The 243,793-nt window shown below is 38.2% G+C and overlaps 4 protein-coding genes and 1 long non-coding RNA gene across 15 annotated transcripts; 2 read left to right on the top strand and 3 right to left on the bottom strand.

Moving 5' to 3' along the window:
• Window positions 1-949: 949 nt before the first annotated feature.
• On the bottom strand, window positions 950-82,976 carry NEK11 (NIMA related kinase 11). 3 transcript variants are annotated; one of them, XM_059474955.1, is made up of 16 exons: window positions 82,904-82,976; window positions 79,490-79,745; window positions 65,836-66,001; window positions 60,664-60,782; window positions 55,901-55,965; window positions 55,307-55,433; window positions 48,993-49,142; window positions 48,831-48,909; window positions 48,244-48,329; window positions 44,347-44,466; window positions 42,635-42,728; window positions 41,640-41,775; window positions 26,558-26,682; window positions 21,313-21,373; window positions 14,976-15,072; window positions 950-2,264 (listed from the first exon to the last, which is right to left on the bottom strand). In XM_059474955.1, the coding sequence occupies exons 2-16, from the start codon at window positions 79,657-79,659 to the stop codon at window positions 2,060-2,062; spliced, it is 1,800 nt and encodes a 599-aa protein (XP_059330938.1). In that variant the 5' UTR covers window positions 79,660-79,745; window positions 82,904-82,976; the 3' UTR covers window positions 950-2,059. The 3 variants fall into 3 exon arrangements, with proteins under 3 accessions (XP_059330938.1, XP_059330947.1, XP_059330955.1); XM_059474964.1 differs by lacking the exons at window positions 79,490-79,745; window positions 82,904-82,976 and adding an exon at window positions 73,907-73,929; XM_059474972.1 differs by lacking the exons at window positions 65,836-66,001; window positions 79,490-79,745; window positions 82,904-82,976 and adding an exon at window positions 64,340-64,405.
• A 332-nt stretch (window positions 82,977-83,308) lies between these two features.
• ASTE1 (asteroid homolog 1) lies at window positions 83,309-88,307 on the top strand. The gene is made up of 4 exons (XM_059468495.1): window positions 83,309-84,628; window positions 86,183-86,393; window positions 87,354-87,549; window positions 87,804-88,307. The coding sequence occupies exons 1-4, from the start codon at window positions 83,309-83,311 to the stop codon at window positions 88,096-88,098; spliced, it is 2,022 nt and encodes a 673-aa protein (XP_059324478.1). The 3' UTR covers window positions 88,099-88,307.
• A 3,830-nt stretch (window positions 88,308-92,137) lies between these two features.
• On the bottom strand, window positions 92,138-154,478 carry ATP2C1 (ATPase secretory pathway Ca2+ transporting 1). 6 transcript variants are annotated; one of them, XM_059468466.1, is made up of 28 exons: window positions 137,005-137,071; window positions 136,319-136,469; window positions 122,588-122,698; window positions 121,561-121,677; window positions 119,919-120,008; window positions 117,148-117,183; window positions 116,201-116,262; window positions 115,737-115,845; window positions 113,827-113,982; window positions 113,203-113,271; window positions 112,426-112,501; window positions 111,859-111,925; window positions 110,683-110,807; window positions 109,356-109,453; window positions 107,850-107,945; window positions 107,650-107,739; window positions 106,831-106,935; window positions 105,002-105,158; window positions 103,485-103,655; window positions 102,399-102,496; window positions 100,769-100,819; window positions 99,820-99,986; window positions 98,164-98,232; window positions 96,370-96,486; window positions 95,472-95,619; window positions 94,760-94,855; window positions 93,821-93,962; window positions 92,138-92,967 (listed from the first exon to the last, which is right to left on the bottom strand). In XM_059468466.1, the coding sequence occupies exons 2-28, from the start codon at window positions 136,322-136,324 to the stop codon at window positions 92,831-92,833; spliced, it is 2,766 nt and encodes a 921-aa protein (XP_059324449.1). In that variant the 5' UTR covers window positions 136,325-136,469; window positions 137,005-137,071; the 3' UTR covers window positions 92,138-92,830. The 6 variants fall into 6 exon arrangements, with proteins under 6 accessions (XP_059324449.1, XP_059324440.1, XP_059324466.1 ...); XM_059468457.1 differs by lacking the exon at window positions 137,005-137,071 and adding an exon at window positions 136,782-136,835; XM_059468483.1 differs by lacking the exon at window positions 137,005-137,071 and adding an exon at window positions 136,782-136,823 and having other exon boundaries at window positions 136,241-136,469.
• Window positions 154,479-172,329: 17,851 nt separating this feature from the next.
• Window positions 172,330-183,149, bottom strand: LOC132075191 (uncharacterized). Of its 4 annotated transcripts, none has more exons than XR_009418731.1 (4): window positions 183,075-183,149; window positions 179,042-179,214; window positions 174,418-174,458; window positions 172,330-173,314 (listed from the first exon to the last, which is right to left on the bottom strand). It is a non-coding gene; the product is annotated as an uncharacterized LOC132075191 (long non-coding RNA). The 4 variants fall into 4 exon arrangements; XR_009418732.1 differs by lacking the exon at window positions 183,075-183,149 and adding an exon at window positions 182,990-183,069; XR_009418733.1 differs by lacking the exon at window positions 183,075-183,149 and adding an exon at window positions 182,018-182,651.
• Window positions 183,150-183,396: 247 nt separating this feature from the next.
• PIK3R4 (phosphoinositide-3-kinase regulatory subunit 4) lies at window positions 183,397-205,777 on the top strand. The gene is made up of 19 exons (XM_059483107.1): window positions 183,397-184,227; window positions 185,465-185,598; window positions 185,773-186,355; window positions 187,658-187,792; window positions 189,686-189,907; window positions 191,272-191,445; window positions 192,583-192,728; window positions 193,829-194,032; window positions 194,830-195,031; window positions 196,566-196,765; window positions 197,714-197,924; window positions 198,292-198,457; window positions 198,905-199,069; window positions 200,140-200,351; window positions 200,637-200,768; window positions 201,964-202,064; window positions 203,075-203,163; window positions 203,621-203,729; window positions 205,548-205,777. The coding sequence occupies exons 1-19, from the start codon at window positions 183,498-183,500 to the stop codon at window positions 205,716-205,718; spliced, it is 4,086 nt and encodes a 1,361-aa protein (XP_059339090.1). The 5' UTR covers window positions 183,397-183,497; the 3' UTR covers window positions 205,719-205,777.
• Window positions 205,778-243,793: the final 38,016 nt, after the last annotated feature.

The raw sequence follows: 243,793 nt of genomic DNA, 5'->3' as shown, positions 1-243,793 counted from the left end.
GAAGGAAGGGGAGTGTAAGAAGTAACAGGAAAGAGACTGAAACATGACACACAATTATGTTTTCCTACCTCAGTGAACATCACAGTGGGCTTTAGTCTCTGACATGTAACACTGTGTATTCTAAATAAAAGTTGAAGTTAGAAAAAGCTGAAACATACCAGAATCTCTTATTACTTGGAGCTGGAAGTACAGTGCCACATCATCTGTAGCTGGATGTGCCTTTTGCTTCCTCAGCTTATGCTGTTGCTAAAATAGATTTAGATGACTCTACTTGCCTTTTGCATTGTTCTTAACACAAGTCATAAAGATGGATCACTAGCACTGCTTAATTGACCATCAATACTGGTATACTTCACTGTAAATAACTCAGGTCAAATAGAAATGTTTTTTTGATATTCTTATTATGAATATCTTCTAATTTATTTAGTACGGTCCCAAAGCTCTTTAAGACTTGAGACTGTACTAAATAAAAGACCTTATGGTGAAAAAGCAGGAAGCATAAGGCTTATCATAATGGCTCAATGCCTAAAATTCATTTGGTCTACAATTCATTTTAGATTCCTTTACCAATCGTAAGACTTTGTTAACCTTTAGTCTTTTACACAGATGGAGGAAGGAGCTCAAAATGCAGAATAAGGAAGGAAGAGGTAGAAGGAAAACATCAATTATATAATCAGAGCCTGATAGACAGTTGAAATCAGCAGGAGTGGGATGCATATGAAGAAGGGAGCATAAACACTAAGAAAGAATATTAACAGTAACAATGTGCAAGGCAGAAAAAAAAATCAGTTTACTGTTCCATTTTTGAAGAATGAATTTAATCCAAAACTCTTTAGACAAGTACAGTGCATGACAGACATACTTCTGCCATTATAAATATACACATCTATCTCTGTGCTTGAGAGCATGCATATATGTATATAAATATGCACATACATAAGTATGTCCACAGTTCCTTTGAAGCTCAGATTAAATGCAGACTTTTTGAACAATCAATAATAACAAGACAATTAGGGGCTGAGTGGCCATACATATACATATATGTTTAAGAGTAAATCTGCCAAATTACAAAAATTATAGGCATAAGTATAACAAGGATGAGTTAGCACAAAAATCAACAGCAGCTGGAGTCTAATCCTGCATCATTCCATCAATGGCAGCTTTGCCAGTGATGCTCTGATTGCAGGACTGGCATCCAGCCACAGCCCAGAACACCCTTCCTTTGCTTTAAGTGGCAGAAGAAGGGGACACAGGTAACTGTGAATCCTCTCTCCACTGTCACAAACATTTGTTCTTCTTCCTGCCCCTTAAATTAGTGCCATATTTACCCACATCTCACTGCATTCTGGACTCTCAAATGGAGCTTACCCACATGCTTAGGTACTACATTACCCTCAGCCGTGTCCTCCAAATACCTCCTGGTGGGAATCTTTAAAATCAGAGGGGTTTGGAAAAGCTGCAAAAGGCAGGCCTCAAAGACAGCAGAACTGCAATTACAGCTAAGCAGTAGCCATAATATTGGTCAGCAGCAAAATTATATTAGAAGTAGAAAAGTAAGGACAAATAGAACAATGGCCTGTGTATTAATGCTTGTCTAGAATAACTGCCTAAGCTACAGAAAAGTATATCTAGCCAGATGTTATAAAGTTCTAAGCTTAATAATAGAGCTCTGTGCATTGTGTTTAAAGGTTTACAAGCAAGTATTGTATTCTTAATAAGCAAGCATTGTTTTAACTGAAGGTACGTGTGCTTATAGTGGTTGGAGAGAACTACTGTCAATATGTTTTTGCTTTGTGTGATTGGTTAAAAAACTTATAAAGTAAGTTGTAACATTAAGTTCTTTGTCTGCTGCCTGAGATGTGAGCTGCAGGCATCTTCCCATAGTCATAACCATGTAATGAGACTGATGCTGGAAAACAAAACAGCTTGAGATGCGTTCCTTAGCAGTCCCATCCTGTTGGTGATTTGTCCCCCAGCTGGCAATATTCCTGTACCTGCCTGCTGGCCTGAAGGAGGCCCCTTCCCCCTGGTGCCATTCCCAGCTGTTGCAGACACACTGTTACAGCTGCAGATGTGGCTCTAAAGCTTGGAGCTGCTCCTCGAAGTACAGCAGCTGATCCACTTCGAAGCAATCACTTGCTCTGGAAACCAGTTTCTCCAGACAGCTCCTGAGCTCCTCCTCGCTGGCATTCTGCTGTCTCGCTTGCTTGAGGCAGCTGTACACTGCCTCAAATGCCTCCACTCCCAGCTTCCCAATGGCAGATCTGGGGAGAAATATTATACAAAAGGTCAAGTAAAAGGTAATTCATCTTATACAGCAACACAAACATTAACTAGTGAAGATTCCTTCTAAATGTTGTAGGTTTGATTAAGCACCTTGTTTGCCTGACAGGAAAAGGAACTAAAGTTTCCTGGTGAATTTCTCCATGGTTAGTTGCTATACAGAGCCCAAGAATAAAAGCCTGGCCATAGGAAAGTCATGGGAAGCATGGCCATCTTCATTGTTACAATCCAAAAATCCTCTTCCTGCTGACTCTGACAGACTCTTTTATCTACAACAAGTCTGGTAAATGCACATGTATTACTGCCTCCGGATTTCATCAAAATCCAAAGGAGCAACCCAGTCAGCTGAACACCAACGGCATTTTATGTGAGCACACTTTGTTATTCATTGCTTTATTTTAGCTTCTATCAAATACAAGAAAACCATTGTACAAGCTCAGTATGATCTAACTTGACACTTTTTGCTTTTCTACAGTGTTCTCCTTTTATCAGAACACAAATCTGTAACTCAGCGACAAAACACACACAGCATCTTAATAGTGATTTATAAAAAAGAACCATTTGAAAACTGCAAGACAATGAACAGCATTTCTTCCTCCTAAAGGAAAAACATCTTTCAGTTCATGTGTCACAGGTAACATAGAATTTTTCACTCAGTGATGGCTTCGTATTTTGATGAAAATACCAGGGTAATTTTCCTTCAGCATTTCAGAGACTATCTGCCTGCTCTTCATGCTTCTGACAAAGGATTTGGTTTTTTTCACTATACCTTTACATGTAAGAGCTGTTGAGAGGTTTTTGTCTTTTAGACAAAAAGGAGGTACTTGGAAGGCAACCATTTGATATGCAGGAGGCTCCCCAGCCAGTGCCTGAGGCAGCAGGAGCTGGGACAGCTTGTGGCTGTACCAAGGATGATCCATACAGGGACAGAGAAGGGGATCACAGATGTCTCCTGGTGCCAGCATTAAGGCTTAGGACTTCAGTAAATGTGCACGTAGGGAGCAGGAACACTTCCCATAGTATTTAAATAGTTAAACCTACCTCCCAACAACAACTTCACAAACTGCAGTTGTAGATTTTCCTGGTTTTGTACTGATTATTTTGTTACATGTTTAACACCAGGGCAAGGTCAACTCTTCTCACACAATAGCATAATCAGCCTAATTGCATAGTTGCTTTTTATCAGTGGTCACCCTGTTATTGCTGAGGAACAACATCATCATAATAAAACGTCAGCCAGTAAGAGTTCCATATAATGTGAGTTCCTCAATTCTTAGGAAAACATTGCAAAGAATTCTACTTTATTGCTTCTCAAACTTCTTCCATCTCACTTGCTCTTTGCTTTTCTAGCACATTGATAATGCCCAGGTGTGATCCCCCTTTGGCTTCAGGTCACCCCTCTGCTGGCTCCAGACACAGAGGTAGATCAGGAACCTGGGGCAGAGAAAGCCAAGACCCAGGATCAGAATGCACAGGGCAAAGCTGGAATCTCTACAGGTCTCGACCTGATTCAGTTCTGCTTGCTAGAACTAGAAATTAATGTTGTTCAGGAGAAAATAAAAACTGTTGGAAATAATTAATTCTCAGACACTGGAAACCTAGGGATTGGATTACCACTGAAAGGTAAATGGAGATTTGTTTGACAAACAATGTACATTTCTTCACAAAACATTATCAAAAACATCACTATTTCTCCCCAACAGTTAAAAATCAATACATGAAAAGCCACCCTGATATTACTGCTACTTCCTCAGTGCCTTTAATGACTCCTCTCTCCCTCTCAATAATGTTCAATTTTTGAGTAGTTCTGTCTATTTAAAGATGAAAAATTAAGCAAATATATACCTTGGGAGTATTGCATCTGCTAATAAATGTGACCTGCAGACTTGAGTCTTCTCTGTTCATCTTGGCAGAGCATGCAAATCAGCCAATGTGTGCAATAGCTGATACAATAGAATTAAGGGGAAAATGTTCACAGGCTGAAAATTACAGGGTAGGTAACAAAAATTATAACCTGCTTTTACAAAAGAAGACATCAGGCTCTGTTTGGACTTGAGAGCTGCATTTATTTGGCTCTACTACCACATCATGCATCACAGAGGCAGAAGCGTGAGATCTCAGAGAGTAAATGTCAGAGAGGTGTCACCGAGTGAATCTATGATCCTGATGGAGGGAGAGGGGAAAGCACTTCCTGGAAAGGGGGTTTGTCCATCATGGCCCTGACCCTGTGCTAGGGGATATTTGTCCATCCACATAAAATCCTAGAGAGGCACAGTTGCAGATTGCTATTTCACATGAAATATGGGATACCTGCACTAATGTTTTAAAAAGAATTAAAGCCTTTCCACCAAATGTGCTGTGAGAACAAGTGCAGAACTCCCATTTACAGCCACATTTGGCCATCCCTGTTTTCTGATTTACTGGCATTTACTCTCCTCATGCTATCCTATAGCTCAGTCACCTACAAACTCACTATGAGTCATCATCTCTTTTTCAGCCAAGGCGACACAAGCAAAGGGGATACCTGACATCTGGGATTTCATTACTGTGAAAAATTATGGGCCAGGCCTCCTTCCCACACTGGCCTAAATTGTTTTTCAGTGTGCTAAAATATAAGGAATTACATCGGGCTCCACCAGTCAAGGGTCTGGCTTCGGATAATACTCAGTAATGTGCTTAAATATCTTCTCTCGGATGTCTTAGATGGAGGGATTCATTGAGCTCAACTTGCCTCACTCCTGGCTGCACAGAGTGGTCCCAATGCTCTAGGCAGAGGAGACACAGGGCTTAGACACATCCTGTGACCACCAAGCCACTGGCTGCACAGCAGATATTGCCAGTCTGGGGACATTGCCATCCACGTAAGCTGTGGCCTGAAAAAAAATGATTCTTGTTGCCAGCTCTTGTGCAGCAAAGAACACATGCCTAAGAAAATCACCTGCAAGAAGACCCAAAGGCCATATTGATATTTGATTTGTGGATAATGATGGAGTGTGGACATAAAATAGAGACTTGGTTTTATCAAGGATAAGGCACTTCTGAGTATGTGAGATGTAGTAAAGAATATCAGAAAAATCACAGGCACTGCTGGAGTTAGAGGGGAGCTAAATAGGAGCCTTGAGAACTGCAATTTTTAGACACAGGGTGTTTAAAACCATTCCAAGTCATTTAGTGGATCTGAATTTATCAGGCTATCTGGTGATTTGCAGTTGATTTTCTATGCATCAGTGCAAAATTACTAAAATTTGACAATATAATAATGTTGTGTTTTCAGCTGGCTGAGGAAGTTGTAAATCTTCCCCTAGGTGAACAAAGAATTCTCTGTTATTTCACTGGTCTTCATTTTTACTATTCTGGTGCTAGCTACATATTAACATCTCCTTTCTGGCTTGGAGATCAATTACAATAGACCTACCTTTATGCCACACTGACAAAAGCCACAAAACAAGATTGATGCTGAAGCTGTGCTCCTCCTCGGGCATTAGCAGCCAGGTTAATATCTCTCAACAACTTGTCATGACCTGCCTTGAAGGATAACTATGACACAAATCAACAGCTAAGAGGTTTTTCAGCTTCTCACTTCCCAGTGTCATTTAGCATGATGGCAGCAATCATTTAAAGCCATCCTGGTCTCAGTGGTGCCTGCAGGGAGCTGCGTGTGTTCTGTGCAAGGAGAGGCTCTGCACAAGCCACTACTGAACACACCAGAGTAGTAACACCATGAAAGTCCCTCCAGATCAGGCATCAGCACCTCTGCCATAACAGGCAACAAACACACTGCTCCTAAGACAAACACAGAAAATTCAGTTATTTCAAAATACCAGTTACTCATGCCTACATCAAAGCAAACCTCAATAAAGGAACTTTCTGGACATGGAATACCCATTCCACTGAGCATTTATTTATCCTTTTGAATGCAGCCAGGCCACCTGCATCCACCACCAAAGAGCACATTGTAAAGTAGAGAACAAATGTGTGTTGATTTTGGCTCATGGGGCATAAAGGCAAGTGCAGGGATCTTTGAAAGAATAATTTCAGTAGATGCTTCTAAATTCTGTTCTTCCTAACTCAAGGAGCTAACCCCATGGGGTCCAGCAGTATTACTTAGGATTCTCATGAACACATCCAAAAATTATTTGTCCCTGAATTAATGCTATTTCCAAGCATCAATTTATTAACCCCATATTTCTCTTTAAAACAGTACAACCATGCCACTTAGCAGCTAACCACCAGTGATATGAATCTCAGCAAAAAAGATAGTGACATTTATCTCCTGAGATGACTGCAGAAGATTCAGGAAATTACATACCCTTAGTCTCCTACAAAATATTGTTTTCTAACTGTACCAGAAAATCTTAAGATACCTGCTACAGAATCTCATTGTTCAGTAAACAAACAGGTTTATCTCAGTTAGAACACAGAGCATCTCTGTCCTCTCGGGTTATCTTTCTGTCATTTGGTTTGCTGGCATTACTGACTATGAATGATTAAAACTTTGACACTTGAAAGAAATGGCTCTGGGTTCAAACCTTCATTTTCAGCATTACTTCTCTGTTGCTTTTTAAAGACCCCTTGAGATCTGCTAGAAGGGCATAATAAGCTCCATGATCCAGGTTTTAGGAACTTATTTATAAAGGTAGGGCAACTCTTTCCTAGTTCTGACAGCTGTTCAATCTTGGGAATGGGAAAAAAAATAGCTAAGTCTAAGAAACGGTCTTATAAAAAATAAAAAAGGCAATGGAAATTATTATTATTATATAAAATCTTGTAAGAAAAAAAATACATATTACTAATATTAGCCCCCACCTTCACCTTCAAGCCTCAATGGACTTCGACTATTCTCATATTACTGCTGAATGAAAATTTCTTCACTTGAAAACACAGTGATAATTTTCCTAATTCATCCTTAATTACTTTGTAATTCCTGAATTAAATCACCTTAATTTGATTGCAAACAAAACTCTCTGATGCCCTACTTCAAAGACCTGCAAAACCTAAAGCATATTTAAGACATGTTTTCCCATGAGTTGAGAAGGATCTTATTATTAAAACATGTAGACATACAGGTGAAGAAATATCAAGCATAATATTCTCCATGCACCTCATATTCAGAGATAAATGAATTTATATAATAGGAATTGAAGCTGACATCTGCTCTTGGAAGAAGCGTTAATTAGAATTTAGAGCTGCTAGTTGAATTCTAGCTACTATGAATTTAGAAAATGCTTTATCACAAGAGAAAACGTGTTTCTATTCATTTTTCCCACAGAAGGGAAAAAATTACAACAAAACAGTAATTTAAATCAAACCTGAACACTGCAATTGTAAAGTCTTCCTCTATTAAGAAATTTACTGCCAATATTAAAAACAAGAGCAGAAATATATTTGCTTCTATGGAGCTTTTCTTCATGAGGTAGGGTGATTACACTGCTTCACTGTGGCCGTGAAGAATTATCTGAAACACACTTCCCTGAGCTTTATGCACAGTCTGAGATTTCCTAGTCTTTCTATAATTATTTTAAACAACATTCTGATTTTTAACAGTGCCATGTCATTCAAAGAATCTTTGAAAAGTCATCAGTTTAATTCCTTCAGCATCACTGATCAAGATCAAGAAGGAATTCCTGGCACACTTAACACATACCTGATGCTATTTGCTTTGTTTATCAATGCATTTGTTTTAGACAAGTGTCTCTGAAGAGCAGCACAATACTCAACTATTTCTTGAATGAGGGCATGTGAGGATACAGTAGTTATCTCTGAAAACTAAATAATTATATGTAGATCTTATAAGAATTTAAGAATATAACTGCATTCTCCTTTGTTCAGCTGTGTGGTAATAGAGAGTTAATGCTGATTTCCTTTTACATGGCTTAATACTTAATACTGTGTCAGGGGGTCTCTCCTGATATAGGATTTCATACCAAAATGAAAGTTTTAAAACCAACCATTTACCTCTTAGAGAAAGGAAAAGGTACTTATGCATTTTCATGAAACAATCAGAATTCTAACTATTACTATATATATTTTTTCTCAATCTAAGCATTGTCTTTAGCCATATTCTATGAAGTGTTACTACATAAAACAATGCATTTCTGAGTTAGCAATAAGTCAGTCTCATTAAAAGGTTTGTCAATGCTTCAGAGGTGCTTCAATGGAGAGATTAATGAAATCAGTTGGTATGGAGATAGATGATTCTTTATAGAAATATCACAAACATCACAGCAGTTTACTCACAGAATTTCCAGCTGGGCTTGAGCACTGTATAGCCACAGAGGGAGGTGAAGCAGCATTCAAGCTCTGAGCTATTCTAAACACCCGTACAAGGTTACAGTAAAAGTAAAAATACTCTTAAACAATCCAATCAAAAAGACATTTTAAAAGCTAAAAAAACTCTAACCGCTGTGGAATGTGAAGTGTCCAATTATGGCAAATATTTAAGTGTATATATACATTAAAAATAGACACTAACATATACACAAAAAGACTCCCAAACTCATTTGCAAACAGTTTTTCGAACATCAACCATTTGGGCTTAGTTCACATCTATATCTTTCCAATGGGAGATTAAAAGTCCACAACTTCTTTCAGGTCTCTTCACATCTGTAGCTCTTTAAAAAGTTCCTAGCATAAAACAGGACTAAGGCAAATTCACATTTTGGCAGAGCCATAAAATTCCCTAATTACACCATTATAGAGAGAAAGAAAGAAAAGCAATTACCAGCTATGGACAGTAGATTTATGATTTTCAGAAAGGCCTAGAAAGATTTACATATTCAGTTTCTTCTGGGTCTGCATTAAAATAAAGTTTGACATCTTTAAATGCCAAAACAGCTTCACAGAGCTGTTTAGGCATTTAAAGATGGAGATAGAAGTCCAGTACCTAATTTTTTCCCTACAAAGCAAACATTTAGTATCTTTCAAAAGAGAGCTCTGGCCATTCCTGCATCAAACCTCTTGGAAAATTCCCTGCCTACATTTCTCTCAAGCAAACTTCCCACGGTTGTAATGCTACTTCTAGTAAATGCTGTCAAAATTATTCGAGTGGTTCCATATTGAAAACAGACTATATAATTAATGCTGTGTGCAAGCATTTCTGCATTTGCAAACTATTGACAAAATCAAGGTGCTGGAAATCTGAACAGCTCAATCTATGCATTATGTATGCTCAGCACGAGAAACTAGGCAAGCTACGCTTTGTGTGCAAAACAAAAAGAAGTATAATGCTCTGAATGTTTTGAATGTTTGGGGCCACTTGACATTTTCAAATGAATAAGCCTATACTTAAAATTTTAGTTGTTTTGCTACTGAAATGCAATTTTCAAAGTGAATAGAGACTCTCTCTAGTGCTGAAGCAATCATAGCGTTAATGTCCACTTTAAAAAAAAAGTCCTTAAAAATTCAGAATAACAGAATGACTCATGGATCTATGACATACAGTTCAACAGAGAAGCTGAAAAAAAAATATGTTTTCTTTACATATCTAAGCAAATTCATAAAATATTACACATTGTTATGAGGTAAAAGTTATGTTTATGAGGTAAAAGTAATGTGAGGTGATAGTGATTCAATTAATGTGAAAAACGGGCAAAAGATGAGAGTCCCAAAAAATGCATCAAACTTTAATTGTGCCCCAATACTCACTCACTCTAACTACCAAGTTTGTTCTCACTATTCATTTCAAAGTGCACCCTAACAAATGGAAAGCTGCTGAGAACTGCTGGAACCATGGTGTTGGCAGGTGGCAGGCTCTTCCCATCCCATGCAGGATGGAGAGGAGCAGCGTAGGAGACAAAGTGCCAACAGGAGAAGCAGCCCATTTTTGTCATGGAAAGGGGAGGACAGAGGGAAGAAGCTGAAGGAAGACCATGGAAAATGCCTGAGGAATTAGACCATCAGCTCTAACTTCAGCCTTGAGGCGTTCCTGCTGTTTCTCCTACATTTCTGGGCAGCAGACACCGTCTCACTCACCTTCATTTCTTCTTTGGCAGGAGAAGCACAGGATTTGCCCATTCCCACTTTCTCTTTCAGTCATTGCCTTGGGACAGCAATGACTCCTGAGCCAGGAGCACCCACTCACTTCTCTCTGACAGAAGCCAAGAACCAATATCCCAGCTCGGCCACACACAGGCAGGGTTCAATCTTTCAGTGTTCCTGCTGAGTTCACTATACTCTCACTTGCTTGTAAAGCAAACTGCAAACCCAAAATACTTTCTTCAAATTTGGGTCTGGAAAGTATTGAAAAGTATAAATGGTGCAATTATCTTAAAATAGATTTTCAGTAAAAGGAAGAGAAACTCATGGACTAAGAGGTTTAAATTTTTTCCATAATGAACCCAGTAGATTTATTTGAGCCTAGCCTTTAAAAATGAGGTGTGAGAAACTGTGACAAGGAAAATGGATATGTAAATAAAATTTTGGCTTAGCCCATGAGATGCAGAAAACTATAGTCATGCTGTAAGATGCCTTAGGATCACCAGACAGAAATTACCACCTGAAAATGGAGTTGGACAGAACACTGGTGTGTGTAAGAGGAAATTCAATGCTCAAAAACATTTCATGATCAATATCTTCAAGAGTGCTCTATTCACCTGCAAGAAAGTGGTAGCTCAGACAGTGTCAATAAATTTCCTCACCAAATATGTCTTTTGTCTGTGAGAAGACATTCCTCAAGCTTGTTTACATCATGATACCATCGACATGACAGTCAGTGACAATCAAAAGGTCACTGATAAGTTCTTAAATCAAAATCTTAAAAAACAATTAGCTTTTCTGTATTTGTTGCTTTTGTCTTCACTAAAGCTGCCCTCAATAACATAAATAACAAAACCAGTTTCAGTTGGCTCAGAAAGGTCCACTCTGTATAAATTGAAATACTACATCAAGTAAACACTTTCTTTACTGTATTTTTTTTAATTGCACCAATAAATGTGCAAAAAGCCTTCTGTACTTCTAGCATTTTAGGGCTACTTATCTCAAAGAACATCCAGTGCCTACTGAATGACCTCAAAATGACCTTTATTTCTGAATTTTTAAGATAAACAATGCATTTGATGGCAGCATCACAAGCACAAGAAGCATATATACATACTGCTCATGAGTCTAAACCAACAGTGTTATGAACATTCACAGGAGCAGAATAAAAATATCACCCAGTGCTTTTTCTTCATGACTTCTGAAAGACTGCTTTACTTACACTCAGCAGGGGATGATGAAGTCTTTTTCCTGATTGTGGTATGCTGCTGTGCATAACACTTTGGGGACTGACTAAGAGGTGCACACTGCTTGGCTGAAGGATTTTAATTTACTTAAAATTTAGGCCAAAAAAGCCTTTTCCTTCTACTGCCATACATTTTATTGAATTCTAAAGTGCATATTAAAGTTCATGGCTATTAAAATGACTCATTGTAGATATTCATGGATATCTCCACAAAGGAGCACAAAACAATCTGAACCAAGTTTTTTGTATGGACCTCGGGGGGCAAAAAAATTAATAGGTGCTACTGCAACTTAATCTGACAGGGGAAAAATGCTTTGACTTGAGGAATTGCTTCTGAAGAACAGTGTGGTTCTCTTCTGAGGTGCACAGTTGGAAAGTCTCTACGGGGGAACATCAGTGGAACAGTCTGAGAAGTTTGTCTTTAAGGACCTCTCCATGAAGATAACTTGGCTCTGGATAGCATGTGGCAGTAACGCTTCCCAGACTCGGCATGCACCAAGTTACCTTATGCCTCCAAAGATGAGAACCGTCACGAGATTTTGATGGTGGCCAGGACAGAAGATACCAGGAAATCACTCCTCCCATTTCCTGCATTCAACATGATTCCTCAGTTTCAAAACCCAATACAAGGAATAAGAGTCTCACAGTCCAATTTCTATATTTGGTTGAATTGTCACTGCTGGGACACCAGGCTGGGAAGGAGCACAACAATAACCTTGAGCTAGTTCAAAAAATGAAGATTTCTTATCAGCACTGCAGATCCCAATATCCAAATGCGTAGCACTGAAGTGGAAATTTTTGTGGAGACAATTAATTCTGCCTTGAAAGGTAAAGTTAAACCTCTGCAGTTATAAACTTCATAATGAATTCTGATACTAAATATAACAAAGTAGAAATTGTTGTCACTGGAGTTGGTGATTTTATCATGACTTTTACTGAGAGGACAGCAATTCACATTGATGCTGGATGCTATCAACTGGGACAGACAGTGCAGTGGTAATTGGAAAGAAAAAGTCAGGGGAAATATTTAGGGGTTGTAGTGATAAAAAAGCCATTTCATTTCACTTAAAATAAGAGGAGACCAAGCACTCCTACCTACCACCTTCAAGAATATCAGTGGCTTCCTTCTATATTCCCATAAAGATTTTTAGCACACCTTTGCTCTCACATGAGTATCTTTGCCAAGTCCACCATAAGAATACAGTGGAAATCTCCTAAATTGATGCTCTGATACACAGCAAGTCAAAGAAGGCATTTAGTGAGTCATGCTGCAGTAACTCAAGCAATAAGCACATAACATCTTGTCAAGTGACTGCCTTGCTACAGCAGTTTGCTAGCCAGCATTATTCATGTGTCAATTGAAAATGGCTAAAAGGTGCTTTCACTGTTAAACGCTGTGTTATTTTAGATTAATTAACCATTTTATCAGAGCTACCGACACTTTCTGCCAGTAACATCATCTGTAATGCATGGGCACAAAGTTTCTTTATGAGCAGCTCATGACATAGGAGTCTCTCTCATCAGAACCTATTGTTCCTAACATCTGGAAATGGTACAAATCCCAGTCCTTCATAGTCCTCTTTCTAGAGTGACTTGACACCCAAACAGATTTCATTGCACCTCCACATTATTGCCCCTGCTCTGCTCTCCTCTTTCCTTTTAGGAACTCCAGCTACTCAGTTTGTCTCAGTAAGACAAGTCCCCCACATTGTTTCCTTCATCAGAAGCTGGTATCTGGAAGACCTCTCCCCCAAAAGTCTGCACCTATCCAAATAAAACTGAATAGCACAAGTCTAAATTATATTAGCCTCGCTTATGAGGCACTGTTACATGAATGACATTCAAAAACCACATCATATGAAGTTTGCTGAAGGATGAGCAGAGAAGCTGTGGCTTTATGTACTGATTCATAGCCAGATGTGCTTCCTTCTCACCACTGAAAACCCCACTGTGCCCTGTGTGTAGACTGGCCATGGGTCAGAGTTTGCAGGGATCTCCTTGACTATGCACATGCTGGGTACTGTGCTCATTGACTTGTTCCTTAACACTTAACAAGCAGTTAAGTCCTTTCTGACCTTTACATATTCAGAGAATGAAAAAGTCATGCTGTGTTTTGGAGAAAGGACAATAATGTGAGTCACAACAAACCATGAAAACCATGAAACATCACTAGAAAAAAAGAATTTGAAATAAGTGATCTAAACATACTTCAGCCCTAAAACCAATGACCACAAGGTCCAAATATTTTAATTTCTATCCAGAAACCATGAGAACACCAGGTGAAATCTCTAAGTTCAGTAGGCATTTTGACAAAAAATCTCACCTTGTAAGTAGCTGGGACAACATTATGCAGTAATTTCCAAGTAGTTTCCATGAAAAAAGAATGGAAAGCAGTACAAATGGAAGGCTGTGAGATCTTGGACTGATTGCACAGTAAGTGCTAAGCCATGAAGTGAAACCTCAGGAGCTGCTGAATCTTGAAATACTATAAAACTAAACTATCAGGAGTAAATGTGATTGGTATTTTCCTGTAGTACATGGTGATTTGTTTTAAACAGTGATTGCTATCAATTCTGCTGGAATTGTACTCATTTTCTTCAGAGAGCTCACTTAAATAACTCTTAGCATCTACTGTTCGAACTTATATGTATTCCAATAACATCCACCACATTATTGCCACTGTCCACCTACACAGGAGAAAAAATTGCCCTTTTTTAAAGAGTTTATATTCTGAGAGCAGTTGAATCTTGCAACATTGCAAGGAATATTTGATCTCAGAAACAATACACATCACTATGATTATCAGACCAGCACCTAAAAGAGGATGCAATCAATCTTGGAAGGCCAGAAATTACTGAGTCAAGATAAAGTCTCAAGATACATTAACCAGTACATTCTAGAAAGGAAGTGCAGATCTTCATTTTATTAAGACACTGAAACCTTTATAAATAAAGCTGGGATTTCAGCAATGCTGAAAATGAGTAGACAATGAGTTTCAAAGGGAACTGTCCATGTACTGCCTGCTGTCTCATTTGAAAATACCAGCCAACAGCAGCAATTTTGTTTGGTTTAGAACATCATATCACCATGGGGAACAAACCCACTTACTTTTCATTCCAGGCAAAAATGAATTGCAGGTGAGGGAGCAAACATGGTGGTAATGTGTACATTTGCAGGTGATTTGTGGGCATGGGCTGTGCTAATAAAGAAAGTGAAATTCAGAATGACACTGACAGCAGGGAAGGCAACTGGATCCTGGAAGGATGTCAGTGATTGTGCAGCTTACAAGAAAACAATCAGAAGTGAGGGTCAGTTTTCATCCTCTCTGGAGGCAAGCAGGCAAGTCTTTGAACATCTTACCATCCATTTATTTTTGTTGTTGGGATTTTTGGGTTTTATTTGCTGTGCTTTGCAGTTTTCCAAATCCATATTCCTTGCCTGCACATTGGTAACACATAAATTTGCTACTTACTCCCTCATGTGTTTCAGCTTGGTCTCAGCCATTGTGCTGTTGAGAGCTCTGAATCCCTGGGGCTCCCCTGGAGACACTCTGGTGACAGTCCTCGAGCCTACAAATCAATGCACAGACACACAACCTTATTCACCTTCATCCCCCGAGCTCTATTGCAGAATCAAGGGCGGTCAGAAGGAGGAAGACTATTCCTGTTTCTCACAAGGCAGTGCCACATTAATTAAAGATGAATTAGATTATTAAATGTACATTAAGGGCAACTCCTTTCTGAGGGACAAGGCACCAGAACTGTAATAACAAGGAATACACAAGGAATTACAACAGAAAGGACAATCACTTCAGGAAGTTCTGGGATGAATAAATATCCAAAAAAATTATATTAGTTTAGACAATATGCATTTTCTTCCACTGTTTTTTTACTTATCTTTAAGAGCAAGAACATTCTTCCTAACAGGCAGGTCTCTCCTTGAGTTTGATCATTGCTGTAAACTGGAAATATTTCTCTTAAGACATCAGTTTCTCCTTCAGATAAAGGTACTCCTTTTATGTATTAAAATATATATATATATATATATATATATATATATATATATATATATATAAACATTCCTGTATTTGTAAATATATATGTATGTGTAAGAGATATATACATGCATAAACACACATGCCCACTCTTTCTGTTTGCAGGCCTTGTGAGCTGTTGCAATATTTCAGGACCTAGGGCTCACGTACCACTGAGGCACTTGTGCACAGGAACACAGAAGTGCTGAATCACAGAGGACTGACAGGGTTATCAGCTCAAATATGCTGCAATTTCATGTAGTCATCCCATCATACAAGTCTGTGGTTTTCCTAAGAAATTTATGTACTTTTTGCCCTGACTGCTCCCATTGAAAGACAATTTCAAAGGCTCACTGGGAGCTAGTGGCTAAAATCTCTTATTTCCAGATAAAATTTCTTTGTCAAGCAGTTCATGCTCATTTTCCTCCTGTGCCAGTCCTTTCCCTTGGCTTATGCAGTTATTTCCTTCCCTTTTGCATACTCCTTTCATGTCACTGTCATATTTTCTGAAAAATCCCTTTGCCATGATTTCTTCTCCTGGGAAGCTGAGAAGCCTCAGAGAAAAATGGAAACCATAATTATCTGGTGGCTTCTCCTGTGTTTTGCTGCTTTGGAATGTGGTTTGGAGATTGTTTATCCAACATGTGACTTGTTTTGACTTAATGACTAATCACCATCTGGCCGCGTCGGGACTCTGGAGGAGGTCACGAGTTTTTAATTAGCATCTTGATAAGCCTTCTGTAAGTATCCTTTCTCTATTCTTTAGTATAGTTTTAGTATAGCGTTCTTTAATGTAACATAATACATAAAATAATAAATTAGCCTTCTAGGAACATGGAGTCAGATTCATCGAGTCCTCCTTCATCCTGGAGACCCAGCAAATACCACACCTTTCATTTCTTCATAATTGGAAAAAAAGATCCAATTTCAGCTTTCAATTTGTTAAGCTGAACAAAGCAGCTATGTTAGCCCCTTCTCGCAAATTGTTTGGAACTAGGATTTCACTTCCCAAAAAAAGGAGATGTATCAGGGTGTAAATGTGTGGGCTGTGCCACACAGGACCCAAGTTCTGACCAGGCATGGGAGGGCTTTGCATAGGGTAGGAGCAAGCCAAAGGTCAAACACGTTAACACAATGTCTTGTCCAACTGAGCACACACTCCTCTCCTACCAGGGGTTTTTAGCTTGGACTCAGCTGGGGTTTGGCTTAGTTTGGATTGCATTAACAAGGATCACATGCAGCCAGAGGCAGCTTGCAGCTCCCTTCCCTCCATGAGCTGATATAGACACCCCCAGAGAACACCAAATGCTTCCCTGGAATGTGCAATCATGGCTCTCCCAACAGTTAAGCTCCTATGCCTGACGTGATTCTAGACCCTGATCACATCCATCTGAATGCTGAGATTACAGCTTTCCATTGTGAATGTCCTACTGAATCACTCACAGTGACTGGATTCAGAAGCTTGGAAGCACAGAAGAAATGGATTCCTGATTCTGCTAGCAGGATGGACAAACAATTGCACATTTAAAAACATACTCCTAGCTTATCTTACACCCAATAGCTAAGAGTTATCTGGTGCCTAAGTATTACAACTCAGGTATAGTTAATGTAGTTTAAAAGATGAAAAATGACAACCCCAGTTCTTACTCGCAACCAATTATTTCACCCATTATTGCAAAAAGCATTTCCTGATCATTTACTGTAAGAGTGCACATGCATATCCATATGTTTTACATGGAGTCTGTAAGCATTCAGCTCCTTCAGCAGCACTGGAAAATTGAGTTATCCTCAGGACAGCTCTTAGGAAATCCCAGGTGCTGCACAAAGCAGTGCTTGTGACTTAGTGGGCTCCTCTCACAGTTGGCACAGTATTAAGGTCCAGATGTTGGGCTTTGGTGCTTTGAAACCAATTAAAAATTGATGCCCTGAGCACCAGTGTCCTAAGGAAAATATAAACCTTGCAGTCTCTTAAAAAGGAGTACATTTAACCACAGGCACCAGATAAATTCTGGCATTATTATTATCACAGGATAGATCACCGTAGTAAAAGCTCAGCATATTCTTTCTGTGTAGTGAATTCAGTATATTTATTACTACAATATTTCCTTCTCCTCTGACATTTCATCATTAAAAACATCCTTCTTGTTTGTTTTGGGTTTTGTTTGTGTTTTTTCTCCCCTGGAATTTCTGGCTAAATAATTCAAATTTTGTCTACTTTACACATTGGCAGTTGGCCAAGAAAAACTTAGTCTCTATATCTTGCAAACTCTATATCTTTCTCTCCATTTAATATGATTTTTTAGCTACTGCAAGGCAGCACAGACTGAATATTTTAAGATGCTGCGAAGGTGTGGTTAGTAATTAAAAAATGAGTTCTCAGTGAAGGCTGCTAACAGCTTGATACATTGGTGCTACAGCACACCTCAATAAATGTTGCTGGGGTGATTCATAGCCGTACCACTTCTACATCAAAGGTATTTTCTTAGAAGCAGTTACTTGATTAATAATGTATTTTGCACCCAGCTTCAGGCAGTTTGTGTACCCACATATCAACACACAACAAGGAACTAGGCTTCTTCAAAAAGTTACCAGATAATTATTTGCATTTTTTATCCAATGTATCATTCTTGATCCATTAAACAAAATCAAATGAAACAACAAGAGCACTGTCTTTTCAAAACCAGGTATTGTGGCTTTCTAAATGTATTTCAATGTCTCCCAATGTCTAACCCAGTATTGCAGAAACAACATAGGGCAAAGGGCAAAAGATCTTTGTCCTCTCAGGTGATAGAGCACCAGTTGGAGGTTTGCACTGAGGATCTGCAGAGAAAGGAATTTACTCACAGGTGCATTATCTGCTAGGAGTTTTCATCAATTATGGTCCAAAGGCATTCCTACAAACATTCCTGCTAATGACCAAAGAATAGGTGATACACATCTTCTGCATCTCTTCATAAGCTACGGTGAGTTGTGAAGCTGTTATCTCCACTGAACCATAAACTTCTGTTTGTATTTCAGATTTCTTTTCCTTACCTTTCACTACTACATATGAGATCCTACAATGCCTTTTTGTACAGATAGAAAAGTTTAGAAACATATGTGTTTTCCAGATTCATAAACAATACAAAGTGACCCAACTGCCCCTAACCTTCTCTCCCTTTATGCCAGGCAAATTTAGTAAATTTTAAAATCTTCTGCAGTTTTTTCTGTGATCCTCACAATTTTTCAATTTATCAGCACAGCCTATGTTATTTCAAACACTCTCCACATGGACTTTTATAGACAACAAAAAAGCAATTGTGTACCACAAAAGCTCTTGTAGTTGGAGTGATTCTGGGACCTCTTGAGGAGAAAACTCAGCTACCTCCCAAGTCCTTTTATAAACACTGAGGTTTATACTAAACAAATTCCACATGTTGAAAACAATTTATATTTACTGCATCCTTTTTATCACAGCCTTTGCTGACAAAAAAAAAGGTTAGCACTTTTCTTCTTGGTTATTCTCTAACAACCGCTTGGAATGACTCATAATCTTTAACAATGAAAGATGCTACAAGAAATTCTGTCCTGGCCAGATTCCTGCTTCCATTGCCCTATTATTGCCATGAAATCCACACTGTTTTCAGGAGTAGCCATTGCAATTCTGTTGCAGCTCTGTAGCCCAGCAATATGGTATTGCCACTGCTTGCCCCAGGCCACACACCTGGAACTGAGTCTGCAAGGCTTCAGGTTTGTCTGATCTTGGCTTGTCCTGACAGAAATTTTGATTGAAGTGCTTAAGCTATAGCAGCAGTTCTTTGAATTACTATGTAGTGGGCTGTTTTGTTTTATTTCCAGTTATTCTTGTAACATACAACCTGCATTTTTAGATGGATTAGTAGTATTCTGTGTAGAATGACATATTTATAACTAACTTAATTCAATTAATGCAGAGAAGTACAGGCCTGGTACAACAGCAGATGACTTGAAAAGTGGGAACAGAAGAGGAGATGCAAAGGATTACAGGCATGGGATGTCAAGAAGGGAGGCTCTGGCCAGCACTGGCAATGCCATGGGTAAAACTAATGTGCTATTGATTAGTTAAAGAAATGCAGACATGGAAGGGGACACAACTAGCTTTAGGGTGAAAAAGACAGCAAGTATCTAACCCATGTAAATTGCACTATATATAGAAAATTTTGATGTAATGGGAATTTGGAGCCCAGTGAAAAATATGCAAGGTATAACTGAACATTAGCACACATAAAAATGATCCCCACTGCAGGTTTATATCTTGATTTTGGAAAAACTTAAAATAATGAAAGTTTAAACTTTCTAAGTGATACTGGGCATGCAAAGATAAAAGGGAACCTGGAGATTTGTCTCTTATTATCATTACACATATTTCTTTGGAGAAAATCATACCTAATTGCTGCCTAGTTTGAAATTAGCCTCTAAGTTACATCACAGACTGGTTGAAAATTTTTTTAGTGATAAAAGTACAATTTATTATTTAATCTTACAATTTTAAAAAAGTCATCTTTTTGTCCCTAATTCTAAAGGGAAAAGATTAAGATAAGGGAGTTTCTAATACTGTTTTTAAAATATCACTGTTTGTCTTAATATTCTTGTTTGTTCTCACAACCTTCAAGGCAATTCCTCTCTTTATTAAATGAAGGGATATTGAAGCACAGAGCAAAATTTTTTTCTTATTTCAACTTCTGCAAACCCATTGCAGACAGTGATGCTGCAAATGCATAAATGAGTGCAGAATTTGGAGACAGGGGGTTCTCTGTAAGTGTGAAGAGAAACTGGATGTAAATGTTCCTTTCTTCAGTGCTGAGGGTGTCCTGGCATGGGACCCTGAAGGTGACCAGTGGCTACAAGACTATGATGGCAACAACTTTGATTACTCCTTTTCATCCTTCTTCTTTGGCTCTCTCTTCCCGTCTGTCCAGGCTCACAAGCAGGGGTGAACCAGAGCTCAGCCCTGGAAGAACCTCTGGAAGCATGACTTCCTAGGAGTCTCCTGAGTTATGGTTTTAGACAATCCCAAATCAGGTTTATCCCAACTGAATGAGTGCAAACAAAGCAGCTAAATGAGGCTGCAGCTCCCATGGGAGCCTTTGGGAGCTCAGCTGGCCTTTTGTGCAGCTCACACTCAGACTGCTGCTGGCACAGTCCCACCCGGTGGCTCTAAGGACAGCAACTGTGACAGCCACAGTAAATAGCCCTCTTTCTCATAAGTTTTCTTTTTAGCTTTTAAGTAGACCACAATGACCCAGGTTTTCCAGCCGTAAATCTATAGACAATATTTTGCCAGAGATTTTAGGATTAAATTATAGACTTAAATTCTCACTGTTTTCTTTGTATCTGGAATGAGATACTGTTACATAAATTATTATCCAGATTTTGATCATAATTTTAAAAACATTAAATATTTTAATTCATTTTCTCTTATTGTAACCAGGATTAATAACTATAAAATAGCTTACACATCTTCAAATATTTTCCTCTGGAGAGAAAATGACAGTAGCCAAGTTTTTAGAAGTTTTTTTTATAACATTCTATACTTCTAACTATCATGCTTTATGGTTTTATTATTTTCAACAGAAGCACTTAACTATTTATGTCTTTTCTTTTGGTATAATTACAGTTCTTTGCAGTAGATTAAGGAAGTAATTTTCAACGGGATCACATTTTTTGAGTTATTTTGTTGCAAAATGGAAATAGTTGGACAGTGATGGATACAGACTGCTAATAACTGCTGCTATGTAAAGAAGATACATCATCTTACCCAATGAGCTGCTATTCAGGACACTCTCCAAATACTCAACCATTGCCTCCATATCACTGTCCTGTGAATAAAAGAAACAGGAACAGCATTTGTGTGACCACAAACCTAAACACAAACACTATGTCCCAGAGGTACCATCCAACAAACATAGAAGATATCACACCAGTAAGTGTCAAGACTAAACTATAAAGAAGTTACATTGCCCAGGACATTTTCTATACCTTCTCCTGAAACATCAGACTTTGGAATGATGCAATAACCAAACAACAATTTAAGTCAGATTCCTTGCAGACCACAAGTGTTTAGAACAACTGTGCATGGAATTTAAAGAAGATATATTTACTGTGGAGGGTGGTGTGCAGTCTCTGAAAATATACCAGCATTTTATCATCAGTTCGTTCTGGAATATCTAAAACAATATTACATTGAAAAAGGCAAGTTTATACTTTTTAACTATGCCAAAATTTTTATGCTTATGATAGCTGCCCACAGCAAATTAATACTTATATTTCATGTAATTGCATCCACTTACATGTCTAGTAACAACAACTAATTATAAAATTTTAATTAAGAAGAGATTTTAACATTTTTTATATTTCAAGTGTTCTGCTACCAAACAGATGGCTGACAGTTTTGCCATGATATGCATATGAAATACTGTTTGTGTACACAGATGAAATTTAAAGTTCTGGCCATTAAGCAATGATTGTTGTCCAGGAAGAACATCACAATTTTATGAAAGTCCAAGAAATACTTGGACTCTGAGTGTGTAGAAGCTGCTGCCATATCACATTTAAAAATACAGCATTTCTTGATATTTAAAACTGACAGTCAAAATCTCAACCTTGCTAAAAAATATGTCAAAAATACGTATTTTTAAAAAATATGTCAAAAAGATGTATTTTTTAAAAATAGTCAGCACTCTATGCCTTTAAGATTTAAAACAATGGAATAAAAACAAACACTATCGACCTCCACTTCTGTGAGGGACAACCTGTTTTATATTCTTCTGTGATTTTACTAAAATGCCCATTCTAAATTTCTCAACTTAGGAACTGCCAGTACACCTAAGTAAGACAGCATAAATTGTTGGCAATGACTTCCAGCTGGTTAGGGACCTTCTGGTGCAAGTGGGAGCTGTTATGGATGAGCATAAACTAACTATTCTTCACCGCAAATTGTTTCATGGGCTTATATTTGAAACAGGCTCTGCTACTTTATCTGAGGTTTGCAAGGCAGGAATCAGGTTCTTGGTTGGCCATTACAAAAGGTAACCCACAAGCTCAGAGGTTCAAAGGAGTCTCTTTTCCCTTTTGGAGCAGCCTGTGGGGTCATGATTAGATCAAGTCAGCACAAGGGTTTCCAGTTCTGCAGCCAGGTAATGCCAGGGAATGCATTCATTATGTTAACATACACAGTACATACTGAATATTGAATTAAGACAGCATTACAGATATAATTTCTCTGTACTTCTAAAAAGAAAAAAGAACCATTAGGACTTCATTAAAAAGATTTCATTAAATCTTTTTCATTCAAAATGAAAAAGTTGTATTGATTTTCTGCTAATATTACTTTATAATTATGTTTATTTTCATTATCACTAACAGTTAACCACAAATCTTTAGACAGATAGGCAAAACATAGTAAACAACCATATAAAACACTATTGCTTTGATAAAACATTTTAAAATCATTTTTTTATGGGATAAAGCCTGTAATTCCCAAACCTTTGACTTCTCTCAACAGGACATCATATTTACTCCAATTATAACAACAAAGCTGGTTTCTTCTCTTTATGCTGTAAGGCAAAAGACATATTTTCACCTCTTCATCACTCCTATCTTTTCCCCACTTGGGTTTAGCATTGGAGGAGGATTTAGTTTTAGCTGTTTCATTAAATCTATTTCTTTAATCTTTCTCTCTCTCTCTTTTTCTTTTTTTCTTTTTTTTTTTTTTTTCAGAGAAAGCAAAGCCCTACAGAAGCGACAAGGGCCAGTGTGGGTGAATGCTTGCACATTCCAGATTCAGAACAGTAACCCCATTTCTAACAGCCACAAGTCTGCCAAAACATATGTTAGGAATCCAGTGGAGCATCTTAAGGGTCACAGCACACAGACCACTCAGAGCTGCTGGAGCTATGATAATTTATGTCAGCTGATTGTCTGGCTTGACAATCTCAGAAGCAGCTTGGAATTTGAAAACAGGAACCTACTGCATCACAGTAGTAGACTTTGTCATAGTGAAGAGGGTGAATTTGTTATTATGTTCATGAGAAAAACCACTAAGAGCATGGTGATGAACTGCAGCAAAGAGCATCCACCAGCATCCCAGCTAAATCAAAGCCAATGGAAGCTTCATTACACACTAACTTTTCAAGATGAAACCTCTGTTAAGCATCACAAATTAAAATGCTTTTAAAAACAGTTTGTCATTATCTTTTATGATTTTCCCCTAATTAGAAACTGGTTCTCCCATTAAAAAACATGTGGAAAAGAACCACTGGCTTGAAGAGGTGGAGGTCTGGAAAGGTAATTGGCAAATTGCTGCTTGAAATCTGTCAATGTGCATTTCTGCTCCAAAAGAAAGGAACAAAGAACACTAAACTCCAGTGCTGGAAAACGTGTCTGAAATCAGATTGGCTGTACCAACATGAGAAAAAAAAGCTGTCTCAGCTCCCACCCTAAACCTTTAAAATTAAAGTGTTTCAGTGCCTAACTCTACCTTCCTAAGCAGTCTTACATCCCACATGAGGCTGCTGCTTCTCAGTCTGTCTTGACATCTGTGAGAGCCTAATATAGCTTGAATAAATAGCTCATATCCCTTTCTATATCTTGCACCTTAATATGTTGTTCATAAAGATGACTTTTCTGACCCCATGCTACTGCATGAACATTGGAAATTTTTTTAATCCTTGTTTGAAATAATGGGGTCACCAGAGAGCACCACCAGGTGCAGCATTTCTGCTCTCTCTGCACAGAAGTAACTAGTAAAGCAATCTTGGGATTGGAAATTTAAGAGATTTGCAGAAATTACCTTAGTAGCCTTTACTGTGTTGCTGTGGAATGACTTTTTAGCACACATCTCCAAAAGCTTGGTTTAAGGTATCTTTGAAGAAAGGGTTTAAGAGTATGAATACCATCAGAGAAATAGAAGTAGGAGTTTTGGTATTAAGTAAATAACTGCAGAAGCAAACCTCTGCTATTCTGGTAGGATTTGAAGCTTATTATTAATACTGAGCATGATCCCACCTACCTCTGAGTGGAATTCATCTCACATAACCATTGATATCCAAAGAAAGATGTGGTGTGCATGTTAATAACTGTAAATCCCTTTATAATCACCAAAGAGAGACATCTCTGAGTATTGCATCCAACCTGAATTAGATGTTTACTCCCTAATAATGCTTGCTTACTTCCCCTCATGCCTTTCTGTTTGTTGAGTTCGGACAAAGGTGCTCAGATTTACACAGGTATGTTCAGTCTGCTTTCACTTCAGATTTACTGCAGAATTTTTCACTTGAGAAAACAAAAATTGCCTATTTTCACTTCCCAAAAAACAGAAAAGGTAATTGTGTCAATAGCCATAAACATACTTATTCAATATCTTAAGGTGACAGAGACAATGGGGTGTCAGTGGGATGGCTCTTCCAGCCCACCATGCTGGTTCTTATTATGGGATTTTCAGTCAGTCCAACATGAGGGACTATTACAGCTCACATCTGAATGCCAACACCTAATTTATTCTGCATTACTGAGAAATCTATTTTTGTCTTCTGCCCTTCATTAATTCTAAGCAGCAGTCTGCCTGTTCAAAACCACTACTGATTGACACTTAATGATACCATCAATGAAAGTCGAATGAAAATTTCAAAAGGCATTCTAAACAAGAAAAATTGTCTCAGAGTCTGATGAAAATGAGCAGTAATTTTGTTTTCAAGAGTACCTTGTGGTAGACTTTCTGGGCAATGGTTTCTTTGTATGTCTATGTGTTGTGGGTAAGCATAAATGCAGCAAACTTTAAAAAAGTATTGTCTAAGATAATTCGCTGTTTTGCAATTGAATAACAATTTCTTTACTATTGCACAATCTGCTCCTGAATTTTAAGGCATCCTGTGTGTTTAATCTGAAAGTTAGGGGGACATGTCTAGATTGAATGGATCTGTTTCTGAGTAAACTTCAAGTTTTACTTGTGGGACAATTTCAGGATCCCCTACTACTGTGGTAGAAGTAGAGTTCTGATTTCTCACACTTTATTTTTGCCTTAAAAACTACATCTCAAAGAAGCTATTAGTTCATTTTTTCAAAAACCACAAGTTATTTATAATTTAGTGAAGAGTATTAGTCTTCTTGGCTGGTTCCCTGGAATGCAGAAGACATCACACCCTGTTCTGCAAACTTTGCACATGATCACAGAATAAAGTTCCTGTTCCTAGGCAGAACCAGATAGTACCATTCAGAGGCACTGCAGGCCATGCTTGAAACTGGAGGCCCATGGGATAAATTGATAGTTCCTGAATGCCTTAGGAAGATCCATTTTCAGAACTGCCTCAGGCACTTAAATTTATTGATTTCACGGAAACTTGATCACTGGAGACAAGATTCCTCTCAGCTCATTCTGATCAGATCTAAATTAGGTGCCTTTTGCAATAATCTTCAACCTTCACACTGCAATCCCTGACTGTCTTGTGGCAGCCTTAACTGATAAAGCTGCTTTAAGCCTTTCAGCAATAAGTTTTCTCTTCACTGACACTTTCAGTGAGGTGGAAAAGTCTACAGATTTGCTGAACAAGTCTTGCAGCTGTTTAGGCTCATCATTCATCACACTGTCCTAGAAAATATGTCTAATACAGGCAGGAAGTAGAGGTGACTATCTTTGCTTGGGAATTAGAGCTGGAACTTAGATCTTATGCTTCAAGTATACTTTCAGCTTAAATTTAAATTAAATCACAGCTGGCATTTGAGAGGATCCCACTCTGAGTGTTTTAGAGTCACAAGAATGGTTTCTGGCAATGATCTACCTTAAGGCATTCATGGGATTATTACCTTTAATCTTGAAGGAATGCAAAAATCTTTCTCATCAATATCTTACAATACACATATAATTAATTCATGGTACTGATATATACACACACTCCTAAAAAATAAAAAATCAGCAATGCCAGTAGGACAAATTCTGGGAAGGAACTCAGTTTTCTCATGGAAAATGAGCATCAAGTGTAAACAGGGTTCTCAAAGGTCACATTTACCTGGTGATTTGTCTTAGAGACTGTCCATGACAATTCTGCATCTTCCTCCTCTTCACTGTCTTCTGAACAGGATTCAAACTCATCTTTATAATATTCTTCTGCAATTTCTGGGTCTTCAGGGATCTCTAAAGGCAATAATAAGTTTATAGCATATATAGAGAAAAAAGAATGATCTGAAAAAGATATAACTGGACTTTATAGCACCAGTGTTATGTCAACAGCAATGCATTCTGTAATTGAAAGCAAAGGATAGGTTCTCAGAGTAAAATGTTGTCTTTAGTGACATGGTAAGCAGGGATAAAGCTGTCTCTGGCAAAGTGCAAATTGTCATCATGTGTGAATTAATGAACCTAAGGGATCTATATTGATATTGCACTGAAATCTCTAAAATATATAATAAATCAGGCTGGAAGGGATCTTATGGCATCATTAATTCAAAGCAGGGCCACTATTGAATTGAATCCAGCTTTTGTGAGCTGAAATTATTACTCAGTTTTGTTTTCTCTAACACACATAACTTGGGGTGAATACAACTGCTAAGCTAAAATAGAAAATAATATATATCAGGTACATGTTTGAAATATATGAGAAATTAAATGTATATATTTTCCCAAACTTTCTTGAAGAAAAACTACAATAAAACAAAAGAAACTAGTATAAAATCAAGCAATGCCTACTTGGATGTCATGCCCTCTCAATTTATTACCATCACAAGTTTTAGTACTAGCAGTGAGTGCAATATTAATGCAGCCAATGAGCCCATGAAGTACAATAATTGGTATTAAAACTCAACACATTCATCACAGCTTGAAAGACACTCCAGCCACCCTGCACTGGGTGAAATCCTTTGGCATCCCAGACTCTGTACAAAAGAATTAGTGAAACAGCTTGAAGTCTGATTGCATCTCCTTCAGGGGGATATTACTACAAAAAATGTTAGTTAAAGACAAAAAATATTTAATATTCAGCTGCCATAAATAATCAGTCATTGTCATAATTTTAGCTAATGCTAATTTCAACCACTCTCCTCAATTAAGACTGCCCCTTTAGAGAAATAAGAACTATCTTCTATTTTACTACATTTAAATAAAGTTCAAACAATATGCCATAAAAATTATTAATCGATTTTTAAATTGTTTTACATGGATAAAAACCCAAAAGGATTCAAACAGGGAAACGCAATTAAAATCCATATAAAAGACATTTGAGTTTGGGCAGGAGCAATAATTCTAATCCTTAAGGTGAAAGAAAGAGAACTCAGAAAAAATAGTGTAGCTATCTGCAGCATTAGATGGTTAAGCTCTCCTGTGGAGATATAAGATCTACTATCTATTGTCTCCAAAGTAATTTCAAAAATACTTCCTTTCTATATAAACCTGATTTAGCTCCAAAATGGTGACCCATTTTTACTCAGGTTTCTGTTTTAAGATATTAATGGAAGCTGCATAAAAGCCCCATGCTCCACTGTCACAATTTCGAATCCTAATCCTTCCTATTTCTATTTTTCACCTTTCTTAGTTTGAAAAAAAAACCAACTAATCAATACCTGACTTTCCAGAAGAACATCCCCAATCCAAAAATATTTTCTCACAAAGAAAGCATTTATTTAATTGCCTGAGTTCTACAAAGTGTCATTTGACAGAAAGTCCAGCACTTTATTAAAAAGAGAATCTTAAATATCATCCTTTCTACATGGAAAGAACACCCCAAAATTAAGATACATCTCCTTTTCCACATGAGGTGATCAATTTTTCTTACTTGCAGAGAGGCCGTCATCCCAGTGATTAGGATAATTTTATTAGGTTCATCTGCATTCTGTCTACGTGCATTCACATACATATAAAACAGCCCATTTATTATGTTGTAATACAAACATCAGACTATGCTGGTGTTTTCTGAGTCATCTCCTCCCACATTCTGCATTTGTTTGTTGCTGTACTAAAAAATGCAAGCCTCCCCTTTCCAACCAAACAAGGTATCAAAATCAGTCTTTTTACTCATCACTGTAACTTTAAAATGTCTGCTCTGGCTGCTGTAAACTCTATTCTTTGTGAGCAGCCCATGGCCATAGAAAACTGGTGATGCCCCTGAACTATGCAGAGAGGCTGGCAGTGGCTTCATTCCACTTCCATGACAGCCTTTGCATCCTTGTTGGAATTATTCACCTCATCATTTGTGAAATTGGTTTGACAGCTGTTCATAGGCAGCCAGTTAATCTGAGCTTAGTAATACAATTTGAAACGCTAGCTCAGATGCTGGAGATGTCCCAGGGTGTACAAGTTTACTGGCCCCAATTCAGAAACCAATTCCAAGTGGCTTTTCTGAAAGAAAATAGCATGTCCAGTGCAGGGGAATTTGGCATTTACCTAATCGAAGTTCTTAAAACTTTTTGGTTTTATGACTGGCATCTTGAAAGAAGGAGCCTTCAAAGCATTTACACATTTATTTAAACTGTTCCCATATAACAAATCTTTGAATCTTAGCAAAGTAGAGCCAGCTCCCAGTCCTCCATGTATTACAGATGCACAAGACATCTCCGGTTCTCTGCAGAATTAGCTGAGTACAGAACAGCTTATCGAGCTGAGACCCAGGATCAGACCAATTTCAGGAACAGATCAGACGGATTTGGCACAGCAGACACCATAAATCAGCCTGGCAATCTGTACCTGTGCTGGCCTAGTGAGTTGCTATTTTCAGCTCAGGACAGGCACTGTCAGGGGAGTTCAGGCCCCACAGGCTTCCATTTCCATGTCTGCAGTCCATCCTCTGGAATATTTGCTATCTGAGTCTTCCCGTAATTCCACGTGATTTCACATACACCTCCAATTTCCACAAACCAGGCGACAAAAGGCTGGTTACTGCTCCCATTCCTAAACATTACTAGTGAAGTTGCACACTTAGTAATGTAATGCAGGAGAAAATTTTTTGGTTTGTGCTTTCAGAGAAGTATTTTTAATGAAAAGGTTGCTCTTTGGGCTAGGCTGTTTGACCACTGCAAAGCCTAGCATGGACGCTGGTGACAGGACCATGACCCTGCCCCTTTGTTCTGATAAATAAAATGGAAATTCAGCTTATTTGTGCCTGGGAGGTACTTGGGTAAATAAGTGGTGCTAGCGAGGGCAATGCCAAGACTATTGTGCTGAAAGAGGAAACAAAACTGCTGCTGCAGAACCCAGGGGATCCCACCTCTGTTTTGACAGCTGGACTGGCATCCAGCTGATCATCTCTGATACAGCATCCTTACATTCTCCATAGGGAGCACAGGGAAGGGTCTGTGGAGCTGCTTCTGCCCCCTCACACCCCCACATCTCTCAGCTGGTCTCTGAAAGCACCTTGTGCTTTATCCAGCTGTGAGTATTGCACCAAGGCCAGTCACAACAGCTTTTATTTGCTTACAAAGCACTGAATTCAAAACAAACTCAGCTGTGGCTTTGGTATTGCTAAATGGTTGAGGCATAGCATTGAGACACTTGATACTTGCTGTTAGATATTCAAAAGAAAACAAACTTTGAATAAAACCATTCCTCTACAGATCTCTTTCTATACAGTAACATGATGCTAATAGTGGAATGAAGGGTAAAAACCCATTATCTAAAAAAAAACATAAAAGCCTGGCTACTTCCCAAGAAGACAAGCTAAACAGAAAACAGAGGAATGTGATACTTGTAATATTTTGCTTAAATCCACCAGAGCTTGTTTCAGGTAGCATGGTAACTCAGCAACAACAATTTTCTCCAAAGAGATGAAAATACTTTGATAAATATCTTTAATTTTCTTCTGCCTGAAACTCATACTTGTCATTGTTGCATTGATGTAGTATTCCCACATTCCAGAGCATGCAGAAGACAATAAGGGAGACGACTTTTATAAAAAGGAAAAAAAAAAACAGTAAAAGGAAAAAAGAAAATAGAATGGTGCAACATATGTAAATTTTCACCGTTTGTATTAACAGTAACAGAGTCACACTTGACTCTTAATGACTGTTTTACTTTTTGATCCAAAGGCTTCATTGCATCTCTGGAAAAAGACAGATTTGCACAGTTGCCATATTCCTACCTTAAGGAAAAAGTTGCTACATTTTCATTTTGTTACACTCCTCAGTTTGCACAGTATCACACAGAGGAAAGCCAGGAGCAAATCACTCAACTGCTGTGACACACACTGCCATGAGACACAATGGACTCCTAAGATGGTGACATGAACCAGGACACCAGAAATTGATGTTACCACACCTCTGCTACCACAGATGGACACAGAGAACTCAGAAAATTGAGACACAGGGCCAGGACAAAGGTCCTGGCAGGACCCCTTCAGTACCACAAAGGTGCCCTTGATCCTTTCCTTTCTGTGGAAATGCATCAGCAAACTCCAGTTTGATGCCATACGAGCAGGTGTTACCTACTGGAGCAGATGCCACAGTGGCACCAAGCTGGGTGCAAGAAGGGGCTGTGGGAGCCGGGTCCCTTCAGCCCTGAGAAGGGAAGGCAAAGGGGAAACCTTGCTGCTCAGAGGTTAAAAGGAAGATCTGATGAGAGGATAAAAGGAAGACGGAGCCTGTCTCTTCACAGAGCTGAATGGCGATTGGAACATCCTAAATTCCAATTTGACATCATGAAAAAAAAAAAGAAAAGGAGTGTGATCAAATACTGGAACAGGGCTTAAAGAAGCTTCAAGAGGTCAATCACTGGAGGTGTTCAAAACTTGATCAGACACACCTAAATAGCCTGATCTGAAAAGAATGACTTTGAGTGGGGGGTTTGACTGGGCTGCCAGGGGTTCCTTCCAACCTAATTTATTTTATAATGCTGTGGTTGTTTGATTCCCCACAAACAGTTCAGAATCTCCCCAGATCTATTTGTCTGTGCACACATATTTAACATACACACTAAACAAGCTAAGCAGAAACTTAGGAGCTGGCAAGAGGAGCTGGTGCTCAGGACTAGGCAGCTCTCTTACAGAGAGCTGTGCATCACTTATCACAGAGGGAGAAAACAGAAAGGGATTTCTGCCTTCAAGGAAGAAAACATAAGGAGCTGAAGCATGGTCAGTAGGAGAAATGCTTGAAAGACAGAGACATGTTTCCCTGAGCTACATCATCCTGAGTGAGAAATTCTACCACAAAGGAGATGAAGGGCTCTGTGACGCTCTGCAGCTCAGGACAATATCCATATGATTAGAAAAAATAAAATAACTTCTTAATTTTAATCTAAGCTCAGTCAGATTGGTTTGGGAGTTTGAGGTGGGGTTTTTTTCCCCTGTGCAAGACAAAACCCTTCAACTTCAAAAGTTTCAAAGAAAATCACCATCCTTTGGTCAGGTATACATGATAAATGCATTTTCAAGCTCTGAAGATTCATTGTTCAGAAAGACAGTGGAATCTTTTTGTCCATCTCTTCTAAACTAGGCAGAAACAGACTCTCAGAACATACATTTAAGAAATTAACTAGGAGATGTACAGGATTTTTGTGCCCATGAAAGTTCTGTACGATCCTTCTGGAGAAGCACTAAAGGACTATGAAGTTATTAAATGAATTATCTTCTGACATGGCCATGAGCAGCTTTACATTAAGTAAAATGAGTTCTCCTAAATGAGAACTAGAAATATAACCAAATTTAAACAGTAATATTTTATAATTTTCCTCTTTGCATTTTAAAAAAAGTTAAAAATCTTCAATTATTTTATGGGTGTCACTGAATGAAGAACTACCTATTATGAAATGGCTGGAAAAAGAGATACAGAGGGGATAAATCAGAGTGGCCTCATGGAAATCATCTACTACTTGATGTTAGAAAGAAAGTAGCAAGTTTCAAATGTTTATCCAAGGAAAAATTACCTTTTTTTAACCAAAATTAAATTTCTAAGAGAAATATTTTATTTGAAGGACACAGTTTTTTCCCCTAAACATGCCACTACCTGGTATTTTTTCAGTAAGTAAAGAGAGCATGAGAGGAAAAAAGATGACCTTAAAAGGAGTGGTTAACAAAAAATGAACAGCAAGAAGGAAGAATTTAATCACTTTTCCCCCTAGTTTTCTGAATAATTTGTTTTTTCTTCTGATTTCCTAGTTGTCACATACACAGAAATGGGAGCTCTGGTAGGCAGTGACAATGAAGACAAAGCCATGCTGCCTTTCAGACATGGTATAAAGACCAGCAAAGCTAAAAATCTCACAAATATTCAGAAATCTTTTTAGCAATGATGGGTGAATAAAGAGAAAGAGCAACATAGTGATTTAGTCAATAGCAAGGAGCATTAAGTGAGGTTTGGAAGCCATTTCATTTATGCCTAAGAGTCCTTATCAGTTTAAAAGTTGCCCTACTACTTGCACTGCTTCCAGCAGGAACAGACCAAGAGATGTAAATTGAAGGAAAAGTGACCCAATGACATCAACTTAAAAACTATCTTACTCCCTGAGTTATTTTAAACTTTTTTTATCAGTCAAAGCATACTTTACAATAAAAACTCAGATTTCCTCCTGAATCTGGCAGATGCTGACCTCCTGACACTTTCCCTTTCAGTCTGACAAGAGTGTTGGGAAAGAAAAAGTCCACATGTTAACACAAAATCTGCCCCTTAAGAGACTCACTTCCTTCTCCCTGAGATTTGGTTCAAGAAGGCCATAATTAAGATTTAAATTGAGGCCATTTTCACAACCAGAAGTTACAGAAAGAGAAGAAAACAAATGGAAACAACCTTGGTGTAAGCACTTGTGCACACAAGAATCTGGATGTAGTAAAGATGCAAAATGTATTTTACTTAGATATAAGCAATAATATAAGTTATATGTTGAACAAGTAAGAAAAACAAGCAAATGATTGCAACCAAGCAAAAAGGTGTTAAGCCCTTATACACCTAGATGAAATTCACTTGTGAAAGCACATATTTAAAAGATCACAGGGGCACACTTTGCTCTGTGAAGCAGAAAATACAGCAGGAGAATTCCACCAAGATCTTCACTGCTGTCACCTTCTCATTCCCTCCACCCAGTTGTCTGACAGTCACATGCAGTGAAAGCTAAACTGGCAGAATAGACAAACTAAATCAGCACTTACAGTTTCTTTCACAGCAAATTCTTCCTCACTTGGAATTGCCTCCAGCTTCTTGCATCACCATATAATTTGTCTCAGCTCCCCAGAAATGCCCTCTAGCTGGTTAAATAAGCTATAAAACTCTAACTGGGGCTGGACTGGGAGTCCTTATAAAATATTTTTCAACACCATCCTATTCACTGATGCTTTGTTTGCAGCAAAAGCCTGGTGCATCTTTATTTACATCAGTTTAGCCTCATGCCTAATGTGCAGTGCAAAGCTATGTTGCTGTGCATGTAGGACAACTTGGAATAGAAACTAGCATCTTTCTAAGGAAGACTTAAAAGACTGAAATTATCTGGAAGTATCTGCTATAGAATCCAGTATGCAGTATTATTTTAGTGCATTTCCTTCTAATTGCTTCCTAAATTCACAGAGGGTTTCATAAATGTTTTTTAACATAATACTTTGGAAGGAGTTAAGGGAATTCCTGTGCCATTTTTAAAAAGAACAGGACAGAATAATTTTAACTGTAGTCATTGACCAAGGTGAATTTTGAAATAGACTCTCTTTATCAATGCCAAAATAAACCAGTCTAAAAAATAGATTAGGAAAAAAGCAGGAGCTGTACAGTAACATAATTTGCTCTCCCCACACTGAAAGTGTTTGGGTTTTTTTACATAACTGCTGTGTAAAGACTTCACTCTTGCAAGTTCCCCTCTGCGAATCTGCAAGTGCAAGTCTTCTTGTAGGAAGTAAGCTATGAATTTTTGTGAAGCTATGAAAATATTTTAGTAGCTAGGCATGTTGAAAAGTAGATAGATTTGGAAAAGATTTCCTGAGGAGCTCTGGGCTACAGTTCAACTCCTCCTCTCTAAAGGTAATACTTCAAGGGAAGAACCTCTTAAATAAAAGCAATAATGTTTTAGTCAATGATAAAAAAGAAAAAAAAAAAGCAGTGATTAAATTTTCACTTTCTGGGTAAAACTGGCAAACTTCATTAAACCTTGATTTTGCTATAATAAAGCAGATTTAGTATTGCTTTAATTGAATCTGGGACAAGTTGGGCTCAGTGTGAAACCGAGCAATGAAAACAAGAGACAGATGAGGAGGTCAGAGGAGCACACTACACCCTCAGATCCTGCAAGAGTCTCAGAGTTTGTCACCCCATGTTCCAAGGACAAGTGTAGGACTGGGAACTGCAAATGCCAGAACTAAACCAGCGAGTTTCTCCCCACAAGCATCCCACACTATCATTGCTGCAAGTCAGGGAATAAGCCTTAGGATCCTGGAAGTAGGGTAATCACAAGGAAGAGAAGACCAATGGTTAACCACAGCAGAACTCACAGCAATTCTGTCCTCTTAATTGAGACAAGATTTCCTGGTTAAAAACGATAATGTAAAAATGATAATGTAACAAGAATAATGCAGAAAGGTGCTCAATGTCATTTATTCTAAGCACTATTCTGCTTTGTTTTTACTTGCTAGACTGAAAAACAAGACAAGACTTGATTTTCCTTAAAGCCTTTGAGCAATGTGATCACTTGTATGGTCATCTTAAAGAGTGTTACTCAGTTACCCATGAGTATGAACAAGGACAATTTTACAGGCACCAAAAGAAAGGTGTGCGTACAAAGATGCTGGAAGATCTTCTCACAAATATTACAGGTTTTTAACCTTCCAAGATTTACAAAACTACCTTGAAAATCCTTCAACACAGTTTGTAGAAAAATCAGGCTAGGGAAAAAGAAGAGTATTTTGTAATGCGTGAACAATTCCTATTTGAGGGCCAGCTGAACTTTGCCCACTTGAAAGTCAAAGCAATATATCCATAACTTAAAACTAGCTATGGAGACACAGGAATAATGCACACAATTACAGTAACTTACTTAGCTATTTTGAAACTGTAACGAAATCAGGGGTTTGCCAGGTGTAATGTATTACAAAATATTAAGCTAATGAATTCAACAAATTATAATCTTTGCAGTATACAGAAATAAAAAAACAATATAATAGAGATCAGAGAGATCATATAATATATCCCTTTATTCATATGGCTTTAATTTGTTACTTTGTTTTTCTGCACAAAGAATTTAAATACCACAAGTATTTAACTGAAGCTATTCTCCTCTTTTAACTTGACCCCTTCCCACACAAAAACATGTTTATTAACTGCAGTAGCAGTTTATGAAGAGTTGGGAGTCTTACAAAAATGGATGTGAACACAACGGAAGCCCCAGCTGGCAATCCAAAAATGCAGGATATAATATTTTATTAGTGCCCCTTATGTCCAGTGTTGTTCTGCTTTGGCTTTCTTTCATTCCAGGCAATGAAGCAGTACAATAAAGACAAGCCCTTAAAAATACAGATACATATATAATTTCTTGAATACCTTTTAAAAAAAATAAATCCTCTCCACCTTTGTTTACCATGTCTCATCAGCTGTGAGATTGATATGACTATAAAGTGGCAATTTTAGCCACAAATGCCAGTCCATAGTTTTAAGTTTTCATGGTTGTTAGAGTGTGGCTTGTGGAATTTAACTCTCCTTATGGTTCCTGTAAAAGGTCTGGGCCTTTGGTAGCTTTGTATCCAGTTTATCTTTCAACTGTAAACGCTGATCCAAACCAGGAGGATCAAGAATGATCATAAGGACATGGCAGATTTGTTGCATCTGGAATTGCATTGAATTATCCTGAAGCACTTTTAGATACAGCTTATGATTTTGTAGCCAATTTTAAGGCAAGTTCTACTGTAGAAATTGAATCAGAAACCCTGAACCTTTAGCTATTATTGTTGTATAACAGGATTATGCCTTGCTCTTCATGCTATTTTCAGCTGCAAAGACTCAGCTCCTCAACTTAAAGGATTTTCTATCTAGTAAACTAAGAAATTTCTGATATTCCACACTACTTTCCCACATAGGTGGGTGCAATACATGGTCTGATACAGATTTCTCTGGATTCTTTACAGTAAGACCCCATAAGTAGTGTTAATTTATTCAATATCTGTACAAAGAATTGAGAGGAACCATGCTGTAAAATCTGGCTTTGTTAGAAGACATTGCAACCAAGGTGAAACCACCTACACTCAAATAATTAATGTGATGCAGTGAGAGATCTGCCATTACCTAGCCCAGTGTGTAGTAGCACACACAAAAGAAGCTGAAGTGGTCTGTCAGTGGAAAATCTAGGGCAATGATGACTTTCTGCATCCTGAAGTGTCAATATCCAGTTCTCTGGAAAAGGGGGTATCTGCTTCTCTGGTTATTCTTTTTGAATCAGAAAAGTGGATGACAATCTCAATCAGATACATTAGAAGATGAATTATAATGCTATATTAGGAAACAATGTATTATTTTTGTGATGCTTCCAGTAGCTTTCTAGAAGGAGGCCACATCATTAAACATTAAACATGTGATGAACCTGCCCAGCTGGAGCTGCCCTGTTCTAACTGGCAGAGGAAGACACTGACCATATTCATCCATAGCAGCCAGGCTGGGTTGTAGGTCATGGATGGTCCTATTATCTTGTTGGTAATATTTTGCTTATGTTTTATAAAATGAATTATTTTATTCCAGCTGCAGTCATTATCATTAATGGAAATGAGCAGTTTAATATGCAGAGTTCTTTTTCACAGCTTTGTTGGGTTTTTTTTTCTATTAGATGAACTGACCTCTGGTTGCCAGCACTACAATATAATTTGCCTCACCAGTACTTTCACAAACCCACTATTGAAACATAAGTACATGCACTGAAAATGCAATAATCTCCAGAAAAATACACATTGACCTATCTGTCCTAGTTCAAATGGAGATAGCTTCTATAAAAAATTGGTTAAGAGACAGGGGGGCGTGTGGGTGGGTGTGTGATGTTAAGCAATTTATTGCTAGGTGGCTTTTCTTTTCGATGATAACAAGAGAAGATGAATAATTTACTTTGTAGGTAACCCTCAGTAAGAACAGGAAACATAGGTACAAGTTTATCCTGACGCATTTTTCATTGTTCATTCCTGCATCATTGCCATGACCTGCAAAATATGCTTTCCAATATTCAGAAATAATTAATCAATAAAATGAACTGCAGAAATGAAGCAGAAAACAAAACATCCAAATCAAAATATAAAGGGAATTCAGTTATTAATCATTAGCTATTCCTAATGCTATTCATTAGCTATTCCATTTTACACTGCTCATTGGAAACAAATGAAGTGTACAGATGCATAAATGCATATATATTCAACACACAAATATTTGAATTCAACACTGACAGTGGCTCAGTGTTTCTGTGTACTATCTCTATACAAATCTTATTTCAGCTCCTTTGTCTCTTGCATGTACTTGGAGAAACTGAAGATGGAAGAGACACAAAGATATCTATAGTAACCCAAAACTGTTCCTAGTAGTACAATATATTCTTAACTGCACTGTCTGCCATAAAATTAAATTATTTGTATGATGAAAATTTCATAAAATCCTGGACACATAAGACAGAGATATCAACATTTTTCAACTAATATTAAACACAACTATAAAACATTTATCTTTCCATAAATATCTCATTAGCAAAAAATAATTTAAGTTTTGTTTTCAAATTAACCAATTTAAAAACCAATGCAGATTAAAACTATTAGATAAAAGACTTGCAAATGAGCAAAAATGCTTTTCGTTTTCTTCTATTTACAAAGGTTTAGTCTCCTAAAGAACATGTTAGTGGTCTAACTAGCTGAAACAATACAGTAAAAACATTTACTGTTCCAATGATACCATCAACATGCTTCAGTTATTTACTTAATATGGCTAACAGTAATCACAGAAGTAATTTTACTCTAGGTCCTTCTTAGCCACTCCATTGTCTGTCTTTTATAAGGAGAATATTTGCTTACTTTTGATAGTATGATTAAAAATGCAGAACTGTTCAGAAACTTATTATAGCACCTTCAGAGAAATAGAAGTCTAAAGGGCATTTTTAAATCTTCACTATTGCAAGTAATGTTACCCTGACCACCTCTCTGAAAATCTGGAGAAAAGTAATAGCCAAACCAAAAGAATCCTTTGTTCTAGTATGCATGCCAGCTGGAGAGACCAAGTCCCAGAACCAGGATAACATAAGAACAAACACTAGATGACCCTGAGAAGTGGAATAACGGAAAATGAGGAAACTCAAAGAACAGAGTTCCAAATTCAAAACTTAGAGCATTAAAAACCAAAAAAATCTATTATATATTCTGAGGTAAGAGCTAGGAAGCATCTTAAGGAAAGAATAAGGATGGAAGGTCCAGCTATGCTAAAAGTGACCAGTGTTAAAACATATGAACCGTATAGAAGTTTATAGAGGTTTATGCACAGGAGGAGAGAAGTAGTTAAGCTGCAAGGCAATAAGGCAACGCATCTTAAAAATTCTAAAGAAACAGCATTTACATGACCTGCAACATTTCTCTTTTGGAATAACAATCTGATAATTTCTTTTAAGATTCTCAAGAACTTGTACCAGTTGTAAACAGTATTGAGGAAGCTTTTCTGTAGTTCACTGAGTTCATCTCCACATCAAAACCACAGGGTCCACTCACATCTTTCATATTCCAGAAAATAAATATGCTTGAAGACTAACAAATTGGTCAGCTGTAGGTGATTTCAAAGAACTCTTTCAAATATCTCTCAAATGCACAAGGCTAAGAGTTAGAATAAAAAATGTTCAGAATATCATTGCTGATTACATAAAACAAACATGGAGAGAAACTTAAACTTCCCAGGGAAGTCTATAGCAGTTAAATGCTTTTGCCATTGCTAAATTTTGTCCTCTGTGAAGTCCAAAACCCCAAACTGCCATATTGGGTTTTGTTTATCTAACCACACTGCCTTGTTCGTCCTGACTTTCAGTTAAGTGTAATCACCACTACTAAATCTGACTCAAGATGCCACAGTATTCAAAACTACTCACTAAAGCTAAACCTTGAGCTTTGTATTTGACACCTTCCACAATGACATACAACTGTGATTCAATAATGGCTTAGATAATTTTCACTGAAAGAGGAGTGCAAGGTGTTTTATTCTCTATTTCTTCCCTTAATCCTTTAATAGTTTGATCTTTCAATACTCCAAATCCTGCTCTTCTCTTTAGCTCATGTTGCAAATTTTAGAAGGACTGCAGGTTAGCCACAGATACTCTGAACTTTCCTCCACACCTGCTGAGTCTGGGCTACTATCCCTAGCTGTTGTCATTAGCTTTTCTTGAGATGATATTTTAGGTCTGCCCTGGTAATTCAAAACTTGCTCCTGCCTTTTCTCTCCTTTCCAAATATTCTGAGTGATTAGTTGTAACTAGGGAGCTTGTTAGTCTGGTTCTCACGGGCTAACTTCTTCTGCTAACATAATAAGGGTCAGCAAGATTAATTAACACGTAAGACAACTTGCTAAAACCATTTTATAGCCTTCCTATAAGTTTTTTTTTTCCTTTTATTCTTGTATAGCCATTGATCAAGAACTAAATTCTGTTGGAAAATCAATAGCTGGAACAGTTTCTACATTTTCAAGTGCAAAGGTGCAATTAATAACTTAATAATTAGACATGTAGGATATGCATGGTTGCACTGAAATGCTTAAAGAAAAGAAGAGCATGAATACTGAATAGAATAAGAACAAGCTTTGACATCAGCTTCAGGAATAACAAGGTATTCAGAAAGCAAAGAAAAGAAACCATGTAATTTCTCTTGCTCATCCACAACTCTTTTTTGTCATGAACCCACCACTCCTCCATCAGAGACTCTGGCACAAGCAATTAAACATGCATTCAGCTTTCTTTGTACAATGGGCTGACCCAGCTTTTGCATCACAGATACAAATGCATCTCACTCCTGTCATTATAGTTTAAAAGCTTAATGACCTCTAAAGGCAGAAAAATCAGTTTCTTTCCTTCCAAGCATGTTGTTCTGTTTCTATTGAGGAGTCTTTGTGTGTTTCTCCCAGCCCAGCTCTCACCCACGTTTACTGCTTTCTCTCAGTCCTCCCTTTGCACGTTTCCCCACCCTCCCCCCAGGATGTATTTCTAGAAGCTGGGTTCTCTCCTACACAGGTCATCTCCCCTCATGCTGTGAAGCAGCAAGCCAACCACACAGACACAAATGAGGGTACATTGAAAGAAAAAAACAGCCATTTGCTATTAAAAAACCCCAAAACACCTCCACCACAAGCAAACTGATTCTGATGCCATTAATTTAATGACCTATACTTTCACAGATGCACATAAACCAACACTAGAAGGCAGCGCTATTAGAGAAAAGTAGTCTTCCTACTTTAAAGTATATTGATGCATATTTGCAAGATTTTAATCTGATTAAAAATCTTTCACCATAATAGTGCTCACACAGTAATTTTTAAATATATGAGTAAGACACTACTCCAGAACATTTTAGACAAAACCATATAAATGTCATCCTAAAAATATTCTCCTCATTGACCACAAGATTTCCACAATCTGACACTTTTCAAAAAGCTTGACTATTTTTTGTCTGTAACAGAAAAACACATGTTATATAGTACTTCATATTCTTTAGACAATAGCTAAGTATTTGTGGACAATATAGATAAGTACAGTTTAAAGAGTTTCCATCTGCTCCTCTCATTGTTAAAGATAAAGAAAAGGACATCAAAGTGTACCAAAGGTGCAAACACTTTGAATTATTGTACTCCTTTTTTCACTAGAAAGATGAGTTTTAGGAAATGCTTTTCTAATGCAAATAATTTCATATGTGGAAGGTTTAAGCTATTTCCTCCTAATTCAGCATCTCCTATGGAGGGAGTACATTCATCTCTATTTCTGCTCACAGGTTACTCAATCTGTGCTTTGGGAGCACAGACCTCCTGCCATGCAACCTTGCTATACATCTGCTGTACATACATTCACCCAGATTAACGTCCTTCTCTCTTTGCCATTTTTTGACAACTTTACAAATCTGACCACTTTTTATCTGCAGTTTCCCCACTGCATATGAACTACAAGGGAAAAATCTTTCTTGACAGGAATTTTCATTATAACATCAGATTTTGAATTCTTACCATGGTCTGTAAGTTCAGACATGCCAAGTTCACTTGTCCCATTCCCTCTTGGTTCATCCTGTCCTGTGGACACATGGTTGCCCATAGTGGCTGGCTGAGAATGAATGAGGTGTTTTGAAGTCTGCTCAGCAGATTCCTAAGTCAAATTATGAAAGAGCATGGAGAAACAGGAATAGAGCTTTCAGCAATATAACAACACAATGGTTGCCCTGATCTACACAATTCCTGGAACATGCATTAGGCAAATACTAAAATAAAATCCTAACATTTTTGTAAATTATTAGTAGTGACTCATCCATAAGAAAAAGCAGGTTTAATATATATTTTTTTCTAGACACAATAGAAGACAGAAACCAGAGGATACACAAAAGAAAATATAGAATACCAAGCACACAAAAAATATTTCTCTGATGTATTCACCAACTATTTCAAAACTGACCCTTTTCTTTCTACAATAGGATGTGGTGCTAGAATTGAACTGGCTCATCTTCTGTTGCAGATTGCTTAAAAGCAAAGGACAACTGATTCTGGGAGTCATTCCAAGGCTTCATTCTTACTAGAAAGTCAGTTGAAGTGTTAATATGCTTAGCCAAATGAAAAGAACTCTCAGCCACACCAAATATAAAATGTTTAAAGGATTACAACTAAACATCTTGAAAAGAAATGTATTTTGAACTGCAATGTCATACAGTCAGTAAAAACATTTCAGAGAGCAGATTTAGACTTAAGGGAAAATTAGGAAAAGGTAACTGAAAAAAATAAAACTGTGTAATGAATAGAGAGCTGGTTGAATCATATCTGAATAATTGAATGTACTTTGCCTCATCACAGATCAACTGGTTCAGCTAAGCAGTTCAGATTTTGATGCACTTCCCAGTTATTAGTCTCAGAACAGGCCTGTGTCTCTAGTGCTAAAGAAAGCATGTGGGAAACAGAAAAGTGCTATACACTGGGTGCACAAAAACAAGACCTCCAAAGCAGCAGCCCATACTTACATGTAGGACATTGACATTCAGCTGCTGAAAATTACGGGACCTGAATTCTTGCATTCGTTTGATATTTTCTTGATATTTTTCTTCTGCAAGCTGCCTGTAAATACAGAACACTTGTATTTAGAATGTGATATCAGGGCATGCACAAAGGGATCTTCTAAAAGCAGACATGGGAAAACAAATTCTGTACTGAGATTTTCATGCTGCCAAATATTCATGGCATCTACTCAGGTTTTATAATGAACACAAAAGGAGATTTCAGACCTTATTTCCAAACCCTATTATATTTTACCTTCACAGCTTGCATAACATAATTAAGAAAGAGTAAATTACTAGTCCCAGTCTTTTCTAGTTCTTCCAAAGGTCTGAAATACTTTTGGCTTTATTCCACCAGGTAGTGCAGGAACCTTTCAGCTGTAGACAGGCATGCAATATTTGTGTGCTATGAACTCTTCCTCTAAGGCCCAGTTGGTAACTGTGAGTGTCTGTGTGGAACCACTTAGGACAGGTGCTACATTAAGCAGTCTTTCCAACTTCCACTAATACATTCCCTCCCCACCCATCTCTGGATTTGCACTGCTGGAAGCAGATCTCCAGCTTGAGAAGATATCATTTTTGCATTGTTTCCAATCTCTATTGCTATTAAATTTTCAGCCAGAGTCAACTGATAATGATCTAGAGCTCAATGTTGATCCATTTTAAAGATTCATGACTGAGAACAGGGTCTGAATATTAATGTTGCCTTCATATTACAAAACAAATATATTTCATTTTGGTTTTGGGGGAAAGAAAAAATATGAAAATCTCATCAGAAAACATCAAAATGCAAGAAAGCAATGAAATTGAAAACCAAACTAGAACAATCTTGCAATTAGTATTATTTTCTGATTTCCATTAATTCTTAAAAAGTGAAAGAGACAGACTTCCTATTTACAAATTTCATATTAGTACAAGAATTGGCTTTCCGTATTATTGAAAGCACCATGCAGAAGAGGTGTTAAATTTAATACTTTTTATACAGTGGTTTCAGTTCAAGGAGAGGGTTTTTTAAAATGAGAATCAATTTATGTGTGCCAGTCAGACACAAGTGTTCTTCAGGCATACTTTTCAAAAGGACATGAAGGTCTTAGTTCTTTGCTTCAAATGTGTCATCAAAGCAGTATATTCTGGTTTTTGTTTAAAAACCCCAAACAAAGTCTTCCAGTTGTTTCTCATATTTCATCAGAAACTGTACCTAGTCTCTTCCAAAACATTTTATTATGCCTCACTTAATGAAAAAAACCATCAATCATAAACACTTTACAACATGTCCATTATCCCCATTTGATCTTTTGACAAGACTATCTATCCCCTGAGCTATTAACTGCTACTGGAAAACCTCTGAGGCCAAAACAATTGACAAAAGCTGGATTGCAGCTAAATGTCTGACTCCTCAGACTGTGCAATTCATAACATCAACAGTCATTTAAAAAATGCCTCTTACTGTAACACATTTGAAAATCTCTCACATATTTATTTAACCAGAACCATGGTACTCGAAGCACCAGTTTTGGGCTAATGTTCTAAGTTTCTTCCTACATCAGTGTGATTTTTTTGTCACCCAAAATCCTCACTGCCTTTGAAGATTCATACAATTTTTATTTCTACCTTGACAATTCTAACTCTCCCATTAGACTGATGGGTGGGCAAAATTGCATGGTTAGGGCACAACTTACTTCAACTTCTTTGCCCTCTCGTCTGCAGCATTTAATTTTCTCAGCCGCATTCGTTCCCGCGGTGTCATTTTCTGAACTTCAGAAAGTTCCTGCAGAGTTTGCAAATGAACTTTCTTCTGCCTGAAATTGAATGCAAGCAAACCCATCTTCATATAAAAATGTAAATAGTCAGTATTTTGACGGGATATTGAAACACAGTGACATTTCAAATGGAATAATTAGAAAGTCTCTGGAACTATAGCAGACTAAATAGACTTTGGTTTGGAAAGCAAATGCCTCTTTAAATTGAAATATTTAAACTTGGATTTGTGAAGAGGGTGATTCATTTCAGGTGAGGATGGAAAAAGGCAGATTCATCTCCTTAAAAGAATAAATATTGAAGCACAGTGAAATATTTACCCTGTCAGGCTTCATTATTGGGCATATTCCAAGTACAAAGGCAGTCATTAAATGAGAGCCATAATATGGCTTGTACATTTTACATTGATTGTTACAAGCTGTCTGGAATAAATGAGAATATTTATGTGTCCTTAATGACAGATATAATTATAATGCTCTCCTCTTGAATTCCTGGTCCAAATCAATAATAAGAGTTCACAGGTAAAATGGTCTCCATAGACCATCTCTGAAAGCTGAGCATGAATTATTGACTTACGTATTTCAGCTGTATTTATCAACCAAGGAGAGCAATATTATTCCTTTATCAGAAAAAGGATACTAATCTCAGATTTTTATCTCACATCCTCCAGTAATTAAAACAAAAATTACACCCTAGTTTGAAATGCCTTGGCAGTCTCCCTTCACTTACACAATATATATCTATTATACCATGTATTTATAATACCAAGTATTCATTTAAAATTACTGTTTATGCTCTTATGAGATAAATTCACTTCTGATAATCTAAGAGGCCAGGTTTGTAACCATACAAATTGTAACACTCCTTCTGGACTATCATTTTGAAATCAGGATTTTAATAAATGAGCAGAGAAGATTCATTATGTTGTTCGAATAGTGCAAAGATATGAATATTAGTGTGAAATATGAAAGATTAAGGACAAAGACAAGAAGACTTCAATTATTCATAAGAAAGGAACTAACTCTTCAAGTATGAATAATGTAGACATATTTCTTGTCTCCTGTAAAAACCTCTAATTTAAATTAAAATAACCTCATGGGGAAAAAAGCAATTTTTCATGCAAGTTGAAACTGAACCTGTACAGCCTTATACTTACTTAAATATTTAAAATGTATTACTTGAGTGAGAATAGATTAAAATAAGCCATCAGAGGCCTTTACTAGAAGAAACTAGACTCAACCTTTTTGCTTTGCACAGCAAAAAGCATTCTTGGTGAGAAAAAAGTAAACATAAAGTGGCAATGGTTGAGGAGAACACCACAGCAAGCAAGTATTTATACACTCACTGGGACTAGAGTATTGCTGCAAGACAGCAGATGTGGGGAATTCACTATGTTTAATACTTTTCTCCTACCCTTTTCTGCTCTCTGTCATTTTTCATGTATTTTTAGTTCATTTTGCTTACCTGTTTATATCTGGGATTGCAGGAATTATTTGGCATTTTACTTACCAGTGACAGTACTGGCAGCTAATGCTCTCATAAGTACAATGAGAGTCATTATAAGATTATGACTTCTTGCATATTCCAAACACTTGGGCAAAAATAATCACACTGCAGTACAAGTGAGGATAAGTTACAGTAAGGCTTCTCCTGGGACTTTTTCTCTAATTGATGCTTTGAATTTTAAAACCTCAAGATAAATTGACATTCATTGTTTCATGATTTATAGAAACTCTGGACCTCTGCACAGAAGCAGACTTTCTATTTTCTTCTAGCAATAGTATAAGAGCATGATGTCTGTAGTTAGAACTACTTGCTCTTCCTCTTAGAAACTACAAACTTGCTTCTGAAAGAGTATACTTACAGATTCTGGGATTTGTATAAATGTCCTTTCCACATGCTAGCTCTGTCAGAAAATGATGTCCATTTGAAAGGCGATGAGACTCAATACATTCTAGCTAATGACAATGGATCAGGTATAGAATGCAGTACATATTTACAAGGTTTTATCAGTCTCCTCTAGAAGCATGAGGATATTTGAAGTCTGGATAGACATTCTGCAAATAACAATACTGCTTCCCCAAAGCAGATAAAATGGTTTTGGTGCATATAGAGAATCTGAAATAGTGTTCACAAGATAAAGGCAAGAATTAAAAGTTTCTTGAAGATTTTAATAATCTATTTTTCAACAAGCATTAAATACTGACTATATCTCATAATTAATAAGGATATAATTATATTAATATGAATACAATATATTAACATGGATATAATTCATACATTCATGGCATAATATCTGGGAAACATTTCAGTGCCCCAAAACTATTTACAGTATATCTCTAAGGAGCATCTCTGTGGTTAACTATATGTAATTTGAAAAGGAAGGAATCCTCTCACAGTTAATTGAATTTACTTGGATATATATATTTATTATTTTATTTTACATCAAGGCTTGCAAAGTTCAATGAACTATTTATACCAAAGGTACCTATTTGTACCAAAATGGAAAACTTTGTCCTCACAAAAAACCAGAGACTCATCTGTCAACAAGAGACATTAGGGATAGAAGTGACAAGTAGAAACTCCAAACACAATTTGTAGAGATGAGAGCCAACACAGTGACAGCAGTTAAACTGTGTGAAATTATGTATAAAAGGTTTTGCTATGCTGATTTCAACTGTCTGTACTCTGCTCTCTTCCTACCACTGACAGCAAACTACCCTTTGCTTGGAAAAGCTGAAGATGGTCACCTCTCCTGAAGGGAGGCTTGTAAGCTGCAGAATTGGCAGCATCTGCAAAGTGATCACAGCTGCAAAACTGTGGGTCCTGTACAAGAGCAGAGGTCACAAAAACGGAGGTGAAAATCCTATTGCCTCAAAGGCACTGCCAGTTCTGGATTGTTTTAATCTTTATTAAAACAATTCTTATTTTGCTGTTACCTAATAATTCAAAACAAATATCAGAGAGCTGTTAAAATCTTGAAAATTATTTAAAAGGAAACAAGAAACATGGATGTTCATTGCTTCCTCACAGGATCACAAACTTCAGGTTTTGCTCTTGCTAGCTCCCAACAGAACAAAACCTGTACAGAAAGTTCAGGAATGGGGAGCAAAGGGGAGGAGGGCGAGTTGCCATGAAACTGCAGAGCTAATTTACACAGGCAAAATGAAAATGTCCATGTTAGAATTTGCTTTAAACATTGCAGCATTGTAATTTAATGCAATTATTTAATTCAATATATATTCAATGACTAAGAGAGAGATTATGTGTGAAGACACTGCTGCTGTAACAGCCAAGAAACATCACCACTCTCGATTTCTCACTAAAGTTACAAGACAAAAATAACAGTATCCTATAGAGGCATTAGCTTAATATTAGTTTAAGTGTGCATGCTTTCAGTCTGGTGTCATTTAGGAAACACAGCTTTCACATGCAATTTTTAGTAGGTACAGAAACAGCAGCACTATAAATGATGATGACCTAACTAAAATGACAGCTTAAACTTCCAAAATTTCAGAACAAATGTTATTTACATACCAGCTGGTACTAAGTTAACATCAACATATGCACAGGCACGTGCAATTTACACAGTCACATAATAAAAATATTTCATCTGCAAATCTTTTTTTACTCCCTAAACTTTAATTATGCATCTCCTTAATGGGAGTGGTTGCTCTTGTATTTCTAGGGAATAGATTTGTCCAAGCATAAAGCACTATGAGATTGACATAAGTGATGACAGACACAAGTTAATGACATTATTTGGCAACACTGTAAATTCATATAGTACTGCCCATAAAACTGTTTAAAATACTTACACGGCACCAAAAATAGGAGCAGATTCTTTGTGACAGTTAAGTGCCTTGTCTTTCACAGTCATGTTTGTGAACTTGTACTGTATTTTCTGCGGGGAAATAAAACAGACGGGGTATCAAGATTTGATGTTAAAGTTATTCAGAATCCTCAGCTATTACCCAATACCATCCTAATATAAAAACTGACCAAGCAGTTTCCTTCCCCACCTTCTCAGAAAGCCAAATAATACAGGCACTGAAGCCTGGGCAAAAAGAGCAAAAGGCATTGCTTTTCATTAAAACTATGAGTAACCAGAACAGTTCAGAGATATGTACCCAGGCCCAAGTGATATACATTTTTTTAATGCATAAATGTCTGGTTTTCTTATTGCTCATAACATTTAAGAGGGGATACATTCAGCATATCAAGTGATAAGGGCTTCTTTCCTCAGTCATATTTGTACTATAGCTCTGAAAGTCCCCTGGATTAATGCTCCCACGAAGAGCTATCAAATTCTTTTTTTCTCACCATGTTTTCCCTGCCTCCATTTTGCTTCTGCAAAATACATACTCAAATGGCAAGTGTACAGCTACTGCTTTTTCTTACATACCTGTAGTTGTTCATCAATATAAGGGGATTTTAGGATCTCTGCTGCTGCTGGTCTCAATGAAGGATCCTTACTTAACATGCTGAAACATTAAAAACCAAATATAATAATTGATTATAATTGTCCAAACTTACTGAAAACCTGCTAAACAAGAAAATAACATACCTGCATAGCACAGCATTCAGTTTGCTTGGATATCTGTCAGGAAGAGAAGGTGTTTCACCTTCCACAATTTTTAACACAACAGACAAAAAATTCTGTCCAGTGAATGCATGGTTCATACAGCACATCTCATACAAAATGCATCCCAGAGACCTTGAAGAACAAAGAAGTGGGAATAGTATGTATTATTCACCAGTCCTAATGGCCATCATAAAAGGTCACCAAGCTGAACATTTTAAAATAAACACTCTCATAATAATTTTATACAATGACTATTCATAACAGTTTGCACTTCAGCTGAGTTCTGTCTGATGAACATTTTTTTGAAATAGGGGAGTTGAGTTTTGCAGGCCTTGGAGGATGCTCAGGTCTTTCTCCAGTCGGGATGCTGACTTGATCAATGATTGACTTGACCAACTTGATCACTTCACTGACTTGGCCTTGATTGACTTGATCAAGGTCATAGAAAATTCTGGAGAGACCAGATAAAGGCCAAGGCTCATCGAAGCAACCAGTTTAAATATCTGGTATTTGATTGTGGTGTTTATAATTTAATCTCTGATTTCAGAAGAAGTAAGACAATAAAATATAATTATAAGAAATATGTATGGGTGAATGGCTGTCAGGAAAGCAGTATAAAAATCTTTGAAAGGAAATAATGAATAAAGTTTCAATTACTCATTTTGGTTAAAGAAGAGGAGTTGTTTTGGTCCATCTGGCAATAAAAGAACAAGAGCAAACAATTTTAAAGCTGAAAGCCAGGCTCTTCATCCAGTGCAAATTGAGGGGGCTCTACTCACTGGTACTTCTCAAGCAAGTATGTGAAAACCATTAGCAGAGCATTTTTGCAAAGAACCAGCTAAAGAACAACTACTGAGGTAAATAAATGCTTGCCTAGGTTTTTTAAAGATTTAACTGTCAAAGGCTGTCAAACAGCCTTCAAACTTACAAAATCAGTAAACAGTAAGACACAGATGATAATCTGTATTTGTGATGTATGTTCAGACTCTGAAACAAGATAATTACTACATGAGAAAATACTTAAAGCAAAAAGAACAACAACCAAAAAAAAACCCAAAACCCTATGCACACAGCATCTGAAAGCATCAAATAAAAATGGAAATCAGCCAGAGAGAAGAAAAAAAGAAGGAAAATCCCAACCTGACAGACTGTACTATAACTTCTTTTTGCAGAATCAATATGTTTTGGAAGCTGCTTGATTCTGGCAGTTAGAAATTGTTTAATGAGCCATTAGGAACACAGGATTTGACACATCAGGGAAGCTGATTTATTCATCTAGTTTAGTACTCTGACTACACCTGAGGTGGAGAAAGATTAAAAGAATGTCCAGGGCATTCTGCTGCAGCCAGGGCTGTGAACAGGCTATCCAGGGAAAATCCCATCTGTTCCATGAAAGAAAAAAACTGGGGAAAAAAGTAAAGAAAAATGAAGGAAAAAGAATAAAGTTTCTTTCTGCAGAACCAAAATCCTTGAAATTAAATAAATATCTCCTAAGCTGAGAAATGCTGCCCTGGGTTCCTGAACAAGGCTATTTCTTCCCAAGAGAGCTGCTGAGCTGCAAACACCCAAAGAAATAATAGGCAAGCTTTTGGCTCAAAACTGCATTTCTCAGTTGTGTTTCTACATTTCTGCTCTAAGCACCTTGTGAGGAGCAGGAGGAAATTGCTTCCCAGTTCCCATAAGCAATCCACACATGATCCAAACATATCATTTAATTACTTTTATAATCTTAGCCTGCATAAGCGCCAATGTTATAAAATTCTAAAATGGTCATTAAACCAGCCAGCCAGCCAGCATATTTGCTTTGACAACTCCCTATATTCACAAATGGGTTTGACAAGGTTCCCGAAGAGCACATAATTTCAGCAAAATTGTGGCATGACAAGTTCATGTTGAAGCTACTTATGCTCAATTACATCACAAAATGGAGCATCTGGACAGGCTTCAATGTGTTCTCCCCAATCTCAACTGACAGACCTCCAACTCCTCCCTCTTAGGAGAAACCACCCTGAGGGTTTTTTGAGGTTTAAGTTTCATACATAAATATTGTCATCCTTTTAACATCTGATCTTTGGTAAAAACATTACAATTCTTCAAAGGTTATAAGATCCAAGTTAGCTTTAAATTCAACTTTAAAAGTCAGATAATATAAATGAATATATCTCTAAGGCTTATATATCTATTTGTCTGATCATATCAGAATGTTTTAAGAATTCATTGGCTTCAGAGTCTGTGAGAAATACGTCTGTGAATTTAATTTCCTCAATACTCACTCATCAGCCCTTAAATGAGAACTCCTTGTGCTGTCTTCTTGAGCCCCATCCCCTCAGCCTTCACATTGCTCCATTTTTTGTATGTTAACATTAAAGAAAAAGACAAAATGGGAGAATAGCATAGACAAGCAAGCACAATAAAATGAAAGCCTCAAGATCTGTGTAGGTAGCCCAATTTAACCAAACACAACAGACAAATCATCTGTCAAACTCTGACAGTACTTGATGGAAGATGGAGTACAATGGATTTACATGTGACTGTGACATCACTTTGCCTCTGCCACAGCACTGGAGGCACGGCAGTGTTGGCCAAGCCCCAACAGCACCAGTGTCACCACAGGGTGGGTGAGGGCAGGAAGGGACACCGGGACAGCGGCAGAGCAGCGCCTCGGGGTGACGCTGGGCTGGGCTACCAGTGAATGGTCTGAAAATTATTTGCAATTAATTTCTTTTATTTGTGTATCTATATAAGTATTAGATGGCTTGTAAACCTCTAAGTCAGTGACACACACAAACACAGCAGTGACTGAGCCCTGGCCCAGCCTGGCCTCTGGGGCTCTCTCTGTCTCGGCTCAGCTGCCGGCACCGCTCTGACTCTGCTCCGCCTGCCGGAGCTACGGTGGGAAGCACCAGTGGAAGCAGTGGTGGTGAACTGCCCAACTGAGATCTGCTCCCTGAAGAAACTTCTTGTCTGCAAAGGAGGAAACTCCAGACTGTGTCATCTGCAAAGATTTTATCTCATGGCCCAGCCAGTCCAGGCTCAGGGATGCTGAGGAAAACATGGGAGCCAACTTCAATTTGCCTCCTGTGAATTTAGATTTGACATAAAGCGTGGAATAACAAAGAACTACAGCCCTGACATTTCAACTGAACAAAAACATAAATGCTGCCACTTCTCTGAGACCAACTGCAGAAAAACTGTAAAACATGAAGCTTTTTCCCATCTAATGACCTTGGGCTATAAAGGACAGTACTTCTTGCACCAGCTGCTGCACTGTGAATATTCAAGCCAGTTTTGAAAAGCCAGTTGCATAACATTTCAGTGAACCTGAAAAGTACAGTGTCTCTTTAGAGCACATCAGTAATGCAGCAGAATTTAAGGTCCTTCCAATGAACTGAACAGTGAGAGGATCACAATAACAAGGTGAGATAGCACTAATTGTCTTTTCCAGAAGATATTTTACATTATCTTATGTTTAACAAGGGAACATTTGTAAGTCTGAATTTTTGTGTGCAAATTTTTGAATCCTGCTGGAGATCAGGAACAGAAGTCTGAAGAGAGAATGTCAATTCATCTACATATAAAAGACTTGGGCAAGTCTTTGAAAGTGTTCAGAGGTCAACAAACTGTGCTGTTTAACATCTCTGTCAGCAACATGGACAGAGGGACTGAGTGTATCTTCAGCAAGTTTGCTGACAGCTGTGTGGTATGGTCAGCATGCTGGAAGGAAGGGCTGTCATCCAGAGGGAGCTTGGCACACTTGAGAGGCGAGCTTGTGCCAGCCTCATGGAGTACAAGGCAAATTGCAAGTTCCTGCACTTAGGTCACAAATACAGACTGGGCAGAATGGAAAAGCAAGCCTGAGGAGAAGGATTTGGAGGATGTTGCTTGATAAAGAGCTCAACATGACTTGGCAATGTGTGCTGAGAGCCCAGAAAGCCAACCCCATCCTGGGCTGCATCAGAAGAGTGTGATCTGCAGGCTGAGGAAGGAGATTCTTCCCTCTACTCCACTATTCTGAGGCCTCACATGGAGTACTGCATCCAGCTCTGGGCCCTCAAGATGAGAAGGATGCAGACCTGTTGAGGCAAGTCCAGAGGAGGTACACAGAGATGATCTGGGGGCTGGAACACCCCTGCCAAGGATTGAGGCTGAGAGAGTTGAGGCTGTTCAGTTGGGTAAGAGAAGGCTCCAGGGAGACTTCAGAGCACCTTGCAGCACATGAAGTGATAGAGAGCCAGAGAGAGACTTTTTACAAATTTGTGTAATGACAGGACAAGGGGTAACAACTTCAAACTGAGAGAGAGTTCAAGGCCAGGCTGGATGGGGCTTTGAGCAACCTCATCTAGTGGAATGTGTCCCTGTCCATGGCAGGGGAGTTGGAATGAAATGATCTTTAAGGGCCCTTCCAACCCAAAGCATTCTATGAGTCTTTGATTCTTCATGAGCATCAGAACCTCCTGCACAGTGGCCCAAGGACTTAATCCCACCTGGAGCCTTCAGGGTGGGGTCTCCTGTGAGCTCAGTGCCCTCTTGTCTTTTGGCCCCTGTTAAATGGGGATAGGGGAGAAAAAGTCAAATAGAATCATTATTCAAAGATTAAAATATGAGAGTATCAATCAAACACAAGTTCTGATCAGAGGAGTTTCCTGGCTCAGCAAAAAAAGGGGTTTGTGGGCTGGGGAAGTACTGAGGGCACACCTCCTCCTCCTTCTTGGCTCTCACTGGCCCCACAGAGAGAGCCAAGAAGCTCCTGTTGAAGGCAGTTTCATCCTTCAGTGAGTGCTCTTGGTAATGCTTTGGAAAGATCACAGAAGGCAGAAAGTATAGCAGAAAGCTGGTAGCTACTGAGTTTGGGATGGGAGGCTTTTTTCTGTGTTTTTGTAAATTTTGAAAGTGTGATCAACACAGGACTTATAAAAGTATAGGACCAAACTCTGATTATGCTTACTCTGTACAACTTGGATGACCTATATGGATTGACACTACTAACCACAATAGAACTTCAACATGTATTTTACTTTCTATTTGCACTGCAATAAAATAAATTATTCCTTACAGCAGAAGAGCACAAAAGGCAGGCTTCCCTGTCTATTCACTTGAAATCTTCTCCCAATATATTTTTATTGACCACATGTATTACCTGATATTTGCTACAAATGAACAAGAGAGAATCTGACATCAAATCCATAGCAGTCAGCTACAAAGGCCATGAGATGAGATTCCTGACATATCCGTTGAGTGGACTGAATATGTCAACTGTGAAAAATGGTTGCTACCACTTGAAAATATAGATGACTGTTCTCTGCTTTTAGAATTATATCCTGCAGCCACAAGGATATTTTGAAAAGGCAGAACTGAGATACAGCTTGAGTAAATTATCAAGCAATCAATCAAACTATATTTCAGGGGCCAAATGTTTTATGAAGGAACTTTCCTGGTTTGAAATATTTATCAAAAAAATTAATCTTCTGATACACATACCTACACAAAAAAACCCCAAACAACGAAACAGCTCATAAAAGAAACAAAACCCCTTAAATAAATTACTATAATAAAATTTGAAAACTCAATACTTTTAACTGTAATCTTAAAGCATGAGATGCTTTAGGACACACATATAAACAAGCGAAATATTTTTGCCATTCCAAAAAAATCCTTCTTCGTCTTAGAAGAATTGGAAGAGTACCTGCACACCTAGAAGTTCCCAAAAGTCTTTCAACAGACCTCCGCTCCTAAACTTGATCCTTTAATCATCACCTCAGAAGTCCTGATCTCAAGAATTTGTGCCATCTAAACGCGGAACTAACACTATTCTTTCTACATTTGAGCCTCCTCTAAAACAGAGTGCCTCTTTGTTTTTCTTCTAACACGACAGTAACTCTCATTTTAGCTCCACTTTCTAATACTTTCTTGCTTTTAACATGAGCTAATGTTCTTAAATTTAGTTCCTAAGAAGGTCCTTCTGCTATCCTCTCAGCCAGAGTCACTCTTTGCTCATCCATCTAAAGTTTCACAGAAAGTTGCTTCTTTCAATTCATCTATCTCAATTCAAGAAAAAGAGATTTCCCCCTCCCTAGGAAAACCTGAACGTTGTCTACAACTATCCTGTATCACATCAGAGACTGGACCTGAATCTTATTCTCCTTTAAAGTCTCAGATAACCCTGAATAAAAGCCAGCTGAATGCTTCTTAACACAAAAGGCAAGGCTTCAGATTGCAACATTTGATCCCAATGTCCTGAAATAGTTTTAGTGGAGATAAATGCCTAATCCAACCAAAATAGCATTATGACTACTCACCAAATGTCAGATTTGGTATCATATCCCTGGTGCTTCAGTACTTCTGGACTCATGTAGTATGGTGTCCCAGTAAAAGTAGTTGCAAGATCACATGAACCCATCAAAAGACAAGAAACTCCAAAGTCTCCTAAAAATATCAGTAGAAACAATTATCTATTAATATAAATATATGCGTATACATATTTTTTTTGTTTATTGTCAGACATGATAAAGTGACTATACATCTAGAAAACTCTGCTAGTTTTTAAAAACAATGGGAAAAACTATTTTCTGCAATTCTTCAAAATAAAAACACTACAGAAGCATAATATCACAAACAATAAGGGTTTGAAGAGGCTTCACAAGGTCATCTGATTCAAACTCCTGGCTCAAAGTTAAATGAGGCTGCTCAGGTCCAGGTCCAGCCAAGCTTGAAGCATTCTCAAGGCTAGAGATTTCACTGCCTCTCCTGTGTCTGACTGTCAAATAAATGTTTGACTACAAATCAAAATAGTATTTCAGACATGATTTTCTTTAAATCTCCTTATTGACAAAATGTCTGCTGCACTGTTCTATCACATGAAAATATATCTTTAAAAAGTATGGAAATCTCACCAATTTTAAGAAGATCATCTTTCAAAAATATATTCTTGGCTTTCAAATCCCTGTGAAGTATCCGTCTGTAATAGAAAAGGAAATTCAACCTCACCCAACTGGAAACATTCAGAGCCATGTATTAAGTATTTCAGTATTTCATGTATTAAGTATTTCATGAAGTTAAATACTTCAGCCCTTTTTAGAAAGGCCAGCCTGCTAGAGTCTAACCCTGCCAGTGATAATCCATGGACAATGGCATTAAGGAGCTTCACAGAGGTGCATTCACAGGCACCCCCATGCAGGGTGAGAGCCTAAGCAGGATCATAAAAATACACCTGGGGATCCCAGCTGAAGCATACAGACACAGACATAGCATGAGCTGCAGAGGAAGGGAGAAAGGCAAGTCTTCCTACCTGACCTATCTTAAGAGCATTACCTCTGATTTTCTGCCAGGAGAATGAGATGCCTCACAAGAGAATAATGGATGAGAGAAACAGCAATAAGAGCTTCTCAAAGTTAAGGGAAGACTCCTACAGAGCAAACCTATTACTTCAAAGGCAAATATGTATATAGCCTAACTTAGCAGTTAAATTTTTTTACAGTAACACTGCGGAAGATGAAAAAACTTTACAAACACAAGATGAAAAGGAAAAGGAGCAGAACAATTAGCTTTTACAGACTTCTTTTTTCATCAGAGTTGGAAAAAAAAAAACATTTTAAGCTACACACCATGTAAGGATATACAGAATCTTCTTAATTTTTATAAATCTACATGTATGACAGTAATTCTGCAGCCCCTTAGGAAAACAAAGTATCTCTGTGGTATACAAAACATATTCTAAATTAATTCTTGTTAATAAAGCTTCCAAAAGCATTGCTGCCTATAACCTCACCTAAACTAGAATTCATCCACTTTTGAAATTATTACTAACACACAGAATTAGTCATCAGCTCTGCTCAGGAGGAGGTTAGAATAGCACTTGGTACATACTGGCTACAGAAACTGCATTTGCTAATGCAAATACAGTAGTCATTCAGCCATTTGGATCATGTAAAGAAAGAAATTGATGCTCTAAGATTTTTGAGGGCAGAAAAACCAAATATGGTACTCAATTTCAAATTTTTGAGCAATCCTCAAGTATTATCTCAAATTTGAATTATAAAAGTCTTGGGCATTGACATAATGAAATTATTTCCAAAATTGTTTCTATATTAAGATTAGAAAATATGCATTCTAGAGCACAATTTGAATACCCAATTTTGTCCATAACTCATATGAAAATTTTTTTTGCAAGAGGAGAAAAAAATATGCAATTTAATATACTCAGTTCCCAAATAGAAAAAAAAAACATGAAAAATAATACTAGGCCTCATTGTTCTATGTACAGAGACTGGGCATGAAAACCAAAAATTTCTATTTTATGGGTGAAGGAAAAGAGTTGTTCATGTTTCCTATAGTAAACTTTTTTCACTTCTTTTTCTTTCAATTTTTTTGTCCTGCAAGCAATACCTTTCATTAGAAAAAGGTTTGCACATTGGGAAAAATGAAATTTTTATACAATATTCCTCCACCCATATTTATAAAATATTGTTTATAAATAATTTGTTCTCTATTTGACAACTTCTGTGAACAATACACATAGACTCATACAATACATCACTAAGGAAATCAAACTAAGGTGATATTTATTAATCTTTCATAAGTATATATATATATGTGTCTGTATATACACATACACACACACTTTTACAGAAATCTTGCTGTGTTAATTGAGATTCATAAGGGCTTTCCTTACCATTCATCACACAAAGCCTTTAAAAGAATTTGCTTTCACTGAGTTAAATTATTCCTGCACATTGTTGCTGAGAATTGGTGGATTTCAACCTTCTTTTAATAGTATTTCTTTGTAGAAATATAACCATAGCCTTTTTGAAACTGAAACTTTCCTGAATATACATTATTTAATAACAGGTATATTGAAGTAAAAGAATGATCCAGAAAGCCTTCAGTAGCATATTATTTGAAAAGGAGATGAAAAAACATGTTTGAGTCACATTAGCTTGAATTATAATGTAATGCTACTCTAATCTTGCAACATATTGATGAAAATGTTATGTATTTCATTTGCATTACCAAAAATTACAAGATGCTTCCATATATTAATATGACAAAGAAATATTTGGGATTATTTTTTTTCAGCTTTCCATGATGATATCTCTCACTTCAATGTAACTTATTCTGCTATGATATGTCTGAGGATAAACAAGGTACCAGCTGAAATCTTACCTCAAAAGAATTCTTTAATACTAGAAAGAAATTAATATCAAGCCTCCACTGTAAATCCAGTTAAAGAGAGCAATGTTTTTATTGTAGGAAAAGACAGACCTATAAAGGCAACATGAATTAACTGGGCTCCAGCAAAACTTTACTTGATGGACAGTGAAGTGGTTATTGAGTAGTTATTTTGGGTAGAAATTAACACTTGACGAGAGTTCTGAATCTGGGCTGTAAATATACCCATCCCTATGTTCTGTAGAGTTCCTGCTTGCTGGCTCAAAGTCACAAAAGAACAGGGCAAGCCCTGAGCAGTGAATGAAGCTTTGCCTGCAACAAAATGAGCTGCAAGTGAAGCTGAGGGAAGCTGAAGTACATCACTGCTGTGAAATCATGCACAATTAATTTCTCTTCCTCTGTCTGAAGAGGTCTGCAGAAGAGTAAGAGGCTCTGTGTAAGTCTGAACCCTGTATTATCTACTGTTTGCATAAAGAGTAACCGTATAAAAATCTATGTTCATAAATTTTTCATAAAGGTTACCAAAATGATGGGTAACACAATGGTCAGCCTTATTCAAATTGAGGTTAAATCAATCAATGGCCTCACTGCCTGATTGCTGTGGGACTCATTTTGTGCACTGACATGCAATGGGCTATGTGTACAGACACTACAGGATAGTTTCATGCTAAAGGTCTCTATCGAGATAAGACCACTGAACTCTGTAATTTCTCTTTAACTTCTCCCTTTCTTTGTATCAAAGACAGATAAGGATTAAATCTGTTTATTTCTAGATAACTTTGTTTTCAAGTTTCAAATTTTAAAAAAAAAATTACATTAAGTTCCTAGCATAAGAGCTTTCAAAAAGTGTGGAACTAAAGTTGTGAAAGAAGGATAAGTGAATAGTCTATGTTTAAAACCATAAATAATAATTTTTGCTGCTCTGGTAAAAAAAAAACTTACATCCACAAAATCTGAGCTTTCTTAGGAATGGCATGGGGAAGGACCAACCCACAGGCTGTAAACACTTTAAGCCTCTAATTCTAAGGAAAAGCTTTTTTTGCATTAGAACATAATTCACACATATATTAGAGCTTTTTTTCCATGTCAGTAGAGAAGAAATCATGCATGACTCTTCTACACAGAAACAGAGGGCTGTTATTATGTTTTAGTATTTCAAGTTTCTGTAGGTAGTTTTAAATTATTTTAAACCTAAGCTTTTCCATTTAAGCTACTGTTTGACTCTATACTAATAAGGAAAATGTTATATACATACAGCCAAATAACACAAAATAAATATATATAAATGAAAACTGTCAAGTTTTAATTATTCTGCGCAATGCATCTTCTAAACACATCTGTTAAAGCAAGGATTTTGCCAAAAGCGGACCAAAATTTTAATGAAATTTGATAAACTGAAGTTCAAAGGAGAGAAAAAAAACTAAATCACAGTGCTAGTTCAGTTAAACTATCAGGATTTTTATGTCCATTTCCCTCTGTCCCTTTGGCCTGAGGTGAATGCTGAAGAGCACAGCATCCCAAGAGAGTTCTTTTTGTGTCCTCCCATCACTGGCATGGCAGCATTTCATGTACAAGGCCTAGGTAAATTGGCATTTAGGAACAAAAATGCTCCTGCATATTGGACAGCAATTCACTCTGCCCTTTTCCCTCTACAGTCTGACACAGGCAAAAAACTCATTGGGCATCCATCAGTTTAGGTCAAACACCTCCCACACACTTAACTTCAGCTCAACTCAGGAACAGTTGCTCTTGACAACAGGTGACCTCTCTACCTACTGCTTGGTTGCACCTAAAATTCAGGCAAGAAAATTTTTCCCAATCTTTGCAAAAGATGATGCAGAAAGGGACCAGACAGGCATTGTACATGTACCACACAGGCAATAAGGGAAATCTTTCCACCACTGCAGTCAGCCAGCCTAAATCACACTGCAGGCAAGAGCTAAACTCATGGAGATGACCAGGTGGATATTCATCTATACACACCACCCCTGCTCCAACCATGTGTGATCTCCTCATATCTGTAATTTCTGAAGTTCATCTTTGATGTTCTGTTAAAAGTGACATCTCAAAGAATGCATGTATGTAACTCCACTGATTTTACTGGGAGTCCATCAAGCTTCTATCTATTGGATGCTCCACATTAAATATGTGCAGGACGGGCTTCTTGACTTCCCTTTAAAAAGATGACTTTTTTTCAACCTTTAACCCATTTTCTTCTAAGAATATTGAACCATTTCTACTGTGCTTCATTTTCCATTTGGCTCTGAAAAGAAGTGTGTCTAAATGCTGGAAGACATTTACTATTGTCCTGCTAAAAGAGGTAATGCACAACGATCCTGCAGGGTAGATAATTAATGACACTTGAGGTATCTGACATAAATTAACAATGTTTGGTGAACAGAACTTTCATTTCTGTTTGAGTACCTCCAGCTAGTAAGTCCATTCACTCCTCTCCCAAGCCAAATGCTCTCATATCAAATGACTGTACCTTTCATGCATGTAGTTGACTCCGAGTAACAGCTGTATAAACCAGTCTATTACTTGACTTTGAGCGAACACCTTCCCAGAATCTCTGTACTCTTGAATTTTAAAGTCGAGGTCTCCACCCTGAAAAATATCACAATATATTTGTACAATTAAGGTAAGTTTTCAAAATGCTATATCCATCATAGTACAGGACTCCACTTCCTTAGGCCTTCATGCTTCCTCTCATGTAGGTCTCTAAAATCAACATATGCACGTGAATCCTGAAATCTCCCAGCTCCAAAAGCATACACAAGTGAGGATCAAAATGCTATCAACCAGTCTGGCTTTGTAATTTTCTCATAATGTTACACAAGATCACCACAGTTTCCAACTGTTCTTCCTTCATGTCACCCAACTTGAGCAGGTGACCCCAAACCTTTACAGGCAACACAAAGGAAAACACACCTGTTTAGTGTAATTATCTCTGTCATCTGGTTTTCTACCTTTGGAAGGGATGGATCATGTTGTAGGAGCACTGTTTCTCTGCAAAGATTTATGGTGAGGGCCTACATTGACTGGCTATGACATAGACACTTGGGTAGGAAAAATTAATCTGCCCCAACTGGTCTGAATAAGTTAAATTTGAGAAAAGTATTTCCACTCCAGTCAAACATTACACACTCAAGTGACACTCATTTATTATGTTATAATAATCATGTCAGCATCAACTAACCATGTTGTTCTCTTAAGAATTAAAATACAGTCTCTTTAATTATGATACTTTGCCCTCTTTCAAACTTTTGCCAGAAAAAAGCAGATTTAAAGCCTCAAGAATACATAGCGTGTGTTATTGTGATACTTCATTAAAACAACAATTGATCTTGAAGTAGCACTGGGAATGGAACAATAGGACACAACAGGGAGTGCCAATAAACCAGAAAATATATCCAGAAAAGGACTACTTGAAAACTGTAATCCAGATACTTGGAAATACCAGCTGCACAACAATACAATGAAAGAGGATTTTGAGACTTCCAGGAAACCCATTCTTTTTGCTCAAAAAAATACAAGTGGTTGTCAGCTGATTGTTTATCCAGTTTATAAAATAAATTAATTTCATCTACAAGAATGCACACACATTAATGGTAAGCAATGTATTGAGGTAGCTAACCCGAGAGCAAAGGGACTGTGACTCTGATTACATTCTAGTGACTAATTACCTTACATCAGGACAGCTTATTAGCCATAAATCATTATTTTTACATTATATATTCTACATAAAATCAGAAGCTTTCTGTGCCACATACAAGAAACTATTTTGCCTGTACAACTGTACCAGCACCATCATTTTCCATCATCATCCCTGTATTCCTCTGCACTGTTGACTCTCACCATTTTATGATGTCTTCAGCATTTCTTGTTTTTCTGTTCCCAACACCACAGTGCTTCACAGTGCTGCTACAAAATAAGCAGATTCTGTCCTTACAGATCTATATATTCGTGCGCTTCTGACATGAGTTTACAGTAATTTCTGTGGATTTCAGGTTCTAAGTTACAACATTCCAAAGTGAGTGTGTTAAAACAAAGCAAATCTGTTTTGTCATCTATCAAAAATGTGTTCCCTGACAATGTCCTGCAATTTTTTTAATTGAAATGTCTGAATCATCTCATACACTAGGGAAGGGAATATGGGTTCAGCTCTCCATCTGCCACCCTACTGCAGCCCAGAGAGAAACTCCTCTGGGAACTTGGGACTCTCAGCAGCTGCTTCCCCTTTGCAACTCCAAATGTTCAGCAGCTTCCCCCTGGTTGCTTGCAGCAGAGAAGAGGAAGGAAAGAAAAATTCTTGCTGGGCACTCCATTGCATGGCAGCCAGATGGGCTGTGGCTGAGGCTGCTCATGCACCTCAAAAACAATGAGTCATTGTTATAAAATAAACTGTTCCAGGCAGGAGCCCCAAAACATCCAGAGCCCAGGAGCGAGGGAGTGCTCAAACATGTGTCAGCTGGCTGCTGGCCTCAGGGGACTGTGTACTACTCAGGTGAGGACAGATGAAGTGCAGCAGGCTCCAATCATCTTTTCTCCCTGTCCCAACGTGTCCCCTCTAACAATAATACGTTGCCATGAAAAACACAAAGAAAAATAAGTGCAGCACATACAGAGTTATGGCAGTGAATACTCTGAAGCTGAGGGACAATTCCTGCAAAAGGTCCAAGGAGAGCAACAGCAGTTGAATAATGCACTACCATGTGCCCTCACATAACTGCATAGCTTTTTACCTTCAAGCAGAGAAGAGTGGCCTCAATGTCCTACAATTCATTTACCCTTGATTTTTTGTCTAAAAGAGGCAAAACAAAAACACATCATAAGATTTGCTGAAGTATTGTTGCTGTGAAACTCTGAAAAAATTTGTTAACCCAATTTTGCATTTTGGAAGGTCTGTCTAACAAAGTTCATAAGGAATTCAACAATTTAACAAATTAAGTACATATGGAGTTTCCAAGCTGCAGTTTCTATTTAAATATCAGAGTATCAAACACAACAGTAAATTACCTAAAACAGCTTAGCATCTAGAGCTGATAACGTGAACAGGCATTGACTGCTTTAGTTATTCCTTTTGCTCAGATTTCCTTAGCATATGTGTACTCACATCACAGCTGAGACCACAGTCAAGAGACATAAATAATTGTCTGGGGGAAAAGTACAAGGAGTTCTGCCTTATAATATATTAAAATGATGCAATTTTAAAAAGCACTTTTACTTTAAAAGTACAGTGCTTTGTGAAAACTGTATATTATTGAAGTCAAATTTGTTCTACAAAATTAAATCCAAGGTTCATTAAGGCATTTTGTTTTAAATCAGTCTTAGCTGATAATGTTTATATTACCCATAAGATTCTGATTTGGGGAAAGTGTCTAAGAAGATCAACAAGTAAGATCAAAACAGAACAAATATACTTTTCTATAATTTTCATTGAATTGAGTTATAATAAAAGACGTCAAGCTGAGCCATGGAGACCAACATCACTGGTTTTCTTTCACAGGACAAGGTACAGCACGGGGCAGCTGCACAGGAGGCTCCCTCCATGCTACTCACGCCAGAATGAACAAAGCACCGTGGCTAATGAATAAGTCACAGTCCTTTGGAGAAAACAGAGTAGAGCTCAGGGGGGTAGTTCTGTTTCCATGTCAACTTAATGTGTGCTCTTTGTTTTGAGCCTGCCCAAGAGTAGCAATTACTGCCAATCTGGTAATTATTCTATGCATGAGAAACTGAACATATTAGACTTCCAAGCAAGGATCAGGTAGCACTACATTTTTCTCATTCTCAATTTATGGATGGTTTAAACAGGCATCTTTTAGGTCAAAACACCCAAATCCCACCACGTACAAAGGCAGGTAATAGATAAGTAAATACAAAAGTATACCTTCTGGAAATACTCCAAATAAAATAGAAAAGAAACTTTCTAGCACTGTGTGCAACTTTGCTGTGTACTGAGCATTCGATGACATATATTGTAATGGCATAAATGCAATGATACCACAGAACCTGTCCTTTGGGGAAAGTTAGAAGCACATCCTATTGGGCCAGGTGTCATCCTGACCTCACCTAGCAGACTCAAAACTGAAAAGACTCAGTGCGTAGCCAACGAATCCATTTTGTCTTCCTTTACCTGCCTTGCTGCAATACATTCTCACCTGTTTGAGGATGTGACTCCCAGATCCTCAGGTATCCCTCTACCAAAACATTTTCATGCTAGGTAGTTTATACTGCCGGCATAAAAACCCCCAAAGCTCCAAGGAGTGATGCTTGTGATTACCGTGCTATCATGCTCTTTCTTATTCACCTACAACTTTATGCCAAATGGGAAAAAAAAAAAAGAGTAAAAAGTAAAAAGCAGGGATAGAGAAAAGACACTGTTGTGCTGCTGAAATAGGTTCTTTTATTCATTCCTACATGTTTAACTGATCTGGTATTGGGTCACTTTGTACTGCTAGTAGAGAGAAAACCATGAGTGGATAGGATTGGCTGAAGAGTTAGAATAATCCTTCAGTCCTGAGCTCTGGATTTCCTCAAAGAGCTGACAATATTCTCAAACCCCAGCTGTCAGACATTCAAGGAATGGCACAAAAAGCTTCTGCAGGTGTTAAAATAGTATGTGAACAAATACTCAGATTGTATCACAGAACTGAACATTTCAGATTTAATTTTTAAATATCCCAGCAATAAATATGCATTTGACTATCATTAAAGAAAGCTTCCAAGGAAGAAATAAATGACAGGAATGGTACTTGTTTAATTATTCCCATGAAAGCTAGATTCTTGAAGAAGTGTGTTAGTTAAGTCAAATCTGATTTGTGTGCAGGTAACCTAGCAGTCTAAGTTCATTATCTTCCAAAGCTTTTTCAGCATGTCTAGCAAAGTACAACTGAAGAGATTGCTTCACAGTTTCATAAAAAAGATCACTTTATGTATGACAGATTTTTTCCTTAATTTATATTTGATACCAAGTGGGAGCTTGTTTTATATAAACTACTAAAAAACTGGCTTAAATATGCTTAAATTCTTATTTGAAAGCTTTAAGACAGATCCCAGCAAAATGTTCTTAAACCAAATGCTGCAGTCAAAAAAATTAATGGTAACTATACTGTAGAAAATCCTGCTTTAATATTTGTTGTATCCACTACACTCCGGTCTTTGACTCCCACTGTTTTTCACTTAATAAAACCAACGTTGTTGCCAAACTCATCATCCATGTGATCAAGCTTAAGCTTCTTGTAATCACCTCCAAACTACAAGTGAATTTTCCCTTCTTCATTTGTACCAGATTTTATTTCATGCCCCCACGCCCACAATTTCCTTCCCTCTCATCGATCACACACAAGTGGTACACCCCTTCTGAGTTCTCCACAGATCTGGCAGTGTGTCTGCATTTAAGCCTTTCTTGTAGCCCTTGTAAGACCAAAAGAACATGCATTTAAAATTAGCTATTTCTTCTTCTGTGCTTTATTTGTCTATGAGTCTCACATGAGCAGGTAACAATCCTTATCTGAAAGGAACACACCTAACAAGTAGCAGATGATGTCATAAGCAACAAATAAAGACTAAAATTCAAACTAAAACATTTTATAAAATGGCATCTTAGAAGACCCTATTTTAATACACACATGCTTTCAAATTTCTTCAGTCTCACCTCACAATACTCAGTGATAATGCAGAAACTATCTCGCTCCACAAAGCTTGCATAAAATTTGACAATGGCTGGATGGTCTAATTTGGAGAGTAGTTGTGCTTCCAGATTTGCTTCAACTGTTTCATTAGGCTTTAGGTTTCCAACAGAGATTTCCTTTAGGACCTTTCTAGATGAGAAAAAACAAAAAGGAAATCTTTATATTAATAAAACAAAAAATATATAAAAATATGTAACATCCAAAATCCCATCAAAATTTCCTTAAATTTAAACTAGTAACATTGACCAACTATTGGCAACAAGAAATGATGAGGCAAATATGGGTAAAGAATGAGAATGCATTAAAAATCAAACAAATATGCTAGTCACCATATAGATTAAGCAACATATTAAAAATACTATTTTGAAATATTTCTCCCACTAATTACCTGCTGCACTATTTTCTTAAGAACATGTTTTCAGTGCTATGGATTACTGCATAATAACAAACATAAACAAAAAATCAAATCTAAGTGATTTCAAACCCACTCAGAGCATATGGCCAAGATTCATATATGAAATAAGGAGTAGCAAAAAAATGCATTTGCAGCTTCTGCCCAAGTTTCTCCATGGAGGTATGAGAAAAATCACAGAGTAATATTTCTGTGGCTGTTTTTCCAGTGATAAACTCGGGCTTGTCCATTTTTTTTCTAAAGATCAGTCTGTCCCTCACCTGAGCACATAAGTGAAAAATACAAATCTAGATTTGGGGCTGGAATCTAATTATACTGTTTGAATGATTTCTAATCCTTTAGCATTAACGTTTGTTTAGGAAGACCCTAAATCCCAGGGAAAATATTGGGAAAATGTAGGGATTTTTAATTTTCTCCAGTCTTAACACATGAATGTGCCATAGGAGAATTTGTAGTTCTATACAGAAGCTAGAATAGGGCTGTTTACTGTTAACTTGACTTGGAAAAATATTAGGAAAAATATAGTGCAGGGCACATTTTGCCAAGATTTTCCTGATAAAAAGTTAAAAAAAGACAATACAACACATTCCATTTCCATTTACTTTACCAGTTAATGAAGAATAGAGGATGGGTCTTTTCTGAAGGAGATATTGAAGACTATTAGAGAATACAATGTTTCTTTACTGAAGCAAAATGGTGAATTTCCTCAAACTTTTGAATACATGAAAGGCAAGTTTCAGACTCAGGAACAGCAGCTTCCACAGTGCTTTTAGTAATTTCCCCATTCAATAGAGCATAGTTGTAAATTTACAGTAATTAAACATGACAGCAATAAAACTACAATAATTCATCTTATCTAAGGGGAAAAAAAGAAAAGCTGTGTTTCTTCACAAGAAAATTTTTTCCTAAGTCTGAACAATCAGTTTCTGACTAGCAATGTTTGAATTTTCATATAAACTTGCCTAATCCCCATCAGGAATTGTGATGAAAAAACATGCCCTTTGATCTGTTTCCATCTTGCCATCTTCTCTGCAGACAAGCTCCACGGAACACAGACAGGCAATACCTACTGCAATCTCCTCATCTTCAGCTGATGTGGGCCTTTACCCCTTCCTTCATAAAAATCATGTCACAGAACTGACAAACAGGATGAGTCCTTGTTAAAGACCACTTAATACAAGTTTCTTGCATACCCAAGACAGCAATAAAAGCCTGATGTGTTGATGTGTACGGAAAGCTTGTCATCTTAGTCACTCAGTGATCTTAAAGCTGTCATCAGCTGTCACACAAGATGACAGGTGTTTTTCTTATTTAAATTAATTCCCAGAAGAAGAAATCAAGAAAACATACTTCCTGTAAATAAGGTACTGGTTCTCTGCAACACAATTCTAATTCATACCCACAGCTGGAAGGCATGTGCTTCTAGAAAGAAAACTTTTGGATGCAATCGAGATTAGGCATATCTGAATGGCTCTGGTATATGTGTGTACTGTATCTATATGTAGAGAAGGTTTGATTTTACTGCATTAAACATGAAGAAACTAACTAGACTTCACACTTTCTGCAAAGATTTTTATAATATTTCAGTAAATACACTTAAAAATTTAAGATATATGCTTAAAAAACTCTGTGTTCATTAGGTGTTGACAAAGAAGCTATGTCAGACTCAGAAGCCTCACAGAGAAAATGGAGAAGTCTCCAGATCTGAAGTGGCTCTTTTCTATTATCTCTAAAAGTAAAACAAGGAAAATAGAAGTCTGCTACCAGAAGCTCATCTATATAAACTAACTATACTTTTTAATACACATAACACCTAAAGAGTGACTACATTCACCCTACCCCATTTCAGTATTTACACAAGTAAATTCTACCTGAACAAGCAGCTAAAATGGGCGCAATCTGTTCTTTATATGGCTCCTAAGATGACTCAAATTTGGCACCCCGGTGATGTCAAATAGGCTGATAGATCCATAAATAAAAGCTTAGTAATCATGAGGAAACAACAAACCTTTCTTAGCTAAACCATCCTGACTGCATCTCCTCTCTACCAATAAAATCCATCTCTACGTTCTGAAGGAGACAAAACATTTCTGTTTCTATGATCCAACCTGCATTTTATAATTGACTAATAATAAAGAGTGAGCCATCATTGCTCATAATTCAGACATGGTGTTTCTAGATTAACTGCTGAAAATGTGCCTGCATTGTGTTACTTCACTATTTTTTCTAAATTGTTTGAAGTATTTTGAACAAACCTTTTGAAAAGTGTTACAGAAAGATTTATTTTGGATTTTGGGAATAATACACTCTCATGTTCAGACTTTATTAAGACTCCATCTGGAGCATACAGAGCCATCTGAAAGTCAAGTTTTTTCAAAATATCTGCCTTTATATCTTCTGCCACTTCAGGTCAAGTATTAAGCAGGATTTTAAAGGTGTAAAGATGTTTGCATGAACTAAGAAATCTCAGATTCACCACATGAGCAAAGAAAATGGAGATCTAGGTGGCATACATAGAAAACCAGGTAAAGCCACAAAAATGTGGATATCCTGCAAATACAATACTTAACTACCCCTTCTGATGGAATGCTAAATGAGATATGCTAATTTAATTGTAATATTATTATAGATTTGACTTAGTGTAGAATACAACACATAAGCAGATCACAGAATTGTTTAGGTTGGAAATGACCTTTAAGATCATTGAGTCCAACCACAAACCTCACACTGTCAAGTCCACCACTAGACCATGTATCTAAAGACAAGATAAAATGTCAATGAACACACAATTAGAAAACTTTATTACAGAAGGGTTAGCAGATATCTTAAATGCGGAACAACATCCTTAGGATTTTAACTGTGTGGAAAAAGCCTTATAATTCAATCAATAATGGAAACACACTTTAAACTTTATCTCAAACTGACCACAACTGAAAGAGCCTTGTTGTGAAAGCATCCATATCTGAAGAGGAAACATATCCAACTGTCACCATGTACATCCAGCCTGGAGGAAGCTGGGTCTGGTACAGGTAACAACATCCATCCCTTCAGGGTGGGAAAATAACAGGAGAGATGAGCCCACTCCCACATCCCAAAACACAGAAATCAATGTCCCAGCCTCTGCAGCGCCCATGCCTCAAAAGGCCCACACTCCTTCCCTGGGAACACCTTCTGATTTTCATCAGCAAAACCTTGCTGGCTTGCATTGTTACACTTTGAAAAGCAGCCAAACACTGGATCTGAAAGTGCAATAATGGGGAGCAAGTGAGGAAAAAAAAAATCAAATCTAAATCTAATCTGTCTAAAGAGAGCGAGACTTAGAGCAAAAGGAAAAACAAACATGAAGGCGGAACCCTCCAGGATTCAGGCACGCAGCAGGAATCCCTTTTTGAGCTTTACTAGTGACTGACAATACACCACAGCAGTGTTTATCTCAGTCTATTTCCACTGATGTTTTACAACCAATCTCGTATTTGTTTATATCAATGACATACTTTATTATTATATAATTTGGTTTATTGGATCAGATGCATGTCTTAAAAGGCAGTGTTTCTCAAAATGTACTTTGTTTATTGAGTAAACTGCAATATGAATTATTGCCTAGGTAAATTTTCTTGTTGAGAAGGAAGCAAAAGAAATATAACTCTTCTAATGTCAAGAATAAACAGGTCTGATAAAATAACAGAAAAACTGTGATCTAGGAATATATGATCAAAAGTTGAAGCTTTTAACTAAACAGCTTCATTTTACAAAGGCAGTTTTCCAGTTAACTGCAGTTAATTATAATTTTATTTAGGTTTTGAGTTGCCACTATGGAGAATTGTAACATAACCCATAACTGTGTTTTCTATTTCTATCTATGCTGACCACTGTAGGACTGCCACTTCACCCTGGTAACTCCTCAGTACAAGGACCACGTGCAATTCGATAAAAAATGCATCACCTCTTACTGGGTCTGTAACTGGATCTGAAATTGGTCACAAACAATGAAATTAAAGGAGTGCCTGCCCAATTAATGATGCCTTCTATTCTACTTATCAAATGGCAAAGAGAGAAGGTACAGCTCTGCAAATGGGAACCAAAATGAAGAAGAGGAGACAACCCTCATGCAGAAAGCTTGCATTAAGCTTCCACACTATTAAAACTGTAAGGGAAATATGGTAACAAAGGCACCACATGCCTATAGACAGAGCAAAGTCACATACTATTACTGCTGCTTCTTTTCTGCAGTTGACCTCTTAGCAACAAAAATTCAAATAGTCATTCTTTACATTTTATCCATCATATTTGGACACCAGTGTCTGCATGGTCAGATAATTTAGAGACATGCATCTATCTGTTAGAGAAAAAGGAAGCTGGTGAAACCATGAAATACAGTTAGTCAGCATACACTAATCAGTACTACCTAGAAGAATTCTTAGCTCTAGCTAAGGAAAGAAACACAGTAAATGAAGAGCATTTGATTTCTCTGGGAAAATCAAGAGGATTACCACACTTCCAGTGAAAAGCAACCAAGCCCTGTTTGGTATTCCTCCTTACATATACACGCTTACTCGTTATCCAAAGCCTTTCAGACCCAAATATTACTACAGAACTTCTAAAATTGAATTGAAACATGGGCTTCCCATGTCCACTGTGGATTTATTAGTCAAGCCTTAACTCCTTTTCAATACCAAGTATCGCTGCATAGCTTCTTCAATCAAATGCTGCACTTTTGTCATCCCCCTGGACATTACTGACTTCCTGGTTATGCCAGAAGAGCCAGCAGCAACTTGTTTTCTCTGTTACCCAAAATATCCTATTCACTGTTCATGAACATTCACAGACACTGAGAACTAATCCCCGAGTTAACCACTATGGATTCAATCACTATATGAGCACTGTAATATCTGCAGATGGATTAAATATAATTTCATTTTCTGAATAAGCACTTTAACTAATTTAACCTTGCTTTAATATCTTTGAATGGCAATGAGATTTCTTAAATTTGCAAGTGAAATGGATGATTCACTCTCCATTTCCATCAGCAAGTCACAATTACAGCATTTACAAATATTTTTCAAGATGCCAAATTTTCAAATGCTCTAACATACGCACTAACACTGAACAGGCCAACTCATGATGAAAACAGTTTATGCTTATTTGAAAATTAACAATTCCTAATTAGTATCCCAAAAAATGTTGAATATATTTTCTAGAAAGAGAACACTGTTGAAATAAGTTAGCCTCAAGGAATAAAGTTTATATCATTTTCTTCTGCACTACGAAAATTTATTTATACAAAGGGGCATAACTTAAATTATTTTTGGTCAACCATATGTGCCAATTTTGGAAAAAAACCCCAGTAATTAAAAGGCAAAGCAGAGCAACTGTATTATCTTCCATAGAACCAAACAAGTGATTAAATTGAATTATTTATTTAGATTAAAAAATGCATTTATTGTGAATAATTCTTTGGGATACTTTGGGTAGCCATCTACATTGATTTAAAAAGGCAGAATAAAAGTAGGCATTGATTAATAAAGGATGAATTTTTCTCTAAAGCCAATTTTTGAAATTAGAACTTTTTCTTAGAGAGAAATGGAAAAATAAAATGCAAATACATTTATAGCCCATTCATATGTTTCAGCTCTAAATCAAATACTAATAGACTGTGATTAAACACAAGAAATTTATGTCTTAACAGAAAAATTACTAAAAATGATGATGAGATACTGACTAATACCTGTTAATGCACTTCTATTTAGTCATACTTTAGGGTTACATGTTGCATTACCCCCCTCTACTGTTCACCCAACCGTTTTCCTGCAGCTCAGTCTTGCTTAAGAATGCAAGTAAACATCATGCTGTCCCTAACCTAAATGGGATTTTTCAGAAATACAGCAAGGACTAAATAATTGGTTTATTTGCTGTATCTTGAAAAACTTAAATTGCACAACAAATCTTCTAAACCAGTATTGTGATTTCATTACACAGACAATATACTTTACAATTAACTGCTCTCTGCTAATTAACATTTGCTTTCAAACAAGAGGAGACACCATCACAGAACTCAAGGCTGAATGCAGAATTTTGTCTTCAAGCTTTTTAATATGATTAAACATCTCATAATTGCCATGTTATAACTCTTCACCTGGGCAGAACATCTGCCAAAAAAGAATTTTCCTTCTGTAAGAACTAATTTGAATTTTTAAATTAGTTTCAATCAGAAATTTTGAAGAAAGATCCTCATATCATGATCTATATTCATCAGTTCACAGAAAACAGACTATTTTGAACAAGAGGCATTCTGAAGGGAAACCAGATATACTAAAAATGCTGTAAGAATGCATTCCACATAATTTCAACTAAAACACTTGTTAATGCAAAATTTAACTGGTTCCCTTTTGAATTTAAATATATTTGTAAGCAGAATTATGTTCCTTTCACTGTTGCAAGGATATTTATGTCAACAGTATTGACCTTCCAGAGGAACTCATTCCCAAAAGTAATTTAAACAGTAATTGCTGCAACTTTAATGAGAAAATTCACTCTCCCTACTTGACTCTTTCCATCAGGCATCTCCTTCAATGTTTATTTTTGATATGCATTCAAGTATCTATAGTACAAAAAAAAAAAAGGAGAGGACTGTCTAAAAATATAAAAGCATGGTTTATAGATTTACAAAAGCACATTACTAAACAGTCTACAATCAAAGGCAAAGGGAATCAAGCAACGCTGAGGAAACTATTGCATATAGCATCCATTGTTAGATAAAAATCTTTCAATACTTTTAAGCCCTTCTGAGTATGGTACTCTGGTCTTAACAGCCAGTGAAACACATGCAATTCAAAACTTAAGCAACTACCCAGAAACATTAAAAAGTTTTAGAACACTTGAAGGGCACACTGTGGATGTAAGCAAAACAATGAACTAAGAATTACAGTTACTAGTAAGTCACATAAGCACAGCAACAAAACAGAAAAAAAATAGGGAAAAGTACAGTGACTGTCCAGCAAATCCAGAATTTGTTCCACTCACTGCAGCAGTTTTATCATTACAATGTACTGAATGCAACAAAAAACTGGAGACTCATTCTGCATGGAAGAATTTCAAACCACCCTGATGCAGGCTTGAGAGGAAACACCTTGCCAACAAGGGTAGCCTGTAAGACAATACAGTAAATGGACATATTCAAATATTTCAAACACCTACAGTATCTTTGAGGCAGGTGGCCACAGCTCAACCTAAATAATACAACTGTACCTCTCCCCATTTTCTTACTAAAACTAGCTTACAAATGCATGAAAATTAGTTTCAGCAAAATGAATGAGACAGAAGCAATCTCAAGGCATTTGCTTAATTACAAAATCATTAAATTCTTTCTCTGCCGTGCACCTCAAAGAAAGGTAATTCACCAATAATGCCTTAAGCACAGGTCTCCACCCAGTGTTGAAAATGTTGCTTGTAGACAACTCTCAAAACAATGAACTCATCCACCAGCTCTGCTCACTGCCTGCACATCAGACCAGAAGGTGGTGAGTGCTGCAGCACCGAGCTCCTGGGAGCTTGGCTCTGTGGGGGACAAGATCCATTGTAGACCCAAGCAGTATTTCCCTCAAGGCACGCTGCCTCCCACTTACATGTGCTAAAGACCTAGTTAGAATCCTCCCCAGTCAAATGGGCAAGTCCCACCAAAAAAGAAAAAGTAGGGTACTTACTGTTGCAGTAAGGTAGAAAAATCATAAAGACTTCATAAAGTCCTGGAATTAGTAGCCGGCCTTGTCAAAGCTAGCATTTTGAAAGTTCCCATGTGAAAGCAATCCTGTTGTGAGCAGTTCATTAACATAACAAGCTATTCCTGGGTAAAAAACAACTTGCACCTGCATAAACTGATTTTGCACCATTACATAGAAAAATGAAAACTATCTTTCACAAAAAACTTCCCTGCACATATACACCGAGTGTTTGAGTGACCAATCAATACAGAAAAACAAATTGTTACTAACAAATAAAATAATTGGCAAGAAAACTACTAACCAATTAGAGCCCCACACAGGGTCTCTAAAAGTCTATAAAAAGGAGTTATGTGAATAAAGAATGGTCTTTTTCCACCATGAAGAAAATGGAGTCCTGTGTGATTTATTCCCATACTTAGTCTAAGAAAGGTGTACTAAAAGGAAAGCAGTACAAAAAAACCCCTTAAAAATAAACACCACCAAAGCTCATAAAGGTGACTGAGCTGATGTAAAGGTTGTATCAGACAGCACTGAGGAGGATTGCACAGACACCTGTGTTACACAAGCCAAACAAAGGGTCTCAACATGTTCCAGTATGGATCTTTTGCTTCCAAAGAAGCCACAGAATGCTGGGGTTTATGGTTTTGGTTATGAGGGAACTAGAAAATTTAACACAGTAATTGCCTGTGTAAAGGACTGCAGCATGGCTGTGACTTAAACTGCCAAATCCATCACCAGCATGGGCAGGGTGAAATCTCACATCTTGTGCTTCAAAGCCAAGCTACCCTGCAGCACCCACAGAACCTTATCCAGCACAGGAGTGTCCTAAACTTTCTTCCATTGAGCTGGAGGAGCCCTACTGTGCCATGCTGAGCTGCAGGAAAAGCTGGGCACTGACAGGGATGCAGGAGGTAGGGACTAAAGCATCTTCCCACATGGATTCCAGTGAGAGCTGCTTTGGGTGAGTCCAAGGTTATCAGACTTGTCTTTGAATCAGGATTGTATTGGGCTGCACTAGATCTGAAATCATTGTGGCCACAGCTGGGACTGCCTGCTAAACTTGAAGGAAAACATTCACAGTTTCACTCCCTCCATTGCAGGTGTACTCTGAACTAAAGCATGAGGGCATCAGCTGCCCTTCCAGAGCTTCAGCAAGGAAATTACTTGGACACTTAGCTCCAGGCTTTGACTGCTGTAACACTGCTCACAGAATATGAAAGTCATGCTTGGCCACTCAAGTGGAAAGCTCACGAAGGCTCACTTCTCAAACTGCTCTAGCTAAATCCACAAGGTCAATGCTTTTATGGTCTCTTATTTGGGCCAAGCATGACTGTACCCCGTCAGCAGGCATGGCACAGCAGCTGAGCCTTACATGAAAAAGCACAGGTATACGTGACAGAACCAAGCACTTTTCACTAAGAAAAGCTTATTTAAAAATAAACCACAATCACGAAGGTCCAACAGCAAATGTACCTTTGATCAGTTTTCAAGAGGATCGTGAATATTCTTTCACAAATCCAAAATGCTCTATAAATTCCAGTTTTATTTTCTGGGGTTTTTTATTAAACAAAAGAGAAGAATAAAGGAAAGCAGTGTAATTAGATGAATATGCACACAACAAATGGCAGGGAGTAATTTGTTTCTGTTTTAATCAATTCAGCATCAAATGACCATTCCATTGGAATACCTTCAGAGAAGCAAACAGGCAGTAAACACAGGGATTTGACAACACAGCAATCTGCTGACTGTCACTTGGATATTCATAAGGAACAAATCGCTCCCACCTTTAGATTTTATATCATTTGTTATAAGAAGTCATAAATAATTGAAAGTCACATGATAAATTATTCAGCTAAGCCCACAGTTTCCAAGGAATCCTAGCATGAGTCTGGATTAAAGCTATAATGCAAATCAGATGCAGAATTTGAGCTGACACCCCACAGTTTCCACACAGTGGAGCAGTCCAGGGAGTTTGGCTCTTGTCAGCATGTCCCTTCCACCACAGGGACACATAAATACCTTGTGAATATTTATGAACTAGCAGTCCCTATTGCCTGCTGTGTGCTTCAGCTGCTTGCCCATACTTGGTTATGAATCAGTGACACTTAACCCAGAGCTTCCCTCGGCACAATTGATCAGGACGTTCATTTTCTTTAAGTGAAGGTGCTGTCCTTCAAGGCTAGTGCTGAACTTATCTCTGCTGTAAACCATTTTGTCTTTTACCTGTTTTCATTAACAGAGAAAATATTTAGGGGGACTAGCATAGAAGTGACTGCAGGAATATTACTTAGATGCAAAAATGCTGCTACAATCCTGCTGCTTTCTTTATAACCTAACCAAGTTATATGCTTTGGTTAGGTCTAGAGCCATACTGTCCAGGAACAAATAAATATCAAATAATTCACAAAGTAAGACATCCTGTCTAAACTGGAACTAAGAAGCTTGCTTTGTACAGATGTGTCTCCTGTGCTTAACTGACTTTAGGGTCTAAGATATGAATTCTGATCTAGTTGCTTCCAAAAGAAGGGGAGAAATTGATAATCTCTCTCCTGTATAGATTGTTTAGTACATGAGAGACTTTGTTCATAGTGAAGAACCTCCCAGGTTCTGACCTCTCTATGAGGGCATTCTTTTTGTTCTCTACTCTGCTGCTTTCACATAAATTGCAGGGACTCGTATCTGAGATATTTAACCCCCTGTTATACTCAATGAGAATCTTACAACAGGAACAAAAGTTCTTCCACCAGAAAATAAAATTTACCATTCAAAAAAACAACAAACAAAAAACTAAACAAAAAACCAACCAACCAACCAAAAAAAAAAACCAGATAGGAACTTAAAGCTACAGGCAAGGAATGTGTCATAGAATGCAACACTTAAGAGGGACTTGTAGTAAGGGATCTACATATGGCATTATACTTGTGGTACTTCATAACTTAATGTTTATAGATTAGACAAGTCAACCATATCATACTGATCTAGTGTGGTCTGAGGAAGGCAATAATCCTGATCCCATCCATACAAAGAACTGGAGAGCAGCATGAGGATGGCATGTACTTCTTAGAAAGGCAGGCACTGCTGGCCTGAGCAGCCTTGAAAATCTTATGTGAAATAAATCTGTTCGTTTGAGGTATGCCCCAAACAATCAACTCTCTCTTCTTCCCAGCTGAAGCAACTCTGTGCATAACACTTCACTCACCACAGATATGATCCTTGAGAGGTGACAAAATAGAAGGCACAACCTAAAACTGTTCCTAGAATCATGCAGAAGCTTTGCTGAGCATACTTGAAATCAGACAATAATCACTGTTAGTCTCTGCATTAACTCATTCTGTAGACAGTGACTAATGGAAAATCAAGATAGATATCCCTGAACAGCTCCCGTAGCAATATGTCACTTTTATTCAGAGTTAGTATTCCTATGATTTATTCCTCTATTTTTTCAGAGTGCTTTAGACTACTGTAGTTTTCAGGAAATTATCTGTGGCTGAATTTACACAGTACATAACACTCAATCTCAGCACATTCTAGATCATCTCTGAAACAATAAAAATAGAATTCTAATTCTGCAGAAATCACAGTTCTGTTGTTTGTGGGTTTATTTCTATCAAAGTGCCTTCAGAGCTGTATTAAGATCATTCTTTTTAACCACGTAGATTTTCATTCAAAAATATCTATAACATAAGCAACAACCAGTACGGTTCCATATGAGATTATCTGAAAGCAGTATTGAAATGTGACTCCAGCATATTTTAACACCTTAAAAAAACAGCATTTCTAAATCCTACACTCTATATCATTATAAATATAATGATAAATAACCTGTGCTTTCATGCTCAGCTGGGACAGTATTTTTGTCATCCACTAGCATATAAGTGGCAGAAATTTGGGGGGATTCCCTCGTCGATTCAAGCTTGAGGCAAGGAAGGAATGAACTGTGATAGGCGAGCACCCCCTCGTGATGGAAGGCTTAAACACAGCATTGTGCATCTCAGAGCACTTGGGCTGGTTAAATGCTGGTGCATTTCTATTGTACTGTGGTCACAAAAAGAGACTGATAAAAAATTAAAACTAAAACCAAAACCATTTCATTTGATATTCAGTCTCTGTCCTGAAGATAGCAGAGCACAGACTCAGGCTCATCCCTAACAAAACGCAGGCATGAAATGCTGCAGGCAGTGAATGTTTGTTCAAGGCAGTCACTCAAAATTCTTAAGAAAAAAATGAAAATAACCACTTAAAAGCTTATGGCATGTTCCTTGTTTTGAGGTTTGGCAGGTTGTGCTATAGCAGCAAATGTGTGAGACCCACATTTCATTATACTGTTAATATTGCAAGAATGAGTTTAGTAACAGTTGAATTCTGAAGTGTCCTAGAAGCTCAGGTAGTTCCTGTCATCCCATCTTTTAACATAAAAATAAAATGAAAAATACTGGTTTATTGGTTTTAATGAAATATTTCATTGAAGAACATTTTTTTTGAGAAAAGTGTAGCTAAGTCTGTGAGAGAGTCAAAACTGTTTAAGCCATGTGAAATAAAGCTAAAAGCTTAGAGGACACTAACTGTAATCCAAGGACCTGAGAAGCTGCAAACTGATGTAGAAGGAAAACAATTGACAGAATTATGTCTTGGTTACACTCTTACTGAAGCAATATTGCCAATAATGGGTAGCCATAAGTAGCAAAAGTGAGGCACAAATGAATCAGAAAAAGCCTTTTAATCATATAAGTACTCAGTAATGTGTCCATCAATAAGGACCAGTAAATCCCTCCTTTTTAAAGGAATTATATATTTCTGGCTGAGGACCAACTTGATTAGATGTTTCTGACTTTAGACAAAGAGCCTTACAAATATTTTTGAATAAAACAAAAATATTTATAGTTAAATTTCACTTGGCGTAAGTATTAAGGTAGACAAAAAGTTCTACACAACAGGAAGTCCAGCCACAAAAACCAACATCAAACCCAGACACAGGAGTGTCAACACTCTGAAAATGTTCTTTTCTCATTGTGTCTTCAGGATCCCAAAGGGTTTATCAATAAAACTGATGAGACTTCTCCAAATTCAGGCAAGCTAAAAAAATTATCAAGATTTGCTGGCAATTAAAAAGAAAAATTCAAACCTTCTACCAGTTAGGTATACAGCAAATAGAAAGGTGTTTACTGGAATTTCTGTACCTCTTCCTTCTCAGGTTGTATTCAGACAACTCAGTTATAAAATTAGGTCATTGATACTGTACAGGGTTTTTTTTGAGACCCCTCCAACAATCTGAGTCTTTACAGTAACACAGAATCAATTCCTGAAAGCATCCAATTAAGCATTATCAAAAAAATCTGCCTCTATCTTACATCCTCACTAAAGTTAGACACTTAAGGTTGCAACATAACACCAAACTGAGAGATGAGACACAAATACAAACAAAATATCTACAAAGCAAGAAATATGTTCCAAACATTTTTATTTAAAGCATGTGAAGGGTTTACTTACAATTCTTCTCCTTGTTTTGCTTTTTTGTCATTAACCAAATACACACTTCCAAAGCTTCCATTGCCAAGTTTTCTCTGAATAGTGTATCTTCTTGCAATCACATCATCTGAGCAAGCAGAATTGAATCTGGCAACAGTGATATGCTTAGCAGTTTCTTGAAATTTCAGCATTTCTCTGTGTAACAAAAACTACACAAATTTCTCAAGGATGTAGCTTTCAAATCCTTTTATTCTTCCATGGATGTTCACAGAAATCACTTGAAACAGAAAAATATTGATTTGTCAATGTATATTTCTTATTAAACTTCTCCTTTAATTCTGTGGCAGTGTGTACAGTACCCAGCTTGCAGCAAATACAAATTAAGTGGAATCATTAGGTGCTAAACTGCAGGCAGCAGACTTGATAAACAAACTCCAGATAAAGTAGATGACATAGTCAGTCTTCCTCTAAACGAACCTTAAATTAATTCACTGAACTGATAGCACAGTTCCCCTAGATATGGCACTCTTCCTCACCACCTGTCTTTATACCACCACAGTACCTGACACCAAAAATATCTGCATTTCAGGATGCTAATTTCAAGATTTTTGTACATATTGAAGCATAACCTCCACTCCTAATTTGATTCTCTCTCATCTCTGTTTTCTCTGCTCTTAAATTTACCCCTCAGATTTCACCATCTGTTCCTGCGCTGACCTCACAATTCACCATGACTCACTACTAGTATCTTCTGCAAATCAGTTTTACAGAAAATCTGCAAGACTTCCAATCAAACCCAACTCTGCCTAAAGTTCATTCCTCCTTCACTGTGCCCTTTCATAACTCCCCTTTCCAACCTTTCAAACAAGTCAGCTTTGGTTGGGAATTCTTGTCTAACTGATTCTGCAAACATAAGGACTGCAAAGGCCAAGCTCTGGCATTTCTGTGGTTTTCAACTGCTCAACACGAGCTCCGAGTAACATTGTTTATTCAGCCTTCCTCATTCCAAATGAAAAAGGGGAGGTGTTTCACTGCACATAACAAAACAATATTGTTTTCATTGCTTTACATAATGCTACATGCATCATTTTGCTGGAAGATCCTTTGGAACAAGCAAAGGTCTTGCAAGATCAGTGTCGCTATTGTTACCATCCACCAGCACTGCAGAGCAGCAAGCCCACACTGGCTTTGCTCACCACATCATTTCAAGGCCAAGGCAAGCACATAAACAGGATTTTCCTTGTCTTGGTGGTAGTTTTGGAAGAGCAAAGACAAACTGCCTAATTTTAAAAGCTGTACAACTTTAGGTTACAAGTCACTGGCTTCTCTGCCAAATGAATGAAGAGCCTAAATTAAGCTAACAGATTTGCATCTTGCAACAACAAAGTGTGTGTGTGTGTGTGTGTGTGTGTGTGTATGTACAGGCACAAGAACCTATTTACCTATTTTCACACCCATCTGCTGAGCTGCTGTCACACTGTACCAAAAAGCCTGACATTGCACTGTCACCATGTTATGAAACACAGATAAATTTTAATTACCACAGGACATCTTAATAATACAAATCCTGCATGTTTTTAAACTACAGCACTCCTAATACTGTTTCTTTGTTCTCTTTCAGCAACACTGACAAGAAATTTGAAATTCCAATGCTAAGGAAAGAATGTCAGCTAGAAAATTATTTCTCTGTAACTCCAAATCTGTCTGAAGGAGCTCAAATGGATCATGTTGAGGTGTAGAGGATGGGAGGGCAGAAAGATGAACTCCATAAAATATTATGCTGCCAATTCTAGAAAGCTTATGCAATTTTCATTTACTGTTATATTCTCATAATTACTGTGTTATGCATGCCTTCATAAATTCCTTTGGAAACAAGTGCACTTAGAAAAACTGCTGGGCTATCTATACTTTTTTTTTCTTTCTGAAGTCACTTAACACAGCTCGCCTTCAAATTTTCCTTACTTGGGCCTAGGAATGTATGACAATCCTTTACACCACAAAACCATGCTTAAGATCAGGTAGTTCTTGAAGTTTAAACTGAATTTAACTTCTGTGCTTTATTTCTAATAATGCCTCCCACCTTTCACTCTCTATGCTTCAAGTTCCTTCCCTATATAACAATAGTAATAATTATCATGTAACTTTGTGAAATGCTTTAGTGTCTACTGCTGAAGAGTGTTATGAGGCAGGGGCCAGTGACTGCCATTGTGGCATCACAGGTGCATTTTAACGGCACAGAAGAGGTGGATTGATGAGCACTGCATTGGGAAGAAATGCCTTTTAGGAGCCAACAGACCTTAAAGATTCACTCAGCCATAAGACTGATGGATTCTTCAAGAAGTACATGAATCACAGCCTCTCCTAACTCACTCAAACCTTTAGCCCAAACTTCCTTGTGTTCCTTTCCCACCAGCGCCCACCTCCCACTGAGCAGGTGTTTCTCAAGAAGCAACATCAATTGCTTCATTAAAGTTCAATAACCCAAAGCAATCAAGTCTCCAGCTCTCTTTTCCTAAAACAAATCTCAGTATGCCCTATCCAGTATCTTTGGTAAGGAGTTTCCTTTGTCCCATGCACCATTCCCAAGTCCCATCCCAGAGCCAGGCAGCCTGCTGATGCCAACCAAACCAATGCAATTACATTGTCTGGTTCACTATTTTTTAATATTTTCTTCCCTGCCTAGAGTTAAATCTTTGTTTTTGTGTTTCAAACTAAAGGAAAATTGCTGGTTAGGGTTTCATAGCTCCACCTACACATGCTGAGTGCAAACCATCTCAGCTTCTTCCCTGACCTTTCTTAGTTTCTGTAAGATTAACCTTCAGGTTTCTTTAGCAACAGCTAAAATACTCTGACATTTTCTGCTTCCAAGATAATCCCTTCTTTGCCAATCAAGGCCATTTTTCAATTTTATCAGGTTTTCTTTTTATTCCTTACAAACCATTGTTTTACATTAACATTTGCCACCCTTCATCCCCTGCAGCACAAATTCTTAAGTCTTTAGCTCTAAATATCTTCAGTATTTACCACCTTGATTTTTTTTTCCTGGTGATGACTTCCCTGGCCTGCTCCTTTAAATGTTTTGAAAATAAAAAATTAAAAAAAAAAAAAAAAAAAAAAAGACAAAAGAGAGATTTTCCTTGTTTTTTTCCTTAATGGAAAAAAAAGTATAAAATTAACTTTTTAACACTGGCTCCATTCTTCTTTTTAGCAACATCTTTATGAACCCAAGGCTATAGCGACATCACCTCACTTAGCTCAGTTTTTTACTCTTCCTAGAGAAATGATAACTAAATTTTACTATTAGTGCTGGTAGCAGAGGAGTTTGAGGATGACGGTAAAAGGGGGACAAATGCACTCGACTGTCAAATTTAGCATCTCTCTGGCGCACATTCGGGAAGCCGAGATTCCCTAGCACAACTTCAGGGATGTTATTACCTTGTTTCAAGACTGTATAAGACTCAAAACACCGGGTAGTACCCACATAGCGAGGAGCGAGGGCGGCGTCCCCGTTCCTCACCCCTCCGGGACAGGCGGCACTCCCTGTGCCGCAGGTCCGCGCCGCTTCCCGCCGCTCCAGCGCCCGTCCCGCCGGCGGGGCTGCGGTGCCTGGGGGTGCCCCGTGTGCCCTGGGGCTGGCCTGGGGCCGGCAGGGCGGGAGCGGCCGCCGCTCCCGGGACCCTCAGCGCTCCCAGCCCGTCCCGCGCCGTTGGCGGCCCCGTCGCCAGGAGACGGCGCCCGAGCGGGAGGAGCGGGAGGGGAGGGAGGAGCGGGAGGAAGCGGATGCAGGATGGGAGGGCCATCCCCCCTGCGCGGGTCACTGCCGGCACCGCTTCCGGCGCCATGGGCGTCCAGGGGCTCACGGGCTTCGTGGAGGAGCGCGGCGTGTTCTTCACCGAGCTGCGGGTGCGGGACACCAAGCTGGTCATCGACGGCAGCAGCCTCTACCACTGCCTCTGCTTCGCCCCCGACGCCGACTTCCGACGCGGCGGCGACTACGGCGCCTTCGCCGCGGCCGTGCGCGACTTCTTCGGCGTGCTGCGAGCCTGTGGCGTGGCGCCCTTCGTGGTGCTGGACGGCGGGCGCGGCGCCGAGGACAGGAAGCTGCCCACGCTGCGGAGCCGCGCCGCCGAGCAGCTGCGGGCGGCCCACGGGCTGTCCCGGGGCGCGGGCGGCTGCCTGGCGCCGCTGCTGACCCGCGAGGCCTTCGTGCAGGCGCTGGGCCGGCTCGGCGTGCCCTTCGTGCAGTGCTTCGCCGAGGCCGACCGGGAGATCGCCGGGCTGGCCAACCGCTGGGGCTGCCCCGTGCTCTCCCTCGACAGCGACTTCTTCGTGTTCGACCTGGCGGGCGGCTACTGCCCGCTGTCCCACTTCCAGTGGCGGAGCGTGCGCGTCCCCGCCGCCGCCGCGCCGCACGGGTGCTTCGTGCCCGCGCGCCGCTTCTCCGCCGAGCGATTCTGCGGGCACTTCGGCAGCCTGAGCAAGGCGCTGCTCCCGCTCTTCGCCGTCATGCACGGCAACGACTTCGTGGGCCTGGAGGCGCTAGAGGCCTTCTTCAGCAAGGTGCGCCTGCCGAGGGGCTGCGCGGCGGGCAGGGGCGGGAGGCACCTCCGCCTCCAGGGGCTGCTGAAATGGCTGGCGCAGTTTGCGGAGCCCGCCGAGGCCGTGGACAACGTGCTGAAATACCTCAAGAAGCACCAGAGGGAAGAAATACGGGAGCTTCTGTGCTCGTCGATGGAGGACTATGCTCCGTCCGACGTGAATCTCGAGGACTTCTTTCAGAATGGGAGCTATGAGTGCGAGGCTGCCAGGAAAGCAGACGTGCCGCAGTGGGTACTTGATGCTTTTGCGAAAGGTAAGCTGGCCCCGTTCGTCATCAATGCCCTGATCCTTAGAAGTACCTTCCTCCGCGTTCAGGTGGAGAACATGCAGAGACCCAGTGCTCATGGCACGGCTTTGCCTATCCGACAAGTTATCTATGGACTGCTTCTGAGAGTATCTCACGGTACTGAAGATGCCTCTCCAAGTAAGCAGACCAACGAGCTGCCCGTTGTATGTGAATTTGACAGATGCCAAAAGACACTTAAAAAAACATTTGTTCAAGCAGCAAGCCTACCCCCAGATTTTTGTGATGATCGTTTTCCTTTGGACAAGTTAATGGAGGTAAATGGTTGTCACAACAGATCATAGTTAACAGTGTGTCACGAGTGACACAAAAACAGTAACTACTGTAACACAGAAGTATCTGTGATATGAAGCTACATCAGGTTGTCTTCACTTCCTTTCCTTCCTGCCCCCTCCAAGTGTACTAAGACAAATTATGAGAAGTTGTAGTCTGTGTGTATATGCAATACTCCCTGCATTTTTCATTGGAAGCCCTTATTTCATCCTATGTATTGTTAAACTAATACTTGCTTTTTTGGGAAAGGATTTCAGTTTCGTGTAGTTTAGGAAAGTCTGATTTTAGCACTACAAAACCTAATTAGTATTTGATCAAGTTGTGTAATGTTTCAGAGCAGTGTTCTGAAACAAAATCTGACTCATGCCTTTTTACTAGAAGCCATTATTCCAACTGTGAATGCTGCAGCTGCCCAGCAGCTTTACCTGCCCCGAGTATGCTCCTGCTAACATGGCTCTCATGCTTCCAGACAGAGCAGAACAGCACCTGAGAAACACCTGTAAACCACAGGAAAGTTGTACTAGGTTAGTTCCAGTCACCATTGTAGCACTTCAGTGTAAATTCTAATGATTAACACTGTAACTCTTGCCATAATGGGAAGTAATCTCCCATTCTCGAGGTTGCATAACTGAGGTTTTGTATGCAGAAATTTCTGCAACGTCCAGAAGTACAATCCATGTGTTTTAATTCTGCATTTTTAAGGCACATGTGCTCTATCCATTCTGGCAGTCAGATTGACTGTTGACATATTGAATGTTGAATGTTTTTATCACTTGCTGGTGGCTCCTTTATAAAGGAACCAAGTCTGTCACTGTTACACCCATTAAATGCTACAGATAGCTATGGGTCCATAGTACAGGTTACTTTACACAGGTTATTGGCACACACCTTTTAAACAATACACAACACTTAAGAGTTTCAAAAAATCAAGTTTCATGTTGAGAGACATTAATGACACCTTACTTCAACATTGGTGTTCGTGCTGTTGGTTTAATGAATTGGAGCTTTGCTACTACAACAATTTTCCTTACTGAATATATAGGAAATCTCGATTGAACAAAAGGTTAGAAGAAGAAATATTCAGCATTTAAAGCGCTCCAGGCAAAACTGACTTCAGTTGCTCTTCTGTTGTGGGAGTGTCTGTCTAAGAGTAGGCAAAACAATCCTAATCAAGGTTTACAAAGCACTCGGATTGCAGCTGAGCAGCCTGCTGCAATTCTGCATGCATGGAGGTATGGACAAAGCTTACAACATCACTTTCTGGAAGTTAAATGGCTCAGCAAAAAGGGAACATGTGCTAGGAATGAATTACTTACCAGTTACTTTTATCTTTCTCCCTGATGTTTAACTGTGTCATTTTAAAAGTCTTAAGTAGTATTTAAAAAAATATTTCCTGTTCAGATTATCTATGAAACTGAAATAATTTTTTATCAAAAAACCTATAGCGGTAACTAATTTAACCAAGAACTTATTGGTCTTTTACAAATTGCTCACAACAGATCAAGTCTCTTACCTCCACTTTTTAAATTTATTTTCAGGTGCCTGTTTCATGCCGTCAGATGCTTTTGCTGGAGACTCTGGGAGTGAAAATGAGTTCCCTAGAACCTTTCCCAAGTCATTTACAACTCCCTGTTGCTGTAACATGTTACTGGATACGTTATTCAGAACCAAAAGTTAAGCTGAACCAATTAAAGACTCTGCTTCTAATGATAGTTTCTGGAGAACTGCAGAGGATAACTGATGATCCAGGTATGTCTCCAAAGAATACAATTTTAGGTGTTCATCTAGTACAGAAATCCAGACCAAAGCTCATTTTTCCGCACTTATAGGGAGTTGTCCAAATTTAGAAAAATTAGCCTTTGCACTATATCCTGAGGTGTCACAATATATGCATTGATATGCGCAAAGAAAAAGTGCTAACCATCAATTTAACATTTTATATAGGTAAAACAGTACTTTAACACATTGTAAAAAATTAATTTGCCTTCATAAGTACTTTCTTTAGGATCAAAATATTAATTCAGATATAAAAGTTATAAAAAATAAGCTTAACATGCTCAGGCATCAATGTCTATGAATTGCAAATTTGAAAGTATTATATAATCACAGAAATTGCTTCAGTAATGCTTATACCTGTTAGGGTTATGGACATTTCCTGCAGGAGTCCTTCTTTTGATGATAAAGATGATGCATGCCAGGGTTATACAGTTTCTTTAAGTTCTGGTTTATAGAAACCAGACTGACAAGGTTTCCAGGTGGGTTGTAGTGAGGTGGAAAGCTTGTTTGGATTTGATCACACAGAATCAATTAGGTTGGAAAAGACCTGAGATCACAGAGTCCAACCCATGACTGAGCAAAAACCACCCTGTCAACCAGACCATGGCACTGAATGCTATGTCCAGTCTTTCCTTAAACACCTCCAAGTACAGTGACTCCACCACCTCCTGGGGCAGCCCATTCCAGTGTCTAATCACCCTTTCTGGGAAGAAATTCCTCCTAATGTCCAACCTAAACCTCCCCTAATGCAACTTAAGGCCATTTCTCCTTGCCCTATCAATTGCTACCTGGGAGAAGAGACCACCCCACCTGGCTACACTCTCCTTTCAGGTAGAACCAGGGAGAAGACATTACTCTATATATTGCAGATACCTTTTGTACTGTTCACAGCAGAACATTTATTTCCAAGTTATTTTTTTATTTATAACCTAGATCCCACAGATCTACCTGCTGAAGATGACAGTGTTGCATATAACGAATTTCTAAAATGGAAGGAAGAGAAAGTGCAAAATAACGACTTTGATTTAGATGCTGCACACAGTTTTTGCCAGTGGCAGTGCTGCCTTCAGATGGGATTGTATCTCAACCAGCTACTTGGTACTCCTCTCTCTGAGCCAGACTTAAGTAGGTAAGGTTGTTCCAGAGATCTGCTTTCCACACAAGCCCCTTCCCTGATTTAATGAATGTTTCGTTTTCTCTGTCAAACTCCTTTGGTTTACTTACAGCAAAACTCCCTTCTTAAAAGGAGTTATAAAGAAAAATACATTTGGCATAGGAGTTGACTGTTGGATACTGTATGTTTTTGTCATCCAGCAACATGTTTCTGTACTTGTCCTGTTGAGGTGCAATTTTAAATGCAGATTTTATCCTTCTTTTGGGCAGGCTTTACACTGGGACCCTTGTGCACAGACTGTATCAAGAGCTTAAATCAGCACCTTCAGTGGAAAATCTGTTTCTCTTATCTCCAAAAATGGCTCAGCTTTATATGGTTTTGTTAAATACCATGGAGTCAGTGGTCTCTCCAGACTTCTTTCAGAAGATGACCAAGACCAAATCAGAGTCCTGCAAAAAAAGGAAAGCATCTCATAAGAAAAAAACAGCCACCCGACGTGCTGTGCCAGAAACTCAGCATTCATGCAATGTTAACAGGTTTGCAGCACTGGAAGTGGATGACTGAAAGCATTATTCTTGGAATAACTTCTAATGCCATGCTGATGAAAGAAGTAACATTAAAATATGTGACTGTATTGGAATTTGTTTAATTGTTTTCACACAAGTTCCTGATTCGATCTTTACCAAAAACCTTGCTTCAGGGGATTTTTATTTACCTTTTTGTAACTTGCATTTTGTAACTTTACATTTTGTAACTTATATTTGTATAAAATAAACGCTGTCTAAAAGTTGTGGTGTTTTGTTTTTCTTTAAGGATATCAGTCTAATTGAAAATGAAGCAAAGTTTTTCAGCATTTTAGAGGAGTTCTTTTCCTGAACATTTACAGTTGGCTCTGCCACATCGCTCTGAACACTTCATTTACAAACAATCCAACTTTAAAGTTTGTGTTTGAGGAACACAGTGGTCACAGTCTAACAGTTGAGATTAAAATAGAAACTGAGAGGTTTAAAAATACTGTAAAATCAGTCATTACTGGTGGAGTACTTTTACTGGCAGGGAGAGGTAGCTTTGCTCAGTGACAAATGAGTAAGTTATGCTTGTAGTATTGCAGGCTCTGACAATACTCAGGGAAAAACTTCAGATTTTATTTCTCCCCCTTCCCCCTGTGATGTGTTAAAGAAAGAGTTACATGCACACACAAAGCTGTCACATGGGAGCAAGTTTCTACAGGTTTGCTAATTCTCAATAGTTGTCACAGTAATTGTGTAAATCCTCTGCTATTAAAGCTGTTGTCACTCTTATTCTTTCTACAATGGCTATACTAAAAACCAGACCTGTTCTGACTTCCCCTATGTACACTAATTACTTCATAAACCCTTGCTATCTACATAGTAATACTGAAAACCAATTTTTTTTTAATCCTATATAATCTATTTCTCACTGCTTTGCATTAGCAAACTTTCCAGCATAATTAGTCAATTTATATAAATACTTTTCTTATTAAACTATTGGTTTTCCCTATGTAAAACATAGTTATGTTTGTGCTTTTTGTTCTCAAGAATCTGCATATATTTTCTTGCATTTAGGAAAATCATGACTTCCACTTCTAATCATCAAAGTTTTGCCCATAACTTAGCAGAATTCAAGCTTGATTCCTGCACTGTGTGCTCAAGTTTTCAGTCCTGCTTATGCTCCCTGTTACCTCTGTTCCCATGGAAATAACTCACAGTATCTTAGGATTTAGAGGAGAGATCTCCCATGCCATACAGCTGAGTGTTAATACTGCCCAAATGTAGTCAATGAGAAAATAATGGATCTGCGTTAAAGAGAGAACTAGTTTTGAAATACAACCTGTCCTGGCAAGATAGAACTTTTTTTCCAGTACAAAAGCTGCTACTTACTGAACTACCAGCAGATGGCACGAACACCCAACCACAAGCCAGAGCCTCACAACCCATTTCCTGTATAGGTTTATACATACAGCAGCCTACAGCATCACATTTCCATCAGATGACTTTTAGTTAAAAGTTGAAAGGGGTTAGTTATTGATTTTACTAACTAAAACCAAAATTTTTTATTGTCCAAATCATCCTCTTCTCCATTATGATCCCATATGCTTTATTCTACCAAGCCTGTAATTCCCTAGTTTTTAATCAGAAATAGTCACATTGAAAATAAGTCTTAAATATAAAAAGGCAGGTGTATTTGATTCCACTTTCTTAGTGCTGGTGAGAAGAGAGATCTTCATTTATTCTAAATCCCATATCAGAAAACTGCTGGAGATCATAAAAATTCTTGAGAGTTGCTAAGAAACCATATTTTCAATTAGATAATTCAGAAGATTAGAATAAGGTCAAATATTCCACTTTGGGATTTAAAACACTGCTATGGCCACATGACATTTTGAGAATGCCCTTGGGAAAGCTGACTCAGTTAAGAATTACTGTAGTGGGAATATGTTCTCAGTGCAGACTTCAGCTGTTCTTTATTGCTAATTGAATGATACAGATTCATGCAAAACCCAGTCCCGTAGGCTGAAGAAAATAATTACTGATTCTAGGGTTACCATGCAGAATTTAAAGTATTACAGTTTTCCTTTTTGACTCATTATAGGTCTTCCATCTTCTTTGAAGGAAAATTAAAAAATAAAGGGCCTTTACTTATTAAAAGCAAAATTCTTTATTCCATGCTTCAGTAGAAGCAAGTTAATTGTTGTTGCTTTTTTCTACACCATAAGAAATGCCTCTTTGTTTTTATGGAAAGTTCCCACTATTGATTCAACTGCTCTGGGAAAAAAAATCTCTCTAACCTGCTCTAAGGTGCTAATGAATCACAAGACAAGCCAGAAGAATGGCAATGGAATTCAGTCCAGGCATGTTTTATATATAATGACATTGAACTAGATTTATGACTTAATAGTATTTTGCCTTCCATTGGAAAACACAGCACCAAAACTTCTGGCAAATGTAAGTGAACTACATTCAACTAAGCCCACCCTGCAATAAGGCAAAATTGTTAAGAGACTGAAATTTTATTTGTCTAGAATAACATACCTTATTCAGAAAGTGGGACTTGTTCTGGGAGAGAGGCACTTGGTAACATTTGTTTAAAGTAGCATTTGTTTAAAGACTTTGCAATGACAATTCCAATCTAAGACAAGAATCGAGCATTCATCTGTACTTACCTAGATTGCTGGGACTCCAAAACCAAGAGCAGATCACAAAGCAGTCAAATCCCATGGAGGAGTATCAACCACGAGACTTATGTTAAAGATACAGCTGCTGTCCCTTCACAAAATCAAAGTCTGAAAGATTCTTCATCAGCATGCACTGTCAGCTTTTACTACCTGTCTTTATTAATGAATACTAAGGATTTTATTAATGAAGTGTTCTGAAATTGGAAATACTAATCACTATTGAACAGTTAGAGCCCCACTTGCCAAAGACAGCATTTGTTCAACAACTGCCCAATTTGTCCAACTTCTGAAAGGCAGAACTGCTGTAAGAAAGAAACTTCTGCTTGAAGACAAGAGCATTTCTGTAAGAGGTCATGTTGTTCAGGCCCTCCCAGCTCAATGGTAACAGCTCCAGGGAAAGAAGAGGGCCAAGTGCTGCAGGATCTTTGTCTTTACACAATCACATCTCCAGCACATTGGTAGTCCAGGTGTTATGGGCATACTGAGGGTCAGGAGGCGCCGTGGATGAACTGCATGTATAAAGCAGACCGAATGTGCATTCATGTTCTGTCAGCAGCCCCATTTTCTGGCAAATTTCCTAGGAGTCCCACAGGCAAAAGGCAGAATTACAAGTCCAGTAATATTAACAAGGAAATTTGTACTGCACTTTTGAGCATGGCATATGGGGCAAGTCACAATAGCAACTGCAGAAATACCCCAGTGTCTGTTCATGACAATACCTCCTCAAATGACAGGATGAGCACTGTGACAGCATGGGCCTGAGCCAATGCCACATTTTCAGGCTACAGTGAGGAGAGATCCACATGCACAAGTTTACAAGGGAAAGAGATACCACTGTGTCTTTGACTCTCCACAGAGACCTTTAGACATCCTTTTTTCAATACGCTTTTAGGTGTTAGTCTTGCCCTGTTGTCATCAGTGTCATCTCACCATCCTTTCAGGAAATGCATGGAACTATTTTGAAGGAAAGCACTATTTCCAAACAGTGAATATTAAGAGTATTCAGACATTGTAATATATTAAAAATAATTTTACAATGTCAAAACAAATCTATTATAATGCTTTTCTAACCCCAAAAGTAAATCTGTAGGTTAAAATTCAAAGTTACCCTACCAGGAAAAAGGGGGGTTTTTTTATGAACAGAAAGGAAGGAAAATGAAGCTTCTTTGAGAGAGGGATGGGGTTTTTTTGCCCAGCCAGGATTAATATATTAATTTTCTAATTCAGTACACTGCAGATAATTTCCATAATTATTGTCTTATAAATCACTCAAGTGATCTCACAGTCATAAGCTAAAGTCAATATGGAACAAGACACGAAACAAAGCCTGTATCTGCAATGATATCAAAACAAGCTCGTTCACTTCATGTAAATGCCAGTTTCTTTTAAAACAAAGAGACGACACACTTATAAGAAAAGCAAACATTTACTTCAAATTGCAGTATAGGCTTTTCAATCACAGAAAAAGAAAAGAAAAACAGTGATCCGACAGCGGTCACATCCTGTGCAAAAAAATAACCAAACTTGGGATACAAAAAAACTGTAGCACAAGGTACTTGAGCCGCTTACACATTGCAGAATAAAGTAAATAAATACAGTAGCTAGAATATGGCACTCTTGTGACAGACTCTAAACCCAGTGGAATGCCTCTGAAATATTTTTATCCTTGTATTAGTAGCAAAGTCCCACCACCATAAAAGTAGAATAGTACAATGCTTTAAATAAAAACAAACTAAAATATTTATATCTAAGAGAAGGATTTTACACAGTTATATTTTTTAAGTGCAGAAAATGGGACTTGGGCTTAGATCTTTCTTTAAATTAATCCCTGCCCCCCTCCCCCCCAATACCATTCAATCTTAAAAGTAAATTTATGTTTGAGGAAAAATGTTACCAAAGTTGCATAATTTCATTTGTTACTTCCACAGTTGGAAGTTAAATTCTAAACAGTCTTGAAACATGTAGTTCCTCATTAGCCAGTGAAACAAAGGACTTGTCAAAAGCCCTCAGGATTTCTTTATCCTCCAGATAGTGTTTTGCTTTCTCCAACACCTTTAGACAGCAATCGCTAAGTCTGCAAACACAAGAATGCAATATGCATCATACATCAAGAAAAGACGAAGTTGATGAAGAAGAACTTCCACGTTTCTGGATCTTTTCCTTGCTTCTTTCGAACTTCTTTATTAGCTCAGTCACTATGCACACAGAGGAAGTGAGTCCCAGAAGAAATAGTAAATCTGGAAAAGATAATTAGCCTTCTTTAAAATTGCTATTTAAGGCTAAGGGGAGACATAAAAAAGAACAAGACTTAACAAAACTTTCAAATTTTCTCCCAGTCATTGGGAAAGTTCAGGAGAAATAAAGCAAAATTCAGTATTTTGCAGGCCCAGAAGATTAACATGCATGGTTTGTGCACAAATCATAACTACACACAAGATACTAAAAACTTTTAAAGTATCTCATAGACTTATTTTCAGCAACAAAATTAACTTAATTCTGAAAAAATAATAGTAGCATAATCAGAAATTATGCTACAATAATCAGAAATTATACTACAGTATTTCATTACAATCACTTAAATCCAGAAAACTACAGAAGTAATAAACCTTTGCCAACAGCATTATACATCTATGGCTTTTTAAAATCCTCCTGTTTATTTACCCTATGACAATGCAATATATATTAAAGGATTGGATTTCTAAGTAAGGTGCTTATATTTAGAGAAAAAATTTGTGAACTAGTTAAATTAGCAGTGCTCAGCAACCTACTAAGTCAGTAATTTTGCCTGCAACAAAATTTATATTAAAAACTCCCAAATAAATAAGCACCTTTATATAAATTTGAGAACACACTGATCAGTTATGTACCATATGCATTTAAATAAAGGTTCCGAAAGAAAACATCTAAAATGATTCATAAAACTAAAAACCAATCAATGAAACAAACAAAACCCCTACCCACAAAACAAAAAGCATCAGCAAGCTTTGTATTCCTGTTGTACACAAAAAGACAGAAAGTGATCTTACAGAACCACACCACATTTATAACTTAATCCTTAATGGACAGTTTTGAAAAGGGAACTCTTCTTACCCAAGACACTCAGGCTTTCTGTTTGGAAAACCTTCTGAAGTGGAGGAAAATAAATGACCAATAACTGTCCCATTATAGATCCAAGGACAGCGTAGCAGAACATTTTGTTACTGCAAAGTCCAATCTCAAACACAGACTTTGTCTGTAAAAACAATCATATGTTACATTAAGATTACAACAATATGTAATCTTGATTATCTAGACAAGAAACTACAATTTCTTTTCATCCAGACTTTTAGCAAAATATAAAGTATTCCTGTTGACCTCTTAGATAATCCAGAACAAGTTCTTGAACAGGCTAATTGCATTTTCTCCCTGGCAAATAGAGTACAAGTCTTGTCTTCATAGTCAAGAACTTGCATATTGATCTCACTATTCCACAAGTACAGTTCATCAGAAACAGATTTCCACTACACTATTCCATAACAAATAAGACCACAAATTACAGTAAATGTAGTCATGTATACTATTACAACATTTCAGACTTGTTTCCTTAAAATAAAAAAAATATACACAGATTAAAAAACACAGACCAGTTTCAGCAATTTTTCTTGAACTATGGGTTTAGGATTACAAATTATAAAAGCTAAGGCCTTCAAGAAATTTCACATTCTGGTAAGGCTGCTGAACTGACAGAATTTCCAGGAAGAGAAAAAAAACAACCAAGTATACACAGCAATACAAAGGACCATCACACTTCAGCTCTTAATAACAACTTTCTTGCTTTTGTCAGGACACCACCAAGTAAACAAATTAAGTAATTAATTTATCTGTAATTTAAGAAATCCTACCTAATAAATACATAAAACTCTGAGCTTAACAGCAGATGTGAAGTAAATCTGCCGGAAAAACACTTGAAACAAACACAGTAAGATCTTCCCTCAAAGAAAACTGATTATTGTGTTAATACTGTGTAAATGGACACTGTGAATCACTTACCTGAGATCTAGAACTCAAAGCATTGAACATATCAAAAAATACAAAACAGGTGAAAGTCATGGTTGTATCTCGTGGTGTTATTACATTGTCTCTTAACTGCCAACAAAATAAAATGAAATGGCTTTAGCATGCTTTAAACCCTCCACAATTAAACAAGTCAATTAAACAAATTATTACAACAGTTCTACAATAAGTTTAACCAGTTAGGGAATGAAAGCAAAAGAAAGGTGTCTGCCCCAAGCTGATTTATTAAACCATACATGAAATCACCTGTAATTTATAAAAATTTGTAATTCCAAGCTATGATTAAATGAAGCCTCCTGACCAACATTTATTCTAGCACATGGAATAGCAGGAGTTCTATGATACACTACCAAATGTTCACACAACATTTTTCTCTACAGGGAAAACAAAGTCAAATGGCTGTTTCATAATAATCTGGTTAGAAGATTTACATAATTACTTTCTATGGGCAAAGTTTCCAAACTAGATTTGGAACCTGAAAAAGTCTATGTTAAAATAGAGACTGGGGATATATTTCACTTTTCAACAACTGTTTTGCAAATCTTCCCTTCTACTCTGCTAGTATAAAATAAGCATGGCCAAAACTCATGACTAAGCTCATATTAACTCTGAATTCCAACTGCTGGTATAAAAAGGATTTCTTTTAATTTAGGTTGTTTCTACTCTAGGTTTTGCACTTTTGTCATACCTCTCTCCAGAAGACGAACAGTGTTCCACAGACAATAATTATTGATGAAACCAGTATTTTAATGATCAGGTTTTTGGTCAGAATGCTGTCCTTCAGATTTCTTGGAGGTTTTCGAATAATATCTTTATCCACAGGCTCCACCCCAAGGCTTACAATTAAAAGAACATTTTACATTTTTATCATCATAAAATTAATTCACTGCTTCTAACTTAAGCATTAGGTTTTCTGAGTTGACAAAAAAATGATTTAATTCTAGTTCCTCACCATCTCTCACCCTACCATCTACTTGCAGTGAAGAGGGTCAGAGAAAGAACCCAGAGGGAAGCCAGAACCCTGCATGCAAAATTCATGGGCATATCCACTAGCCCTGCTACTTCCATGTAATTAGATACTAAAGTAAACTAAATAGAATTAACACAGAAACATACTACAGACATTGAAGTTCACAGAGAAAGTTCACACGGAATCACTGGGTTGGAAGAGACCTTCAAGATCATCACATCCAACATGTGCCCTGACAATTCAACTAAACCACGGCATTGAGTGCCACATCCAACTTTATTTTAAACACATCTAGGTGACTCCACCACCTCCCTGGGCAGACAATTCCAGAACTTTATCACTCTTTTGGTAAAAAAACTTCTTCCTAATATCCAGCCTACAGCTCCCTTGGCACAGCTTAAGGCTGTGTCCTCTCGTTCTGTCATTTGCTGCCTGGGGAAAGAGACCAACCCCCACCTGACTACATCCACCTTTCAGGGCATTGCAGAGAAAAGTTTGATACTTCTGAAACATCTCACTGAAGCTTAACATTTCACAGTTCCCTTTATGAGCAACCATTTCCCTTGTTGAAATAAAATGAACACAGAACCCAATAGAGTTAAGAGTAATTACTTACCTTTGAGCTGGAGGTCCATCCATAATAATATTGATCCATAAGATCTGCATGGCATTGAGAGGATTAGGAAAGTTCATTAATGTAGCCAGTGAGATTAAAGTCAGTGCTGCTATACTCCTGTTGAAAGAATCCATTTTTACAATTGTCAGCATTGAACATTTCTGAAGACCCACTGATAACTGCTTTGTAATCAACATTTCAACTGTTTAAGAGTGGATACATATTTTGACAATGTGAATCATGACTGATGTTGTTGAACTTTAAAGATAGAGCATGAAATCCTTTCAAATACTCATTCTAACAAAGTCCATATTTAAAACAACATTGGTTCTAGCAATAAAAAGTCAGCAAATTTGCATTTTAAAACCTCCCAAACTTCGGTAACATGAATTATCACTCACCATCACCTAATTGATGGTGAGTGATAATTCTGAAATTTTTTTTATGGGGGACTGGGTCCTATTGTTTTCTTGTGCCAAAAGTCGAACTTCTAAACGTGGTTTTGAAAAACAAACTGCTTTTCCACTGCTGATGTAAACAAACTCACTCTGTGCACCTGTCCCTGGTTTGACTGGTCAGTCAAGACAAGGTACTACTCAAGCTCCCTAAAAATACCTACAACCACTCCTCATTACTAGCAAGATGAGAGGTCAGGCCAAAGACTGAAAAACAGATTAGCTGGCTGCAAGCTCAGCATTAGAAACCTCTGTAAACAAATACGCACTACTTGCTCTCAGTGAAAGATTAAGAGGTTTCATAACCAAGGAGAAGAAAGTAAGGCTTACAATAATTCCAAATTTAGCACTGTACTGAACCCTATTATGCTCTCTCTGCAAAGAGGGACAGAAAAAACCAAAGGGTAACTGATTAATCAAAAAAGGTAAGGACACTTTCTTAGAACATCTGTGCTTAGTTATTTTTCAGCAGCAGATTCCTAGGCTAGTCTTGGTAAGACTGAAAGTATATGCCACTTGTTACAGTGTTTATGTAAACATATTGGCCTTTTCTCGGTTTTGTTATGTTGGGAGTTTTTGTTGTGAATTTTGTGTTGTTCTGGAGGGGGTTTTTTTGAGTGGTATTTGTTGTTTGTGGGTTGGGGTTCTTGTGGAGCTTTTCTGAGTTTATCAGAGGTTTTAGATTTGGTTGTTTGTTTTTTAAACTTCTACAAATTTCAGACCACTCTGAAATGTCATGAAGGCTTCAAAAAAGTACACAAACAACATGGTGAAGAGAAAAAACATGTCCCTGAGTCCAGATCCAATCAGATAAACTCACAAAAAATTTGAAACTAAGGCTTAATAAACTCTTGTCCTCTTACCTTACATGTGCATTATGTAGCTAGCACATGAATCCTTGTGTGCAAGAAAAGGAATTCACCTTCATATAGTTAGCTCATTCCACAAACCAATACATGGATTTCAGAAGAACTACCCTGCTGATCCTCTGGCTTCCCCCATTTGAATACATGTACTGGTTAAGGAGGGACTGACTATGAGCTTCCCATTTAAACAGGGACCCAAAGGCAGCTCTGCTCCTTCTCATGATCCCTTCAGTAACTCACTTTACACATCCCAACAGGAAGAACTATGACAAAGTTACATGTCTGTTTATTGCACTATCTTCTGGGACTTCAAAAATAAAACAAGCCACCAAACACAAAACAGTGAAAACTCAAAAGCACAGTATATCAGCATCCTCCTCAAAATTTACAGTATTGACATGAATTAATGCATCTGCTTCATGCTTTGATTCATTCACAAGAAACTTCTGATACTGACAGCTTTTCAAACTTACGTGCTCAGTTGAAATCTAACAAAATTTTTTATATTATTATAAATTCCTTTACCCTCTTCAATTGCAGACCTGCAATTAAAAACAAAGATTACATTACAAGACAAATGAATCTACTGCCAAAAAAAAGCTTAAAACAAACAAAAAAGCTATTAATTTAAGCACCAATAAAACCAGCAAGAAGCAAATGGAGCTGAGGTTCTTTTAACTTTGGTAGTCATTGTTTTTCAACTTGACTTATAAGAACCCAAACTATTCTGTGATTGTGAATAATCACAAGTTATTTATGATCATTCAAGATGCTTAACTTTGAAAATGTAATTATTAGAGTAAGATCTCCTTTATATTCAAAATTCACCACCATCCTTGACCCTTCTAAATCAAGTCAGATAATTAAAAAAAAAAAAAAAACAAACAAAAAAACCCCAAAATAACAAACTCCAAAAAAGCCAACAACACCCCACACACACTTTAAAAAAACCACAGCAATACAACATGGCTTTAGAGGACCATGCATTCTTCCTGTACCAGAATGAAATACGTACAGACCATCTTCACAACCCCTAGCACATGTCACAACTTGCCTATCACATTATCACAACTACTGCAGTGAAAAAGGATTTTCTGATACCCAAATCACATCTACTTTGCTGCAAATAAAACTGATTTTTTTCTTACGCTCCCACAAGAATTAAACAGCATTCCTTTGGTAACTTAAAACAAAGATAACTTAAAAGGTGGGGAAAAGATGTAAAACTATGGAAGTTCATACTTCTTTTTTTCCTTAGCATTCATCACTCCTCTGTCTCTCCTATTGAGAACTCTCCTGATGACATGAGCAAAACTGGATAACACAGTCCAGCAAAAACCTCACCAAGCCCATGTAAAGTACTGACTACAGATGTCCTTCCTATGTACTCTTCTGCCTATGTTAAAATGATTCCCTTCTCTGTTATGTTTTTGCATAACAGCAAATTTCTGTTGGCTGAATTAGTGTGACAACCTCAGATCATCTTCTGACATACTGCTACATAGGCAGATTTTCTTATACTGTACTTTTCACTTCTTCCCAAGGGTTAAATGTCATACTTTAGAACCAAAGTGTTCTGGGATTGATGCATAATTTCAAAATGAAGGCTATTTTGCCAGACAGCAGTTCAGCTCTGTCAACAATCACTACCTTCAAAAGTCAGATGAATTAAAGTCAAAATAGGATTAAGTTTAGCTAAGCTCTTTTTGAAATACACTGACCAAAAAAATGAACAAGTACAAACAGCTGGTCACCAGACACTAATAACCTATTTTCACCTGTGACATCTAAATAGTTAATATTTTTTTCCTTTTCTGAAATCACCACATTTAAGAGTTGAAAACAAACAGAGATCTATGTAATTTTTTAAAATCTTGAGTGGAATGCTCTGTCATTTTTTCATTAGTTTTATGCTTCTGAAGTACAAAATTGAATGAAATCTACTAACCGCTAATAGACTCAATTTCACCTCAGTTATGTTTCCAAACATCTAACACTTCTGACTGAGCAGAAAACTCATTTACAGCAGCTACAAGCTCATTTACAAGTTCAGGGAAACTTCTATTTGTTTAACCCAGAGATGATCTCATTAAAGTTATATAGTACAAATGCACATAAAGGCCACCTACATTATTGTCTGAAAATCATCATCCACGAGGATCATATCTGCTGCCTCTTTACAAACATCTGTTCCAGTTTGTCCCATGGCTACACCAATATCTGCAGCCTTCAGAGCAACAGCATCATTCACTCCATCTCCTGTCATAGCTACCACAGCACCATTATTCTGCAGGGACTAAAGAGAGGGAAAAGAACTTAAATCAGGGATTGAAATAACTCATTCTATAAAATTATTCTAGATACAAGGTTTGTGTCACTGCTCCCCCTCCCCCATTTTTTATAGTTGCACTGTAATGTCCTAAAGAAAAAAGGTGCTCCTTCTGTTCTAAATAGTTTTTATACAAGATTTTGGGTTAAACTTCAGTTCATATATTCACAGCCTTAATTTTAAAGCTAGGGTATTTAAAATCCGCCTTTAGGCAAAAGAAAAAAACTCTAGTGAAAGACAGAAGATATTGTATTTCCACATTACCATTATCACCTTCTCATAAGTCATGCATGCATCCCTATGGTCTCAGTGTTTTGACTTCTCCTTATTGTTACTTTTCTGATTGTTCCAATTGTTACACTGAGTCCCCCCTTCTTTGCTACCTTCTTTTGTTAACTTCTGAATAGAGGCATTGCCACAGACACGGCTTGAAATTCATTCCCTTTTATCCCATCTGACAAGTATCAGAAATATGGTTCTTTCAAGCTCCTAGTCAATTCAACTGCAATGTGACACAAAATCAGAATCAATCCCCAGCTCCCTACATAGAAGAAAGCACAATGTTACCTACCTATTCCTTGTGGGCACTATGCATTTTTCTATGTAATATTTTCAAGTACACTTCATTGCCAAATTAGATGCATATCTGATTTCATCTTGACACACTGTAGCACATTATAGTATAAGTAAAGGCAGCACAGGCAATACCCACAGCAACAGTCCAGCATTTGAGCCTCTATAAGACATACCTTTATAATTTTCAATTTATGTCGGGGACTGGCTCTGTAGAATACTGCAACCTATTAAAAAAGTAATGAAACAGTGGTGAAAATTTCAGGTATGTAAAGAATTGCATTGGATACTCTTAAGGTAGAGGGTAAAAAATACAATCAAAGGCCAACTGTATTCTTGTTAGCTCTTAAGCTGAAGCACCAGTGAGCTATGTTTTTAACTAAGTGAAATAATTAATTTAAGAGGAGATTCAAAGCGTGTCCTGGTAAACAAAGTTAGTGCTGCTTATTTCAAGATAGAATGTGCAATTTAAAAGCCTTCTAAAATAATGAAGCAACTGAAGTATAATGGCTTGCTGCTGGCCTTCCTGACTAAATTCATGCAGGCAATTGTGGCACTGACTCTACAATCACCATCCTTTTTCCTTGTCAGCACAAGTGACAAGCTACTCAGGAGATTTCAATTTTACTAGTTTACAGCATATTATTAACAATTGAAGTTTTAAAGATAATAAAAAATTCTGACTTCAAAGGACCAATTTTCAGATTTTTCTTGTCTCTGGACTTCTCTGTAAACTGAAATTTGAGCACGTGGAATTTAGTTTTCCATAAACTCCATACAGTTAGCATTTTTCCTTTTCAAGAAGCCTACAAAAAGCTAGATTTCTCATCAATCAGTTTAGTCTGTATAAAGCTATCAATCTTATTGGTTGATTTTAATTCCTAGTAAGATTTTAAGCAAACACCTAGAAAAGCAATTGGGTCAAAGGTCAAACACGTGTAAGTAAATTTGGATCTATTTCCGTTATTTAATGTGGACAGCCCTTAAGAACATATATTACCACATAAACTAAAAATTACTATTTGCCACATAATTCTTGCTTTTCCCCAGTTTCTGTGAGTCACTACGAAAAGACAGAAAGCTGACATGCACATTTCTTGCTTGCAAATATTGGCTTTTGGCTTGCTTACACCAGGCTCAAGCATGCTGCAGTCTAATTTTGCAGTTCTTTGCAAACAGAGCAGCATTTTGCTGCAAGAATTTTGCAACATGGCTAAACTTGAGCCTCTATTGCATTTGATTATGTCTTCACATTCATAACCTGGACATTTTAGTTAATCCATTTAGTTATTTAATAACTAAAAAAAATTATTAAGCAGTAACTTATTAAATAGACCCCTTCAAAATTCTCAACTAGTGACCTCAGATTGATCAAAATAATTAGAAACATGGACAAGTCTTACAAATTACAAAAGAATAGACTGTCTGAACATGCAGACTCTAAGATTATATAAATGAACTGAGTTGCTCACAAATAAAATGGCCTAATAATACAAAAAGTTCAGTAAGAGGTGGCAAAATGAAAGTTAAAGATAAAAAAAACCTGAAACATTAAAAGAGACAGAAGCAAACCCCTGAATCATTAAAAGAGACAGAAGCAATTTATTTTTTGATATCTAAAAAGATAACTGCATAAGTTGAACAAAATAGATTTTCATATTGGTCATGTCAGAAAAAAGATACTTATTAGAACAATATTATTTGTCACTCAGGAATTGTATTTTACCTTGCCACAGAAAAAAAGCATTTCTCAATATGTAAATGTATCCTTTGCCACATTTCAGTAAGTAGTACATCAAAACAAACCTTTGGTGTTATTTGAGAAAGCTGCTGAATATCCAAATCATCTATCTCTTCTCCAGAGATTGCCTGTGAATTTTTGGAATACAATCCTAGTCGACTAGCTGTAAAAAAATAATAAAAAAAACCTTAAGATGATAATTTACCCTTTTAAGACATTAAGTACTCTTTTTTTTTATTTTTTTTTATGCTAATATTTCCTGCAGCATTTCAGATTTGAAATACCTGGAGCAGAACACCTTACTACATTATTGATTCAGCATGTTGGAGTAAATTACATGAACCCTCAACATGCTACAAAGTCTATCCTAAATCAGGTATTTATTTGCTTAGTCTTTTTAGGTCTAAAGGTTTGTAATTGATTCTGTCAGGTGTCATAAACAAATAGAGGAGCTCAGTTATCTCAAAGAATTTACAGTTCAAAAATAACATGACAGAAGATGAAAAATAATATGAGGGAGACAAGGAAAAGAAAAAAAACCTCTGATAAAATACTCCGAGTTTGGGGATATACTCTTCACATGCACATTGAACTGTTCATCATCCTGTCTGTAAAAAATGCTCATTCTGGCTGAAGTGCTTGTTCTTTAATGCACTGTACTGTAAAAAGAAGTTATGTAGTTTGTTTAAATATTTATTAATAATACTTAAGGTTCAAACTTAGTTATATGGACAAAACTACTAGACAGCACAGAAGTATATCATTATTCCTTGTCACTGGCTCTTTTAGTTCATCCCTCCTGTCAGAGACAGGCACCCAAAGCTGAGGGTAGGCAGGGTGCTGGTGGTGGTGTAACAGTAAGAATCAGAAATCAAGCATATGTATTAAGTAAACAACATGAAAAAAATAAAGTTTCAAACAGCCAAAGTCATGTTAACTAAACTAGAAAAGCTGCTATTCAAGCTGAAACCAAAGTATCACTTCAGGCTAGGATTGTGGTTTTTTTGGGTCTTTTTCCCTGCTAATTCCACCGTGCCATACATTCACCCAAAATACAGAACTCACAAATGTTAAAGACTTAATACACACACTTCCTAACAATTAGCTAAACAGAAAACAAGAAAATATGAAAGGCAGGGAACTGCTCATACCAATGGCAACTGCAGTTTCCTGTGAATCTCCAGTAACCATTTTTATTGCAACTCCTGAGGTGATGAGTGTAGTAACAGCTTCTTTTACACCAGTCCGCGGGGGATCAATTATTCCCACAAGCCCCAAAAATGTCAGCTGTCCTAACTCAGGACCAGAAGCTAAGGCCAGAACTTTAAGCAGAAAAAGAAATTAAAATGTTAAGATTTCAAATTAACGTTTACATCAGCATTTAAAACAACTGTTTCTAACTAACAAGCTAGCATAAAGCAAAGGGCTGGAATTGATATTTTCCTTTTTTTTAAACCTGGGTAGTGGCAATGCTGAGCGTTCACAATAGCCTATTTATGTACACTCTTGTCTTCTAAAGAACTCCTTACCAAACAGCCAGGTTTTAAAGATAACTTTCCTATTTATTCTCATCTGAAAGTGTTTATATTTTGACTGTGTGGAAAGAGAACCACATCTAACTTTGTGATTTCTCTGTGCATTTCTTTTATGCACTAGGATGAAAGGGAGGATCATTTAACATATTTATTTTCTGCTTTAGTTTTTTTTTTTTACCTTTTGAGAGGCAGATTTCATTGAGTACATGCTGAATATTTTCTGAAATGTCTTTTTTACCTTTTGAGAGGCAGATTTCATTGAGTACATGCTGAATATTTTCTGAAATGTCTTTTCAAGTAGGATTCTTAATTCAAATATATTTAAATGTCATTAGAGTTGTAAGGAAAAAGCAAGTCTGCTCTTTTCAAAACATTACCTTTGATTTTTTTGACAGACAGAACAAATGACTGTTCAAATAAAACAACAGAAGAAAATACCACTCCTAGCATATCCTCTCAGCTTCTAATAATTTGTATCTTAGGATTTTCCTGAGCCACAGAGTACAGCAAAGGTACTCTGTGGCTCCTTTTAAAAATAAAATGAAAGAATTAAAGAGCTGTGCACGGACTTAACAGCCTAGAGATCTCTTCACAGAGGCCAAAGAAAGCCAGTCATGTATAATCCTGGCCCATAATCAACTCCTGTCAATCATCTTGTGAAAAATATTTTGTTTTATCTAAAATTCTATACAGCTTGTTAACACAGAAGATAATTCTAATGGCATCTCCTGACCTGCAATCAGTTATGCTAGCCTAACTCATGAAGGTGAGAGAAGCCAGAGTAATGGACAAATAAACATATTCACATTAAAAAAACTCCACAGGCATCTATAATAAGGTATGGAAGCCATTAAGTAGCAATGTACAGTTCAGTTATGGTCATAGGCAAGAGATGACAGAAAGCAACAGTGCCCTCTCATCCTCTGCAGTTTAATCATGGTATTATACAGGCCTAAAAACTAAGCACAGTGGCACTTACTGAACAAAAAAACCCCAACCAACCAAAGAGAGAAGAAGATCCCAGTGTTTTGGGTTGCTCTTGTTTGTTGTTGTTGGTTTAGGGGTTTTTTTAACAACAAGCAGTGCTATTTAAATGAAATTGATATTTTGAGAGACTTTTGAAACAGCCTTACCTCTAAGCCCTGCAGAACCCATAGACACCTTCTCTTGCTGGTATTGCTCTCTCTGCTGCTGCACCAGGGGTAGGCTCTGTCCCTTACAGTTATAGGATGTGCAGTATCTAATGACTTGTTCATAAGCACCTTTCATAAAGCAAATCTCAGGTTTGTCCTAAAAGAAAAAAGAGCTGCTGTGCACACATGTGTGCATGCATAGCCACACATACACAAGTACATACACACATGGATACATAAGAATGACGTGCACTTTTGTTAACAACCTTAAGAACATAATGCAAATCAAACTTACACTTCTAAACATAAAAATCTGTTCTTTTGAGTGTCTCTAGACAGTGTAAATTCAAGAGTGGTGAAGTCAAAAGAGCCAAGCTAATAATCAATTTCTCATTTCAGAACACAGGCACTGCAAGACACAGTTTACAGACTAAGAGGTTATGCAAAGGACAGAAATTCAACCTGCACAGGACATTAGACCTGAAAGACCTTAAGCTCCTCATCAGACCAGCTGTACAGGTCGTTAAACATCCCCTCCATTCTTGTACAAGGCCTAGTAACTCTAATATTTTCCAGATATGCATTTAGCCTTGATATGACAATATCATGGGACTGAGAGTCCACCAGCTTCCTCAAACACTTAACTCCAATGCTAAATCAACTCATTCCTTCTCCTCCCTCCCTTTCCATTAAGAACTGCTGCTTCAGCTAAATTTCCAATCACTGATCACTCATCTTTCTCTCCAGTTGAACTAAAAAGCTCTTTTTTAATATATCTATTTTCTTCCTGTGAAGTTATTCATATGTACAGCAGTCAAGTTACCTCAATCTTTAATGATAGGCTTAAGAGAGTTCCAAGTTTCTAAATCCACTGCATATTCTTAGTCTTCAAATAATTTATGTTCTCTTTCAATCTACTATTAATTTTCCAACATTCTTTTAAAATTGCTGATTCCAAAACACAGACACAGTAAGTCTTTACATAAATTAAAATCTTATAGCAATTTGTGCTCTTTACAAAGACATGGATAATCAACAATATAACCCCTATAGCTAAAAAGAGTCAAGTGCCTTCTTTCCAAAGCAGATTTTACAGTGATATTGGAACACTGTCAGCAAGCCTGATTTTGATCTGAAGTACTGCAAGATTTTTTTCATAAATCTAATGAAAGGTCTGTTGTTGCACATACTGTCTAGAAGGCTCCAGTTATCAGACTGGCAGTGATTATGTCAATACTTGTAACAAAAACATTTATATGAATCTAAATGAAACATGAATGCCCATATGTATGTGAAAGCACCAGAAGGCAGAAAAAGAGATTAAAAGAGTGGGTTTTATTGATAATCCATGCCAGTGTTGACATCAATAAAATCTGTCAACGCTGGGGATGTGATGTCTGCATCAAACCAGAAACCCTTTGTTTCAAAACAAATTAAATTTTACGATTGAACATCAATGCATATTCTTGCTCTTAATTCATTATGTAACTATGCAGCACTGGAACAGCAGAAGACTGGCAGAATTGCTTTGGATATTTGAGAAGAAAGAAGAAGGAAGGAGAAATAGTTAAGTATACATTCCAGGTCTCAGTTTTCAAAACACTTAAAATAATCTTCCAGGATGTCTTTTATGGAAATTATTTCTTGTGATTCCTTTTCTCTACTTCAGAGCTTGAAACTAAAGCTGTGTCTATTATCAAGCCATATTTCTAGGACTGTGCACTACTGCCAGCCTTCCAAAACTTCTGAAGCGAAAAATGAAGATATTAAACAAGGTAGATATCCATTCCACAGAGCCAGTGCTCATGGAAACAGTGATTGAAGTTTACCTGCTGTGTTCTGTGAATGCATTTAACAGCCATCCATTTTTGCTCTGAGCTGAAGGGATATTCAGCCTTCCTTATGTAGTCCTCCTGGACTCCATCTAAACCCATCTGTATAAAACAGAAGCACCACCACAATGTCAGGACCTTTTCTTTTCAAACAGGTATGAAATTTGATGACTTGTTAAAACACCTTAGTTAACAAACATCACTTAATTAAAGAACAATTTCATCTCCAAAGTTGCCTTTTGAGCGCACTGTTCCAACTTACATAACTTCTTGGCAAACTAGCACTGAAAACACTTGGAAACTTCTTTCAGGCTTCAGCATGAGCCTTGCTACATTTCTCAGTAGCTGTAATGGGTGTGTCACAGCATTACACAAAAAACCAACAACAACCCTGCTCCCTTCCCAACAGAAAAGAACCCAAACACTTCAGGACAGTGTCTACAATTCAAAAGCCCTGCACTTGAGAGGCATTATAAATTCTGCAGTCACCAATACATCAGTTACCAAGTTCCCTCTGCTACTGATGTGAAACTGGGAAAGAGAGTACAATAAATATTCAACAGGTAAATCAGTTTGTGGCAGGTGAAAAGACAAAAGTGCAAAAAGATGAAAATAGAGATTTTACTTCACTTGTAAATTTTTTTTTCTGATCCTTCAGAATGCCCAAGATTTACAAGAAAGAAACATAGGAGATGAGCAGTTGCAATACAAATCTAGGAGATCCAAAAGAGAAGAAAATGAGAAAAACAAAGCCACAAATTATTTCTACACATTTCCCACCTGCCATGAATCCAAAAAGCACCATCAAGTACACACCTTCATAGCCAGTGCAATTAAAGCCCCCTCTGTTGGCTTCCCCATCAATGTGTTGTTTCTAATCAAGGCATCATTGCACACACAACCAGCCTAAATTATGAGGAAGGAAAGGGGAGAAAACAGAACACAAAGTAAATGCCGTGCAAAGCTCTCATGCTACATCGTCAGTTAAAACTCACCTTTCTTTGCCAAGACCTTACCTCCACAATTTTGCTAATGGATGGGTTGTTATAACCATGAATAACTTCACCATCGAGCATCACTTCTCCAAACCTGTTATAACCTACTCCAGTAACCTGCAAGACAAGCAGCATGCAATGTAGTGTTCACCAGGTTAACTGCTCTCAGCTTTTATTATAATCTACAGAAGAATTTCAAAAGGCCATTCATAATGCTGCTTTTACTCAGTGTGCATGAATTCTTCTTACTCAGCTTCTAATGCAACAGCAGTCTGAACTCAATAAAATATATTAGAGACTAATTTCTTTTTAACAGTATCAATTTTATTCCTCAGCATAAATAAATGTAGTGTATGTTGTTTCCTTACAGTATTAGGCCTGCTTTCTTTTTTCTTCTTTCTTCTGCTTTCTAACTTTTTCTCTACCCTGATTAATAATGCGTACCCCCTGCAGGGGAATGGAATTACAGAGCAGAGTCCTACTTCCATAGAGTTATTAAAAAAAAAAAAAAGAAACAGTTGAACAGCCTCTCAGTTATACTTCAGAAGGTGTTAAACCCAGTAAAATTGTATTTTTAGTGCATAAAAACCAGGCATCCTACTAGGATCCTAAAAAAGCCCTCATATCTACAGCATTAACAGCTAATATATTTCACAGCCATTTTAAGTTCTCTTTCCATTAGGAAAAAGGAGCTGATTTGACCCAGATGCAGCTGAGCTAGTAGCAGTATTCATAAAGACTTCTAGCAACAAAAATACAAATATCAGGATATATAAGAAAGTACAGGCAAATAATAGGAAACCGTGTGAAAAAAATGTCAGTATTTTTGCTTGCAGAATAAAATTACAAGATCGTCTATTAACTCTATTGTGGAAACAAAACCCAGGTCAAGGAGTTTGAGAATTTTTTAAGAACTTGATTAAAACATTCCTATGAACCCACATCCAGTTCCACACCTCGCTGCTTTTGCTTCTCTTTTGTGGATTTACATCACTGGTCTTTCCAACAACTCCCTAATCTCAACAATCACTGTTTCATGTCCATCCTGCAAGTCCATCCATTATAAAAAAGCAAGAGTGAAAATGCATATTCAGTATGAACAGTTCACACAATAAACTGTCTTTTAGGCAAAAAGTTGGATATCTCCACTTTAAATGTGTGGAACATATAAATTTTAGGGGGTTTTCTTCATACCTGAAACAGCAAAATAGCCTCAACTTTCTGTACTGAAGAAAAACACAATCTCTCAGCTTGTCTGTGTATCTTAGCATCTGTCTCTTATTCTGTGTAGTCACCAAAAGTTGTAAGAACTTAACATACATAAAAAAATGCTTCTGTAACCAGAGAAGGCTTGGATAGCACAGCTCAAAGACTGCATACTAAATGAACCGAGGGACAGGAGTTTAGTGCAATAAATTTATGCTTTCTTTAACTGATGCTTTACCTGTAGTATAGTCCAGCATGTTTCAGCTGATACACACAACAAAATAAAAAGGCAAATTCAAGTCTAGGTGTCACACCACATACCTCAGCATGCTGCCCATCAGAAGTAAAAATATGGGTAACAGTCATTTCATTCTTTGTCAGAGTTCCAGTTTTATCTGAACAAATGACATTGCAACAACCTGAAATAACAAATTAACATTTATAAGACAATTCTTATTTAGAACAATCAGAGTAACTAACAAAGAGAAAAGTACGCAAGCTGAGCAAATTTCTAGAAATATTGCAGCTGCTTGTGAAAAAAACAAGTGAGAGACAGCAAATTTTCAACTTATAACTCTACAAGGCTCTTTGGGAGTTTGTCCAATAAATAAAGCAAAACCTCCAAACTAATTTAAATCCCAAATTCACAATTTATACAAAATGTGTCCACTCACTACCTCTCCTTTATTTTATTCTGCTGTACCTCAAGCTGCATTACCGAAATCTCAATTGTGATTCCTGGTGAGGAGAAATATTAGGAACCTGCTTTACAGAAGTCATTCTTCTTTATTAAAAAGTACAACACGTACTTAACACCAGCCATTATATTTGTGTCACACTAGTAAGTCACAAGTGACTTACTAATAAACCTGCAAATTTTAATAAGCTTGAAGAGATTACAAAAATGTGAGATTTGCATATGCCTTTTTAACTCTGGAATGGAGATTCTGAGAGACTGTTGCAGTATCTTGACATTTCTAGACATGACAGCAGGAGCTGTACAAGCATCAAAAAACCTTGCAACACTAATGAAACTCTGCTAGAGGCACTGGAAAAAAAAATTCCCAATCTTCAAATTGCAAAAAGGAATTCAGTAGCAGCAGATTTATTTAACTTAGTATTTCTATTTCTTTTCCATGTCCTGCACTTCACATGTTTTGACTCAACCTGCACACAAAACTTCTTTGAGCTTTAAAGTTTTTAAATGATTTTATATTCTAATATAAGCAGCCTAACATCCTGAAGGTGCATTATGATTACAAAGCTTTTTCTAATATTCAAATATGGATTTGTTTTCAACTGTCAATACCATTCCTAAATTTACACCAAGAAAGTTTTAGTTACAAAAAAATTTACAAGTCTTACTTAACAAGAACATCTTACAGCAAACAATCAGTTTAGTGTACTGCTAGCATGACATGCTATTAACTGGCAGATTTTTTATTTATTCCAAAGGAGTAGTTAGAAGGCCTACAGAAACCTCTCCCTGCATTGCTCCAGGGTAACACATATTCACTTCAGGAATATTTTGAAGATGCCAACAAATCTTCAAAATTTGCTGCTAGCAAACTAATGTTTTCCTCATTAGTCATCAGTATTTCCTAACATTTACACCAAAAACACTATCTCTAAGTCAGTCTAGTCATACCCAAAGTTTCAACAATAGGCAGCTTTTTTACAATAGCCCGTTTCTTCACCATTCTCATCACACCGAGGGCCAGTGTCACCGTTACCACAATTGGGAGTCCTTCAGGGATTGCAGCTACAGCCAAACTGTAATGAAAGTAAATACACAGATCTGTTTTCAAATGTCACACAGGAATACACAGTAGTGATGAATTTACAATTCAGACCATTGTTTCTGTAGCTGACTGGTCACTGAGATTAAAACAGAAAAGGAGTCACCATGTGATTCCAGTTGTATAGCATTCATTATAAGAAACTCGCTGAAGACAGCAACAAATGAAATAAATTAGATCATTTCTGCTCATTATTTATGCAAAAGTACGAAGAAATGTAGGGGAGAGGGAGAAATCAATTGTACATCTGTTTTGCCTACACAAAGCACTAATTAGGGCTGTGCAAAGCAGCCCAGATTGTGAAGAATAAGTGCAGTCAGCACTACACAGAACTGGGAAATGCCACCACTGATCCACAATTGCTACTGCCAGATCATGATGTGGCAGCAAATTAAGTGAGGGAATGGCCTTGAAGGTCATTTAAAAAACAAACAAATAAAAAACTTGATGACAGTGTAAATGCTCAAAGATGCAGTTCCTGAGTTTCTTTTCTCCCCTCACAAATGCATAATTCTTCAGAATCTGATCCTGTCACTTAAAGAAACCCTACAGCACAGCACTTATGCCCATGTAATCAGCAACCCAACTACTTTTCTAGGAGTATGGAGTTAGACCATCTAAATTCAGTGCTGTTCTCAGCAAACACACTGGGATTAAGTTTGCATAGTATAGCAGAGGTTGAGTTATTGAACTACATGACAAAGCTTGTAATAACTTTGTCATGTGCCTTGTAAAATTACAGCTACTTTATTTACTCAGCAACAGAAACTCAAATTGTAGAACTCTATTGCCTGTTTGCAGATGTTCCACAAGACAGTCAGAAATCACCATATGAATGTAAAGTTTAAGAGACTAACAGGAACACACTGCATTATTAAAAATATGTAAGAACTTGCTTTTCTATTTTCATTTTGAATTATATGAAGTTAAGAGCAGTGTATGCAAGCATTTTATGAAATAGATCACTAGCTTTCAAACACTTGCTGTAATGAATTATCTGCATTATTTCACAACATAAATCTTACCTCACACCAATTGTGAACATATCAAGGATATGCTTTCCTTGCAACCAGCCAACTAGCATAATAACTCCTATAAAGAAAACAGTCAAGGGGATAAATGTAAAACCAGCAAGTACTGTAGCCTCATGGGGACAAGAAAAAATTCAAATAGCCAGAATAAAGCTTACTACTACACTACCTACAAAACATTATTTATTTCATTGTCATGATTCCATTAGTATAGCAAAGATGAAGAGAACTTTAGCCAGTCAAGTTGCCCAATCATATCTTTAAGTGAGGTACTCACTTATGCACACCTTGAATCAGAATCCAAGACACATTGCAATTTAAAAGGAAGCATTTGGAGGACAAAAAGTCAGTAAAGTGCATTTGCAGGAAGAAGCAAGTGAACACCTTTATGATTAGAGTTATGTCACATCATGCAATTTGCAGGTGACTAGTGACATGAACTCAAAGTGACCAATGAAATCAGGAGCCAAAAGATTTAGAGATAATTCTTCCATTTCCCAGGCCTCCACACTAGTTTCCTTTAGATAATATTTCGCAATCATTCTACATAAATTATCTTACCTATTATACCAAAGGAATACAAGGAAAGCTGTTTTCCCAAGAGATCCATGCTCTTCTGCAGCGGTGTCTTTGGAGCCTTGATGAATGGCAAACAAGCAGCAGTTAACAAATGAACCAAATTTTCTTCACAGATGCAAAATTCAAGTCAGTCAGTGGATAAGATGCAGTTATACCCTATGTTTCCATGCATTTACTTTAGGAAAACAGACTGTTCTTTCACAGAATTCAATGAGATTCAAAAATACTTCAATGAAATCAAATATTTATTAGAAATATTCTTCTAGGCCTTTGTGATATCTGCAACAAATCTAATATAAAAGGTCTTATAAAAATTCTGTTTAAAAAAAAAAACCCATAATGCCAACTACAAGCTACTGCACTTCCTCCAAGACCAAAAAAGCTCTTGGTAGCAAGAATAAAACTGATTTTCAAAATACAGGCATTAGAGCCCTGGAAAGCCAGTTATATTTCAGAAGGAATGTTTTTAATCATCTACAGAAAATTCAATTTAGCAATACAGAAAGCTGTGTAAATATTTAGACAGGCGCAGAGTATTATATTCACAGTTAGTATCTTCAGGTCAGCAATGGAAATTATGTTGCACGACATTCAATTACTACTTTCATGTCCAAGAGCTAAAAGATTTGCTTCACTAGAGGAAAGGGAAATACTGAAAGCAATGTATGTTTAAATAAGTTCCTACGGAATAAATTCAAAGTTTTAATGAATGAAATACACACTTTCAAACTATGTCTTTGCTTCTAAATATCTTCTTACCTCTTCTGCTTGCATCATTTTGAAAACCTCCCCAAATTCAGAGTTTTCTCCTGTTCCAATAACTATCCCCTAAAAACCAAAAAACACATAAAGATAAAACCAAATCAAATCGGAAGTTTTAATGTTAGTTGATGTTATTGACAGATTTGACTCCAATCATGGGCAAATGCCATTTAGCCCAACAAAAATGTTAACTTGGTTTATAAAATTAGTTCTTGCCACAAGCAGGGATTTTTTTCCTAAAAAACCTTTTGCCTCAGTGAAACAAATTGCTTTTCTGTGCATTGCTGAAGTACTTATTAACTACCAGTAGCAAACCTCAAACTGGTAACACCTAACACTAGCCAGCACCATATTCTCTGTTACACATTTTCAAACACGCGAGTCTAGCTCTAGAAGTAAAACACCACAACCTAGACAGAGGAGTTTCACATCATCTGCTCCCTATGAATTTGAGCTCTTATGGCCATAGTTTTCTTTTTAAACTAGTATATCAAAAAGCAGCAGTGAGAAAAACTGTACAAAGTATCACACTAATCACCAGGAGGTAAATTGAAAAATTAAGAACTGCCTTCAAATAGTTAAAACATGGAACATATTCTTCTCTCTCAATAATGATTTTACCTTTGCTTTTCCACATCTGACCAATGTCCCCATGAAAGCAATATTGCTCCTAGAAGTAAGGTCTCCATTGGTTGCTGCTGGCTGAGGAGCTGTAGATTTAGAGCAAGGAGCTGTCTCACCTGTGAGACTGGATTCATCAATAGAAAGGTCCACAGCCTTTGAAAACAAAACAGGTAAAAAAAAAAAGACATTATTTTGTAAGTATTTGGAAGTTAAATGGTAAGTTTCACAATTTTGACCATTAAAATATAACCAATTTATTAATATGATAAGGAGACGTCAATATTTTAAGGATCAACTGAGAACAAGCACTCCTACAAAGCTCTCACCTGAGTCAAAGATGGAAGATGAAGATGCCACTTTGCTACTGTTCAAACTTAGCCACAAGTTCTGAAATACTTATCACCACTACCAAAAGGAATTGCGTTTCAAGTCTACACTGTTATAGGTATGTTAGTTTTTGATTCAATTTGCTGGCTTCAGAGAGGATGATTTGAAAACTTAATGGACCATTCATTAACATACAGAAAACCTAGGCCAGAAAAGATCTGCAAATTCATTTTAAAAATCAAGATTGTCCCCAAAAAAATCAGACCAGTGAAGAAAAGTTTTCATTTGTACAAATGCCTTCCCAAAGCAAATAGTGCCTAGTTATCATTTCCACAGATTTCTAGGACAGCATCAATGAGAACATGCAGAACAAATCTAGTTCTTTCTCTTAAAATGTTGTCTCCATATAATTTCTTTTTAAAACCCACCATCCTGTAGCAATGCCCAGTAGACACCAGAAGAAAATAAGATGACATGTTCTTATTTTCGAATGATCAGCAAGAAGAGTTTACAATAAAAATTCTCCTGTAGTGAAGGGCTGCAGACAGCTGAGAAACTTCTAATTCCATTTCTGCTTTGCTTTGCAAGAGGCCTGAGCAGGCTGCTGTCATAGCATGGTATCAGATATAAACAGGAAAGTAGGTGCTGTTGCAACAGCAGTTTCATAACAATGCAGGGACTGCACAATTGCCAAGGGAAGCAGAGTGTTTGCAGTCATAAAAAATAAACCCACTCAAGTACCAACTACACCACAGAGGCAAACAACACAATCCAAACAAATTTGTCAACTAGTTAATTTAGAATTTGTCATGAAATGAACACTGATTAATTAACTATCAGCTGTGGATAGCCTGGGCATACAGATTTTTATATCCAGACACTATTTAACAGGATAGATGGCCCAGATATTGAGCAAACTGAGGATGACCAATCTGACAGAAAAATAACATTATTCAACTAAGACCACCAAAATATGACAGATTAATATATATATATACATTCCTCTTCATTTTTAGAGAACATTCAAGTACTGCTATAGTGCAATTGCTTCAACTCAAGCACTTCCAGCAGTGCTAATACCACAAATTAAGTATTCAGTAAACTAGAAGATACAACACACACTGATGAAAAAGTGTCAGAGAGAAAAGATTTCACCAGCACAGTTCACAAGTTTTTCTGATATTCCACGATTGAAGAACAGTGGAACTATACCTCAAAATGTAATGCAAATAAAGAGTGAAAACCACCTTCAACCAGATGAAAAATATCTTAGCATTCAGACAGAAAACAATGTTTTTACCACATATTTAACATCAACAGGGAAAAGACAGCATTTTCAAGAATACATTATATATAAAATTTAAAAATGCTTTCTCCTGTCCTACAGTAAGAAACAACATACATTGGTTAAGGATGTATGTGACATTTGGAAAGTAATTGTATCAAATTTTCTATCAAGATAGTTGTGAACTCCAAACAAGAACACTTATTGCACTTCAGTAGTCAGTGGCTATCTTCCCTTCCCATGTGTCCCACAGAAAGTAAAGTTACTAAACATTAAATCCAAGTCAGGAATATACCTCAAATAAGCGTAGATCAGCTGGGACTCTGTCTCCCACTGACAGGCAGACTGTATCCCCTGGCACTAAATCTCTTGCAAGCGTGTGTTCCACCCGACCTTCTCGCACACTGTAGGCACAAAGAGAAGGGAGAGTGACTTCTCTGGCATTTTGGCTGAGAAAAGCATTCACACCATTGCACCTTGCAATGCTACACATTTCAGCACAATATTTCTAACTTGCTGCTTGTTTCTGAGAACTTACACACCAGTAACGCCACTGGAAGGGTTCAAAGGCACAACCACACAGTGTAGTTTTTTAGGTTCATTAAACAATCTTTAAAATAAATAAAAGCAAACTGTGTCCTATGTCAGCATAAAAACTTGACACAAAGGAACTAAGTTAAGTCAAGTCTTTCCCATTTACTCATTTCAGATTAAACTTTCTATGATTTACTTTAGGACTTGAAGGACAAAACTACATACCAATGGCATTCTGGAGGCACTAGTTTACTAAGCTCTTCAAGAGATTTTTCTGATCTGTACTCCTGCAGAGACATTTTTTTAAAAATAAATAAGATTGCAGTTTTAAACAGGGAAAACTTGCACAACATAAAATACAGCTACTGAAATTTATTTCATGAATAAAGTTGTATTAAGTAATATTCCAAACAGATAAGAGATGACTTTCAACAGTTCTATATCAGACAGGTTAAAAAGCAAATATGGTCCAAACACTGAAAAATTTTACAGATTTGCCTACGTGCATTTCTTCTGAAAAAAAACAGCAGAGGTCCTTTGCATTTTCTTTCAATATCTTCAGGTCTTTGTAATACTTACTAGAATGCGTCTAAACTCAGGGATCAGACACATTATTGAATGCTACAGTTTAACAAATGAATACCAAAAATACTGTGTTCATGTTCTTAGCCCCCCCAACAGCCAAGGTAACACAGCTCATCTTTAACTGGACAAACAGGTTACAAAATTAAGATAATTAAATATATAAAGTACAAACAGACAAAGCAATTCTGGTTTGGGCACACCCTGACTAAAGCTGTGCATTTACAAAAAGAAAACTTTTTTATGACTTGGGAAACAAAGACAATCTTTGTTTCCATTTCTGCATAAAATTTAAGCAAGAGCTACATTTTCAAAATCTTTTCTATGAAGTTAGATGCTTATGTACTTCTACACTGTTTATCACAAGGACTTACAAGTACTCTCATTGCTGAGTATAATACTGATACAGGTGCAGAAATGTCAACACGGTTAAAGCAGGAAAAATCATGCACTTTAGGAAAGGCAAAGACTTGGATGAAAGCACATTACTCAGCCATTCACAGCACAATGCACCAGACAACTGCTTCAGTCTTTTTAATAAAGGAATTCACATAAAAACAATGATCTTATTTGGACAACAGCTGTCTTACCTGAACGAAGGCAACTGTAACAACAATGACTATTGCCTGCAAGAGAACAGAAGTGGGTGAGATAAAAGCATTCCAAATGACCATGAAAGTAAGCAATCATATTTGATTTTGCTCTGTCATAGTTGTTACTACATATTAACAAGATGATTTGGAAACAAACTAATTTTCTCATGCTCAAAATCACTGTGTATCTCTCAGGTCTGTCATAAAAGCAAAGCCATTATCTATTTGCACCTGCTTCAGTGATGTCCAAGAATGCAATAACCTGACTTTACTAAAAATAAGATTAATATCTAGATAGCAAACTTGAAAAACTGCCTCTGCTTCCTGTTTCTAAGCAGTGAGTAAGAGACAGCAACAGAAAGAGACCCATGACACAAATAGAAAAACTGACTGGTGTTTTCTGTGACCAGAACAAAGGTGTGTTAACTACTATAGGGCATCACAGATGTGGTTTCACTCAAATACCAAGATAACACAAAGACTAGATAATAGGTAGCAAGCTGAAGAACCAGTCTGGAGCCATAAAGCATCCTAGCAAGAACAAGAGGTGGATGATCCTCAGAAACTGCCCAAGGCACGCACAGAGTGAAACAGGAATCCGGGCACAACCCAGACAGGATGTCAGAGATCCCAAACAAAAAAGCTAAAAAATGTTGCTCATAAGGAAGAATCCAAGATGAGCACTAAGGCCTCAAGAGCAGCCTTCATAGTCCCCTCTATCACATACAATTCTGGTTGCAGCACTTCAACATAAACATTACAGGGCTTCTAAGCATGTGATGTGAAAGTGAGCAAATGAAATAAATCTATTTCAGGAAACAACAAAGATCAGAGTTCACTGTAGAGCAAGTCCCATCTTCTCCTTCAATACACTCTCATATTTAGTTTTGCTTCATTAACTGAATTTGTTACTCAAGCTGAGTTGTTACACTGATTTCTTCCAGAACTGTAACACAACAAGCATTAATTAAGCCTTTCAAGTACACACAGCAACTACTAAAAATAACCAAGATATTACCATTTTGCAAGTGAAAAACTCTCCTGAACTCTTAAATAAATCCACATAAAACCACCTTACTTGTGATAGTAACATTAGCCTCACCAACTGAATATGAGGAAATGACTATATATATTTCATCTTTCCATGGAGTATTTCCACCACAGCTGCATGGTTTTTGGAGGCTATATTATACTCCACAGAGCACACTACCTGAAAAAGCTTTGCATTCCTAGCCTCACATCAGTCTCTCAGCTTGTGTCTGTGTGTAATGGCTTGCATTAAGAAGCCAAATGGAAAGTATTTAACGAATTTATTTTTCTTTTAATCTTCATCAGTTCCCAGTCCAGATCAAGAGGTTTTACATTTATACTAGCAGAGCTAAAAGGATGCCAGAAGCAGCTCAAGACTGTAATGCCACCAAAAGTAATATATGTCATTGATCTTTAGCAGCAAATGAGTGTTGTTGCCAAGGCTCTGAACACAATGCATAGTCATAGAAAAAGTGCACTACCATCTGAAAATGAAATAAAACAAATGTACACTTGGTGATAAAGTGGGCATCATTGATAATAACAAGACTAAATGGTACATGTTAGTCAGATGTTAGACAAAACCCACAGCTATACCTTTAACTCAATCACACTTTTTCTCTGTATTTTAAGATATTTCTACCAATGTTCACAAGGCTATTAAAAGATTTCTTCCCAGGCTGTACCAAAGAATGCAGAAATTACTGCTCTCTTACACTCACTGCCTTGGTTTTTTCTCATTGCCTTGCTCAGGAGGGTTAAGAAATAGAATTAAAGGCACTAACCAAGGAGAAAAAAACATGAAATAAGTCAACTTTCGGCCACAATAATTAAATATATTTCACAATACAACAATTTACCTACATCCAATTTAGGAACAAAACAAACTACTCCAAACTAACGCTACACTCAAATTCAAAATTGCAAGTTTCATCTTTAAGAGGTCACACAGGTTGTCTTTCAAAGGCAATTATTCTTTATAAAAAATTAGAGGGGTTAGGAGCAAACCTCCAGTGACCCTGAGTTATGTACAAAAGTAAAGTCAACACAGAAAGTACAGAGGTAAGACAAAACAGAAAAAAACCCAGCCAGGACGTGCCTCTAGTCATACAGAAATCATGATTTTCAGTCACCACCTATGGCCCCTAAAAGGTCAAAGGGATTACAGTTTTCTTCTCTGTGCCAATTGCAGTGACAAACAGTTATGAGTACTATATTTGGCTCACGAGTTCAGCACCCTATTTAACTGCAACCTTCTACAAAAATTTATTATTTCAGCTTCTGTCTTTCTTCTGTGATTTCTAGAAAGTCCAGGTTTTACTTCATGCTTTAAAAGATTACATCTTTCAAGTAAATTCACAGAAGGTTTTTGTTGGCTTCAATTTGAAATAAAGCATAATTTTAGATTAAAATTACACAGAACACACCAAAAATTGCTTCTCTGAACAAATGGCTAAAGACAGGCATTTTACCAATAGAAAAGATGCAATAAGCAGCCAAAAACTGTTCATGGATTTATTTTCATATGTATTGCTGCTCTCAGTCAAAGAAAAGGAAAAAACCAAAATGCAGTCACAAACCAAATGGATTTAACGATAACACACAAACCCAACTCAGTAACTGCAATCAAGTGATCCCACCCCACACTGGCACTCTCATGATGCTGAACACACATGTGTGTTCAGCATCATGACACATTCCCAAGTACTCCCAACCAAGACAGAATTTTAATTGCTTACCACAGTAATACTGACAGCATCATCAAACTGATGCATTACAACACTGATGACTGCAGATGCCAGGAGAAGCATAATAAGGGGATTTTTAAACTGAAATGAAACAGAATAGTAATTCAGCCACACTCTTGACAGAAAGGCCATTTTACCTACCCCTCAGAGCACACCAGATCTATTTTTGAAACATATTATTCCATTATTAAAATATTTATAACCTAGCAGCGCAAAGAAAAGCTAACTCTACAGTTCAGATGCTTACTTGGGGCATTTTCTTTTAAATATCAAAGATCTTGAACAGACTGTATGCAATATGTAATAGGAAGAAAATGTTTCTTACATTTCTTGATCCACATTTTAAATGCAAAAAGAATTATCTCCTATAACTGTTTATACTGTATTTAAACATACAAAAAGAAGCCTGAAATACATTCAAAATGTCTTTGGGGTAAAAGACTGATACTGCTCCAGCATCTGATCACGGTTAAGGTAGCAATATATTTCTTAACTTTCAATTCATGATTCTTCTTTTACAAGATAGAAGTTTTCCTTTTAGATCATATGATTTCCACAGTTTTTTAAGGCTAAAACAATAAAGGATCTTTCTTTTATGACAGCTGGTTGCTAACGTGCTCATTTTTTTGAGAAACAGTATAAAAAAGAACATTCCTACAATTCAGTTGAAGAACATTCCAAAAGCAGATCTGATAAGCACATTCAAAGCAAGTATGAATCTTAATAAAGCCCATCTAAAATAGTCCTCGGCAATATGCCTTGGAAGTGTTCTGTTGTATCTGAGTAATTGACCCTGCACACTTGAAAATAAAGCAAGAGTACAGCAGGATGGGATGTGTTCCCATCATTACCATCATCAGAGCACTGAATGTCTTTTTAATCTCTCCCAAGGAGCACAGAGTCAACCACAGAGTGCAACTTCAGGGTTGCACTGCTGCACAGCCAAGGTGCAGCAAACACAGATCAAAATATTTAATATTATAAATTCATGAGAAGAATCCTCTGTGTAAATATCTTGTGTAGCTGGGAGGTGGGACAGGTAGGCAGGAGAAAGTAGTGACACTTTCACATCAGATATGTATATATGTATTTGAGATATATCACACTGCTAAGAAACAAATTCACACTTGACTCTTGCCAGTTCTGCTCAACACCAGAATCAAGGCTGGTCCCACCTCCACCCTCAGATCAAAGGCAGCGGTTTTGCTTTTTGAAATTTCCTATCAGGTTCTTCATATTTCACATTCCATTTAAATATTTACCAACGGTCATATGCATTGTTCTCTGATCTTAGTACAACTCAGGACCAAGTTTGACTACAGGGAAGTTTATTCTGCTTTTCTAGACCCCAGGCTGGTTATGAATGGCACCCTTTGGATAGCTATGAACATACATTTAAGAACAAATCACAATCAAAAAACACTTTGATGTTTATAGATACACACCTAAGTAAAAGCTTTTTCAATAGGTAAATTAGATATAAATTTTACAAGCTGTAGTTTCCCACTCAACTAGATTTTTCCCACTTTTATCAAAATATGTTCCTGTATACAAAAGCTAAGCAAAACAAAATTAACAGCAAAACTACTGAAAAGTATTAAAACCAAAAAGCAAAAAGGACAAAAATCTTCACCTGGGATATATATTTTTTCCACAGTGGTTCATCTTCACTAATATCAAATTCATTCCATCCATGGAATGCCCGTCTATGACAAACTTCACAGTTTTTTAAGCCATTCTGAAGATTAGCCTATTAAAATATGCAAAGATTGAAACAGCAATTACACTGAGAAGCTGGGGTAAATTCTCACACCCAAATACACAGCCTTCAATTATATCAATTTGGGCAACATCAAAAAGACAAGCTTGGTACTACTGTTTGCGTGACAATAAAAGCTAACTACTATTTTAAAACTCTGTCAGTATTTAAAGAATTCAATCAAAAATTCACAGAAGAATATGGAAGCAGATGTTGCTTCACATCTGTAAGTGACTGCTGATCTTCCCTGCAAAAAACTCTACAACAAACCAAACTGTGGGCATCCTTCAGACTCTTGAGGGTTATGGCAGGAGTTCAGTGACTCAGCCAAATTACTGCAATAGCTTCAAAATCTTGAGTTGTCAGTGACCAACATTCACCATGGTGTACCCCTCAAGCAGTCAAGCATACAGAAAATGAAAAAAGACCATCTATCATGAATATTAACCCAGATTGAATGGTTCATAAATCTGTCAATGGGTAGCTTTCTCAGTCCTGTTTCTCCACTTAAGATGGAGGCTACCAAAATAAATTAAGAACATTAAAGATTCCTTAGTAAAATGGAAGCAATACAAAAAGAAAAACTCAGGACAGAATTTTATAGCAAGATTGACTCTAGGATTTTTATTAACAAATTGCAATGTTCAAAGCAGACAAATCCAAATATTTTCAAATTCAATCTCCCTCCCCCTGCAAATGTCCGTATTTTTTGTAATATTAAGAGATTAAAGCATTTCTAGTAACAATTTAAATATCAACTTGCTTTTAGAAGCAGGTAATAGCTAACATGAAACTGCATGATAATGCATCAACATTCAATTGCAAGATCTGTCCTTAAGAAATATCAAAGTTATTGCTTGCTAGCATCAGTACATTCTTTTGATATGAAAAAATTACTTACTTGCAGAATACTTGCTACTTCATCAACTGGCAATTCACTTGCTTTTTTTGAAGACAGTACAGGAATCATTGTCTCATTGTCACCATCAGGGATTTTTTGAAGACGTGCAACCTAGAAACAAAACCAAAGTCTGAAGGGAAGGAGAGTGCTAATGTTTTATTTTAAACAACACATACCAGAGCAATTAAGTATTTATACCACTTAAAGGCAATTTTTTATAAACATTGCACTTAAAAAAATCTACAATTCATCTTATTTTCATGCAGTTACCACCTGCAATAATAAAACACAGGACATGCAAGTGAGAACAATAATTTCTGTCATACTTTCACTGATGGCAAAGATCCTAACAGCAAAATAACTTAATAATCCTTTAGCTCATTATCACTGATATCTAGTCAGAAAGTCAGTCCAGATAAATTTCACTTTCTGCTCCTACTTTCTAGCCATTAATGAAGGTGCTCTAAGCAGGTCTATTTACATTTTCTTGTACATAAAGAAAGGAGAAACACCAGTAAGAAAACCTCGAACAAGAGCACAGATGTAAGTGAAACCATAAAACTTGACTACAGTACAAAAGTTTCACATCAATGCTATAAAAAGTAATGTTTTCTGTAATTTTAGGAAGCTAAAATTTTGTGAACTGCAGAAAAACACAATAGCAACATTGATTGCATAGCTCAGCACTGCTTTGATATTTAATCAAACTTCAGAGTTTCGGATTTTTGTTTACATGAGAAGCTGGATTAATACTCTTCTTCTCCTGCTGTCTCACTGCACCCACAATTAACACTTCATGCTGCACACACATCCCCCCACCATTAACTGGAAGAGACCTAACATGCAAACATGCGGATCACAGAAATGGCTTTCACATTGTACTTGTGCAGAATTTCAACTGGCAAGTTTATGCTTTGTATATAACTCCTCCATGGGTGCTGAGACTTAACACACAAGTACCTAAAGATGACAACACATTAAGAGATTCCAGCACTTTATGTCCCAGAAAAGGTATGGCAATCTTCATTTTCTGTATTGCATGCTGTTGGCCATGTGCTCTACTATTGTAGCTCATTTTCCTTGTAGCTACCAAACACCAATTTTGGGCAGAAAACTCTTAAGCCTAAGTGCTGCTCCAAAACAAGCTCACAAACATATGACTTTGACCAAAGTGATTCCACATTCTCAACAAAAATGCTGAGCAACCATGCTTTCCCAGTAAAGGCAGGCAGAAATGAACTGACAGCCATTACAAATTTTAGTGCTGAGAAAAATCTTTTTCCTTGTAACAACTGACATCACTGCTAAACACAAACAACAACTCCAAAAAAGGACACATAACAGGTCATTTCTCTAATATTATCAATTAGGGCTTCAGGAAGTCTAATAATGTTTTTAAACATTATTTTAAAAATTTAAATATTCTTAAACAGAAATGTTAAGGCTCTCTCAGAGACCAGGTTTATTTTCAAAATAAATCTTCATTACCACAGAACTACAGTGCAACAACAAAGCTTATTTTGACAACCTTTTTGTGACAGACTCAAAAAAGCCAGTCATATTGAATGTATTTCACTCATGTTATCTCCCCCTTTTACAAAGAACGCTGTTCTGTATGTGGTGGAAAAACCTACAGAGAAAATCTGATATAGAATCAGAAAGGCTCAGAATGCCTTTTTATAACCAGCTTCTTTCACCAGAGCAGAATTACACATAGTACAATAATTCTGCATGGATCCTCATCTAATTTCTAAAAACCCTCTACAATCTTTATAGATTAAACTACATTTGTAGTTCTGAAAAGAACAGCTTCAAATGTCTAACCCTGACACAAATTAAATTTCAATTGCTTAGCCAATGAGAAACCAATCACTATTCCCCTCACAAAATATAAAGTGTGTTACACCAACAGATTTAGGTCTGAAAAACAGCTGTCCTTGCTATCTGCTGGACCACAGTAACTGTATTCAAACAAATGATTTTGCTGTTAGTATGCACCTTTACTTCCACAAAACTAGAAAAATTATTTATTCTATACTGTTGGCAAGTGCTCTCTGCAGCCCTTTGCACTGCTGCCCACCAGAGATCTGGGCCTCCACAACACCCTTTAAGGTATCCAACAGAAGCTATTCCCAGAACCACAGTGCTCTGGGTTGGAGACAACCCACATAGAGCAGAATTTCTTTCCATCCTATGCTGCAATTAATTTTCCATTATTCATCAGTTGATACCTTAAAATAGTTCAGTATTTCATTGCAGGCCAAGTTTTTTATGGATAAAGAAAATACGGACTAAGAAATTATACTGGCCAATGTCAGGTATTGGATACAGGCAGCACATACATCACCACTGAGGCTTCTATGTCTACAGCTTTCCATTCCCCACTTGCAGCTGATTCCACCAAGGAACAAAGCAGCAGGATGCTAACTAACAAAAATACACCACTGCCTCAGGAAGGGCTTTTCTTGGACCACTTCCAAAGTACACAGCATCATTTCTAGGCCAAGAAATATGCATCAATCATACGACCATGGAACTGTGACCAAAGGATGTTTATCAAAATAAATACAAATTTGTCTGGAAGGCTTAAACTACCAGAAATTCAGAGTTCCCTTCTGTTTTCTCTGAAGAAAAATCTAGTCAACTAGTCAACAGCAATGTGCTACTGTTTCTTCTTTCTCATAGGCTACAAGAGCCTACCTAACTTCCTTCTACCATGACCAATATGAAGTACCAACAGCTTATCCCTACCATTGCTTTTCTCAGCTTAGCAGGATGAGTCCATTATCCATCAGTAGAGCTCACTGACATCAGTATATTTTCACAATTATTTTTAAGGGCAATTTTAGCTCTTCTTGCTCAGAAAATGAAAGGACCCATATTCACCAAGAGCAGACTAAAAATCTAGAACACCCTCACAGCAAAATCTATTTTTAGACAAACTGGTGACCAGAACACTTTGGCTAATTAGCTAATATAAAGCCCTCCAAATGTTATATAAAGTTCCTCAACTGACCTACAAGTATGAAACACAAAGGTAGTAGAGAAACAAATCTATACAGAACCGCAAAAATTAAAAAAAATCCCAGATGTTCACAAAAAAATGAAATTTAAGTTGAGGTACTGAAAGAAATTCTAATTATTTGAGATTCCTTCTGAATCTTCAGGTCCATCTGAGTAGCTCACTTAAATCTGTCTGAATCTGTCCCATCAATCCCTGTAAAATTGAACCCCTTTCAAGCCATACAAGTACTGCAAAGACCTTTCAACTCATTTGCAATGATCTGCCTGTAAGATTATTACTGTGTGAGCAGTCAGTGACCCACATTCAGGTACGTGATTACCACAGATACCATGTGATCGTTACTGAGTCATGCTGTGTCCAATCAATAGCACAATTAATGAATGTCCACCTAATCAATGTGTAACTAATCAATGTGCATTTCATTTTAAGTATGTGTACAGTGTCTTTCCCACTTGAAATATTACAGGCACTTTGCTCAGGAACTGCAGTTTTATTAATGAGGTAAGGATATTAGAGCACTTTGTCCATGGGACACTTCAAAGCTCTAATTCCAGATTTAACTACCATCAGGGATGGATGACTGTAGTGTAAAACCCCACAACAGTAGTAATGAACAATGAGCCAACAAGATCTACATGTGCCATGCCCTGACCAGAGATCCTTCCAAAGCTGTATCATTTCAGGATCCCCAGCATCAGAAAGGGCAGATGATTTTATACCTTGCTATTGCATTTTCTCAGATATTAGTAGTGATCTGCTTTTCATGCCTTTCTTTACTGGGATCCCAAAAGAATAAGGACTTCCTCATCCACGGTAAGAATTAGTTTTCTTTTTTTATCTACCCTCCCCATACTGAAAAAAAACCAGTAGTGTTCAACACAATAAAAGGTATTTCACTGAACAGCACACTGAAACGTACAAGCTTCCCATTTCCTTTCTGTATGATCAAGCTATGTGTGATATACACTGAAAGGTTTAGAAAGCTCAGATCCTACAAAGCATGTTTTTCTCCAAGTCTGTACCATCCAGAGTGTGGATAATAGGTGCACAGGGGCAACAGACACCATGCATAAAGTAAGATACTTAAATACCAAGTGTTCTTCTGCACTGTCTGGAATCCTGAAAACACACAGAGCTAGAGATAACTAGATGTCAATGGCACAAAGATCTGACTCTCCCTGTGGATGCACACAGACTTTGGACACACAGTTCCCACTAGGCAAAGACTCTTGGCTGCCAAATGCATCTTTAAGGAAAAGACTACCCAGAATGGAAGAAATCCTTTTTTTTCTGTCAGTTCCATCAGATATGAAGAATCACTGCAAAATCCTCTCCTGCTGATTAGGACATTGTGCCTAGAGGTTTTGGAGATGCACATTTTTAACTGCCTTCTTTAAAGCAGAACTATCTTATCTCTCTTAAGCTACCAAGCTCTCTATTTCAATAGATCATTGCTCAGCATCACAACAGTGATTCCACAGAGTCACTAGATAACAATGCCCTTAAAAATACCCATCTCACTAGATGTTTATGCCATCTTTCCCTCCCCCTCTTGTTTAGGAGGCAAAGTGCTTCTGGAACCTCAATACAAGTCCCTGCCACAGAACCACGGCCAAGTGATGACAAGATACAAAAAGCCAAGCACACACACACAAAAAAAAAAGGCATTAGGCATACTTAATAGTTACAGTAAATCCTAGACCAACTGTACAGCCAGAAGCAAGCCCCTGAAGCAATAGTAGGATTCCAAAAACAGAGATAAGGCAGACAGGAGCACACAAAGAGCCCTCACACCATTCTGAAACCAGCAATACTCAACATGGTTGTGACAATGACTCGATTTTATCTGTGAGACTCCACCACATTTTAACAGGAATTAAATCTCCAGAGAAATTAACCAGTACTGCTAGCAGAAAAAGCAGGCAGAAGCAGCTGAGTGTGGCACACAGAGACTTAATAAAATAAATAAAACCCAGTGCAATCAAGTTCACAAACTATAAATGCAGTCAAGCTACATATTTACCTTGAGTAAACTCTGATTTTTACTGCCTTATTCTTGGCTTTTGAACTAATTTATTTATACTTAAATTATGTGCATAAAATTGGAAGATATCTTGAGAAAGGCTTTATCTTTACAGACTGTACCTTGTGTGTGATTAAATCATGAAGACCGATTGTGATGGGCCAGCAACTTCTCAAACGAGCCTCAAACTCTACTCCAGTACAGTGACTGACCACAGAGCCCTGTAACAGAAGGCTTGTAGGAGATGAGCGAGGCTGAGGCGCCCACGAAGCTCAGGAAATAACACAGGGTGTGACAAACCACCGCTGTTGCAAAGAGGGTTACTTGGCCTCTACACAGTGGGACAGGAGGGTGGCCTTTGCTTTGCATCAACACCTCAGTCAGCTGAGTGGATAAACGGGTGGTGTGAATGTTTCTCCCCAATTTCATCAAAAGAATGCTAATGTCTGAGTTTGCATCCCCCCCATGCTGGTCAGGCTCACATTGCTTAGTGACCACATGCACTGAACCACCAAATTTCAGGAGCACCAGATGGGGTCTCAACCCACATGATCCTTTCTGGTGATGAGGGATGCCCAGCATGACAATGGTGCACATATTACAGAGACAGGAAATGGGAATCACATTGGTACTGCAACTGAACTGTGTATTGAAATGCCTACATTTTGCTAATTACAAACTGTACTTATAAAATGTACTGTAAACATCATATGCATGTCTGCTTCTGCTAAATCAAAAAGCCCACACAACATCGAGTATCTTCAAATACACACATTTGATATCACAGAACCAATTAGGCTGGAAAAGACCTCTGAGATCAGGGCCCAATGGCCAAACAGCACCACGGTGACTAGACCACAGCACTGAGTGCCACATCCAGTCTTTCCTTAAACACCTCCAGGGACAGTGACTCCAAACCTCCCTGGATAGTCCGTTCCAGTGTCTAATCACCCTTTCTGGGAAGAAATTCCTTCTAATGTCCAAGCTAAACCTCCTCTAGGCATGACTTGAGGATATGTCCTCTTGTCCTGAGTTGCCTGAGAGAAGAGACCAACCCACACCTGGCTACCTCCTCCTTTTGGGCACTTCTAGAGGGCAATCTGGTCCCCTTTCCTCCTCCTTTTCTCCAGACTAAACCCCATCTCCCTCAGCTGCTTCTTGTGAGACTTGTGCTTCAGACTTTCACCAGTTTTGTTGCCCAAACATTCAATGTTGCATCCTCCTTATGTGGGTTATCTAAAAGAACCTGGTCAGAGAGCATTAAACCCTGACACACACCTCTGTGGGAAATAAGGCTTTCAGAACAAGAAGGGCCAACACTTATTTGACACAAACACCCACCCACGACCAATTTTGCAAAAAGAATGTTTTGCTTGTCACTGCAAAGAGCTGTCCCTTCCCACCCCATGAAAGACAGAAGTCTGCAAACTAATGAGCCTCTTGTTTTCTACCAGGCACTGTTTGCTCAGAAAAAGAAATAATTTTTGAAGGCTTTGAAGTTACTGTCTACTATCTTTTACTGAATGTACTCCTCTGGAAAAGTGTGATGATTTTTCACTTCTGGGGAAACAACTGCAGCAGTCCTGTATTCTAACAGTAAAAAAAAATTGCTCCTATTCAACAGTATTTTAGTTGAAACATTTACCAGGAGCCCCCACATCAAAGGAAGTTCACACAGAAAAGTTCTGAGTCTAAAAAAGCCAGAAGGAAAGAAAAACACTAATTTGCATTAATGAGCTCTCCTTGCAGAGTAATTTTATCCTGGGAGGTCAGTTTTCAGACCCTTGCTATTGTGTGTCATTTCATAATACTTTATAGAAAAAGGGCAAGACGCCACCCATTAACCAAAGAAATATAAACACACAAATTATGAGAAATACCTGGTAAGCTGCCCTGTAACCCTGAAAAAACCCCTGCCTCATATCCCAGTACCACTTCAGCAGTGCTTAGGACTTTCACTATGGCCAAGAGACAACCATAATGCAGAACCATACTCTTTGACTTTGGCATTTCTGATCAAATAAGAAACAAAAATCAAATACTGGCACAGACCATTTTAAATCTCCACATTTGTCCTACCTTAAAAGTCATAAAATATTTAAGTGACCTTTCCCCAACCCCATCTACTTCAGGCAGTGTAATAAAAACTAAGATGATCCATTTATTATGCAATTTATTAACTCTACAACAGCCTCAAGAACTATTTTCAAGTCCTAAAGATACTCTCCAAGAACACTCTCTGAGAAACATGTCTCCATACCTGGAATACATTTTACTCTTTCAGCATGCTTCCCCCATGTCTTCTTTAATTTAACAAACAAAGTAGGACATCTAGTTCAACTGAGGCTACCAGCAAAGAGTAAAGATGGGCAGTTTGCTGTAATCATGGCATACACTGTGTGGTTATCTTGCAAACCTTGTGAGTGACAACTGCCCTCTCTCTAGCTAGAGAAAACGTTTCACAAAAACAATCATACCTTAACCTGACTAGAGCTGTTGGCTGCCAGGGTGATGGCAAAAAAAAAATTCACCTAAACCTCCAAAACCACTTTTTCTTCCTTTGGCTTATTTAATGTACAATACAGGGAAACTTAAGAATGCCAAACTCATTTTCTATTTCATTTCTACAAAAGATTTACCATTTAGAGCATTTATGCATAAATGCTGGAGGATGTACTACAATGGGTTTAAAGCCTCATTGCTGAAAGCCTGGAGATGGCATCAGCTTTACCACAAAGGCATTCACAAATGCATCAGACCTATCTACTAGTGGTTGGCCAAAATATTCAGTTTTCAATCTTCCTGTTCAAAAAAACTCCTTGAACACTGGAAAAGCCCACTTGAACATTTCTTACATTTGTCATTACCTACTAATCAGAAGAACAAAAAGATAAACAATCCTAAGCACACACTAAAATTAGCAAATCGATGCTAGTGCCTCGATGAAAGCAAGGCTTATCAGTTCAGAAACTCAGCAACCAAGGAAGAGAGCCCTGCTGGCCATACCTCATTTGACTCTAAATAGCTCCTGCTTCAGGTTAAATCCTGATTCACTGGAAGCCCTTTACAAGTTAAAGGCCAAAAAACTTTGGGTCTAAGTACCAGTCATTTATCTTGCCAGAGAGTCACTGACTTTCCAGAAGAGAATATTTAAGCTTAGAAATAAGAACATGTGGCTGCTCTCCAAAAGCCTGCTTGTATCTCATAACACTCTGAAGTGCTGAGCTTCTCTGAATCAAGGATGGCACTTGAATGGCAAACACTAAAATGAAGAGCTTTATCACCCTGTGATGTGCTGCTAATGTATCCATGACATGCAGAATTTAGTTGCCATGTAATTGCACTGAGCAAAAACAGCAATACAAATATTCTCTCAGTATTTGTTTAAAATAATGAAGCTTCAAGACCCCATAGCTGATTATATCTTTGACAGCTATGCACTCTCTTCATAATGCAATATAATAAATTTCTAAGTAAAAAAATACTGAACTTACTGTTTACCACAGTTCTCAAGACCAAACTACTGTCAGTGTCAATTTCAATGCAAATATAACTCAATGCATAATTACTCCACTTATGGTAATAAACTTTCTTATGATTAGTATCAAGAAAGCAGCAACAGTGTATTCACAATGCTTCTGCCTTTTTTTGTGAATTATGTATGCAGAAAATTTTTGATATAAAAATATTTTAGAAGGCTCTGTAAAAGATTCTGTAGGTGGCATCTGTTAACCCATTATCCATTTTATCCTTTCTAATTGTTTGGAGCAGAATGTTTACAAAACAAATAACTAGAAACAGATGCTTGTCCCTAATTTATACCTTGATTACTGCATTTTATTTTCCCTCTCTTCTCTGCACTGTAACTTTATCATTCCTTCTGGCTTCTACAAACCACACTGCAAATGTCAGTTTTATCACCCAATGTCAATTAGGAATCATCTGAACTCTTTCCCTACATCAAAAGCAGATCTCACGATTAAAAATCTATTTATTAACTTATGCCACTCTTGCAAAATTCCACCATGGTCTGTGGGTGAATTGATACTGAATGGAAGCCATGATTATGTCAGGAACTGAGTCAAGCTAACAGGTCTCACTCCTGTCCCTCACCTTTTTCCACATTACCTGAACACTTCATGAACACATCCAATTTTCCAGCTTAAGAAAGCTGCCCAACAAGGGCAAGGGGAAGGAAGGGCTGGGCTGACCTTCTGCCAAGCCTGCAAGCCAGACAAACTCAACAACCATGAGAGACAACACAACACTAGTGCAGGAACACAGCTCAGAAGCAGGATCTTTTTTCAGCTATAAGGAGACCCTTTTAGTCAGTCCTACAGAAAAGCACCCCAAGATGCTCAAAATCACTGCATGTGTGTCACTCTTTACAAAAAAAAAAAAAAAACAGGAAAAAATGTTTCTCTTTTGTTGAATTTTGTTTTCATTTTGCTTACAGCAGTGTTCCTCCTGCATCACCATGAGATTATATATACCATAGACTCTCCAATTAAAGAAGTTACAAAGGGAGCAAAATAACTAAATATACATTCTGCAACATCTGAACTCAAAGTGACACCGTGTTAAATCACTTCTAGGTTATAGTACATTAACATTTCCAAGTTACCTGCATGGGAAAAAAAGGAGAAAGGAAAGGCTAAAACTATCAAATTCTCCATCAACCAAACAGATTAAAGGGTTACTGTGACTGTTCATTTAAAAAGGAAATACATGTTTCTAATGCATATTAATTTTAAGCTATATTAGCTTAGCAGTTATTTAAGTTATTGAAGTACTGTTTAAATATAGGAATAGAATTGGTCTTGAGTGAAAACTCACACTTTTTTTTTTTTAAAAGAGAAAAATTCTCCTCTTTCACTTTAACCTCCAAGTTCAAAAGATGTAACTTGTGCCAACGTAAGTGTGAAGTATTAGTTTCTAGCTTTCTACAAGCTGTAAATAGTTAAAAACTGTAATCAATGGATATAAAATTTCTTGTTTCACCTACTAATTTGTTTAGAAATCATCTACATCCCAAAAGGAACTTGAACTGCTGTGGTAACACCCAGTCCATTTCAGAACCTCCCAACATTTCCCATCACATTGGTATTGTAAATTTCAATGTATTGCAAATTTCAATCTGATTATTTTGGATATTACTTAATGAACAACTGATGATGCCACCCTGGAACCATTTAATTTGTTGTCAAGCCCCTGCTGCCGCAGGCATCCCTCCCCCCTCTGTTGTCTGTGGCATGTACACATGCTCCACCCCTTCGTTAGGACTTACAGCTGCCTAATCTGTGATGAGCCAGTCCAGGGTGCTAAAACTCACTGCCCCCAAAACCCAAAATCTATTCACTGATCTTCAATCTGATAGCTTAGCAACTAAACCCATTTTTGTCATTTAAAAAAACCCAACAAAACTAAAAACCACCACCCATGAAACTCACTAGGAAATTCAACTGCACTTCACAGCAATTTCAAGCACAAGACAAACAAAAATTACTGATCTGTCAGGATTTTATGAAAAACTAAAATACCCTTTTCTAAGAAATAAAACAGTCTTCACTTACATCTCCCTATTCATCCAATCATCAAAATTATCCTGAAATTACTATGGACCATAGGTTGAGGTTAACCATCATCTTTGAAGATTAGCTAAAACTAACTAGGACTCAAAACAATGAGGATTAAGGAGGATTTCTGAATCACCACACAATGTTTTATTACATGCAGCAAGTCTCGTCTGATTTTTCATACCAACCTTCCATATGATTTTGGGAAAATCTTTTTTGCAGAAAAATGTTACTTTGACCTCTTCCATTCAGGTCTTAATGATATGGAAATACATCCTACCTAAAGGCCTTGAAAACAAAATAGGACTCCTATTTAACAATTTGTATTTGTGGTCATGGTCTGACCACAAAGAAGCTCAAAGTCTATGAAACCTGTTCTTTATTTTTCTGCTAAAAGGCAGACTTCTACAAGGTATTCCTGACTCAAACAGCCTAAATCACAATCTACAAGATGTTGATAAGAGAAAGAAAAAAAATTTAGACTACATTACAAAAAATTACTTCAAGTGGCCTAGAGGTATCAATGGAAAGATCCAAAATTTACAAAATTATGTCTTGTCTATGCAAGATTTCCTTAACTCCCTACAGTTTAAGAAAAAGCTCCTCTTACAGAAAGAAGCCACAAAATTCACTCTTTCCAAATGGAAACACAAACATCATTCCTCTAAATCATAGGCTTATGATCAAGCAGAAGTCTTCCTATGATGGGAAGTCCTCTCTTCCCCATTTACCATGAGAAACATGAACTTTTGCGGAGGTTCGAGCAATCCAACACAAGAAACAGGAACCACAGAGTCTTGGGACAAGACATCAATTAGTCTGGACAGAAACACATAATACTGCTTATGAGTACTGAATTAACACTGAAAAACATCACTTTTCTTAACCATCTCATCACTTCCCCATCTTGAATATTCATTCAAATACAGGAGAGAAAAAAACCCTATAATCTGCCATGTCTTGTTCAATATCCAAACCTAAGAGACTTTCCAAACACATACTTGAGGGAAAAAAAAGCTTAAAAATATTCTAAATGCAATCTTTGTTATACAACATTACAAAGATTTTTCAGCTGCAGCCAGGAAAAAATACATTAAAGAACATCAAGAGTGCTGGGAAGTTCCAATATGAAAGCTGTTGGTGTCTAGCTGCCTCAAAATGTCACAGTGATAGAAAAAGAAGGGCTCAGAAATACCAAGAACACCAAAACAGACAGTACACAGTTGTAAATATCCATGCCCATCTGGAGACTCAATTATGAGATGAAGGGATATGGGAGCAGAAATAGTGGAGAAGAAGTAATTCGTGTTTTCAAAGAACCACTTCAGTCTTTTTATCATACATCATTTTCTCCTACCCCCATAAGCCTACCCCATTTTGAAAACCCTCAATAAACCACAGTCTTTATTTCTGCCTTTGAAACATGCATCTGATCATATTTTAAAGTATCTTTCCCTAGCCAAAGCCTTTTTTAATATTATTTCTATCATAGAAATAACATTTAATTTTTATGTATAGCTCATTATTCCATAAGAAATGTCATCTTTGTGCATTTGGAAGAACAGAACTCAGAGCCACACTATCACACACACAACTCGACTGTGCACTCCATCCATGATACACTATTTATTTGGCAACAGAACCGCAAGGTATTAAAAGTCTTTCTGCCATTTGGGTTTTGGCACACAGATACTTTTTTTCCCTTAAGTGTGATTCTCTTCAGTGGTATTATCTCTGCTTGCCTTCCCCCCCTCCTGGGCGTTGCCCATTCAAAACCCTTTCCCTTGCAACAGTGACTGCAATGCAAAGGCACTGACCCCACTTCTGTCAGCTATCCAGCCCCTAAAAACAAAGACCAATCTTCTGGAGGTGCTCTGTGCACTTCAAAATTCCTGCTACCTAACAAGGCCCATGCTCTTCTTCACAAATATCCAGCTGGAGGCCACGATCAGTAGAATTTAAAATATTCTAATTTGATTTTAAAGTTAGAAGAAAGTTCTGAAATGCCAGATGATAGCAAGCTACATACATAGTTTTCAATATGGGTTAGACTTCATAACTGACACAACTTTCCAGGCATCCACGACAACCATAATTCAAAACAGAAAAATATCCAATAATAAAAAATAACTTAGGTCTACCACTCAATCTCAATTCAGTTCTTCATTCAAGTCAAACAATTTTAAAAACTCTCCTGTTTTCAGAGAGGGGTGGCAGAAAAAAGGGACATCTAACATGTCATGTAACAACCTGTAGCAGAGCAAATCCAGAAGCCACCTAAATCCCCACCCATTTTCAGAGAATAGTGATGACATAAGGGAGGGGGGAGGATATCAATGGTTCTTCCCTTATAGCAATAAAAATAAATTTTAGAGATTTTCAACACACACAGTCAAACAGAAACATACAAAATGAAAAAAAAAAACAAATCAATAAAGTTCATAGTCACTGTCACAATGCAAAGGGGCTTTCAAGGTTCCCAGAGCATAAATTGAAGGCCAACAGGAGAAAACTGAAATAATTCCCCAGGTTAAGTAATTTCCAAACTAGACGAGAAGGGGAAAGCATAATAGAGCAACTTTTTTCAGTACTCAAAACTTCAGTATCACTTTTTAATTAAATACTGTCCAAGAGAGCAAATTTGAGCAATTTTCAAGAACATATAAATACAAAAAATATTTGAACAAAAAATGCAACTAATGCTCCTCAATCTCACCCTGAAATAAAAATTTAAGAGAATCGTATAATCTAAGAAAATACCAAGCAACTAATGCTAAAAAACTTCTGCCTAAATAAAATATTTCTATTCCAAACACACGGAGCACTAAAACGCACAATAAATACTTTGTATATGAAGAGAGAATAAAATCTCTCCGACACTTCAACAAGCAGCAGCACAAATAACGAAAAACGATGACGCTACAAATCTTAAAACCTCGAAATGCAGATCAAAATCCCTACCACAAGATTAGCACACGAGAGCAACCCTGCGAACCCCTGGAACGGTAAAACATAACATACACACGCACCAGTAGGAGTTGTCACCAAATTGCATGCAAAAATCCTCTTAGCTCCAATGAAGTCAGTGACTCTGATGAGACCTTTACCTTCATTTTCCATCGAAATTGTACTTGAGTCGATAGTTACAAAAGTCTTTAGCAACAGCAGCGCTGGAGCGGGAGCGGAAAGGTGAAGAGAGAAATGCCCCAAGATCCCAGGCAATCACAGCGCTCCCTTTGCCCCCACCTGCAGCAACATCTGCAAGAGAAACCAACGCTAAAAGAGGAAAAAAATAATTAAAAAAAAAAAAAAAAAAAAAAAAAGCCGTATAGGCTGCCCAGCGCAGAGCCGCACACGCACACCCAGGGAGCCCGCAGAGCTGTCAGAGACCACCGAGGATGAGGATTAGGATTAGCCGCCCAGCAGCTCCAGCAACACGGAGGAGCAGCGCCGCCGCTTCCCCCTCGCCACCAGCGCCTCCAACAGCCTCGTCCCGCCCGGGGAGGGGCGTTCGCTCCTAAAAATAAACCCTCACCCCAAGTAACCCCCCCTTCCCCGCTCTGCCCGCACCCGCATCCACGGCGCCAGGCGGGAGACAGCGGAGCGCCGAAGGGAAGCGCTGCCTGCCCGAAGCGCCCCCGCCCGCAGCCCCCTCGGCCGCCCGGCCCCGCCCGCACCGTAGCGCAGGCCGCGGAGCAGCGCGGGGGAGGCGGCTAGGGCAGCGCACGGAGGCGCAAGCGGCGGCTCCGGCTCGCTCGCCGCCCCGGCCCTGGCGCCCAGCCGCGCCTCTCACCTCGGAGTGCCGGGGCGGCGCGGCCGCATCCCCGCTCCGCTCACTTCCGCGGGCAGAGGCGGCGGACGGGGCGGGGCGCCGCGGCGGAAGGGCGGGCGGAGCCCACACACGCCCGCCGCCCGCGCCCCCGCCGGCAGCGCCCGCGCGGTACCGGCCCCCGGTACCCCCGCACGGTGCAGCGGTTTCACCCGCAGCGCCGGGCAGCTCCGCAGGCTGTGGGAGCCGAGCGGCACCGCTGTTGAAAATGAACGCGTGTGAACGCCCAGCCCCCGCAGGGAGCCATGGAGGCGCCCCCCCGGTGCCCACCTCGCCCCTGGCCGGGCAGCAGCCGCACGGTGCCGCGAGAAGGCGGATCCGGAGGCGGCGTTGAGCGGCCGGCGCGGGGAGCGCGGAGCCGCGGGCTGTGCTGAGGGGCCCGGCCCGTGCCCTCGGCCCCGCCGGGCCCCGCGCCAGCGCCGGCAGCCAAACCCGGCCCTCCTGGCGTGGGAAAACAACCCCGTCATTCCCGGCCGCCTCAGAGCGCTGCTCTGCCGCCCTCCCATGCAAACCGGGGTCACGCACATGGAGTAGAATCAGAATCATCAAGGCTGGAAAAGAAAGGCCTTTAAGATTATCCCGTCCAACTGTGCACCCAGCACTGCCACTAAGATCGCTAAACCACTAAACCGTAACACTCACTGCCAAATCCAGACCCCTCTTGAATACTTCCAGAGATGGTGGCTCCACAACCTGCCTTGGCAGCCTATTCGAACACCTGATCGCCCTAAAAGTGGGGTTTTTTTCTGATAATGGGAATCTCCCCAGAGTCATCTTGAAGCCTTAGGTAGCTCCTACAATACAATACAGCTAGGCTAGGCTGGCAGCCCTGCTTGGTTTTGCACCACCACATTAGCATATGTTAGCAAAACATAGGATGTAAATGTTAGCAGAAAAAAAATCAACTCAATAAAAAAATCTTAAAACACATCAGGTAACTATTTTAAAGGTAGCTTTTAGCTACCAATTATGGAGCCACCAACCCTAATAACTAGTTGAATTCTGGGGGGAAAAAATGCTTTATCAACTCAATTATGTTCATCTTGACACCAAAGGAGTATTATTTGAAACTATAGTTGCAATGCTGAACTCTTCGGCTGGGGAAGTTTTTAAGTAAAAGTAACTTCCACTCAGATGATTCATTTTAATTTAAGGTATGATGTACACTACCAGTAAGAACAAAATACCTTTCAGATTTCAAGGTCAAAATCTAATGAAGACATGCTAATTGTAGGCTTTACACCCCATTTCTAAAGGAGCAGTGACAATATGGTCTGAAAAAAGCACTTGCATTGACATCTCATGATTAACGATCTGTCACCTTGGCTTTGTTTTTCTTTAGCAGCAGAAGAAACCAAACTCAGTCTTTGTCAGTTCATAAGCAGCATTTAACAGAACTGAATTTTAGCATTTCAAATGAATCTCTCTACCCATAATAGCATGCCCCTTGAAGCTAAAGAGCATCCTTGCTTCTTTTGAAGATAACTTTGAGTGCTATGTAATATAGATTTGTCAATATATTTTGAGAAGTAAAGAAGAGTTAGAAGTGTTGCCCTAAAGTAAAGGCTCCAGATATTTGCATTCAGGAAATTAAGATGACAACAGGCAGGTTAATAGTTTGAGATTACATAATTTCTGACCTGCCCCGTGTAGTTGCCACGTTACTTGAGTATCTCCATGGTTACTCCTTGAAGTATCCCACTACAAGGAGCAGTGACTCCTCCGAGACAGCACTTCTGTTAATTTGCATGAAAGCAAACTAAGAACTCTTCCAAGACACTCATGGCATGCTCGCAGTTATAATGCCACAATTTCAACACAAAACTGATGCAGCCAACAAAAAAAATAACCATTTAGTTACTTTGTTAAAACAGGTAGGTCTTGCTTTCAATATCATATGCTGTCATTAAATATTAAAACTTAGGTAAATATTTCATGGAGAAAAACCAAAACTTGTTGGTCCTAATACTGTCTACATGCACAACATGTTTGGACTTCTTTACATTGTGAAAAATTTGGGAGAGAAGAGTGGGAATTCCTGAACATTACTGAGATTGTTCACAATTGAGACCTAAATATCTGTGACAAAGTCTGTATACTAAGAAACATTCTATGTTCAGGTATCTCACAAGAAAAGAAGTCAAAAGCAAGTCCTACTCTATAGAAACAACTGAAAAAGTTTAATCTTTGAGGCTTAATCTCTTTCACATTATGTACATCTACCAATATTACAGCCCGTGATGCTGCCAGGCAGCTGGGAAGTGCCACTTCAGCATTATACAAGGCTGTATCCATCCTTGAAAATCATATTACAGTTTCTGCTATATTCCACACATGCAGACAGGGGCTGTTTAATAAAAAATGCTCAAAGTATTTTATTTACAACTGCTGGTAAATGTTGTTTCTTCAAAAATCCCATCCTAATGTGAGCTTGATTCACAAGAGTATTAGGACAACCTTAATATCTTCAGGAAGCCTCATTAAAGTGTGTGGCAAAGGCATTATTTGGCAAACCAAAGCACATTATTAAATATGATTGTAGAGATAAATCTGAAATGAAAAAAAGGCTTGGCTTACAGTAACCTGTCACAGCCAGTTGTACTCACAAACGACAGTAATTGTTTTATTTCTTTTAATTTAAAAAAAAAAATCTTGCAATGAAATGCTCCTCTGAATTTCCAGTAAACAAACATGTCTAGCCCAAACAGAATCATTCCAGTGAAAATACGTATACAAACCAGAAAAATGTACACAAACAGTCCTTTAACTCCTTAAAGAGTTAGAATCTCTTTTTTAAAAAACTACTTGAAAGGATTTGCTGTACTGATAGGTTTGGGATGGAAAAGTCTGAATAGTTGTGGTTGTTAGCATTTTCTCTTTCTAGTTCACAGTCATGAAAATACCTCATAAATGCAAGCAAACCTTGTGGAAATAGGTTTGCATTCAGGAGAGCAGAGTTTCATGAGCATTCAATGGCAACTTAGGCAGCGCCCTGCCAAAGGCATTCTCCCTCTCTTGCTGTGTTACCAGGTCTCAATGCCACACAGCACCACCTTAGTGTTCTGCATCAACAAAAATGGGTTCCTGCCACCCAACCACCACCACTACCCCATCCCCTCCCTGTCCTTTTCCCCTAGAAATTCTCATAATTTACCTCCTCTCCATGGCCAAGTCAGACTTTGCCTTCTGTAAGTGTCTGTCAGCAGCAGGCACCCACAACCCCAAACTGACCCACACCTGAATTCATGTGGGAACAGATTCATGTCTGGAATGACCCAACACATGAGTGAATACAGACTTGTCTAAATCAGAAGTGGTTGTTCTGGCACAGCCAAAAGGGTAGAAGAGGTATGGGGTCCATGGTACTCCTGCCTTCAGTACTTTCTCTTCTTCCTTAGGCTTTCAGGGCTAAAAACTAATGATTTGATAAATTGAACTGGTTGTCTAGGTTTTGATGACTTGTTGGGTTTTATAACAGGCAGCTGTAAAAAAGCATACACAACTTCTGTATGAATCTAGAAGCAACCCAAAACGCTGTTTTTAGCTGCTTTTCTATTTCTTCAGAAGAATCAAAGGCCTCTGGAAAGCTTGGAAAAAATAAAAAGTAGTAAATACATTATATTCCAGGAAGTACCATCAATCAGTTGGAAGCAAAAAAGGGAGAATTCACTCTAATGACATCAAACAGATAGGCCTCAACTTGCAGTTTGTTTATATGCAAGCTGAACTTCAAGTTTGGTTTAGTCTTTGGGATCTTGATCAATTCAGCTTCATCTCAATGGCTCCCATGTGCTACAGCACTACCAAAAGCAGCAAAATGTATTTTAAACATAACAAGGATACTTATAACTGTATGGTTCACAGATTAGAGATTTATTGCAGAGAATTTTGTTGAAGTTACTTTTCAGACCATGACAGCATTTAAAATACTTGTTGCTCTGAAGTGAGCTTCCAAATTCTTTTAAAATACTGTTTTATAGTATCCTTCTCAAGATGCATTTGTTTAAAGTTTGTCAGAGTTGAGTAATGCTACTGAAATCTATTACAAATTTTGTTAATCTCATAGGAATTTATTTATACATTATAATAAGTGACATTTTTCTGAGTCATATAATTGATAATATTTTAATATGGACAAAGCTTTCTATAGGCGTTCAGTTTGGGTCAGAAAGGGCTAGTATATGATCCTTCTGTCAAGAAAGGCTTCTCCACGGCTTGCTTGCTTGCTTTGCTTTAGCTATAACTTAAACATCCCTCAATACACTGATCATAAATTAGCTTTCATGGAAGAAGAAAACTGGTTTCTGGTAAGATGGACTTCCATTTGATTTAATCAGATTTTTTGTTGTCTTTCATCTGGAAGTCGAAATCTCACCAGTGCTTTTACAGTCCTCTCCAGAGTTCTTGTATGACTGAAGTCAGGAAAGGGGAGCGATGATACTGGAGCTTCTCATTTACATGCTTTAAATGGCACATCATTTGTAAAGCCTGTTGCAAATTTCATCTCCACATCCTTTCCATCCATGCTTTTCAGCTGATAGCAGATAGAAGCAATCACCTTATCTCCAAATGTTATGTGTGTGTGTGTGTGTGTGTGTGTATGTGTGTGCATGTGTATAAAATCAGTTCAAGCTTAAAAGAAGAAAAATTATACAGTTTTCCCAGAGGAAATAAGTGCTCATTTAATTTTATAATTCTGAGCATGTTCGGATGTAAGAAACATAACTACAATTTCAAATTACCTTAGCTCAGCCCTGTCTTGACACTGTGCAATTATGCTAATTAAGGAACTTTGGTTTATGGGAGTCTTAAATTATATTTCACTGATTTTTAAAGCACTTGAATTTAACCGTGTCATCCCTAAGCAGCATCCCTACCAATATTCTACATTCAGAGAAGGGGTGCAGCATCACAGCATTTTAATTTGACATAAAATCAGGCTTCTGTGATTGCCCTTCTGCTGGTGCCAAGTTCTGCACTGGCCCTGACATTTTCCTCTCTTGATAACCCAGCTCAGGAGGACTGATCTAGCCAAGAAGAAAGCCTGTCTCAAGAAAGGCTCTACTGCTGAACTCCCAGAACTAGTGGAGGAAGGCAGTGTAAAACAGTGACAGGATTAAAACCTTTAATCAGTTTGAGCTGGTGTGAATGTATACTCAGAGCATTCAAGAAAATCAGGTTTAATCTATCCTTCAGGCAAAGAAAGTTAATTCATTTTCAGACCATAGCACTCAACTTATCTCAAACCTGCATTTCATCTTCCATAGTTTTCTTCCTTAATACCTTCCATCTCACACACATATTTAATATTCACCTGCTATTTTCTTCCTTCAGCTGAACTACTTTGAAATAGTTAAAAATATTAATTGCACATTTTCCAGAGAGGTTTCCCTTCCCTTTATTAATGACTCACAGAGATCTTCAGCTGTTTTCTTTCTGTTTTCCCCTCAGTGACTGTTTTCAAAGTTAACTACTCCAGTAGAAGTTTCACTGCTAATGTGGAAGCTCTCACAAGTGCCTCTATCCTATCTACTGGAGGCTTCACATTTCCAGAGACATTTTGTGAAGTAAAGATCTAGTTTCACATTGCCTCTAAAAGACAGCCAAGAAACATGTGCTCTATAATTGGAATATGCTGTGAAGCAAGTTACTATTGGAAGTCTTGGCTGAGGCAGGCAAAATGCCTTGTTAGGATGTGTACTACAGGACAAAGACTCCACTCCTCTGCATTGCCAGCTGCAGCTACCATCATGTTGTGGCCTGAATAGAGCAGAAGGTGGAAAACTCTTCCCTATGTCCTTCTAAAGGATCACTGCAATTTATTACATGGCAAAGAAGGCACCACAGTTACTTATAAATTATTTCAGTTATGTTATAGCAAGCCGTCTGTGGTGGAGAATAAAGACATTTCAACAATGAAACTATAAACAGCTAAAAAAACCACAGAAACAGCAAAGTTTGAATTTCATTTGAATTGATTCAAGGTTAGTGTGCCAAGAATTTCAGGAATGCTGCATATATTACAGACAAATAAGCTTGCCAAGACTCTCTTGGAAATTCTTCTTCAAGACTATGGGTGAGAGCAAAACAGGGCAAAGGTAATACTCAGTGAGGAGCTGGCAGTTAATAAACAGATGTTTACATAGTTATAAGATTTTAGCTCCTGGCAAGAATATGATGATTTGTTTGATAACACACTTAAGCATAATATGTTGGGCTCTGAAATTTTATTCAGACTCAGAGCCAAAAAATGTTATCAAGTAAAAGCATGTGGCAGCTTTTCTGGTTGGGAGGAACTAGTTACAAACTTTTCTTGTACCAGAGAGCCCATATACCTTTTTATTTTTAGTATTACTAAAACTTTCGTGTAAATGGAGTCAAAAACACAGAGGATTTTTTCCTCCCTTATGTCTTTAAAAGAGTGATCTGAAGTCACATTTTTAAAGCTGGTAAAGATTACTGATAAAAGCAGTTAATGTAGTGTGCTTCTATTGCAACTACATGCTCTATTGTAGAAACCCCTAACTTCAAGACAGACCCAAATAGTGAACTGAAAGACTAAATCCGTATTTAGATGCTTTCTTAGTCAAAGTTAACAATAAGACTGCAGGGGGAGGAATAAAAACTGCACACTAGGTTATGTAAAATTTAGAAACTTAGTAAAGTATGCTTAGAAAAAATGCCCAAATTTAACAAGGTTGTTCTGACCTCATTCCCTATCCAAATACACAAGCTTGTGCTAGGACAAAGTGGAGGTGGGAGCAAATGCTCAAGAGTGTCTCCATCCCACTGCTAATGAATATCAATCTTCAGCACAAGGGAATTAAAACACAAACACACATTTCACAGAAGGCTCCTGTCTGCCTTGAAAAGAGGTGCTAAAATATTACCCAGCAGCATCACCATGTTTAGTAGCCTGACTCTAAATAATAGATCACATGTTCGGTTCATGCATCTCCAAAGGCTGGATACAGCCCCAGCTGAAAGTGACAGGAGTGGATATGGGAGGGACAAACCCCACAGCTATATCACATAAATTGGGAGTTTATTCCAGCAGCCTGTTGCAATGGGAAGGTTGAAAGGGCCCTGAGGTGCCCCTCTGTCTCCCAGTAATTCAGCAGCCAACATCAGCTGCATTCTGTGCATCTGCAGCAAGCCAAGAAGCACCAGAGGAGGATTTAATTTAAAAAGAGTTGAAACTCGTATCGTAGGCCCTCCTCCCCACCATCTGGCTAGTGGGGACATTCAGTACAATTCAGCATGACAACTGCCTATTCAGAAGGAAGGAAAAAAAAACATTTCTCATTCAGGAAAAAAATTGGGCAGCTCCCATTACATCTTTGAGGGCCTCCAGCCTAATCTGGATCTGTTGAGGAGTTCTGAGGATACAACTGTATAATTAGAGTACAGAAACTGGTAGTGATAAATCAGCAAAAATCTTGTTTCTTCTTTGAAGTTCAGGCTAAAAGTAAATTTTTACCCTGAATTTCCTATATTCTGTTTAAAACTTGACCAGAATATTTTGTTATCTAATGAGAGGCATGGTTTTTATCCTACTTCTTTCATATGTCATGTAATAAATTTAAGGTCAGAAGATTATCTTAGGTTGTATTAAGATACTGTTATGAGAACATATCTACCACACATCACATCAATATATTGTACATTTTATATTTATGTGATTTCTATTATATCTATGATTTACTTAATCCTAAATCTGCTTATCATTAATTTATCTATTATTATGTTCTACCAAATAATAAATCTATCCAGCCATAAATCAGTGACTTATTTAATATGCAGAAATAAAACGATACCAACATGTAAATCTTTCTGATTCATCAGTCATTCACCTGTGGAAAATCATCCATGGAGAGAAAAAACAAAACAAAACAATCATTGGGAGCCTCTGACATTGTAGTAGCAACATGGATTAATCAGAAATTACTTACGTGTGTATGCATTGAGAACCAAAATCATTATTTTGCTTCTCTTGGAGTTGCAAAACAGGACTCCTGGAGTATTTTCCTCATTAGATACAGATTTCAGTAAGCCAGGTGCTTTTAAGACTTCATCTTTCATGTCTCCCACAATTTTCACTCCCAATTGTTTTCCCTTTTTGAAAACTTGATCTTTGGTTGTTTACAGCCTCACATCTTCAACATTTATGTACAGTGATGCTGCTTTTCTCTTCCAGGGACAGATTATAAAGGATGTAGAATAAACTAACCTTGGTGTTGCAGTTTTTCCTGTTTATAAAGTCTGTTTTATCCGAAACCGTAGCCCCACTGCAATATCTAAAGAGAGAGAGCTAGGTTTGAATAAATTAAGCTTTGCATCAATTCAGCTGTTACATCCTACAAAGTGTAATCAAGATACTGCTTCTAGGATCAAAGCACAAAGAATGCAGAACTGCAGCAGAGAAGCTGAAAATTGGTGAGGAAAGATAAAGTCCATTTTCAGACTTGCCAAAACCTCTAAAACAGCATTTCCTTTTGCAGTTTGTAGCAAAAGGAATACCACCACTTCCTTCACCAAGCCCTAGGTCACCTAAAGAAGTACATCCAGGCTGAAGAAAAAAAACAAGTGACTTCATTCTTTGCAACTCTGCACACAATGGCTTCTGATCCCAATGGGAACCTCTTAGCAAATATTTTCTGATGAGTTTCAGATTTCTTGCAGGTATGCAATGCAAGCTTCACAAGCATTTATCTTTAAACACAACCATTTATGTATATATGTATATATATATTTTATTTTTTTTTTAATGATTTTGAAGTAGCCTAGTCATTGGTGACAGTAATTCCAAGCAGTCCTTTAAAATAGCCGTGGCATGACATCCTGTCCTTCCATGTGAAATTAGCCCTGCCCAAACACAGAGCTTTTTGCAGCACTGTAACTGAAGGAGCAGCTACATGAAATTTGGTCAGGTTTAAAAGTTTCCAGCAGCAATGCCAGCACTCCTGAGTCCTATACATAGGATGGTTGCAAATATTATTTGATTTTAGCCCTCGGTGAAAATGCCTTGTGTTACTATGAAAAACAGCCACTATTATTGAGATTGCTTTTTACTAATTCAGGTTCCCTGCTTTGTCTTCAGGGCTGGGCCTAGGCTGTTGCTGCTTATAACAAACTTCCTGTGGATGCAAAGCAAACGCCATAAAGAGGCTTTGACATGGCATGAATGCCAGGGGAAGGTCACAACCCAAAGCCTGATGCCTATACCACTCTGTGTTTAAGCTTTTGTAGTTCCTGGGCTTTAATATTGTATTGTTTGATATTACAAGCTGGTTTGTGGAACGGTGCCATTATATCAAAGAAGTTTGCCTGTGCTGAAAAAAAGCTTCTAATCCTTTTAGTTGAATAGAAAATCTTGAAGGCATGAATCTCAAAACTTGAATAGAAAGGCCAAATGAAATTTCTGTGAAAGGAAATCAGAATTTGAAGGGGTAATTCATTTTTGTAAGGGTTGTGATTGACAATCCTGGAATTTCTAACACTCAAAAACATTTTCACCTGGCCCTTTTTAATGCCTCTTGAGCAGTTTCTGCTCTGATTATTTTTAAAATATGCTTTAAAAGTAGCGCTGCTATATTTCTGTCTAATTTCCCTGGGAGAAACAAATAAATATATGTGCTACTGGGTGCTCATGAGCACAATAACTCTTCGCAGTAGCACATGGTCGGTACATCTGATGATACAAGAAGCTAATTTGACAGGGCACAGCCGAGGAAATTCAGTTAGGAAAACAGGAACCAAGCATCTGTTTTGTTTGACTGTCTCAGAACTTTAAGTGCTCCCTAAGCTTTGTTGCTTTGTTGGGTTCCTTGTCTTTTCATGACATTAGAAATGCTAACATGAAGGCTCCAAAAATTAAATCTAATCCATCTGTATCTGGAAGACATATTCTTATATGAAAAAGAGAGGAAACAGCGGGATAAAACAGATTTTTCTTTTAGTTACAAAAAATTTGTTTCATTTGTAATCAAATAAAGCTTCAGTAATTGAATATATCTTACTTTTCAATTTTTTTCTCTTGGTTTTCAATCCTTGGCATACTTGTGTTTACATGCACTGTTCTGCCAGTTATTTAAATAAAGCTGTAATAGTTGAGCTTAAGGATTAAAGAGAGAATAAGCTTTCTACTGCACAGTATTCTGTTAAGGTTTTTCATTTCACTAGATTTGAGGAGTGGCAGTCAGCCTGCCCCACTCCCCTCCCTTCCCAAGCAACACCTGTCAGCAGCACCATTCACTCTTGATACTGGCCTGGGTGAAGAATTGTCAAAACTCAGAATGGTTTGGGTTGGAAGGGACCATAAACATCATCTGGTTCCAACCTCCCTACCATGGTAGGGACACCTTTCACTAGGCCAGGTTGCTCAGAGCCACATCCAACCTGGCCCTGTTTGATTGATGTGATACCTGTGTCACAAAAAGTGCCTAAATTAAAAACAGTATTTCAGGAAATGTACTACAATCCTATTTAAAATGTCAGTGGTGTAAGATTTCTTCAGAAGATCATCTCAAACTTAGACTCCAAAAATAAATGAGCATTGACCATTTAGATTAATACTTTTACAACATATTAAAATAAGAATTTGAATAAACCGTTAGGCAAGAGCTGCCACAGTCCATCAGCAGCTAGATATGTTCTATGATTTCTGTTTGGAAAACAGCTCCTTCTTGCTTTTGTGAAAAAGGCAGAAGCTCAGTGCCTTGTGATGAGGATCCTTGCTTAGCCTAGTAGTTTCTTCAAGTGGTTTATATTAGTTGCTGGTTTCTTATGGCAACACCAAAACCTGCTGATCTTAAAATGTGTCTTTATAGGTAGACATAGCATATGCTTGAAAAAATGTCTGGTTATATCTAACACAAAGCAGTGAAGACCCAGCCTATGATTGAAATATGAAACGGTGATTCAACAAAGATGTTTATCTGAAAAGGCAAAACATTCAAACTTTGATGCCACTGATCATAATTCAAATAAAAAATCTGCTTTGAGTAAAAAAATGAAGAATCTATACATCCTTGGAAAATTTCATAGAGTCCTGACAGGGATTTCTATATGACTACAGGAGAAAGTCTAGCACAAAGCCAAATTGGACCAAATGGGGATTTGTTCTGATGCAGTCTCTCCAATATTGATTTAAGTGAGCTTAGGAGAGCCTAATGTGACAAAGAACACACCTAAGCTACCCATCTCTATCAGAAAATTCAGAGTTTTCCAAATGAATTTGTGAGCTGCAAGGAACTGTTAGTAATTGTTTTGACACAATGGATATAAGTATAAAATATTAAACAACATAATATCCATCAGCCCCAGAGAATCCAGTATTTTAGATTCTGGAGATAGCACATCCCAGGGATACACAGCACTCAGAGCTTATTATGCTTCAGAACACAAATAAGAGAAATGAGAGAAAATGTTTCATTAGGAAAATTAGTCAAGCCTCTGTTTAACCACAAAAATCAGAGTGCCTTAGTCATTTAAAGCAAGCAGCATTTTTAAAGTGTCATCTTAAATTTAACATATACATTAGTTTTTACATACCAACAAGTAAAAATACCACTATTGTAAACAAAATTAACTAGACATGATAAAGCCATTACAATTAACTTTTCATTAATAGCTGTACAGATTTCTTAGCTGTCCTAGTAAAAAAGTACTATGTCATTTGTAATACCCATCTATTTCATAGAGAACTTACACTGTGAACCTGAGGCCCCTGCACCAAATGTCTCTTTAGATACAGAAATCTTTAGAAAAGCAAAACAAAGCCAGAGTGCCTCTCTCTTTTCTTCCTTTTTTTCTTTTTTGTATGCCAGCAGTAGCACTTGAACTATCACAGCCATAATAAAAGCATTATCACTGTTACAACACCAGCAATCACAGATGCCATCTCTGCTGAGAGAGACATCTCTCCACACTAAGAGGCAGCATCACTTCCAGCTAGAGGTTAACCTATGTGGAATCTGAGGTATTGTTCATCTCAGAGCAGAGATCAAGTGCCAGCTATTCCAGCAAAAGCTGCCAGATCTTTCACTGGATGAAGTCATGTTCTGTTCAGACCCTTTAGCTGCATCCTCAGTATCTCTTCTCCAGGCTAACTAACTAGATGTCTCAAGTCTTTCCCACTTGGAAGAGCTGATTCTTGTAAAATTCTTAAATTGCCACATGAAATGTGTACTTTAAAATGCCTGTAGTCCTGTAATTTCAGGAATCGTGTATTAAACATATGTCAGATTCAGTTAAACCAATGTTGCTTGGCATACAATAACTGCCTTTACAGACAAAGTTGAATAGTGCCAATTTGACTCAACTAATGTAGATTTTAAAGCTGGAAGGAATTATTTATTTTTGTCTGACTGCATATGTAACAGAGACCTTCCACCTGTAAACTGTGCACAAGGACTATAACTTCTATTTCATCTATATAGAGTCTTTTATAAGCATTTCTAACCACAATTTCAGAGTATGAGCTGACCACGGATAAATTATTCCAGATGTTAAATACAGATTGAAACTTTATATCCTATTTGCATGCAGCCTGTGAGCTTTTTTCTCCTTGATTAAAGACCCATCCTTTGTGTCTTCCTCAAAGATCGTGTTAAATCCTCAGTTGCTTTGAGATAAGACCTTGACTTGAACAGAGTTGCCATTTTGGGGAAAAACTAAAGATAAGGCAAAATAACAATGCACTAAACAAGCAAGCATCTGATAAGCTCTGTTAGGAGAACATCCTCACAAGAGGATCTGTACACTGTTCCTACTCAGACCTTAGAAGGACCTACAAATCCTGCCTATCACAGTTACAACAGAGATTTGAAGGAAAGGAAGTCTAATGCCACTCAGCACAGATGCTATTTTCTATTCTATTCTCAATTCAGCCACTGCTTTTAAAATTAATTTGATTGGAAAACTTGAGAAAGACAAATATGTTCTAATGGCAATAGCTCTCTCATGACTAGGGGAATGTCCCTCCTGGGCTCCAGCAGTCTGATGTCCTCTGGTTGACTGAATTATAAACTGCCTGAGCTGCAGCAATCAGCCACTACCAGAGACAGGAGTAAAGGATGTTCTCAGTTACCCTCTCCAGGATAGGCTTTGGGAATTATTCTTTTCAATATTTGAGAGGTGCAAACACCTGATGGGAGCTTTTCCAGCACACAAAGTACTGCTGATTATTCTCCCCTGCGTGATCTCTTTGATGTAATGCTGCTCTTAAAGGCACTTTTAATAGGATGCCTCCCCTCTTACCAACCAGCCTCATTTTCATTAAGCGTGTGGGTGTTTCACCTCTTTGAGACTCTCTATCCAGGAGTTCTGCAGTTACTGGGGGAAAGGGGCAGATATACAGTTCACTTGCTTCAGAAAAGAGGCTAACAAGGGTTGTGCCAGAGCAGTTGTGTTAACTGTTAAAGAAACATGCTCTCAATGCCAAGCACGATGTGCAAATCACTCTGTGCTGCCTCAGTTCTGAGTTCCCAAAGCTCATTTGGTAGGTTCCCAAAAGGACAAAGCCCCATCTGTTAATTCTCCTGTATAGAACCTTATTGATGGTATCGCTCTTATGCATGAATTAATAGCTAGAGAAATTACTTTAGCATTCATCTTGTGGCTGGTGTGTGGCTGAGCAATAATTCTAAAGAAATATTGGCTGGAAAGGATGTAAGAAATGTCTATTTTCTGCTGGGAATCAGGAGGAAAGATGGTGGTTTCTCTGCACAAAATGTTGGTTCTTCCATTTCCTTTAGCATTGGTCACACACTCTTTGGAGACTGATTGTGAATGAAAAAAGCATCCTGTAGTTTCCATCAGGAAAAGATTTTATCTGAGTCCAGCTGGAATTTTCAACAGGAAGTCCATGTTTTATGGTCATGTTTTGGAAAGAGGTAACCTTGCAATACTCTTGAAAAGTAATTTCCTCAAATGTTAATGAGATATACTCTAACTAGCAACAAAGGCAAAAGAAAATAATTTCTTCTTTTGCCAAATGAATTGAAAATTTTTTTTCAAGAAAAGAAGATAATCTTGCCAGCATAAACACCATTAAATAAGCCACATACATGCCTTCTATTGTTTTTTATCTAAGCAGAGAGGCTGCTTAAACATGTTGAAATAATAGGCCTTTTATGTTTGACAGGAAAATAAGTGGCATGTTTCATTTCCTTACTCAGACTGAATTAATATTAAAAACCTCACACCTTCCAAGAACTTAATCATAATCATTTTAATGGAAAAATTCAATGTATAGAATTAGATAATAATTGCTCTTAAAAAATACATATTCTCCTAAGAAAAAGCTATAGAGGTCTAGATAAAAGCCTCATTTAATCAGAATTACCTCCTAAACTCAACTGTGCTGTTAAAATGTCACTTGCTCTCAAACTATTACCATGCAGCCACAAAACACATTTGCATACCGTTTCTATAAGGCTTGTTAAAAAGCTTTCAGATTTCTTTGCTTTAAAACATCCAAGTTTGAATTAAAAAGAAGAATCTCAAAGATCATAAATAATTCCATTATTGGATCATACTCATACTTCCTGAAGTCCATGCTCCTGGGCCTTGCGTGGTCAGTCAGGAATGATTCCAGAAGTTGATCCAAGAAAAGAAACATTTAATACACTGCCAGTTTTGAAATAGTCTTCTTAAACCATATTGAATGGTTTAATAATTGAGGCAAGCAAGTTTATCCTTCTTAGTATAAGTCTGGATGTTCTTATCTATAACATGTCCTTCTTATCATCTGTTTATGTCTTGGGCTTCATGAAAAGCCTTGGTAATTTCCAGAATCTATAGTTTCTGAACAATACACATTTATTTCCCAGCTTTAGTTTTTACTGAGATATTTGATGTCTAATGCTCTTACTGATGATCAGTTTCCAAGCAACTGGTAAACAGGATTTTTTAGTTGTCAGTTTCCAGAGGAAATTGCAACTCATTAAAGTGAGCATGCAAAGCTAACCTCAGGTTGTAGCCATTACACTTATTTTAATGTTGTATTTCATTTAAAATGTTTGATCAGAGAACAAGTCTCCTAGGATGCATAGCTTTTCTGGAACACCACAGTGAACAGCAGTTCTTCAACAAGCCTCATTACATTCAGTGCACAATATCAAGCAATGTAAAGAGAATGAATAGTAGCACCACATTCAGTTCATTTTATATTGATAAAGCTTTTTGTCTCAGGACTAACATGCTAATAACCACATCAATGCTTGTTTTGATTAAATGGATTTCTTCCAGCAGTGGAAGCAGCAGTGACAGAAGTATATTGCACTAAGGATATTCACATCCTTATGCAGGCAGAATGATTAAATTTAACATCAAGTTACAGGTTGTTCTCTAATTCAATCTCTAATTCTCTCATTCAACTCCATCAATGAATGTTTAAGTTACATCTGGCCTGTGCATCCTCTGAAGTTCAGCTGTCAGGATAAATCTTGAACAATTCAAAAGTTATTAGCCAACTAGCCCTGCATGCATCCTTTGCTTGTGATTTTTGCCTCTGTGACTGGACAAGCACCACTGTGTGCATGAGACAAAATCTATCAGAACAGAACATGACAAAAGCACAGTTAGAATGTGCTAAGCTCTCTGGAACCCAAATTTAATGCCCACTGAGATCAGAAAAGGGTGAATAGTGAGAAAACAACAAAAACCTCAAAGAAAAATGCATTTATCTACTGGGTAATGTTTTTTAAAAGACATTCAGTCAGTGTTAAGCAAACCATCCCAAGGACTTACCCTGCTAAATAAAAGACTGTGATCCTCAGAAATAAAGAGCTTATTTTCAACACCATGCAGGGCAGCTTCCAGAGCAAAACTGCACTCTGTGTTTGTAGAGTCAAAGCAGCAAGTGTTACTATGTGGTGAGTATCAGCCCTGCCAACATCTGACAAACCCAAGGAGAATGAACACGATGTTTCTTTAAGCATGTAGTGCTTGAGCTGTTAGCCATTGTAAAAACATTAGGAGCAAGAAAGAAAATAATGAACATTACTGTACCAAAACAGGAAAAGGAGATTTCCCTCCCACCCACCCCCTGCCAGTTACAGCCCTGGCACTTTTTATTTCCAAACTATATCATGGCAAAGGAATGTGTCTTTCTTTGCCTGATGACCTCTGATTTGGAGAAGTATGCTATTCAGCATAATTTAGCACACAGAAAACAAAGAAGTTTAACTGTTTCAAAGGAATGCAGAATTTCAGTTCTTGTTATAGCTCTTATTCTTCTGAATGCTCATCACACAGCTTAATATCCAGCACATATTGGATGAAAAGGAACAGCAACTCATCAGAGACGGCCTCATTCCAGACTCACCCCTTCTCCCCCCGCCCATGCAAAACAGCTTCCATTTCCTTGTGAAACAGCAGCAGCTTCAGATTACAATTCAGTTCTCTTAAGGATATTCATGTTGCATTTAAGTTAAGAAATCATGATCTACCAAAACATTTAAGAATTCAGGTTACAAGCCCTACTGCCAAGACTGCAACCTTTTATTTAACACAGATTTACATGACAAAGGGCCAAAATACTGACCAGTGCCTACACCTGATTTTAGAAGAATGCAAATCTCTTGGAAAAGATAAAGCCTTTACAGAACAGAGAGCAGCAGAGCATAAAGCTTATAGCTTAGAAAAGAGTTAAAAGAGGGAAAGTCTGGTTTATTTATTTATTTATTTATTTATTTTATATACCTATTTAGAAATTCATTTTGTCAAATATACCCCCCTTATCATAACAAGCAGATTCAAGACTATGTTAAATATAAGGAAGTTTAACAATTTTTTTTACACAGCTAGTATGGAGATGAGTGGTTCAAGATTAACTGGAATTACACTGAAAACAGCTCATGACAGCAGTGAAAGATGGGCTTCTGTGATCTTCAAGAGGCAGGTAATGACTACTTAAAGCTTCACGGTCTCAATGCTTTAAGTCTCCAGCAATTTCCTCAGAATCAGAAATTATTTGTTCTCAGAGAAATTTTTTTTCAAATTCACAGTGCTCTCATAAAATCCTAAATAGAACCATTACTCGCAGATCCTGACATTTAGAAAGCAGAGCAGCTAAACTTGTGATCCTCCCCCTTAAGATATGGCTAGATCACCCCCAGGGTTACAACTGAAGTAGTGCTTTTTTTAATTTGCTTTTACCTTTACTTGAATCCTCTTGGCTTTCACTGTCGATATAAGTTTCCAAAATGCATGGATAGGAAGCTTTATGAAACAGGAAAAGACAGATTTATGCAGCAGATTATCCATAATTTAGGCAACTTCTCTTACTGCTTCCCTGTTTGGAGTTCTGAATGCATGCTTTCCTCCTCTTCCCAAAGACTCGTAGTCCTCGACTGTTGCACAATCCTTTTCTGCAGAGCAACTGGTGAAAATCAAAACATCAAATGCAGAGCCTCCAACAAATGACTAGTGTTAAAGTGCCACAAGGGCAGTGTGAGCTGCAAGAACTGAGGGGCAGTTCTACCAAATGCAAATCATTTCCCTGGCAGCCTGCTCAAATAGCTCTACTTCTGGTAAGAACATTCTGCTGCAAAATCAAATAACAGTAACCAGCTCCTCATTTCTCCTAGTCCCCCTAATGCCTGATGCCTCTTAAAGCTTGTTCAGCTGCAGTAAAGAGGATAGAAAACTGCTGTTTCCAGCACATTCACCCCTCCTCCTCAAGCTGTATTTCACTGACTGCACTGTCTGGTTTCACTTTTGTTTCACACACAATCCTGTTATGTGGATTTCAGTCAGATTAATGCTTTTGTTCATTCCCCACTTTCTAAACTGGAACTGCAAGGCACCAGTTACAGAGCATAACAGCACGAGCTCAAATAAAGCTTAGCTTGCAACCAGGGGCTTTGCCTTGAATCTTACCTGCAAACTCATTTCCTTTCAAGTCATTACATTTGTCTTTATGACCCCTTCTCTACTTTTCACTTTCGATCAGCAGAGAAGTATTTGTCTGGCTTTTGTAGTGGATGGAAAAACAACAAAGCACATTTCCATCAATTATCATCCTAAGTTCTTGAGTTTCAGAGTTATGGAAGTTTGGGTGGATGTCTTCCTCCCTCTGTTGTTGCTGTTGACCTTTTATGCAGAGAAGTCACAGAGCTGGGTTCTTACTACAGTAAAGCAATTCAGTCCTCACTACAACTCCAAGTTTTTTAAGTCTTTCCTAAGGTATTTCTCTGTGCATAATAAATTATTTTAAGGTCAGTCCCTACCCAGGCCATTCTATGATTGTATTATTTACATCTTGGATAGTGCTACAGAATTTATCCTGAAGCTATTAAATACAGCTGCTAAAGACTAACCAGCCAGAGAATGTTATGTGCCTCCTGCACATCAACATTTGTGGGAGGCAAAAGAAATAATTTCCTTACCTTGTCAGCACAGTTTGTGGAAAGTAATCCATATGGTAGGGAAATAATACTGCTTTGCAAGACTCCTCCTTTTCAGGTCTCACAGCTACAAAAAAGCTTTCAATGCATCCAGGAAAGAATCCAGGACAGATTTACATGTTTGTTTTCAGTGTTAACTCATCCCACACTACTTGCACATATCCCTCCCTTCAGGTTTGATGCTTGACAGAGGCAAACATTCTGACATTTCATGCTTGGAAATGTGCCTTCAACAAATCCTTTTTGTGTTCCTAAATGACTGTTTGGCTGCTTATATTTCAGCCCATCTGTTTGGATGGCACCAAGCCTGCTTACAAGGTGATCTTCCTGTTTCACTTCCTATCCAGAAATGCCAGCCAATTTTGGGCTCTCGGCACAATACCTCTCCTGCCCTCACTTTGGTACAAAGCCCTGCTGAGTCAGAATCACTGTTCCTGTGCTTTTTAAAATTTGTTGGCACTTGTGTGATTCTGACCACCTGAGCAGCAGAGGAAGAAAACTGGAGTTGTCAGCACTGTAAATTGCCAAGTGCTCTCGTTACTGTGAAGCCAGGAGGATGTTACAAAGATCAGTGACACACCGTAGCATGGGAATTTTAATTGCTCTGCAAAGCCAGGATCCCCACAAAGAGAAGGACAAGAATAGAAAAAGGAAAAACACAAGCCACAGGCATAAAAGAGTCAAGCAGGGAAAAACACTGAGCTCCACTTTGCAGTAGTGATTCCTTTAAAATGACATATATTAGGACAAATTTGTTTTGTATAACCTCAGACTTTTACCTAAAATCACAGTGTTATGTTTATGCCATTCCCTGCAAAATCATACCAGGCTGAAGTTGCTTCTTTGCAAAGTTCTCAAGTGCATGACTAAGCTCTTTCAGAGGAACAGAGGACCATAGGCTTGTTTCAGATTGGCCTAAGAACAGTGTTTCAACAGGCACTTGTACACTTACCCCTTTTGTGCTCCATATGGGTGCTTAGGGAACACAAAGGGAGACATCTGCAGTAATCCAGATGGGTGGAGCCTCAGAAGTGTGGACAATATCACCTGGTTGAGCCATACCTTGGCAAATATCAGAATTCTGCATTTCCTTGATTAGCACCTAAAGTCTTTATTGAAACAGAGAGAAAGGTTTCTTAACTAGGAAATATTTGCACTGTCAAAAGTAAGTCAGTGGGTACATATCACAAATGTTCTTCTGCCCTCCACCATGTTTAAGAAAAGCAATAACAGGCCAAGAAAAGCAAAGACAGGCTTTCAACAAACAGTATCAGCTGTCAGAATGTTTAAGAGTTGTAGTGAAAAAGTCTCCTTTCTCTGGTGCAAAATAATGTGACAAAATTTCCAAACATGTTCTGACACCTGAAAGAACAGTTTCTTGTTGTACCCTGTGTTTTTACGAAAGAAATGCCCTCACTTCTCACACCATGATATGTTTAAAAGAAAATGGTAGAAATTTAAACATTTTGACTCTGCCTAGGAATGCATTGAATTTATACTAAAATAATGATCTATTGTGTGCTCAGAAAACAGCAAACTGTTTCAAAACAACAGAGACTAAACTTCTCAGCTCCGGCCTGGCAACTATCCAGTACCAACAAGAACAGCACTAACCTATTTGTTCAACTAATTCTTGTGGTATCAGTCAAGGTGAATTGAGCATCTCCCACACAGCACTTAGACAACCCCTGCCCTGTATTATAAGCTTTTCTAATGACAGTAATAAAATATATCACTAGCAGCTAAAATCCACAAACAGCATCCAGCTCCCCTATAATAGTAGCGAATAATTCTCTTTTCACTGAGTGAGGAAAACCTGCATCAAAACAGAAATATGTATGCATCTGAATAGGTATATGTGTATGATTATATAGATGTAGGTACTACTTATGTACACAATACTCCCATCCTGAAAACATTTAGGAGCTGGTGAACAAACACAGACTTTGTCCTACTACTCAGTGCAAGCTGCTGGCAGCAGGACAGACAGCAGCAGGTAATTCTTGCTCATTATGAGCTGTTTAATTGTCTTCTCTAACTATCTTGATATCTCAGCCAGACACGTTTGCATTCCAAAGCCTTTCATTGCAAAATTCCTCTATCCCCAGGAAACCATGGCATTTGGGTGCTTGAAGCATATCCTACATGTATAAAGGAAGTATTGCATTTTGGCTTTGTGTACTGTCAGAATAAGATTTTGCTTCTTCCTCCATCTCCCCCCACCTCATTGCTTTGATAAGTAACAGTAACTCCAGCAAAGTTTGTCCAACATTTTAGTCCAACATTTTCAACTAATTTGATTTTCTGTATTTTTGAGCAGGATTTATTAGTTCAATTGTAGTTAAAACTTGATCCAGTTCCTTTTTTTTTATTTAATTTGGAATAATGCAAACTCTGATATGCATCACTAATTTAGATTTTCTAGGATTTTAATGCTTCAATTTTAGTTCCATGTCCAGTAACAGTCTCCCGAGTCCAAAAAAAGACATGATGATACTGGAGCATGTCCAGAAAAGAGCCATGAAGACAATTAAGGGACTGGAATATCTATCATGGGAGGAGAAACAGAGAGCTGTGACTATTTAGTCTGGAGAAGGGCAGGCTCAGGGGGGATCTTCTTAATATATGTAAATACCTGAGAGGCTGAAATGAAGGAGGAGGAGCTTGACTTCTCAGCAGTGCCCTGTGAAAGGACTGGAAGAAATGGGCAGAAACTGAAATGCAGTAAGTTCCATCTAAATATAATTATTTGTTTATTAAACCACTGTTACTGTGGTGAAGCACTGCAACCTGATGCTAGAAAGGTTGTGGGAGTCTTCAACTTTGGACAAGTTCAAAGCCTTGCAATCAGTCCTGAGAAGGCTGCTCTTTCTGACTTTGCTTGAGCATGGCATTGTACTACACCATCTCCAAGGAGTCCCTTCCCACCTCAGCTGTTCTATGATTCTGTGCAATTATAAGCTATTACTATAAAAAAACCCCTAAGGATATGCAAATGGCATCATTAATTCTGCGTAAAAGTAAGTGCTTTTTAAAGAAAGAAGATACAGTTAAAGAAATGTCACCAGTAAACTGATTCCCAAATATATAGATTCCTTGCTGATGCAGTGCCAAAAAATATTTCCTTTCATTAGAAGAAAATTTGCCTGAGTTTCCAGAATGCTTCTCAAGCATAATACAGCACTCTTGTGTAGAGGCATTCACACAGGCATCAAATAACTACGTATACTACAAGTCCAGTTGCCAACAGCTTACTTGAAACTGTTGGACCAGATAACTGGTTCTTAATTCCTCCTAGATGCTGAAGTATTATCAGAATTTTTTTCTAAATTTCTACCAAGCATGCATGAAGCAGTTTGCTTCCCCCTTTTCTTCCTTATTTCCCAAGAATACAAAGTCATGAGGAGCAACTTGCTGCAATGGTTCTTCTGCTGTACCAGGGCTTCAATCTAGATGATGTCACTCTAAGAAAAGAGAGACCCCAGCAGTAAAAAAAAAGCTCAAAACCCAGCACACATTTCTCAAAACTTCTTTCCTTGGATATGCTCTTCCTGTTCACCTGATTTACCCTGCCCAGTCAGAAGATAATGTCAAATATTCAGTTTTGCAGGAACAGGAAGGAACAGGTTGATAAGATGATAGACAGAGGCTGAGACTTCTACACTTACATCCTGCTGCATTTTCCCTGACCAAAGCAGTTTCCTCCCGTTGCATTGTGCCAAGTAAAGGAATGCATCAGAAGTCAATGGATCATAAGCAGGGTGTGTGATCAGGTGTCACACGGCTGAGAGGTGGCTGTCAGTGGAACACACTGTGCTCACGTGCCTCTCAGAGGCCATGTACACAGATCTATCAGTCCAGCACTGCTTTCAGAAACTTCATTCCTTTAATAGCCAACCTTGAGGTCACAATCAAAGAGTTAATTTCCCATGGATAACAGGCTGAAGTTTTATACCCATATTGCCACACTGGAATCACAGAATAGATATTCTTATAGCCACTGTCCTACAAATGACCTACCTTTTACTCTCTGCACAGCCAGGAAAGCTATTTGTCTTTTTAAAGCTCCATGGTATTAGGATTTAGGCCCCATTTGTTACCCACTCTCCTAGTTCTTCGCGTTAATGAGCTCTAATCAGCAGCCTTCCATTTTATTAAGTGTCACCCTCTAGTGCATTGTTTAAATTTATCTAAATTAAAATCACACCCTATTTAAAATTTGCCTCTTGCTCTAAAATCTCTTGATCAATCATTCTGTAGTTTCAGCCTAGCCTCTACAAATTTGATCAATGCGTGCTTCATTTTGTCTTCCAGATTGTTTAATAGAAACCTTAATTAGTGCTTTCATTAATTAATACCAGTCCCGATACTGATTCAGAGATATCCCATTTGATAGCTCCCTCACCACTGGTGTTTCATTGTTAATTATCCTGACACTGTAGCCCAGGCAATTCTCTATTCACGTTACAGGTTTATGAAGTTGAGAAGGGCTTTTTCCTTCCGAATCCTTCCTGAAGGAGCTTCCCACACATAGCAACAAGAAGCCATGGTAGAGTTAGATAACAGAAATCCACTGTGTTTTCACTTGTCTATTAAACATATAATATACTGCAGCTTATTAACTTAGTCTGAACAAAAAAAGTTCAACTAATTATTCACACATGTCTCAAAGGAGCATGAAAGCCTCTTCTTCACTGCACTGATGAACTGTGGGTTAGTTTTGGGTGCCTCACAGAGCTGTGGGGCTAGAAAGGCCAGGTGGATGTTCACTGCTTGTGAACCTGGCAGCCAGCTGAGCTTTTTCTCACCTCTACTCGCTCACCCAAGGTTTAACTCATTACATCACCACAATCTCATCTGTCTAGCCCAGTTAATTTTCCTATAGCGTTGTTAGCATTGTAGCCTCAAGTCCCTATAGTGTTGTATCCTCAAGTTTGCCTTCAAACACTCGAAAGCAAGTAGCAACCCATCCAAAAACCCACTAAGCTCCTAGCCAGCAGAAAGTGCCTGAAGGGTGGAAGAGGGCCTTTACTCCTTAGTTTCCTTTTTTCAGACACACAACTCTTCTAGCTTCTAAGAGGACTCATCTGAACAGTTTCCATATCATACTCAGAAGAGCCCTAAGCCAAAGCACTTCCCCTAGAGGTTTGCTTAAGGTGGAGAATACTTACAGTACAGTCCAGGTTCTAAACAAGAGCACTTATTTAAGGCATAATCAGAGACACACAAGGTCAGATTACTGAGAAAACTCTCTCCTATTCAAGTACAAGCTCTACAGAAATTGCATCCTGGACACCAAGGACTAGATCTGCAAGTGTACTTGTGCTAAGAGCCCCATAAGAGACTGTAGGAAAACGGGAAAGTCTTTCTCAAACTAAGCCTGATTCCAGCAATTCACCTTTAAACACCTAGCATTAGCTTTTTAAAATATTCCCCTCATCAGACTAGGGAAAGATAACATGGAAATTCAAAGGCATTCTGCCAGATTTGGCATACAACTTTTTCCTTGAAAGTATGGAGTCTCTTCACTCAAGTGAAAGTAGCCCCTTCTCGCAATTTAACTTTACTCCTCAAACTTCTTGCACAATTTCTTCTGCTGTATTTTCTTGTGACTTCATACCTATGCAAAACCTTTTCTCTTTTTGAATGTACCTACTATTCTCAAGATAATTCAACAATTGAGAAATAAAAATAACTGACCTTTTTTCCCCATCTTCTCATGGTCTGTAATTCTTTTCCAAGGGCCTTCCAAATGTTCCCCTAGGAACATTTCTCTTTCAGAAGAGAGGAGGAAAGGAAAAGGATTGCAATATCAGCTTTATAAGAGCTCACCTTAGGTTCCCTTCTTCTCACTTAAAATACCTAGCCTAAAATATGATTTAAGGAGATTACTGCTAGGTAATTCTATATTTTTTTCCTCTTGTCTCTGTGAAGATCTCAGATTTGAGGCATGTGAGTTAAGCAAGCAAGGAGAGGAGATGATGTGAGTGCATGAAATGTGCCTTATCCTACAGAGGAGAATGTGAGTCCTGCCACTGACAGGATGTAAAGGATCTAATTGAAAGCATATATGTCATTTGAAAGCTGGTGAAGAGTAAGGACCAATTGCTGAGCACCTGAAACTCCAGGTGCAATTAATAATTCAGCTTCTTAGCATCTACTGAAAAAAAAACCCATACCCTATTTTTTAAAAGATTCCATTTTAAAATATCTATCTCTAAGGGCAATTTATTTATCTATTGATCAACTAAAAGAAGAATGTGTTGGAAACCTACATGCAGCTAAAAGGAAGAACCAGCATGATAGTTTTGAATAAAAGCTTGCCCAACAGGCTCTGAATTTCATGTTGTAAATTGGCAAACATCTGACTTGAAGAATGGTATTTGAAAGTAAAAAAGACATTCAGAAAATGGATTCTGAAAAATTATGTCTGGCTTAGACTTTATCTGTTTATATATCAAAGGACACTCTTTCTAGTAGCTATGTGTCAATCTCTTCTTTCTGCCTTGTACACACTCCAAAAATTATTTTAGGATTGAATTTTCTGTCAGTTTTGGATAGCCTGGATCTCTAGTGCAGATGATATACAGTCACTTTAAAGACATCAAGAAGAAGCTATTGCTCCCATTATGCACAGATGATCAAAAACGTGTGCCTAGAGAATAATAGAGGGCTGTATTATTTTCTGTTTTACAAATCAAGGACATGTCTTGAGAGCACCCATAGCCAGATGTATCATCATCTCACAAAAAACAGCTGCAGGAATGGAAAGACATGAGACAGCCAGTGATCACGAGTAGTTCTACAAAAGCTTTTATACGAAGAAGGACTGAAAAGATGCAAACTGTTTAGAGCCGGAAAGAGACAGACACAGAGGGAAATGAAAGACTGTGGAAGAACTAGGTACAGCACATCTGAAACACAGGAAGGAAGTCTGGTTTTTGTAATAGATTTTCTTTTGAATAAAATAGGAAGTGATTAAAATGTGGAATTCTTTTTCCTGCATGTCATCTCAGGGGTCAAATGTTACTCAGATTAAAAAGAAGATTGAACATGTAAGTATATAATGGGAACATTCATTAGAAAGGGTGCAGACTGGGATATCAAACTGTATGCTTCAGGCCAAAGGTCCCTCATCAACTCTAAGGAATTAGAAACCAGAATTTTATAAGCAGTTATTCTGGCAGGCAAGGAAAGAATTGTGAATTCATTTATAATGCCTTTGACCTAAAACACAGGGAAAGATACAGATGCAAAAACCAAATAGAAATAAAATTAGTAAACAGACAAATGAATCAACATGTAGTTACTTAGAGAGAAAATCTCCAACTTACTCCTTAGAAAAAGAAAAGAGATGAAACATCAGTTAATCAGCCTGAGAAAAACTCAAGGTTCTGAGGTTAGGCCCAATGAGGTGGAGGTATGAAAAGACAGGAAAAGTGTTCCAAATGTTTGAGTAAAAGAGCATCACATTTATAGAGAGGGTGAAACAGAAATGTGACATATTGAAGAGATGAATAAATGGATTTTTTATTAAAACAAAAATCACAGAGCAGATGCAATACTAAATGTTTTAAAGTTTTGTTAATTTAAGTTGATGGTTTACCAGGGAGGCAACTTGTCTAAATTATTTGCTATATGTATTTATCATCCTGAGCTTGAACATGGTTCAATTGTAGCAGAGGCAGAAGCTAGCACAGAAATGATCATTCCCCAACAGACTGAAACTTGTTGACAGGAAAGGATGATGAAACCTGAATTATGTGTTTTGTGCACAGAAATGATAATTTGTCAGGGCTTTTTGACACTGGCTTCCTCTGCCAATGAATTCTCAAGGAAGGAAGGCAGGAAGAGAAAACCTGCAACCTATTTTCTGTCTCATGAGGCAAATTAGATGAACAGATTCCAACTGCAGAGTTTGCTGTGTTATTAACTGCTCTCACTCTGAACACTGCCTATGCTGATACACAAACTGTTGGTAGCTGGAGTTATCTTCATTATCCTAGCTTATGACTACAAGTGAGCCATAAGCCATGTTTCAGCCCAGCCCATTTTATTATCTTTGTCTGTCTGAAGTCAAAAGGACCCCCTCACAAACTTCCAGAAACTCTAGGCAAAACTTGTGTGAGTCACCTTACAATTATTACTAAAATTTATTGAGCAGCCATGCCCATAAATACCCTTAACCTTTGTGTTTAGCATGGTAATCTTCAACCTTATAAATTCTTGAAAGAAAATCTCTGTAAAGATGTAATTAAATTATAAGATCATGGTGCTGCATGATCAAGCATATTACTGTCAGACCTGTTACTTTTTCTCCCAATGTGTGGGACCAAATGTGCCAGATTCACTTGACAAAAGGCAAGCTGGAGGCTGTGCCTGTGCCCCACAGCTAAAGGTGCATAAAAACCAGAGGGGAGCAAAACACCAACTTTTCATCACCTACAATGGATCACAGACTGGGTCAACAACTTGGTCATGGCACCCCAGAGTGGGCTATGGGTGTGGCACAGCAAGGGAGGGAGTTCCCAAGTAAGAGGTGGGTAGCTGAGCCACAGGGGCTGGCCCCACCAGCCAAGGCTCATCCCACTGCCCTCATGGAGGGAGCAGGGCAGGCTAGAAGGGGGCAAACCAGGCCCAGCAAGTCCATGGGTGATGGGGTAGGTCTGGGGTCAGGCTGGGAAGCAAATTCATGGGTCAGGGGCAGCCCATCAGAAGGGTCCCCAGCCAAGCCTGGGCATGGCCATGATGCAGCTGCAATGCAGACTGGCTGGGACCTGAGAACCCAGAGCCTGAGCTTAAAACCAGATCCTGTGTGAATGGCAGGTGAAGAAAGACCTCACTGAGTCCCACCTACCTTCTCCCTAAGACCAGCAGCTGTGTCACAGGGCACTAGCTGTGTCAAACCCCCAGGAGGGGAAGAGGGTGCCCTCAGGGCCCTGACAGGAGGCAGAGACTGTCCTCATCCATTTCTGCCAGACAGAAGGAGTGCTGCTGTGTTACTGCTGTGTTCCTGTACCACAGGTCACAGTTCTGGGGGCTCTCTTTGCAGGTCTCACCCTTTGCCAGAAGCAGTTCACAAGAGCAGCTGTACCCGCTCAGAGGATGTGTCTCCTGAGAGCTGCTTCCTGCAAGGGCTTTTAGCAGATGCACACACAGCTGACTTGAGAGCAGAGCAGACACACAGCATTGCTTTCCCCAGGTACCTTCATCAGCTTCCAGCAATCTCCAGGTCAGAGTTCTTGCATCAGGAGGGGTGTCTTTAGGTGTGGCAGCCCAGATTAATTTTTTGTGCATTAATTTCTCTAATTCCTCTAAGAGCCCATAGCTCTATAACAATATAGAATGCCCACAGCATTCTATAACAATGAGCTCCCCTTCTTATCATTCCTCTGGCTGTTGAATTCCTTTATGAATCACTCTAAAAAGCAGAAACTATAAATATGTGTAGCTAAATCATTGCTGAATTCTTACTGGTAACTGAGAACAGACCTTGATCTAGAAGCATCAATTGCTTTGAATGATTTGATACTACTGTGCTCATATGCAAATATAAAATTTTGGGCTTAGAGATATTAGGAAAGCTACTCTTGGAAAAAATGATACAGTGTGTTTCACTTACGTAAAATCTGGCAGCCAAAATGTTGAGCAGATTAAAAAAGGAAAGTAAAGGGGCATGTTAGTAAAAAATTTATTGCATAGAGACACCTCCAGAGACTACAAGAGCAGAGCAATCACAGTGTCAGTGCCATTTATCACCAAGAGAAGACTCAGTGTTCCCACTGTAACCTTGTGTTTCTATGGAGAACGCCTTCTCTGGCTTTCTCTCCAGTTTGATCGATACAATACACCAAATATGCTCAAATGCTGTTTCCAGACTCGGTCAAGGTTCCATGATAGAGCAACAGTACACAATTTGTCAATCAGAAAAGAAAATTACCTTACAGTTACTGTATTTGGGATATTCAGTGCAGTATATAACTGGGAAATGCTCACTTACTCTATGGAGTATGGAGAAATTTGAAAAATAACACTGCAGAGCTGGGACAGATCAAGACATTAACAGAATGCTCTCATCCTCTGATGCTGTCAAAGAGAGGGACTTTTCCCAACGTCTCTGCAATGGGAATGTGCAATGGGATGAGGATGCTCTGCTATTATACCTTGGTTGCATTGTCTTTTGAAGTGCAGGAAACCCTGTAACACCAAGAAAAAATATTCAGGGATGGAGCATGAGAGCTTGTTGGCAAAGTTAGCTGGGAGTAAATGCCAAAAGGCCCAGCTTAAGGTGGCACATACTGTGTGTTCCCAGCCTACCTTGAGCTGCTCGGAGCACCTCCAGACAGTTGCTGTTCCCCAACAGCAGCTTATCTTGTAAGAGATGATATCTGATGCAGATATCCAAGAGACCCCTATCTGATGCAGAAAGCTGATGCCAGGTGTTGTGCTGGCTTTAAAACACTGAAGAAAAATGAAGACTCCATTTTCCTCAAGATTCCATTTCAGATACTCTCTGTCAAGAGTCATCTCGAGGGCTTCCTGTACACAGAACATCGCTCTTGAGCCTTTGAGCTGCTATGGGTTTTGGGTGGGAAAATGAAGAGCTGCATTACATACTCTCAGGAGATCATTGCAAGACAGGGTTTCTAGTGGAGTTAGTGGAGTCACAACTGGAGCTAGCAGGGTGTCTTACCCCTCTCTTCCCCCATTTTTCTGTTTAAAACCCATCTTCAACACATGGGTCACTGAATTTGCCTATAGATGTTCACAGTGCATGTGAAAGACATTACTATTCTCCTTCCATTTGTTTTTTCCATGGCATTCCATGAAATAACATGATGCCATTACTCTGGGATTTACTATTGCTCTGTTTTGCTCCTCGTATCTTGCTGCTCCAGAGCGTAGGAAGCTAACCTCCTGCTCTGTTGTCTCAATGCAATTTCCCTTATCACCTCCTGGGATATCTTCTTCGTAAGCCTTGGACTCTGCTTTAAATAACAATCTTCACACTGACTTTACAAAAAGCACACTGCTGTCAATGCAATGATAGATTGTGGAAATAAATGGATTATGACAAAAATCACAAAAAAAATTATTAACAGTGCCAGAAAATAACATTTGTATAGACTGTCAATTAACCATCTGGGAAGCCTGCATATAGAAAACATCTGCATTTATTTCTACAGTATCAGTATTTCATTCAACAGTACTGGGTTATTTCTTTCCCTTGATGAAATGAGTGCACAGAGTGCCTATTAATGGAAATAAAATAAATGTACTGTGTGAGATAGGAAAGATTGTGTGGATGGAAACAAGTACTTTTGGGGGAAAGGAAAGCAGCATTTGTATCTTGGGTTTTTTTGCCTAAGAGAGAGTGTTTGTGCATAATTTATCTGATGCATTTGCAAGGAGCTGTCTACTCATCAGATACGAATCTCAGGCAGCTAAAAACACAGGCCCAATCTCACACAAGGGTAAGAGGATCTTTAAGTCCCAGTACCCAGTCAGCCACATCATGGCCACTGGGATGAAATGAACATCGTGTTCTGTAAAGTCGATTTTGTTACCACTGATTCACTGCATAGTGATGAGGGAACAGTCATATATAAAAACCCTTTCTGCTCACTGCCCTAGATTCCAGCCTTTAACTAGGAAAGGTAGCTGAGCTGCAATATTACCTCATGTATTTTGTCCAGTGGTGATTATGTACATACAGGTCACATGTAAGTGGCATAGAAGTGGACATACAGGTTACATAACAAAATGCATGTTTACCACATGCCTTTTCTGAGAAAAGCATGAAAACCAAGTCTTACTTCCATTCTTTGATTCAGCTCTGATCCTCTCTACCAAAAGCTGAAGGGGACACTAGAAGGGAAAACAGGCATTTTACAAGAGCATGGCACATGTTACATCTTGGCTGCAAATAAAAGGCTTTACTTTCTACAGCTTCTGCACAGGTCTGCAATGGCTGGACTTGATTTTAAAGGTCTTTTCCAACTTAAACAATTCTGTGTAAATCCAGAGTACCTCCTATAACATTGTGAAGGATGGCATTTGTGAACATGGCCATAAATTCACTGGAAAACACTTGTCACTCTTGGAATATTTAAGAATTTCTAGGTCACAAAACTCCAATAAAAAGGTCATTTCCAATATTATCCTTTTTTCCTCAAAAGTATATGTATTTCCAGAGCTGAAGCACTCTTCAGCACCTTTTAAGTTCAAAAATGGCCAGAATGAACAACAATCAGCAGCACACCCATGCTCTTTCAGCCAAAGGACAATTCAAACATTCTACTCTAAATATCATTTACAATAGAGCACAATTGTCCCACTGAGTCACTTCTGTCAGGTAAACACAGCAAACAAAGACTATCCCATAGTGTAATGTGTCATGAATAAACATTGTCAACTGAGCAATTTTGACCAAAATGAAAAACAGAAATTCCCAGGCACTAGGAAAATAATTTCCTAGGTAAATCATATAGTCTCTACTGTCAAGGAAGTCACTCTGAAATTACATTTCTTCCTCTTCAGCACAAAATTCTGATTCTACTGAAAATAATGGAAATGCTCTTATCAATTTTATGAGAGAAGGATTTTAACACAGTCCTTTTAAAGGAATAGTACCAGGAATTTGTCAGGAATAGCATTCACCAAGTTTCAGCATTCCTCTGGAGCTTGCAGATGGGTGGGAAACGTTTTACCCTCACTTTACCTGCAACCCCACTGGCTGTGAGTCAGAATTTCCATCTGGAGCAGCTGAGCCATTGATCTAAATTAGCAAATCACAAAATTCACCCCAGCATTAGGAGAGGGGTCTTACTTCCAGTGAAATGAGTTGCCTTCTAATTCCATACCAGATGGTGGGACAAGGTCAGACCTCTTATCACTTGTGTAACTGCTCCTGAATTAGTCCATCTTCTCAAACTCTCTGACCAATTTAAAGCATTAACCTTCCACCAGGCAAGAGGAGGGCTAGGGTGGGCAAACCAATTTCAGTATGTGTCACAGCAAGTTCCCCTGAGGGCTTTATCAGCTATTTGTTAATAGTTGAGGAAAAGGTCTATAAAAACAGCTGTGCAGAAAGATTAAATATATTTCCCATGTTGACATTTATACTGACTCCAAGTTCACAAACACCTCATAAAGTATTAGTTGTAAGGCAGCATGTATCAAGGCTGTTTTTTAAAGCAATTACACTTAACTTGTCAATCAGAATCTTCCACCAGAAATAAAACAGATAGAAGCAAATGAGAATTTATAAACAAATCCCTTGCCTCAAAAATTTGCTTTTACAAACATTACACACAGCTACCACAAGAAAGGTCACTGAAATAATGAAATTTGGATGAACAGGCTGCAGATAGCAGCAGTAAATATTTCAGTTTGCCCTGGTAGCTTAACAGTGTAAACATATTTTTTACTCAGTTTTTCTGTATGTAGGTAAGGCCCAACTCTTACTCTTTGTTTTGTATAAAAAAAGGAATATAATTTTGTCTAAGATAAGTTTAGCTTACAGAATACGAAAGACAATCAAATGGCTAGTAATTAAGATAACTAAGAGGCAAATTATTAGATGTGAAATTTTTTTTTCAAAAATCCTCTGAAACACCCTTCATTGCAACACTTCAAGGCCTACTGAAAGTTGCTCTGCATTCTATGTAACCTTAGTTAGTGAACCTCAATTAACCAAACATCCTCCTTAAGCAAACAGTTTGAAATCCCGAGATGCTGATTAATTCTATTGGAAATTCCCTCAAGCATTAAATCACTTGGTTATCTGAAATGGTTCTTTGCCATTTTCTGCATTCAGGTAATCAAGCATATTATACAGTACAGATGTCAGCTTGTTATTTTACCTAGTAACTCCAGAAATGAGCACTAAATTGGAAGGAGTACTGTAGCACAGTTACCTAAAGTCATAGATAAAGTGAACAGGATTTCTATTTTCAAGACCTTGCAGTTCCTAATGATGGTTTTAAATTATTCCTTACTCTCCATGAGAAATGTCTGGCCTACAGAGTTACCATGTTAGCCTTGACACCATGGGCTAATTAGATGTTAAGCATAACAGCTCAAAAAGGAAAAACCTTTCTCCTAACATTAATTCTTAGGAGGATCACTTCAAGAATTTGTGTGGCAAACCATTCCTGTGCAGGGTGCACAGAGGAAGCCCAAGAAGCACCAGCACTACAGATAATTTCCATTCAGCAAGAGAGCCAAGCACTGTGGAAATCAGGGCTCTGCCAAACCTGGACTGCAATGGCTATGTGTGTCTCTTAGAGAAACACCTGTGGCAAATAGCAACCTCAGGCGCCAGGACCACTCTCTTGACTTAGCTGAGAAATTGAATCTTCCCTGTCTCAGGAAAGGCTGGTGTGAAGACACTTCCCTGTCTGCTCTTCTGAAAAGCAACCACCAATTCCTTCTCTTAGCTACTGCTCAGGTTTCTTTTTCTTTTTTTACCAGGATTATGTGATTTGTATACAATCACTGGTATAGAGAAAGCTTTTAACCAGGGCACCTCCATGGATGCTAATTTAGCACAATTTTACTTAATGAGAGTGAAACTGCTTAACAGGGGTATATTCATTTAGTGATACAGAAATGAAGTATCTCAAACTCTTAAATCAGTGTGAAATGCCAAACTTCCATTACAAATAGAGATCCCAGTCATAATCAGGAAATAAATACCCAAGACAAATTAAATGCTGTGAGTAATCTTCTTATTGCTGTAGTTTTACTTTGATGGCTACTTTATGTCATGGCAAGTCTTTTCAGAAGCATTTCTGTGTCTCTTTATCAGGATAACTGTTTAATTGAGTTGGCTGTCTACCAGTTCAGGGGATTCTACTGAATTAGCACTCAGATTTGTTTAGCTTGAGCTAATCAGATGTGCAGTTGTGATGTTCCTGCAGACCTTTCAGTAAGCTTATGTGTTGAAAAATACAGGTTGCTGCAATTAAGAAGATCTGTTGCAGATGTTATACATTCCCTAGGGTACCAGATTGTTTTTCTTCCTTTTATATTTGATATAATTATTACAAATCACTATTGGAAGAAATCTATGTTTTGTTTACAATAAATAATTATTTATCTATGGATGTTCAGATTAAGAACAAGAAAATATGAAACAAAGGAAAGACTACAATAAATAAGGGAAAAGTGGCTAAATCACTATTAAAATTGCCTAGCAGCTAGGATGGCTACTTTTTCCAGTGATACACCACCAATCCAAATTACTCTAGAAATAAGGGCACAAACTCAATTTCCATTTAGCCCTGCAGGTTATCTGCCACAAAAACCAGTCAAAGAGATGTCTATTTGAGAGGGAGAGAAAAAAGTAAGAAGAATAAATTACTCCTAGAAAGGAATTAATGAATATTTAATGATAGCTTTACTTTCAGCAGTCCATGTGTAATTTCTAGACCTAAAACCAAGCTTGGCTATTCGTGCGAAGATTTTCAGGATGTGAAAGAACGGGATGGTCTTCATCTTTTTTGAAACACCTACACCCGCCCCAGGGTGCTCAGGACCATGGATCTTGTACGAGAAGTGTGAGGAGAGAGAATTTCTACTGTTACAGCCAAAGATTAAGTGGCCATTGAGGAAGAGAACACTGATTGTGTCATTGTCCCCCATCTCCATGTCCACCCTCCCCACGGTCACTACAGCACCAGAAAAAAGGCATGGACATGAATCCTTTCCTGACAAGATTTCTCCCCTACCTCAGCAATCCTCTGCTTTTGTGAAGGTATATTTCAGAAAACAAAAAGGATTGAGAGAAAGGAGTAAACCATCTGGTTTGTGCAGAATTCTTTTCTTCCTTCGTGATAGGTTTTTTGGTTTCCTCTCTTTGCCCACTAAACTCTTGCAGTGAGACTATGGAATTGCCTTCCAAAGCAGGAATATTTGGCATTTTTGGGAGTAAACATAGCCCAACTCTACATCACTCAGTGAGGCTTTTAAGGTACCACTGTCTTCATCAGATAACAGCCTGTTATTGTTGGTTACATCATAGAAATTTTTCAAAGCATGTCAAGGCTAGAAAGTAACCAGCTTTAGCTACAAAGACTTTTTTTTTTTTTTGTTACTGTCTTCAGAGGATGAATAGGATTATTTTGTGCCCTAGGAGTTGTCTGTATGCTCTTTGTACCTTTTGTCTTTCTTCCCTTGTTTTGCCATGGCTTCTTTAGGACACATGTTGAGCCAGACTGCACCTGAGGAGAAATTTGTTCCTTGGCACATCAGCTCCAGGAGCTGTAAAAATGTAAGAGCAGTGCTGGAAATATCTCACTTTGTGAAATACACAGCAAACTGTATGCATTACTTGAGTAAAAAAGATTCCAGCCTTCCTCTCATGTAGGACATGGGGCAATGGTGTAAAACTGAAAGAGGGATGATTCAGATTGGATATAAGAAAGGCATTTTTAATGATGAGGGTTGTGGGGCACTGAGAAATGTTTCTGAGGGAAGCTGTGGATGCCTTGTCACTGGAAACGCTCAATGCCATGTTGGATGGGCTCTGATCAACCTGGTTTGATTAAAGGTGTCCTTGTCCATGGCAGTGTTGAACTAGGTGATCTTTAAATGTTTCTTTCAACAAGACATTCTGTGATTCTTGTCATTCAAATCATATTTCTGAATACTTCCAGTATGGAAATGCCCCAAGAAGCACAAGACCATGACTCTTCTAATACAAAATTATGTTCATTTCCTGGTAAAATAGAAAGGCTATGTACAAAAGATCAGCACAGAATCTTAATATAAACTATATAGGATCTCCCGAATATTTTCTTTGCTGAGTTTCTGAACTCTCTGCCAAGCTGTTAATAATGTAAAGGATCTCAAATGATGAACACAGTTCATGTTGTTTGCAGAAAGAAAAGGTGATTTATTATTTACAAGATCTATCAAATAAGATGTCAAATCTCAGGTGGTTTTGTCCATACTGACAGGCTGCTGAGTGTATATACACCAGTTTCATACTTCAGTTTGTCCCAATTCAATTTCATTCATAATTGACAACTGCATTTGCCTTTTTATATTTGCAATAAAATACTGTGCAAACAAAATTTGTGAGTATACATGCAGCAAATCTTGTATCAACGCTGACTGGCTGCCAGATTTGGAATCAATTCACTGATTAGTTTGAGAGTGATTAATGTGAGTGCTTAATTTAAATCCCTAATTTAAAAACATTTATGGAAAGAGAACTGACAGCCTAAATAGCACTTCAAGTGCTACAACTGTTCCTTCCAAGGATTCTGCTTTTGTGAAGTGTGGGGGTAAGTTTTTGCTCAGGTGCAACATGCCATAAGGTGATGATGTTCAGATGCCAAATTTTTCAGCCCTTCTTGCAACGAGAAATGATAACTGTTAACAGGTTTTCTGGGGAAAAACTGGAAGAAAATCCACTTTTTTTGAAAAACTGAAAGGAACCCTAAGCAATGGCTGAATAGGGTACTAGGGTTAAATATTTCATTATACTCACACTTGGATTTTCAGCCTGTTTTATGCACTCTACTTCCAGCTAGACATGACAAGTCAAACTGAATTTTGGGTTTAGATAATAAAACAAGTCCATGTAGACAGTCCAAAAGTTTCCTGGTGCAACTATTAATTCAGCTGGAAGCTTTTCTCAGCACTGTCATGTCAGACCTGGTGCTTTTCTTCTCTGAATATTTCTGTCCTATGTGGATTGGAAACTCAATAGTCCAGGTCCAGCCATGGCTTTCCCAGCTGTCTGCTGTGCAGTTCTCCAGGAGCAGTGCAGAAGGGATCCAATGTAATAAATGTACCAATGGCCAAATGTCAGGCCTGACACTGGAAAAGAAGGGTTCTGGACACTAGGCCTGGTTTTGAAAGACATTATGAAAAAAAGAAGACATAACATAAAAAAATGCTCGCTTGGATAGACTATGAAGGAAGGAACCCTAGAAGATCAAATAAATTCAATTATTTCTTTTTATTAGGACACAGCTGCATGCTCCCTCTTGAACAGACTGAATATATGTTTGACTGAACACATCCTCTTGCATCTTTGAACTCATCCAGTTTTGGTTGTTTGCCATGAGATACTGCCTTCTGATCCTTCTAAGACTCTTCCTTTCTCAAAGTCAAAATCACAGCAGCATTTCAGTAGCTAAAATAAATTACTGAACACTCTCATATCTTAATTTATGTACATATGGAATCACTGTTTAGTTGACATTTTCATCAGTTTAAATCTGCCTGGACGTGGTGGAAGCAGACAGATTTCAATGGGAAACAAGAAGTGTGCCCAACTGCATTATGGATTTTTCCCCTCTCTAGCTCCTTTTGGAAAGATTCATTGGTTAAACGCAACATGTGTGTAACATTGTCTACTAAGATCCAACATTACTGTTTTGCCCAGGCAGAATTCCCAGATATTTGGAAGGTGCACAGTTCAGAACTGATGCTCTCCTTGGCAACTTCATTTTTGTGAACTACTTTTGCAGCCTATAGCAAATTCCCTTCTATTTTTTATGAGTGTATGCAAGATGAGTAACAGTACAAATTTGTTGTGCTGCTCTGCCTATACCTGTCTAGGTAAGAAAATAAAACTGCTTCTTTATCCTATTCACTACTTCAGGCTGCCAATAAATGTGAAAACTCACACTAACCACTCACATGATTAGAAGAGATTTTCATTGCTTTATAGCACTCAAGCAACACAGAACTGACCTAAAGTGCTCAACATTTACATGGATTGTATTCAAATTAAAAATTGATGGGATAAACCCTCCAGACCTCATCATTAGCTCTTCCAAAGTAGCTACACTTTATTTTGGAGTGAATTGAACCCTATGGACTTGGCATGTAGAACCAAGGGAAAATGGATTCTGGCCCTTTATTGCCTTCTGCCAATGGAAAAAAAATTCTATTCATACTTGACTAGCAGGCACACACAATAGTGCAATTTTGTTAGACTTACTTGCTGTTCTTCAGGAACACAAAAAGCACAGGTTCTTTTTCCTTAAAAAAAAAGAGAGAGAGAGAAATTACTTTGCAAAAACTTTTTCTTCATCTTTTGAAAGAAGCTCATGGCAATCTATCTTCATTTACACTGTAAGGGATCTGGCTTGGGTCCTGGAATGGACTCTGGTTCCTTTTAAAACAGGGAAATAGCTTCTAAATACATTGAGCTGCTTTTTAGAATTTATGAAGTAGGACACAAATCTAAGAGCTGGCAACATTTAGTGGTAATGAGGCAATTCTTACATGAGAGAGTTCATTACAGGATCAGCTGATGTTATTTTCCAGCAGCTGGAAAACAGAATCTTTCACAGGCTGGGAATGAAAAATCTCACTATAAAATTACCTTGTGTATATCCTAATACACAATTAGTATAAAAAGGAAGCATAGCAGAATTCATCCTGCTGCTTCTAATGCAATGGGCTTTTTACTGAAGGAAGAATGGGTGTTTTACTGAAGGAAGAAGTGATGTTTTCCTTGTCCAGTGCTGTTGTGCCAGCTGACCAGCAGCACATGGTGGAGAGTGGGTCTTGGCTGTGCTTTGCTCCTCTGCAAATGTTTTGAAACAACCAACATTGCTAAGGAGGGTGTCTGGCTCTTAGTGCAAAGAAGAGGAATTTCCTTCCCTAAGCACTTTCTTAATAACCTGCCATAACTCTCCAAGTGGTCTTTCCTACTGTATTTTTGCCATCAGGTGGCTTCACAGCAGAAGTATGGCCCAAGAGGAGCTTGAAGTCTCCTCCCAGTCTCAGAGCTGGAGAGAGTTTGTCAGCACTGAGCCACATAGATTCCTACTCACCAGTTCAGCCTTACTCTTTCACCACTCAGATTTTGACAAGGATGAGATGCAATCATGTTGTTTTTCAAAGTGACTGCATTGGCCAGCCAGTGGATGCTACTACAGGAGAAAATCCAGCTGCTTAGTGTCTCCTTCGTTTTTTACTGTTTATTTTTTTTCTTTCTTTTTTTCTTTTTTTCTTTTTTTTTTTCTGGTGGTCTGCAATGTGCTGAGAGATTCTCTAAATGACCCAGGACTGCAAACACAACCACCCCAAAATGGGAAATATTTTCCCTTTAAGTTGCAGTCTGCTGCTGTTCTAAGTATTTTGAAAAGATGCTAAGACAACTATTTCACTTCATTTGCTATCCCCAAGTGTATCCAAGTTTAAAAGATGCTTAAATCAGTTGAAAACAATAGGACAACAAAACATTCCACTCATACTCTTTAAAGGCTGCAGGAGCCCAGTGAAGAGCTAGAACTCAGGCTCTCAAGAGGAACCCAGTCATCCCAAGTCAGCTGCAGTTCCTCACCAGTTATTGAGCTGGCTCCCACACTCAGTACGGTGCAGAAGGGGGTGATGGAGACCAAGGACAAAAACTGCTTCCCCAGCACTCAGTTCCCCAGCTGGCTGAGGCAGCTGGCTGTCATCACTATTTCCCTCATCCCCAGGCAGGCATCATGCAAGGCTCAAACATGCCTTAGGTGTGAGGCCACAGAAAACAGCTAGGGAATCAGGAGGGGTTGGGGGAAGGACAAAGATGGACTGAAACCTATGAGGATTTTTAAAAGAAGGGCATCTATAAGAAGCTTATTTTCTTGCAGAGGCTTGCAAACCTTATACTAGCAGCCTGACTGAAGTCAACAGATAGACAAGCTGGGCACAAGCAGCAGTGTGAGTCAATGCCAGCAGTTATCACCATAATTCTTTGTCTCGGAAAAAAATGAATTATAGAGAACTACACAAGTTAGGTAACAAGCAATATTTTTTAAAAACGCTTGGACTGCAGTTGCAAAAGTCAAGGAAGCTTGAAAACTCTTGATTGGAGTGTTGAGAAATCACTAAGTGCAATGTTAGACTGCTAAACCAAGACAATTTTTTGCTTCAGACAGAAGATGCAAAAACAGAAACCAAAACCAACAACAACAACAAAATATAAACCACTAAAAAAAGGCTGGCAGAAAAAGAACCAGGTATCTCAGCTGCAAAGAAGGCCAAACTGTGAGCTAGAAACAGATTGCCAAAGAAGATACCCAAGCAAGTCAGCCAAGTATTTATTTTGATTCATACCCATGCTTGGCCCAAAGCCCCAAACACTTTTAAAATATACTACTTGAACAGTAAGAGTACGAGTGAAATTGCAACTTCAACTTCAGATTAATTTTATAGCAATTTAAAGTTATTGTTGACCTTTAAAGAGCAACTACTAATGGTTTGAATTTCTGAGACAAGTGAATAAGCTCTGAATGAGACATGAGAGAGAGAGAAATAAAATATAATCAAATAAACCAATACCAGTAGCTTTCCTGGTAAGAGTTTTTTGTTATTGAGACAAAGAGGCTGCAGTTCTTGCTTACAGTTCACTCAGGATGTATAGGTTTGCAGCAAGTTTCTGGCTGAATTTTTGCCTCTCTCTACAAGAATCCAAACTAGCTGGCAGTAGCAATTTCTGTCCTGAAATCCAATCTATAGCTCTAAAAGACTGTCATGTTGTCATGGCTCAGTGAGACCCAAAAAGAATTTCACTGTTGTTTGCAAACAGATTGATATGGATGAAAGTCAGGGTATGTTCTTCTGTGCTTGAGAAGATATAATTTAACACTCTTGGACCCAATTTTACCCTTATTATAGGCAACACAGAACTTTGCAGTGAAGTCAGTGGGCAGAAATCAGACCTCTTACTGTAGCCTGACAGACAAATAACAATCTGCTGTATAGCAGAACGTGATTTACCCTGTATGCTAAAACATGAGTTTAAATAGCTCTATAATATTAGAGATTCTTCAGAAATGGAGGACCAGAGGATTAAGATGCAAAAATGACAATGCACTGATTTGAAAAGAGCCAAGATGGTTTGGTGAACACCCTCCTACTCCTGGATACATTAGAGATGCATTTCTTGAAGCAGTGAACAGACAACAGCACTAAGGAATAAAGCCTGAAATGGGGAAAAGGAAGAAGGAGAAGGCAGTTCTCCAAAGATTAATCTGCTATTATATTTTTAAGACCCCTTTGTTATCACCAGCTTAATTATAACTAGATTTACCTTGCTTTTTCTTACTCTCTTGCTGCAGCCAGAATTGGCAGTGACACTGCTATCCTTGAAGTAAGTGCTGATAAAAGGAAAATCCACAGGGAAGCCTGGTGTGTGGCTTTCCAGGCTCTTAGCGTGCAAGGAGTGAAGCTGTGGTTAATTACCTGCCTCCAGCCACTCCTTAAAAGCTGAAGAGCTTTTCTTTGTATGGCTACAGTAGCCATGGCAGCTGCTCATTTATTAGTTGCAGCACACATTAGAGCAGGCTGGGTAACAAGACTGTGTGCAAGGTGAAGATGTCAAATTTCTATTTTTAAAAAAAAGAGGCCAATAATCTGTTTACTGAGAGCAGGTAATGGAGGTGCCAATCAAAACCCAAAACTGTCACGCATTTCACCATTAGGGAAGAATGACTAACAACTGAATATTGCACTGAAGTGCATAATTATGTTCTGATCTTACTACCCCTGGCATCTGATAATAGATCCTTCACTAAAGATGGCCCTGAGTCCAACATTTTAATTTCAAATTTGAAAAAAATCTTTGACAATATCAGTTGTTTTCAGACCAGGATTTGGAGCTAAACAATCTGACTGCAGCAAGAGAGAGACTCTAGAGGCAAATTTCCCTGATATTTTACAGTTTCAGTGGGGAAGGGTAAGAGTGGAGAAGAAAGGGCACTGTTTGATAGCACAGTATAAACATTAGTGCTTCTGTCTCTGCCAGAAAGTTGTCATGGAAAGAATGGAAAGAATAAGGTGCAAATAAGGTTTTTAATACTGTATGTCCACATGAGGAGATAATGAAGAGCAGCGATTCTGTTCTCAGTCCTTCCTCCTATGGACAAACCCAGTATCACTGTGGTTGCTCTCACACAGAGAGGCAGTATTATTGGCCTGGAGGACAATAACTCAGTTATGGGATTGACAACTATTTCACTGTCCTCTCTCCCAATACTGCCATAACTAACACCACTGACCAGCCAGATATTCCCAGCCCTGCATCAGCTCCCCAGAGGTTGCCATTCTAATTCTCCTGTCAGTTTTGTGCCAGGCAAGCTTAAAACCTGACTTTTCTCAGTAGGCTTTCTCCTAAGTGTACCTGTTCCCAAAGAGCTCACTCTCACATCATCGTCATCTTCCTTGCAAGGGAGGAATTGCTTTTAATTTCATCCAGATTTCACAGCAACTAGCACCTGCTAGCTGTTTTTCTCCCTGGGACATTTAATATTCAACCCCAGTTCTGTGCTATCTTTTGCCTCTACAATTCCAGCAAATGAGGACATGCATTTGCAACATGATACTCAGCCCTTTGTCAGCAGATGCTTTGAACAGTCTCCTCTATGTCTTGGTAAAATTATTTCCTACTGAGACAGGAACAAGTGGGGCATGGGAAACCAAAGCCCTGGAAATGGTGATGCCTTTGGGAAGGCATCCGCTTTCCAAAAATCCTGCCTATCTAAAACATGCTTTGAAAATGTGCTGGCAACTCTGCTAAACCCTCCCAAATTCACATCAACACACAAAATAAACAGATGAAACACACAAACCTCTCAGCTTCTAGCAGAGGCCTGCTTCCTTGGAAACACTCGACATTTCTGGGGGGTCACAGCTGAGACCAAGTCTGGATCTGGCAGAGAGCAACTCATTTAGCCCAGAGCTGGTACCTTCATTGCAGAACATGTTATATCTCTCCCCAAGAGTCCAGTTTTGGATTTGTAACCTGGATTTCAAAAGAAGACTAAATAGTCACTGAATAAAATAAAATAAAATAAAATAAAATAAAATAAAATAAAATAAAATAAAATAAAATAAAATAAAATAAAATAAAATAAAATACAAAACAAAAAGAAAAGTAAAATAGAAAAATTTAAAAATTAAAATACTTTAATTAAATATATAAGGTGTTTGACATTGGAGCTTAGGTTAACTAAACTCAGATACATGACAATAAAAAACATGAAGTGTTTGGCACTGGAGCTGACTTAGTCCAGTAAAAGATGACCATTAGCTAACTTGTGGCTAGTACAGAAGAGCCATTTCTGAGTCTCAGGCAGCGGAATCACATGTAGGAAAGGGGAAATTTACACAGTTTAGTTCCTGAGATTAAAGAGTTACCCAGATTTCATTTGAAGCTCAAAACAGCAGCATTTACCTCAGTAAATCTCCACAGTTCTGCAGAAGAAAAAGAGCAAAGCATTCTTCTTGCTCCACTCTCCCTGCAAGGGGGTGGTTATAAGAACTATCCACAGCTTGCAGGTATGTTTAAGGCTTAGATTTTTAAGGCATGTAATAGAACTCATCTCTACAATTTCCATCTTTCTCTTTTTAATTCCCAAAGTTTAAAGTAACTGCAGACACAGAAGAAAACTGCACTAGTATAGCCTAGTATAACCATGTGTGCTAGAGCAATTTAACTTGCTGTGTGGCAAAAACATTGAACTTGGTATGAATGAAACATTAATAGAAGATTGTGTATGGAAGTACCACACATGACTGGATGCTTCTGAGTACATGGTGCGGGAGCGCAAGGGACTGACATCTACAACACAATGTGCTAGTGACTGAAATCAACTTTGTTTAAAATAAATACCATTTTCCCCTTCCATATGGTCTCTTGCTGAGTTTTGTGAAATTAATTTTATACATGCTGCTTTGGTAGAAGGATTCAGGAGCAAGTGATTCTCATTCCAAAACAATTAGCACATGACTAGGGAACAAATCTGCCAGTACATCAGTCTGGAGACTAAACTTGAGGCAGCTCTCCTACCTTAGGTACTTTTAAAGAAAGTATTCTAGAAACCATTTCTCTCACTCATTTAAGTCCCTGGGATCACTGCCATATTGCATGCAGTGCAGTCTTGCTAAATCAGCAGGACAGATTGTCACAAGATGTGATAGCACAGAATGGTGCTGCAGAATGCTTTAAATTGTACAGACATACTAATCAGGGGTGATATGCACAGATCTTGAATCCCTTTGCAAATTAGTAATTTAAAAAAGCACCATTCCTGGAAAGTCAACTGACATATTCATGGACCATTTTGAAAGCAAAAAATTACCCAAAATGCTGACATAGAGAATCATAAGAAATTAAAACTTTACAAACCCTTTTCAGTAAAATATACAAAACTGAGCATTTCAGAAGCTTTGTTCTTATTCCAAGATGCTTTAGATTGAAGATTCATTAAATCTTCTTTCAAAGCAGTTTTGGTTTTACACAACATAAGTATTTCCATAAGCCCTGCTCTTTGTACTGGGGCAAGAGCATTGGAGATCCATAGGACACACCACTGAGCCCAGGCAGTTTCCAGGCAATTTCCAGTCCTCATCCATGATTTAAAGGAGATTTCTGATATGACAATGCTCTTTGCTTTTCTGTTTCTAAGCTCAGCTCTGCAGTAGCAGCAGAGTTCTGACATTTTCAAGAAATGATGAAAGACATTGCATTTGCATAGATACCCAAGGATGTTTGCTTTAGAAGGGAAACAGATTTGGGAGACAGGAAAAAATATGACAATGTATTTGGCAACTTATATAATTTCTGTCAACTTCAACATGATCAACAGCTAAAAATGTCTATTTTTACTTCTTGTATACTTCTGAATAAATGCTGACCAAAGATGCCACAGTGAAATTTTAAGTTTTATTTCCTATTTGTTTTTGATTTGGAGGAGCACCTAAACAGTATATGATCTAGGAAGAAGAGGAGTTGAAAGGGGTGAGCATATACACAATTTGCTCTTTTTTTCCATTTTATTGCTCTGAAGCCATAAACACACCTCCTCTTTTTGTTGTGGTCAGTTTAGCCAAACTTCAAATAAAGATCAGGAAAAAGTGCTGTTGTATCTCTCTCAGCACCTGTGCCCACACATGCTGTACACCTGGCAGTGTGTGGAGGCTGTCACCCTGATACAGGTGGCTGAAAAAGTGCCTTGAAGCATGACTCCAGCCCATCACAACTGTGTGCACAGGCAAGAAATCTGCCTTAGCTCAGAGAGAGCAGCTATGGCTCAGCTTGGAGCAAAGTCTGCCTGCGGCAGCTACAAAGAGCCCTGGCTATGAAAAAGCCCTGCCCTCCTTTGGAAACAGAACTTCTCTCCTATGATCAAAGGCTGGAGTGCACAGCTAAGGTGCAGAGGCTGACAGATGCAACTGAGAAAACCTTTCTGCTCTAAATCCATTTATGTTTTCCATTAGAGAGAGCAACACCTGTGTAACTGTTTTGCAGAAAAGCCCACGGAGATTTTCTGATTACCCTTTTAGTGACTTATAACACAAGCAACAACCAACTTAGCCAGACTTTTAGCAGCCACTCAGTTGTCTCCTTACACAGCTTTCTCCAGCCATGTTATGCCCTAAAATGAGGGAATGAAGTTTTAGGTGATTAGGAAGGATCATACTAGGGTACCATTAGTATACTATCTGTCTCAAAGTCAAAAAAGAAGCACAATAGTCACCACTCCACATTCTCTTCCCTACCCACTATGACAGTGGTGTTTACAGTGCTACAGCACAAAACCAACCTGCCAAGCTTCTAGCAGAGCAGAAAACCGAGTTATGTGCCTTCTCTTCCAAACTCCCCTGGCACTTGATGCCTGCCTTACCTCCCCTCCAAGTAAAGGCCTTGTTAATGGAAGTTATGTCCAGATCATGGGATTCCAAAGAGAAAAAATGGCATGACAGTTATGGCCCTAGAAGGAACTGTGCCTAGGCACCAGTCTAACACCAAATGGTTCCCCATTTCTCACTCTCCTCACCCTGGTCCTAGTCCTAACCTAGCCCTAGGCCTGAGCTAAGATTTCTGCCCTGGGACAGGCTAACTCTCCAGGTATCCATTACTGATGTGTGAGTCCTGCTGGCAAGAAACCCTCACTAGGACAACCCAAACCATTTTGAAGATGGCATGATTAAGTGACCTCACACTTGGCTGGTGGCAATCTTGCATTAAGGAAAGTTTTGAGTATACAGGCACTGATCTGTGAGACCCAAACACCACGTCTTTAGTAATGCATCGTACGCAGCAAAGAAAGAACACGGCAAAGGGAAAAGGCAAAGGAAAGAATGAACAAACTCTGCCCTGGGCTTCTCCTCACTTTCAAGCACTTTCAGATTAAACTGTGAGAAAGGCAATGATTTTGTTTGCTATAAAAAGCCTTTTTCCTCATATTTCAGATATACCACGCATTGCCAGGACAGACCTAGAAGTGAAGCCACCTGAAAAAGCCAACAGGCACCCAGTGCTAAGGACCAGAAGGAAGCACGGCAGTTCTTCTCCTGTTTGCTGAGAGAAGCAAATGAGGGATGCTCCTGAGGCCCGTTCCAGCAGCACCCCTATCTCCTGCAGGCACCTTCCGACCCGCACTGCTTGAGCTGGCTCAGCACCAGGCTCACAGGAGACGCTGCACCCCCACAGCACTTCCTTAACATGGATAAACAAATAGACGGAAACAACTTAGAGCCGGCCTGAACACATCACAATAAGCTGCCGCCCTGACCTCTTCCCATTGCAGAGCAAAAAAAAACCCAAAACGAAACCCTTCCAGGAAACGGAGCCAGAGAGGGGAGGGGAAAGAAGTTCACCAGGAGGCCGAGAGAGGAGCCGGCCTGCTGTCACCGCGCAGGCACGGCCGCGGACTCTCGGGGACAGCGCGGCGCTGCCGGCCGGCGCAGGATGTGAGCTCACGGCGCCGCCCCTTCCCCGCCCGCCCGGCGGTGCCGGTTCCGCCGCCCCGAGTCCCGCCTCGCTCCCTCTCACCGCCTCCGGGGCCGGGGGTCCCGGCTCCGCCTGGGCCGGTGAGTGCTGCGGGGGGACCCGCGCCCCTGGGGCCGGCCCGGGCGGCCGGGCCTGGGCAGCGGCGGCCGCTGGGCCCGCTCGGGGCGGGGAGCGCGGCCCGCGGGCCCGGGCAGCGGGGCGGGCCCGGGGCTGCGTGAGATCCGCGCCGTGTTTGTCCGTAGGCAGAGCCCCTGAGCTCTCCGGTGCCCGCGGCCGGAGGAGGTGACGCCATGGGGAACCAGCTGGCTGGCATCGCCCCCTCGCAGATTCTCTCTGTGGACAGCTACTTCTCGGACATCCACGACTTCGAGTATGACAAGAGCCTGGGCAGCACCCGCTTCTTCAAGGTGGCCCGAGCCAAGCACCGGGAGGGGCTGGTGGTCGTGAAGGTGTTTGCCATTCAGGATCCCACCTTACCCCTGACGAGCTACAAACAGGAGCTGGAGGAGCTGAAGATAAGGTTACACTCGGCACAGAACTGCCTCCCCTTCCAGAAAGCCACCCTGTCCGAGAAGGCCGCCATGCTTTTCAGACAGTACGTACGGGACAACCTTTATGACCGAATTAGTACCAGGCCGTTCCTGAACAACATCGAGAAAAGGTGGATCGCTTTCCAGATCCTCACTGCGGTGGACCAAGCGCACAAATCTGGAGTCCGCCACGGTGATATTAAAACTGAGAACATCATGGTGACCAGCTGGAACTGGGTTCTTCTAACTGACTTTGCCAGTTTTAAACCAACTTACCTTCCTGAAGACAATCCTGCTGACTTCAATTATTTCTTTGACACATCCCGGAGGAGAACATGTTACATCGCTCCCGAGCGCTTTGTCGATGGCAGCATGTTTGCCACGGAGCTGGAGAACATGAGGGACCCTTCCACTCCTTTGGTAGACTTGGCAAATAGCAATCAGCGAACAAGAGGGGAGTTAAAACGTGCAATGGATATCTTTTCTGCAGGTACTTGGAGCTATCAGGTGTTGTTTCTGACTAATGCAGTGCAGAAGAACTTTATTGGGGGTTTTTGATTCCTTTTTTTTCTTTTCTTACAGCTGGCTTGGAGTGCAGCATGTTAAAAACTTGTGTATTTTAAGCATAAAGACCCGAACCTTTTTCATTCACAGAAAAGTACAAAAACAATGTAGTAGGCTACATAAGTTAGGTGTATCACTATTATCTGAGGAGAGAAATCACAAACTATTCTGTTATGGCTCACCTATGCCCTAGGAAAGAGGTGGTTCTTCACAGCACAGTCCATCATCTTCCATTGGCAGAGAAGCATTTGCCTCATGGGGCCTGAGAGGAGAACCCAGTCCATGGCCCAGTTCTGGGGGGACTGACACTGTTTTCAGGGTAATTTGGCAATATTGGCTCTAGAAGCCCCTTTTTTATTTTCCCCATAGGCACAAAGTGGAAGCAAAGTCCTGTTATGGTCCCACTCACAAATACTAGTTAGGAGTTTGACTGTGGGAGACTGCCTTGAGTCTTAGCCTTGTCTTAAAAGTCATGAGTTTAGCCCTTTTTTGGGGTTTTTTCTCCCTGTAAAGTGATTGAAAATTAATTTGAAGGAAATTATTACTTCCTTTTACAAGTTGCTCTTATGGCCATACTTCCAGGACCCTCCACAGATAAAGCAGACTATTGGGAGCAAACTTCAGGAGCAGGTTCTTTGAAGAGAGACTTGTGTCATGTACACAATACTGGGAGTCTGGTTTTGGCAATCATGTGTGAGTGAATATGTGCTGTACCCCAGTATCAGCTGTAGGACCAGAAGTTATTCCTTTACCTTTTGTAAAAAGGCTGCCTAATTTTGACCTACTGCCCGACCCATGCTGACTTACCACTCTCTTCTTCCACATGACAGTGATGTGGGTTCCTTTTCTAGTGATGGATTTTCCAGCTGGCAGGTGGCTGAAGTCACTGCCTCATGTTTTCTAATTCAGCAAACTCCTCTGCTGTTGACATGCTTGAAATAAATTACTTGGAACAGATTTCAGCGATCAAGTATAAAAGCCAGGTTTTGGAGCTTGAGATGTTATCTCCTTTCCACAAATTAATTTGGCAACTCGTTTGCCTTATTTTTAATTGAGCAAAGACTTGTTTAGGGTTTGTTCTTGTCTGCATATAGAAAACAAAGTAATAGTGTCTGTTTATAATCTTCTGACATCTTTGACTTCTTTTTTTCTTTCTGTCCCAGGTTGTGTAATAGCAGAGCTCTTCACAGAAGGTGTACCCTTGTTTGATTTATCTCAGCTTTTGGCGTACAGAAATGGCCTCTTTTCCCCTGACCAAGTCCTAAACAAAATTGAAGACCACAGTATCAGAGAACTGGTAAGGATGGGCTACAGAATTAGAACCATCTGTGTGTTCTGTTTGCAGTGTATTTCACCTACTTTGGTGACAGATTGCTTATTGTTTGGGTTTGGGTTTTGATGTTTTGGTATTACAAATGTCTAAACCTCTGATCTTTCTCTCCCATTCCCTCCTACTTCTGCCTTTCTCAAGGTTACTCAGATGATCCATCGAGAGCCAGATAAACGTTTAGCAGCTGAAGATTATTTGAAACAGCAACGTAACAATGCATTTCCTGAAATATTTTACACTTTTCTTCAGCCTTACATGGCCCAGTTTGCCAAGGAAACGTTTGTGTCAGCAGATGAGCGTATATTGGTCATACGTAAAGATCTGGACAACATCATTCACAATCTCTGTGGGCACGACCGCACAGAGAAGGCCGAGGGAGAGACAAAAGAGAATGGGCTGGTTATTCTAGTGTCTGTGATAACTTCCTGTTTACAGACTCTCAAGTACTGTGATTCAAAACTGGCTGCTTTGGAGCTGATTCTTCATTTAGCACCAAGATTAAGTGTAGAGATTCTTCTGGATCGTATTACTCCTTATCTGTTACATTTCAGCAACGACTCTGTGCCCAGGGTGAGGGCAGAATCTGTGAGGACACTAACTAAAGTTCTTGCTCTCGTCAAAGAGGTGCCACGCAATGATATTAACATTTACCCAGAATACATTCTGCCAGGCATTGCACACTTGGCCCAGGATGAAGCCACCATCGTCAGACTTGCATATGCTGGTAAGAGGACATCCAGTCAAAATTCTGAATCTTCAGCTTTTCTGTGTTCTCTTAACAGTTTCTGTCAGTAAAACTTGCCAGAAGTCTCAGAAGTGACTGCAGGTATGACACCTGTAGTCACATTTCATTAGCTCTGATTGTTTCCTTAAAATGGCCTGATGGAAGTGATAAATAAGAAACTAACTTAAAACATCATTGTGTTGCTGGGCTGCAGAGCTGTTTTCCAACAACATGCAATTTGATATGCAGGAGCTGAAATTAAATTATTTGCTCTGTAATAAACTGGCTTATACTGTAACAGATGTTTTCTTTAGATGTTATTCAGATGTGTGAGTTCTCCACAGTTCAGGAAGAAGCTTTATAGTCATGCCCATGTTTGCTATTTACTGTGTGCCCTTACTATGACTAGCACATTTTTATTAGATTTTGGGGTTTATATAGTTGGAAATGTCAGATGATGTTTTTCTTTTGTTTACCAAGTAAACTGATAAAAATAATTATTGAAGACTTTGTACACTTAATGAATAGAACCAATTGTTTGTGGTCACCATGATCAATTTAAATTTCAAACACATTCATGTATTTAAAGGTAGTCTAACTGAGTTAATTTCTGTTACACTTTTGGAAGTGGTCAGAGTGATGACTTAAGAGTATTTGGCCTGGGCTGTGGACAGGCTCCATTGGCACGTTGCTGTTGGTTTGGATGACACTCAGAACTGCTGCTTAAGTGGGACTTCTGCCTTGATGTTATTGCTCCTGTGCCAGCAGTGACTGACCCATATAATGCAGCCTGAGTTGCTTCAGCAGCTTCCAAATGGTGCAGAACAGTGCCAAATCAGCTGGATAGATACGCTGACAAATGTTCTAAAAGTGGATTCCAGGGTAACAAGTTGTTATTTCCTAGGATAATGTCCTGGTGTGGTGGTTTGTTGTTATTTTGTCGCAATCTACTATGTAGCAATGTTAGTTAATTCAGGCTATTTGGCCTTTACCTTCTATCAAATTATTTAGTTGCTAATTGGGCTTGTTCTAGAAGAATTAAATTAGTCATTGTTACACCTAATATCATTAGGATTTTTCCACTTGTTTACATGACAAAAGTACTGTGTGATTTGGTGTACTTTGGTAGCTTTGCCAGGAGTCAACAGAAGTGGGTTGACCAGAGCATCCTGTTTAATCTCAGTCCTGTTTGCCCATTGTGACTGGTGTTGTCAGTGGCTGTAATCTCTCTTCAGGGGGTCATCAGACTGATGTAAATTGGCAAAGTAGAACAATTCTTAACCAAAATGTTTTCCTTTGCAGAAAATATAGCACTATTGGCAGAAACAGCTCTGAGATTTCTGGAGTTAGTACAGCTGAAAAATCTGAATATGGAAAATGAACCAAACGGTGAAGAAATGGATGAAACATCTCACCCTAGTGATAACTATGACACAGGTAATGTCTCTTTTTGCCTGCTTATAATAGCAAATCATGGGCCAAAGCTCCTAGGTAGCACTGAGCTATCTCATCTCTCAAAGCTTAGTCTTCTTGTTAAATGGGAAGAATGTTTTGCCTTGACCAGTATCAAAGTGTGTGACAGCTTCCTGCAGAGACAGACACCTCTGCTCTGAGTGTTGTGAGAGACAAAAAAGTATATAAATGAGCATATTTTTCTTCTCCAGAGGTCCTCAAGGTATTTGACTGTGATGCTGGTTGCTTGGTTGCATATCCAGCTTCACTTCCAGCTTATCTCATAAACAAGACAGCTGCAAAAACACGCCTGTGTTCCAAATACTGCTTCTGTTGGAGTGGGAAGCAGCGTTAGCTTTGGAAAATCTGTCAAATTCTAACATAGTCATTGCACTGTATTTTTCATTCTTCCTTTTCTGTCCCTGTGCTTCACAAATCTTGTCTGTTTGCCTGGTAAAGCTAAATGTGTGGATGCCATTTGGCGGTAACATTACTGTAACATTGTATTATAACTAGAGTTGAATGAATTAAAACCCTAAGGATAGATTTTTTTATCCTTTCCCTTTGTAAAGACACAGGATAATAAGCAACCTGTGTGTCATCTCCAGTGCCTTTTAGTGCTGCATGAATTCCCAGAAGAATGCTGGGCAATTCTAAGCTGGGAAGAGTTTGTGGTTAAAAACTGTCATTTCTCTTCTGGGCTAAGTAGAGCGATCTGTGACTAATCAGAGTTGGTAAACATCCTGCACGTATTCCATTTGGGGAAAAGGCAATTATCTCTTAACTAGTTGCAGGATGATACTTTAAAATAAGACAGCAACAAATCTACTGAAACCAAATATAAAAGATCCTCTTCAAATTCCTTCATGTAAGGTGGGGGTGCTCAGAATTGCTGAGTGAGAGAGGAAGCTCCATTGTTTGGGCTATGCTTCTAAGAATGCTGTCTCCTATCCCTTGAGATAGCTTGGAGATGAAGGAAGTAACACAAAGAAGAAAGAACCTTGAGTAGTTCTGTTCTTTTCACCCTTTTTGAAACCAAGCACGAGAAATTTGAACCCGGGAGGCAGATATTTCATGTGGCTGATGGACAGGGTCACAATAGAAAGCAAATTGGCTGGACTTCTGACTGTAGGCAAATGATAATCACCCCTCAAAACTGGTGCAGCAGTTGCTGAAATTTTTGTGTTGCTCATTTGAGATCCTGCTTTGTAGTTTTCAATAATATGCAGTGCATTAACAATCTGTTATTTCCATTTAAAAAAATACTTTGTTCAATTGTGTCATGAAGTAGAAGCCATAGGCAAGGTCATCTTCAAATTTTTCATCAGTATTGTTAGATTAACTGCAGAAATTTAATGAGATTGGAAGCACTCACTTTTTGAAGTAGTACACTTCATGCTAATGAAGTGAATCTATCTGCCTAAATAAAAACATAGTCTTGATCTGTTGTCAGTTCACAAATTTTGAAATTCATAGTCAAATAAACATATCAAACCAAAATTGCCTCAAAGCCTTTTGTTTACTGTGGTAACATTGCTGCTTACTCATTCTTATGCTTCTTCACATCTGCATATCATCTATACATATAAAATGAGTGGAATGATCTTAGTGAAAGTTACATATTTAGAATAAATTGATCTGGGTAAAAACGTCTCACATTTCTCTACTCTTTGGCTTTGTCACCACCTCATGCTTAGCCTTGAAGTCTTTGGTAAGCCCTTGTTTGTTGGAACTGTTGAGGTTCTGTTGCATTACAAATTTTACCGAGCCAAGTGTTGTTCAGGATGACCTGTCACTGTAACTCCTTTAGCAGCAGGTGGTACACATGCACACACTGTTTCTCCTCAGCCAAAATGTTCACCCCGTTGTCCCTTGCAGAGTTGCAAGCCTTGCATGAAATGGTCCAGCAGAAAGTTGTGACTTTGCTAAGTGACCCAGAGAATATTGTGAAGCAGACACTGATGGAAAATGGAATAACACGTCTGTGTGTCTTTTTTGGACGTCAGAAAGCCAACGATGTTCTTCTGTCTCATATGATCACTTTCTTAAATGACAAGAATGACTGGCATCTTCGAGGAGCTTTCTTTGACAGCATTGTCGGTAAGTGTTTGGTTTCGGCCATACAGAGTGGAAGGAAAATAAATAAATTAGCAGTTTCCAGGATATGAAGAAATAAGTCATATAAAAGTCCTTTCTTATAAAGATTTCTAGAATTTATAAGAAAATACTTTTTTCTAAATTATTGGGAGGAAATGTTTCATTAGGGAATGAAGATGAAACAAAGTAGATACAAATGTATACTTCTTTTAGTCCAAATATTTAATACAAATACAACTGAGGCATTTAAGTCTAGGGTAGATTAACATTAAAAAATGGAATTAAAACGCTTTTTTCTTCTTTGAGTCTCTCCTATAGCCACTAACTTAAAAAGCTAAATTATGGCAAGTGATAAGTAGGATTTCTGCAAGCTCTATAATAGATGCATCACTTCACATATGCACAAGGTCCCATTCACTTCAGTAGATCCGTTCATATGATGAAAACTAGGCATTGGTATATGCTGAAGTTCTAACTGGAGAGATTATTTAGTGCCTTAAAACATCACCTAAAGATTCTTGTTACTTCAGAATACTTCATAACAATTTAAAAAATCTTACCAAAAATGACATCGGCTGTTAAGTATATCCAGTGCTCCATGTATGTTGGAAATCCACATGACCATTGCTGAGAGTCAGTGCTCAGGATTTGTGGGTCAAGAAAACTTTCCCAAGTGCAGTTCCTGAGAGCCTAAATGGTACTTCAGGTGCCTGGCAGGAAAAACAATCATGATCAAACTTTCAGCGGGGCCAGTATGGTAGCTATGCATTCCATTGTAACTGGAAACCACAAAATTCTGTGCTGGCAAACTGCCAAGAAGTGATATTGATAACTTATCAGAAATTGTTTAGAAGGAGCAATGGAACAGCCAAAGCAGAGGTTTGAGTGTCCTGCCTTCTTGCAAAAGACATAGAGACATGTGAGGCAATTAAAAGTGAAGACATGTAACCTGTGTTTTTAACTCCGTTCCCAATGTACATTCCCAACATCCATAGAAGAATTCAGATTAAGTTCTGAAGTTATGTTTTTATTTTACTTCAGGCATTTGCACATCTTTAGAATTGAGCTCTCTAACTGGTATTTAAGTAAGTGCAGGCACTGCTGCCTGTGGCTGTGAGTAGATGCCCTTCTGTAGCAGTGGCACTGAGGGTGTTTCTCTTTCTAGTGCTGTTTCTCTCTCCTTCCTCCCTTCCTTTTAGCAAAGAATTGCAAAGTCCAGCATTAAGACATGAACAAGTATATGGATTATTACCTTATTAGATTAGAAGCAATAAAGTTATTTTATATTTGCTCTCAGTTCTGATAGGAAGATGGAGTTTTCTGTTGTTTATCAGTTTGCTTTGGATTTTTATATTTTTATATTTCAGGTGTTGCTGCTTATGTTGGCTGGCAAAGCTCATCAATTCTCAAACCTCTGCTTCAGCAAGGTCTCAGTGATGCTGAAGAATTTGTCATTTATAAAGCCCTCAATGCTCTTACTTGTATGTGCCAGCTGGGGCTCTTGCAAAAGCCCCATATTTATGAGTTTGCTTGTGATATAGGTAAGTTAGAATACTGGAGAATACCCTGTTTTCCTTGTAAAGAAATCTCAGTTCTACATAAAGTTCCACTGTCGTGTTAGCTGTCCAGAATACAAACCTGTAGTTCTGTTTTAGAAACTAAACAAAATTATGGTGTGGGCCTACTGCTAGTTGAACCATGTTAGTGCTCAGGACTCTAAAATAATAGTTTTGCTGGAACAAATTGGGTGCATTCTGCCAGATTTTATAGAGGGCAGCAGCAAAAGCACTCACTCCAGAAACTTTCTGCCTTAGGATCTTTCCTTGATCTACATGGCAACCTGCTGTAAAGAAAAAGTCCAGGATGCTCCTGGTAGTCCATCAGGCACATAATTTGCAAACACTTATGCATTAGCTTTTGAAGATGAGAGAATTCAGACAATCATGATTCTTTCTTATTCTAACACCATAAAAACCCATTAACTCAATACATCCTTCGTTGCAGAGTTGGTCTCTCTTTCCTGATCAGGCTTATCAATTTAATTTAGATGTGCCCAAGATTTAACAGCTATTTATAAAAAAAAAATCAAATGATCTTTTGAGATGTAGTCTGCTGCTTCTTAATGTTATGGTTTTACAAATGCACTCAGAATTTGGAGCAGATGGTCTGTGATTACATCTCATGACTAGATACAGTGCCTTGACAACAACTTCTTAAAGCCTGCATAATTGGGGAACTTCTGAGTCTCCTAATTTCATAATATAAGTAGTGACTCTTCAAGGAAGAGAGGGAAAGCAGGAAGGAATAAAGTATTTACTTAAAAAGAAAAAAATCTATCACCGGTTTTAGGATTCACTGTAATTGTTAAAATGTGGTTGAGATTTATTTTTGGATTAGTCTCCCTTGCAAATCTGTCGTTGACAATTAGGGATTGAAATGAGCAAATAAGGAAAATATGCTTTTTGGCAAGAGCAAGGAAATTGAGCAGCATGACTACAGTGAAATCCATGAAATAATTTCCTCTGTATGAATGTTTTAACCTTATTGCTCTGGAAGAGAAAAGGCTCAGTTTGGGAGTAATTCTGTTAGAAGGAAATTACATCACAGACTGCCATATGCAGGATGATCTCCTCTCTCCTATATGAATGATATATTTTAACAGCCTGTTTTTCTTTCAGCACCATTCCTGTGTCACCCTAATCTTTGGATATGTTATGGTGCAGTTGGATTTATCACTGTGGTGGCACAGTATTTGAATATTGCTGATGTCTATTGCAAGCTAATGCCATACCTCCATCCTTTTATCACACAACCAATAATACAGGTAATACTTCAAATAATATTAGTGAGAATGTCTGGACTAGCCATGATCCATAAGTTTGTCTTGGCCATGGTCCTGGCTATAGGGACCATATGTACCTTTTTTCAATTGATATTATAGGCAATTATAGATTTTTTGATTTCTGCTATAGATCTCTGGCATATTTGTAGAATGGCCATTGCTTTCCATGTTTCAAATACTGTTGTCTCAAATTTGTTGCAAAATGCAAAACATTTTACCAAGCCTAAAAGCAGCAGGTATATTTTTGGTTCAAGCCTTTTTTGCCTTGTTTATAGTCAAACTCTTACAATACTGTACAGTTTATAGGAGTCTAAAAAGGATGGAAAGTTGGCTGTGAAACAAGTTGGTTTATGTTCTGTGCTTTCATCTACAAGACCAGTCTGTTAATTAGTGATTACCATGCTTGTGATTTCCCCAGAACCACTCCTGTGTTTCAGTGCTTTGCCAAGGGTCAGGGCACAATGCTCAGCATGAATGAATGAAGTCATTTACTATTAATGCACGTCCAGGAGTGCCCTACATGATGCTCGTAGTATGATCATATAGGCACCTTTGCATACAGCTTTAGGTCCTGTAGACTGCACCTCTCGGGTGTTTTTATAGATGAAGAAGAAATAATTGCAGTATATACATTGAGAAATGTATCCTGTGTTCAACATTTTGTTGAAAACCTTGCATATTGGAAATTCACTATAATAACATTTTTGTGTGTTTACATGTTCTTTGTGCTGTGTTTTAGGCATTGGTTGGTAAATTTCACTTCCTGTCCATATTAATATATAAATCTTTTCTTTTTCATTTTAGTATATAAATCTTTTCTTTGCTATGCAACACTACATATAGCAAGTGAGTAGTGGGTAACATGAAGTTGGACTGTAATATTAAGTCTTCATTCTGAAGTTGTTTTTCCTGTAGACAGCAAGCTATGAGAAGTACTTGATAGGAAAGAGGGGAAGAGAATGGAGAAATGACATGACCAACACAGATCTTATTTTCAAGAAAGGAGGCAAGCTGAATCTATGTGATTTGTACAGGTTATGTGAATATCATCATGTTGACTGGTCTGTTGTTTTGAATTGCAGGTAGACAAAGAAATAGTCCTGTTAAGTGTCCTTAAGGAGCCTGTCAGCCGTTCCATATTTGATTATGTCTTAAGATCAAAGGATATCACGAGCCTCTTCCGACACCTGCACTTGCGACAGATGAAGAGAACTGGAGCTCTCTCTGAGTGCCCACCCCCAGAGGACCCTGCCATTGCACAGCTCTTGAAGAAGCTTATTTCACAAGTAACTGGGTTTTATTTGTACTTTAAAAGTCAGGCTTGAGACTCCTGGGCTCCGTACACCTCCACAAGCTCTGACCTTGCAGTTCCTTCTGTGAAGGACTCCCAGTTTGAGGTTCTGATCCCCCAGGCCCTTAACTTCATTCTTTTCAGTATATGCTTGTGGGACAAGTTGTTCAGAGCTTAAAGATGTTTAAAAGATCTGCCAGATGTAGAGACATACAAATACCACATAAGTCTTTAAAAAAATGGCTGTAAGTTTCAAATTCTGATGCATCCTTGATGTGGCAGCATTAGAGAGCATTGCTGGATTAAGTGCATTGTGCTGGATAACGGAGCATGTATTTTTCAAAGTGCTAGACTTGTGCCAAAAGGAAATGGAGCTGGAAAGTGTTGAGGGTTATGTGTGAAGAGGGGAATATAAAGAATCACCCACCCAAAGTAGTGAGAACTGGGAAGAAAAAGGACTGTAGCTGTGTGGGGTTTTTTCACCCCATGGCATGTGGGCTGTAAGCATGGTCTAGGTGGCAGCTAAGCAGATTGCACCAGAGAGTGATCCAGCAATAAATTCTGTTCTGCCCTTTCACTTTTCCTTGCCCCATTCCTTAGGAGGAAAGATGTTCTTACACTGCAGTAGCTTACCTTATGTTTTATGAGCAATGGACCAATGCTTTGAATTCTGGGAATGTGTTCTTCTGCTCTTCTGAGCCAGTCATTGATTTTACTGCTTCTTAAATCTTCATGCCTTGATGCATGTTATTGTTAAGAGAGAGTAATATTACCTTTTCTTTTATTCTGTAGGGGATGACTGAGGAGGAAGAAGACAAACTGTTAGCACTGAAGGACTTTATGTTAAAATCTAATAAAGCTAAAGCCAATATTGTGGATCAGAGCCACCTGCATGATAGCAGTCACAAAGGGGTGATTGACTTGTCAGCTCTGGGAATAACTGGAAGACAAGTGGATCTTGTTAAAACAAAGCAGGATTCTGATGACAAACGTGGTTAGTATATTTTGTGATCTATATAGTTGAAGTATAGCCTCCCTTTCAGGGTGTTCTCAGTAATTCAGCCTACATGACTATCACCATCCTCACCTGAGTTTGCCATAGGAAAATTACTGCTTCAGTTTGAAGTGTGAGGTGATGAAATGTTCTCTGATCATTGAAAAATGGGAATTATTTTTTCCCCTGAGAATATTTTAAATTATTTTGACTCTGTGTGCCATTGTTCAGTTGATTGTGGCAAACAGGACTCTAGTGACTCATGGCAACAGTGTAAATGTTGGAGGCTACATATCTGCTCTGTCTCCTCTCAACAAGGGCTAAGCTCTTTAACTGTGAAAATCCTGGGTGTTTTCTTGAGGTAGCCTGAAGAAAACAAAAAACTCCTCAGGCTGGCACTGTGTTTTGGCCCTGGGGTTCTTCAGCTTCTCATCCACTCCCATTTTACTTTTTTTTTTTGCCTGCTCTTCTTTAAGCTCAAAAAACCTCTTACATTTCCTTGTTCAGATGTGAAATCCACTTGCTGCTAACTATTCTAGTTCTCTGTATCCTCAAAATTCTTATTTACAGACAGTTTGAGCTTCCTCTTTACCCTCTCAAGCTTGTAATTCCCTCCTCTATTACATCACTGGTAGGTTCTGTGTTTTTACATATAGAAATACAGAAATATCTGTAAAGCCTGTAGCTATTAACATCTTATTTCCAGAATCAGGGTGTTTTGCATATAATTGTAAAGGAAAGTACAGAACTATAGGATTTTTTATTTTTTTGCATCCTTTAATGAGGAGTCAACATGATTTAAAACTTAGTGTATATGAAGTCTATACTTGAAGTAATTTGTTTTACCCAAAGCTCTTGCCCTTAAAATCTTTATGCCCTTAACTTTTCTTCACTGACTTTGTCCAAATTTAATTTGTTCCATGTGTTTCTTTTTCTGTCTATATTTTACAGTTCTAAGTGACTCTAAAGGAATGCTGGAAATAAATAAATTTCCTATTTAAACAATAACTTTCTTGAATTTACAGGTGATGTTGCAATTATGATGGGAACTGATTGTATTTGACACCAACAATGATTTGTGTACTGTGCTGTTACAAATTTTTTATTGATGCCCCTGCTCATTGCAGGGTGGTTGGACTAAATGACCTAAATCCTTCCATGTTCTCTAAGAGAAATTTGTCATATGGTGGAGTCTAATCCTGCAGCCTTCTAGATGTAAGCTTTCCCTCTAGTGAAGTGATTTATTACATGAGTCAGCTCATGATCCAGAGGATGTGAACACATGAGGCAGGTGCTTTGTTTGGTTTCCCGTAAAAATGCTGTCAGCTGATCTCCACAACATAGCAGAAGGGTTTTCTCTGTACATAAATAATCATTTGGCCTGTAAACATTAGATTTCTATGTAGTCCCAAAGTAATGACAATCCTGAGTGAATGTTGTCGTGGTAATGTTGGGGATGTTTTGTTTTTTTCTTCTCCCACTCCCTCCCTCCCTCCCTCCCTCCCTCCCTTCTTCCCTCCCTCATACTTAATAGCAAGAAAGCATGTAAAGCAAGATTCAAATGTAAATGAAGAATGGAAAAGCATGTTTGGGTCCCTGGAACCCACAAACATTTCCCAGCCAATATCCAAAGGACATGGGCAAACTACTGATCCTGAAGCCATCCAAGCTGGGAAACCACTTCGTTCAGAGTCCTCAGCTGGTATTTGTGCCACTTTGTCATCCTCTCCACAGGTATACCTGAAAAATGCTGTGTTTGCATCTTACCTGTAATGATTTAATTGTTTTAAAGTCAGGTGGGACTATAGGGATGTGATGTTCTTGTTTTGTTTGGAGGTTATTTGACACTGGCCATGCTATTGGCTGGTGTCTTCTTCAGCAGAGTTGCTGACTTTCAAGTTCTTATTTTTAAAACAGGAACTGAGAAAGGACTGAAGTAAGTTTTAGTCCCTTGAGCTTCACTAACAAATAGACGCTTTGCACAAAGAGATGGGACTTTGTGGGGATTGAACAATTACTATGTAAACTTCTCTCGCAGGGAAGACTTCTCCTCAAATTGAATGCCCTGATACATGTTGTGAGGAAGAGATATCTTGGTTTTAACTTGGAAATCACAGCATTTAGACATCCTGTACCTGTAATACTTAGTACTAGCAAGAGGAGGATAGGCTGGGAGCTCTGCAAGCCATGGAGGCACATCTTGACACCGAACACTCTTTTCTGTTTGGCTTCTAGTTGGAGATTAACTTCTGCTAGCTTTAAATGAGTGTGTGTACCCTGAACTTAAAGGAAACACTTCATACTTTGGTTTTTAAAGTCCAATGTAAATGAATTTGAGAGCTAACCTTTCATTTTGTCAGTCTTGAGACCAATAACTGCCTATGTAATAATCACATTAATAGGTGGGCACAGCACATTATAGTTTCTTTAGACAGAATATAGAACAGAGTAGGCAAACAGGGTAGAATAAGAAAATGTTAATCTTTTATATAAATAATAATTTTCACTATTTTTATTGTCTTCATGCAAGCATTTTTTAAAATGCTATTTCACTGCTAATTGATTCAATAAAAAAGATTTTTGCCATTTTTATTCACTGTGTGTGACACAGAAATCTAATGAGGGGGATTTATCTGTGTGTAGAATGTAAGGGATATATTTTTAAGGTCTGATTTCCTACAGGCATCTGATGGAGCAGTTGTCCAGCCCAGGAAACCAACCCTGCAGGGCCTGAGCAGCACGATGTCCCCATCTGCACACCAGCTGCGCATCACCACCTGCAAAACTGAGCTGCAGCAGCTGATCCAGCAGAAGAGAGAGCAGTGTAATGCAGAGAGACTTGCCAAACAGATGATGGAGAATGCTGAGTGGGAGAGCAAGCCCCCACCTCCAGGTACATCACAGGCCACTGAGGTTATTAGATTAAAAATTATATATATATATATGTATGTATGTATGCATGTATGTATGTATAATTTGAGTCAAGATATCATCCTTTCATGGCAAAAATGCGAAGGATGAGGAAAAGAGGAAGTTCTTAGTTTAGGAAATGTGTTTACCATGCAGAACACCTATGACCTAGTGTCTAATTTAGAATTGAGCAAGTAGGCTTTTGCCTTTAATATTTAAAATGCCTTAACACTGTTTTCAGTACTGTCTGTGCTTTTCAGTTGTAATGAGTATCCTGATGTAGCTGTTAGTGGATGATCTAGGGGGACTTGCATGTTCCTGATTAGGTTGTGGTTTTGTTTTCCCTGTAGGATGGCGTCCCAAAGGGTTGTTGGTAGCTCACCTTCATGAACACAAGTCTGCCGTGAATCGCATTCGGGTCTCTGATGAACACTCCATTTTTGCCACTTGCTCAAATGATGGCACAGTGAAAGTCTGGAACAGCCAAAAAATGGAAGGAAAAACCACTACAACCAGGTAGCTTAAAAACCTGTGGTAGTTGGGTCTGCAATTTTAGAGTGAAAAATAAAGTAGAGCAGGAAGCAAAATACGAATAATTTGTGGGTGTACTGGAAATATCAATAAGGGGATATATTAATGTTCCTCTTGGCTTGCATCTATAATATTAGATTGCTGTTTCAATTAGTTAATAAAAAAAATGCAAAGGGACTGCTTTGTAGCCATAATAATTACAGGCTTTTTGATTTCATTTCTGTACATATATAAATATATTCTGCTGTTGTTGTTTAAAGCCAACACTGGCTTTTTTGCTTTCTCATTTTGGAACAGCTAGAAAATGTTATTTTCAGAGCTTTCTCAAGAGCCATTGGTTTTAAGTAGGTGTTTAAGAGAAGTATTTTTTTTTTAAGTGCCACTGAAAATAACCTCTTTTTCTCTCCCCCTATTTGTCTCTGTACTGTTTAGATCAATTTTAACATACTCTCGGATTGGAGGACATGTAAAGACACTTACATTTTGCCAAGGTTCACATTACTTGGCTATAGCTTCAGATAATGGAGCCATCCAGCTTCTTGGTATTGAATCCTCAAAGCTCCCCAAATCTCCTAAAATTCATCCAATACAAAGCAGGTATGTACTTCAAGCAGTTAAATCTCATCACACACAGAGCTCAAGCTGTTACTATATTCCTCAGATAAGATCCTTAAATTTGCTCTAGGCTTCCTGCTGGCTGAGCCCAGAGTGTACTGGAAGTCTGTAATCCATGTTCTTATCCTGCTTCATAAAGAAGGGTTGAAAGGCAACTCTGCAGAGCTGACCATTCTTAGTTTATTTGTCCTTCTTGTGTCACTGAACACATTAGGAGCTTGAAACAGCCATTCTGAATAGTTCTCAGGTTTTTTGTTTATGTACTGGGATTGGTTGGTTCCTTTGTTACAATCTTAATACTTACAAAGTGATTTTGAAGGTTGTTTTGCAGGTCATTAGATAAATGTTTACAGACATATAGCATGTGATGTTGCCTAAGACCTGCAATTTTTCCTCTCGGGCCCTTAATGTGATAAGTTGGTAGAGATATGGGTAATGGGATAGTATGTAGGGGAGCCTTTGGGCTTGATTTACCTCTTTCTTACCTCCATATGAGCAGTGTTTGAATATTTGGCACTGAAGCTACAGCTTGATCTTCAAGTTTGAGTGAGAGGTATGTCCAGGCCTCAGAAAGTACTCACAGTACTGCTGGTGGGGTCTCACAAGTGTGGAGCAGAGAGAGGGAGAATCACCTCCCACAACCTGCTGCCCACACTTTTGATTCTTCTGTTGTGGGTGGCTTTTTTGGCTGTGAGCAGACATTGCTGGATCATGCTGAGCTTCTCATCAGCCAACACTCCAAATTTTCTGCTCAGAGCTGCTCTCAGTGTATTCTCAACCCACCCTGTATTTGTGCTTGGGATTGCCCTGACCCAGGGCACAGAGCTGTGTTTATGTTTGCAAAGGGCTGCTGACAGCCTTGCAGGTCCTATCAGCAGAGAGATTTGAGAGAGCATAAGCATCCATTGTACTGAATTCAGAAAGCTGTTTCTGGCAGATGCCTTGAGAAGTGACACAAAGAGGAAAATGCTGCTCAGCATAAGCTGTGGGAAGGAGTCTTAAACTTGGAGGGAGTCATATCTGTGCCTAAATTAGTTTATTATTTTAACCAGGTCATTAGACCTGAAGGATGATGGCTGTGTGGTAGACATTCATCACTTCAATTCAGGAGCCCAGTCAGTTCTGGCTTATGGAACAGTTAATGGATCTCTGGTTGGATGGGATTTGCGATGCAGCAGCAATGCTTGGACACTGAAACACGATTTGAAGTTAGGCCTCATAACTTCATTTGCTGTGGACATACACCAGTGCTGGCTGTGTATTGGTAAGCCTGTATTTCATATTAGTTTCCCTCTCTTCCCTGCCCCCCTCTTCCTTATGGTTTTCTCTTACAGTAACTACATCTCAAGTTTTTACTTGATATGATCTTACTAGTGTATGCTCTTCTCAAACAAGAGGAGAGAAATGTCTTCTCATGTCTTTTTGAGAAGCATTCTGCCTGCTAAGAACTTGAGGCTGAAGGTCATCTCCCTGCTCCAACTGAGCACAAAGATAGGGGCAAAACCTCATATATTGATCCCTCTGACTAAGGGGAGCTTTTTCTCACCAGGAACGAGCAATGGTACCATGGCATGCTGGGACATGAGGTTTCAGTTACCTATCTCCAGCCACTCTCATCCTTCCAAGGCCCGAATCAGACGCCTGCTCATGCATCCTGTCTATCAGTCCTGGGTAATAGCAGGTAAAAGATGTCTTAAACTTAGCTCACAATTGCCAGAGGTTGTGATTAAACCAGAGTTTTTTTCAGCTGCTGCTTCAAGCCCTGGTGGAGAGTTGAAAAGAAGAAAAGTAGGATTTAGCCATTGTCAAAATGACAGCATTTGCAATTCTCATTTTCTGAGCATTGCAGCTCTCATGAGGGGCCCTCCCTGTGTGTTGTCCACCCCATCCCTTTTTAAGGACAAAATGTTACAAAAGATTAAATTCAAACTCATGACATACATTGAAGCTGATGGGAAATCTGCTACCACCTTCTGTAGAGCAGAGATTGAATTCCAGTTCTCCCTTCAACCTAAGCCAGCTGTGTCATGGATTAGAACTTTTGGAAATCTCCAAATCTTCCTCATCTGATACACTTACAGCTGCTTCATCCTCACTGCATGTGGCACTGTCATAGACTTTTATATGTTTGTGTCAGGAACACATTTTGAAATGGACAAGTACCTAAAACTAATCCTAAATAACAAAATTTATCAAGTTGCTGTAAAACGAGAGTAGTTTGAGTTTCATATTTTACTTGCTTTAAGACTTCACTTCTTACTTTGAGTTATTGACCACTCTGGGAGATAAATTCCTTGAAAAAGCGTACAAAGTTTCACTGTGCTTTCTAGTTTGTTTCCTCCCTGTGAAAGACTAAAGGAATGACAGAGTTCATAATTTTCGATTATTATTAAAAAGTCCTTGCCTGCTAGGTTGCTGCCAGGCTTGTAAGCAATCCATTGAACAGAATTCTTTACCTGTCCACATGAGAATGGAAGTTCATTGTGGCTACTACTGAACTCTGTAACTTTGGATTATTTTCTTACCTGCATAGGAGTGTTCTCCAAAGTCCCTGATGACTATGCTCAACAAACTATCTATCCTTCTCAAAGAGTGCTGGGAAGATATCTAGGGAGGAAACTGAGGGTTTTATACATTTTTAAAGGGGTTGAGAATTAAGTCAGGTTTCCTTTAAACTCTTTTAAATCAGGCACTTTTAATTAGAGTGAAGCTGCTTTCAAGCCAAACCAAAGTACTAAAGCAAGACTAACAAATGCTGCAGGGAGCAAACAGAGAGTGTCTCTATGTCATACCCTCTATGTGATGTCAGTAGAGCAAACAGCAAGAGCCAACCAATCTGTTTTGTACTTTTTGCACTGGCTTTATCTTTCCTGTAGCTGTTCAAGGCAACAACGAAGTCTCTATGTGGGATATGGAAACTGGTGATCGACGCTTCACTCTGTGGGCCAGCAGTGCGCCACCTCTTTCAGAACTGCAGGTCTGGTCTCTTTCTTTTCCAGTTTCTGTTGTGTAGCCAGGGTTAGAACAACCTTAGTCTCCATGCTGTGCATCAGTACAGAACTTGCCCTGGGATTCATTTTGGCACCATAACTGTTTTACTTGTCAGAATTAAATTGCCTTTGTAAAACAGCAGTATAACCTAAATCTTCATTGACACCTACCACTGTCTAGGGAATGTACTTGTAGGACTCACTTATTATGCCCAGCCATGTTCTTAGAAAACCAGTGAGCTGGTTAAGCTTGTAAAGATTGTGGAAAAGCCAAAATTCATGATGTGGTATCTTGTACTTATTTTTACTTTCTGTTCCTGAGGCTATGCATACTTCTGTAAACATCTGCTCTTTTACACATTCTTTCTGTAATATAATACCACTACTACATTTAGCCGCTACTTTGAAGCATGAAGTGGTTCTTCTTCAAAAACTTAATTGGAAAAGGAGCAATCTGGAATATGGTTCACAAATCCATAGACAAAAATTACCACAGCTGCTTCTATAAATGTTGTAAATGCCTATCTGGAATCTACTTAAACCTGAGTTTGTACGTGCTACAAGGATTGCAGGTTGAGTTAATTTCAGTCCTGCCCTTTTTTACACAGGGAGCTCCATGATCTAAGATAGTTTTCTGTTGTATATCTGTCCCATAATGCCTTCATAGCCTAAAAATTTAAGCATCCATGTGCTTTTCAGTAGGATTTGCCTGCCTGATTATTTTAGAAATAATCTCTCCTCATTGAGAATATAATTTCCAAGATTCAAAAAAACAAGAGGATTATAGAGGGTTAATTCTGTTGTATTGCTCTGTAAAGTGTAAGGGAGCAATTTACATTAATATATTAAGATGTGGCCCCTTAAAGTGACTTGGCATTCGCCAGAAAGATTTGGAAATTGGGTGGATGAATGTGGCAAGGAATGCATTCCCTTTCTGAAGCATCATGTAACAGCTGTTGGTGATAAATTATTTTTATATATCCCTTTTTCCTGCTAGCCTTCTCCTCACAGCATCCACGGAATATACTGTAGTCCAGCTTCTGGGAATCCCATATTACTGACAGCAGGCTCAGATATGAAAATAAGGTAATCAAGCTAAACAATTTCCTTGTTTGTCACCCTCCCCTCCACCCCTGCTGGTGTACTAAATTTTGCCAAGTGTTGCCTAAGTAATCTCTAAGAATCCAAAACAATAATACTGAACATGTGTTCATTAGTGAACACCAATGAGCTGAGGAAATTGTTCTCAGCAAAAGGACTGCAGAACTTGGTGCTTCTCTGAAATGTATTGTGTACTCTGAAATACAGCGGGTATCCTTTTGTAAAATTCTTCATGGGCTTCATGACAAAAACCAAAAAATAACTCATGTGTGAACTTGACATGAGTATAAATTTCTCTGCATCACTCCCTTCCACTAAGTGTAGAAAGCAGATAGCATTTGTGCCCACTCATTTTCATCATAAGAGCAAGACCACTTTTAAGCAGTTGTTTTAAGCTGATGGAATTGAACATCTCATTTTGATTTTGTTTCTTCGTGTTTAGGTTTTGGGATCTAGCCTACCCTGAGAGATCATATGTTGTTGCTGGAAGTTCTAATTGCCCATCTGTTTCCTACTACAGGAAGATAATTGAGGGCACAGAGGTGGTTCAGGTATTTTGCTTTGTTTGATAGACATCTATTCTGCTTCCTTTTGGGTGGCCCTGTGGATTGCACTCTTTGCATTATGTCTTCAATTAGAACTCGCTCGCTCTTGCTTTTTGTGGATGGTGTCAGCATTGCATGTTTTGGGCAGTTGGGAAGAAGCTACTTTAAAAGAAAAACATAATTTGTTTTTGACAGAATTGGGCTCAACAAATACTACTTACTTAAAAATGAGTATTTTTTTCCCAATTTTTCCCCAATTTTTTCCCATTTTCCTCCCAATTTTATTCCAATTTTCCTCTTACTTTATTCTTATGTTTCTGCAATTTTTCCCTTTTTCTCCCCAATTTTTCCCCCATTTTATTCCCATTTTCCAGCAATTTTCCCCCAAATTTTTCCCATTTTCCTGCCATTTTTCCCCAATTTTCCCTCCATTTTTCCCCAAATTTTCCCCCAATTTTTCCCAATTTCCCCCCCAATTTTATTCCTAATTTTTAATTATTTTATTCCAATTTTTTCCCAATTTTATTCCCAATTTTTTTCCAGTTTTTATTACCAGTTTCCTCTCAATTTTATTCCAATTTTCCTCTTAATTCCTATTTTTCCCAAATAAGGGAATGTGGGAGGGGCTAAAACTCAAATAAGGAAATGTGTGCAGGGCTAAACCCAAATAAGGAAAATATAAGAGGGGTTAAACCCAAATAAAGAAACGTGGGAGGGGCTAAACACAAATAAGGAAATGTGGGAGGGGCTAAACCCAAATAAGGGGAAATGTGGGCATGGCTAAACCAAATAAGGAAAGTGTGGGCAGGACTTAAACCCAAATAAGGGAATGTGGGAGGGGCTAAACCCAAATAAGGGAAATGTGGGTGGGGCTAAACCCAAATTAGGAAATGTGGGTGGAGCTGAACTGAAATAAGGAAATGTGGGAGGTGCTAAAACCCAAATAAGGAAATGTGGGCGGGCTAAACCCAAATAAGGAAATTTGGGAGTGGCTAAACCCAAATAAGGATATGTGGGCGTGGCTAAACCCAAATAAGGATATGTGGGAGTGGCTAATCCCAAATAAGGAAATGTGGGAGGGGCTAAAACCCAACTAAGGAAATGTCGGAGGGGCTAAACTCAAATAAGCCCATGTGGGCAGGGCTAAACACAAATAAGGATATGTGGGAGGGGCTAAACCCAAATAAGGAAATGTAGGCATGGTTAAACCCAACTAAGGGGATGTGGGTGCAGCAAAGTCCATATAAGGGAATTTTTCCCCCTTTTCCTCCATTTTATTCCCATTTTCCCCCAATTCTCCCCAATTTTTTTCCTATTTTTTCCCCAGTTTTTTTCTGATTTTTATTCCTATTTTCCTCCCAATTTTATTCCAATTTTCCTCTTCTTTTATTCCTATTTTTCCCAAATTTTTCCCCATTTTCCCCCCAATTTTATTCCTAATTTTTCACCATTTTATTCGAATTTTTCCCAATTTTATTCCCAATTTTTTTTCCAGTTTTTATTCCCATTTTCCTCTCAATTTTATTCCAATTTTCCTTTTATTTTATTCCTATTTTCCCCCATCGTTTACCTAATCAGAGAGCTGTAAAGTCAGTTCAGATTAAGACTTAGGCTGTGTGTGATGAAAAGAAATTAACCAAGGAATAATCTTGAGAAAACTGTCAAAGGGTGTGAGGTGGTATGTTTGGGCATTTTTGTTTGATTGGTTTTTGGTGGAAGAGGTTTTGTGGTCTTCTTACACTGACAACCTAATATGGATGACAGTGTCTCTTTGCAAATGCTCACCCTTCTGTAAACAGTATTTCCCACTTTGTTTTTATACAGGAAATTCAGAACAAGCAAAAGATGGGGCCCAGTGATGAGACCCCTCGGAAGGGTCCAGAATCTCTCCCAGTCGGGCATCACGACATTATCACCGATATCGCGACTTTCCAGACCACGCAAGGGTTTATAGTAACTGCGTCAAGGGATGGGATCGTTAAAGTGTGGAAATAAAAATTGTACTAATATATAGTATGTAAATATTTGTAATAAAGAAATAGTGTTATAATGAAGTTTTCAAGGACTGATTCCAGTTAATGGAATGGACTGGACTTTAAAAACTATAAAAGCAGTGATAAAATCAGTTACCTGTATCCTACCACCCTGTTGGCACTTCCTAATCACTTCTTATATTAAAGCTTTTTGGTATCCATAGCATTTCCTTGAAATAGCAGGGAATCTATGAAGTCACTTAGCTTGGTTTTGACTACACTGTTCTTCAAGAACCTTTCAGAAAATTATTTCAGGATGTCCCACATGACACATTCTAAATGTGCATAAAGCAAAGAGCTGGTGTCTAACTGCTCCTGTGTTGAATCTGAGAAATGAAATAAGAACCAGTGCACTGATGTCCCTGTACATTCTAATAACTATAATAAAGTCCACTTGAGCTTCCCTGTTTGGTACTTGGGTTTCTTTACATCCATGGTTCCGCTGCAGTGATTCCACAGTCTCAGCTGGCAGAGCCATTGGGCTCATTGTCATTTGAGATCATCTTACTATGGTGTCTATCCTCAGCTGTCCTTTGACAGTGGTGTCCTTGCTCCTCAACTGTAACTTGCATCCAGCTTGCTTTAAACTTGAGTCTAAAGCTAAGTTCTGCTGTCCTGGGAACCTAAAGCAGCACCATCAGGATGGTGTTCTCTGTCATTCAGTATGGATGTCAAAAATAGCCAAAACATGGCTTTCAGCAGGAAGTACTTTTTCATCATGGAATGTTCATGTGAAAGGCAGTTCTAAATGACAGGGACAGTAAATGTTCTCACTACTCTTCCACTATCTGATCCAATTCTTCAGATTTCCAAATCCTTTTCAGACTTAAACTTTACTTATATTTCTTACCTTACTGGTTAATGGCAGAACCATTAACCAGTTCCAGGTACTACTTTTCCCCCTAAAACAGATCATTGAGCCCCCTCTGCAAGGATGGACTCAGAAGTGACACTGACAACAAACAGCATTAATTTGGCATGAGTTTCTTGAGTGTAGCTGGGAAAAAAAATGGAAGCCTACTTCTCTACAGAGTATCTGATAGAAGCAGGGAATGCTCTTAACTTGTGAACTGAGTTCTTTGAAGAGACAACACATGAAATAATGACTTGTTTAAAAAGTCTCAGAAGTCAATGGAAAAAGACTGCCTGCTTTTCCCTAGTGAGTGCATTACTTGGATAATTTAGTGTAACAAAAGAGGAAGTGGGCTCAAGAACAGTGTGACATTTCTTTGCAGACCTTATCATTGCTGCTCCCTGTTATGCTGAAAGAAGATCTTTCTTGGCTTTGTATAGAGGAGCTGGTTCTGTCCCTTTATGTTGTATGAATTCAGAAATAAGGAAGGTTTTCTCAGTCCGCTTGTATCACAGAGCAGCAAGGAAGAGGATGGTAAGTCAAGCTTGTTCTGCTGCTATATCCATTTGGTGTACAGTTCTAAACAGGTCCTTGTACACCTGGTGAAGGGAATCACCTCTCTGGCTGCATGGCTCCAACCATTGCTTGGTTAATGGTTCTGCCCATTGACGAAGTAGTTTGATGAAAGAAGATCAGTTTTCACTTTCAGGTGTTACAATCCACTGATACCATATGAAACTTACAAGACATTTTAAGCAGTATGAATACATAGGACACTTGAATGGTGGGTAAAGTATTAAAAAGAACTGAGACTGATCACATGGAAAAATGTTGCTGGATCGCAGTCCAGGAAGACAGTGAGGTCTTCTCTGGTGTTACCTGTAGTCCCAAACTTTTAAAATCAGAGCTGGATTATTTAAGTTTAGGAGCACCTTTTAGATCAGGGTAAGGAAAACACAACCATGCTGCGTTGCTGCACTGTAAACATGCAAAAGGTAGAAAAGAAAATAAAATTATATTCAATAATATTTATCAAAACTCTTACATCTTGTAGAATACTATTCTATTAGTAGCATGGATTTTTCAACTTCTAACTTACTGTTGCCTGTAACAAGAAAGGTTTCTGGCTAAGTGAAAGTGCTGATTTACCCAGTAATTCAGGACATGCCTTCATTTTAATATTTCTCAGAGTAGCAATATTGGTTCAGTCCCTGTTCTCCCTTCCAAATCTAGAGAAATGGCAGATAAAACTCAGCAATTTCATCAATATTTAATCAAAAGCATCTTAGAACTCAGGAGCTTGGTGTTTCACCCACAGTTCAAAACATTTCAAGCAGCTGGCTAGACCAGTCCCAAAGCCTGAAGTGCAAAACTGTCTTAGTAATTTTGCACAGATACAGTACATTGTGTACAGAAGCAGAACTGAGATTCAGCAAGCACAGGGGAATCATTTGTAGCTCCTTCAGGAAAAGTGGTCTTAAACTAAAATTATACCACACTGCTGACAGTTACAATTAGACAAGTGTTGGTGAAATACTTAAAGGAAAGACAAGGGGAGGGGAGAACGGATGTGAAAGGTCATGATATTCACAGTGACATTTCCTCTGGGTTTGTGTCAACAGAAGCTTTGTGTCCTCAGATCTGGCCTGGAGCAGAGCTTGGCAAAACTATAAAGGGAGGCTGAAGCAGCAGAATCCCATCAAAAGAAGGCATGGATTTTCCTACCAGAAAGGCAATTCCTTCTGTACTAAAGGAAACTACAGAGACTGCGAAGGTGGAGAGCACAATCATGAAAGACTCCATTTAGCTGCCATGATGATGATGACATCCTATTGCTGTGTGACATTTAAACAAGGACAATATTTTCAGATAATACATTCACAGTAGCATGTTGAAGACTAGTGTGAGGAAAAGGAAACCTTTCATAAGTCGTAAGTTATGCTGAAATAGAAAACACAAGGAAAATAAACTTTGGAAACCATGTGTAAAACACAATATAGAAAATACATTCTCAGGAAAATATTCTGCAAGACATAAAAACAAATAATAAACTCCTTTCCAATATATTGGGAATGAGAATCTGACAGTTTCTGTTTGGCCAATAATTGAGGAAGGTGTAAAAGATTTCAAACAAAACAAGGCCTTGGTAGATAATTAGAAGGGCGCTTTCCCTCTGTGTTCACCCCGGAGGAATTCAGAGGGGTTCCTATGCTAGAATCTTGTCCCTTTTCTACATATGTATGTGAGGTGCCACAGGATCCCTCTGCCTGAAACATCTGCCAGCTTGGTAGGAGAGGTTTCAATCAGTAGTAAATTGCCAAGAGCAGAAAATTCCCATCTAAAAGATGATGTATTTTAAAGGGCATCAGGAATGAAACAGCCAAACTGCCAACTATGATTTGGAGCCTCTTGCTTAAAATTTCTCTAGTTTTAAAAAGGTTGAATTCACACCAGATCTTTTAGAAAAATCCTGGGGAGTTTTGGGACCAGCCTAATGTATGCAGTAGGCAAAATATTGTTAATTATTAAAAAAAGCAGGGTTGGTAAAGACATCAATAAATGTGCTCTATCAAGGAAGAGTCAACATGTAAGGTGGAGACTTTATGATAAACTTATCTTCGAAAGAATTGCTAGCCATGTGAACAGTACATGTCTGGCAAATTTTCTTGCTTTTCTGGAAGACTTTGGACAAATTCTCCAATGGAAGCCTTCCAAAAATAAATGTTGTCATCTGATACAAAATATTCCCAGGAATAACACTGTTAAAGATAGTTGTTAAATTAAATACTATTTAATAATAGTTAAGACACAATATGTGATACCTCAAATAGATCCGTTTTCGCAGTGGAGTAAAGCTGTCAGTAGAGATAGATGACCTCTGTTTGCATAAAGTTTATCAATGACTTAAAAAGGAGAAAGGAACAGCAATATGCCCAAAGTGGCTGAAGACAGTAAGTTACTTGGGGCAGTAGGAACAAAAAGTGGCTGCAAAAATTTTATACAAGGATTTCATTGTGGTGGGTGGCTGAACAATCCCATGTAAAATTAAATTATTTGAAGGTACAAATGGTGTACATGGGAAACACAGCCCACCCTTAATCCTGTGTTTATAATAAAGAGTCCTGAATGAATCCTGAAATATACTCCTATTCAGGCAAAAATATTGGAATTATAACAGACAGTCCTATAAAAGATTAACTCAGTACTCAATATTGATCCAGAAGTTAGATGTTAGATATTACAAGGGAAAGAATAGGATAATACACCAGTGAACAAATCCATGGTGCCCTCTTACTGTGAATAATGTGTATAGTATTTCCCCTTAATAATCAAAATAGATATAATACAGCTATGGGAGGCACAGAGAGGCCTATTGTGGGTAAAAAATGGTTTCCACATAAAGAATCATTAACCAGGCTCAGAGTCAGCATCTGGAAAACAGAAGCCTGAAGAAAAAGATAACAGATCTGTAAATAAGCAATGGCAGCTAACACTGAATAGGCAATAGCTGTTTGCTCATGCATTTACTGCAAGAACTACAGAGTATCACATAAAAGATGAGATAAACATGTACAAAAGAAGGTACTGTTTCATAAAGCATGTAATTAAGTGATGAAACTCATTGTTTTGGGCTGTTGTGAACACCAATGTTTGCCCGTGTTCAAATAATACTTAAGTACATTCAGAGCCAAAAAGAATTCATTAAGGGCTACTGATAACAAAACTGCTATATACAGAAAAGCCTTATTGAAAATTAATGTTGTGGATTTGCAACAATTCTAGAATTAATTTTCTGACAGGAGTGGCCTGTAAAAAATAATAAATTTTTATTTGTGTGCACACAGTTTTCTGTAAAATGGGAGAGAAAAATGTATTTTTATTAAAATAACTTCCTGGTTGGAATTCAGTTGCCATGAAAACAGAGATGATTTGGTGTTAGCAAGACTGTTATGAATTACCTGACTATTCTGCAATTTTAAAAATCCAGTCAGTATCACAAATCCCATTTCCTTCCAACTTTAAACACTCATGGGGTAGTATATCCTGACTACACAAAAAGCAGAGACTCAGCTTTGCTCAGATAATTTACTTCTTGTCAAAATTAGACCAGCTGGCATAAGGCACAAAGGTGCCATGGATTCTGGGAGGCAGAAAACCATTAGCATTACCAGTAAAGGAAAGCTGGCAACAGCTCTGAAAGTAGAAGGAAAAGTTCTATTTTTACCTGTGAAGATAACAGTCCAGATTTTCTTCTCCAACTAGGAGAGGGAAAAGCAAAGTGTTAAAAATCACTGTTTTTCATCCTGCACTGTAATGAGTTTGTGCTGTGCTGATTGGAGCCTCCAAGAAACTCTTCTATTCCAGCTGACACCACTTTGGCAGCCATCCTCGGGAATGCAGTGTAGGGATAGCGACTGAAATGAAGCCTGTTTTCTCACCTTATTATTTACACAGCTCATTGATTTCTTCAAAGTGTCAGCTTCAAAAGAGATAATTATACATTAAATCATCACCTACATACATTTGTAAAAACTGGGCTTTGAACAAGTGAATCAGGGGCTAGAAGAAAGTGAAATAGAATAGTATTACAATACATTACATTGGCAATACATAGAAGGGATTTGATAAGAGATACCAAGCACAGTCTCTTGGGAAAAGACCATATCACAAGAGACCTGGCTAGCATAATTAAGGAGAGATTATTAATATTCTTAGATCCACAGAAAAGAAAGGCACTGGTCTCTCAAGGATTTATGGAAAGCAAGGACAAGAAGAGTATGTCTAAAAATCACAGGGGAGACAAAGACCTGAGAATTATGCAAGCAAGCAGAGTAACAGAGACAACTTGCTCTCAAATCCCAGATCAAGGATGGTTGATGTTACTGTTGCAAATGATCAGAAGGAGAATATTACATCTTTGAAGGTAACTGGGTCAGATGGGCTAATCTGCAAATGAAATTGACTTCATCCATGTACACACAGTATGAAAAGGTGACATTGCAAGAAGAAAAACACTTGTTATTTATCTCATTAAAATAATCACCACTGAATCTGAAATTAATTAATAAATACATGAATCAACATGAGTTACAGTAAATATTCAGAAGTGGGAATGACAAGGACAAAATCATCTTCTATTGTTTTCAGAATGTCAAAACTTCCATTAAAAAATAGGAGCTTGAGCTTCCCAATAATTTCCTCAAGATGAGATTTACCTTGGCAGTTCTGTGTAAATATCACATCTGCCTGTGAGATGCAGTTTAGAGGGTCCACTTCTGGCACAGTTTACATGATCTCAGTGGAATCTGTGCTTGAGCTAAAGAAGGCAGAATGCTTAGGAAAATGTTGGAAATGAAAGTCAAAACATAAGCATCTGCCAGCAGCAGCCACCAGAAACCAGAAAGCAGTTTATTCTTCTGTGCTTCATCCCCTGAGTATATTACTAACCAGGTTTGGACATTCCCATTTTTATTACTACTTCTTGCAATTTTGGGGTGCATGAGTAAAGGCATCTATTTAAAATTATATTTTTAAATCCTTCTTTTTGATATCTCGCTTGTGTGTGGTTTTAAAAGAATGACTTTTCAAACAAAAATTGCTAAAAGACTGCTTTAGCATCTGAAAAAAAAAAAGAGTAGCAAAAGTGAAAACAGAAACAATGTGTAAAGTCAGGAAATTCTCCTGGATGCAAAGCAAATTTTAAAAAGAATCTATTTCTAAATGCCAGCTGAGCTAACTATGCAGGAAAGAATGAAAAAGATATTGCCAAGGGAGACAGAACACTTGACTTTTAAAATTCATAAATCCTCATCTTGCAATAAAAATGTAACACGGCTAAATGTATAGCTCTGTATTAACTAGCACAAGCCAAAATTTTAATCTCAGACTGAGGCAGGAAAAGGCCATTATGTCCTAGGCCATAAAAAGGCTGAGTGAAAGAAAAAGCCCCTGGCATTCAATGATGCTTTTCCATCATACAAAAGCCTCATACTGAAGAGTAGCACGTGCTTCAGAAGTCCATGCCTGTCAGTGTATCATACTACAAGATAGGCTATGCTGGAACATGGAAAAACCTATTGCTTTTTCTGTTTTGCTTGGAGAAAATAAGCATTTTATACTGTATTATATTTTGTGAATATAATACAAAAGAAGAAAAAAAGGAATAAAAAGAAGAAAAATGTCACCGACATGTTTTATGAAAAATCCTTTCCTTAGGATTTTTTCTCCTGAGAAGTTGAGGCCTCAAGAACAAAATGTAAACAATGGTTATCTGCTACTGTGGTATGCCAACAGGTGGATCTGTGACTGGTCTCATAGAGTTGTTTCTAATTAATGGTCAATCACAGTCAGCTGGCTCAGATTCTCCGTCTGAGACAGAAGCTTTTGTTATTCGTTCGTTCTTTTTCTATTCTTAGCTAGCCTTCTGATGAAATCCTTTCTTCTATTCTTTTATTATAGTTTTAATATAATATATATCATTAAATAATAAATCAAGCCTGCTGAAGCATGGAGTCAGATTCTCGTCTCTTCCCTCATCCTCAGACCCCTGAGAACACAGTCACAGGAAAAAAAGAATCAAAACCCAGAGTGAGTTAGTCAGTCCAAACCAGCCACAGGGAATCATAGAGTCACCAGGAGTGCTGTGGTTACCTTCACAGCAAGCTCAAAGGACTCAGGATCCAGAACCACAGGTTTAATCGCGTATGGCATAAATTATGAAATAAATTTCTGGGACAGCTTTTATTTGACAGTTTAGTCAGAGAAGATTAGCTGGGAATCTACTTCTTGTTTCATTTTCAGTTTAAAAATATGGCATCTTCCTGTAAAATTCTTCACAATCTCATAACCTAGACTAGTTTTAAGAAGAAAGTTTTTAAAAGCAAGTTTTCCACATTTACAATGAAAATCTGGCTATTTTGAGAAGGAAGGGTGGAGTGTACCAGTCCTGTTTTTCTACAGTTCTTTTCTAGCCTTCCTTCCAATAAAAATGAGGTTGATACTGTTACACTGTCTGTATCTTTACTCTTGCCACAGTGGAATTGTGAACATGTTGGCCAATTTCAACTAAATATGACAGAAAGGTAGAGGTCCCAAAGTTCTCAAGTACCTGCAGACTTTAGAGAGATGACAGCAGTGCAGAGGTTAGGGGTAAATGAATGGTCTATTAAGAGAAGAAGCAGGGTGTGAGCTCAGATACTGTCTAGGAGAGGTGTGAGTTCCTGCTGTCCAGGAGACACATCACATATACTCAGCCATGGCAATGGATAATTCTATGGACCTATGTCATTTTAGAGCTTCTTTTTATTTTACAGTGCAATCATTAGCAAGAAAGCCCAAGTACTTCTGTGCTAGACATGCTAAGACACATGAAGTAAGAATCAAAGGTAAAAAAGAAAGGGGCAGATGGATCAAACAACTTCAGCTGTGTCACAGAATTAAGATGTCTCCAAGTAGAGAGATGATTTTTTGTTTGGTTTTAGTTTTTGTGAAATGGTTAAAATAGATGTAAATTTCTTACTATAAATGATCTTTTTTTTGAAATATTTTGACTGGAAAAGAGATGGGTTTGAAAGAACAAGAACTGGCGGAACTGAATGGATTTCAGTGTTTAACTGTGCTGTGAAAGAGCAAGGAGAGAGAAGAGGAAACAATGCTTAGAATATCATTATAAGCAGAATCAGGACAGTTGGGGTGAGGACGGAGATCTGAGTGGGAGAGCCCCACTTTCAATTCTTTACCTCCTTTCTTGTCCAGCATGGCCAAGGACACAACTCTTGTAATAAGAGTATTAATTTTTTTTCCCCCATTTGAATGAAGAAGTAACAAGTACTTTAGAAAAGACTTCTTGAACTGTAAAATGGAGAACGTGCAGTTTCCTTATTCCCCCATACTCACCTATAGCTTAATGCAGGAAACAGTAGCCGCTTTTATGAATATCCAGATCCAATTCTTCTTTGACAGCAATTATACAAAAATGAATCTCTTCTATAAAGTTAATGTCAGTCTCCTTCTGTAAAAGAAATTCAGTAGCTTATATTTAAGAGAAGTTTAGATCAGCAAGAAACCCAGTATATATATGACATATCTAAAGTAATTTTACTGGCAATTCTGATAGTTATAATATTTTTTTGTTTTGTAGTACAATTCTTCCATGTCATATTGAGTACAGCAAAATTCCACATTAAAGAGTTTAATATGTGAAGTGGTTGGTAATTTTAATGATATTAGAATTGACTCATCTATAAAAAGAAGCTGATATTCTGTGTCGAATGTATTATAATTAATAGGCTCAAAAGAGTGCACAAGAGAGAGAACATGCTCATTTCTTACTGTTAATTCATTAAAATAGTTATCTGAAGCTTCATGAAAAGTGCAACCTCTGAGCACTTTTCCATGTTTTCCAGTTTTATGACTTGAAATTACATAACTCAAATGATACTACAGTGTTGTGTCCCTACAAATCTCTTCTGTTTTTCTGTATCAGAGTTCCATTACAGCCCAACTCTTCACAAGGTTTCCTGGAAGATAAAGAAAACTCTTTTTTCCTTGCACTCTATCCTCACATTTCCTTGATTCCTATACCTGTGGGGGACAATTCCATACTGTGAGATATAGATGAGGCTGTAAATAGCAAAGGGGATACACACATGCTATCTCACAAATACACCAAATTTAATTTTTACTTCACAATTCTTTTTCATCTGAAAGAAATTTTCCTATGGATGATTTTTGTGCAGAAGATTTTAATAAGGAAGGATATACATTTTAGAGCAGGGCCATCAGGATAAATGGAAATCCTGCAATGTAGTTTTTTAACAGCAATGACAACAAAACAAAAAGTAAAAAGCAAACTTCACTGCACCTTGCAAATCAATTAACACCAGTAAATAATAAACACTGGATAAATACAGTGGTAGGATGAAGCTTCTCAGTAGTCTCACCTCTGCAGCACAGAGACTACATATTAACATCACATCTCAAGTATATTTTCAGGTTTCTGAAAGCAGTGGAGATATTTTATTTCTCTGAGGCATGAGGAACAGGTACTCTAATTTCAAAACTGTACTGTACTTAAAGTATCTTTCTAGCGACCTTGGTCTCTGTAGCTCTTGGAAACACTGAAGAGAAACAGACATCTCTCTGGAATGCAATGTACTTCCAGAGTAAAATCATGAACGGCTTCTGCCTGTCTTCAGGTTACCGTGTGCCTTTTAAGCACATTCCTTCTCCCTGTCCCAGACATCTGACAAAACAAACACAAACATCTGCTTATGAAGACAGAAATTTATTTCTTTGGTCATTTCTCCCCATCTTCCGCATCCTTTTTGTTTTCAAGATACCAAATATTTTGTTGAGGGAATCTCTTCCCAACTCACGTGCTTGAATGATCCTGTAAAGAGTGCTCCTGTAGGAGACTGTGATGAAAATAGATGGGAATAATTAATCTCTCATCACTGTGGAGCACTGTAGTCCCTAACAGCAAAACACAACTTTTTTTTTCCTCTGAAGGTTGCATGAGAAAAGAAAAAATGAAAAGCTGAAGATATGGAAAAAGATATGAAGATATGGAAACTGGAGAATCCATGTACTCCACCTGCATTTAATTTGATACACTCTAAGTCTCTGCCTGAAGGGCCTGAAATCGCTGCCTTCTGGCCCTCTTTTTCATAGAAAACTGCTGAAAATGATTTCTTGTTTGCAAGTTTTTAAAAGAGCCTTCATCAGATCATGATTTCAGCAAGTATTGCTGATGCATTGTGAAGGGATAACAAATAGCAGAAAATTGCAAGGAAAAGACATTTCATCTCTTTATGGTGCTGGCAATTTTCTTCTTATAACATAGTATCTGTGGTTGAAATTCACACCCAGGGAAAGGCATAAAGGCTAGAAAGAATTCAGAATAAAAGTTACAAAGAATGTTTTAACATTTGATTGCAAACCCCAAAACCCATTCTCAGGAAATGCAGTTCAAGAAAAAGCTAAGAATGATTTGTAGGACTTTGTCTTGAAGAAGATATATTCCTTTTAGCTAAGCAGCTATTGACTGTTCTGATACCTTCTCTGCCGTTCAGTTTTTATTCACCTAAATCTTGGAAACAGCATGGAGCTGAGAGAAGCCAAAACACAACCTTGTACTACAAAAGGCTGGCTCTCAGCAGGTGAGTGGAAAAGCATCAGGCTTTTTGTCCCCCTTAGAGAGGATTCACTCAGAAAATGGATGAAGGCTTATGTGAATCATTCACTTGCAAATAGAGAAGGAGAAAAGTAATGAAAAGAACAGCTTGAAACAGGGACAAAACCAAAGTTGATTGTTACAAGTCAATAATAGTGCTATTATCAGCCATGATCCGTTGTAATGTCAACTGCTGCTAGAGAAAACTCAAAACAGGTAACTGCAAATAAGAGATGGTGATTCTAAACATAAGAAAATGGAAACAAGGACTCTCAACCAGCTGTTCTAGCTATTTTTCTCCAAGAGTAGGCTTTCAAAATCTTTGGTTTTGCTCATTATTATCACCATTTTTTCTAATGCAAGAATTCAAATTCTTCTCCAGGTTCATGCTAAAGCTGCCTTAACAAGTAGCTGTAAGAAGACAAAGTGCCTGCCTACATAACAGAGATCCTCCTTCTGTACAGTAGTAATGGCAACCAGGAAAGTGTTAGGATAATTAAAACGCAGTTCTTAGTTGTGCTTCAGGAAAATAAGTCCGAAGACAACGACTTGGAAACTTCGTGTTTCATAATGTCTTCATCTTTTTTTTGCTCATCAGAACTCTGGCTCTGCAGTCCTTTTGCAGCACTTTCCAGTGTGTGTCCTAGTGGGCAGTTCTCTCGTGAATCTCTGCATTGCAACTGAGCTCCTTACACTTTGATTCAGTCTCAGAGCCAAACAATGCCTTTGGCAGGAGAAATCACAAAACTTGTTGTCACCAGTGACTGTTTTCCTCAGTTTTGACTTTTCTTTTCCCATTGTGTTTATGCCTTCGTGTAACAACAGCAACAACAAAATAGTAGCATCTTAATTATAATATGTGACAGCACTTGGAAATTTTCAGAAGGGCCTAATGACTATTTTCATGAGACTGTAAAGATGTACTTAAAACACAGAAATAACACAAGGTATGCCATTAATTTTGCACAACAATTTTAGACTTTTTTGAACATAGTGTGATGTCAATTTCTAATGTGTCTTTATAGTCCAGTTCCACTCTTTCTCTTTGCAAATCAAGCAGACTTTTACCATTCAAACAAAAAACTTGTTGAAAATACCCATGAAGGACAGTGCTCTGGAAGCAAATCTTATCCACTATTAACCTCTAATATCCAAATAATTATTTAATGGACTTACCCAGCTCTTTTATTCTGAAAGTGGAGTCCATTGCGCTTTTCCTTGGGTTCTTCTGATGTGTAGCTGTCCTCTCCTGTTCAGAAAAATAAGTAATGACAGTAATAAAATGTATCAGTTTAATGAGATTCAGAAGATTTTGGCAAAGTTTTCCCTTTATCCAAGAATAGCTGTAAATTGAGTGATTTCATTGATTTTACACACTTATAGCAAACACTATATATATATATATATATATGTGTGAATACTATGCTGGTCTGATTCTGCACTTATCAATAGGAAAATTTGAAAGAAAAAATTAAGGACCTAAATAAACTTAAATTTCAATGATTTTGAGGATTTTATTTATACCTTACTTATTTATTTCTTTAGTAAGGTGTTCTGACTTTTCACTCAATGTCTTTTTATATGGCCTATACACAATTTAACACACTTTATAAAGGATACAGACAATCACTCAACTGTTCTCACTCTTGTTTGAGAGGCAGGATTTATATCTTTACAGTAGCAAGAAAATTAGGTGTTAGAATCAATTCTGAACTCAGTCCCAATTGCATTCTCTGTACTTAAACAACCCTGATGATGGCTGAATTTCCTCTCTAGCTATACAATGAATCTACAATGCATGATCCCCAATCTGATCTGACTAAACAACTTTCAGAAGTGAAGTTTGTCACAGTCATATTTTCTGGAAAAATCCCTGTTTCCAGGATTCTTCTCTTGGGAAGTTGAGGAGCCTCAGAGAAAAGGAAAACAATAATTATCTGATTTGCTTCTCCTGTATTTTGCTCCTTTGGAATGTGTTTGGAGATTGTTTACCAACAGGTGGTTGTTTCATTGGTTTAATGTGAATTGTTCTGACTTATTGGCCAATCAAGGTCAAGCTGTGTTGGGGTTCTGGAAGGAGTCACGAGTTTTCATTATTATCTTTCTAGCCTTCTGTAAGTATCCTTTCTGTATTCTATAATATAATATAATATAATATAATATAATATAATAATAAATTAGCCTTCTAAGAACATGGAGTCAAATTCATAATTTTTTCCTGCCATTGGGTACCCCGTAAATACAGTAGCAGTTACCCCAACAACTCTTCAGAATAAACAGAGGCAGTATTTTTTAATTTATTGTCATTTATACAGGGATCTAATGACCAGAATATCACCTGTCTGGGACAGAAACCCAGTGAAGCTTCCAGGTCATTCGGCAGCAGCTTTTTGGATCACTTACATTCTTGCTAATGAACTTTGTCTCCAGACAACTGTTCATCCTTATGGAAAGATCTGAAACAGCAAAACTAGTTCTGCAGTGCCCTGTCTGTGTCTGTCCTCACACCACTGACTCTGCTCCAACAGATACAGCTTGAAATGAACTTCCACACATTTTTAGAAGGACAGTAAACTCCCTCTCTGCCCACAATGTGACACAGAGGAAGCAGCAGCAGTGATCACTGAGATTTTGTAAGGTGAACAAAGTTTGAAATTGTGCCAGATGCCAGAGTACACAAAAGTTTACCAAATTACATAATCTTTTATTGTGGCATTGTAAGGCACTTTTTTTTTTTTTTTTTTTTAAATTCAGTGGCTTAAAAAAAAAGTCCCACCTTTTTGAATGAAGACAAAAAGTGCTTTAGGAAATAAGTTAAATCCAGTGAATGTAAAAGAAGTGGAAGGTCAGGTCCTGCTGGACTCGCTCCCATGAGGAGGCCTGAGGCATATGAACAAGAACAGAGATTTTCAGCAAGCCTCAGTCTCTCATCTGTTAACCTCTAAGCTGAGCATGACACTTGAGGAAGAGGTTTCCATTTCAAATAACTCATCTGCAATAGAAACCTCCCTTAGAATGGGACTAAATAATTCAGTCTTAATGAGAAACACAGTTCCCCTTTGGGCTTTTTCACATGAGTTACACTATACCTAATACAGTCTTTTCATAGACTATGTGTCACATGGAAGCACCTGAAGTGTGCTTTTTTTTCCCAGTTAACATTATTTAATTATGCCAGTCAGAATGAAAACCTAATAGTTTAAAATAATCTTGGACATTTCTCCATGAGTTTCAACTGCATGCTAGAGAAACACCACATAATACATTTTTAATAAAGAGTTTTTCTTTATAATATAGAGCAAAAATCCTTTAAATTCATAAAATCCTTCCTACATAGCAGTATTATTATAATTTCTGCAAGATCACGTAGTATTTTTGGTGAACATTAACAGAATCTAAATCAATAACTCAGTCTTCTTAATGTAAAAATCTTTTGTGTCCTTCTTACAATTAGTTTTTCATATATGCTTTTGCTCATTCCTAATCAGACAGAATAATAACTTACTCTCAACACAAAATTTATAGTTATTGTACACTATTTTTTGTATTTTTTCATAAAAATACATCCTCATTCCACAACATGTTCTTTAATGCCAAGTATATGTTATTATATTTGGTCTTTTTAATCTAATATGAAATTACATTATTTCCTAGAACATTTATCATAGACAGATCACATTTCCCTGCAGGGCCATAGGGCAGTATTAAATGAACCACTACAGTAATGAACTCCTTTCTAACTTTTTTTTACAGCATGTGACAAGAGTATAAAATCCTTTCAGAAACTAAACAGCAAAATAATGAAAAGTAATCCATACTTTAGTGAACTTACAGCATACAGCAATTTATATTAGAAGTAGAGTGTACCTGTAGTAATTCTACAAAATGCCCTATAAAGAGAAATGTGACTACTAATATTTCTGAGCTTTATTTCTTAAAATATAAGGAAAAAAAAGTTGAAAACACCCTAAAAGAGGTTTTGTGTTCTCATTAGCTGCACTATGGGCACTATTGATTTCACCTCAAAGGGAGCCAGTTCACTGGCTTGAGGATTTTGAAGTCATCAGTGACAAGGAACATCTACCACAACAACAAAACTAATGGAGTTTTTGCAACAGAGGATAGGAGAGATTGCAATGTGGATAACAACATCCAACTAAGTAGCCAGGCTGCTCAGCTGGTCAATGTCTTCCAGTTCCAAAGATTTCCTATGCTCATGCTCTTTCATAGTTTCTCTTTTGTGAAAACAGTGCATGAACTGTGTCGGTCTCACTGCCGCAGACGGTGACTTTTCCCAGCGTAGCTTCCCTGAACTCTGCTCCTAAAGCAAGATGGAAGAAACCCATTTATCAGCTTTTCATCCACTTTCTTTAAAATAAATGACAGAGAAAGAGAAATAAGTATGACGGTGTTCACAGGGGTTTTCAGGTGAGGGAAGAGACGAGAATGTTGACTCCATGTTCAGAAGGCTTGTTTTATTATTTTATGATATATATATTACATTAAAACTATACTAAAAAGAATTGAAGGAAAAGTCTCATCTCAGAAGGCTAGCTTAGCTAAGAATAGAATAAACAAGAATGATAACAAAGGCAGCTGCCTCAGACTCTCTGTCTGAGCCAGCCCTGCTGTGATTGGCCATTAATTATAAACAAGCAGATGAGACCAACCACAGATGGACCTGTTGCATTCCACAGCAGCAGATAACCACTGTTTACATTTTGTTCCTGAGGCATCTCAGCTTCTCAGAAAGAAAAAATCCCAAGAAAAGGATTTTCAGAAAAAGATGTCTGCGACAAATAAGATCTCAAGAGGAAAGCACATCAGGTGGAAGAATGCAACTCATTTCTGAGAACTCATTTTGTAAAGTGAATCTGTGTTCACTCATAAGCAAAAGTAGGTCAGACACAACTACATGTGAGAAGATGGCTCTGCACCAGAACAGACAAGTAGAGGCATTCTGCAGTTTTTCTCATGAAACAGAAGCTCCACACCCATTCATTCTTCATGCAGTCCCTCAAAACAAGAAACTTCATAATAACTACTGGAATGACTTCTACGGCACTCATCTCCATAACAGCTTGTTTAACAGAAGAAGATGGTCCATGACTGTAAATCACAGCTATTTTTTTCACTTTAGCACCTTGTAGTTCTCCTGAAAACATTCACGGCAACAAATCTCATCAAACATCCAGTGTCCTGTTCACTGGAGGATCTCTGGTGAGAAGTATTTTTTAGTGCTTTGAGTAACCTATTCTTGTTGTGAAACTCTGAGAAGTAGATGAGGTGGTGGTAACAGAGTTGCAGGAAACAAAAAACACCCCCAAATAATTTTGTTCTCTTGCATCTCAGACACAGAGAGTAATACACATAAAAGCTATGTAACACAACGATAAACTGCATTCCATACTTGATAGAAGCTCAAAGAAAAATGGAGAGCTTGACAAAAATCTGCCCAATGTATACTGAAGTGAAGCACAGAAGAGTAGAAAATGTTTGTTTTTGTGAAAAGGTTTAACAAAGATATTTGAAAAATAGTGCTAAATTCTATTAGCACTATTTAAAGATGGATAAGCTGCAGATGAGAAAAGAAGTTGCTTTTCCAGCACCACCTAAACAACAGGGGTAGAAATGATCTTGGGTTTTGTCCAAATTCTGGCAGGCTCACACTCACCTGCACTCTGAACCGGTGGCAAATCTGCTGCAGCCTGAGCCCCCTTGCTGAGTGTGCCTGCAGAGGAAGGACCTGCACTACTGACCTCAGAGTGAGCCTGCAACAGTTTGCCTTGGGGTGTTTAGCTGTACCCTGCAATTCCTGCACACAATATTCCCTTTTAAAGCTCCTCTGTGGCACAGTGTGGGCCTACAATAATTCAAGTTCTGCAGTGAGGCTCAGATACTCATTTGATGCTATTATTACTGCATTATTACTAAGAGAATTGTTCAGGTTTTATAATGAATGTGACATTTCTGTAGTGAAACACATTTCATCTTGTAATTACTCCAGCCATTATATTACATCTAAAAGCAGAAATTGTGCTGAAGAAAATAATCTGCTGCATCATGAAGTAAAATGTAATTTGAAAAAATCACAGGCTACAGCACGCAACATAACTACAGTAACAATAAGATAATTTATCTAGCACTAGTGAAGGGAGGAGATTACTGACTCACCATTCCAGCCAAATTCAGTGTAGGACAGGGGTTCCATTATCATTTCCTGTACATAACTCTATGGACACATCTGGGCATAGAACACACCAAGTACTGAGTATAGTTAGGGGAAAAAAAAACACACAAAGCAAAACAAAGGAAAGCAGTATTGAAATCAGAACAAATAAAGAGGACAGTTTTAAATAATGGGTGTGATAAAATTGTCAGTGAAGCAGTGGAGGAACTGTTGGGGGAGAAGTCAAACAGAAAAGAAGGTCAGAGAAGGGACAAGGAAGAAAATCTGCAATGCTGAAGCTGCAAGACAATTAGAATTATGAAAGGTCGGAGAAGGATAACGCAAGCTGTATGTCTCAGGGAAACTTAGAAAGAAATAATGAAAAATAATAAGCACAGAAATATAGAGAATATGGGGAAATGACAAAGGAGGAACTCATACTACTTTGTTATTCCCAGCAATACCCTTACTAGTAGTGTTAAATAAAACATCACTGAAACAAAAGGATACAAGGCTCTAAGAAGACCCATGACCTTTATTGTAAACAGAAATTTGTGATATATAAAAGATTTGAAGAAACTACATCCAGTTTTAAATGTTGTTTTTCAGTTCATTTTCTCTTGCCTACAAATGGATGAGCAAGCTGAAGCTGCAGATCAGTAAACACCTGGCTCTGTGAAGGATTTAACCCCTGTGAAAGAAATATACAGCTCAGAATGTTTGGTTGAAGGGAGCCTACCATTACATAAGCAAAGTAGTTCACAGCATATCAGATCTCTGATAGGAGAATTTGACAAATAAACAGTACCATTAGTATCAGTAACACAGAAGTAAGATGTACTCACCATCCCAGAAAGCTAAAGAAAGAGAAAAAGAAAGTTTAGTTACATCTAAAGAGTTTTTGAAACAAAAGTTGAAAGCACTGTTGGAAAACACACTGAATTTATTTTCCATAGTTCTACGGATTTTAAATCTTTCAGTGACTTAAATGCATTACTGCCTTCCACTTCTATGTGTGCTTGCTAAACCCCTTTCGGTTTTATTGGAGAATGGAGTAAAAGAACAAGCAGGACCTGGGCCTGCTCCACACCAAACATTTTCATTGAGAGGTTTCTCAGATTTTACAAATGTAAGCATACTTCTTGTTGTAGAAACTCACACTGTTTGGCACAGCCACCTCCTAAGGAAATAGGATAGACAGACTGGAAAAATTAATGAAAACTTACCTCATGGTAACTGGAACCGCTGGATACCAAGACACCTAACATTTCTCATAAATTATGCTACAGTAACTTCAGTAAAATAAAGTAATCGAAACAACCAAAAAAATACTTTTGCATCCTCAGACCTAACATCATTTTTCAAGCACCTGCCTCTTAAGATCATACATTCATAGGAGTGCTGAACACAGAACTAATGTGGTATTAATAAATCAGGGAAGAAAGGGATTACTCAGCTTTACAATATCAAAACACAATTGAATGTTCATAGCTGTCTTTGTGGATGTAGGTAACGAGTTCACATGGCTGTAGAGAAGAACAAAAAGCCATACATGAGCAGGAGCACCTAGTGAGGTGGTGTATTTTGTGTGTTTGTGTGTTTTGTGTGTTTGTTTGTAACACAGACTTTGCTTGAGATATCTACAGAAGATCAGGCTCGTCCATTCAGTCATTTACTCCCCTAAAAAAATAAAAGAAAAAATTTCAAGTTATGTTCTCTTCATCTCAGTTAATTGCTCAGATATTTTGCTAATCATGGGGGAAAAACAATCAAAGCCAACAATTATTTGCATTACACATTTTTATGTGTTTTATTTCATGTTTACTATGATTTGGGGATATTGAAATTCCACAATAGAACTGAAGGTTTTACTACCTGTTTTCTGTTATTTTAATTATATATTTTTATATATAAGTATATACACACACATATACTCATATATGTGCATATACATATAGATATATAATATTTTTTCCAATTAGGCTGAGAAAACATCTCAGCCTAAATGGAAAAAACCTTTGTTTGCAAGGACTGACCTCTAGTACTTAGAAGAATTTTTGAACATGACTGTTGCAATTCATTTCACCTTTAATCCTATTTTGAAGCTGTAAGAAATTCACAGTATATCATCTCTACAAATAAGTACAAGGAAAATACCACCTTAGCAAAAGCTGCAGACTTCTTAGCCATGGTAACAATTAGTAAGTGGAAAATGAACCCAATCTGTCATTTATACTGTGTTGAACTTGCAAAGCTGAAAGTCAAAGAGGAAATAAATATTTCTAAAGTGAGCCTCTTTCATTTGAGACTAAAGATACATACTGTTGAATTCCCACAATGGCACTTGTAAAGAGTTTGTTAGAAACACATAATTGCAAAATTTATGGTGCTACTGACAAGCAAAAATTACAGTAATCATTCTCTTTTGTGTTAGTTAAAAGGAGAGGCTCAAAGTATGAGTCAGGTACGCTTTTGAAACGTGCACAAATCATGCATTTAGATGGTGACCTCTGAAAGTTACATTTATAAGTATACAATTAGCCACCTGCATTCAGAAGTACCTGATTTGTGCTTGCATACAGATGGATTCCCTGTCTCTTTTATTTAATAAAATATTGTAACAAAGTAATATAGTCATGCAATTTACAATATATGGGAAATACATCATTGGAAGTCATCAGGACACTGCACAAATAACTACTCCAGACCACCACAACAGGAAGAAAATGTTCTGTTTCACTCCTTATTTTCCCTTAAAAATGAAAAAGAACAAACATAGTTTCCAGTAATGGCAAAATATTTGGTGTCTAAGTCTTACCCTGCATCCTGGAGATCCCCTGTCACTTAACTGCCTTCCAGACCAGGAGGTCCTGGAATAGTCCTATGAATAGTATCACTTTACATATGTGCTATTCAAATAAGATATAGGGGCAATATAAATTTTTTCTTTTGTGTTGTACATGACCAGATTTGTTTCCTTCTTCCCTTATTTGCTACATGCTGAATTAGTAGCAAATGAGAAATAAGAAAGAAGAATATGAGGTCTGACACCATTTTCACTCATAAGAGATGAACAACCTGGATGGATAACATCAAAGCACCAATTTTCTTCTAGTAGTTCAGCTCATTTTTGTTAACTGAGTTATTCATCCAATATATTCAAAGTCCATTTAAAAATACAGTCCTTAAAATAAAATTAGCACATGCTTCAGCAGGGAGCAGCCAGCCCTTGTCAGTCCCTGTCATAGCAGAGAACATCTGAAGTTACTATTCAGCAGTGCAAAAGCTTGTGAAGAAAAGGGAGAAAGAAACACATAAGAAGCCACAAAAAACCAGGACAAAAATGTTGAGGGGAAATAAAAGTGATCATCTCACTGCTCTTAAACCAGCTTATTTCTTCTACAGCAGTTTTTTACCTAAAAGACAAGAAAGGAAGATGAATTGGAACACATATATTCAGAGGATATTCAGGATATTCAGAGATGGTCATTGCTTCTGTTTAGTGTGACTTACACAGGGACAGAGTATTAACAGCTTTTGCAAATGAGAGACATAACATTTAAAAATCAATACAAGTGTGAAATCAGCAAATGTAAAAGAGGAATCTATTAAAAAAAACCCATTAGAACATCAATGATGATGTACTTGTCATTCTTGTCATTCTTGCCTCTATATATTTTTAGTCCATGTTCTCCTGCAAGTCCCTTGTCCCCAGTTTTACCCTAGTTAGTTGGAAAAAATGCAATTAAAATCTGACAAGAAGTTCTTTTGATAAAAAAAAACCAAGCTTCTCAAGTAATGATGACAGCATTTTCCCTCTGAAACACAAGGACATGGAATAAAAAAATTAGTCATAGATTTGTGTAAAAAACTCAAACCAATTTTGCACAGTAAAATAATTGACTAGTCAATAAATTTTACTGGAGAAAAGGAAAATGAGACGCAGCTGTTACTTTACTGCAGCATCATAAGATAACAAAAGACTTGCAACATCTTGTTTCACAGAACTGAAAGTACTCCTCCTTTTAATCTGCCACAACTATCCTGTTGACTGCTGTGTTTTCTCCAAGTAATACCGTCTGTGGCAGAAGTAGGCTGCTTCAAAAGTGTGATTTATCTACTTGTTTACTGAAGCACACACTGATTTCCCATGAGAACAGTGAAGAGCTGTCAGTTCAATTTATTTAACAAAACTTCTAATTGCTCTCTAATTGCTGTGTAAGCACAAATCTTGGAGAAGATATTAACAGGCAATTTCTGTGAACAGAACATTGAAAATGTCCAGTGATATCAACAAGAACAAGCATCTGGAAGATTTTCTGTATCTATGGGGGAATGCATATCAGTCAGAAAACTGTGGAAACATTAAATATTTCCTATTCTTCTTTATCCCATATACAAATGACAACTTACCAGAAAGTTTTGGGTCAGAGGTCTGCCCACAGTGTCACCAAACCATGGTGTTCAGCAGAGAGAACCAGCTTTTTCTGTGGTGATAGCTCTGCATCCACAGAGAGTACAGATGTTAAGAGGCCTTATTGTTTGAAGCCTAAAGTGTAGCACCAATTTCACAGATCAGTCCTATTTATGCAATTTTCATTGCTTTGAGAATGAAAATGAGGAGTCTCATACTTCACATTCAACCTGAAAAAAAATTCAGTCTTTTGTTTGGCTACTCTGTTTTTAAATTAAATACTAAACCACAATTATACAGAATATTTGAGAATACCATGAAGGCTGCAGGAAGTGTGAGCATGAACAACAAAAAGGTAAATACACACCTACAAAAATTCCAACTGCTCTTGAAAGCAAGTCCTTACAAAAGTCCCTGTGCCACTGCACTTGGAACAAGAGACACAAACAGAAAAGAGACCAAGGAGCAAAGGTATTTCATTTCACTAATGAAATAACTAGAATTTCTTGGAACTAAAATTATGATTATTATTAGATTAATAGCATCAATTCATACTTGATAGTTTCTGCATGACCAAATCTGTGACCTTTCATCTTGTTTTCTGTCTTAGCTTACTGGAAGAAAAATTATTGTTATGAAAAACATTCAGACTTCAATCCTCAGCTGGTTACACATCCAGTACCTTATAATTAAACAACATAGCATGCTTTCAGTATATTCATTACTGGAAGACACTTAGTTCCTGGTTTTTCTGTCCTTTTTGACCCTAAAAATCAACATGTATAAAAAAGTTCAGTTAACACACACAAATCATTAATGTGAGGGTTTTTTCCACTTGTGAATATTAAAAATGTTTACCTGAGGTCCTTTGTATCCCTATTTTCATTGCAAGCCACTGTAACCAGGCTGTTCACAATTAATCTGTTTCTAAATGACAACAAATCTTTTTCTTGTTAAGGCTTTTTTGTGTGACCTAACAGACAGTAATATGTTGGGATCCATTGCATCAAAAAGGTTTAACTTTTTCTTTACATCTTCCTCCTATGTGTACCATACTTCCTTGTATTTACAGATATCAATGAAGATTCCAGAAGGTCCATCTATTCAATCTGATTTCAGCATTGAACACTGCAGACACAGAAAGAACTAGCAATCCACACAGCAAAACCAATTCAAAGTCAGTAATCCTGAAATTATACAGTGGTAGTACTCTTGAAATAAAATCTTGTGTATGGACATTAAAAAATCATTTCATACTGTAGTCACCAGAAATAACTTGCTAAGCACTAGGCCTGGTGGTGGAAGCTGACACAAATAAATGAAAAAAAGAAATTTTATATATCTAACTAAAACTTGCAGTTTTATCTGTGCAATATTTGGAACATATATAGCTATGTGTATCCTTCAGAACTTCTGTAAGGACAGAAAGGGTAGGAAAGTTTTATCTGGAAGAGAGTTACCAAGCAGTTTGTTTAGAGCATTGCACATGTGTTACAAACCACCTCCTGATAAAGACTACTACAACAATCTTATCTGGTTTTTTTCCCCTGTCCTACACTGGCCTCTTCTTCTGAATGTATACCCCATTTTCAAAACTACCCATTGGCTATTCATCAGTAGTTTGCTCTTTTTCAGAAGAGCAAAAAGTATTTTATGTCCTATAATATCTCTTCTGATAGAAACTCTAACAAAAAGAAGTACAAATAACTTTTAGGTACAAAGTTGTGCCTTGTACTTGAGAGTTTATTAAAGACATTTCTCACAGGGACAGTTTCATGAAATAGCCATACTATTGTCCTTAAATCCAAACTCTGACCAATAAAAGATGACTAAGTGTTACTGATATCCAAAGCCACCCTTTCTTTCCAGGAAATCCAAGAGACCTCTTGGAGGCAAAATATGATATATTATTTCGTTTTTACCACTCAGCAACTTTGAAGTCAAGGCAAAAATAAGGAAATAATGTATTTCTTCTCCTCTAATTCCATCACCCCCATCTTCACCATTGTTCCCTAAATAATAAACATGTGCATGAATTTTTTACACAAACAACCAACCAAACAGAAAAAATAAAAGAATACAAAACACCTAAACACAGGAATTAATGCTTGCATTTAGATTTCCCATGTGTTTCCTAGGCGAAACCACAAAGAGAGCACTGCAGCAGATATCTGCACACAAAAAAAGTAACATTGATGAAATACTGGCATCTCTGCAAAACTCTCAAAATCTTCAATTATCGCAAGAAAGAACCCTGAAGAATACTGCATTCACAGATTCAGGTTGTCTAGAGTAATACTGTACACTTCCCCAACAAATCCTTGCATCCATTAAAAGAAAAATGATGGCAAAAGTTAGAAAAATATGTAATAAAAACATTGAAGAATTATTCTAAATTGCAATTACACAGGATTTTCAGAATTTTTGTTAAATCTTTAGACCTCTTTTACCTGGATATCCCCTGTTACCTTGTCTTCCCTTTGGTCCTGGTGGTTCTCTCTGAGCATCCTCTCTGAGGGGGGTGAAAAGAATGGCCACAGTCAGAAAGCTGAAGAAGCTGCTCTAACCATGCATGTGTACCAGGAAGAGCCAGCTCTATTGAAGTCCAGATGCACTCTGATTTTTTTTCTCTAATTTGAAGGAAACTGGAAAACACAACTAGCCACCTATTAATCAAACAGTAACTATTTTTAAAAATGTGTTTTGAAGTTATTAACAAATGCCCTTAATAAATGGGCATGTTTGTGATTTCAGGAAGGCTGGGTACCTTATACTGGTATACCACTATTTTTCAAAAAAGGTTTTCATCTTTTTTAAGTAATACGTGATGAAAATCTTTTTACAGAGTATTGAGTGGTTACTTCAGTTCCACTAATTTTAGTGGGAGAAAGTCTGTGCTCTAATATTTGATTTATGTGAACTTATTTTAGTTGAGAAGAGTCCATTTCTATGAGTTTACTGATGACAGAACACTTGCTGCAAGAAAACATTTATTTTGCAGGATTATTAGTATACTATTTACTAAAGGTATATGCATAAAAACACATATATGTGTATTCAAGTCATTAGGAAAAAATTGTCAGTGCAAACTACTGCAATGGAATATTTCTGAACATAAAGCTGGTAACTCTTTTAAAACCTCAGCAAGGCTACAGCCAAGAACCTAACTTCCTCATGAGCTCAGGCTCTGCTGATCCAAGGACTCTGGATGAGTCTCCACCACTCCATTATAGATATTGGGGGCAATCTAGGCACAGCTGAGATAGAGAGGCAGAACAAGAACAGGAATAAGATAATTGCAACATGGTCTTCAACTATGAGAACATCTTTTTTGTAAGAGCTGGCAGTTCTGACTTTCAACTTCAATTTTAGTAGTTATAGAGTTGGCTCTTGATGGCCCTTCAGACATGCCCTTTCTTGGGGCTGTGGCTGCTAGCACTGCCTGGCCTTGGGAATTCTGTGGCAGCTCAGAGATTCCTTGCCAAAGAAAGCGAAAAGATAAGAGAATCTCAGAACTTAAAGCTGTGGATTAAACTAGATGAGAAAACTAATTAAAGAAGAGGAATTATATGGTATTCCCCCCTAAGATCCCGCTACAGAACATTGTCCTTCATGTCTCTATTACAGTAAACCCTTGACCTCCCTTGCTGTAGATTGCAGTTACTTGGCTTTTCCTGTGTTGTCAGCTTTTCTACAGGTTAGCAATAAATGTCTGGAAAGGTGTAATACAGAGCCTTCTTCAAAGAAGCATTTTAATTGAAGAAGACATCAAGCAGTGTCTGGTTTTCACAATCAAATGCCATATTTCTCAGATGAAACTTGTATGATCTTCCATTAGACACGCTGAAGAGCTAAGGCTTTTCTTTTTCCTTATTTATTTTCTTTTTTTTTTTTTTTTTTTTTTTTCAGAAAGCAAGAATGAGATTTGGAAGTAAAAAGATTTTCCCTAAGATCTTAAAAACTGCTGACAGACATTCCTGGAACATGAAACATGCACTCATCCAGAAAGAAATCAATCTTGGCAGAAAAGGGTCATACAAAACACTTCACTACTCTACTTGACTGAGGAAATAGTGGATGTACATGCAAAGGTGTCTGTCGTCCAGAAGGAGCATTCAGGTTTGATGTGAGTTGGACTATGCCAGCTGTCTCTGAAGTCACTGGGATCTCTTTTTTTGCTTCCTGTGAGAGACACAGTGATGTACACCTGCAAACAGGCTGTCCTGCGCAATTGTTGGAGAGCAGCACTGCCATGAGGCGGCCAAAAAACTTGCCCCGGAGGTTCAGAGACTGTTTGCACACTTTCTTCTCCCTTCTTTCATCTCCTGAGCAAGGTCAGGTCACAAGAACAGAAGATATACAATGTAGGAAAGAGCACATAGAGCACTCTCTGAAGGTAAAACAGTCAGGGAACATTGACCTTGACAAAGCAAAGGTAATACCAGTGAGCAGAAGGTGTCACCTAGATGAACTTGCATCTGCAGAGAAACTTCCTTTGACCAAGGACCCCAGAGCAATGTTACTCTGTCAAACCACTTTCTCGGCTCCTGAAAACTCTTGGATTTGTCATTGATGGACAGCCTGATACAACATTAAACACAGCTTCAGGCACTTGGACACTTCCTTCATCTGACAGGCCTGACAGAGATCTGGACTTTGACTATCCAGGCATGAAAGTATCAGCCTTTACAAAACTCTATCAAAGACTGCTACCAGATTTCCACAGTAACTCAAGATTTGCTCAGAGATTTGTCCTAGCTGAGGGGAAGAGGTGAGACAGGTAAGAATGGCTGATGATGACTGTAACATACTCCATCTACAGAACTGCAGCTTTATGTAGGGCTTTCAAAAGGGCACAGAGAATCTATTTGGTCTAGAAGTAGACCAAAAAATCTGAACATCAAGAAAGTTGGTCCCTTGGAGAGAAGAGTCCATTTGGAGCAGATTTGCTGGCAGGACTGGTGACTCTGTCGGGGTCCCATGCTGGAGCAGCCTCCTCCCCAAAGGACTGCACTGTGTGGGAGGGACCCCACACTGGACGGCGAAAGAGTATGAGGAGTGGCTTGGTGGTCACCTGGTATCCAGACATGGTAAACCCACCACCTGTAGCTGTGGAGAATTTTCTGGTGTTTGTTGGCTGGGGTAATGCTGATTTTCTTCACAACAGCTGGTATGGAGGTCTGCTTTGTGTTTGTGATGGAAACATGTTGATAATTCAGGGATGTTCTGGTTATTGCAGAGCAGTGCTTGCACAGAATCAAGGCCTCAGTCCGCTGTGCCATCACAAAAGCTGGAGAGGCACAAGTTGGGAGGAGACACAGCTGAACAGCTGAGCTCCACTGATCCAAGGGATGTTCTATACCACATGGCAACATGCTCAGCATCTAAAGCTGGGGAAGATCAAAATGGGAGGTGTTCAGAGTGATGCCATTTTTCTTCCCAAGTAACCATTGCACATGTGGTAGCTCTGCTTCCTAAGGATGGCTGAACTGCCTGCCTATGGGAAATGGTGAATGAATTCCTTGTTTCACTTTCCTTGCATGAATGGCTTTTGCTTTAACTATTAAATTTCCTTTGTCCCAACCCTTGAGTTCTCTCCCTTGTACATTCCCAAGTCTCATCCTTGGCTGCATGGGGCCCAGTTGTTGGCTGGGATTAAACCATGGCAATCCTTCTAGCTGCTGGGACTAGTGTACAATGTCTTTGCCTGAGGTAGGAATAACCAAGACAGTTTTCCTCAGCACATTTTTATTTGCACTAAAGGAATTCTATCCCCTTCTACAGTACATAAATTTTTGACTGATCAAGGCCAGTCTGATTCCCTAGTGTTCACTAACCAGACAGCCTTCACTAAATGCCAAAATGCCAGTATTTGAAGACCCCACCACCCAGTTCTCTCAGTGTCAACTTTAACAATCCATTACACTGATTTTTCCAGAGGCATGATTAGGAATGTGATACACCCACTCAAATGCCATGTTCTTTGGCCCAAGAGTCTATGAGACCGTTTAGGAAATGAGTTCCAATGATTAATTTCTTTCTGAAGTACTTTGTCCCATAAGACTTGCTTCTCAAGTGGCAGTGGCATGGAGCACAGGGTATGTTTCCAGCCATCTGGCGGTTGCTGCCACCATTTTAAGCATGTGACTCTTGCCATCGCAGGTTTGCAGGAGTGTGATACAGTCACTATGCCACACATCCTCATGCTTACATTTCAGACACTGTCCTCTGTACCAAAGACGTTTCAACAGCCTGGCTTGCTTAATTGCAGTGCATTTTTCACATCCATGGATAATGTCTCTGCCTAAGTCCACTCCTCAGCCATGAGCCCACCCATAGACTGCATCTCTTCCTTGGTGTCACAAGGTGTCATGGACCCACTGAGATAGTAATAACTCATGCTTACATTGCCAATCCAAATCCACCTGAGCCACTTCAGTCTTGGCAGCTGCTGATTATTCTTATGTACTTCAGTGGCCTGACTCTTGCGTAATATGAGCATCTACATGACACGCCTGCACAATCAGATTCTCCACAGAGGCAGCAATATTTTACCACAATGTGGCAGCCCTGATGGGCTTAGCCCCATGCTGCCAGTTATCCTGCTTCCATTGCTGCAGCCAGGCCCACAGGGCACTTGCTAGCACCCAGAAATCATTATAAAGTGTTGACTACTTTTCCTATTCAACAGCATCTAAAGACAGCTGGATGGCTTTGACTTCTGCAAATTGACTCGATTCACCTTCTCCTTTAGTAGTTTCTGTGGCTTGTAGAAGGGGACTCCAAACAGTGGCTTTCCATATCTGATGCTTTCCCACCTAATGGCAAGATCCAGCAGTAAACAAGGCACATTGCTTCTCACATTCTGCTGATTGATTATATAGTGGGGCATTGTCACCATGTGCTACCTCCTCCTCAGGGGACATTCCAAAATCTTTGTCTTCTGGCCAGCTCATGATCACTTACTTCTAAGATTTCTGAATGACTGGGGTTTCCTATTTGAACTCATTATGTGATCAGTGTGACCCAGTTACTCTATGTAGCATTAGCTGCATGATGTGCAGAGGAACATCCAATCCAACATGGGTAATCAGGATGCCAGGAGAAGCACCTAAAAATATGGATCTCCTGTGCAGGTCCCTTCACTCTATTTTGTTTTATGGCAAAACTGGCTTCCAAAAGGATTTGGACTACTTTCTCCCCTTTCTCAAAAACTTTTTTTGCTGTATTGCCCTACACAATGGTATCATTGATGTACTGCAGGTGTTCTGGAGCTTCACCCTGTTCCAGTGAGTCTGGATCAGTCCACGGCAGTAGGGTTTGTTCCCACCTCTGGGGCAGTTGATTTCAGGGGTACAATGATCCCTCCAAGTGGAAGCCAAATGTGCCCTGCACTCTGCCACCAAAGAGGCTGAGAAAAGGCATTGGCAGTGGCACCTGTGGCACAGCACTTGGCTGCCTTTGCAGTTCATATGGAAGTTCAGCACGTTTGGTCCAGTGGCACTGAGCAGTGGCACCAGAATGACTTCATTCATAAGATTCCCTGCTGATTTCTTCTACAAGTGGACAAGACCTTCCTTCCATGGAGTCCGTATTATAACCAGCCCTTCCATTTTGCACGCTGTTGTGTATGTGATTCCTCTGAATCAGCAAAGCCTATATTTTCAAAGGGAAATTATAAATTTATTTAAGGAAAGCTGGCACACATTGTTTATATCCAGTGGCATCTATCTTCATATATTGAATATATGTCATTATTTCCCTTTTTTTTCGGTAAGAAAAGATTTCTGCATAATTTTTACAGCTTTTCTTCCAGTTTAATCTTTTTTCTTTTTTTTTCAAGGGAGCATTTAGAAAGATGCTGCTAGATCAATTCTTGTATCTTGTAAGTGAATCCACAGAAGAACAAAATGCCAGGTAAGTACAGCCACCTCTGCAGAATGGCCTGTGGTGACAAAATTAAATGCACCATGACTTCTACAGCCATAAAATGGGCAACAACAGGATTTAGGTAAGTCATCAGAGTATGATCATCAGAGTACGAAAGCTCAGCTAAGTCCTACCCTTCTGCAGGACACTGCATTTACTATTCTCAATCAAATGTCCTCAGGATTTTTTCTTTCACTCGAGAACAGCCATGAAAATCAAATGTTCTAAAATAAAAGCACTTGTCTAACATCTGGTAACAAGGACAGGGGACCAATGCTTATTTACCAATAGGAAGCCACACCATGAGAATACACTTACACCTGCTTTAAGAACTAACAGCAGAAGTACATCATTTGAGAATGATTGATTTTATTCACATGTTGGATTGTTCATTAAAAAAAAATGTAAAAAAGAAAAAGAAACCAAGAATGCTGCTATGGTAATAAATCTTTTAAATCCTTTAAGAGAATTAAGTTCTACAAATTCTGTAATTTGAGATCTAAATGCTTTCTGGTATTTTCTACAAGCAGGATAAATGTGAGCAAACACATCAAAACATTTTGATGTCAGTGTCTTGCATCTGATATTATTTCATGTAAATCTCTGAGGCACTGCTTTGTTTTATGCAGTATATTCAGAAAGTGCACATTTTGGTATTTGTGGAAGAAAGTCAGGTTTCAATACTTTTATGCCTTTTAAATAGTGCACTGTTGGCTAACGAGAGTTTCTCAATACTCAACATGTTAGATCAATGGAGAAACAGCCTAAGTTTTATTTTCACAATTTCATCATCAGATAATAATTTTATAATAAAGTATTTCTTTCAGCTGAAACATGGGAGCTGAGTGGGTATGTAAAGCTTCCTCTTTGAATGCCTTTTCCACATCAACCTGATAGTGTTTAACTGAAGAGTTAATTTAAGCGTCTCTGCACTAGGTGGATTCTATACACAAGAATCCACATTCTTCTTGTGTTTCAAATCTATTTTTATCGCCTCCACAGCCCCCATACCAGAACTGACCATACATTTTCTGCTCTTTGTCGTAGTACCACTTCAAAATGTAATTCTGACATTCTCCACTATCTTGAACAAGGTCACATGCATCTGGAAAAGGGAAATAAGAGACAGATATAATGAAAGAAAAATCTGCCCTTCTCAGCATTGTAAATTCAGGGGAAAATAACGTTCAGTTCAAACTGTCAGACAAAAGGAATAGCCAGTGTTCAAGGTCTTACACAGATTCACTAAGTATTTATCTATAACTCCACAGTGCCTGTGTGAAAACCCTCTTTTTATGATTGTTTTGCCCAGAAAGAATGTCCGAAACTAGATTTTTCATTGCCATAAGAGAAGGACTGCTAAAAGGTGTTTAGTTTACTAACAAAAAGGTTTTTAATGATTGTAAAATAACTATACCTGGTGCATAGAAAATAGGGGAATAAACTTTTTAATAATTCCCCTCTTCCTTATTCCGACTCCTTATACTGGTATCCATCAATAAAATTTCATAAATTAGTATACATAGGTTGTTAAACTATCCATGGTAGTCTCTTAGCCAAATCCAAAAGTATTACAGATTTAAATTGCATAAATTAGCAAAGTAGGTGAGAGAAGCATACTTAGTAGCAATCTGGTATTCAGAGAGAACAGCTCTAATGATGTTTCATCAATGTAAATTCAGAGTTACCCAAAAGAAGACAGAAAGGCAGCTCTAGACTTTGGTGTCAGTACAATATTAAAGAGGAAGAACTGAGAAATAAAGAAATATAATGACACAACTTAAAAGATTTAAAATTACATAACCTTCTCCTAAGCAACTGAAAAGCAAAAATCTCAAGCAAGAGATGAGCACAAAGCACATGTCTCAAAAGGCAAGTTCTGGAACTGGGCTACATGTTTTTAGAAGTAAACTTTTGGGTCACTAATTACAATACAGCATTGGGGAAGGCAGTTCATACAGCTCTCATAAGTGGCTTAGGAAGTTTCTTACTTAAGTGCAGTGACCGTGACTACTTCATCAAAGGAAATATTTTATTAGTAAAGTATAAACAGTAACATATCTTCCTGTTACTGATCCTCTCTCATCCTGAATGAGGCTACAATTCCAGAACTATTCTTGAGTGGAGAGGGATGAAAAATGAAGGGATAACATCCATATAAATGAACAACCACACCCAAATCTATGCAGACACCTTTTCATTTATTTTCACATAAATTATCTCTAATTGTACTTTAAACAATAAATTCACTCAATAGTGTTACAAGAACATTGGTGCCAAATAATCTCACAATCAGCTTCCCATGCCTATATCTAATGGCAAATCTGCAATGAAAAATGTATCATTACAAAGTACAGTTAAAAACATGAAGAATATATATTTTGATACCTCTGCTGATGGATCCTGTTCTTCCTACAGGAACAGACTGTAGCAGAAATATAATTAGTTCATGTTGAGCTAAATTAGCAGCAGGAGTTACTAATTACAGAGCAACTTGGGGATTTTAAAATTATCGGCTATTTTAGTAAGGGGGATTAGAACTTTATATGATATTGTTAGAAAATTTATAAATCAAAACGGAAGTTATAATGACACCTGTAGTTCAGTCTTTAACTACTATATAGGTTTGGACTAAATACTAACATGTGATGACTAAAACCTTTGGAAAAATGTAGCTGGAAATTCTTCATCTTGTAAAAATATTCAATTGAGTCCTTCACAGTCTAGTCTTTTTACTGAATTAAAAAAGATTTTCATATTCTAGAATCATACCATAATCATTACAGCCACTTCTAGTTTCTGCTGTGGTCTCTAAGTTTTTCTTGTTCTTCTCCTGAGCTTTTCCACACTCTTGAGGCTTTTCCCTTTTAGCATTTTCCTCTGTGAAATACACATTCTCCTCAAAATCATCTCTCATTTCTGGCACTGTGTATACAGGTTCTTTGGTGTTCTCTTTCATACTCTTCATGACTCTACTTTCATTTTTTTTCATGTCTTCTAAAACTTGACTGGAACCACTTTCAGCCATTCCAGGAAAAGGTGTCCTTCGAAGGAGAGAGGGGGGAAAAATTTTAGCACCAATATGACCTTTCATTCCTTCTGAAAAACATGAAAAAACTTTTGACCCCAATCCCATTTCTGTTAAAACTACTTTGAATGTAACAGCTAACCCAAAGGGATAAATCTTACATTCAGAGGTATGCACTCAAGAAGTTAAATAGGAATTTCCAACCTTTCAGTCACGGATGCTTCCTGTTGTATGTCTCCCCGATCTAAATTTTCACACTCTTCTTGAAGTTCAGGTGAAGGATAACTGTTCATTTCTTCTGTGAGAAAGCACAGGTGGCAGGAGTGAGTTTTAAAGTCCTCGAAAGTAGGATTAATAAAAACCACTACATGGCTGTTTTTGTGAACTGGAGTTTGCATCTTTCAATAAGTAACACACCATATTCAGAGTGACTGACACTGTGCCCAGAAAAATGAAAAATATTATAGAGATCAGATAGATGAGAATGACTCCTGAACCAACCTTTTATATTTTGTCTTACTCTTTAATACACTATTTATCCTTCTATAGAAACTTTGACATCTCTAATCATATGCTTATGATGAGAATTTTAAATAAATGGCAATTTCCTTTTGGCTATCTCTTGTTTCCATGTCAAAGTATCTAAGACTAAGCATCTTCATGAATGTGTCTTGAAAAGTAAGTCCTGTCTCTGCTGTGTAGAGAGGTTAAGGTCAAATGTACAAAATATTTATCTTGTACCTGCCCCAAAGCCTAAATAGGTATAAATAGCTCAGTAGATCTGGACTTGTCAATGGTCTGAGGAGAAATGTGGGCCTAAATCAGGAGCATGACAGTGTTCTCTTACCTGAAGAATGGTCTGTCTTTAGTGAAAGTGGAGTACACAAAGCCACACATTAAATAAAAACTTAAGGAAATAGACTACTTTAGAATGGAATGCTGCTCTGTCATAACTGGCACTTTTATTAATGTCCAGCATCTGAGGTAAACTAATAATGAATGATTAGCAGCAAAGTTATGACCAGGAAGTGAATGATAGCACATATACACTGACTACCTTTTTCTACACAACATTTGTCTTTTTTTCCACAAGTGAAGCAAATGCTGCTGTGTGATACTTACGTTGTAGAAGATTTAGGAATGCCCGGCTAAACCTCTGAGCATACACCATCTCTGGGGTGGCAAACCTGCCCAGTGTCAGTGAATGCTGATCTGTGGGGGAGCTGGACAGCTCCATCAGCTGACTGTCACTCACATCACTGCCAAGTGCAAGAGTGAATAAGGTGAACCCTTGGCACTTGGCTCCAAGTGAAATCTCTCTCAGCCTTTCTCTGTCCCATGTGCTTGTTTTGCTTCCGACTATTGTAAATATGACCCTGTGCTTTCTTTGTCTGGGGGCTTTAAAGAATACATTTTCAACTGTCCACTGTAGAGCAGAAGCAATGGCTGATGGCCCTTCCAGCTGGTGAACAGACTCTTGGATGTGTTTCCTCATCAAATCTTTATTGCTGTATGTGACTAGGTCAAACTCCAAGGCCACAGGTGTCTGGTTTCTGTCAGGCAGAAAGCCCCTGGGAGCCTGCTGCACCAGTGCCACTCTGATGCCTCCATATGATTCATTTGGCTGTGAGGAAACGACAAACTGATCCACCATGTTGCTCACAAAGTCTTTGGCTCTCTGAAAGTCTTCACTGCTAATGCTGCGAGAGCTGTCCATGATGTAAGTTATATCCATATCCATCTGAACCAGGGGAGAAAAAGGCACCTCACAGTTGGTTCTTGGATTGCATTTATCTAAAGAGGAAGACCCAATAGGCAGTGAACTATTTAACAATACGACAAAAGCAATGATTTATAAAAATTTCACACAGTCCTGTAGATCTGTATTAGGTTTGTATGGCCAGGTTTTGGTAGTGGGGGGCACTACAGGGGTGGCTTCTGTAAAAAGCTGATGGAAGCTTCCTCCATGTCCAGCAGAGCCAATGTGAGCTAGGTCCAAGAGAGACGTGCTGGTCAAGCCAATTAGAAATGGTGGACATGTTTCTGTGATAACATTTAAGAAGAAGACAAAAAATGCTATTGTGCAGATTTAGGTGTGGGCAGACAAAAGCAAAGTGAAAATATATGAGAGAAACAACTATGCAGACACTAAGGTTAGTGGAGAAGGAGGGGAGGAGGTGCTCCAAGTACTGGAGCAGAGATTCCTCTGCAGCCCCTGGTGAAGACCATGGTGAGCTGTGCCCCTGCAGCCCATGGAGATCCATGGGGATGCAGAGATGCAATTGCAGCCTGTGGATGAACCCCACACTAGAGCAGGTGGATGCCTGAGAGGAGGCTGTGAACCTGTGGGAGGCCCATGCTGGAATAGGCTCCTGGCAGGGACCCGCAGACCCATGGAGAGAGGAGCCCAGGCTGGAGCAGGTTTTCTGGCAAGATTTGTGACCCTGTGCCTGAAGGACTGCACCCCATGGAAGAGTGACCCCTGCTGCAGCAGTTTGGAGAGGACTGTTGCCCATGGGATGAACTCACATTGCACCAGTTTGCAGAGAACTGTTACTCCTGGGATGGACTCCTGTTGAAGAAGTTCATGAAGAACTATCTCCCATAGGAGGCACCCCTTGCTCTCCCTGAGCACTGGCAGAAACAATGTGTGATGAACTGACCATAAGCCCCATTCTCCATCTCCCTGTGCTGCTGGTAGGGAGACAGTAGAGCTGAGAAGGCGGGAGTGGGGAGGAAGGTGGTTTTAAGGTCTAATTTTACTTTTTGTTAGCCTGCTCTTGTTTTGTTAGTAATAAATTCAATTAATATTTGTAATTCAAGTTTGTTACAGCAAATGAAGAAGTAATGTAACTTCAATGGGTTCAATGCATCTTACCATCCAATCGCTGGTGGGGCACCTACACATCGAGACCCTTTCCCTCAATCCCCAGGGAAGTAACCACAGAACCTGCATCCAGGCCCTGGGGAGAGGTCTCCCAGAGTTTCAGTGTGTGTGTGTAGAAGGCTTCTGCCTCTGTGATAACTCTGTGTCTTTTACAGTTTGTTAAACAGTGTCTTCCAGTCAAGAATATTTCCTGCATCTCTTCCCACATCTGTTCTCCAGACAAAGTTGATGATTCTTAGCTGAGGCCTGAGCCCTTTTGGAACCAGAGATAACCCCTTGCTGGGCCAATCAGCCTCTAGGTTATCTCTTTATGGACCAACTCTCTATGGTAGAGAGGAGGAGGTGCAGAAATCCTGCTGCAGCTCCCAAATTGATTAGAGGTTTTTTCATTTGTTTTGTTTGTTTGGTTGGTTGGTTTGTTGGGGTTTTTTTGTTTGTTTTGATTTTTTAGATCAAAGTTTAGGAAAAATAAAAAAAGCTTTTGTAGTGGGTTGACCCTGTCTGGATGCCAGACAATCCCTCCACAGCTGGGCAGAGGATAAGGAGATAAGGACAGAGAGATGACTCATCAAATGCTGCCATGAATCGGTACCTTTAACTTCACGCTGTATACATCTACTAGTAGGTTCTCTTTTTGTCCTCATTCCTGTGTCGTATTAGTTTGGTTTACATCTTATAACTCTTAGTTTTCTGTCTATTACTTAAATAATTAATTCTATAATAGACTAAATCAGCCATTATTAAAGAACTTGTGAATGAGAGTGGATTTTGGGGCTCTGGCCGCCTCAATAAAGCTATTGCCTGCTGCCAGAGGTCTGGGCAAAAGGCAAGGACTTTTCTAAACCCCTACTTCCATTTGTTACAGGAGCTTGAAATATTTTTTGTTCTAGTAAGGAACTAGAACAGATGAAGATGAAGAAGGTTTTGGGGTACCAGGGGAAATTATTCATGCATGAGAGCACAAAAACATTCATAAGGAAAAATTTCATAGATAACAGTTCCCTGGAGACATTTTCTTCTGTTGAAATCTGAACATTTTAAAGGACACAGAATCAAACTCTATTTTTTCATCTCAGATCATTGTTCAACATTTTGACATATTATCATTTGGTAGCTTCTCCCCCTCTCACAGCATAGAATTTACAGCAAATGAGCCTGCCTTCCAAAAATCATATTGCTATTTTAAGTGCATTTCTGTTAAAAAGGAAATGCTAAACACAAAAATTCATTTCACATGGCTGAGACAGTAATTAATTAAACAGCTTTTGTGATTTTGAGATTCTATTTCTTAACATCCACTGAAGAGGAAGTTAAAATTTTAACTCCTCATCAGTGGTATTCTGTAACCACAAAATGATCTGTCACAAAGGGTAAGAAGGCCCAGTTGCAGAAGGGTTCAACTGGCTGGAATGTTGAGACAGAAAAAGGAATAAAGTTTCCTCTTTAAAGGAGTGAAGTTTCTCTTGGAAATTATAAGAAACAGGCACAGCACTGTGTTGTAGCCATCCTAGAATGGGAACACTCAGACATCCCCGGACTGCAGAGCTGAGCTGAGTTGCTCCATGCAACCAACCACACTGTTCTTAATACATCTCTGCAAACTCCTTGTAGGACCATTTATGGCAGTCAGATTCTGACCAGTGCACACTTCATTAATATTTTTCTTTCATATTTAAGCACAGGTGTGTTTAAGGTGTACCAGAAAAATTCCCACCACCACATTGCAAAAAAAAAACCCAAAAAAAGCTATAGAATTTGTTATTGAAATGGTAAATAGACAATACAACAGATGCAATTTGCAAAATGTCTTACCAAAGCACAGTGTACAATATGTGATGCCCTCCAAATTTTCATCTTGTTGTCTTTCCCAAACAAATAACTGAAATCTTCTTGTGTCATCAGTCTGTGTTTTAAAGCAGACACAAAAGCAACATTAAGAAGAAAGATGAAATATATGAAGACTCTCTTTTTTCTTTTTTTTCTGCCGGGGAGGATTATCACTTTTTTCTTTTTTCTTTTAATAGTGTGCTATTTTTCTACAGAGAAAAGGGCAGAATATCTCAGCTTTTTCTGGGACAAAGAGTGAAGATGATTTCTTGGAGGGAAAATTCTAGCATTGGAAAGTACTAATATGAGAGCGACCTATGTGTTTCTTGGGATCACCTGAAGAAAGACGATCTTTCACAGTGGAAGATTTGACCACAGAAATGCCTGAGGAGCCCTGAAGATGCTCCAACATTCTACAGTTTCACTGACCACCATCCAACCCCATCCAGATGTGATCCAATGGAAAAGCATTTCCTTGTGGACTAAAATAAAAATGGCTCTAAAATATCACAATATCACAGGAAATGAACATATATTAATAAGCTATAATGGTAAGCAAAGAAATAATTACTTCTTTGCATTAAACTTTGGCTTTGTGTTATACACCACATAATTAATTTCTGATTAATTAACATCTGTAAAGAATGTTACAGATAGAACCCTTCAAGGGAATTAGAATTAGCAATGGCTGCATGTGGTCTCTAAACTGAAGCTCCTGAAGCAAAGTAAAGCCAGTAAGTATCTGTGGCTACAGAC

The sequence above is a fragment of the Ammospiza nelsoni genome, chromosome 1 (genome assembly GCF_027579445.1).
Source record: "Ammospiza nelsoni isolate bAmmNel1 chromosome 1, bAmmNel1.pri, whole genome shotgun sequence".
Classification (NCBI taxonomy): domain Eukaryota; kingdom Metazoa; phylum Chordata; class Aves; order Passeriformes; family Passerellidae; genus Ammospiza; species Ammospiza nelsoni.
Note: the sequence above shows the minus strand (reverse complement) of the source record. Positions and strands in the feature narration are given on the sequence as shown.

Coding starts and splice junctions, on each gene's coding strand:
- NEK11 (XM_059474955.1), bottom strand. CDS start 79,659: ATGCTGAAATTTCAAGAAACTGCTAAGCATATCACTGTTGCCAGATTC. Junction 66,002..79,489: donor GCAAAACAAGGAGAAGAATT/GTAAGTAAACCC, acceptor TTTCTCATCTAG/AAAGGTCCTAAAGGAAATCT. Junction 26,683..41,639: donor GTCTGAACTTACAGACCATG/GTAAGAATTCAA, acceptor TATTGCCTTTAG/AGATCCCTGAAGACCCAGAA.
- ASTE1 (XM_059468495.1), top strand. CDS start 83,309: ATGGGCGTCCAGGGGCTCACGGGCTTCGTGGAGGAGCGCGGCGTGTTC. Junction 84,629..86,182: donor CTTTGGACAAGTTAATGGAG/GTAAATGGTTGT, acceptor ATTTATTTTCAG/GTGCCTGTTTCATGCCGTCA. Junction 87,550..87,803: donor TCTGAGCCAGACTTAAGTAG/GTAAGGTTGTTC, acceptor TCTTTTGGGCAG/GCTTTACACTGGGACCCTTG.
- ATP2C1 (XM_059468439.1), bottom strand. CDS start 154,311: ATGGATAATCTGCTGCATAAATCTGTCTTTTCCTGTTTCATAAAGCTT. Junction 105,159..106,830: donor GCATTCACAGAACACAGCAG/GTAAACTTCAAT, acceptor TTTTTCTTTTAG/GACAAACCTGAGATTTGCTT. Junction 92,968..93,820: donor AGAAAGCCTGAGTGTCTTGG/GTAAGAAGAGTT, acceptor TATCTTTTCCAG/ATTTACTATTTCTTCTGGGA.
- PIK3R4 (XM_059483107.1), top strand. CDS start 183,498: ATGGGGAACCAGCTGGCTGGCATCGCCCCCTCGCAGATTCTCTCTGTG. Junction 184,228..185,464: donor AATGGATATCTTTTCTGCAG/GTACTTGGAGCT, acceptor TTTCTGTCCCAG/GTTGTGTAATAGCAGAGCTC. Junction 203,164..203,620: donor GGCTCAGATATGAAAATAAG/GTAATCAAGCTA, acceptor CTTCGTGTTTAG/GTTTTGGGATCTAGCCTACC.